Source organism: Bos javanicus, chromosome 6 (assembly GCF_032452875.1).
Source record: "Bos javanicus breed banteng chromosome 6, ARS-OSU_banteng_1.0, whole genome shotgun sequence".
Taxonomy (NCBI): domain Eukaryota; kingdom Metazoa; phylum Chordata; class Mammalia; order Artiodactyla; family Bovidae; genus Bos; species Bos javanicus.
In genome coordinates, this window is record NC_083873.1 from 55,715,596 (window position 1) to 55,987,205 (window position 271,610).

The 271,610-nt window shown below is 38.0% G+C and overlaps 1 protein-coding gene and 1 long non-coding RNA gene across 7 annotated transcripts; one reads left to right on the forward strand and one right to left on the reverse strand.

Annotated features, from left to right (window-relative positions):
• The first annotated feature begins 6,079 nt into the window (after positions 1 to 6,079).
• On the forward strand, positions 6,080 to 9,694 carry LOC133249437 (uncharacterized). Its single transcript, XR_009736955.1, has 4 exons — positions 6,080 to 6,664; positions 7,138 to 7,257; positions 7,986 to 8,175; positions 9,453 to 9,694. It is a non-coding gene; the product is annotated as an uncharacterized LOC133249437 (long non-coding RNA).
• Positions 9,695 to 47,975: 38,281 nt separating this feature from the next.
• ARAP2 (ArfGAP with RhoGAP domain, ankyrin repeat and PH domain 2) lies at positions 47,976 to 241,546 on the reverse strand. 6 transcript variants are annotated; one of them, XM_061419873.1, is made up of 34 exons: positions 240,222 to 241,545; positions 229,604 to 230,655; positions 217,431 to 217,489; positions 216,303 to 216,379; positions 215,549 to 215,640; positions 213,501 to 213,854; positions 199,335 to 199,404; positions 194,236 to 194,289; positions 192,403 to 192,523; positions 182,975 to 183,153; positions 170,243 to 170,358; positions 165,980 to 166,179; positions 159,672 to 159,757; positions 158,720 to 158,902; positions 156,175 to 156,349; positions 155,562 to 155,696; positions 147,326 to 147,470; positions 142,802 to 142,904; positions 141,415 to 141,613; positions 141,167 to 141,230; positions 123,815 to 123,978; positions 118,129 to 118,341; positions 113,721 to 113,826; positions 109,826 to 109,973; positions 108,291 to 108,359; positions 105,632 to 105,706; positions 101,735 to 101,852; positions 91,859 to 91,987; positions 74,897 to 75,036; positions 66,941 to 67,023; positions 65,475 to 65,510; positions 63,563 to 63,626; positions 57,241 to 57,375; positions 47,976 to 50,465 (listed from the first exon to the last, which is right to left on the reverse strand). In XM_061419873.1, the coding sequence occupies exons 2-34, from the start codon at positions 230,509 to 230,511 to the stop codon at positions 50,085 to 50,087; spliced, it is 5,181 nt and encodes a 1,726-aa protein (XP_061275857.1). In that variant the 5' UTR covers positions 230,512 to 230,655; positions 240,222 to 241,545; the 3' UTR covers positions 47,976 to 50,084. The 6 variants fall into 6 exon arrangements, 4 of the variants coding, with proteins under 4 accessions (XP_061275857.1, XP_061275858.1, XP_061275859.1 ...); XM_061419874.1 differs by lacking the exon at positions 194,236 to 194,289; XM_061419875.1 differs by lacking the exon at positions 108,291 to 108,359.
• Between the last annotated feature and the right edge of the window lie 30,064 nt (positions 241,547 to 271,610).

Below are 271,610 nucleotides of genomic sequence, written 5' to 3' on the forward strand. Positions count from 1 at the left end.
AGGATTTTAGGGCTCTCTATAGAGTTTCATGTCTTCTGCAAATATCAAGTTTTACAACTGCCCTTCCAATTCGGGTATCTAATTTCTTTTTCTTCTCTGATTGCTGTGTCTAGGACTTCCAATTCTGTGTTAAATAGAAGCAGGAGAGTGGGCATTCTTGTCTTATTCCTGAATTTAGTGGGAAGGATTCAGCCTTTCACCGTAGAATATTATGTTGGCTGTGGGTTTATTGTAAATGGCCTTTGTTATGTTGATATGTCCCTTATTTATCCACTTGGATGAAAGTCTGTATCATGATTGAATGTTGAATTTTGTCAAAGTTTTTCTCCTGTGTCAGTTGAGATAATCTTGTGCTTTTTGTCTTTCCTCGTTAATGTGATGTATCACATTGATTTACGTCTGTTGAACCATTCTTGAGACTCTGAAATAAATCCAATTTGATCATGGTGCATGTTTTTATGTATTGTTAGATAATACATAAGTTTGCTAATATATTTTTGAGGGATTTTACATTTATATTTATTGGAGATATGGCCTGTAAGTTTTCTTTTTTGTAGTGTCTTTGTTTAGTTCTGGTATCAAGATAATGGCCCTGTAGAATGAATTTGGACGTGTTCCTTTCTATTCAGTTTTTTTTGGAATAATTTGAGAATAATTTGGAATGATTTGAGAAGGATAGGCATTAGTTTAGTAGAATTCCTCTATTAAGCTGAACTTTTGTTTGCTGGGAGTGTTTTTTATTACAAACTGAATTTCCTGTCTAGTGATCAGTATGTTCAAATTGTGTGGTTCTTCTTGACTCATTCTTGGAAGGTTTTATGTTTCTATAAATTTGTTTAATTTATTGACATATAACTGCTCATAGTATTCTTATGATATTTTGTATCTCTGTGGCATTATTTCTCATCATTCATTTCTTATTTTATTTGTGTCTTCTCTCTTTTTCTCGGTGAATCTAACTAAAGGTTTATTAACATTAAATTGGATTTTTATTTTTTTAATAGAGTCCTGTTGTGTTAGTTTCAGGTGTACACAAAAATGATTCAGTTATGCATATACCTATATCCATTCTTTTAAAGACTCTTTTCCAATATAGGTTATAACAGAATACTGAGTAGAGTTCCCTGTGCTATGGAGTAGATCCTTGTTGATTGTTTGATATATGCTGCTGCTGCTGCTGCTGCTGCTAAGTCGCTTCAGTCATGTCCGACTCTGTGCAACCCCATAGATGGCAGCCCACCAAGCTCCCCCATCCCTGGGATTCTCCAGGCAAGAACACTGGAATGGGTTGCCATTTCCTTCTCCAATGCATGAAAGTGAAAAGTGAAAGGGAAGTCGCTCAATCGTGTCCGACTCTTCACTACCCAATGGGCTGCAGCCTACCAGGCTCCTCCGTCCATGGGATTTTCCAGGCCAGAGTACTGGAGTGGGGTGCCATCGCCTTCTCCTATTTGATATATAGTGGTGTGTATATGTTAATCCCAAACTCCTAATATATCCCCCCCATCAACTTTTTTAAAAAGTGATCTTTAATCCTTCCTATGTATTTGCCTTCCCTGTTGGAATTTTCCCTTTCCTATAGGCCCTCCCTTTTTTCCATTTAGATTAGACCCTTCAACATTTCTTTAGGGTAGGATTAGTATTGCTGAATTCTTTTAGCTTCTGCTTGTCTGACAAGTTCTTTCTCTCTCCTTCTATTCTAGATAATAATCTTGCTTGGTAATGTATCCTAGATAGCAGATTTTTTTTTTTTTCCTGAACTTTGAATATACCATGCCACTCTTTTCTGGCCTGCAAAATTTCTGTAGAGAAATAAACTGATAGCCTTATGAGGATTCTCTTGTATATGACTTTGTTTCTTTTTGTTTCTCTCTTTCTGTCTTTAGAATTCTTAATCTTTAGCTTTGCCTTTTTAATTATAATGTCTTGGTGTGGATATTTGGTTTTATCTTGTTTGGGACCCTCTGTGCTTCCTGTACCTTTATATATGTTTCCTTTAGGTTTGGGAAACTTTTATCTATAATTTATTCAAATGAATGTTTGCTTCCCTTTTCTTTCTTTTCTCCTTCTGGAATGTTGCCATGCAGTATGTTTTCCCATAAATCTTGTATGTTGCTTTTTTTTTCTCATTTGCCTGCTGTTCAGATGAGGTGATTTCCATTATTGTATTTTCCAGCTCACCTATGCATTCTCCTGTGTCATTTAGTGCTATTCTTTGCTTCTAGAGTGATTTTTATCTCAGAAATTGGCTCACCTATTTTTCGTTTGGGCCATCTTTATAATTTCTAGTTCTTTCTTAAAATGAGCTGTGCTTAGATTCTCTTTCCTAATTCAGTTAGCATTTTTCTTAAATTCTTGTCTGGGAGACAGATTATCCCTGTTTCATTGTCTGGCCCCCCTCCACCCCACCCAGGGGTTCTCTCTTGCTCTTTTAATTGAGAGTAGTTCCTCTGCCTTTTGATCTTACTTAACTTTCTCTGTCTCTATGAATCTAGGTAAAAGAGTAATCTATTGTGGTCTTGAACTTTTTTTTTATTTTTTATGGGAGCATTCCTATGTAGAAAGCATGTGCACAGTGTTTTTGGTGTGAGGACTAGATTTGATGTAGATGCCAGTCACGTCTTTTCTCAGGGTATGCTGGTCAATATCATCTTGGTATGGGTTGTGGCTGGTGTTGAAGTAACTAGGGCCTGTGCATGGTGTGAGGTGGGACTTCATTTCTGCTCAGTGGCAGTTACCTACCTGTCCAAGATGGGGCCTTCTCTCAAGTTGCTGGAGCAGATACCCTGAAGGTCGGGCTCAAGCTGGCACTATTCCCTTTAAGTGTACATATTTTCTTCCCTGGGGCCTTTGCCCTAAAGAAGTAGTGAAGTGAACGTCACTCAGTTGTGTCTGACTTTTTGCAACTCCATGGACTACATGGTCCATGGAATTCTCCAGGCCAGAATACTGGAGTGGGTAGCCTTTTCCTTCTCCAGGGGATCTTCCCAACCCAGGGATTAGACCCATGTCTCTCATATTGCAAGTGGATTCTTTACCAGCTGAGCTACCAGGGAAGGATTGTTATGAAAGTTAAATGAATTAATATATATAACATAATACTGCTACTGCTAAGTCACTTCTCTGTGTGACCCCATAGACGGCAGCCCACCAGGCTCCCCCATCCCTGGGATTCTCCAGGCAAGAACACTGGAGTGGGTTGCCATTTCCTTCTCCAATGCATGAAAGTGAAAGTGAAGTCTCTCAGTTGTATCTGACTCTTAGCGACCCCATGGACTGCAGCCTACCAGGCTCCTCCATCCATGGGATTTTCCAGGCAAGAGCAGTGGAGTGGGATGCCATTGCCTTCTCCCTATAACATAATAAACACTCCATAAATGTTTGCAATGATTATCATGTTTCCTTTCAGTTCAGTTCAGTCGCTCTTGTCTTGTCCAACTCTTTGTTACCCCATGGCCTGTAGCACACCAGGCTTCCCTGCTCATCACCAACTCCCAGAGTTTACTCAAACTCATGTTCATTGAGTCGATGATGACATCCAACCATCTCATCCTCTGTCATCCCCTTCTCCCAGCTTCAGTCTTTCCCAGCATCAGGGTCTTTTCCAATGAGTCAGTTCTTTGCATCAGGTGGCCAAAGTATTGGCGTTTCAGCTTCAACATCAGTCCTTCCAATGAATATTCAGGACTGATTTCCTTTAAGATGGGCTGATTGGATCTCCTTGCAGTCCAAGGGACTCTCAAGAGTCTTCTCCAACACCACAGTTCAAAAGCATCAATTCTTTGATGCTCAGTTTTCTTTATAGTCCAACTCTCACATCCATACATGACTACTGGAAAACCCATAGCTTTTACTAGAAGGACCTTTGTTGGTAAAGTAACGTCTCTGCTTTTTAATATGCTGTCTGGGTTGGTCACAGCTGTCTAGGTCATGCTGTCTAGGTTGGTTATAGAAGTAGAGTGTTGAATTAAGTGGTTCCTGTGCCCTTAAGAGATCTGACATGCTGCTTGTGTAGGTGTCTACAGCTCCACTCAGAAGCAGCCCAAGGCTGTGTCTTTTCCCCTATTGTGGTCATCCCAGATCTGATACTGTGTTTTCATGTGGTATGTGGGAGGCTTGGCTGGGACTGGGAATTGCAGCATGTTGGTTGTGGGAGTTCAAACAGCTGAGTTGCTCTCAGAAGTCTGGGCTGCTTCTAGGGAGCTATTTGAGTAAGTGCCAGCCTTGGCCACTGCTGTACTGCCTGGACGACTCTCCAGACCTGGGTTGCCTTTGGATTTCTAGATCAAGTATTTTCTCAGGTCCTGGCTGCCCTAGACCCAGTGCCAAGCTGTGGTGTAGAGCAAGCACGGCCAGGATGCTTGCTTAGTTCAGATTGGGGAGTGAAGTGGCAGCTGTTAGCAGAGACCTTTGGCTGCTCTGATTAGTGGCACACCAGCACCTGTGCACTGTTCCACATTTAGATGTATTTTTGATATGTTAGTGGGGGAAGGTGAGTTCCACATTCTCTACTCCATCTTTTTACCTTAGTGTAAGTACACTATTGATATTAAAGTTTAGTTTTCTTTAAGCCAATTAAATAATGCTCTTTTTCAAATTAATTTTGAAAATATCATGTTGTATAAATATATATTAATATATATTATATATATTTCATATACATGTTTCTATGTGTGTGTGTGTATATATATATATATAATTTGTAGACACACACAAACATGCAGACACGGAGAACCTATAGCTTTCATTCTAAAATTCTAGTAATGAATCAGGTACAACAATGCAAAACTAACTAGTTTATAAATTACATTTGACTCCAAATTGTGTCTAGAAGACAGAACAAGTTAAGGTTACCTGGGTTACCTGCTTACATGGCTAATGCTTTTTACTAATATTTGTGGAAAAGATTTTAACAACGTATTGACCAGAGTCAATACAATACAGTACAATACAATACAAAAAAACATTAATATGTTTTTTGCTACCTAAATGTTATTGGTCAGAGACGCAGAGACGTTTTAATATCCACTGTAACAAATCACCAGCTACACATGTTTCTGCAAAAGTCTCCTGGTCATTAATATGTGGAGATTTGCATTTACCTTTGAGTAATCTTATGGAGACTGTGAACTAGATTTTGGGGAAGAAAACTTCTATAGAAGTTTACATTTTAAAATGCCTCTTTTTCTGTCATTTTTTTATAGCCTTAAGCAATCATGGGTAATGTTTTAAATAGCTCCTAGAGTGTTTACATTTCAAAGACATAATATTCTATCTTCAAGGGACAGAGAAAGAATTTAAGGGCTTTTTTCCTAGGAGTTTTGGATCATTTGTTTATCAGAAGTCTAGGGTAATTACTGTTCAAAATTTTCTCCTATATTAGTGGTTGTGCACCATGTGGTGCTTCATCATTTTCTTTGTCAATCACTACAACATCCTGCCCTTACTCTCTTCACTTTCCCAGGAGTTCCACCTTTTGGTGTTTTAATCAGGCTTTTCCAGAAGTGCTCAGGCTTTAATCTGTGGCAGTGTGTGACCTCCTACTTTGCAAAATGGCATGCCAAGATCTCCAGCTTATTATCCTTCTCTCCCACCTTGTCTGCTAGCCCAAAGCTAGCAGAGTCATGGACACCTGCACATTCTTCTCTACCTCAGCCCTTCTTTCGGCTTTCTATCTCAAACTTTAGTCTCTAGTTGGATGTTGATGTTGGGTTAACCTATCCTCAGTACAGGCCCACCCACTACATAGCCATTGGTCTCATTCTTTGCCAATGCATCAGACAAGTCCCCATTTTGGGGGCATCCCCATACTCACTCCATGTTCCAAAAGTGTCTTACATAAAGCCTACCCCTCCCCACATAAAGGTCAGTGGCCAATCAGGATTTCCCCATGGATGTCTCTTTTCCAAGAGCCACTGTTTTCTACTGGATGGCTCACCACTTTCTGGTTCACAACCTCCAGAATTACCTAGATGAAATCTGAAACTGGGACCTTCATACATGGAGAGCAAGGAGAGACCAAAGAAAGGGGCAGATCACTCCAGATTGGTAGGTGGCAGATTTAATAAGCAAGGGAACATCCATGCAAGGCATATTGTGCATTACCAAAAGATGAATAGATCTCTGCACCCACTCACCAGGATCTTAGAAGTTTATATAAAGCCTTAACTGGGTTTAGTCATGTATACTGTCCAGATGGTCTCAATAATACATCATGCTCTCTCATTTCTGCATCCTTGAGAATGGATCTCTCTGTGGGAATGGTGCGCAGAAGAAACATTCCAAAGACAAAGGAAAGAAGGAACCTTTGATTGCTTGGGTCCAGATCACAGGTCAGCTGGCCATCATGTCATCTTTATGGCTTTCTCCAACAACATTGGTGACAATAACAATGTAGAGACAGAGATCATAAAGCAAGGGATAGGGGGCAACTGCCTGAATAGTTTACAGATGAGAAAATTGAAATATGAAATGTTGAGAAATTTGCCCCCAATTCCACTGTAGTAGTAAGTGGAAGACTTGGAATAAAATCTCAGGATGTCTTACTGCAGAGATTTTTCCATTTCAGTTTTACTCTATATTGTCTCTCCCTGAAGAGGGGAGAGAATAATCAGCTCACTATAAGCTGGGTGTATGCCCCAAAACACTTCCTAGCAGCCTAAAGGTAAGAGAGTTCCTAATATTTCCTACCATATGTTATTTTATAAACCTCAGTGAGGAGAGAATTCCTATATGGATTTTAGAAAACATTATCATGCAGACCATAGGGAAAAATTTTTTTTGAAGTTTTGTGGGAACGCATAGGCCATTGTTCCCAAAGGTGGTGTGTGAAAACAGTTAGGGATGATGGTGAAAGTTCTATCTTCAGGCCTTGCCCATAGGCATAAGAAAAACCCTCACTAATCACAGTACTGAACAAGGAAACCAGAAAGTTTAAGCTTTTCCCTCTACTTGTCCAGGTCAAAGCAGAACTAATCCATCAAGTTCAGCAAAAATCCAAAAACAGTGAATGAGAAGCACAGAGTTCGTAATATCTTTAGGTCAGGAAGATGACTTTCATTAGAAATATGTGAAGAAACTAGGTTCTGATCATATTAACATATAAATAAATTCACTGAATACAGATAATTCTTTTAGATGAATAGTCAAGCAACAGACCATTCAGGGGCCCACCTCTGTGGTGATCCTGCAAGCTGGCAGCACCTTCAGAGTCTTCATGACTTCAGAGATACAGACTGGAACTCTCATCCCTTCCAGGTAATGTGGATCTCTAGGACTGACTTGGAGTGAGCGAGTCTTCATCACCTGTAGATCCTGTAGATTCTTTCCACCACGGTGTGTGTCTTCCAGATCAGCATGTGGAGGTCAGGTCTGCAGCTGCAGACTGCAGTAAGCATTCTCCAGACTGAAACAGCTAGACAAGAGATGCAGCCTTTCACTAGGTGTCCCTCATCCAAGAAAATCTAACAGTTCTGAGAAGGTACAATCTATTCTGGACACAGCTTAGGTCCAAACACAGATAGGTCTAAACTCATTCCAGAGACTGTATTAAAATTAATACATTTTCCACCCTCATAGCTTTGATCATACTCAAAACTATAAACCACTCTAGTCATTTGTTCAAATAGGGCTTCCTAGATGGTGCTAGTGGTAAAGAACCTGCCTGCCAATGCAGGAGACTTAAAAGAAGTAGGTTCAGTCCGTGAGTTTGGAAAATCCCCTGGAGGGGGGCCTGGCAACCCACTCTAGTATTCTTTCCTGGAGAATCCCATGAGAGAGGAGCCTGGAAGGGTCATACAGAGTTGGACATGACTGAAGTGACTTTGCACGTGCTGGTCATCTAGTCTATTCAATACAAACATCCTGTTTTGTATCAGTTTTACTTTTATACTTTCCCCTATACTAACTTCCAAATAGGTTCCAAATAGGAAAAGGAGTATGTCAAGGCTGTATATTGTCACCATGCTTATTTAAATTATATGTAGAGTGCATCACAAGAAATGCTGGGCTGGTGAAGCACAAGCTGGAATCAAGATTGCTGGGAGAAATAGTAATAACCTCAGATATGCAGATGACACCACCCTTATGGCAGAAAGTGAAGAAGAACTAAAGAGCCTCTGATGAAAGTGAAAGAGGAGAGTGGAAAAGTTGGCTTAAAGCTCAACATTCAGAAAAGTAAGATCATAGCATCTGGTCCCATCACTTTATGGCAAATAGATGGGGAAATAGTGGAAACAGTGTCAGACTTTATTTTGGGGGGCTCCAAAATTACTGCAGATGGTGACTGAAGCCAGGAAATTAAAAGATGCTTACTCCTAGGGAAAAAAGTTATGACCAACCTAGACAGCATATATAAAAAGCAGAGACATTACTTTGCCAACAAAGATCCATCTAGTCCAGGCTATGGTTTTTCTAGTAGTCATGTATGGATGTGAGAGTTGGACTATAAAGAAAGCTGAGCACTGAAGAATTGATGCTTTTGAACTGTGGTATTGGAAAAGACTCTTGAGAATCCCTTGAATACCAAGGATATCCAACCAGTCCATCCTAAAGCAAAGCAGTCCTGAATATTCATTGGAAGGACTGATGTTGAAGCTGAAATGCCAATACTTTGTCCACTTGACACAAAGAACTGACTCATTTGCAAAGACCCTGATGCTGGGAAAGATTGAAGGCAGGAGGAGAAGGGGTTGACAGAGGATGATGGTTGGATGGCATCACCAACTCAATGGGCATGAGTTTGAGTAAACTCCAGGAGTTGGTGATGGACAGGGAGGTCTGGCATGCTGCAGTCCATGGGGTCACAAAGAGTTGGACACGACTGAGCAACTGGACTGAACTGAACTGATACTAACTTCCTTATTGAAATTTCCATTGTGCTAACAGGTACCTAAATTCTGTGACTAATTCTTTTACCCCTCAGTATCCCTTGACTACTTCCTATTGGCCTAACTGAAGTCCATCTTGTTCTTGAGCATATTGATTTTTCTCCCATCTTCCTCACATGAATACTGCTAATTCTCTCATGAATACCTATCTTAAGACCCAGATAATAATAACTACTAACCAGTCAATCTTAAGGAAATCAGCCCTGAATATTCATTGGAAGGACTGATGCTGAAGCTCCAGTACTTTGGCCACCTGATGCAAAGAGCGGACTCATTGGAAAAGACCCTGATGCTGGGAAAGATTGAAGGCAAAAGGAGAAGGAGGCAGCACAGTATAAGATGGTTGGATGGCATCACTGACACAATGGACATGAGTTTGAACAAGCTCCAGGAGACAGTGAAAGATAAGGAAGCCTGGCGTGCTGTAGTCCATGGGGTTGCAAAGGGTTGGATATGAATTAGCAGCTGAACAACAGCAATAATGTTTAATGGGCACACAGTGTAATGCATATTATGAAAATTTTCTCATGTAATTCTATCAGTATTTTGATTCTCAATTTTCAGATGAGAAAATGGAAGCAGACACGTGAAGTGAATTTCAAAAGCCACAGTTGGTCAACTGGAACCAAAAGGCTCAAAATGCCTGAGACCAGACCTGGTGGGCAGTCAGAAACTTCTTTTTGTCAACATGTTCTTCCTTTTTATATAGACTATATTAGAATATATATTAAAGATGCCCATGAAAACTCAGTGAAAATGGATCAAACAGTGGATTTTTCTGGATAATGCTATGTCTATCTGATACATATGACATATATGAAAGTAAACATTAATCAGAGTTTACCAGATATATTTATCTGTACCTGTAATTTAAAAATATCACACTGGGAAAGCATCCATTTCCCAATAGGTGTTAGGTTCTTGGGCCAGGTCTCTACCTTTTCTCTACTTTCATGATAGACTAACCCCTGACTTGCATATTCTTTGTTAGATATATAAAACACATTTTTCTCTTTTTTTTAATTGATGTATATTTGGTTTACAATGTTGTTTTTTATTTCTGCTGTACATAAAAATGATTCGACTTTACATATTCAGTGATTTACATATATATGTAAGTCATATCCAGTGATTTACATATATATGTACTTTTTAAAAATTTATATTGGAGTATAGTTGATTAACAATGTTGTGTTAATCTCAGGTGTACAAAAAAGTGTTTTAGTTATCTGTATACATGTATTTATTCTTTCTCAAACTGTTTTCCCATTTAGGTTCAGAATGTTGAGCAAAGTTCCCTGTGTTATATAGTAGGTCCTTGTTGGTTATCTATTTAAAATATAGTAGTGTTGAGGTCCTTTAATGGACCGGAACTTGGTGGTCCGGAGTCGACAGATAAGAAAGTAAAGGAGAGAAAGAGGCTGATATTCCTTGGTTTACGCAGAAAGCCAATAAAGCCCCTGGCATGGGGCTTGCTCTTTTCATGGAGGCCTCAGGCACCCTCTCGATGGGGTGAAGGCACAGAGCACCTTCTCGAGAGGGTCTTAGAAGCCCAGGCAGGAAAGTGAACTCAGAGGGCCTCTGCACTCCAAAGAAATACCCTGAGAGAGAGAGAGAAAGAGAAAGAAAGACATGGGAACCAGAGCTCTGATGGAGCAAAGGTGTTTTAATCAACATGGTGTGGGCATATATACTGTCTTCAGTTCAGTTCAGTCATTCAGTCATGTCCGACTCTTTGCAACCCCATGAATCGCAGCACGCCAAGCCTCCCTGTCCATCACCAGCTCCCGGAGTTCACCCAGACTCACGTCCATTGAGTCAGTGATGCCATCCAGCCATCTCATCCTCTGTCGTCCCCTTCTCCTCCTGCCCCCAATCCCTCCCAGCATCAGAGTCTTTTCCAATGAGTCAACTCTTCGCATGAGGTGGCCAAAGTACTGGCGTTTCAGCTTTAGCATCATTCCTTCCAAAGAAATCCCAGGGCTGATCTCCTTCAGAATGGACTGGTTGGATCTCCTCGCAGTCCAAGGGACTCTCCAGAGTCTTCTCCAACACCACAGTTCAAAAGCATCAATTTTTCGGCACTCAGCCTTCTTCACAGTCCAACTCTCACATCCATACATGACCACAGGAAAAACCATAGCCTTGACTAGATGGACCTTTGTTGGCAAAGTAATGTATACTGTCTTACAAGGTAGTTATTCTCAGCAAAGACAAAGATTAAAATTCCAGACTTACAAAACATAGGTGATTCATATTAAAGAGAGAGTTGTAATCAGTTTTACCGTCTGGTTCACAAGAAGGAAGAGGGTACTTACCACTGTATAGAAAAACTAACGAAGGAAATGCCTAGATTCCTCAGGCATTCTTGAATATTCTTGAATTAATTCTTGAATATTCAGGAATTAATAAGGAACAGAGAATTCCTGACAGATCCAAAACAGCACACAGGAAGCCTCCTGTTAAATGCTTCCTGACATAGTAGTGTGTATAAGTTAATCCCAAACTCCCCATTTATCACCGCCCCTCAACTTTCCCCTTTGTAACCGTAAGTTTTTCTGTTTTTATTTTGTAAATAAGTTCATTTGTATCAGTTTATTTTAGATTCTTCCTATAATCATTATCATATGATACTTGTCTCTATCTGACTTACTTCACCTAGTATGAATATCCATGTTGCTACAAGTGGCAATATTTCATTCTTTTTACATAGCTGAGTAGTGTTTAACTGTGGCTTCCCTAATGGCTCAATGGTAAAGAATCCACCTGCAATGCAGGAGACACGAGTTTGATCTCTGGGTCTGGAAGATCCCCCGAAGAAGGAAAGGGCAACCCACTCCAGTATTCTTGCCTGGAGAATCCCATGGACTGAAGAGCCTGGTGGGCTACAGTCCACGGAGTCACAAAAGAGTCAGATATGACTTACTGACTAAACAACAGCAACAATATTCCATTCCATGTACCACATCTTTATCCATTCCTCTGTGGGTGGGCATTCAGGTTGCTTTCATGTCTTACTATTGTAAACAGTGCTGCAGTGAACATTGAGGTGCATATATCCTTTCATCTATAGTTTTCGGCAGATGTGTACCCAGCATTGATATTGTAGGATAATATGGTAACACTGTTTTTAGATTCTTTTTTTTGGGAATCTCCATAATGTTCTCCTTAGCAAGTGCAGCAATTTACCTTCCCATAACAGTGTAAGGGGGTTTCCTTTTCTTCACACCCTCTCCAGCATTTATTTGTATACATTTTTATGTTGGCCATTCTGATTAGTGTGAGGTGGTACCTCATTGTAGCTTTGATTTGCATTTCTCCAATAGTTAGCAATATTGAGCATCTTTTAAAATATGTTCTTTTTAAATATTCTTTTCTATTATGATTTATTATATAATATTGAATATAGTTCCCTGTTATATGGTTCAGTTCAGTTCAGTCGCTCAGTCGTGTCCGACTCTTTGCAACCCCATGAATCGCAGCACGCCAGGCCTCCCTGTCCATTACCAGCTCCTGGAGTTCACCCAGACTCACGTCCATTGAGTCAGTGATGCCATCCAGCCATCTCATTCTTTGTCGTCCCCTTCTCCTCCTGCCCCCAATCCCTCCCAGCATCAGAGTCTTTTCCAATGAGTCAACTCTTCGCATGAGGTGGTCAAAGTACTGGAGTTTCAGCTTTAGCATCATTCCTTCCAAAGAAATCCCAGGGCTGATCTCCTTCAGAATGGACTGGTTGGATCTCCTTGCAGTCCAAGGGACTCTCAAGAGTCTTCTCCAACACCACAGTTCAAAAGCATCAATTCTTCGGCGCTCAGCCTTCTTCACAGTCCAACTCTCACATCCATACATGACCACAGGAAAAACCATAGCCTTGATGTAGGACATTGTTATTTATACATTTTATGTATAGAAGTTTATACCTGCTAATCCCAATATCCCACTCCCTCCTTCCCCCAAAACCCTCCCCCTTGGCAACCATGAGTCTGTTCTGTGTCTGAGTCTGTTTCTGTTTTGTAGGTAGGTTTGTATGCTCAATTTCTTAGTCATGTCCAACTCTTTGCAACTCCATGGACTATAGCCTGCCAGGCTCCTTTGTCCATGAGATTTTCCAGGCAAGAATATTGAAGTGGGTTGCCGTTTCCTTCTCCAAGGGATCTTCCTAATTAGGGATCAAACCCACACGGAGAAGGCAATGGCAACCCACTCCAGTACTCCTGCCTGGAAGATCCCTTGGGCAGAGGAGCCTGATAGGCTGCAGTCCATGGGGTCGCTAAGAGTCGGACATGACTGAGCGACTTCACTTTCACTTTTCACTTTCATGCATTGGAGAAGGAAATGGCAACCCACTCCAGTGTTCTTGCCTGGAGAATCCCAGGGACGGGGAGCCTGGTAGGCTGCCATCTATGGGGTCGCACGGAGTCGGACGTGACTGAGGCGACTTAGCAGCAGCAGCAGCCACATAGGTATGTTTATTTGTGTCATATTTTAGGTTCTCCATATTATTGTTCAGTCACTCAGTTGTGTCTGACTCTTTGTGACCCAGTGACCTGCTGCATGCCAGACTACTCTGTTTGTCACTATCTCTTTGAGTTGCTCAAACTCATGTCCAATGAGTCGGTGATACCATCCAACCATCTCACCCTTTGTCGCCCGCTTCTCCTCCTGCCCTCAATCTTTCCCAGCATCAGGGTCTTTTCCAATGAACAGTCTCTTCAAAAGAGGTGGCCGAAGTATTGGAGCTTCAGCATCAGTCCTTCCAATGAATATTCATGGTTGATTTTCTTTAGGATTGACTGGTTTGATCTCCTTGCTGTCTAAGAACTCTCAAGAGTCTTCTCCAGCACCTCAGTTCAAAAGCATCAATTCTTTGGTGCTCAGCCTTCTTTATGGTACAACTCTCACATCCATACATGACTACTGAAAAACCATAGCTTTGACTATGTGGATCTTTGTCAGCAGAGTGATGTCTGCTTTTTAATATACTCTCTGCGTTTGTTATAGCTTTTCTTCCAAGGAGCAAATGTCTTTTAATTTCATGGTTGCAGTCACCATCTGCATTGATTTAAGAGCCCCCAAAAATAAAGTCTTGTCACAGTTTCCATTGTTCACCTGTCTATTTGCTATGAAGTGATGGGACCGGATGCCATGATCTTAGTTTTTGAATGTTAAATTTATATATATATATATATGTTCTTGTTTTTTAAATTATATATATGTTCTTTTTTTTTAATTTAATTTTATTTTTAAACGTTACAATATTATATTAGTTTTGCCAAATATCGAAATGAATCTGCCACAGGTATACATGTGTTCCCCATCCTGAACCCTCCTCCCTCCTCCCTCCCCATACCATCCCTCTGGGTCGTCCCAGTGCACCAGCCCCAAGCACCCAGTATCGTGCATCAAACCTGGACTGGTGACTCGTTTCATGCATGATATTATACATGTTTCAATGCCATTCTCCCAAATCTTCCCACCCTCCCCCTCTCCCACAGAGTCCATAAGACTGTTCTATACATCAGTGTGTCTTTTGCTGTGTCATATACAGGGTTATTGTTACCATCTTTCTAAATTCCATATATATACGTTAGTGTACTGTATTGGTGTTTTTATTTCTGGCTTACTTCACTCTGTATAATAGGCTCCAGTTTCATCCACCTCATTAGAATTGATTCAAATGTATTCTTTTTAATGGCTGAGTAATATTCCATTGTGTATATGTACCACTGCTTTCTTATCCATTCATCTGCTGATGGACATCTAGGTTGCTTCCATGTCCTGGCTATTATAAACAGTGCTACAATGAACATTGGGGTACACGTGTCTCTTTCCCTTCTGGTTTCCTCAGTGTGTATGCCCAGCAGTGGGATTGCTGGATCATAAGGCAGTTCTATTTCCAGTTTTTTAAGGAATCTCCACACTGTTCTCCATAGTGGCTGTACTAGTTTGCATTCCCACCAACAGTGTAGGAGGGTTCCCTTTTCTCCACACCCTCTCCAGCATTTATTGCTTGTAGACTTTTGGATCGCAGCCATTCTGACTGGTGTGAAATGGTACCTCATAGTGGTTTTGATTTGCATTTCTCTGATAATGAGTGATGTTGAGCATCTTTTCATGTGTTTGTTAGCCATCTGCATGTCTTCTTTGGAGAAATATCTATTAAGTTGTTTGGCCCATTTTTTGATTGGGTCATTTATTTTTCTGGAGTTGACCTGTAGGAGTTGCTTGTATATTTTTGAGATTCGTTGTTTGTCAGTTGCTTCATTTGCTATTATTTTCTCCCATTCTGAAGGCTGTCTTTTCATCTTGCTTATAGTTTCCTTTGATGTGCAGAAGCTTTTAAGTTTAATTAGGTCCCATTTGTTTATTTTTGCTTTTATTTCCAATATTCTGGGAGGTGGGTCATAGAGGATCCTGCTGTGATGTATGTCAGAAACTGTTTTGCCTATATTCTCCTCTAGGAGTTTTATAGTTTCTGGTCTTACATTTAGATCTTTAATCTATTTTGAGTTTATTTTTGTGTATGGTGTTAGAAAGTGTTCTAGTTTCATTCTTTTACAAGTGGTTGACCAGTTTTCCCAGCACCACTTGTTAAAGAGATTGTCTTTAATCCATTGTATATTCTTGCCTCCTTTGTCAAAGATAAGGTGTCCATAGGTGCGTGGATTTATCTCTGGGCTTTCTATTTTGTTCCATTGATCTATATTTCTGCCTTTGTGCCAGTACCATACTATCTTGATGACTGTGGCTTTGTAGTAGAGCCTGAAGTCAGGCAGGTTGATTCCTCCAGTTCCATTATTCTTTCTCAAGATAGCTTTGGCTATTCGAGGTTCTTTGTATTTCCATACAAATTGTGAAATTATTTGTTCTAGCTCTGTGAAGAATACCGTTGGTAGCTTGATAAGGATTGCATTGAATCTATAAATTGCTTTGGGTAGTATACTCATTTTCAATATGTTGATTCTTTCAATCCATGAACATGGTATATTTCTCCATCTATTAGTGTCCTCTTTGATTTCTTTCACCAGTGTTTTATAGTTTTCTATATATAGGTCTTTAGTTTCTTTAGGTAGATATATTCCTAAGTATTTTATTCTTTCATTGCAATGGTGAATGGAATTGTTTCCTTAATTTCTCTTTCTGTTTTCTCATTATTAGTGTATAGGAATGCAAGGGATTTCTGTGTGTTGATTTTATATCCTGCAACTTTACTATATTCATTCATTAGTTCTAGTAATTTTCTGGTGGAGTCTTTCGGGTTTTCTATGTAGAGGATCATGTCATCTGCAAATAGTGAGTTTTACTTCTTCTTTTCCAATTTGCATTCCTTTTATTTCTTCTTCTGCTCTGATTGCTGTGGCCAAAACTTCCAAAACTATGTTGAATAGTAATGGTGAAAGTGGGCACCCTTATCTTGTTCCTGACTTTAGAGGAAATGCTTTCAATTTTTCACCATTGAGGATAATGTTTGCTGTGGGTTTGTCATATATAGCTTTTATTATGTTGAGGTATGTTCCTTCTATTCCTGCTTTCTGGAGAGTTTTTATCATAAATGGATGTTGATTTTTGTCAAAGGCTTTCTCTGTATCTATTGAGATAATCATATGTTTTTATTTTTTTAATTTGTTAATGTGGTGTATTACATTGATTGATTTGCAGATATTGAAGAATCCTTGCATACCTCGGATAAAGCCCTCTTGGTCATGGTGTATGATCTTTTTAATGTGTTGTTGGATTCTGATTGCTAGAATTTTGTTAAGGATTTTTGCATCTATGTTCATCAGTGATATTGGCCTGTAGTTTTCTTTTTTTGTGGGATCTTTGTCAGGTTTTGGTATTAGGGTGATGGTGGCCTCATAGAATGAGTTTGGAAGTTTACCTTCCTCTGCAATTTTCTGGAAGAGTTTGAGTAGGATAGGTGTTAGCTCTTCTCTAAATTTTTGGTAGAATTCAGCTGTGAAGCCGTCTAGACCTGGGCTTTTGTTTGCTGGAAGATTTTTGATTATAGTTTCAATTTCCGTGCTTGTGATGGGTCTGTTAAGATTTTCTATTTCTTCCTGGTGCAGTTTTGGAAAGTTGTACTTTTCTAAGAATTTGTCCATTTCTTCCACGTTGTCCATTTTATTGCCATATAATTGCTGATAGTAGTCTCTTATGATCCTTTGTATTTCTGTGTTGTCTGTTGTGATCTCTCCATTTTCATTTCTAATTTTATTGATTTGACTTTTCTCCCTTTGTTTCTTGATGAGTCTAGCTAATGGTTTGTCAATTTTATTTATCCTTTCACAGAACCAGCTTTTGGCTTTGTTGATTTTTGCTATGGTCTCTTTTGTTTCTTTTGCATTTATTTCTGCCCTAATTTTTAAGATTTCTTTCCTTCTACTAACCCTGGGGTTCTTCATTTCTTCCTTTTCTAGTTGCTTTAGGTGTAGAGTTAGGCTATTTATTTCACTTTTTTCTTGTTTCTTGAGGTATGCCTGTATTGCTATGAACTTTCCTCCTAGGACTGCTTTTATAGTGTCCCACAGGTTTTGGGTTGTTGTGTTTTCATTTTCATTCATTTCTATGCAAATTTTGATTTCTTTTTTGATTTCTTCTGTGATTTGTTGGTTATTCAGCAGCGTGTTTTTCAGCCTCCATACGTTGGAATTTTTAATAGTTTTTCTCCTGTAATTGAGATCTAATCTTACTGCCTTGTGGTCAGAAAAGATGCTTGGAATGATTTCTATTTTTTTGAATTTACCAAGGCTAGATTTATGGCTCAGGATGTGATCTATCCTGGAGAAGGTTCCATGTGCGCTTGAGAAAAAGGTGAAATTCATTGTTTTGGGATGAAATGTCCTATAGATATCAATTAGGTCTAACTGGTCTAGTATCGTTTAAAGTTTGTGTTTCCTCATTAATTTTCTGTTTAGTTGATCTATCCATAGGAGTAAGTTGGGTATTAAAGTCTCCCACTATTATTGTGTTATTGTTAATTTCTCCTTTCATACTTGTTAGCATTTGTCTTACATATTGCGGTGCTCCCATGTTGGGTGCATATATATTTATAATTGTTATATCTTCTTCTTGGATTGATCCTTTGATCATTATGTAGTGACCATCTTTGTCTCTTTTCACAGCCTTTGTTTTAAAGTCTATTTTATCTGATATGAGTATTGCTACTCCTGCTTTCTTTTGGTCCCTATTTGCATGGAAAATCTTTTTCCAGCCCTTCACTTTCAGTCTGTATGTGTCCCCTGTTTTGAGGTGGGTCTCTTGTAGACAGCATATGTAGGGGTCTTGTTTTTGTGTCCATTCAGCCAGTCTTTGTCTTTTGGTTGGGGCATTCAACCCATTTACGTTTAAGGTAATTACTGATAAGTATGATCCCATTGCCATTTACTTGATTGTTTTGGGTTCAAATTTATACACCATTTTTGTGTTTCCTGTCTAGAGAATATCCTTTTGGTATTTGTTGGAGAGCTGCTTTGGTGGTGCTGAATCCTCTCAGCTTTTGCTTGTCTGAAAAGCTTTTGATTTCTCCTTCATACTTGAATGAGATCCTTTCTGGGTACAATAATCTGGGCTGTAGGTTATTTTCTTTCATCACTTTAAGTATGTCTTGCCATTCCCTCCTGGCTTAAAGAGTTTCTATTGAAAGATCAGCTGTTATCCTTATGGGAATTCCCTTGTGTGTTATTTGTTGTTTTTCCCTTGCTGCTTTTAATATTTGTTCTTTGTGTTTGATCTTTGTTAATTTGATTAATATCTGTCTTGGGGTGTTTCACCTTGGGTTTATCCTGTTTGGGACTCTCTGGGTTTCTTGGACTTGGGTGATTATTTCCTTCCCCATTTTAAGGAAGTTTTCAACTATTATCTCCTCAAGTATTTTCTCATGGTCTTTCTTTTTGTCTTCTTCTTCTGGGACCCCTCTGATTCGAATGTTGTAGCGTTTAATATTGTCCTGGAGGTCTCTGAGATTGTCCTCATTTCTTTTAATTCGTTTTTCTTTTATCCTCTCTGATTCATTTATTTCTACCATTCTATCTTCTAATTCACTAATCCTATCTTCTGCCTCTGTTATTCTACTATTTGTTGCCTCCAGAGTGTTTTTAATTTCATTTATTGCATTATTCATTATATATTTACTCTTTTTTATTTTTTCTAGGTCCTTGTTAAACCTTTCTTGCATCTTCTCAAACTTTGTCTCCAGGCTATTTATCTGTGATTCCATTTTGATTTCAAGATTTTGGATCAATTTCACTATCATTATTCGGAATTCTTTACCAGGTAGATTCCCTATCTCTTCCTCTTTGGTTTGGTTTGGTGGGCATTTATCCTGTTCCTTTATCTGCTGGGTATTCCTCTGTCTCTTCATCTTGTTTAAATTGCTGAGTTTGGGGTGTCCTTTCTGTATTCTGGCAGTTTGTGGAGTTCTCTTTATTATGGCATTTCCTCATTGTGTGTGGATTTGTACAGGTGGCTTGTCAAGGTTTCCTGGTTAGGGAAGCTTGTGTCGGTGTTCTGGTGGGTGGAGCTGTAGTTCTTCTCTCTGGAGTGCAATCAAGTGTCCAGAAATGAGCTTTGAGATGTCTGTGGTTTTGGGGTGACTTTGGGCAGCCTGTATCTTGGAGCTCAGGGCTTTATTCCTTTGTTGCTGGAGAATTTGCTTGGTATGTCTTGCCCTGGAACTTGTTGGCCCTTGTGTGGTTCTTGGTTTCAGTGTAGGTATGGAGGCATTTGATGAGCTCCTGTCAATTAATGTTCCGTGGAGTCAGGAGTTCCCTGGAGTCAGGGTTTGGACTTAAGCCTCCTGCTTCCACTTATCAGTCTTATTTTTACAGTAGTTTCAAAACTTCTCCTTCTATACAGCACCATTGATAAAACATCTACATTAAAGATGAAAAATTTCTCTACCGTGAGGGTCACCCAGAGAGGTTCACAGCGTTACATGGAGAAGAGAAGAGGGAGGAGGGAGTTAGAGGTGACCTGAATGAGATGAGGTGGAATCAATAGTGGAGACAGTGGGCTAGCCAGTAATCACTTCCTTATGTGCACTCCACAACTGGATCACTCAGAGATGTTCACAGAGTTATACAGAGAAGAGAAGGAGGAAGGAGACAGAGGTGGCCAGGAGGATAAAAGGGGGGAATGAAAAGCAGGGAGACAGATCCAGCCAGTAATCAGTTCCCTAAGTGTTCTCCACTGTCTGGAACACACAGAAATTCACAGAGTTGGGTAGAGTATAGAGGGGTTAGGGAGGAGACACAGGCGACCTGGTGGAGAAAAAGGAGAGTCCAAAGGGAGAGAGAGCAGTCAAGCCAGTAATCTCGCTCCCTAGTGAAAAATGGGTCCTGAAGATTGGGTTCTTAAAGGTACAAAATGGTAACAAATACATAAAAGCAAAAATTAAAAATCTAGAGTAGAGTTCGGAATTTCAAAAATACAATATTAAAGAAAAGAAGAAGGAAAAGAAAGAAAGAAAAAAACAAACAAAAACAAGGTCCCATAAATTATAAAGAAAATATAGGTACAAAACTGATAACTAATACCAAAAAGCAAAAGTTAAAAATCTAGAGTAGGGTTTGGAATTTCAAAAATACAATGTTAAAAAGAAGAAGAAGAAGAAAGAGAGAAAAAAAAAACAAAGTCGCAAAAATTATAAAGAAAATACAGGTACAAAATTGATAACAAATACCAAAAAGTATAAATTAAAAATCTAGAGTAGAGTTTGGAATTTCAGATATACAATGTTATATAAAGGAAGAAGAGAAAGAAACAGAAACAAAAGAAAAAAAAAGTCACAGAAATTATAAAAAAAACTATAGGTACAAAATTGATAACAAATACCAAAAAGCTAAAGTTAAAAATCTAGAGTAGAGTTTGGAATTTCAAAAATACAATGTTAAAGAAAAGAAGAAGAAGAAAAAAAAAAGGTCAAAAAAATTATAAAAAATGTATATATGAAGTTTGCTTTTAAAAAAATAGGGTTTTTTTTTTTTTGCAAAGTAATAGGTTATAAAAGTTAAAATTAAAGGAATAATAGAGGACTTAAAATTTTTTTAAAAAATTAAAAGAAAAAAAAGAATAATCGTAAAAATAGTAAAAATATATCTAGGACTTTCTCTTGTTTTGTTGTGAGTATTATGGGTTCAGTTCATTTTTGTCTAGTTCCTTGGTCCGACTTATATTTCTCAAGATCTATAGGCCCCTTCCTATGTATTCGGTACTAACCACAGGGTTTTACTCTATTGCCTGTAGCTTCCCAGGCGGTTCCCTCTGTTATAGCTTCTTCTGTTTGCCGGTCTCTTCAGTGTCTGGTTTCCGCTCTAACACAAAGGGGACGGTGGTGGACACTTTTTTTTTTTTTTAGGCTCAGTTGTTCAGTCGCGCTGTGGGGAGGAAGAGATGCTGCAAACAAATAACACTGGCGTGTGCTCGCCGTACCTCAGCCTCACTGGGTCTGCCCCCGCTCACGGCACGTGTAGCCTCCCTGCCCACACTGCTCAGGCTCTAGGTTGCTCCACTGGGAACTATCCGTGGCTGGCCCTGGGCTGCCTGCACCTCCCAGGTCCAAGCCGCTCAGGTTCAGGCACTCGGGTAGTCCTCAGAGGCGCAGACTCGGTTGGGCCTGCGTTTTGTGCCCTTCCCAGGTCCAAGCAGCTCAGGTGATGAGGTATTTGGCGAGCGCGATTGCTGCGACTTATCGCCTCCCTGCCGCTCAGTTATCTAGGTGTACAACCAGCGCACCTTCTCAGGCAGATGTTGACCGTCCAGACCCCCAAGACGTTTTAGTTAGCAAAGAAGCCTGCTTACAGTTTTATAGATAATGTCTCTCTGGGGCTGCAATTACCCTCTTCCGGCTCTGGCTGCCTGTCACCCGAGGGGGATGGTCTGCTGCCGGCTATCTCTGTTCAGTCCTTTGTTCCGTGCGCGGGCCTGGCGGTGTCTTAGGTTAGGGCTGGCTTTTCGCATGGTAGATATCCCACAGTCTGGTGTGCTAGCCCAAATTATTTCGCTCAGATAGCGCTCAGAGTATTCAGGCCAGATCCTTACTCTAAGGGATGCAGCCCGTGGCGCGCCTCCCTGCCCAGCCCCCGCTTGCTAGTGGCGTGTGCAGGCGTCTGCGCTGCTTCTCCGCTGGGGAAGTTACCGTAGGGCTCGCAATCTGTGGGTTTTAATTGTTTATTTATTTTTTCTCCCTGTTATGTTGCCCTCTGTGCTTCCAAGGCTTGGCACAGATTCGGCAGTGAGAAGGTTTCCTGGTGTTTGGAAACTTCTCTCTTTTTAAGACTCCCTTCCCGGGACGGAACTCCGTCCCTCCCTCTTTTGTCTCTTTTTTTTATCTTTTATATTTTTTCCTACTTCCTTTCAAAGACTTGGGTTGCTTTTCTGGGTGCCTGATGTCCTCTGCCAGCATTCAGAAGTTGTTTTGTGGAATTTACTCCGCGTTTAAATGTTCTTTTGATGAATTTGTGGGGGAGAAAGTGTTCTCCCCGTCCTACTCCTCTGCCATCTTAGCTCCTCCCCCTCTGAATGTTAAATTTTAAGCCAGCTTTTTTACTCTCCTCTTTCACCTTCATCAAGAGGCTCTTTTTTGTTCCTCTTCACTTTCTGCCATAAGGGTGGTGTCATCTGCATATCTAAGATTATTGATATTTCTCCTGGAAATCCTGATTCCAGCTTAAGCTTCATCCAACCTGGCATTTCACATGCCAGGACTCTGCATAGAAGTCCATCATGTATACTGATTTATTTATACATCATAGCCTTATTTAAGCAGGGTAACAATATAAAGCCTTGACGTACTTTTTCCAGTTTTGAACCAGTTCATTGTTCCTTGTCCAGTTCTAACTGCTGGTTTTTGATCGGCATACAGATTTCTCAGAATGAAGGTAAGGTGGTCTGGTATTTCCATCTCTTTAGGAATTTTCTACAGTTTTTTGTGATCTACACAGTCAAAGGCTTTAGTGTAGTAAATGAAGGAGAATTAGATATTTTTTCTGGAATTCCTTTGCCTTTTCTGTGATCAAACGGATGTTGGTATTTTATCTCTGGTTCCTCTGCCTTTTCTAAATCCCAGCTTGAACATTTGGAGGTTCTCGGATCATGTACTATTGAAGCCTGGCTTCAATGATTTTGAGCATTAACCATGTAAGTGATGTCATATAGTGTTTTAGTGTTTGTCTTTCTCTTTCTTACTTATTTCACTTAATATGATAGTCTCTGTTGCATCCGTGTTGCTGCAAATGGCATTATTTCATTGTTTTTATAGCTGAGTAGTATTCCATTGTATATATGTGTCTGTGTGTGTTAGTTGCTCAATTGTGTCTGACTCTTTGAGACCCCATGGTCTTTAGACCTTCAGGCTTTGCTGACCATGAAATTATCCAAGTGAGAATACTGGAGTGGGTAGCCATTCACTTCTCCAGGGGATCGTCCCCACCCAGAGATCAAACCCGTGTCTCCTGCACTACAGGTAGATTCTTCACTGTTTGAGCCACCACAGAAGCCTGTGTGTGTGTATGAAAAGTGAAAAAGTGAGTTAGTCGCACAGTCATGTCTGACTCTTAGCAATCCCATGGACTGTAATCTGCTTGGCTCCTCTGTCCATGGAATTCTCCAGGCAAGAATACTGGAGTGGGTTGCCCATTCCTTTTCCAGGGGATCTTCCCTACCCAGGGATTAAACCTGGGTCTCCTGCATTGCAGGCAGATTCTTTACCAGCTCAGCCACTAGGGAAGCACCTCCACACACACATGTGCCACATCTTTATCCATTCAGCTGTCAATGGACATTCAGATTGTTTCAATGTGTTAGCTATTGTGAATAGTGCTGCTATGAACATATAAGTGCATGTATCTTTTTAAACTATAGTTTTGCCTCATTATACATCCAGGAGTGGGATTCCTGGGTCAGATAGTAATTGTATTTTTAGTTTTCTGAGAAATCTCCATGCTGTTTTCCAATGTGGCTACACCAATTTACATTCCCACCAACAGGGTAGAAAGGTTCTCTTTTTATCCCACACCCTTGTTAGCATTTGTTACTTTGTAGATTTTTTAAAATGATGGCCAGTTTGACCCATAGGAGGTGGTACTTCATTATAGTTTTAATTTGCATTTCTGTAATAATTAGTAATGTTCAGCATCTTTTCATATGCCTATTGGCTATCTATATGCCTTTTCTGAAGAAATGTCTGTTTAGGTCCTCTGCCCATTTTTTGATGTTTTTTTGTTCTTGTTGTTGAATTGTGTGAGCCGTTTGTATATTTTTGAAATTAGGCCCTTGTTGGTCACATCATTTGCATACATTTTCTCCCATTTTTTTGTTGTTTTGTTTGTAGTTTTCTTTGCTTCCCTGGTGGCTCAGACGGTAAAGCATCTGCCTGCAACGTGGGAGACCTGGGTTCGATCCCTGGGTGGGGAAGATCCCCTGGAGAAGGAAACGGCAGCCCACTCCAGTATTCTTGGCTGGAAAATTCCATAGACTGAGGAGACTGGTAGGCTACAGTCCATGGGGTCGCAAAGAGTCAGACATGACTGAGAGATTTCACTTTCACTTTCACTTTGCTGTGCAAAAGCTTATAAATTTGATTAGGTCTCATTTTTATTTTATTTCTATTGCCTTGGGAGACCTACATAAGAAAACATTGATATGACTTATGCCAGAGAATATCTTGCCTGTGATCTCTTTTAGGGGTTTTATGGTATCATGTTTTATGTTTAAGTCTTTAAGATATTTTGAGTTTATTTTTTATTTTTGTGTATGGTATAAGTATGCATTCTAACTTCAGAGATTTACATTTGACTGTCTAACATTCTTAAAGCCATTTGCTAAAGAGACTGTCTTTTTCCCATTGTATTTTTTGCCTCTTTTGTTGAGGATTGATTGACCATAGGTTACATGAAGTGAAGTGAAATCACTCAGTCCTGTCCAACTCTTTGTGACCCCACAGACTGTAGCCCACCAGGCTACTCTGTCCATGGTATTCTCCAGGCAAGAATACTGGAGTGGATTGCCATTCCCTTTTCCAGAGAATCTTCCTGACCCAGGGATCGAACCCAGGTCTCCTGCATCACAGGCAGATTCTTTACTGTTTGAGCTACAGGGAAGTCCTGACCATAGGTGTGTGGATTTATTTGGGGGCTCTCAATTCTGTTCCATTGATCCATAAGATATGTTTTTGTGCCAATGGCATGGTTTGATTACTGAAGTTCTATAGTATTGCCTGAAGTCTGAGAGGGTTATGCCTCCTGCTTTTTCTTTTTCTTCAGGATTGCTTTGAAATTCTGGGTCTTTTATGGTTTCATATAAATTTTAGGATTATTTGTACTAGGTCTGTGAACAGTGTCATGGGTAATTTGATAGGGATCACATTAAGCCCATAGGTTGCTTTGTATCATGTGTCCATTTTAACAGTATTAATTCTTCCAATTCAAGAGCATGAGATATCTTTCCATTTCTTTTAGTCATCCTCATTTCCCTTTATTAATGTTTTATAGTTCTCACCATGTAAGCCACCTTGTTGGTCAGGTTTATTCCTAAATATTTTATTTTGGGGGGTACAATTTTGAAAGGTATTGTCTTTTAACATCCCCTTTCTGATATTTCATTGTTAAAGTAGTGCAACCAACTAGTTTATGTTAATCTTGTACCCTGCTAATCTTGATACTCTTGTATCTTGCTGAATTTATCACTTCTAGTAGTTTTTGTCTGAAGTCTTCAGGGTTTTCTATATATAGTATCACGTCATCTGCATATAATGATAGTTTTACATCTTCCCTTCCAACTTGCTGTGGCTATGACTTCAATACTATGTTGAGTAGAAGAGGTGAGAGTGGACATCCTTGTCTTGGTCCAGAGTTAAATAGGAATGTTTTCAGTTTTTCAGTTGTGTATTATATTGACTGTGGGTTTGTCATACATGGCTTTTATTATGTTAAGATAGGTTCATTCTATACCCACTTTGTTAAGAGTTTTTATCATGAATGGGTGTTGAATTTTGTCAAATACTTTTTCTGTATCTATTAAGATGATCATGTGGTTTTTGCTTCTTCTTTGCTGTATTATATCTCATTGATTTTGCATATATTGAACCACCCTTGTGAACCTGGGATGAATCCCACTCAGTTGAGGTGTATGATCTCTTTTATGTATTGTTGGATTCGATTTGCTGATATTTCCTTGAGAATTTTTGCATCCATATTCATCAAAGATATTGATTTAATTTTCTTTTTTTGGTGGTGTCCTTGTCTGGTTTTGGTCTCAGGGTGATGGCGGCTTCATAGAATGTCTTTGGGAGTGTTCCTTCTTCTATTTTGGGAGAGTTTGAGAAGGGTCAGTACAAGTTCTTCTTTGTATGTTTGGCAGAATTTGCCTGGGAAATCATTTGGTCCTGGACTTTTGTTTGTATAGGGTTTTTAAAAATTGCACATTTTATTTCACTCTACTGATTGGTCTGTTCAAGTTATCTGTTTCTTCTTGATTCAGATTTGGTGGGGTGTTTGTTTCTAGAAACTTGTCCATTTCTCTAGGTTGTCAAATTTGTTGGCATATTATTGTTCATAGTATTCCCTCGTGGTTTTGTATGTTTGCGGTATCAGTTGTTATATCTGTTTTCATTTCTTACATTGTTTACTTGGGCTGTCTGTTTTCTTCTTGGTAAACCTGGCCAGAGGAATGTCAGTTTTGTTTATCCTTTCAAAAAAACACCAAGCTCTTGGTTTTACTGATTTTTTTTTCTATTGTTTTTTAATATCTTTTATTTATTGTCTCTCTGATCTCTCTATTATTTCCTTCCTTCTGCTGACTTTAGGTTTTATTTGTTCTGCTTCTTCTAATTCTTTTAAGTGTTAGGTTAGATTGTTTATTTGAGATTTTTCTTGTCTTTTGAGGAGCTCTATCACTGTGAATTTATAAGAACTGCTTTTGCTGTATCCCAGAAGGCAATGGCACCCCACTCCAGTACTCTTGCCTGGAAAATCCCATGGACGGAGGAGCCTGGTAGGCTGCAGTCTATGGGGTCACTAGGAGTCAGACACGACTGAGCGACTTCACTTTCACTTTCACATATTTTGTATGGTTGTGTTTTGTATCAAAATATTTTTAAATTTCCTCCTTGATTTCATCATTGACCCACTGGTTTTTTAATAGCATGTTTAGTCTCCATGTAATTTTTTTCTGATTTCTTTTTATGGTTGATTTCTTGTTTTCTGCTATTGTGGTTAGAAAAAATGCCGGAGATAATTTCTATTTTCAAATTTTGGAGTTATTTTGTGCCTTCTATGTGATCCATCCTAGAGAATGTTCCAAGTACATTTGAAAAGAGTGTGTATTCTGTTTGTTTTGGATGTAATGCTTTGAAAATATCAATTGGGTCTAACTGTTCTGTTGTATCACTTAGGATATCTGTTGCCTTATTGATATTCTGTCTAGAAGATCTGTCCTTTGACGTGAGTAAGATGTTAAAGTCTCCTAGTACTATTGAATTCCCATCAATTTCTCCCTTTATGGTGGTTTGCATTTGTTTTATATATTTGGGCACTGCTATATTAGGTGCATATATGTTGAGTGCAAAATCCTCTACTGTTTTGATTCTTTTATCATATAGTGCCCTTAATTATCTTTCTTAATGATCTTTATTTTAAAGTCTTATTTTGTCTGATATCTGCTTTCTTGTCATTTCCATTTGTGTGAAATATCTTTTTCCATTTCCTCATTTTCAATATATATGTGTCCTTTTTCTTAAAGTGGTTTCTTGTAAGTAGCATAATGTAGGATCTTGGTTTTTATACAATCTACCCATCTGTGTTTTTTTATTGGAACATTTAGTCCATTGACATTTAAGGTAATGATTGATAGATATGTATTATTGGTATTTAAAACCCTATTTTCTCAATGATCTTATATTTCTTCCATTCTTTTTCTCTTTCCTTTTGTGTTTTGATGACTTTGTTTTGTATTATATTCTCTTCTGTGGGCTTTTGTGAATCTTTTGTATGTTTTTGATTTGTGGTCACCTATTTTTCAGAATATTAATTCCTTCCTCTATCTATTTCCCTTAGACTGGTCATCATATAGGCTCAAACACATGCTAGGAAATGAAACTCTCTTCCCGCACATCTTATGATTTTGATGTCCTCTTTTACATCTTCATGTTCATCCTTTTGCTCTTCATTGTGGTTATCCTCAGCTTCACAAAAGTATTTTTTCCTGTAACCTGTGTACTGGCTTATTTGCTTTCCAACCCTATAGTTTTTTTTTTTTTCTATTTAGAGTAGACTTTTCAATATTTCCTTTACGATAGCTTTAGTATTGCTGTACTCATTTAGTTTTGGCTTGTCTGAGAAGTTTATTCTCTCCTTCTATTCTGAATGATAATCTTTCTGGTTATAGATTTTTCCCCTTTTAGGATTTTGAATGTATCTTGCCACTCCCTGTGGCCTGCAGCATTTCTGTTTTAAAAAAATTAGCTGATAGCTTTGCGGGGGTTCCCTTCTAATTGTTTTGTTTTCTTCTTGTTGCCTTTGGAACTCTATTTTTAACTTTTGCCATTTGCATTATAAAATGGGTTGCTGTAGATCTGTTTGGGTTCAAATTGTTTGGGACCCTCTGTACATAGATGTTTCCTTCTGTAGTTTTGGGAAATTTTTAGCCATCATTTCTATCTCCTGTTCTCTTTCTTTCCCTTGTAGGATCCCTATTATTAGTAGATTGGCACACTATATTATCCCACAAGTCTCTTATATTGCTTTTGTTTTTTGGTTTTTCAATTGGCTTTCTGTCTGCTGTTCTAATTGGGTTGTTTCTATTATTCTACCTTCCACAGCACTTATTCATTCTTTAGTATTATTCATTCTGCTATTCATTGCCTTTACCTCAGCTTTCAACAAATGAATTTTTCTTGGCTCCTCTTTATATTAATAATTTATTTCCTTTTATAGGTCTCTGCATTTATGTTGATAGCCTTTCTTAATTCCTTCCGTATTTCCATTATCTCCTTTTTGAAGTTAGTATCTATACAACTGAAAAGGTCTGTTTCACAGCTTATTCTTTCAGGAGAAATCTGAGAGTAGTTCCTCTGCTTCATTTTACTTACATCTCTCTTTGTGAGTATCAGTTCAATTCAGTTCAGTTGCTCAGTCCTGTCCTACTCTTTGTGACCCCATGAATCGCAGCACACCAGGCCTTCCTGTCCATCACCATCTACCGGAGTTCACTCAAACTCACGTCCATCAAGTCAGTGATGCCATCCAGCCATCTCATCCTCTGTCGTCCCCTTTTCCTCCTGCCCCCAATCCCTCCCAGCATCTGAGTCTTTTCCAATGAGTCAACTCTTCACATGAGGTGGCCAAAGTACTGGAGTTTCAGCTTTAGCATCATTCCTTCCAAAGAAAACCCAGGCTTGATCTCCTTTAGAATAGACTGGTTGGATCTCCTTGCAGTCCAAGGAACTCTCAAGAGTCTTCTCCAACACCACAGTTCAAAAGCATCAATTCTTCGGCGTTCAGCTTTCTTCACAGCCCAACTCTCACATCCATACATGACCACTGGAAAAATCTTAGGCTTGACTAGACAGACCTTTGTGAGTATAGGAGAAACAATTATCTACTGTGGTCTTTGGGGGTTCTTTATGTGTATAGTGTCCCTGTGTAGTTGTATGGGTTTAATAATTTTGGTGCAGCAGCTATTTTTAGTATGGATGCATGATGCCTCCTTCCTCAGAGTGTGAAAGTGAAAGTCACTCAGTCATGTCTGATTTTTTGTGACCCCATGGACTTTAGTCTGCCAGGCTCCTCTGTCCATGGATTTCTTCAAGTCAGAATACTTGAGTGGGTAGCTGTTCCCTTCTCCAGGGGATCTTCCCAACCCAGGGACTGAACCCATGTCTCTCCCATTGCAGGCAGATTCTTTACTGTCTGAGCCACCAGGAAGCCCTTCCTCAGAGTGTACTGGCCATTATCTCCTTGATAGTGGGTGTGCTGATGCAGCAGCTGGTGCCTGCTTCTGGGGTTCCTGGTGGTGGCTGCAGCTTGTGTGTGCTCCTGGAGCCCAGAAGGCTAGTGATGGGGGCTCATGACCACTCCTGTAGCCTGGGAGGTTGTGATGGCAGCTTGTGACTACTCCTGAAATCTGCAATGGTGACTCATGCCTGTTTCTAGAGCTTATGTGGGCATCACAGCACAAAGGGGAAAAGGCAATGGCAGGTCTTGCCCCTCCCCTCACTCACCTCCCAAGCAATGATTCTTGGTCTCTAAGGCAGGCCAGGCTTCCTCCTTGTACACCCTCAGTTGTGGTCACACCAGATCCATCCCCTCAGGCAGTTTCTGTGCCACCAACCTCCATCCCCTCCTCAGGTCTGACCTGCAGCATCTAGCCCCCATCCACACTGGTGGACACACCTCTCAGTCTGGGGAGTGCAGGGTGGCAACACTGATCATCTGTGCAGGTTTCCCTCTGTTCTGGCAGCCATAGACTAGTTGCTATGCTCTTCCTGATGCTCTGAAGCTCTCCTTCTGTCCCAGAAGTTCTCCCTGCCAGTATGGGAAATCCCATGGTATGAGAACCTTTCCTCTTTTGTAGCTCCCTCCCAGGGATGCAAGTCCCACCTCAATTCCTTTTTCTATTTCTTTTTCTTTTCTTTTGTCCTACACAGTTATGTTGACTCATTGGAAAAGACTCTGATGCGGAGGGATTGGGGGCAAGAGGAGAAGGGGATGACAGAGGATGAGATGGCTGGATGGCATCAGTCACTCTATGGGCGTGAGTGAGTGAACTCCGGGAGCTGGTGATGGACAGGGAGGCCTGGCGTGCTGTGATTCATGGAGTCACAAAGAGTCGGACACGACTGAACATCTGATCTGATGTATAATTTAAACAATTATGGAAGAGGAGATAATAGCATTTTTGAATTATATTTGAAACTGTATGTTATTTGTTAATTTGTTGATTTGTTCATTGATTTTAACATGGATTTATTCAGTATGTACTTTATGAGAGCTTAAAGGAGATAACCTGAGAGTTGTTTTCCATGCCTAGAAAGGAATCTCTGACACTTCGTTCTGTAGGTTGACAGAGTTGCTATATTTTACAACTCCCTCACTTACAACTCTTACCAGAACAATGAAATCATCCAACCGCTTTGTTTTGAACACACAGGACTGTGATCACAAATGTTCTCACACAGAGTATCTGTAGCCAGTCTCTGGAGACGTTGCTCCAGTCAGAAAGTCAGAACCTCATCAGCTGAAACTCATGACTGATAATGTTTGTCGGAATTTTTCACTTTTAGGTTTAGCCAACTAGTGTAAAATTAATGTGAAGGTAATTTTGCAGTCAGATCAGCAGTAGTTCTTTGGAACTCCATCAGAAAATGAGGGCATTTCCAGCTGAAGCATATCCACCCAAAATACATATTCCAGTGCAGAATCTTGTCTCTGAAAAAGGATGAAATGAATTCATGTGTGATTCTCTCATCCTGGACTCCCGTCTTCATTATAATCAAATATGCTGCTCTATGAACACTTATAAGTATTTCAAGAAAGATGGATTTTATTACAGTTATTATTTAAGATCTATCTCTTCTTTATATTTTCCTTTAGAGGATCACAGAAAATGTAGTTCTTTATGTATTTCATTCAGTTCAGTTCAGTCACTCAGTCATGTCCAACTCCTTGCAACCCCATGGACCACAGCACACCAGGCCTCTGTCCATCATCAACTCTCGGAGTTTACTCAAATTCATGTCCATTGAGTTGGTGATGCCATTCAACCATCTCATCCTCTGTTGTCCCCTTCTCCTCCTGCCTTCAATCTTTACCCACATCAGGGTCTTTTCAAATGAATCAGTTCTTTGTATCAGGTGGCCAGAGTATTAGAGTTTCAGCTTCAACATCACTGAACATCAACACTTCAACATCAACCTTACTGAAGTGAAATTTAGAAAATACCATAAATTGGACTGTAATTGAAATATGCGTATTTTCATCAACTGACTTCTATCCCTCCCACCCTTGTTTGTTCAGATCTTCCGGCAATTCATTTTTGTCTTCTAATTAAATGCGTTTATGTTTGTTTGTCATGTATTACTCCAGCCCTCTACTACAGAAGAACAAGTCTTTGTTCAGTTTTTTGGGAGTTTTCATGTCTTTCACTCAAAAAAGACTTTTAAAAATTTAAAATTTATGTTAAATTATGTAAAGTACAATATTACATATCAAATGACTTTTAATGTCCCATTTAAAAACTGCAGACCTGGTTGTGGAGGGCATCGCAATGGGCGGGGTGGGGCGTCCGTGGTCCTCCTGGAAACATGGATTCTAGGCGGTTTTGCAGAACTCTGATATCTGTGGACGCTAACATGTACTTCATTTAAAGAAATCCACGGACAAAAACATGAATCAGTTTGTACTTTGGCATTCAAATCCTAGCACTTTGGGAAAGCATCAAGTATAAGTTTTTGAAGACACTGGGGCCTACCATGATTATGTGTTCAGGATTTGAGTTTGAATCATTTCATCAAGACTTAGATCTGCTTGAAAAGCCTCAAGTCTAACCTGTATTAAAGCTCTCCTTTGAACCCTCTCACAAAAATAAAAGCTTAAGTGACTAGGAAAAAAAAAAGTTGCATAGATTTGTCTTCATTTTCTCCATGTTTAAAAAGTCTTGATCCCAAGAACACTTTATACTATTATGAGTTATTATCTCAAGACATGAAAATTCCTTTAGGGCAAAGTTCATCATTAATAGTAGTGCATATAATTTCAAATAGTCGTCTTCTTGATAACTATACTTTTAGGTGACTTTTGGTCAGATCACTTTAGAACATCATCTTTATTGCATAATGAGGCTCTGAAGTGCTCCAGTTTTCTGGCTAGGAAGATAAGTTGGTTTTATCATTTTCTCATGTTCACATTTATTAATATTACTTTCATTTCACAGATTGTTTTTCCTTCATTTCTTGCCTGCTTTTTAAAGAAGTCTTTTAAACCAAGTGTCCTTTTCTATGAGTTTTCTTAATTAAAATTAATATTTATAAATCCATTTACACAGTCAATTATGAACTACAATATAAGACAATAACATAACTGCCAACTCTTCCACATTGCATATCATTCTTTTGTAAGGAAATTCAAATACTGCATGTGATATGTGACTGATAAAGACCAAGCGAGCATGTCCTGGTCAATCAATAGACTAAATATGAATAAATATTTTTTAAGAAAAATAAATTCAGATAGTAGTTTTCATATGTTCTTTGGACACCTTCAATGAACCTAACCATTTTCTGGACCATTAGCTAGTGCTTTGTATTAGAACAGTTCATATCTGAAAAATAGGGCATGTTGATTGTTAAACTATGATTTTTTTTTTTAAGTTTTGAACATCCAAGTAGAGTCATTAAACTCTTAAATAGAAATAACAAACAATAAAATCTGACATTTATTAGGAAATATATGGCTTTCAGTAATGTGGTAATTTGAATATGAATGAAAAAATAAAATTGCCAGGAAATACAAATATTAATAGCTTTTAATTAGAACACATTTAAAGGAAGTAGAAATGAAAGGAGCAGGTTATTGAACTTATTCATAAAGAGCAAAAACTAATTTATTCTAAGTTGTTAGTATTAATACAGTCTGCAGCAATGGGCAAATCAATGTTAATTGAGTTCTAAAAGAAACCCATGCAGGTAACTTCTTTCACTATTATGAATAGTGGGTACATATGAAAAGGCAAAGCTGAAATTAAATACAATTTAATTCAGTCTCTATTACTTTCATTAACATCAAAAATGCTAGACAGACTGAATAAATCACATGTGCCTTTTATGCTGCATTTTTCCAACTCCTTATTATGCAAACTCTTGAACATGCATCAAAGTTAAAAAAAGAAAAAAATTTCAGTGACCACACCCCCCCCAAAAGCTGCTACCTAGCATCTGCCCATTACATTTTCCTATGCTTGCTCAAATATCCTATCTGTCCCTCTATTCATTAATTCACCTTATTTTCTACTCATTGAAAGAATGTTGTAAACATCTCACCAACTTCCTCAAATATTTTGCATGCATCTTATATAAAATGTACATAAAATGCACATATTTTAAGTGTATCTTCCATGAGTTTTGATAAATGCATTCACTTGTGCAGCCCAAACCTCTATCAAAACTATGGAACATTATGGTCCATCCATTCCAGAAAGTTACCTCATTATCATTTCATGCTCTCTATGCTTTCTCCATACCTTTCACTATGGATCTCTTCCTTCTGACTATTCCTAAATTATGTCCCTCTATAATTAATCTAGTAAGTAAGTAGTTTAGATGACTAGTATTTAGTTAGTAAAATATTTGAGTTCTGTAAGACACTGTAGTAAATTAATACAACCCAGGGAATGGGGTCATTTGAACTTCCCCACTTAACTCATGGGTCAGAAGTTTACTTGGTCACTTGGACTTAATGACTGGCATCTGAAGCAGAGAGTGTGAAGTAGTCATGTGGGACTGAGCGCTCAACTTGTGGGATCTGATGCTATCTTCTTTGGCTAGATAGTGTGAGAATTGAGTTGAATTGCAGGACACCCAGCTTGTGTTGGAGAATTGCCTGTTGGTATGGGGGAAAGCCTCGTGACACATTCACACATTGGGAATTGGTGCTGTTGCTCAGTCGCTAAGTTGTGTCCAAGTCTTTGCAAACTCATGGACTGAAATACGCAAGGCTCTTCTGTTCCCCACTGTCTCTCGGAGTTTGCTCAGATTCATATCCATTGAGTTGGTGATGCTATCTAAGCCATTTCATCCTCTGTTGCTCCTTTCACCTTTTTGCCTTCAATCTTTTCCTGCATCAGGGTCTTTTCCAGTGACCAATGAATATTCAGAGTTGATTTCCTTTAGGATTGACTTGTTTGACCTCCTTGCAGTCCAAGGGACTCTCAAGAGTCTTCACCACCGCCACATTTCAGAAGCATCAATTGTTCAGCACTTAGCCTTCTTTACAGTCCAACTCTCACATCTGTATATGACTACTAGAAAAACCATAGTTTTCATTATATGGACCTATCTCAACAAAGTGATGTCTCTGCTTTTTAAAATGCTAAGTTGGTGGTGGTTTAGTCGCTAAGATGTGTCCAACTCTTGCAACCCCATAGACTGTAGCCTGCCCAGGCTCCTCTGTCCAAGGGATTCTCCAGGCAAGAATACTGGAGTGGGTTGTCATTTCCTTCTCCAGGGGATCTTCTGAACCCAGGAATTGAACCCAGGTCTCCTGCATTGCAGGCAGATTCTTTACCAACTGAGCTACAAGGACAGCCCTAAAATGCTAAGTTAGTCATAGCTTTTCTTCCAAGGAGCAGACATCTTTTAATTTTACAGCTGCAGTCACTGTCAGCAGCAATATTGGAGTCCAAGAAAAGAAAATCTGTCACTGCTTCCCTGTTTTCTGCTTCTGTTTGCCATGAAGTGATGGAACCGAATGGCATAACCTTCATTTTTTGAATGTTGAGTTTTAAGCCAGTTTTTTCACTCTCCTCTTTCACCTTCATCAAGAAACTCTTTCGTTCCTCTTCCCTTTCTGCCATTAGACTGGTATCATCTGCATATCTGAGGTTGGTTATATTTCTCCTGGCAATCTTGATTCCAGCCTGTGGTTCATCCAGCTTGGCATTTCACATAATGTACTCTGTATAGAAGTTAAATAAGCATGGTAGCAATATACAACCTTGACATACTCCTTTGCCAGTTTTGAACCAGTTCCATGTCCTGTTCTAACTGTTGCTCCTTGACCTGCATACAGGTTTCTCAGGAGGCAGGTAAGGTGATCTGGTATTCCCATCTCTTTAAGAATTTTCCACAGTTTATTGTGATCCACAACAGTCAAAGGCTATAGCATAGTCAATGCAGCAGAAGTAGATGTTTTTCTGGAATTCCCTTGCTTTCTCCATTATTCAGTGAATGTTGGCAATTTGATCTCTGATTTCTGCCTTTTCTGAATCCAGATTGTACATCTGAAAGGTCTCAGTTCACATATTGCTGAAGTCTAGCTTGAAGGATTTTGAGCATAACCTTGCTAGCATGTGAAATGAGCTCAGTTGCATGGTAGTTTGAACATTTTTTGGCATTGCCTTTCTTTGGGATTGTAATGAAAACTGACCTTTTCTAGTCCTATGGACACTGCTGGGTTTTCCAAATTTTCTGACGTGTTGAGTGCAGCACTTTAACCACATCATCTTTAAGGATTTGAAATAGCTCAGCTAGAACTCCATCACCTCCACTAGCTTTGTTCTTAGCAATGCTTTCTAAGGTCCACTTGACTTCACACTCCAGGATGTCTGGCTCTAGGTGAGTGACCACACCATAGTGGTTATCCAGGTCATTAAGAACTTTTATGCATATTTCTTCTGTGTATTTTTGACACCTCTTCTAAATCTCTTTTGCTTCTGTTCAGTCCTTACCATTTCTGTCCTTTATCATGCCCATCTTTGCATGAAATGTTTCCTTGGTATCTCTTATTTTGTTGAAAACTCTCTAGTCTTTCCCATTCTATTGTTTTCCTCTATTTCTTTGCATTGTTCATTTAAAAGGGCTTCCTTACCTCTCCTTGCTATTCTCTGGAACTCTGCATTCAGGTGGGTATATTTTTTTCAGTCTCCCTTGCCTTTCACGTCTCTTCTTTCTACAGCTATTTGTAAAGCCTCCTCAGACATCACTTTGTTTTTTTTTTAAATTTTATTTTATTTAACTTTACAATATTGTGTTGGTTTTGCTATATATCAAAAAAATCTGCCACAGGTATACATGTGTTCCCCATCCTGAATCCTCCTCCCTCCTCCCTCCCCATACCATCCCTCTGGATCGTCCCAGTGCACCAGCCCCAAGCATCCAGTATCGTGCATCGAACCTGGACTGGTGACTCACTTCATATATGATATTATACATATTTCAATTCCATTCTCCCAAATCATCCCACCCTCTCCCTCTCCCACAGAGTCCAAAAGACTGTTCTATACATCAGTGTCTCTTGCTGTCTCATATACAGGGTTATTGTTACCATATTTCTAAATTCCATATATATGCTGTATTGTATATATGTATTGTAATATGCTGTATTAGTATACTGTATTGGTGTTTTTCTTTCTGGCTTACTTCACTCTGTATAATAGGCTCCAGTTTCATCCACCTCATTAGAACTGATTCAAATGTATTCTTTTTAATGGCTGAGTAATACTCCATTGTGTATATGTACCATAGCTTTCTTATCCATTCATTTGCTGATGGACATCTAGGTTGCTTCCATGTCCTGGCTATTATAAACAGTGCTGCGATGAACATTGGGGTACACATGTCTCTTTCAATTCTGTTTTCCTCAGTGTGTATGCCCAGCAATCACTTTGGTTTTTGCATTCTCTTTCTTTGGAACGGTTTTGGTCACTGCCTCCTGTACAGTGTTAGGATCTCTGTTCATTGTTCTTCAGGCACTCTGTCTTTCAGATCTAACCCCTTAAACATATTTGCCCCTCCACTATATAATCTTAAGGGTTTTGATTTAGGTCATACCTGAATGACCTAGTTGTTTTCCCTATTTTCTTCAATTTAAGCCTGAATTTTGCAATAAGGAGCTCATGATCTGAGCCATAGTCAGCTCTAGGTCTTACTTTTGCTGACTGTATAGAGCTTTTCCATCTTTGGCTGCAAAGAATATCTGGTTTCGGTATTGACCGCCTGGTGATGGCCATGTGGAGAGTCATCTCTTGGATGTTTGGAAAAGGGTATTTGCTATGACCAATACGAGAAACTCCATTAGCCCTTGCCCTGCATTATTTTGTACTCCAAGGCCAGTCTTGCCTGTTATTTGTGGTATTTCTTAACTTCTACCTTTTATATTTCAATCCCCTATGATCAAAAGGACAACTTTTTATTTATTTATTTATTTGGTGTTAGTTCTAGAAGATGTTGTAGATCTTTACAGACCCATTCAATTTCAGCTTCTTTGGCATCAGTGGTTGGGGCATTGTTATTCAGTTACTAAGTTGTTTCTGACTCTCTATGACCCCATGAACTGCGGTACACCAGGCTTCCCTGTCCTTCACCATATCCTGGAGCTTGCTCAACTTCATGTCCATTGAGTTGGTGATGCCATCCAATCATTTCATTCTCTGTAATCCCCTTCTCTTCCTGCCTTGGATCTTTCCCAGCATCAGGGTCTTTTCCAGTGAGTTGAATCTTCATGTCACGTGGCCAAATATTGGAACTTCAGCTTCATAGATTGGGGCATAGACTTGTTTTACTGTGATGTTAAACATTTTGCCTTAGAAATGAACTGAGATCATTCAGTTGTTTTTAGGTTGCATCCACGTACTGCATTTTGGACTCTTCTATTGACTATGATCAGATCAGATCAGATCAGTCACTCAGTCGTGTCCGATTCTTTGCGACCCCATTAATCACAGCACGCCAGGCGTCCCTGTCCATCACCAACTCCCGGAGTTCACTCAGACTCACGTCCATCGAGTCAGTGATGCCATCCAGCCATCTCATCCTCTGTCGTCGCCTTCTCCTCTTGCCCCCAATCCCTCCCAGCATCAGAGTCTTTTCCAATGAGTCAACTCTTCGCATGAGGTGGCCAAAGTACTGGAGTTTCAGCTTTAGCATCATTCCTTCCAAAGAAATCCCAGGGCTGATCTCCTTCAGAATGGACTGGTTGGACCTCCTCGCAGTCCAAGGGACTCTCAAGAGTCTTCTCCAACACCACAGTTCAAAGGCATCAATTCTTCAGTGCTCAGCCTTCTTCACAGTCCAACTCTCACATCCATACATGACCACAGGAAAAACCATAGCCTTGACTAGATGGACCTTTGTTGGCAAAGTAATGTCTCTGCTTTTGAATATGCTGTCTAGGTTGGCCAGAACTTTCCTTCCAAGGAGTAAGCGTCTTTTAATTTCATGGCTGCAGTCACCATCTGCAGTGATTTTGGAGCCCAGAAAAATAAAGTCTGACACTGTTTCCACTGTTTCCCCATCTATTTCCCATGAAGTGATGGGACTAGATGCCATGATCTTCGTTTTCTGAATGTTGAGCTTTAAGCCAACTATTTCACTCTCCACTTTCACTTTCATCAAGAGGCTTTTTAGTTCCTCTTCACCTTCTGCCATAAGGGTGGTGTCATCTGCATATCTGAGCTTATTGATATTTCTCCTGGCAATCTTGATTCCAGCTGTTTCTTCCAGTCCAGCGTTTCTCATGATGTACTCTGCATGTAAGTTAAATAAACAGGGTGACAATATACAGCCTTGACGAACTCCTTTTCCTATTTGGAATCAGTCTGTTGTTCCATGTCTGGTTCTAACTGTTGCTTCCTGACCTGCATACAAATTTCTCAAGAGGCAGATCAGGTGGTCTGGTATTCCCATCTCTTTCAGAATTTTCCACAGCTTATTGTGATCCACACAGTCAAAGACTTTGGCATAGTCAATAAAGCAGAAATAGATGTTTTTTTGGAACTCTCTTGCTTTTTCCATGATCCAGCAGATGTTGGCAATTTGATCTCTGATTCTTCTTCCTTTTCTAAAACCAGCTTGAACATCAGGAAGTTCATGGTTCACATATTGCTGAAGCCTGGCTTGGAGAATTTTGAGCATTACTTTACTAGCGTGTGAGATAAGTGCAATTGTGCGGTAGTTTGAGCATTCTTTGGCATTCCTTTCTTTGGGATTGGAATGAGAACTGACCTTTTCCAGTCCTGTGGCCACTGCTGAGTTTTCCAAATTTGCTTACATATTGAGTGCAGCACTTTCACAGCTTCATCTTTCAGGATTTGGAATAGCTCAACTGGAATTCTATCACCTCCACTAGCTTTGTTCGAAGTGATGCTTTCTAAGGCCCACTTGACTTCACATTCCAGGATGTCTGGCTGTAGGTCAGTGATCACACCATCATGATTATCTGGGTCATGAAGACCTTTTTTGTACAGTTCTTCTGTGTATTCTTGCCATCTCTTCTTAATATCTTCTGCTTCTGTTAGGTCCATACCATTTCTGTCCTTATTGAGCCCATCTTTGCATGAAATGTTCCTTTGGTATCTCTGATTTTCTTGAAGAGATCTCTAGTCTTTCCCATTCTGTTGTTTTCCTCTATTTCTTTGCATTGATTGCTGAAGAAGGCTTTCTTATCTCTTTCTGCTATTCTTTGGAACTCTGCATTCAGATGTTTATATCTTTCCTTTTCTCCTTTGCTTTTCACTTCTATTCTTTTCGGAGCTATTTGTATGGCCTGCCCAGACAGTCATTTTGCTTTTTTTGCATTTCTTTTCCATGGGGATGGTCTTGATTCCTTTCTCCTGTACAATGTCACGAACCTCATTCCATAGTTCATCAGGCACTCTATCTATCAGATCTAGGCCCTTAAATCTATTTCTCACTTCCACTGTATAATCATAAGGGATTTGATTTAGGTCATACCTGAATGGTCTAGTGGTTTTCCCTACTTTCTTCAATTTAAGTCTGAATTTGGCAATAAGGAGTTCATCGTCTGAGCCACAGTCAGCTCCTGGTCTTGTTTTTGCTTACTGTATAGAGCTTCTCCATCTTTGGCTGCAAAGAATATAATCAATCTGATTTCGGTGTTGACCATCTGGTGATGTCCATGTATAGAGTCTTCTCTTGTGTTGTTGGAAGAGGGTGTTTGTTATGACCAGTGCATTTTCTTGGCAATTTGTTGACTATGAAGGCTACTCCATTTCTTCTAAGGGATCCTTGCCCATAGTAGTAGATATAATGGTCATCTAAATTAAAATCACCCATCCCCATCCATTTTATTTCACTGATTCCTATGATGTTGATGTTCACTCTTGCCATCTCTGACCACATCCAGTTTACCTTGATTCTTGGACCTGACATTCTGGGATCCTATGCAGTATTGTTCTTACAGCATCAGACTTTAACCACCAGATACACACACAATATAGCATCATTTCTGCTCTGGCCCAGCTTCTTTCTTTCTGGAGATATTAGTAATTGCCTTTTGCTCTTCCCCTGGATACCTGAGGACCTGTGGGGCTCATCTTCTGGTGTTATATCTTTTTGCCTTTTCATACTTTCCATGGGATCTCTAAACAAGAATACTGGAGTAGGTTGCCATTTCTTCCTCCAGTGGACCAGATTTTGTCAGAACTCTTCACTGTTACCTGTCTGTTTTGAGTGGCCCTGCATGGCAATGCTTCATTGAGTTATGTAAGCCCCATTGCCATGACAGGCTGTGATCCATGAAGGGGGCCTACTTCACATATGATGTTTTTCCACCACAATGCTGTATACTTCTAAAAGTGAGTGCCAATTAAAAAGGTACTACCATACATTCAACTAGCTGATGTTTCATTTACCAAAGACATTAACAATATCTCTCTAATTAAAATAAAAATATAAAAATATTTCAAATTGTACTTATAAAATATTTACACACCTTTCGAATAATTGAGTAAAACTTGAAAAATTCTTAAAGTGAAAAACAGTTTCTTTGACGAGAGTTTGGGTTTACTTGGAGGTGGAGTGGAGCATCAGGCAACTTCCATCAAATTTCAGAGAGCTAGAGAGCTATCAGCATTGTGGATGAACCCTGGTCCCATTTCTTGTTCTTCACGTGGTTGATTATCTTACAAATTTAGATCCAATTATGGGATTGCTAACTAGCTCAATACCAGCCATAGAGTAGATATCATAAATCATTGTTAAGTGGAATAAAACAAGTGAATACAACAGAATGAATAAAGTGGAAACTAATGTTTCCTAAATATTGGTGTTTGGGAATGTGACTAGCAAAATGCTAAATATTTTAAATTTATCACCTTGTGTTTTATGAAAAAAATCTTGCAAGTTATATATCCTTAACTAATGCTTTGTACTTGGTAAATGCTCAATACATGACTGTACTGATGAAATGTGCAAGCTTTAATTTACTAAGGGGTTTTAATCCCCAGAAACATCAGAGCAGCAACTGGATTATTCATCTGCAGTAGGTTTAGCAATAACCTTTTTATATCTCCAAATTCTCTTTGTCTGGAACAGAAAGGCCTAGCTCAGGTAACTGTTTATGAATATAAACCATTGGCATTTGATAATCAGTTATTGCTCTATTATTCTAAAAACTGGAAAAATTAGCAACTATATTTCAGGGTCAAATTTTTTCTATTATAATTTGTAAGTAGAAAAGCAATTGAATTTCTATTAAGTGGGACATTTAAGTTAAAGACATTAAATTTTAATCTGTTGCAGAAGTACAATAACAATTTATAAGGATATATATCTTTAGAAACCAAGCTGAGAAGTGAATTTTAATCAAAATTGAGACCAGATCTAGACTTCCAGTATAAAATGACATTTATGTAGAACAAGTGGAAGAGACTTTCCCAATTTTCTATTTAAACACCATTAACAAACGGAGGGGAAAAAGCCAGCAAAAAGGCAAAATAAACAACTGAATAGGCAGAATAACACTAACCAAAAAACATTACACGATTACCACAAACTGTTAAACATTTATCAAAATCTGGAAGTAATTTTCACTAAGTGTAAAGCTGATGACTGCTCTTATTCATGCAGTCACTCAAGAAATATTTATTAAGCACTGTCCTGCAGCAAAATGGGAAATCCCTGAGGGATTTCGGGCCTGCAGGCTACTTATAGGACATTTTATAATGATTGCTGATTGCAGATGAGGACAGGAGTTTGTTTTGCAGTAGTATTTTAAAATGTATATCACCAGGAATTTAGTATTCAGGTTTAATGACTTTAACTGATTGGCAGGTTACCTTTTAAAATATACAATAACTCCTTGTGTTGATTTTGTCATTTGAACAGTCAACTGACAGAAATGATTTAAATGTTTCTGGTATTTAAATTGTATTAATTGTGTAAGAGCTCATTCAAAATATTTAAAAAGTGTTTGAATTCCTCTGTAGACATGAGTACAATATCCGCCAGTAAATTAGGTTTATTATTCCACTAAAATCTTAGGAAGAAGCCTCAGCTCTGATAATTTTGTAATATGATTGTAGAATCTGTTAAGATCTGATTTATCTGGAATGAGTATATAGAATTCTTTGGCTTTGTGTATACACTGTCTTTCATGAGGTGAAGTAAAAGAGGTCATTATGTTTTATAAAATATCTATAATCATAATCACATCTTTATAAATTTGATTTAGCATGTCAAATATGTTATTTCTACCTTGTTCTAAACTACTAGTTAGATGTCTAATTTCATTATTCAACTGGGTAATTATATGCATTTGGAAGATTACCGATTACTGTTCTATTCCATTTACTTGTGTAATTTCACAATTCTGTTTCATGCAAAGAAAAGAATTGGTCTATAGTTAGAATGTGCTGTGTGTGTGTGCTTAGTCACTTAGTTGTGTCTGACTCTTTGTGACCACATGGACTGTAGCCTGCCAGTTTCCTCTGTCCATGTGGATTCTCCAGGCAAGAATACTGGAGTGGGCTGCCATGCCCTCCTCCAGGGAATCTTCCCAACCCTGGGATTGAACCCAGGTCTCCTGCATTGCAGGTGGATTCTGTACTGTCTGAGCCACCACGGAAACCCATAGTTAGAATAATGCATAAAAAACACAAACCAGACAAATTCCTTGGAGGCAAAAGTTAAGTTCATCTGCCAAAGAATAAATCCTCACTAAAGGATTCCTAGTCTCTTTATTAGGTAGTTGAGCAGTTGGGCAGAAAATAACTAGAAATATTAGGATCAATACAAATTTACTCAGGCATCTTGGTTACTTCCAATAGGTTCCAAACCATTTTCAATTAAAAAAAAAAAAACATAAAAATGCTTTCATTGGGGGTAAGCATCTGTAGAAAGTATGTGAAGGAACAGATTACTGAATTGGAACCAGGGTCATTTATGCCATTTGCTTTTTGTTATAGGCAGCACTTGTAGGAACAAGAGCCATGAACACTCCACTATGGGAGCTATGAGGAACCTGATAAAGGATCCAACATTTAGAATAGTCTTAAGTGAACTGTTGAACAACGTGTTGCCTTATGTTGCTAGGATTTAATAAACGAAAGGGATTCAACAGAAATGAGCTGAAAGTCCCAGGTTTTGGTGTTTGTTGAGAGCTTTGAGTGTTGTCACCAGTCATCTCTATTTTTGGAATGGAAATTTTTATGTTTCTGAAGTGGGAACTCACTTCTTAGCCTTTCAATGCAATGGCAACAGCATAGTGTGGGCTTGGGAAGATAAGTGTGTCAACCACTGAGGTTATTGGTTATTGCAGTGCATGGATGATCTCAATAGTTGTTAGGTGGTAAGTCTTTCCTCAAAAGAGGAAAGTCGTTGCCTAATTGTTCTGTATTTATTCAGATGCATCCCTAGATGGTGTATAACTGTTAGGAAAGGGTTCCAAGACATTTTCTGTCAGGGAGAGGTTAAGAGTACAACTACTTTCTTATCATCATAATCCCTTGTCCATGCTTATGTTATTGTTCAATCACTAAGTTGTGTTCTACTGTTTGTGACCACATGACTACAGCATGTCAGGCTTCCCTGTCCTATACTATCTCCTGGAGTTTGTTCAAACTCATGTCCATTGAGAAGTGATGCCATCTAACCAATTCATGCTCTGTCAGCATTCTCCTGCCCTCATCTTTCCCAGCATTGGGGAATTTTCTGATGAGTTGGTTCTTCACATCAGGTGGCTGAGGTATTGGAGTTTGGAGGTATTGGAGTTTCAGCTTCAGCATCAGTTCAGTCGCATAATAGTGCCCAACTCTTTGCGACCCCATGGACTGCAGCATGCCAGGCATCCCTGTCCATCACCAACTCCTGGAGCTTGCTCAAACTCATGTCCATCAAGTCAGTGATGCCATCCAACCATCTCACCTTCTGTCATCCCCTTCTCCTCCTTCTTTCAATCCTTCACAGCATCAGGGTCTTTTCCAAAGAGTCATTTCTTTGCATCAGGTGGCCAAAGAAGCTTTGGCTTCTGCATCAGTCCTTCCAATGAATATTCAGGACTGGTTTTCTTTAGGATGGACTGGTTGGATCTCCTTACAGTCCAAGGGACTCTCAAGAGTTTTCTCCAATACCACAGATCAAAAGCATCAATTCCGCAGCACTCAGCTTTCTTTATGGTTCAACTCTCACATCCATACATGACTACTGCAAAAAACATAGCCTTGACGAGGCCAACCTTTGTTGGCAAAGTAATGTCTCTGCTTTTTAATATGCTGTCTAGGTTGGTCATAACTTTTCTTCCAAGGAGCAAGTGTCTTTTAATTTTCTGGCTGCAGTCAACATCTGCAGTAATTTTGGAGCCCAAGAAAATGAAGTCTGTCACTGTTTACATTGTTTCCCCACCTATTTGCCATGAATTGATGGGACCGGATGCCATGATTTTAGTGTTTTGAATGTTGAGTTTTAAGCCAGCTTTTTCACTCTCCTTTTTCACTTTCATCAAGAGGCTCTTCAGTTCCTCTTCACTTTCTGCCATAAGGGTGGTGTCATCTGCATATCTGAGGTTATTTATATTTCTCCCAGCAATCTTGATTTCCGCTTGTTCTTCATCCAGTCCTGCATTCCTAATGATGTACTCTGGATATAAGTTAAATAAGCAGGGTGACAATATACAGCCTTGATGTACTTCATTCCCAATTTGGAACCAGTCTGTTGTTCCATGTCCAGTTCTGTTACTTCTTGACCTGCATACAGATTTGTCAGGCAGCAGGTATGTTTCTCTGGTATTGCCATTTCTTGAATTTCCACAGTTTATTGTGATCCACACAGTCAAAGGCTTTGGCATAGTCAATAACGCAGATGTTTTTCTGGAACTCTAGCTTTTTCTATGATCCAATGGATGTTGGCAATTTGATCTCTGGTTCCTCTGCCTTTTCTAAATCCAGCTTGAACACCTGGAAGTTCTCAGTTCATGTATTGTTGAAGCCTCGCTTGGAGTATTTTGAGCAGTACTTTGCTAGCATTTGAGGTGAGTGCAATTGTGTGTTAGTTTGAACATTCTTTGGCATTGCCTTTCTTTGGGAAAGTTTTTCTTTCTGAGCTTCCCTGGTGGCTCAGATGGTAAAGCGTCTGCCTGCAATGCAGTAGACTCGCGTTCAATTCCTGGATTGGGAAGATCCCTTGGAGAAGGAAATGGCAATCCACTCCAGCACTCTTGCCTGGAAAATCCCATGGATGGAGGAGCCTGATAAGCTACAGTCCATGGGGTCCCAAAGAGTTGGACACGACTGAGCGACTTTACTTTCACTTTTCTTTGGCATTGGAATGAAAACTGACCTTTTCCAGTCCTGTGGCCACCGCTGAGATTTTCAAATTTGCTGGCATATTGAGTGTAGCACTTTAACAGCATCATTTTTTAGGATTTGAAATTGTTCAGCTGGAATTTCATTACTTCCACTAGCTTTGTTAGTAGTGATGCTTCCTAAGGCCCAATTGACTTCACATTCCAGGATGTCTGGCTCTAGGTGAGTGATTACACCATTGTGGTTATCTGGATCATGAAGATCTTTTTTGTATAGTTCTTCTGTGTATTCTTGCCACCTCTTCTTAATCTCTTCTGCTTCTGTTAGGTCCATAGCATTTCTGTCCTTTATTGTGCCCATCTTTGCATGAAATATTCCCTTGGTATCTCTACTTTTCTTGAAGAGATCTCTAGTCTTTCCTATTCTATTGTTTTCCTTTATGCCTTTATTTCACATAAGAAGGTTTTCATATCTCTTCTTGCTATTCTCTGGAACTCTGCATTCAGTTGGGTGTATCTTTCCCTTTCTTCCTTGACTTCCACTTCTTTTCTCAGCTATTTTGTAAGACCTCCTCAGACAACCATTTTGCCTTCTTGGCATTTCTGCTATGTATACTAAAATCAGGATACCCATAGTCAGCTTTTCATCCTCACGGGTAAATATCTGTAGATTTAGCCAATTATTAATAGCATGTTAAGTTTGCAGTCCACAGTGGGCTGAATTTGCTAATGTGGAATGTGTGATTACCAAGGGCCTACTGAATATTTATTGAAAACATACACAAAAAAGTGGATTGTGTAGTTCATTCCCTTGAGCAATGTGGGGGATAGGGATGCTGACCCCTACCCAGTTGAAAATCTGTACATAACTTAGTTGCTCCCCCTGTCTGTGAAATCAATCAACAGTAGATCATGTAGTACTATATTATTTACTGCTGAAAGAAATTCATGTATAAGTGAACTTGCACAGTTCAAACCTGTGTTGTTCAAGGGTCAACTATATATAAGTCATCACAAAAAGCCCACAAGATTGGTTATTCCCACTTCTCAGATGAGAACATTTAGATTCTAAACTTTAATCCAGTAATTCACAAAAATGTCTCAAATCTATACAGATATGAGTTATTAAAAACTTTACATTATATATTAGTAGCCATGGAAGAGAAGATAGGTATATACAAAATAATTTACAACATTTTCAACAAAAAATTTTTAAAAATAATAACTAAGGGATGTGAAGCAGATAAATTTCAGTTACTGACAATATTCATTTCTGTGCTGTTTTCAGATGATTAGAAATAAATGTGATGATTGTACACATAACAAGATATTGTTCACATTAAGCTAATTTTGTCTTTTGTTGAGCAAATAATATGAAAGTTTTGGTGCAAATTTTGATGAGATACTGTAAGCTTTCATCATCTCCTCAAAGTAATTATTAGAAGTGTGAGAAATGTGCAAATACCTGGATACTACAGTCTATCCAAATAAATTCGGTGAATTTTCAAAAATATTCCTTTCACAATACAGTTTGTATATTTTAGCATTAAAATTATCAAATATAAATTAGCAGATAATATAGTTATATGGACATCATATTTTTGCTTCAATTACTTTTGCTTAATTTTATTAACTTTATTGCAACAGAAATGAGAGAGTACCATCAATTTGTTTCTTCATGTCTGCATATAGTCATCATTTAAAAGAGAACAGTATTCATACTGACATGTTAAAAAACTAACAGCTAGTTTGAAGTATATATTGAAACTTTTTTCAAATGCAATCTATTTATTTATTTTCAAAAGATGAAGGTGGTTAATTTGAAAAAACAGTCACATTCAGGTGGACTTGGAAAACAATTTTAATTTTTACTTAAAATATATGAGATGTCATCATTAGCCCTTATCTTACACTTGAAAAATGGAGACAGTTGTACAGGAAGGGAAATAGAAGTTATTAGATTTTAAGCTCAAGTTTCAAAAGTATTCAAATAAGGCAGGTAAAAAAAAAAAATCCAGATACTGTTCCATTGTCCAGCATAATTTTCATGTCCCCTTATTTCATAAAACATAAATATTATCATTTACTAAAAATAATAGTTTTAGTTTTTTTTTTTTCCTAAACACCATGATTCTTGCTTTATAGCTATGAAGGCTCCCCAGCAGTGCCACCTATTTCATAAACTGACCAGCAGTTTCTCTCTTAAAAAGAAAATTCCAATCTATGTGGATTTAAAGAATAAATATCACATATCCTTTGTAAACTATTTTATCACAACCAGGTATAAGAGATCAGTATTTTGTAATGAAGAAATTCATAGCATTTAACAGCATATTACTGCACTATGATTGGACTGAAAAAAGTATGGGCCTTTGTATACTGATATAAATTCTGATAAGACACCTGAAAAACAGGTGGGGGGTAGGAAATGGTAGGAATAAAGCTTGGCTACCTACTAGTAAAATAATTTTGATCAAAACTCACCAGACCTAATACAATTCTAAAGAAACTGATGAAAAGTGCTACCCCTGTCAACTATAATTTAGATGGTATTGTTTGAGAAAACAACCAAACTAGTAGCTGGTCTTTATGTGGAATTAAAAATAGAGGGCTCTGTCATTATTTATTAGGCACAGGAAGAAGATTCCTGCTTTACTAAAAAGAAAAAAAAAAAAGGTTGAAAGGGAACTAGTAGCTCCCCAAAGAATAGTAGTTAATCTAATTCCTACCCCCAGATGGCCATATGTTGTACAGTTTCAGTAAATTGTGACTCAATATTACTTCAGAAATGAACATACAATGAATATACAAAGTAAAACAGTAATAAAAAAAAAAAACAATAAAACCCTGTGATGATGACTGTTGCTCATACTGGAATGACAGTAAGGAAGTCACAAAATTTGCTCGTATACAGCAACAGTGCAAGTGGCATCCATGCCAGGTCCGGTATACATGATCTCTTCAATGCAGGGTAAGAGTCCTCTCAGCAGCCACCTGCAAAGAACTCAAGTGTAGTGAATGGGTTGGTACTGCGCTTGGTCCACTGACACCATGGGAACAGTGGCCAGTGCCCTTATTCATGTGTGCTGGCTGAATACTAATCTTGGGAAACACTTAAGTCACTAGATTATTTTCTTAACAAGCAGTTTCTCATGAACAAGGTCTGGTCAACAGTAAACTAGAATGAATCTCAACCTGACCTCCTTGGCTTTCAGGACATGTGTTAATTCTTTGCCTCTTTTTAAAACCTCAGTGTTGTTTGATAGGCAGCCACTAAAATAAATCCTCCCCCTTTCCAACTTACTTTCCTTTCTTTTCCCTAAGGTTGGACCCTATGTAAACCTAAAAACATATGATAACTTTATATACAAGGTTTCTCAAAGTGCAAAATGTGTTACATATAGTTTCATAGGCTTCATTTACATACAGCATTTTATACAATACAGTACAGTTTGCAATTTCTGTTCATAAATTTACACGACTTAACAGACACCTACAGTTGACCCTTGATCAATGTGGGTTTAAAACTGCGTGGGTCCACTTATATGTGGATATTTTTAAAAAGTGAATCCTACAGCACTACATGATCCACAATCAGTTGAACCTACAAATGCAGAGGAATTTCAGATACGGGGGCTGACTCTAAATTATACACAGATTAACACACTAACCCCTGCCCCATGTTGTTCAGGGGTCAACTGTACTTCAAAAGGTTGGCCACCCAGAGTAACCCAATGCCTTCCTACGCAAGGTTAACATTTTGAACTGTACAAGCTTTGTTCAGACCACAACACAGTGAATCCTAACACTTGTCACATATATACATACATATTAATAGTTTAAAATGCTCTTTAAATGGTTAAGGATAGCTAAACACATCTCTCCCAGCATAAAATACAGTTTGGTTTCAGACACTGTACACAATATTTAAAAAAATAATTTGTAGGACAAGTCATTTTATTTCCTTCTGCACCACCTGCTCATCCTGTAACTCTTTTGGAAGCGTTCTTGATCGCTGGAGAACCACGCTAAGCTCTTCTATGACCTTTGGTGGTAACTTATTATTGCAGTCCAAAGTATCTTTGCCATTCCTGTCCTCGGTCTTCCTCAGTGTCTTTAGGCCTTTATGGCCTTTCTGTCGCCCTGGAAATACCTCAGCCTCTGTGTCCTCCAGACAGTTGAAACTCCGGTGTTTTCTGGTTCGATTTCGAAGTTTCTCGTCCTTGTGCTCCAGGCACTGGGCCACGATGGAGGCTTTCTCCTTTAAGGTGCCATCTCCACCTTGGTCACGCTTTGCACCAAGCCGCAGCCTTTCGAGTTCTGCTTTTGCACTCTTAAAATAAAACAAAACATCTCAGAGGGAAGCAAGATCTGGCCTACTCTGCTTAAATAATACATGGCACATAAAAGTTGATGCTTATTTTATTAGCGTTTATTTCTATGACTTAGGTTCTAACTTGACTTTTGGCACCAGCAGCAGTCTGAATTTATAGACGGATCTGAGAGCTACAAAACCAACTGAAATGGAGATCACGGAAATTCATTTTAACAAGCATTTAACATACCACTTCAAAGATGTCTTTCAAGCTAGTTATTCAAATTGACTCCCATTTTAAACTTGCCTCTTTCAATTCACTCCTGCTTGGATGTGTCACATGTTCATGCATCTATAATTCCTACAGTGTTGTACCCGAAATACAGAAGAAAACGGGGGTCTCTGTGGCCATAAGCCCAGGAAATACACTTTGTAATAGATCCCTCTTTGAGATTCACAATACATATTAAAGAAGTTGAGAAATACTTTATCAGAAAAACCTGTTCAACTTATTTTTCTGTTTTTTTTTTTCTCCTCCAAAAATATTTGACTAGTGCAATCTTTTCCCCATATAATGTCTATTAGAATCCTACAGATATTTGTGAAAACACTGAAAGAAATATATAGTTATGGATTAAAACCCATTTTTGTATCAGTGGATTAGAGTACACATTCAGTCAACTGTGTTTACAGGCACCAGAAATCCAATGAGACAACCTGCCTTGGGACAGAGGTGTACTTTCATAACTAGTGTCCATGGCATCTTGTGACTGGGCAAGTACTGACGTTCAGAACTCTCATCAGATTCTCAAAGGGATTACAGCCTAACCAAATGTAAGATAAAAGAATGAACAACAGAAGCAAGCATCTTGTGGGTATGGAGCCATAGCAAAAGGCTACCCAAAAAACTGAGCTGGGGGAAGTGGGAAGGCATAAGTCATTTTTCTTTTCACAAGCAAGAGTTGAAGGAATTTCTTCAAAATTTCCTCATAAAAACTGCAAAGCACGAAGAAATCCAAGGAAAATTTCTTACTGTATTATAAATGTTTGAGAGAAAGATGAAATTGGTGATGTAACATGAAGAATGGGACTGTTTTGCAGATGGCAAGTAGAAGTATCTGTGCTTACCCATTCTTATGAAAACACCAAAAAAACTAACTGAACAACCATCAACAAACACACACACACACTCTGGAACCTTTAAAAGATACCTACATCCAAAGACAAAAAGCCACAATGAGATGGTAGGAAGAGTATAATCATGATAAAATCAAATCTCAGATCTACTGGGTGGGTGATCACAAACTAGAAAATAACTATACCACAGAAGTTCTCCCATAGGAATAAAAGTCCTGAGCTTCACATGAGGCTTTCCAACCAAGGGGTCTGTCTCTGGGAAGAGTAGCCCCCAAAGGATCTGGCTTGGAAGGCAACATGTTCTTGGGTTGGAAGAATCAATATTGTTAAAATGACTATACTAGCCAAAGTACTGCTATACTTAGATAACCTGTATAGCACAGGGAACTCTGGTCAATATTCTGTAATAACCTAAATGGGAAAATAAGTCGAGAAAGAATAGATACATATATATGTATAGCTGAATCACTTTGCTGTACACCTGAAACACAATATTGTTAACTATACTCCAATATAAAATAAAAAAATACTACTTTGAAAAAATGAAACTAAGTAGCATAAACAGTGTTTTGACTAAGATGTCCAATGTAATGTTCAAAGGGCAACACCTCACCTCTTTATTTTTATCCATAGTGCTCTTTCTAGTATACTAGATAAGCTATTCATACCTCTTGTGATTGTCTGAATGCTGCTCAAAACTCAACACAGTGCAAGGAGGGTTTTGTTTTTAGCTTTTGTTTGATTTGTTCACTGATGAGTGAACTTATCACAGTGCCTGCAGATGGGAAATTACCAATAAATATTTTCTGAATAAGGGATGAAGACAGGTTTAAAAAATTCAAATGTATAATATTTCATTTTATCATATTCTGTTTTATCTTCCTAAATTCCAGCAGATTGGGACATAATTTTACAACTTGAAATTTTCTGATAAGCTCATGATTATACATCTCAGAGAAATGCTTCTACTCTAAACCTGATAAAAAATATTTAGCTGTTTAGTATCTAGCTTAATTCTAAAGTTTCATTAGAATGTGTTAGAATGGCTACACAGCCATGTGAATGTTATTAATGAATTGTGCATGTAAACTGGTTAAAATGGAAAATGTATTTTATCACAGTGCAAACAGAAAAATAAGAGAGGATTAGTAAAAATGGTAGCTATTTAAACATAAGGATGTGATGGGGACTTTATAAATAAATATGAATCTTAAAGTTTCACTTGGTATCTTCAGTTCAGTTAGGTTCAGACTCTCAGTTGTGTCTGACTCTTTGCGACCCCATGAACCGCAGCACGCCAGGCCTCCCTGTCCATCACCAACTCCCGGAGTTTACCCAAACTCATGTCCATTGAGTCGGTGATGCCATCCAACCATCTCATCCTCTGTCATCCTCTTCTCCTCCAGCCCCCAATCCCTCCCAGCATCAGGGTCTTTTCCAATGAGTCAGCCCTTTGCATCAGGTGGCCAAGGTATTGGAGTTTCAGCTTCAACATCAGTCCTTCCAATGAACACCCAGGACTGATCTCCTTTAGAATGGACTGGTTGGATCCCCTTGGAGTCCAAGGGACTCTCAAGAGTTTTCTCCAACACCACATTTCAAAAGCATCAATTCTTCTGCACTCAGCTTTCTTTATAGTCCAACTCTCACATCCATACATGACCACTGGGAAAACCATAGCCTTGACTAGACGGACTTTTGTTGACAAAGTAACGTCTCTGCTTTTGAATATGCTATCTAGGTTGGTCATAACTTTCCTTCCAAGGAGTAAGCATCTTTTAATTTCATGGCTGCAGTCACAATCTACAGGGATTTTGGAGCCCCCCAAAATAAAGTCAGCCACTGTTTCCCCATCTATTTGCTATGAAGCGATGGGACCAGATGTCATGATCTTAGTTTTCTGAATGTTGAGCTGTAAGCCAACTTTTTCACTCTCCACTTTCACTTTCATCAAGAGCCTCTTTAGTTCCTCTTCACTTTCTGCCATAAGGGTGGTGTCATCTGCATATCTGAGGTTATTGCTATTTCTCCCAGCAATCTTGATTCCAGCTTGTGCTTCTTCCAGCCCACCATTTCTCATGACGTACTCTGCATAGAATTAAATAAGCTGGGTGACAACATACAGCCTTGACATACTCCTTTCCCAATTTGGAACCAGTTTGTTGTTCCATGTCCAGTTCTAACTGTTGCTTCCTGACCTGCATACAAATTTCTCAAGAGTCAGGTCAGGTGATCTGGTATTCTCACCTCTCTTGCAGAATTTTCCACAGTTTATTGTGATCCACACAGTCAAAGGCTTTGGCATAATCAATAAAGCAGAAATAGATGTTTTTCTGGAACTCGCTTGCTTTCTCAACGATCCAGCAGATGTTGGCAATTTGATTTCTGGTTCCTCTGCCTTTTCTAAAACTAGCTTGAACATCTGGAAGTTCGCAGTTCATGTATTGCTGAAGTGTGGCTTGGAGAATTTTGAGCATTACTTTACTAGCCTGTGAGATGAGTGCAATTGTGCAGTAGTTTGAGCATTCTTTGGCATTGCCTTTCTTTGGGATTGGAATGAAAACTGACCTTTTCCAGTCCTGTGGCCACTGCTGAGTTCAAAGACCAATATGGAGTGGTTTTATATATCATAATGACAGTTTTCTTTCAACTATTGGCAGAGAGACATGGGGACTCTGGTATAGTATTTAGAGGTCAAGCATGGGCTTCTCAGGTGGCACTAGTGGTGAAGAACCTGCTTGCAAATGCAGGAGACATAAGAGAGATGGGTTCGATCCCTGGGTGGGGAAAATTCCCTGGAGGAGGGCATGGCAACCCACTCCAGTATTCTTGCCTGGAGAATCCCCATGGACAGAGGAGGCCTTGCGGGCTACAATCCATAGGGATGCATAGTCAGATACAACTGAAGTGACTTAGCACACACTAGTCATCTAGTCTCTTCAATACAATCATCCTGTTTTGTATCAATTTTACTTTTATACTTTCCCCTATACTACCTTATTGAAATTTCCATTGTGCTATCAGGTACCTCAGTTCTATGACTAGCTTCTTTACTCCTCAATCTCTCTCGACTATTTCCTGTTGGTGTAACTGAAGTCCATCTCAGTCTTGAGCATACCAATTTAGTGTACACACATGCAGTAATACATATAATGCTAAAATTTCAAGTAAAACTATGATATTAAACTAAATAACATAACCTTATTAATGAAGATGGGGAGGGGTGGTGAAGCGAATTGATAAAAATCAGGATGTGAAAGTGAGTGCTTTGTATGATGATATGGTATGTGGACTGCCATGTGTGTTTTGGGGAAAGGAAAGGACATTGATACCATGGGGAAAAAAGGCATCTTTTATGTGCTTCACTGTCCTTAAGGTATTAATAATTCAAAAAGAAAAGTTGATAAGGTATGAAATTAGGAAAGCAAGAGGTGGCCTGGTCCAGTGGATGCCAGTTTGTGTCAGAGAAAATTGAATGGAAATGAGGATCTGAAATGGAGTTCATCTCTAAGCAGAGAGAATATTACCCTATGAAATAAGGGCTTCTTCTTATCCCTAGGAGCTTACAGATAAAAGCTGAGCACAATGTACACAGTAAGTTAAGAAGGTACCCGAGAGGAAGTAGGAGGGCCATAGGTATCATTTAGCTTATGTGTTCTTAAGCACTGTTTGCCTCTTCATGTATGATTTGTCAACAACTTACTTCCTCTGGCTTACTCACTAGCTCACTGCTAATTTACTCAATTAATTTTAGAAGTCACTTCCTCCAGGAAGCCTTCCTTGCTTGGAGGAGGTATTCTCATACAACTTTTAAATGAACCTCTTGAAAGCAAGACAGCTCATTTAATGTGAAGTCACCAAATGCACCAATCTGCCAACAATTTGTTTGAGAAGCAATTTTCTTGACTATATCCATTGACTGACTTTAGACTGTATTAAGCTAGCTAGTAATACTGTCATTTATTAATATACTACATATTTACATAAGTTCAATTAAAAATACTTTATTTGGTTTGTGTGAAAACTTGCAATTTTAATTTTTCTTTTTTTAAACTTTAATGGTTTTCAGTGAAAAACATTACCAAATAAAACATTATTTATCACTGAAAAACATCACACATTTAAAATATTTCTTTGTCAAATTTGTTGAATTCCCACACTTATGAAAAAGCTTGGTTTAGTTTACTAACAAATTTTCTAGAAATTAATATTTCATAAAATTGTTTTCAATTTTGAAATCAATTTGGTTATAGTTTTTGTTCATCAGTTTTCTGATCTCAAGAATGTTAAAAAAAATTGCCTCTGAAATTCTGGATTTGAGGTTAAGTAACAAACTATTGTTTATTCAATCATCTCAATTCTATACTGGATACTGGGTAACGTACTTTGTTCCTAAAACTTGCTTTGCTCCATAATTGATCCTGAGGCAATGTCAGGAGAAGCTAGGGTCACAGCAGGGCATAGTTATTCCCTGCATTTCTATGTCCCCTAACCTGGGTTCCCAAACATGACTCTTAAAATGCAGATTCTAGATTATCTGAGGAATCCACAGTTCTGCAAAACAGTTTATTATAAGGAAGAAACACTTGTAAGTGCAAAATGGTAGAAGGGACAAGCTCCTGAGTTCTTGCTGTCTTATTCTTCTCTTTGACTACATTAGCACAGAAGGCAACAAAGGAAATAAACCATTATTTTCAAAGCTTTTATCTTTTAGAGAAAAGAGATCGTATTGTGGGATAAATGTTTAAGGAAAGATAGTCATGGAAAAACACTTTTTAAAAATCTGATCACTAAATTGTCTCTCAAAAGTTATTCCTGTTATATCTGAAACTTACACAACTTTGTAAATCAACTATATTGCAATAAAACTTTAAAAAAAAGTTATTCTTGTTTGGAAAAATGCCAAATCTGGGCTCTAAGAAGAAACAAAAATGTCTTTTGCGTGCTTTTCTTTTTGTTTTGAAGGACTCTTAATGCACTGAAATGCACATTAGTTGCAAAATGTGATGAGTTTTGACATTTACAGCCTGTGTCTTTGTCTGAATCAAGACCAATGCTACTTATGTTCATCCTACCCTTCAAAGTGAGAAGGAAAACATAGTTTTCATGAAAGATGCCAAATCTTCTTTATTGATGCTCAAGGGTCATCCTGCCATTCCTTAAATTAACTGAGCTACCCCATGGGTTCCCAAACCACTGGAATTTGATTGTGTTACTGGTAAGCCTTGTTACCATGGCTCCCGACATATTCTGCCCTGGGCTCATTGTAAGGAGGTTACAAGTGTACTTGTAAGGCTAATCTGAGACTGATTTTACCACCAGAAACTTCTGTATACATATTTAATATTCTTGGCCACTTTAGGGATAAAATAAGCTAAGTGGTATTATGCATATTTAATTGAGTGATCAATAACATTATTAAAATTACTTTTATTTAAGTTAACAAAATATAAAACTTCAAAGAGTGACATAGGATTATGCATATAGTTTCTTGATGGATGTGATTTTTACAGTTTTAGTATTTTTACTGCACTCTTCCAAGTGATTATTACTGTGCTCTTGAAACCAATGAGGTAACTGATGCATTTAACCACATTCAGACATAAGTAAACAAATATTATTATGATTAATGTAAAAATAAACATCCTAATCTTACCTCAGTCTCTCTCCAGGCTTGGGTTGCATTTCTGTCATGCTGGATGGGAATCAGAGGCAAACCTCCAATTTTGGGATTTTTGGTTATAGAACGTTTTCGTTCCTTTCCAGCTGGTGGCCATATATCATTTTCATGCTGTGGAAACACAATTTCTTGCTGTGGGTGTGTGACTTTATTATGTGGTCCACCAAGTTTATAGTCACTGGGCTCCTTTCCCATCTATCCAAGTCAGCTGATCTGCTTTTCACGAGAAGGTTGTTTGTAATTATGATGTTGATTCTCGTGGTAGCACCGCTTGAGGATGTAAAACTCTTAAGTGAACTGAGCTTTGAGGTCTCAGTTCAATTTCTAAGCTTCAGAAATATGCCTTCTGTACTACTTTTCAAACCAAAGGGGGGAAAATATTTACAGAAACCAGTAAATCTCTTTGTAGAAGAAAAATAATATACCTGTCTACATTTCTAGGCCCTGTAATCAAAATAACTACACATTCATTTTCTCTTACCACTGAAGATAACTTTTAGTGTCAAAATAATTTGACATTATATATACCCTCAAGTCAACCTAAGGCATGGCTAGCAGAAAAATTATCTTTATTTTATGACCTTTTGAAAAATGTTTCTTTTTCAACTAATTGAATTCCAAAGAAATGTTACCTTGTACACAAACATTTCTACTGAAAATCTTTGTACAACAGAGTGTGTATTTGTGCTCAATTTGTTGACTACATCTTCTGGCCAGTGAGCAATTATAGGTATGACTGGAAAAAAGGTAATTTTGCAAAGGGAGGAAATACCCATGGGTAAAAATATAAGCTCTTGAATGATAAATCCTTAAGATATACATATAAATGAAAAATCTTTTAAAGACTTTTTATACTCCTCAGGGTAGATTAATTTTTCAGAAGCTGAGAGAAACAAATCGATTTTCAGACAGCATTCTATGAAAGAAATACAAAATATCAACCACACACAAGGAGAAGTTTACAGATGTTATGATGAAGTGAAAACCATCTGGTAAACTATATCGCTAAATGCCTACTCATTCTTTTCCTCTACTCAAGACTGAACAGAGTCGTATTCTTATGTTGCAATTAGTACTTTAATGTTGTGTTTTATAGCAAAAGAACTATTTCAACAAACTTTATACTCACTATAAAACAGCAGCTAAGTTATATTGAAGGGCATACTGCTACATTTTGTGCTTACCAATATACAGGTATTATCTCATTTCATCCTTAAGGATCCTACAGTATATGCCCTGTTATTAGTAGAGTTATTGCCTAGGCATCAAATCTACCCTTGAGTTTCACTGGAGTGCTTACTTTGGTTCAGCAAATCTGCAATGGTTATGCAATGTTTCAGTCAGAAAGTTATGTTTCATATTTTTATATTATAGTCTTAAACTTGGTAAAATAACTCATATTACAGAACGGGGACATTCCCAACATGTAAAGCTGGGAAGAAACTTATGGGAGGGAATTAGGTAACCCTGTGAATGAATGCCTAGGCTTTTACTCACTGGTGTATAGTATATGTATTAAATGGTATTATTGCAAGAAATCTAAGAGCAAATGTAGTTTCTACACACACTATTTTTTCTGACATGATATATATAATGCTGTGAATACTGGCTAATTAGTTTTCACTGGATTGATCCAAGAGGTAGCAATATTTTTCCCACCACAAATCTTAAGACATAAGTAATATGTTCTGATACCATTTATAGTTATGTATAAGTGACTTCAAAAAGTCATACTGCATGGAGCATATAGTTGAGGATCTTTTTATTATAACCAGTGATCACACCCTCAAATCTTCATTCCTGCCTCTCACTTTCTTTTTATAATTTTCCGCCACGGCTTTACTGAGGTATAATTGACAAAAGATGTTTAAAGTGTACGGCATGATGACTACATGCATACACTGTGAAAGAATTCCCCTCATCGAGTTAATCAACACATTCATCACCTCACATATGTATTTACCCACCCCACCCTCACTGCCTTTTTGGTTAGAATATTTGAGTTCTATTCTCTTAGAAAATTTAAATTTTATAATACAGTGTTATGAACTGCACTCACCATGTCACCTGTTAGATCCTCAGATTTTATTCATCATGTATCCAAAAGTATATATCCTTTCACCAACCTCTTACTCCCACCCCCCACATCCCCTGGAAACCAGTGTCATATTCTATGAGTTTGACTTTTATGTGGGATACCATGCAATAATTGTCTGGCTTAATTCATGAATTCCAGATTCATTCATGTTGTCCCAAATGATAGACTTCCTTTTTAGGGCTGAATAATATTCTACTGTATATATGTATGAATACACATTTTCTTTATCCATTCATCCATCCATAGGTTATTCCCATACCATGCCTATGATGAACAATGCTGCCATTAACAAGGTTCTGCCTCTCAGTTTCTGACCTTGACATATTTTAGATAACTTAGTTTAGCTTCGTTCACTCTGAATATACCTTAGACTTCTTGAGACCTTCTATCCATTCTACTTTTCACATTTTTCCCCACTTCTTTCACAGTTTGGCTTAGATTTCATGGTCAATCAGTATACTCACCTCCTTATAAATCAAGGCTGGGCTGCTTCTGCTATCACACTTGCCTGATAAAACCCCAAGCATAGTAAAACCCAATTCTACTTACTCTGTGGGTACTTCCAAATTAATGGAGGCAAAAAAAGAATAGATCAGTCTGGAGATTCATCTCACTTTAAATTTATCCTGAAATTTCAAATGAGCCTTCAGCACTCCCTGGACATTCTACTATAGTACATACAACTAGCTTCCTCAGTCTCTGAAGGTAATTTCTCACATTGTATTCTGTCTCTGTACATGTAATATCCCTCCCAGACTCACATGTGGTGACCTTACTGATATAATTGAAAAATTATTAGTAATCATTCAATTTTCTCAACATGAGATGTACCAATCTCTCTGCATCTCTAGCCATATAAACAAGGCTTCCTTCCCCTTCAATAACTATTTGCTTTGAATATAAATAACTCTTCCCCAGTCATATCTATAATTGCATAGTGGGTCAGAATATATAGTCAGCAAACCGAGAACAAATATGTCACACACTCTGTTGTATAATGAATTTTTTCTGCAATGATGAACACATGCAGTTGCTCACATTGCTTCACATCTGCTCAAGGCCCCTGCTGGTTTAATATTCTCTCCTCTGATTCCTTGATAGAATTCTCTGCACCTATCACCTGGTTTTCCTGCTTTCTCAAAGCTACTCATTTCTTTTGCTCAATTTTTCTCTTCTGTTTGACCTTTAAAGTTTGGGATGTCCTAGGGCTTATTTGTCTGACCTCCCTCTCTTGCTACAGCCCTCCCCTCACCAATTTTGTATTCTAATATTAGAATAATTCTAATATTCTCTCTGTATATTCTCTCTCTCATCTCACTGTAGCCTCTCATGGCATTTAATACAATCCAAATGCTGACTTCTGTCAAATTTATATCTCAGCCCCAAAGTTTTGCCTGAATTTTTGATCCATACATCTAAACCTGCTACTCAGCATATCCACTTGTATGTCCAATGCACATCTCAAATTTCATGTGGCCCAAATAGAACTCTGTCTTCTTCTGCACTTCTGATAATATCACTTACATTCACCAGCTGCCAGAGGCCAAACAACTAGGACTCTTCATTTCTACTCTTCTCAAACTGCTATAGCTGATCAATTTGTAAGATTTACTGGCTCCACCTTCCAATATTCCTGAATCTGAGTATGTCTTACCAGACCCCCTGTTACCTAGTCTGAGCTGCTGTCTTCTTCCACATGGCTGTTCTTCCTGCTTCCATCTTTGACCCCTAAAGTGTAGCTCAGCAAAGGAACCATAATTACTTTTTCCCCATAATAAGAGCTGATTATATCTTTCCCTTGTTTCCCACTAAAACTCCTAAACTGGGTCTACATCATCTGTCCCCTGCCTTCCTCATCTCTTATGTCCTCTCCAAGATAGGCTTTCCTGATGTTCATGGAATAAGTCAAGATTATGTCCTTGCTGGCCCCAGCCCCTGGAATGTTCTAACTGTCCTACATACTTGGCTTCCTTATTTCAGACAGGTCTCAGTACACCTGTCAGCTACTCAGAAAGGTGTCCCCTGAGAATCCTTCTCAATCAATGCCCTCCTTACATCAGTCACACTGGTTTTCCTTTCCCTGGCTTGCTTCATTATTTTACCACACTAATATCTATTTGAAATTCTACCTGATTATTCTCTTTACTAGTTTAGAATACTAACTTGAGCATGTACTTTGTAAGATGTACTGGATCCTGTGATGCAGATAAACATGTAGTTCTAGTAAGACTGAGTCTTTCCTCTCATGGGGTTTACATTTTAGTAGGAAAGACAGACATAAGAAACTTAAATACACAAATGCTTTTTAGTTAGTATTACAATGTTCAAGTACAGGATGCTGAGGGTTCCTACAGCTCTAAGGTCTAATTGGTCTGAAGGTCCGGGAAGATTTTTTCTGAGGCTGTGACAGGTAAGCTGAAGACTTTTGTTGAGGCAGGGGTGAGAATGGGGATGGATATTAGAAAAGTATTCTGGGCACCAGAAAGGTTCCTTGTGTGTGTATTAACATATATATTAACGTTGGCTACGTTCCTGTCTCTTTCCCCCTTGGAGATGAACCATTAAATCCTCAAATCCAAAAGGACCTTTGTGTTTACCTTAATCCTAAGAAGTGGAATGAACTGAAGACATGTAATTGGACTGAGTCTCTGGGGCCAGCACAACAAGGGACAGGCGAGGCAAGGAGAAATAACTTGGTGGTGAGAGCAGCCTTGGTTTCCTGGCTGTTTACACCTTGATTTTCAACTACAGCATCTAATGACTTCAGTCATAAAAACAGAAACATCAATGTAATTGTGCCATAACCAGATTCTGTAACAGTTTTAGACTCTATGGTTCTAATTTTACTATTACTTCAAGCCTACTTTCTTTAAAGTAGGACTTGAATATCTAAATTTTTAAACAGTCACAAAAAAAGAAAAGGCTCTAAAAAGTTAGCCACTGGACTTTTTCTGGAAATGTATTCCCAGGTAGTAGTAGTAGGGTCAGGCTGAGAAAAGCTGTGTTTATTAACCACTGGAAAGGTTAATAAATTAAATGAACAGAGAAAATGGTTTTCAAAACAAGTAAGGACAAGATTTGAGGGTGAATTAACTTCTCACTTGTAAGAGAAACAGGGAAGCACACCCTTGGTAATAAAGAGTGGCAACTTAATCGTTACCAGTGAATTTCAATGCTGGGGAAGCACTGCTGGGAGTCTGGCCAGACAAGGTTGGGGAAGAAACCAGTCCTATTAACGGGACTATTTTATCATTCACTGCAAGAGTGAGTCCTCCAGTAGGGAGGAGAGTAAATGGGAAATTGAGGGTAGGTGTTGGCCTCTGGGTTAAACCACTAACTAAATGTATGGTCCTAAGCAAATCACTGAGCCTTTTGTAAACTTTGTTTTCTTATCTATAAGCAGCATCATGCACAATTCATTGTGAGGAAAATACATGAATTACACAGCATGTATTAAAGAAATGTAGGTTCCCATCCTTGTTTTTGGAAAAGCAGGAGGCCACGGGGAGAACAGGAAGGAAAAGAGCAAATAAGATCATCTATACCATTTTTCTAGATGATCTTATTTGTAAAGCAGAAATAGAGATGCAGACACAGAAGAAATAGATGGATACTAAGAGGGAAATGAGGGGGGTTGGAGTGGCATGGGAGGAATTAAGAGACTGGGACTGACACTGTGTAGAGGAGATAACTAATGAGAACATACTGGATAGCACAGGGAACTCTACTCTATGCACCGTGGAAACCTGAATGGGAAGGGAGCCCAAGAGGGAGAGTGTACGTATGTATGTATGGTGATTAACTTCACTATAGTGGAAACTAACACAACAGTGTAAAGCCACTATCTTCTAATAAAAAATTGGAAAAATGAAAAGAACACATTTTCTAAACACAGATCCAGTGGGACTCTGGAGGACAAGAGCTCAGACAAGCCCCTCTTTTTTATTCTACCATCCTGAAGCCAGATGCCACCCCAAGCTGAGGAGCCGCTGGGCTGGGGAAAAAAGATGCCTCAACAAAGAGTAAACATTCTCTTACAGAATAGTGGGTAAATCTGGGTCCTCATGTATTTAAAAAATCATGAGAAAATACAAGTATACACAAAAGACTCAGTAAAAATTCTTTGGAAACTACAACCACACTAACATTTCCTATAAACAGTTGTCACACTTTACTAGATAGTTGAAATAGATATCATACCTGGGCGATAAAGATATTGGCCATCCACTCCGTTTGAGTTTGTGAACTCTCACAACACAGGTGCCTATAAGACAAGGTTTATAAAATATATAATTCAAAAGGACAAAGGAATTTTCCAGTGTATTTATTTGGCAAGTAAGTGATTAAGTGATCAGAAATCTCTTTGGGTTTCTCCTAATTAATGACATAATGCAATCAAACTGGAAGTATTTCAATACAAGTTACTTCAGGCTTCTGCTATCAAAACAGTAGTATAAATATGCTAGTTTAACCAAAATATAAATAAAGGCTTTGAAAACTGCCCAAAAATGATAAGCAGTATTTTTTGGAAATGCAGAAAGGTCAGTGTCATTTACTTTTTCAGGTACATGATGGTAAAATACTTTTTCCCCCAGAAACTGAGCCTAAGAAAAAAAAAATGTGTATATTTTCTTAAGAGCAGATTTTTTAGACACAGTCCATGTGATTATAAACATGAATACCCAACAAGACTCATGAAAAATGAGCTAAATGAAAAAAACCACTGCATGTCCAATAACACTGATTCAGTAACCTATTGAAAACCTACACAAAACAGAGATCTTGCCTTCAAGGTTCCCATAGTCTATTAGGAAAGCCAGGAATGTAAACAAACTATAACACAGCGAGGGGAAAAAAAGTAAAGTTGAACACAAACACAGAAACAGCACACCTGGGGATGAGGTGGAAAATCCTGTAACTGATGTTAGAATGGCATAATTTCAAAGTAGTTATTTTTATATCCTTATTAATAATTTAGAAAAATGTTAGAATGAAACTTCTAAAAATAATCCTTGCTTCCTCCATTAGATTCTCATGAAGACAGTTGTCCCTTCCTATTTCCATGTCCAAGAAAACTGTTCCCTCTACAAATCATTTTAGTTATGGATCCACCAGCACAAAATACTGTAGATGTAAAGAAGAAATAAATTGATTAGAAAGGAGAGTTATCTGATGAGACTTTCTCCGTCATTTCAGCTATGGTTTGAATAAAAAATGACAGCTGAGTCTGCCAGATCAGCAGGAAGAAGATAAAAGTGATGAGGGAAGGGGGAGCATACACTATGGAAGAAGGTTCAGTGAAGACAGCACGGATATTAAGCATATGATATGAAGCAGGAAGGCATGTATAGTGAATTAGAAACAGATTGTTTTATCATTAAGTAAAAATGTGGGAAAGTCACGGGAGATACATATTAAAGGACTTCATGTGCTGTGCCAATAATCCTATACTTTATCCTACATTTTGGATTCATAGATGAGTTAAAGCAGAAAAGAAATATGATAGATTTTAGAAAATCTCTTCAGTGCTGGGTGGAGAATGTGCCAGAAACAAAAAGCAAAGTCAGAGGCATGAAGAGCACTTAGGACTCCTGGACTGATCTTGGCAGATGGATGAAGGCTCCAAGGATAGAGGGTGTGGGTGGATCAGAGAATTAAGAGGCAGATCTGGTATGGATGAGACACAGGGAGATCTAGTCCAATCTCTATGGAGAGACATCAATGGAAAGAAGTACTCTACAGAAAGAACCGATTTGAAGCCAAGGTCTTTTCTTTAAATTTGAGTTTTTCAGAGTTCTTATTCTTAATTTAAAACTGAATTTTGTCTGCTTATCCCTTAAAACCAGAGATTCCACATTTATATAATAACTAGTAAGAAATCATGTGTAGTTTTTCTTGAGGTGTTGGCAAATAGGATACATGAAACTTAAATAGACCTAAACCCTGAAGCAAACCTCCTATTCTCTTTTTAGGCTCAAGGTATTTAGAAAAGAGTTTAAATTCACTTAAAAGGAATGTTTCTTGTCTCTAGATATATCTGCCAAATAACAACATTATTTACTGTCGTTATCATCAATATATCAAAACCAAAATCTGTTAGCTGTTAACTTACCAGTGATGTTTTTCAGAATACGCTGTCAATCCCCAACTGCATCGTATGGGGGGGGGGGGGGTGGAAAAAACACATATACATATTAAAAATGATCCATTTTACGAGACAATACACAGGATGAAATTTTAAGGAGGTAATGTTTAATGGTGGGAAAGCATAACAGAATTGATATCCACAAGTGATGATTCGCTGGGTATGATGGATATTGAGGGATTTGGCTATAAATTTATAGATATGTTGAAAGGACACAGGGGGATCGGGTCTCATGATGTTATGAGGCAGTGGGGATATTCTTGGCTGAGTAAGGACAGATGTCTAGAAAACTGGCCAAAATAAAATACACATATTGACTTACTGATATTGTGAGAAATTTTAAAGAATGTACCAGCCACAACACAGATACATGTGCTGGGCTAAGAAATTAAGCACAGAGGCAAAAGTAAGTACATTTTCAGTAATAGAATCTGAAATCATATACAGTTTATTAAAATAATGTTTCATGATATTAAAAGTATTAGTAAAAACCTTAATTAGCTAATCAAAGTAATCCGTGATGAATAAGTATGGTATAACTCAAATGCTGGGTTGGTTCAAGTGCTAGTGAGAAGCATAATGTTTAAAGAGTCCACTTTCTCTCAACTACCCATGTGCTGTGAGGTTTTACCAAATACAGTAAAACAAAGAGGGCAAATTACAGAGCCAGGGCCAAGATGTTCTAAAAGCAACAAATATCATATATTAATGCATATGTATGGAATCTAGAAAAATAGTATTGATGAACCTGTTTATGAAGAAGAAATGGAGATGCAGATGTAGACAATGGACTGGGGGACACAGCAGGGGAAGGAAGGACAGACTGAGAAAGTCATATTGACATATATACACTATCATGTGAAAAATAGGTAACTGGTGGTTATATAGCTGCTATAGAACAAGTGAGCCCAGCCTGGAACTCTGTGACAACCTAGAGGCATGGGATGGGAAAAGGAAATATATATGTATGAATATATAAAAAACAAATATATATATTTCTGATTTGTGTTGATACATGCCAGAAACCCCCACAACATTGTAAAGCAATTATCCTCCAGTAAAAAAGAAAAAATAAAAGCCAAGAAGGATGGAGGGCAGCATTTTTCTTCCTCTGGGTAGACTGACTGACTGGAACATTCTGTGACTGAGCAGGGAAAGGGATGTGGAGAAACCCATGTATTTCCCAGTTGTGAGGGCCTTCTGGGGATTTCTTGTTCTACACAGAGGAGATGCAATTCCCCAGGAGCTTGACTTGAGTGGGAACATCATCATCTCTCCATATCCACCCACCCAGGTCCCCTGCCACATGTTTGTGGCAACTTAATCTGTCTAAAGCTTAGCTTATGAAAAGTCAGACTAATGCCATTGATCCCTAAATCCTTGGAAAGGTCTTCCTGTAACTTTCTCAACAGCTCTGCCCTTCCAAGCTTTACCTTGTTGGAGGCTTCATCTTCTTTTTCACTCCAAGATAAAACTTCACTGAACTGAGAGAAAACATTTTGTCAGGTTTGCTACTCTGTAAAGTAAAACAAAATAATTTGCAATTAAAAAGATTTTATAAATGTTCTTTTATTTTCCTTGAGTATTAAGAATAGAGTTTAGAATGTTTAGTTTCACAAATATTTCATGAATATCATACCAAATTTTTGGTAAATGAAGATTGTGTTGGTTACAATGTTGTAAATTTAAATAAATGATCCTGTACATATATGTATGATTACATATGTGTGCATATATATGTACAAACACACACAGTAATTCCTTATTCAAAACACTTGGGACTTATGAGAACTGATGAGGGGTTTTTTTTTTCATATTTAAAAAATACATATGCAGTATATTTTGTAACTCCACAATCTCATTGGTGTTGCCTGGGGTAGCACCCACCCTATATTCAAATAGATTCATATTCTCTATAAAAATGCATGACATTTCATATAATGTGAATAAATAAAGGCCATAAGTATTGTTATGGTCTGAATGTTCATATCCCCACACCCTCAAACTGAAATATAATCCACAGCATGAAGGTATTTGGAGGTGATAGCTTTGGGTGGTTAATTGAGTCATGAGATTAACTCTGTTTTCACTACATGAGGATATGAGAAATGGGCAGTCTACAGTCTGGAAGAAGATTCTAACTAGAACCTGACCACACTGTCACCCTAATCTCAGGCCCTCGGCCTCTGGAACTGGAGGAATAAATTTCTGTTTTTATAAGCCACCCAGTCTATGGTAGTTAGCCTGAACAGACTAAGACAAATATCTTTATGTTGGTGTAGGTCAAGTTTTGCCACCAAATGAGTTATGATTTTCTGTACTTTTTGGATTTTGGAACTACAAATCTATGTAGGCATAGACTATCTCAAATATCCATATTGAAAATTTTCACTAATAACTCACAAAAAGAGACTATTAAAAAGAATATACATTTGCTTTTAGATCAGTTATATATTTTCTGTACACATCCCAACATATTTATCTGATTAATATGAAAAAATTCAAATCCTTGAACCACCAGGAAAAGTATCTGACAGAGGAAAAATTTCAATCATTATATTCTAATTTAATATCAAAGCATATACATATATTATTGTTGGATAGCCTGCAATAGATTTTATAAAGATAATAGCCATGAAAATGGTAATTAGAAAAAGCTTTCCCAATATCCTAAAAATTTTCAAGGAAATCACTTTTTTCAACCTGGTATGCAGATAGCATTTATAAATAACTAAGAGCAATGGGTCTTGGGTCAGAGACCTGGGTGCAAATCTGGCTTGCTACCTACTAGCTTGTAACCTCACATTACTGCTCTCTGCTCTTGTATCTTATTTGTAAACAGGAATAATAAACATACTATCTCATAGAGTTATTAAGAAGATTAAATGATAAAGGGTTACTGTGAAGGGTTATTGTACAAATTAAATAAGAAAAGTACTTTTAAAGAGTTTAGTCCAGTAAATGGCCAAATACTAAGGGCACAGCAAATTACAGCTATTATTACAAATTTAGAACACAATGCTTCATAGAAATCGATAGACAGACAAGTTGTTAGAGCCCTAGAAAAATGCACAAAAGCCCATTCAGCAAGTATATAGCTCAAATCAGTCCTAAGTTTTATAAAAGTTAAACTATTACTATAAATTATTTTCCTTATGAAAGCAGTTGAATTTGAAAGCATAAAGGGTGGAAAATATGGAAATTTTTATAAAATTAAAAATTGCTTTCCATGGAGAAAACAGGTTAGGAGAATGTAGAGGAAATGTAGAGAAAAAAGTGAGCAGGAAGAAGATCCTGGATAATGCCTGGTGACCAGTGTTCTCTGTGGCAGCAATGATAAGGCTTGAAATTTACATGGTGAATTTATTCCTAGTCACCCTTATCACTGAGTTTGCTATTATTATCATGGCACATAATTTTAAAAATACTTTGGTTCTTTTTTTTTTCTGTATGGCTAGATTTCTTGAAATGGTATCACAGGGCCAAAGGCTAGGACATGATTAACAATAAGATTTTGCAAAATTGATAGGGTATATTTACTTACAGTTAAACATATATTTCTGCATTTACTAGCAGTTTTCAGTTTTGACTTGATCGACAATTTATCCATTTATTTATACATTTACTTACTGACATTAGTTCTTTATATACCAAATAGGAAATTGCCTTATCTTTTTAAATGAAATAAGTCTACACTAATTGGTCACTGTTTACTTTTATTTTTATAAAGTCAAGTATGTTGATCTCTTTTGAACTTTTACTCCAAGTTTAAAGGGTTCCCCACGTATCTGATAAATACTCAGTTGCATAGCCATGGAGCTTGAAGGGTTGCTATTTGTCAAGTTTTAATTCTTTTATCAATCTGGTATATTTTACACACAGAATAGATGAGAATTTAAGTTGAAAAATTTATGTTAACAATTGGGCTTCCCTGGTGGCTCAGAGGCAAAGAATCCACCTGCCCAGGCAGGAGACTGTGAGGAGACACAGGGTCGATCCCTGGATCAGGAAGATCCCCTGGAGAAGGAAATGGCAACCCACTCCAGTATCCTTGCCTGGGAAATGCCATAGGTGGAGGAGCCTGGCGGGCTACAGTCCAGGGGTCACAAAGAGTCAGATGTGACTTAGCCACTGAACAACAAAGCAATTTACTATATAAATTTTCTTTAGACATGCATTTATGACATATTTATCAAAACAATTATGATAATTACATTTTTTAACCTCACTTTATGTCACCATTGCTATCTCTGTTCATTTTTATGCCACAATATGAACTAAGCTATTTTAGTTTTACTGTATGAATAAACAGTTGGGTGCAAAATACTTGACAGTGATTTTACTTTTTATATCTCTAAAATGTTTGCAAGTATTCCTAATTCCTATCTGTTTACCCTTTAAGATGAGCTGTCAAATCATTTTTTCCAAGTTCTAAAAGTTATTTTCTTTGGGATTTTGAAAACATTAATAATTACATTAAACCTACAGATCAATATTAGTAGACTTTACATTAATTTTCACCCATTTCTATTAGTGTAGTTCTGTAGCTTTCTTCATGTCAGCCTCTTCTTGTTAAGGTCATTTTTCTGGTATTTCATGTGTTTGGTTTTGGGGTATCTGTATTTTAGCCTGCTACTTTACTGAATATTCAGGATTAACATTTTAAGACTGATATGGAAGAATGAGGTAGTTTTTTAAGGCCGTAAGTTTTCTATACAGGAAAGAGTCAAGGAGTCGAGAACATAGGAGTGTATATAATAGCAGAGACTCCTGGACATCTTCATCAGAGGTTCAGTCAGATTATAGCTGAGGTTCACGTCCCTCCTCAGGGACGTGACTGCTTAGACTGCTGGTCCCTTGGACTCAGTCCCAAAGGAGGCAGTAGCAGAGTCAGGCGAGAGGCTGCAATCCCAGCAGGACAGTAAGAAGGGACCTACACATCTGAGAATGAGGAGCACCTGTGTCTGATCTAGGTGCGTGCATGTATGTGCTCAGTCGCTCAGCTGTGTCTGACTCTTTGTGACCCCATGGACTGTAACCCACCAGGATCTTCTGTCCATGGAGATTCTCCAGGCAAGAGTACTGGAATAGGTTGCCATGCCCTCCTCCAGGGGATCTTCCCAACCCAGGGATTAGACCTGCATCTCCTGTGTCTCCTAAATTGGCAGGCGGATTCTTTACTGTTGTATGAGTAGTCTTATTTATACAGGACATTGGTAAGCCCAGGACTGCCTACATTTTGAAATATTGTTGGCAATAGATTGAGAGTCTGAAGTAATACAACTGATTGCCAAGCCACTCTGGACACTCCAGCTCATTACTTTATGTTCTATCCTGTGCAAAGAGAACACAGATGACATAATTTGAGAGGAGTTCAGCCATGGTCGAAAGAAACCCTTTTCAGTTTCAATCTTCAAAATGAATAAGCATAAGCAGGACCTGTTAGGATTCTAATACAAAGTTTTTTAAAAGAAATCTCATTTACCGTGATAACTTTACTATTGATTCATTACAACTTTTTTAGTATGTGTGTTTTCTGGAGAATTTCTTCAAAAAGTTCAAGTGTTATGAAATACGTAGTATGTTGCTTCAGGCACTGTATTTCAAAGTAAAATTTTAATTGAACCAATTAAATTAGTGTGCTTAAAAAATTATCCTTGTTACTGAGAAAAATTTGCTTATTAGTGCATGTAAATTTTAACAACCATCCCCTCTCCATTTGCTTTTTTTTTTGACACCATTAACAGTATAATGGTAATATTCTTTGAAACTTCTAACCTTTTATGTAAATCAAGTCTGAAAACATTTTAATTAATATTTTCTGTGCAGGAAAAACTCTCAAAACAAAATATATCTTCCCCTGTGTATTACTCTAATTTGTTGTTAATGAGCATTCATAAATTATCTCTAATTAACACACAGTCTCTTTAAATATACTTTTCAATTTGTAATTTCTACTCCCTTCTCAGTAAATCATTTTCTAAATATATACAAGCATACATATATTAAGGGCAACTGTCAAAACCAGAGCCAAATCTGTATTCAGATAAGTTTGAGGATTTTTACCATTGATTATTTACTGTAAACTCATTTGAAAAGCAAACATTGCCAATGACTTGGCCATCAATATTAAAAGCGAAAGACCAGCAACATGCAGAAATAACCAACAAAATAACACCATGAAAATAACAGTGGTTTGAGTTTAAAGGAAAACCGTGTCCCTCATCTGCCTGCCTTACTGTGCAAATGAAAGTGTCAGTCGCATTAACTGATTCTGACAGATGCATAAAGACAACTTTCAAACAGTTAACACTATAATTCCATAACCTGAGGTCGCTGTGATAGAAACAAAATGTGTTCAGTGTCTTTAAAGAACATTCTTTCTGAGAGATACTGTATGATCTCATTTACATGTATTGAACAGAATCTAAAAAAGTCAGACTCACAAAGAAGCAGGGAGTAGAATGGTGGTTTCCAGGGACTGGGACTGAGGGAAATGGGAAAGTGTTGATAAGTGGGTACTAAATTTCAGTTGTGCAGAGAGAATAGGTCCTCGAAATCTAAGTATAGCATGGTGACAACAGTTAATGGTACTGTATTGTATACTTGAAACCTGCCAAGACAGTAGATCTTAAATGTTCTTACCATAAATACACACAAAACTATATGAGGTAATGACTATTAATTAATTCATTAATTAGCTTAGATTGTGGTCATCATTTCACAATGTATATGTATATCAAAAACATATTTTTATAACAAATGCAATTTTTGTCAATTATACTTCAATAAACATGGGGAAAATATTGCAAATGTAAAAAAAAAAGAACTTTCAGACGAGCACTCAGTCCTACCACTGTCTACCGATTTGTATGACTTATTTTAGATTAAGCAGAATGATGCTTTCAAAAAGATACATATTCATAAAAATCATTCTGTTAAGGGATAAGATTCTTTAACTCAATTATAAAATCATTTCATCTAAAAAAAATAATATCTCCATGTACAGGCTTACTTGTGGCAGATTTTTTAATTTATACCAGCTTGGGGAAAAACAGTATAAGAAACTAAATTGTATGAAGTGTCCTATTTGGAAATACTTGGTACTATTAAAATGAAAAACACTATCCTCTTTAAGTAAAATTCTGTCAGAAAAAACATAGGGCTAAAATAATACAAACGCTTTTCTTTAGTGAGTCCATGCATAAAACCTTTAAATGAGACACCTGGGAGTGGATTCTGACTCTACTGCTTACTGGCTTTGTGATCCTGAGCAAGTTATGTAATATCTTGGTAGACTCCATTTCTTCATCTGTCAAGGGGAATAATTATAGTGCTACTTTTATAGGATTATTGGAAATATAAAGTGAGATAAGTGAAATGTGCAGAACTCTGCTTTTTGTGGATTAACCACTTGAATGTTAGATGGGGCCCTTGACTGCACTGGTATTGATACTAGCTGTTTTTAGAACCTTCTGTTGCTACACAGTGGAAGTGTCAGTTCCTTAATGAAACTAAAAAGTCCAGGATGATTTTAAATTACACTAAGTAAATACCCAACTACAAAGGTGACCATTAACCAGCATATAAATGGAAGGACCGGGATGAAGGAAATCAGTCTAATGAAGATCAAGGTGGGTGACTCACTGAAGAAACCCAAACAGGATTTAACCAGATTCAGGTCTTAGATGGCTAGAACTTCAGTTGTGAGGTTTAGCATTTCCTTTCACAAACACAAACCTACAGTTCATGAACTTTACAATGTGATGTGTTGGGGCTTCCTTGCTGGTCTAGTGGTTGAGAATCTACCTGCCAGTATGGGGGACACAGGTTCGATTCCTAGTTTGGGAAGATCCCACATGCCACAGAGCAACTAAGCCTGTGTGCCACATCCACTGAGCCAGCGCCTTAGAACTCACGAGCCTCAACTATTGAGCCCACATGCCACTACTATTCAAGCCCGTGCATCTAGAGCCTGTGCTTGGCAACAAGAGAAGCCACCACAATGAGAATCCTGCATACCACAATTAGAGAAAGCTCACACAGCAATGAAGACCCAGCACAGACAAAAATGATAAATAAATCTTTAAAAAATGTGATGTGTTTGTTTCACATAACTTAGAATTCTTAAGTGCCTTATTTCTGCAAACTTTACTTTTCCTGCATTGAAGAATGTGAATAATGATATCAAACAATAACAAATGATAACAATCACTTGATACCTACACAGACTCCCCACCAACTCTATCAGCCGGAACAACAGAGTGGGATTTCCAGTATATAATACAGGTCTTCGAAGAGAGGTATAAGGGCTGCAAAATTCAGTGCTGTTTTGTTAGCTCTCTGCCTGGACGTTCTGCTGTCCTTGAAGAATATGACCATTAAATGGATATACCAAGTAGGAGGCTAAGATTTATTTATGCCCATCTGAAGGCTTCCTTGCTGGAGGAACATATACGACAGTGGTCAGTGTGTGGAGAGCTCAATAAAAGCCACAGCAAAATGGGACTGTAGAACTCTGGAAAGCTACTTAATGACTCTTCCTTCAGAACAATATTAAACATGATACTAGTCTGGTCCTTTTTTATAGATCTCCAAAACACAACATAGTGAAGCACCACACACCTGAAGTATGCAAGCAATGTTTATTCAAGTGAATTTTTATAATTCAGTGGAAAAAGTGTCTTTGGGTCCTGTGGTTATTCAACATTCAAAATAACTGCTTGGATATTGCTGGAAGTAGAGATGCTATTGTGTATACCCATGTAACAACCACCCAAAACTGGATAGAGAACATTTATTTCTGTCATCCTAGAAAATACCCTACTGACTGTATCTCTGTGCTTCTGTAGCAATGCTACTCCTTACCCCAGGCAAACACTTTCTGACTTTTATCACCATAGAGGAATTTGTCTCTGTTTTGAACTTTTATGGTTAGACTCATGGTACTATTTTGTGTCAAACTGTTTTTACTCAAAAAGGATTTGAAGGTTCTCCCACGTTGTTACATTCATTCAGTTTTATTGCTGAGTAGCATTCCATTGTCTGAATATATCATTCTCCTATTGGTGGACATTTGGAATGTTTCCAGGTTTTAGCCTTTATGAATAAAGCTGTTTATGAATATTCTTGAACAAGTGCTCTAGTGAATATAATACCTAGGAACAGAGTTGCTGGATTGTGAGTCAGAACGAATAACTATTTTAAAAGCTGCTCAAACTTCTACACAGTGACTATGTGGTTTTACCTTTCTGCCAGCCTCCCAGAGGTTGAATGCAGTTTATTTACTATAGGCCTTGAACTCCTGAAGACAGGGCTTAGAGGTATGAAATAAGAATGTGAACTCACATAAAAATATACAGATATTCAACTACTATATATATAAATACCTTCAGATCCTTGTAAAGAAGGAGGTACCCATCTCGTAAAACACAATACCGATCTTGAAACTTATTTCCAGAGAGTATTTTAGATGGTTCTTCTTTAACTTTCAAGACTCCCTCTTTGATATTTTCCAGGGCCTTCCTCTCTGTAAAGTATAACATTTACTTTTGTAAGTTAGGTATATTTTCATTTACTTGGAATAGAATATAAAACATTTCTATATTTTCAATTTGATGATACAAAATAAGAACTTCTTTCCTACAATTAAGAAACCGCTAGTTAATTTTTGGGAACACCTCATATCAGGGGAGTGTTGGACAAGCTACAGATACACTAACCAGATCTAGTTGTATCTCTGTAATATACAGGCCTACCTATGCTGTTCAATTAGTTACTGGCTAATGAGCACCTGAAACATGCTAGTCTCTACTGAGATGTGCTGTGAACATAAGATATATACCATATTTTGAAAATTAGTACCTAGAAAGGTAAATATATCACAATTTTATAGTATTGATTACATATTGAAATGATATTTTGGATATGTGAGTTTAAATAGAAGATATAAGTAAAATTAATTTCACCTACTTATATATATATGTGACTATGCCAAAGCCTTTGACTGTGTGGATCACAAGAAACTATGGAAAATTCTGAAAGAGATGGGAATACCAGACCACCTGACCTGCCTCTTGAGAAATTTGTATGCAGGTCAGGAAGCAACAGTTAGAACTGGACATGGAACAACAGACTGGTTCCAAATAGGAAAAGGAGTACATCAAGGCTGTACATTGTCACCCTGCTTATTCAACTTATATGCAGAGTACATCATGAGAAACGCTGGGCTAGAAGAAACACAAGCTGGAATCAAGATTGTCGGGAGAAATATCAATAACCTCAGATACGCAGATGACACCACCCTTATGGCAGAAAGTGAAAAGGAACTCAAAAGCCTCTTGATGAGAGTGAAAGAGGAGAGTGAAAAAGTTGTCTTAAAGCTCAACACTCAGAAAACAAAGATCATGACATCTGGTCCCATCACTTCATCGGAAATAGATGGGGAAACAGTGTCAGACTTTATTTTTTGGGGCTCCAAAATCACTGCAGATGGTGACTGCAGCCATGAAATTAAAAGACGTTTACTCCTTGGAAGGAAAGTTATGACCAACCTAGATAGCATATTGAAAAGCAGAGACATTACTTTGCCAACAAAGGTCCATCTAGTCAAGGCTATGGTTTTTCCAGTGGTCATGTATGGATGTGAGAGTTGGACTGTGAAGAAAGCTGAGGGCTGAAGAATTGATGCTTTTGGACTGTGGTGTTGGAGAAGACTCTGGAGAGTCCCTTGGACTGCAAGGAGATCCAACCAGTCCATTCTGAAGGAGATCAGCCCTGGGATTTCTTTGGAAGGAATGATGCTAAAGCTGAAACTCCAGTACTTTGCCCACCTCATGCGGAGAGTTGACTCACTGGAAAAGACTCTGATGCTGGAGGGATTGGGGGCAGGAGGAGAAGGGGACGACAGAGGATGAGATGGCTGGATGGCATCACCGACTCGATGGACGTGAGTCTGAGTGAACTCCGGGAGCTGGTGATGGACAGGGAGGCCTGGCGTGCTGCGATTCATGGGGTTGCAAAGGGTCAGACACGACTGAGCAACTGAACTGAACTGATATATATGTGTATTTATATATGTATATTTTAAATGTGGCTACTAGGCAATTTAAAATTATATCATCAGCTTGCATTTTACCTCTTTGAATAGTACTCATATAAATAATATAAAATACACAGGTAAAAGAGAAATCTCTTCTAGAATTCTGACTTAGGAATTCAGTAATTCTTCAGACATTAGAAAAATTCCTATATCTATGAAACAGGTAAGGGTAAATAAGGCAAAATGTCCAATAACGCTTATGCAATAATGCATCTAAGCACACTTAGAATCATTTAAACAGTTCCATTAAAAACCACATTTTTGATAATAAAATCACGTTGAATCTATAAATTTATCGTGAATAAATTTATCACTATATCTCCAGTTTACAACTTTTTGTTTTTTTAAATATAAATTTATTAATTTTAATTGGAGGCTAATTACTTTACAATATTGTATTGGTTTTGCCATACATCAACATGAATCCGCCATGGGTGTACGTTTTCCCCATCCTGAACCCCTTTCCCACCTCCCTCCCCATACCATCCCTCTGGGTACAACTTTCTTTTTAAAATCTCAACATTATTTAACTGTCTGCTTGAGAAACAAGGAACAAAGGAAAGAAAAGGAACCTGAAGCCAAGTAGCCATGACATGGTCATTCTGGGGTCAACTCCTGCTCTTCCTGTAGAATAGGAGTAATGACACTTATCCTGCAGACTGTTGTGGCCCTCACATTAGATGGCGTCCTCAAAAGATGTAGGGAGGGACACCACATCCGGATCAAGACCTTTAGCAATTTCCTGGTATTAAAGTGATGAAACTCTTACGTATTCACTCATAGTTTCTAAAAATTATAGATAAGTTGAATGATTTTAGAAAAAGAACTTTTTTAGTCTTAAACCTAGCAATCCCTTGGTTAGGGAAAACCTTTAATCAAACAGCAAATGATACACAGATGTTCACAATTATAGTTAGTATAAGAAAACAAGTTAGAAAAATTTGAAGTACTGCCTTATAACTCAGATATGAGCACGGGACGACAACCTGGAAGCAGACATCAATATGTTGAATCACATCACTGATCTTAACCATAAACAAACAAAAGTAGTTTTCATGATCTGCATACTACCACAAAAACATTCTTTTAATCATGATGCCACGCTAAAATAGGTTCTTTTAGGGAGCTGGTGATTTTAAAATAATTTCTGAAAAATACACTGCTAAAATTTGTCTTCTGGAACAATCTCTTAATAGTCAATTTCATAGAAAAAATATTTCAAGTAGTATTTTATAGCTAACTAGCTTCTATTTAAATTAAAAATAACACTTTTCCAATTAAAAGACTTGAAAGATTATTTTAATGCAGTGAGAAGATAGTGTTCCACTGCTGGGAGCCGGCATATTGCATATTGAGTGCATATGGCATATTGAGTGCAGCACTTTCCACAGCATCATCTTTCAGGATCTGGAATAGCTCAACTGGAATTCTATCACTGCCGGGAGCCAGCGTGAGGAACTCTGCCCATGACAAAGGTCATGAGGAAGGAGGCTCGGCATACGCAAAGGCGGGATCGAGCCTCAGGAGTCCCCCATCTACCCCCAAAACCAGAATCTGCCTACTTTCTGCTTTGTGCTTTCACCTATACCTCTGACTTTACGGGGGGCTGTCCCCCACTACCTCTCTCTGAAAAAGAGTTAGCTTACAGCTCCAGTTAATAATTCCTGGGTGTGACAGTGTTTAACCTACAAACTCCTTTGGAAATCCTCTAGCCTGCCTGAATAGGTTTTTCTGGTCACATGTGATTGTTCAGAGCCTCCCAACTGTGAGAGGCAGGAGATGTTCTAAACTGTCTAAACACAGATTCTTTTGAGTAGTTAAAAGATTGATTAAAAATTGTATTGGTGAAGGGATTTTCACTTGTTGGGCCAATGTTTGCTGCTAAGTTTCCATATCCCTTACCTGCTGTGTCCCTGGCAGTGTATTGATTAATATAATTGGTGTAAGTAGTAGCTTTAATGTTTGTAACCTGGGACCCTTGAGTTAATTCTTTTTCTTGTTATAGCCCACCACACCTTTGCTCTGTAGGAATGCAACTTTATCTAATGCTTTTGGAGGGTGGCTCCTGACCAATCACCTTTAGAGAAAAATAAATTTTCTGAAGAAAGTGTCTTAAAATGTTAACAGGCCTCTGGGCCAGAAGATGATGCAAATCACCTAAGCTTTTGCATATGATAAGTTTGCAGGAAGAAAGCCTGGCTTGCTGCATGACTCTACCCCTTCCCCCATTATCTTCTATGCATAACTTAAGGTATAAAAACTACTTTGGAAAATAAAGTGTGGGCCTTGTTCACTGAAACTTGGTCTCCCCATGTCGTTCTTTCTCTCACCTTCTGGCTGAATTATTCAGCCTCTTTTCTCCACTAAATTTCCTCACTGAGCTATCCTTATTTCAGCCTCTTTTCTTCACTGAAATTTCCTCACTGAGCTATCCTTATTCTATTACTCTTTATATCCTTAATTAACGTTTAATTAAGCAGTTGTTTTCTGATCCTCGCCTACGCCGTCTCTCCTTCGAATACCCTGAATCAGCCGGGGCTGGTCCCCGGCATTCCACAAAATTCATATGACATCAATTCATTTCTTCATGAAGTATTCAGAGTCTAGTATGCACTTGGTTCTAATAATATACAATAATACCCGAGGAGATGGTTTCTGGACTTGCAGTGCAGTGTTAGAGGCAAAGTAAACATAGGTTAACAAACAATGCTTATATATCCTGATAGGAGAAATACAGTAAGCAATTTAGAAAACACTGGGTGGGCTTAGAGATTCAGCTGATTTAGAATAAGAAAGTGAAAGTGGAGAAAGATATTTATAATACTATTGATTTAGAAATAGGTATTTTAAAAACATTAAATTATAATCAAGTTGTGAAATACAGATGTTACATTTTGCTTAAGCCAAACCAATTCCATTCACACCTTCTGATTATACCTTTTTAAGATTTTTGTTCAGTTTAATGCTGCTAAGTCACTTCAGTCATGTCCGACCCCATAGACGGCAGCCCACCAGGTTCCCCTGTCCCTGGGATTCTCCAGGCAAGAATACTGGAGTGGGTTGCCATTTCCTTCTCCAATGCGTGAAAGTGAAGTCGCTCAGTCGTGTCCAACTCTTAGCGACCCCATGGACTGCAGCCTACCAGGCTCCTCCACCCATGGGATTTTCCAGGCCAGAGTACTGGAGTGGGGTGCCATTGCCTTCTCCGGTTCAGTTTAATAAAGCTTTCTAATTTTACCAGTAAGAAATAATCATATGTCTAGTGTTTAAACTACTCATAGGTCAAAAAGAAAACAGGCTTAGGACAAAAACATTGTTGTCACCTTTGAGTGCATATTTATTAAAATTTATTTTAATAAACCATATGTAATTGAGTACATACAGCTTCCCTGGTGGCTCAGTGGTAAATAATCTGCCTGCAGTGAGGAGACCTGGGTTCAATCCCTGGGCTGGGAAGATCCCCTGGAGAAGGAAATGGCAACCCACTCCAATAACTTTGCCTGGAAAATCCCATGGACAGAGGAGCCTGGTAGGCTACAGACCATGGTCTCGCAAAGAGATGGACATGACTGAGCGACTTCACTGACTTCAAGTATTCTTGCCTGGAAAATTCTATGGACAGAGGAGCCTGGCAGGTTATAGGTCATGGGGTTATAAGAGTCAGACATGACTTAATGACTAAACTACCATTACCAATTGAGTATCTTAGTTAAATCTTCACCTTCAATTTTTTTTTTTTTTTTTTTTGGCCACATTGCACAGCATTTGGAACTTCCCTGACTAGAGGTTGAACCCAAGTCCCCTGTAGTGGAAGTGTGGAGTCTTAACCACTAGACTACCAGGGAAGTCCTCTTAGCTAAATCTTCATGCATATATTATTAAGGGACTCATAAAGAAGAGCAAAAATAAACTTGAAATATAAAGTTCTATGATAAATATAGAAAGCCTAAAAGAATTTCTGAAAGCTCTCATGATAAAATTTCTGTATGCTCTAACAATGTTAAAATAAGTAGGAAAATTATCCACCATTTAAGGGACAAGATGAAGCTATACATTTTGGGGACATAGTGCATGACTCAGTTGTGTTCAGACACGACTGAGCGACTTCACTTTCACTTTTCACTTTCATGCATTGGAGAAGGAAATGGCAACCCACTCCAGTGTTCTTGCCTGGAGAATCCTAGGGACGGGGGAGCCTGGTGGGCTGCCGTCTATGGGGTCGCACAGAGTCGGACATGACTGAAGCGACTTAGCAGCAGCAGCAGCAGCAGCAGTATGTAACGTAACAATGGTTATAAATTAAATGCCTTTCAACAATTCACTTTTCCAAACTTCTATTACTAAGTGGTCTCTCAATCATGGGGTACTTTGCTTTTATGTTTTCACTTCCTCAGCCTCATCCTGGGCAAAAAAGCTTATTAAGATCATGTATGAAACGAGATGCCAGTCCAGGGTCAATGCACGATACTGGATGCTTGGGGCTAGTGCACTGGGACGACCCAGAGGGATGGTATGGGGAGAGAGGAGGGAGGAGGGTTCAGGATGGGGAGCACATGTATACCTGTGATGGATTCATTTTGATATTTGGCAAAACTAATACAATTATGTAAAGTTTAAAAATAAAATAAAATTAAAAAAAAAAAAAGATTAGGAAGCCTGGTGTGCTGCAGTTTATGCGGTCACAAAGAGTTGGACATATTTTAGGAATTGAACAGAACAATAATAACTAGAGAGTCAAACCCCTCCTGGTGTTTGCTAGGGCAAGAAAGGATCAGTGGGAGTTCAGTGAGGGTTCTTTAGAGTTAACCCTAGGTAAGAGAATAGACTGGTATTCTTAGTTATATTGTGCTGTACTTCTGCTATTAATTAGAAAAGCCCTTGTATAAAACAACACAGAATGGTCAAATTTAGTTACTTAAACAGAACAGACATATAACTAGGACTATGAAACAGATGCCCCTCAAAAATACTTTTCCAAACCATTTGAAAACATTTAAGTTCTTACTCTTTGCAATCCCACGGACTGTAGCTTACCAGAGTCCTCCGTCCATGGAATTTTCCAAGCAAGAGTACAGGAGTGGGTTGCCATTTCCTACTCGAGGGGATCTTTCTGACCCGAGGATTAAACCTGGGTCTCCCACATTGCAGGCAGATGCTTTACCTTCTGAGCCAGCAGGGAAGCCCTAGACAAAAACACTATTTCCTAACCAGTGGTCCCTGATCCCAATAAAAGCTCATCTGTGGAGAAGCTGGGAGGGTCATGGGAAGAGAGACAGTGACAGAGAAGCAGTAAGAACAGGGGAGAGGGGAAAACATAACCCGAGAATATTTCTAAAACACATACTATGCTTTCATCCTTCATGTCCAGTCAGATAGCAATTCAGACCACTCTTCTCTCAGATATTTTCTCTGGGGTTCAATTCCACTTCTTTGCCAATATCATCTGTCTGACCCCTGCCTTTTCTACTTAATATCCAGATTCCAGGATTCTAGAACTTCATGGCTTGCTTGTCTGATGACTCCATATAATTCCAGATTGGTGCTATTCAAATAGTTTTATCATGTTAATCCCCTTTCCAAAGCTCTATTTTTCTACTACTCAATATCTCACTTGCCTAACATTAAAAGTTTAAATTTCTTTCCTTGACTTTTCAAGGGCTAAATAAATTAGATTCCTTCTACTCATCTCTATAAACTATTAAGTTAAAATGGTCTTTATTTATAAGTCAGTTGATCATAATACACTGCTTGGAAAGCTGATCTTTGTCTCTATGGCACGACTTACGTTGATCAATTTCCCTCAAGTTGAATGTACTTGAGGGGAATTCCATTGTTGTTTTATACAAATTCTATTCCTACTTCTGGAGACCCAACTCATCCATGAACATGTTTTTCTAACTACTCCCAGTCCATATTTGTTATTCATGTCCCTAAAACTCTAAAGATAAAATTTAGGCATTGAATACATAAAAAGTCATGTTTGTCTCATAATTTAGCTCTTAAAAATAATAATTTCAGTCTCTGGCCATACCGCCCTGAATGTACTCAATCTTATCTGTCCTTGAAAAAATAATAATTTCATGTTTGCTTTTTAAAATAATATGAGTTTTGAATTTTCCTCCACAACCTATGTGAGAACTCACATAGCAAGTTACTTAGAGGCTTAGAGAATACTTGTAAAAAACCTCTTAAGACTACGAGGAAGATTAAATGAGATGGCATATGCGAAGCCATCAGCCCAGCATCTGGCACCCAATAAATATTATCTGTTATATATGATCTGAGCAATGACAAGGGAATATACACCAAATGTGTCTCTATGGATCTCCCTTCTTCTTTCACTGGAAAAGACTATTTCCTCAAGCCTACACATTATCTGAAAAATCAAGTTCCATCCCTGCTTGTGTATGCTAAGTAGCAATTTTCATGAGACATTTCCTTGAAAGTGAAAGTCACTCAGTTGTGTCCGACTCTTTGTGACCCCATGGACTATAGAATCCATGGAATTCTCTAGGCCAGAATGCTGGAATGGGTAGCCTTTCCCTTCTCCAGGGTATTCCTAACCCAGGGATCCAACCCAGGTCTCCTGCATCACAGGTGGATTCTTTACCAGCTGAGCCACAAGGGAAGCCCTCTTTTCTCTTGAAAATATTCCACAAATTTGGCAATATTTGCAGCCTGACATCTAAAATCTCTTTCAAATTAAAAATTATTCATATTCTTTGTTTGATATTGATTATATAGAACACATATGCTGTAATTTGGAAGAAGCAGAATTTGATATAGTTCACTCATTTTATGACATTCATTCACATTTAATAAAACTTAGTTCTATGACTGAGTAGAAGCCAAACTCAAGAACTGTTTGAACATAATCTAGAAAAAGTCAAATATCCCCCTACTTCCTAGTGTGTTTTACTTTGTTACTTGTATTGAAGAAGTAATGCTTAACAGAACAAGCAGCCTGAAGACACCCTTCTGTAATTAGATTATTCATAAGCAGTAAAACTGTAAATATAGTTCTACTGGAGGATTGACTAGGAAAGTGCCAGAGATTCCATGACATTTGATGACAACACAGCATACTGTAAAAAGTAGAGCACTACTTACTTTTCTATTCTGTTATCAATTTCTGAGAAAACCCCTCCACTTGAAGTGGACTGGATTTACTTTCAACTTTTACACATCTTTGGCTTTAAAAAGATTTGATAAGGAATGGAATATAAATTATTTCAGCTAGACTAAGATTTATGAACTCATACTATTTTTGCCGGAATATTCTTTTATTTTCTAAGTCAGTGCAGAGTGGATGGCTCAGCTTCCCAGGTCTGAATTTGCCAGAAGCAGTTGCATTTTGATCTATTCTATTCTAATGCATCGGAGAAGGCAATGGCACCCCACTCCAGTACTCTTGCCTGGAAAATCCCATGGATGGAGGCGCCTGGTAGGCTGAAGTCCTTGGGGTCCCTACAAGTTGGACACGACTGAGCGACTTCACTTTCACTTTTCACTTTCATGCATTGGAGAAGGAAATGGCAACCCACTCCAGTGTTCTTGCCTAGAGAATCCCAGGGACGGGGAGCCTGGTGGGCTGCCGTCTATGGGGTCACACAGACTCGGACACGACTGAAGCGACTTAGCAGCAGCAGCAGCATTCTAATGCATATTTAATTCCAAAGCATCTGTCTTAAGTAGCAGTCTAAATTTAGAAACCCACAGGCATCTTCATTTGAGTTACATATTCTATCTTAAAAGTAGTTCTTCCCATTGAGATAATTAAAACTTGATTCTGTTGTTGTATCTAGACTTCTACTGGCATAATATTAAAGAAGTTTAGTGCTTAAAGTAAGACTCCTGCAACATAAAATTATTTATTCTGGAACCTTGCTGCTAAGCTGCTGCTAAGTCACTGCTAAGTCACTTCAGTTGTGTCTGACTCTTCGTGATCCCATGGACTGCAGCCTACCAGGCTCCTCTATCCATGGGATTTTCCAGGCAAGAGCACTAGAGTGGGTTGCCATTGCCTTCTCCATCTGGAACCTTACAGAAGCTATAAATTTATGCCTAACTTGTAAAAGAGATGTTAAAACTAATATGTGATTTAAGTAGAGACAACAGAAAATTCCTTTACCTTCATATACTTCCATAAAAGTAAAGTATATTTCTTTATTACCTTAAATGAATGTAAATGTTGGATGCTTCTAAAATCTATTGTTTCTTGTGATGTCTATATTTTAAACTCTTGAGATAAAGTGAGCAAATTGGGAAAATTAAATCCCCTAAACACTTCAAACCCCTAAACTTATTATTTGATAAAATTCTTCACTAAGCAAAAAGGTACTGAAAATATAATTTTAAACAAAAATATATGCCTCTAATTTGTTACATAAAATCAGAAATATCATCATACAATTAATAAAATGCAAGTCATGAGTGTGTGAGTATAGATAAAGGAGAGATACAGATAGGTAGAGAGACACTAAAATTTGTGGCAACTTGGTATCAGGTATGATGGGACAGGATGTAAAGGACGTGGCAGAGCTACTTTATGTTTTAATGAAATACTAACACGTAAGCAATTCATTATTGAGAGAAAAATGTGGTTGTAACCAACCACCCTTGTTTAAAACTCTCCTAACATCAACTTGGCCTACAGGTTAGAATAAGAAAATCTTAAGAAAGGAAAAGAAATCCTTAACCAATGTGTTTCTGAGATGATTTCAGTTTTTCTGCTAACAAACTGACAGAGAAATCACACTTACTTTCATTATTTTCCTTTTAGATTCCAATTTTAAGGAGTAGTGCATGTAATGAATGAAGCAATAATTCTGGAGAAAGTGATCCTTGTGATTGATTTAGGAGACATCTGCCAAGACAGAGACAAAGTAGGCTGCACACCTAGCCAACATAAAATCTATGACACAGGGCAACCCATAAGAAGTACTTGTAAGCCCAGGTTGCTGTGAGACACAACTGGAAGAAAAAAATTATGACTTAAGAAATTGGTTTTAAAAACAAACAATATGCCAAACCTTCTTTAAAATGACAATCCTAAAAGAAGATAGATGCAGAACCAACCATAACCAAAAATATTGTTTTACTTTGACAATCTGAATATAAATCAAGCTCTAATTAAAAACATCCTGTTTTTGACCAAAAATATATATAAACTACTAACATGAAATAGTCTAATTAATGTATTTCCTGAGGGTGTTACTCTAAAACTTTTTTTTTTCACGCAGAGGGACATAATTTCCTGGTAGAAAGAACTGTAGCTATCATAATAGCAAGTTGCACACTGGTTTGGTGAGCTGAGGGGGACGAGTGCAGGGGCAGAGATAAGTTTCACAGTTCCCACACTGTCACAGGAATGCAGGAGAGATGAGAGTGACACAAGAGTTTACTGACATGTTACTCTAGAGAATATTCCACCATCCAGGTCCCTGAAACTTTAGCGTAAGCTGCTTTCCATTGCTTGGATTCCCAGGTTTTATGAAAGGTGCTTTGTCTGAACCTTACAGAAGCTTTATGCTTTCATGACAGGATGCAGTCACAATCCCAGAAAAGGAAATAACAATAGGTGAGGCATCCCATGCCCAATCTTCCTACCCAGTTTGTAGGTAGAGCCAATTCACAGTCTGTCACTCAACCACTTCTTCTTGCCCTTAAACAACAGAAAGATTTTACTTATATGTGATCGCTCAATCTAACACTGATGATTTTTTTTCCCCAAAGATTAACAAAACTTAATGGTTTCCTTGCTTTGAATTATCCCTCAGGCCCACCTGTACAAAATCTTCTTCTATATTATAGTCTTTTAAGATCTTATTCTCATCCGTTTTTATTCAAGTGGCTAGTCTATTAGCATTCAAATAAGAACTAAGTTATTATTCTGTGTGTATGTGCCCAGTCGAGTCTGACTCTTTGTGATGCCATGGACTGTAGCCCACCAGGCTCCTCTGTCCATGGGAATTCTCCAGGCAAGAATACTGGAGTGGGTTGCCATTTCTTCCTCCAGGGGATCTTCCTGACCCAGGTATTGAACCTGCATCTCCTGCATTGGCAGACAGATTCTTTACCACTGTGCCACCTGGGAAGCCCAAGTTATTATGTCTAAGTGTGGGATTTTAAGTATTTTGCAACATGGAGCATTTAGAGACATTTTAGAGGAATATTAAAAACATGAAAATTCTCACCCAAAAATATGAAAATATCACTTATTTTCTAAAAGAAAAGCCATGAGAACCTTTAATATATTTTATAATGTTGACAGGACTTCGTTCATAAGCTCAAAACATTTATCTCAACATTAAAATGAAAGAATTACAGAATTCACGAACTAGACCAGATTTCATACATTATCCAAATGAGAGAGTCTCAACATGACACCACTGACTTTTTCGGCCAGATTATTCTTTGTTGTAAAGAGATTTCCTGTGTATTGTAGGATGTTTAGCAGCATCTCTGGTCTCTAACCATTATATACCAGAAGCCCCACCCCACCCAGTGTGACAGAAATATCTCCAGATATTGTCAAATGTCCCTGGAGGACGAAAGTCTCCACCACCCAAGGACTGCTGCTATATGACAGGGAGGACTGTAGCAATCATATGACTAGAGAGAACTTCTACTGTAATCCTTAAGCAGTATATGGAGGATGTAATCAAAATCATATGTAGGAGGAAGAAAGAAATTAAATAAGGTACAGGTGTCAAATAGATTAATTTCTATAGCAAAATGAACACCTGTTCTATTTTGATGCTAATAAGACCAGAATGACATAGAAGTCTGCATTTTGTAAAAATACTTTTATGTAATTAAAAGATATGAAGGGCAGAGTTAGGACCCAATATTTATGCTTCCCCAAATTCATATGTTGAAACCTACCTACACAGTATTAAGAAGTTTGGGGCCTTTGGGAGGTAATTAGGATTAGATGAGGTCATGAGGGTGGGATCTTCAGGAATGGAATTCACGTCCTTGAAAGAGTCACAGAGGGTCTTCCCTGATGGCTCAGTGGTAAAGAATTAGCCAGCCAATGCAGGAGATGCTGGGTAGATACCTGGTGGGGCGGGGGGTGGGGGGAGATCCCCTAGAGTAGAAAATGGCAACCCACTTCAGTATCCTTGCCTGGGAAATCCCATGGACAGAGGAGGCTGGCAGGCTACAACCCACAGGGTCACAAAGAGTCGCATATGACTTAGCAACTAAAGAACAACCACAACAAAGAGTCACAGAGAACTTGCTTCCTCCCTCTGCTCTCCACTCTGGGAGGATACAAGAAGTTCCCTGTCTATAGCCTGGAGGAGGACTCTCACCAGAACTTGGCCAGGCTGACAGCTGATGTTAGACTTCAAGTCTTCAGAATGTAAGAGATTAATTTCTGTTTATGAGCCATCCATCTGCCAAAGCAGGAGACGCAGGAGACTCAGGTTCGATCCCTGAATCAGGAAGATTCCCTGGACAAGCAAATGGCAACCCGCTCCAGTATTTTTGCCTGGAAAATTTCATGGACAGAGGAGCCTGGTGGGCTACAGTCCATGGGGTCACAAAGGGTTGGACATGACTGAGCGCACATATACCATGAGCCACCCAGTCTACTGTAGTAGCCAGAACACACCAAAACATCATCACAAAAACAGAAACATAGACTAGCTGGTACAGTTAAGAACTCACTGATTTGTCACTACTAGTTAAGAGTCTGCAATCATACTATTAGCTTTACCACGTTTAAGAGCTGTACCAACCCCCCCAACTTTTTTTTTTTTTTAATTAGAAGTAAAACTAACCTGTACTCAAATCCAGTATGGCAAGTCACTACATACAAAGGGGCTCTGTTCTGAGAGCACACTCATAAATCCAGTTTGTTCATAAGCCCTACAAAGTTAGCCTAGGTACCCAACCCAATGAGCTATACAGTACTGTACTATAATAGGTTTATAATATTTTTTCACACAAATAATACATAAAAAGCAAACTCAAAAATAAAACATTTTTAACCTTACAGTACTGTACCTTGAAAAGTACAGTACAGCTAGAATACAGGGGCTGGCATGGAATAAACAGGCAAGAAGAATTGACTGACTTGAGGAGGAAGTAGAGGTGGGAGATGGTACAGCTGAAGGACCATCAGCAATAGGAGACAGAGGGAAAGCTGAAATTTCACTCATGCCTGATGATGGCACAGGTTCTGTTTCCTTGCTGGGTTCAATTCCACCTACTCTCTTGAAAAAACAATCCAGTAATGTCTGGGTGGTAGCTCTTTTTTTTTCTTCTCATCATAGGTGTCATGGTGGCACTGGACTGCATTCTGAATGGCTGCTGCAAGATTTGTGTACCGTTCTATATTGAGTCTGTGCCTTAAAAACAGTTACTCCTCTTATAAAGAAAATCCCTTGCCATTTCCTGAATTGTGACTCTCTTCAGTTCTTTAATTACTTTTTCTTTCTCTTGTCTCCATTGTTTCTCTGGGACTCCAATTCCATCAGGTCTTCATTAATAAGCCTCTTGTGTTAACAGCAAGGAGTTGAATGAAGTTATCTTCTTGCAGATCTAGCTTCAGCTTCTTGCTGAGGGTCACTAAGTTGCCAAAGATGGACTCCTCCTCTACCTTCTCAAATCCAAGAAAATCATGAACAAATTGTAGGCAAAGGTTCTCCCAAACCCCATTCATGGTGACAGCAGTAACCTCATGCCAAGGGAAGTAAAAAAAAAAAAAAATTAATGGCCTTGCAGATGTTAGAGTCCTTCCGAAATTGTTTCAAGGTTGTTCCTGATTCATCATTCACCTTTACTGCCTGATGAATATTGTGTCATAAGTAATATTTCTTGAAAGTTGCTATAATGGTCCACAGGTTGGGTGAGCAACATAGTATTCAGTGGAAGATGCACTGCTTTGAAGATGGGATGAAAACTGTCCATGAGTGGGGAGTGGCCTGGAGCACTGTCAAGCCACAAAAGAATGTTGAATGGGACGTCCTGCAAGTAAGATTTCTATCCCTTTGGGATACTGTGGTGGAAAAATCAATCTTGGAAGATGCCCTGTGTAACCTAGGCTTTGGGGTTACTCTTCCACACAATAGGAAGAGAGCTCCTGGCTTTATTTTTAAGGGCTCTTGGGTTCTCCGAATGATAAACTAAGGTCTCCGCTTGATATCACCAGAAGCATTGCCACCAAACAACATAATTAGCCTATCCTTTGTTGCTTTACAGCCTGGCATCAACTTTTCTCCGTACAGATGTAACTTCGGTCTGGCATCCTCTTCCAGTACAGCCCTGTCTTATCCATATTAAAAATCTGCTTGGGTAAATATGTGTCTTCAGCAATAATTCCCTAAAGCATTTCAGGAAATTCCCAGAAAGCTATCTGCACTCATTGCCTAGTGACTTTTATGTTGTGAAGGTTGGCTCTAGCCTTGAACTGATGAAACCAGCTGTTGCTAACATTAAAAAATGCACCCTCTAATTTTCACAGTATTTCTTCTTCAAGCCTTCATAAAGGCTTTTCACTTTCTCTTGAATCAGCATTAAACTGCGTGGCCCTCCACACTGATGCTGATCCTGCATCCACACACTGAGAAAGTTCTCCATCTCCTCCATCACTCTTGCACGTTTCTTTGATATTATCGTTGACATCATCGCACAGCAGACGTCACATGTTCCATGATCTTGTCCTTGCTCTTTAGAATTGTGCTGACGGTCAAACAATTCATGTCATAAGAATGAGCGATGTCTATCATCTTTTCGCCTCACTCCACTCTCTCAATTATTTTCACTTTTGTTTCCATGGTTATCACTTGGCACAGAATAGCAGTACTGTTACATCACTGCTGTTTTTAGGCTTGCTTCCAGACACCCTGGGCTTGAAATAAAGATACTGTACTACTGTACTCTATGCTGCTAAGTCGCTTCAGTCGTGTCCGACTCTGTGCGACCCCATAGACGGCAGCCCACCAGTCTCCCCCGTCCCTGGGATTCTCCAGGCGAGAACACTGGAGTGGGTTGCCATTTCCTTCTCCAATGCGTGAAAGTGAAAAGTGAAAGTGAAGTCGCTGAGTCGTGTCCGACTCTTAGCGACCCCATGGACTGCAGCCTACCAGGCTCCTCCGTCCACAGGATTTTCCAGGCAAGGGTACTGGAGTGGGGTGCCATTGCCTTCTCCGACTGTACTGTATACAGTACAGTAAAGCACACAAAAGCAAAACCAACAGTAGAGGATGTACGCATGTGGCAGTGCACGCCAGACACATGAACTAACTTACGTGACTGGACATGCAAAGGCACATTCATATATTTGAAAGTTTGCATCTTGCAGTTTCATATGCAGGACACTTACTGGATTTAATAAATATGTGAACTGGAGGCAAGTTACTTAATTTTGAGCTCTTTCCTCATTTGTAAAATTCAAATGATAATATAACTCATGGAGAAGTTAAAAAAAAGTTTTAAATGAGTTTTGGTATGTAAGGAGCTCAGTTAATAAAATACATGATTAATAAATAGTAATGGTTATTATGAATATGAATTAGAAAAGCTGTGGTAAATTTCATCTAATAAAATTTGAATCCTCTGCTTTCAGAGTTGGTTTATAGACTGTGTGGCAGGAAATCTCTTTCTAATCTGTCAGCTAATGTCAACATAACAGAAAAATCAAAGTTTCAAAATGAAAGTTTTCTGAGATGTCAAACAAGTTCAGAGAGTGTCTTCCATAGTTCCCCCATGTTAGCTAACTTCTGACTTAACCTTACATGTGTACATGTCTTCTCCCAGTTGGATAGCAAATGTCATTATTAGAGGTATTTTTTTATATTTGTTTTCCAATATTACGGCAAAATAGGTGAGGATTTTAACAAGCACACAATCTCAGAGCTTGCACTTCTTGAATGCCCAGAGAACTTTCAAATGTAAACATAACTCAGGATGATTCACCATCTATCCAAAAATTAGGAAAACACCCAAGCATGACAATAAAACAAACAAACAAAAACTTAAAAAGAAGAATCATTCCTGCAGAATCTTTACCTTGATACCATCAAAATAACCACCTAATATCACAGTGCTACCCACCGGGAAAGTCTGATCGTGGCACTTGGTCTATATATTCTTCTTTCTATTCTGCAATAACATGTTAGTAGATTCTGCATTTAGCTACCCATTTTTTACATTTTCAAGTAACACCTGTGCCATAATAATTGTCCTTTAACCACTTGAATTTTCAATCATAGTTGGAATGTGAAATAGCAGCACCTACCATTATAGTGTTTAATTGTGTCAATGGTTAAGAATCTCTTCACTACAAGATAAGCAGAGCCAGGTTCAGCTAATGAACTCCATCGAAGCACCTGTTCCAACACATTTTCTGTGTAGTGAAGAGGACGTTCTGCAAAAAAAAAAAAAATAAATTACCAAAAAAATCTTAACTTTTTTTTATTATAAAATTTAAAACGTCCTTTTAAAAAGCTCTGTGCATTACAAGCATGACTGTATCTTATAGTACACAAGAATAGTGCTAGGACTACATACAGGATACCTGGAACAGCATTAATCACATAATAAAATTCACTGTATAAATAAATCTGTACAGGGACATCTGTTTGTTATTAAACTACTTTTTAAAAAATTCAGAGGTGTTATTCTTTAGATGGGGCTTCCCTGATAGCTCAGCTGGTAAAGAATCTGCCTGCAATGCAGGAGACCCCGGTTTGATTCCTGAGTTGGGAACATCCCCTGGAGAAGGGATAGGTTATGGGCTCCAGTATTCATGTGCTTCCCTGGTGGCTCTGACGGTAAAGAATCTGCCTGCAATGTGGGAGACCTGGGTTCGATCCCTGGTTGGGAAGATCCCCTGGAGGAAGGCATGGCAACCCACTCAAGTATTCTTGCCTGGAGAATTTCCATGGACAGAGGAGCCTGGCAGGCTACATACAGTACATGGGGTCGCAAAAAGTCAGTCACAACTGAGCGACCAAGCACAGCAGAGCATAGCATTCTTTATATAAAAATCTCAGGAAAAAAGCTACCTTTCTATAAAACAAATTAGTGAATTACTCTACTTTTTAATTTAAATAACATTCTAGTTTGCTTATAGAAAAATGCCTGTTTGCACACACAATTAAATATTTGTAAAAGTACTAGTAATTGGCCCAGTACTAAGTATAAATCCTTTGTTTATCCCAACAAGGCTAGCATAATTTCTGATCAACACTAGTGAACAACTTATAGCTGATAATCAACTTATATGAAATTATAAAGTATAACTTCAAAAAGAACAGAATATAATCCTTATCAAACAGTACTGACTAATTTCAGTTTAACTATTAGTGGAAATATCAATCAGAAACATTATGCAGCAATATTATCCATTAACAGTTCATATAATAGGCTAACAAGCAAAAAGTTGGTCACATCTTTACAATTTCTCCTTGATAAATACTCATCCATATATATTCTGTTTTATGCAACCATACTTTAAAATATATCACAAGTTCTTAACATAGAGTTAATTAACCAAAAAACCCCATAGGTTTTTAGAATTACAATCAAATTTCATAGCAAAGTTTTTTGCTGATCAAAATATGCATGTGTGTGTGCATGCGTGCTCGGTCATGTCTGACTCTTTGCAACCCCATGAACTGTAGCCAGCCAGGATCCTCTTGTCCATGGATTTTCCAGGCAAGAATATGGAGTGAGTTGTCATTTCCTATTCCCAACCTCGGGATCAAACCCGAGTCTCCTGCATTGGCAGGTGGCTTCTTTCCCACTAGTGCCACCTGGGGAGCCTGGTCAAAATATGCTAATCACTTAATAAAATCTTGTAACAGAAGCATATGCTGGGGGAGAAAAAAAATCAAGTCTTTTCATAGTGTACTGAAAACAGCATAACTGAAATAGCAAGAACATAAACTCTAACGTGAAGATGTTGATGTAAGTTTGCTGGCACCACAGCCTTTATAAGTCAACTCAACTCTTTCATAACCTCCTACTAGGGTTTTTGTTTTTGGTTAAAGTAGTAATGCCAACAACAAAGTCTATGTCAACAGCATCACACTTGTATATTACCCATGTATACATAAAGTCCCAAGTAATAAAAAAGACCAAATGTATCACATTCTCTTTAGTACTGGTCTCCCTTTTATTAGCACAGCATTCTGGAACTTGTTTTTTCCTTCCAGTGTAAATAACTAGATTTTTTGCTTTCTCTTCAGTACAGTGAAATGCAGTTCTGCATTCTGTGCATCTTGGTGTAAGCCTAGGCTTTGTGAGGTGATTGCAAACAACAACAACAAAAAAACATAGAGCAACTAAGTCATACATCTTGGAGACAAACCTATTTCTTATTTATAAATATATCTCTTTCACAAAGCAGAGTGCTGAGTACATAATAGATGTTCAATAATAAATACTTGGGGAATAAAATACCTTACAAATTTCTATGGTAATCCATAAATTAACAGTAAATAATTGTAAATGGATCAGCAGACATATATACTTCTTTGAAAATCAGGGAAAATCTTTTGTGCTACTTTAATCCTGTTTTTTAAAATAAATTTATAAAAGGTTTGGCAAAAATCATGGGACACTACTTGAAAACTCTGGGATGCTACTTACCCTGTTAACAGTTGCCATTTCTAGAATACCAACTATGTATCAACATACTATGCACTGGCTACCTTACATCAATTACTGTTTTCAACTCTTAAAACACTTTTCATTACAAATTATCATTATTTATATTACATGTTAAAGAACCCAAGAATCAGAGAGATTCATCTACTTGCCTAAAATCAAACAGCTGATTCAAGTGAGGAACAGAGATTTGATTCTCAAATCTATCTGACTTTACAGCCCCAAGCTCCAAATCATAACTATTACATTTGGTTTTATTTTGTACAGATATGTAAACCTCCCCATGATGATTTTCACATATGTAATTTTGGGGAAAAAGTATCAACTCACCAAGATATTTCTGAGGACAAAAGGTAATATATGCAAAGTGAAAAACAATGCCAATTGACACTTTCTCTTTCACTTTCCTATCCTTAGTGAGAAGACAGTAAGTAAATAAGATAGTTTCAACATCCTTTATGTCAAGAAATTTATCATACTGCAGTTGGCTTGGAGGTAGGAATGCTCTTCTTAACTGCAAAACTACCTGGATTGAAATAAAAGCTTACTCTCCTTTATTATAAGAATTTGTAATGAGACTTCCAAATATTAGAACATTTGTATTAAAGAGGGTCACTATTACCAGTAGATACAACAGTGATACCTCAAAGGTACTCTTAGTTATACTGAAATATATCACAGCAGAGGGAGAAGCAAATATAGATTGGCAAAAATTAGCCAAGTATGTTTTTCACATCAATATTAATTCAAGAGAATGAAAATCCTGAAGATCCAAGTTCCTGCATAAAAATTGAGCTGAAAAATAGGATGAAAAGATAAATCCTTATTAGACTGTCAAATGACACAATTATAAAAGAGTTAAGAGACAGGAAAAATGGACTGAGTCATCAAATGTTGTTGGAATATAAATTCCTACAAGTAAACAAGTTTTTGTTAACAGTTACATTTACAACCATCTGTCACGATAAATTACATAAGTCAGCTGGCATTAGGGTATTACTAGCGGAAAAAAAACCAAAAACCCGATTTGTACACTGTTTATCCCTGGAGGAGGGGATGGCAATCCACTTCAGTATTCTTGGCTGGAGAATCACATGGAGAGAGGAACCTGGTGGGCTACAGTCTACAGGGTCATGAAGAGAGGGACATGGCTGTAGTGACTTAGCATGCACCCACTCACACTATCTAGAGCATTAAATTTTTTGCTGAAAATTCAGCGTGATCATTTAAGAACAGGGTGTGGAGGTGGTTCTTTAGCTAGCTAGGTCATGTTCTCAATATTTTAAAATCTTGTCTGTAGCATTAAAACTGGCCGGCCTCATTAAACAGAGAACTATTCATTTCCACCTGAAACAATTGGTGTTATCCTTAAATTTCTGGCAGTAACGACATAGGATTTCCAGAGACTTCCTTAATAATTAAAATTTTAGTGTCAAATCTAGAGCCATGCAAGTCTCTCAGAGGATGACAGCACCCTGTCAATCAAGAGAAGGACCAGAAAGACTCTGAATAAAAATGAATTGATCTTCCATCTCATGGTAGATACGAGCAGGAAGAGAACATTTTGTTATGATGCTGCTATGTAGAAAGTAGCTACTTCACCAACTTGAGCCTCTCAGTGAGGAAGCCCACTTAAATGAGGCCCCTGAGCAGTTAACTTTTTTCAGCATAGAAGGAGCTAAGGGGTAGAGTGCTACATTGGTAGGATACCGGTTCATTCTTAAAGTGAAGCATTGAAATACCAGAAGTATGGTAAAAAATGATACCCTCTCCCAAGGTGGGTTTCAGCTTGTCCTGGCACCAGGACCCACTGGTGGCAGTGTGTCAAGAATGCCTGGCATCTTTCAAAGGATGAGACAAAGAAAGGCTTGTTCTCTGTCTAGCACAAGTTTCCAATGTCTCAGACACTCATTTAGAAGGAAATCCTACTTATAAACTAACAGCTTAGAATCTAACTAGCCTTAATATAAATTCTCAAAATATTTTATATGGATTTAACATGATGTATTTTCTCCATGAATCTTGAGTACTACAAAAGCAAAAAAAGAAAAAATAATAATTGTGCTTTGTCAGAATTTTGCTAAGAGTTGTTTACCACCTGCTGTAGCTTGGCTGTTTCCCTACTCCCCCAGTTCACAGGTTGAAGTAATTCCCAATGTGACAGTATTAGATGGAGGGGCTTTGGGAGGTGATTAAATCATGAGGGTGGAGTCCCCCTAAATGGGTTTGTTGTTGTTTAGTTGCTAAGTTGTGTCTGACTCTGTGACCCCATGGACTGTAGCCCACCAGCCTCCTTTGTCCATGGGATTTCCCAGGCAAGAATACTGGAATGTGTTGCCATTTTCTTCTCCAGGGCATCTTTCTGACCCAGGGATTGAACTCGTGTCTGCTGCACCGGCAGGCAGATTCTTTACTGGTGAGCCATGAGGGAAGCCCCAATGGGCTTAATGCTCTTATATAAAAGGAATCCCACAAAGTTCCATTTCATCATGTGAAGATTCAGTGAAAAGATGGCCATCTGTCATCCAAGAAGCAGCCCCTCACCAAGCAACAAGTCTGCTGGCACTTTGGTCTTGGACTTTCTAGCCTCCAGAAATGTAAGAAATAAATTTCTCCTGTGTAATTCTGTTGTGAAGTGAAGTGAAGTGAAGTCTCTCAGTCGTGTCCGACTCTTTGTGACCCCATGGACTGTAGCCTGCCAGTGTCCTCCTCCACCTGTGGGATTTTCCAGGCAAGAGTACTGGAGTGGGTTGCCATTTCCTTCTCCAGGGGATCTTCCCAACCCAGGGATCGAACCCAGGCCTACCCACATTGTAGGCAGATACTTTACTGTCTGAGCCACCAGGGAAGATCCCAATTCTGTTACAGCAGGCTAAACAAACTAAGACACCATTTCACCAATAATGGCAATTCTGCTAATGATACATGAGTCACAAATTGACATGCTTATATCAGTCTGAATTTGTAGCTATCATATCTATGAAAATTCCATTTATAAACTTAAGAATCTATTTTCATTATCTTCAATCATATAGGAAGGTCAGAGCACTTACATGGGCTTCCCTGGTGGCTCAGATGGTAAAAAATCTCCCTCCCTGGTTTTGATCCCTGGGTCAGGAATAGCCCCTGGAGAAGGGAATGCTACCCACTCTAGTAGAGTCTCTCAAGATAATAAAGGGAACAAACAAAATATCTATTATACAAAGGAGGCATTGGAAATGACTAGGTAGAGAACTATGGTTTTAAAGTTTACAGGCAGTGAAAATAAAATCCAGCACTTTTGGTTCACTTGCTTATTTATTCATTATTTATTTTTGGTTGCTTTGGTTACTTGGAGTATTTATATTTACATTAGAAAAAGCACCAATTCCTTGCTGACATTCTTCCTATCAACCACAATCTTATGGACTACCAATGCCTTCACTTTTATCTTCTTTTTACATTTCACTTTATCTTCCCTGCATGTTACTAGAAATAAAGCTCTTAATATTTCAGAAGGTCAGGTGGCTCCACAGGTCCCATCTGCTCCAGTAAGTCAACATAATCACAGGTCCCTTTGGTGCTTTCTTAGCTGTGTTCCTCTAAAAGCAGTGAAAATAATCTTAGTTTTCTCTTTGGGAAATTTCAACTTGAATGGTTGACCAAACATTAAGACCATGCCAAATTTGAATTCCTAACTCCATCAGATGTACTCTTTCTTGATGTACATGGGGTGTTCCTTTGATTATATATCTGGACATTTACCAGTCAAAACAGCTTGAAGTCTCCTAGTCTTTTTATAGTTTCATCAACTTTTCTTTAATTAGAAGGAACCAAAAAAAACAAAAAACAACACCTGACTCCAGTGTTACCATTTGTGATATACTAATTGGCACATGCAAGTTGATAATTAGTCATTTTCAGGATAAGCATCCCTTCATTTTCCCAGAAGAAATTTAAAAAGAGTGTTTCCAGATATAGTGCAATCTCTGTACCAGCTATATATATAATTCCTTCCTATCTTCACCCATTTGGATTATTCCTCTCATTTTGGAGAACAAATGCCCAAAGGCACAGACCTCCAGAACTGAGAGATGGGGCTATCCTTTAACTCAACCCTTGAGAGAAACAAGGGTAGGGAGAGGATGACTACCCCAAATCCATGATTCATTGTTCTGCTGTTGACTTCCTAAAAAATCAACAGCAACAGAAGCATAGAGGAGACCATCAGCTATCTAAGAGCTAAGGAGGCCTTTGAGATCTCCCAGTGGTTGCTCGTCTACAAGCATATTTGTAAACAATGCCACTGTCAACACTGGGCAGCAGGTATCTTTTCAAATCACATTTTTATCTTTTCCAGATATGCACCCATGAGTGGAACTGCGAGATCAGACAGTAATTCTATTCTTAGTTTTTTTGAGGAACCTCCACACTGTTTTCCATAGTGCCTATACCAATTTACATAATCAACAGTATATGAAGGTTCTTTTTTTTCTCCACATCCTCACCAACATTTGCTATTTATAGACTTTTTGATGACAGCCATTTTGACAACTGTGAGATGATATATCACTGTCTATTCAGATCTTCTGCCCATTTTTAATTGTTTGTGGATTTTTTTTTTTTTTTTGCTATTGATTTGTAGGGGTTATTTAGATATTTTGGCTATTAACCTCTTAACAGATGTATGATTTGCAAATACTTTCTCCCATTCTGTAGGCAGTCTTTTCATTTTTGTTGATGGTTTTCTTTGCTGTATACAAGCTACGAAGTTTAATTCAGTTCAGTCGCTCAGTCGTGTCCAACTTTTTGTGACCACGTGGACCGCAGCACACCAGATATCCCTGTCCATCAGCAACTCCCGGAGTTTACCCAAACTCATGTCCATTGAGTCAGTGATGCCATCCAACCATCTCATCCTCTGTCGTGCCCTTCTCCTCCTGCCTTCAATCTTTCCCAGCATCAGGGTATTTTCAAATGAGTTAGCTCTTCACACCAGGTGGCTGAAGTACTGGAGTTTCAGCTTCAACATCAGTCCTTCCAATGAACACTCAGGACTGATCTCCTTTAGTATGGACTGGTTGGATCTCCTTGAAGTCCAAGGGACTCTCAAAAGTCTTCTCCAACACCACAGTTCAAAAGCATCAATTCTTCAGCACTATTTATTTTTTCTTTTGTTTCTATTGCCTTGGAAGACAGACCCAAAAGATACTGCTACAATTTATGTCAAAGAGTGTTCTGCCTACATTCTAGGAGTGTTAAGGTTTCAGGTCTTACATTTAAGTCTTGAATCCATTTTAAATTTATTTTTGTATACACTGTAAGAAAATGTTCTAATTTGATTCTTTTACATGTGGCTGTCCAGTTTTTCCAGTACAACTTATTGATGAGACTGTCTTTTCTCTAATAATGAAAAGGTTTTAAATTATTTTAAAATAATATGAACCTATTTGTGATTTACAAAGATAATTTAGGCAGTAGTACTGACAGTTATCTTTTACTCACAAATAAAGCTGGTAACCTACCCACTTCTTGAAATTAAACAATCAAAGTCAAGACTTTAACACTAGTGAACTATACAGTAATACAAAATTATGCTTCACTTATGCAAAAGATTTTAATTGTATGCTGCTGCTAAGTCGCTTCAGTCGTGTCCGACTCTGTGTGACCCCATAGACGGCAGCCAACCAGGCTCCCCTGTCCCTGGGATTTTCCAGGCAAGAACACTGGAGTGGGTTGCCACTGTATTCTCCAATGCATGAAAGTGAAAAGTGAAAGTGAAGTCGCTCAGTCATGTCTGACTCTTAGCGACCCCACAGACTGCAGCCCACCAGGCTCCTCCGTCCATGGGACCTTCCAGGCAAGAGTACTGGAGTTGGGTGCCATTGCCTTCTCCGTTTAGTTGTATAGCAACTGTTATTAGGCACTGTTGTCAGAGATAAAAACTGTACTAGAGATAGAAACAGAGTCCCTTGTTCCCGCTAAAGAGCTCTCAAGAAAGACAAAAATAAATCCATGTGATAGGCACCATAAAAAACAAACAAACAAAATCGACAAGACAAAGTGTGATGGAACCCTTAGTCTGGGTTTTAAAGGAGGTAAACAAGGGGGCCAGAAGGGGAGGAATAAAGGCGCACTTGGGCAACATCTTCTTGTGTGTTAGTCAAGCACAAGGTATAGAGGTGATTGTCTTCTATGGTGATTGTCTTCTAAAGAAAGCAAAATGAGAAAAGATGGTAAAAAAGATCAGAGCAGCAGCAGAAACCCACTATTTTGGGATAGACAGATGAAGAAGAATTGACAAATGAGATAAAACAATTCCAGCACTAGGAAGAGAATCAAAGCAGCAATGAAAACAGAGTGAACGCGTTTTGAGTAAAAGGGAATGGTTATTAGCAATAAATGCTACACTGAGAAGAAGCAAAGTAAAGCCAGAAGCAATCCACTAGACTTGGCAGGTGGGGGGCTGCTGGAGTCATTGGGCAAAACACCTTTTATGAGAGGCCAGACTGAGCCTGACTATGGGGAAGACAGTGTGAACTGACACCAAAGGACCAGTGTCACTGAATCCTGGCAATGAATATTGGAAAGTAGTGTTTTAAAAAAAATTACATTTTTAAAGAATAGCGCATGATAAAAAGAATAAAGGAATAAAAACATCAAGATGGAATAATGAAAGACAAAGTATTTGATAATCCCATTTCATTCTAACACTGATTATAAGATTCTTAGTAATACACAATGAGGTATTTTTAATGTTCAATTTTAATTTTTGTATTGAGCTTGCAGGTGGCAAGATTTTACTTTTGGCAGTTTGACATCTATACTTGAAAGAGTCCCAAGACCTAAGCAGGTATCAACTAGACAGATGGTCAAGATACAAAGACATTCTGCATCTTTTTTTTTTTTTCCCTAGAGGTCTTTAAAATCAAATGGTGTCATAAGAAGGTTAGGCTTATTATTCTTGGGGTGGTCAACGCATTTTAAAAGCTCTCTTTATTCTTCTGTACCTAAGATTAAAAAAAATGACAAAATATCTGACCCACTCTACTAAAGATAGATGACAAAGTAAAAAACTAAAAAGGAACCTTCTAGGCTTAAAACAAAATTAGTTTTTAAAATAATAATCTTTTAAATCAGTATCCTTGTTAAATAAGCAGCATACAGGAATAACGTGGAATAAGCTGGATGGTGGTGGTGACATTTAGAATATTGTTACAAATCACACTGCCTGTTCTTAAAAATGAAGCCTTATTTCGTGAGGCAGAAACATACACAACTAATATTTTACACTATAAACTTACAGTCAATAAAACAATCTAATTATTTTAATAATAAAATCATAGGAGGGCAACCTCAAGTAGCACCAACATACATCAATTCATGCACTGAAGTAGAAGGGGAGTCATAACAGGATGTGAAACTTTATAAAAACATAAAATGTTAGTAATGATTTTTCAGAAAAATAGTGTTTCTTCACACTCTAAGGAATTTAAAAATCCCTAGCATAAGAACCACTTACCAAGCTCTTCATTTTCTATGACTTCAAATGTGGCCCAGATATCATCTTTTGTTGGAATTATATTTTTTATTGCTAATATGTCATTAGTTAACTCTTCTGCTTCCATCACAGGAGATATCTGCAAGAGAAGCAAAATTTCTTCAGAATATACGTCAAACGCAGAAGTGGCCTTATGCTAGGGCGGTAACACCTGCCCACCATCTACCACCTAATGATACTATAAGTGTCCTCTTAGTACGTTTAACTAGTTTCTCTAAGCATCTAGGGCAAACAGCTTATTCAGATCTTCTCCATAATGCAATACATTTTCATGTATGTATAACAAGTGCCCATATAATTGGGAAGAATTTTTTTGTTTTTAACTCAGTGAACAATTAAATAACTCAAAAAGGGAAGATACCTATTCATACTCAGAAAGACCTTCCACAGATATTGGATCCTATGGCCTTGGAGGCAAAAATCTTTTCACTCAGTTCTATAACCAGCAGTCTAAAATGGCTCATTCAGTTTGGGCTCTAAATTATACACAGTTGACTGCGGTCCACCATGCCAAAAAGCCCCAGGTTTAGTGGTGTGTGGTGTGCCCTGCCATGCCAAGTGACAGATGCTGGGACGCCAAAGTCTGCTTTCAGGCCAAGGGCAGAGTCTGCAGAGTCAGCCTGGGGGTCGGTTCTCCGAGAGTCTCAGAGCCTCGGACCACTGCATAAGTACACCACCTTCTTCAGGGACTTTGGGGGTTTCTCATTTGCTTTCTCCCTGTTTTTGTTTTTACCAGTCTTACAGGCATGCTGGCCAAAAGCAAGTTGGTTTTCTCCAATTAGAATTTAGTTACAATGCTAAAAAATAGAACATGATTTAAGCATGAGAATACTGCAGCTGCAACCTTGTTTCCACATTTTCAGTACAAGTATGCACCTATTAAAAATTTCTTAGAAAATGTGCTCATTTCCATTTCTCCTGTCCCTTATTGATCATAAGCATATTGCAAATATATAAATAATATAAAACATCTTTCATTAGAGGTAACTCATATAGTCTGTCTTTTGGAGTTTGTGGAATACCTTTGGAGTATATTAGGCTTCCCTGGTGGCTCAGATGGTAAAGAATCTGCCTGAAAAGCAGGAGACCTGGGTTCAATTCCTGGCTCAGGAAGATCCCCTGGAGAAGCGAATGGCTACCCACTCCAGTATTCTTGACTGGAGAGAGCCTAGCGTGCTACAGTCCATGGGGTCGCAAAGAGTTGGGACATGACTGAGCGACTAACACTGACTTGGAATATATTAATGATGCAGTGAAGTCCATTATTTGCTGTTTAGAAAAGCTCAATGTAGTACAACCTTAAAAGAAAAAAAAAATAGCATATGGCAAAAGCAGAGAATTTTAAGGAATAGAAACCTTAGTAGATGAATGACTTCAGTGATGTCACTCATCCGAATGGCTTTACAATTTTTTAAGAAGTATAGCCCTTCCTTACAAAGAAATAAATTACTGAGAAACCAAACTAGTTAAATAGTTGGCAGGGAGTTCCTCAGGTTGACACAGGAATGGAAGATTGGAACTCATTTCCTTGTTCCAGGTGATACCCAAGGCCCCTCTTCAGAACACCTTGAACTCTACAAAACACACTTCGGAATTAATTACTGTAAGTGATACACAAACCGATATAATGAACATCAGACTTGGAATATCATGACTAATGTTGCATCCAGGCCTTAATGTTATTAATTCCCATTTCTACTCATATGAACGTGAGACATCACTGCTTCACCTACCTCCTTGGGTTGAGGTAATGATTGACTGAAATAAATATAAGAGCTGTGCAAAGTTTTAAGCACTAACTGGATGTTTATTTTTATATAGTTTTTGCTATGTTTTTCAAGAGAATTTAGTTTTTGTAGGTGAAAGTGGACACTCTTTTATGTGAATATACTTAAAATACAAATTTTGCTCAATTTTAATAACTTCTGGTATGGCTCTATTAGATAAAATGAACTAGTGAAGAGTTTATGGGTAAGTGGAGTTAAGTCATGTGCTTTGACTATCCCTTTCAGCATAAGTGATAGACATATGCTGAGATATCTCTACTACTTCCTCATGTCCCCTGTGATCAACATCACATGTTCAGTGTAACAAACAGATGTGGCCAAGGAGTGCAAGGCAGCTTGTGTTAGTTCCACAGCTGAGTAACCAGTGTCAAAGAATCATATGTAATCATTTGTGCGTGTGCGTGCTTAGTCGCTCAGTTTGTCTAACCCTTTGCAACCCCATGGGCTGTAATCGCCAGGCTCTTCCATCCATGGGATTGTCCAGGCAACCATACTAGAATGGATTGTCATTGCTTCCTCTAGGGGATCTTCCTGACCCAGGTATCGAATCTGTGTCTTCTGCACTGCAGGTGGATTCTTTACCACTGTGCCAACTGAGAATATCCCCGTATGTAATCATTAAACACATATAAAATAATAATTACAGTATCTTTGACATAACTAAATTCCAGAAATATTTAATGTTAAGACTCTGTTTTATCTTGCACTTTAAAAAAGCTAAGAAGCTAAAACTGAATTTCTACTGTTAGATGGCAGCATTCTATCCTATGCACAAAGAAAGCAGTCTTACTCTCTTAAGGCTGACTAAGTACAGACTATGGTAACATGAAAAGGATCTTTTAAATTCAAAACAAATGGTTAACTAAAGTTACCAAGGAAGAGAAGAGTTATTTCATATTCCAGTACACTGAAATATTGGAAGCTAAAGTCTAGGATCGGCTTTCCTAGTGGCTCAGCAGTAAAGAATCCACCTGCCAATGCAGGAGATGCAGGTTCAATCCCTGGGTTGGGAAGATTCCCTGGAGAATCTTCCCACTCCAGTATTCTTGGCAGGAGAATCTCAAGGACAGAGGAGGCTGGTGGGCCATGGGGTTGCAAAAAGTTGGACACAACTTAGTGACAAAACAACAACAAAGTCTAGGATACAAGAGTGGGAGATTTATATACTAGTTGTTATTTATTAAGCACTTATGTACCATGTGGCGATGGTTTTTCCAGTGGTCATGTATGGATGCGAGAGTTGGACTATAAAGAAAGCTGAGCACCAAAGAATTGATGCTTTTGTACTGTGGTGTTGGAGAAGACTCTTGAGAGTCCCTTGGACTGCAAGGAGATCCAACCAGTCCATCCTAAAGGAAATCAGTCCTGAATATTCAATGGAAGGACTGATGCTAAAGCTGAAACTCCACTTTGGCCACCTGATGCCAAGAACTGACTCATTTGAAAAGACCCTGATGCTGGGAAAGATTGAAGGTGGGAGAAGAAGGGGATGACAGAGGATGAGATGGTTGGATGGCATTACCGACTCAATGGACATTAGTCTGAGTGAACTCCAGGAGTTGGTGAGGGACAGGGAGGCCTGATGTGCTGCAGTCCAGGAGGTGGCAAAGAGTTGGACACGACTTAGCAACTGAACTGAACTGACTATGTACCATGATATCTGCTAAGTGTTTTATAGGCAGGATATTACCAAGTCCTCAAATTAATGCTATTATATAAATTCTGTAATCTTCCCTCATTAGAAAGGTAAGCAGATAGAGACTCAGATGGGAGTATATCTGTTGCCTCATGTCAAGAAGGTAGGAAGACGAGTAGCAGATGTTAGAGCTCAGGCTGTTCTATAGAACCTATAGAACATCCTAACCACAACTAAAAGAACATAGGGTGGTCTCCAAATGACTAAAACATGGGATTCCCAGAGGATATTGGCAGGAAGAGTCAAACTTGTCATGATTTGAATTGGACATATAAAATATGATAGAAAAAACAATGGAAAATTCAAGATATGTAGACTAATGCTAACACTTATGATTTTCAACAGTATTCTTTACATTCCATATTTGGGACTCACCCGAATTATAATACTGCAGTCAGGTTCCTTTCTTTCTACATATACTTCAATTAACAAATCTCCAGCCTGGGAAACCTAAAAAGGGCAGATGCGAAGACAGCAAATATAAGTATGTTGCAAGGACATACACAATACTTAGGATGGTTCAAAAGTCCTAGTCATATTTCTAAAAATTTTATAATAAATGAAATGGGATCATTCTCCCTGTTCACAACATAATGATACCCATTTTCTGGATACAGTTAAGGATGTGGTATCTACACAAATGATATAATCAGCAAACACAATCACATACCATTTTTCTTGTCTTTGACTCAAAAGTATAGTGTCCTCACATACCCTTAACTAGCTACAGTAGAAACAGAGATGGTAAGGCCAAAGATTGAAATTTGAAGATAAATTAGGTCAGAGCTGTATTAAAATTACAAATAGAAAATGTATATTTAGCAACAAAAATTAAAAGTGAAGTGACAGAATATAAGAAGATAATAAAGTTTTTACTTAAATTACCTTTAGCCAAACATCAAGTGCTAGGTTATTTGGGTCCCTACTACCCCTAAGACTCACTATGTGAAGAAAACACAAGGCAGGCAACACAAAGTGTAAGATGTCACTATGTAGATTGACACAATAATGTGAAGAAGATTAACAAAGAACCAAACAAATCTACGAAAAATATTTTGAGTTGCTTTTTTCAGAAACTCCCTTAAGTAATCACTCAGAAGTCACATCCATCACTCATTTTTAGAAAAAGATCATAATGGAGAAATGATCATTTCAAAGTTAAATTTGCCTCAGAATAAAACCTGCGGAGTAAATTTATGGGGCAAACATTAAAAATGTACTTTGAAGAGCTGTTCATAGTTATTCTGACACTACAGGCTTAGAAAAGCTTATTTCCAATTTTTCTTCCCTATGTTTAGAGCTACATAAAAATGCTAGGGAAGAAAAGATACAGTTGACATTTTTACTTTCCCCTGTGTTTGTATAAACAACTCTCCGGGAAGGACACATTTTAAAAATTAAAAAAGCAAACACAAAGAATTCATAGAGTGTAGCCAAAAATAAGAATAGCTCAGAAAATCAAACAGGGATAAGACTTAGAGTCTGTCAGAAAACTACTTCAGACAAGTTTTGAATGGACTGGAGAAAAACTCCAGCAAAACAACAGATTTTTTCCAAACTGTTCTACTTTTCTTCCGAATAGCTTTATTTTATAGACAATTCTTTTCTTATTTTAGCAATACTTACTTCTACTTAATTAGAAAGTGTTCAAGACTCATTTCTTTATTGTAGTATGAATACAAATGATAAAACTGCAGAATGGTACTCATACTTTATCCAATAACAGTACAGATAGTGCTGCCAAAGATTACCCTTAGGCACGCACAGTCTTTTGTTTCATATCTGAAACTCTCTCCAAAAAGCAAGAATCCAAGAGAACCAACTGCTAATGAGCCACATTTTTTTAGTGTTACTGCCACTCCTCTGGAGGCTGCATTAATTACTTTGGGTCAAAATGGAGGAAACAATTTCTTATGGAATTAATGCCACAGTAGTGGGCTTTCCTGGTGGCTCAGATGGTAAAGAATCTGCCTGCAGTGTGGGAGACCTGGGTTCGATCCCTGGGTGGGGAATAATCTCTGGAGGAGGGAATGACTACCCACTTCAGTATTCTTGCCTGGAGGATTCCATGGCCAGTGGAGCCTGGCAGGCTATAGTCCATGGGTTCACAAAGAGTCAGACATGACTGAGTGACTAACACTTTCACTTTTCACTGGTACTAGGGGATCTATGCATTTGAATGAAAGCCTTTCCTCATTTCCCTCATATGGAATGATAGCTCTGAAAACTTCTCTAAATTAGTTGTGTGTATTTCAGGGTTTGATTATTAAGAAAGCATTCACCTGAAATTCTGAGTGTACCTACAAAGAGAATTTATTTGACCCATTTGTCTTATCTACACTGGTACTCTGAATCCACTATAATTGCTAGTTATTAGAAGACAAAGCCAGCCTCAAAAAAGTCCAGTGAATATTCATCAAACAAGGAAAGGTTCCCTGGAAAAGCAGTAGTGCAACCTGAACACACAAATTCAATAAGATGCACCCAAGGAAAGTTAGGAAGATCTAGAAAAGTCAACTTAAGAAATAAATTAACATGTTCTGAAGTGCACAATAGAAACAGTCCCACTAGTGCAATCATCCAAGAGTATGCAAAGCAAAAGCATATAAGAAATACTTATAATTTCAAAAGCATAATAGAAAGAATCATTAGGGAGTCTGAATTTTCTGTTTATTTTAGTATTTATTTTGACTTTAAATGCTTCCTTTGAAATCCACTAGTATTTTCAATAGTGCTTCATAAATGAAAACTGATTTCAGAAAGGACATTGTGATAAGATTGGAACTGACTTTTCCATCTATGTTTTGAAAACATTACATTAGCATACTTTGGCATTTTGTATGTGTCATGCTACAGAATTTCACAACTGTTTTATCTAGGTTTTGTTTTTTTTTTTTTTTTTTCCATTAGTTTTACTTTGCTTCAAACAGGAATTTGAAAATAAACACAACAAATGTTTACTTACAATGAAAGTTTTTGTTTTGTTTTTTGTTTTTAATTTTTTCAAATTGGAGATCTAACTATTACTACTCACTTGAGTGTCTTTCCACTTGGTAATAAAGCTATTCTCTATGTCCATTTGTTTGACTTGGTCTTCTTTAACCTGTTTAAAATATAATTTGGGACATTCTAATAAAATACAAGGAGTGATGGTACTCATCCTCACATAACTTTCTTCAGGAATTTAAAGACTGACATGTTAAAAATAAATGAGAATGGCCATCTTCATCAGCGGGGGCCCACACAGCTAGGGCAGCCAACAAGATAGAGGCTCATAAAGTTCAGAATATCTTATGATGATACCACTTTAGGCTACACATTCCATCAGTGACATCCTCTTTGCTGAAGTGTATTAATAAGCAAAGTGGCTGATGAAGGGTTCAACAGAGTTTATGTACATTGAGAGTAAAGACTTCTTTTATCAGAAATGTTCATTAAGGGCTTATGAAGTTTCCACCATTTGGTTAAAGTTGGACTTAACAAAACTATGTAGATAAACATTTTTACTACTATAACAGTACAAAAACAGAAAATCAAGAGAGCATGCAAAGCCACACATTTTTTTTCCCAAAGTCTTTCATTTCTCAGCATCAGAACTATTGTGAAGACATTGCTATTGATCAAAAACAGTGGACACATAAAGGAAGAGATAAAAAGGAGATCAAGGAGCAAAGAGAATTCAACAATTGTTCATTCCTACATAAATTAAGATATGAAATTTGTTATTTTATTAAAATATACTTTCTTTTCCTTTTTTAAGCAATCTTGTGATGAGTTATTATAAGAATGTATGAACTATAAAAGTTAACTTATTACATTAACCTATTTGATCATCTGGTAAAGACACAATTCTGGAAAACAAGGGGTCTTGTACAAGACTACTTAACAGAATGCCCGGAAAGGTTTAATGACAACATTGAGATGGCAGAAACAGTCAAGCAGTGGAAATGGACCTTTGACCCAGGTCCCCTACATCCCCCCACCATATTCAAATCCTAGGCTTATTTCCTCTGTTTTTACTCCTTTGAAATAAAAAAATTATCCCTATTCTAAGAGTTTTCTGATAAAACATGAAAATATGAACTTCATAAAATAGCAAATTGAAAAGTCAAATAATTAGAATAGAGATGACAATAAAAACCACAGAATATTACTTCAGAATTTTTTTCCAATTCATGCACAACTAAAAAAAAAACTCTAAAATGCTTTCAACTACAAAATTTATCAGCCTGATGTAATTTACTGAATTTGTGAATTTCATAATTTCACACCTCTAAGTAGACATACTTAATGCATACACATACTGAGAAAAAAACATAAAAACACTATAAATAGAAATATTCTGTGCAACAGATACCAGATGGTAAAAAAGCTTTAAAAGCAGCCAAATTTAAATGAATGGCTATAGCTTAAAATGCTAGTTATATCTGAAAAGTGAAGGATCATGTACCTATCTTTATATTTAAATATTCTTAAAGACATGAATAAAGACATCCTAAAATACATATTTTTGTTTGCAAACAATAACATCAAAACTATTTTAACAAGGGCAGGATATAAAATATTTACCTCAAAAATTTCAACATAATTATTAATTAAGTCCTCGATTACATTCACTTCTTCACTAGTTTGTCCCTTAGTTTGAAAGAAACAGGAGGAAAAAACCAAGGCCAAATTGTGGGCACTCATGTGATTGATTTCTGAGCATTTCTGAACCCTGTTAGAGAAAAGCAGTACTTGTTACAACGTATTTCTATGTGAAAATTTCATAAAACTTATGTCTTCATGTTCATTTATCCTCTTTTATTTTTTAAACACAAACATATTGAAAGTCACTGATACTAAAGGTGGAGCGGTGATTTAAAGAAAAATACACAGTTCTTTCTTCCAAGTATCCTTCAGGTTTAAGAACATTAGAAAAGACTACTGTCAAAGATATTACTACGAGTTACAAAGCAGTACTTGCTCATCGCTTTAGAAGAAGGCCCCCCCCTCCCCAATATCCAGACAGTTCTACAGATGGGACAACCCGTAGTTAAGGCATAAAGGTGTGCTTGCAGAAAGGTGTCAAATGACTTGTAGGATGGAAGCATAAATAAAAGAGGGACAGAGGGCAGTAGGTAAGCAGGAAATAAGGCAAGAATGGCAAATTGGGAGATAAAGTAAAGAGTTCCAAACTCAAAGTTCAGGGCAAGTGTTGAATTTCCCAGCACATCCTTATCAGGTGAGAAAATGTCGAAAGTGTTTGAATGGTTACTCAAAATAAGACACCTCTCAGAAAGCAATCACTTTTTACAATGAACAGACATGAAGAGAGTCAATTCTCCCAATCAGTAGGCTACAACACCAGTTTTACAAAGAACTTTCAAGTATTCACGAATGTTTAAGTCCAAAGTAATTAAGAAAAAAACCATAGCCATCACCCCAATAAAAGGAAATTTACAATGATAAAAATGCAGAACTCTAACTGATGCCCATGGAAATATCAGTTAATTCTATCACTGACTGTAGACATACTGCTGTTAAGTAGCTTCAGTCATGTCTGACTCTGTGCAACCCCATAGATGGCAGCCCACCAGGCTTCCCCGTCCCTGGGATTCTCCAGGCAAGAACATTGGAGTGGGTTGCCATTTCCTTCTCCAATGCATGAAAGTGAAAAGTGAAAGTGAAGTCGCTCAGTCGTGTCTGACTCTTAGCGACTCCATGGACTGCAGCCCACCAGGCTCCTCGGTCCATGGGATTTTCTAGGCCAATAGTACTGGAGTGGGGTGCCATTGCCTTCTCCAGACTGTAGACATTAACAGCTGCTCAACTGCCTGTCTAATTACATTTGTGAATTTCTAAAATACATGCCAAAAAAGGGAGATCAACTCTATCTAAGGAATAAAGCAAGACTAGGTAGGTACACCTAACTATAAAGAGCGAAGATTCTAGTAGGTACAAGGAAAATAAGGAAATATGACAGCAATACATATGATAGTGTAAGAAACAATGAAATACCAAATTGCATAGGGGAGACAGAGCAAGCTTGATCATCATGTATGATTTATAAGATGCAAAAGGCATTGCAAGTTAATAGAGGAGGATGTCGTAATTGTGGGCATCCCTCTCAAAACCACTCTGTACTTTTTTTTCATCACACTAGACTGTAAATATTTGGAAATTCTATCTCCAAGTCTGCCTCTGTTACTATTAGAATCTAAACATCTCACAGAGACTTTGTGTTGATCATACTGTGGTGGTGGCGGTTTAGTCTTAAGTTGTATCCAACTCTTTGTGACCCCATGGACTGTAGCCTGCCAGGCTCCTCTGTCATGAGTTTTCCTAGGTGAGGATACTGGAGTGGGCTGAGGAGTGTGTTGCCATTTCCTTCTGCAGGGGATCTTCCTGACCTGGGGATCGAACATGCCTCTCCTGCTTGGCAGATGGATTCTTTACCACTGAGCCACTAGGAAAGCCCCTAATCACACTGCAGTGTGTAACACAAATATATATAGTGAAGGGAATTAAGTCAATATTAGTCATGGAGGAAGTGATCTGTTATCTAGGACACGGATAGAAGTAAATGCTAAATCAATCTGACTTTATCCACACTGACCTCTCAAACTTTGACGACACTATCAAATATTCTCATCTCTCCTGAGCATTCTCCTCTAACACTTATCACCTCTTCAGTTTCTGTAACTGCCTGAATTACTGGCATAAATATGCCCACTATGTATTTTCCTTTTCTTCTTTTACTTCCCTGCTCCCACACTAGTATCTGCAAGTGTCCCATATTCAGCCAGTTTACTCTCTTCCCACTCAGGTTTTCACATCAGAAGTCCACAAAAATTGTGTCTTAAGTAGGTTTCTCTGCCTCTGTTCTAACCTTTTCCAATCAATCCCAGGACATGGGTTATCATCCTAAAACAGATTGGATCAGTCATTCCTTATCACATAAAGGAATGAAATCCAAATGTTTTTGCACGATGAACAGAGCCTTTCACAGCCTGATGCCAGCCAGCTATAAACCATCCCATCTTCTAGCACACGTTTCCTGAAAATATCCCTCACTCATGTCTTGTACTTAATTTTCTGTCATGCCCAGTTCATTTATCCTTTTAGATCTGAACCATCACCTGGATCTCAACACACAATGATGTATCACTCGATCTTTCCTCTTTAATTTCATGTCGTATGCTAAAATTCTCTGTTTTAAAATCTGTGCTGACAGTGCTGTGTTTTCCTAAAATGTATAAAATGCCCTGCAGCATCCCTGTAAGTCCCCATCCCCACTGTGATGTCTCAGGGTTCCTTGGTGCTATTTGGAAACTGCAGTCTTAAGACTATTTTTGTTATTCATGTACTATTAGCAATCATTTCTGTTCGCATGGACTCTTAGTGGGCATTGTATATAGTAGGAACGAAAATAAATATTAGTTAAACAAAGGATAGGAAGCAGCTCATTATCTGAAATTCAAGTATGAATAAAGAAGTTTAAGAATTATATGTAACTCAATGTTTAAAATATTAACTGATCATTGTAGCAGCAGGTGATATATTGAAATTTGTGAAGAAAAGAATCTGTCCCAGTGTCTCTTAGGCATAGAGATAGGACTGTACAGTATATCAACTATATTTGTATGACACAATAAGAAAATCAGATGCATAGTAATGGAGTTTACATGCATGAGAAGTAATGATTGGAAAAGAAAGATAAAGACAAAAGACAAATTGTGGAGATTTAGGAATCTAAACTTCAACTAAGGTATTTTTAGTAGAATTCAGCTTTATAGAAATTTATTCAAGGGAATATTGCATCCATGCAAGAAGCTGCCAACAATATATTCCTTAAGCAGTATTTACACTGATTTAAGTTTCAGTAATGATTCTTGCTCATAGCAAAATACACTGTTGACTTAAAATGTTATTCCCAAACACCCTGACTTTTCAGATGTCATTTCTCAAGCTACCATTTTATTCCTCCTAGCCTTCCAAATGCAGGGGACTACATGCCCTGACATAGAAAATGGGTTTGACTTTTGAAATTTTCCTTATCTAATCAATAGTCTGACATCAAAATGTTTAAAATTCCTGTTTAAGTACTGGATGTATTTGAGAAGGTGATATACGATTATTTCTAATCCATTTAAGAAATTCTCCAGGGCTATTTATTTGAAATGTATCTTAATTGCATTAAGAGACACCAAACTGATAGTTTATGGGAATTCCATTTTGAAACCATTCTTAAGATATGGTGAAAGGCATCATTGACTCGATGGACGTGAGTTTGAGTGAACTCTGGGAGTTGGTGATGGACAGGGAGGCCTGGCGTGCTGCGATTCATGGGGTCGCGAAGAGTCGGACACAACTGAGTGACTGAACTGAACTGAACTGAACCACAGTACTTTAAATTAAAAAAAATAATGACTTACTGAGTGTCATATTTGAAATATCTAGAAAAGTTCATGAATCCACCCACCTGTAAAGGTGTTCAATTATAGCTGCCAATGTTGCTCGGTTCACCCCAGGAAGAGTACGTATAAATGCTCCATACTTCTTAATTCTTTCCTTGTCATCTTGGGTATCTAAAGGTTAAACACACACACATGAAACTTTAGGTCTAACTAATCATCTGTATTACCAATTTGCCTTTTATCAGTATTTTAAAACAATATTCACAACTGTATTTCACTGATACAATCAAGTTTCAAAACAGAAAACACTCAAACTTCTCTAATTCTGGAAAAGTATTTGATATTTACACAAACATTCCACAGCTATATGTCACAGCTCTTATATTTTATAATTAAAAATAAACCACTATTAAAACCCAGGTCTGTATTTTATCTTCAATGCTACATTCTACTGAACTTCAACTAAAAGGACTATTTTCAAGTAGTAACAAATTAGCCTACAAATTGAAGAGATGAGCCAAAAGTATTTTAACTATAGCTATGGAAAGATCTCACTATTTGTTATTAGAAAATGACATATCTGACCATTTTTCCCTGTTAGCATCATAAAAATCTTCCCTAAACTTTGAACCATCCCAGAACTATGAACTGTACATTAACCACACTGCTGTTGCTACTGCTAAGTCGCTTCAGTCGTGTCCAACTCTGTGCGACCCCATAGACGGCAGCCCACCAGGCTCCCCCGTCCCTGGGATTCTCCAGGCAAGAACACTGGAGTGGGTTGCCATTTCCTTCTCCAATGCATGAAAGTGAAAAGTGAAAGTGAAGTCGCTCAGTCACATACAACTCTCAGCGACCCCATGGACTGCAGCCTACCAGGCTCCTCCATCCATGGAGTGTCCAGGCAAGAGTACTGGAGTGGGTTGACATTGCCTTCTCCACATTAACTGCACAGATCCATGCAAAAGTCCTTTCACCAGCCCTGGAAACTTCAGTTCTTTGTAGAAGGTTAGGGGGGCAGTGGAATAAGTCATAAGGCTCTGGTAACAGTGACACAGACTGAGAGGAGAATAGATAGATCCTTTGCTTTTGTCATGATTAGAACTTATTCATGAAGAGCAGGACAAGAAGGAACTACTCTCCTCCACTCTCCTAACCCTAAGAAGTCAAATACTTAAAAGCAACTGCACAGGAACCTCCAAAGTTCTAGTCTGGAGGTTGTATAGTGGTGGTCTGGTCTAACCTTTTCTTTCACAGGGGAAATAAGAGACCTCTCTTCAAATAAATAGCTTGTGCTGACTCTAACTCAAGGGGATTGCACTTATATTCCCTCTCCATTCCCAACTACCTTTGGAAACAGGGCTTTTTCATTTTCTGCTTAGCCCTACACATTCCATTCACAGAAAGCCAGTGGCACATTAATGATTCTTTGAAAGTACACAGTCACTTGTAAAGGGCATTCGGATCCCTGGGGAGGTAAGAAATTCTGTGACACATTTTTGAAGTACGCTCCTATTTAAAACAGGAACTGATAGCTCCTTTGTACTGATTTCACCTGCACACTAGATCTATAAAAGTAAACATGGTCATATTGACTTAACTACGCTGATGGATGACTGTCATAAAGCAAGAGCGGAAGACACCCCAGTAACATTCAAAGACTATACTAGAAGTGATTAAGAATTAGCTATCATTCTTGGTATAATCCAAATGTTTCCCCTCATGTCTTCCAGTTTCTAACTGTAGAGGTAATTGTATTTATTCAATTAAATGTAATTAATACTATGCTAAGTTGCTTCAGTCGTGTCCGACTCTGTGCGACCCCTTAGACGGCAGCCCAGCAGGCTCCTTCGTCCATGGGATTTTCCAGGCAAGAGTACTGGAGTGGGGTGCCATTGCCTTCTCCAAATTAATACTATACTACTATGCTTATAACTCGGAGAAGGCAATGGCACCCATTCCAGTACTCTTGCCTGGAAAATCCCATGGACGGAGGAGCCTGGTAGGCTGCAGTCCATGAGGTCACTAGGAGTCAGACACGACTGAGCGACTTAACTTTGACTTTTCACTTTCATGCATTGGAAAAGGAAATGGCAACCCACTCCAGTGTTCTTGCCCGGAGAATCTCAGGGATGGGGGAACCTGCTGGGCTGCCGTCTAAGGGGTCGCACAGAGTCGGACACGACTGAAGCAATTTAGCAGCAGCATGCTTATAACAAGCACATGCTAGTATAGCCTATTTTCACAAATCTTATAAGAATAAAATAGATGATATTTTCAAAATGAAGTTTGAGTAACTAGGAAAGGAAATGAAGATAGATTTTAGGTCATACAGAAAATACAACAATTCAACCAGTCACAGCCTTCAGACAATTTAATTAGCATTCTTAGAAGAAGAGGTCACGTATATCATATAAACAGGTACTATGCAACTGTAGGACATTCCTCGCCTTGGGCGCACAGGACCCAAGAGAGCCCTCCAATGAGGTCCTCCAGCGAGTTCTGGTTTACTTTTGTCAGATCCAACAAAGGGTACTTTCTGACAGGTCAGGGTGAGCTACAAGGATCTGAAAGCAAAGAACTTTGAACACTAGTGCAATGGCACCCCACTCCAGTACTCTTGCCTGCAGAATCCCAGGGACGGGGTAGCCTGGTGGGCTGCCATCTATGGGGTCACACAGAGTCAGACACGACTGAAGTGACTTAGCAGCAGACTTAGCAGCAGTCGAAGCCTTCTCAAAGTAATTTCTCAGGGATTCACATCCAAATGGAAGGTGAACACACTCCTCTCTAACACATGCTATTTCTCAACTACTTTCTCCTGTAGTTTAACAATGAAGACCTCTTTGCCTTTAAATTTGACAACTTCACCAAAAGCATATTTGTCATAGATTTTTGATGACTGATTTTACAATAAAGGCAAATTGTAAGTCTTTATAAAATACAGGTACTATAAATAATTTCATGGTTATGAATTACAATAAAATCTTAAAACAAAAATGAGGGTGGCAGGGCAATTGTGCTTAAAAAGATGTATTACCTAATTCTATATTCCAGAAAATTATACAATCAACTCTTCTTGTGAATAGAATTAAAACTATTGATTTGAAAAACATAGGAAACAAGAAAAAGACTTCTGAATTAAGTAGTTACATTGTGAAAAGTTTTATTTTAATAACAATACTACTCTCTTCTTGCTGAGACAAAAAAGGTCAATCTTGGGATTATTTTTCAACTACAGATGTTTTGTGGCATTTCAAAATTAATCCCTTCAAATATCATATTTATGTTTTAAATTAAACAAATACTTTCAATGGAAGAAACTTTCTCAACAGAAAAACATCATATAGTCAATTCAAAGGTCATTTTCCAAAAAAATTCTCAAAATAGGTCAAATGTACAAGAGAGAAATATATTAGTAAATTATGGTATAATTCAATGATACATTTTAAAAACTGGGGGAAAATGAAGATTCAAAATCATCACTTTGAAATTACTGATATATGGGGAATATTTTAGTTTATTAATAAAAGTTATATATAAATCATAGGTGTGGGACAAAGATTATGAAATAATGTGAAAAATGAAAATAGCTCTATTAGAAATCTGGGATTAAAGGCAAAGTTTATATTTTAAAATATGTATTATCATGCTTCTAAAAAAGGAGTTATTTTGAATTAATGGAGGTAAATATAGGTTTTGCTGAAATCAGTTTGACCCATTATGTGATTTAATAGGGCTTCCCAGGTGGTGCTAGTAGTAAAGAACCCACCTGCCAATGCAGGAGACATAATAGATATGGGTTTGATCCCTGGGTTGGGAAGATCTCCTGGAGGAGTGCGTGGCAACCCACTCCAGTATTCTTGCCTGGAGAATCCCCATGGACAGAGGAGCCTGGTGAGCTACAGTCCATAGGGTCACAAAAAGTCTGACACAACTGAAGTGATTTAATACACACGCAGCTGATTTAATAAACTTTTTCTAAGATCATTTCTTAAATAAGTTCTTTTAGAGTATAGCAAAGATATTTTACTTCATTAGACAGTATCTGAAAAAAAAAATGAAGACTAAAAAGGTCTTTTGTCATGTAACTCTAAAGAGACAGAATGAATGAAAAAGGAAAGTCAAAGAGCTATATGTTAAAATCATGTAAAACCAATGTTGTAATACACCTTTCATTTTAATCTTAATGAGAAATTAATAGCCTACATGGACTTGACTATTAACACTTCCAAAGTTAAGGCAAAGTAAGCACTAAGAAATCTACCAAAAACTAAATATTATCATAAAAGACTTTAGCAATTACCACCATAAATTTCTTTTGAGGCACATAAAACAGCTATTTTACAATTTCTGTTCTAAGCCATTATGTACACTGTTCCTTTCATTTAAATGTTCAGATTATCAGAGGTGATTTTAAAAATCTACTATCAAGTGAGAAGGCAAGCCTTTATTCTGTAATTTATGTATTACCTAAGGCAGAGATCCAATACGGGTAGAGCTCCTTAGTGAGAAGTGCATCATCAACGTCGGAGAGAAAACTCTTCAATACACCTGTCACATCTTCAAGTTGATGTTTTCCAGCCCTCAATTTAAAGCTTCTTGCATCCTTTTTGAAACTCTCCAGGAGTTCACTTACATGTAATGGATCACCATTCTTTTGATAGATATTTTTGTATCCTAAACCTTTGTTAAAAAAAAAAAAAAAGATTATATGAAAAAAGTCTCAGGTCAAAATCCATTTTACTATCTCAAAAAAAGAACTAATTTCTGTGTTCGGATGATGTACAAGACAAAATCATCATCTAAGAGTTTATATAAACATGCATGAGAGTAGAAAGCTCCCCTCCTTGCAAATTTTATAATGTAAAATGCAAACCTGATGAACAAACTATTCCATCCTCAGCTTTTAGTAGGCCCTAGGCCAGTCCTTCCGGAAAAGGCAATGGCACCCCACTCCAGTACTCTTGCCTGGAAAATCCATGGACGGAGGAGCCTGGTAGGCTGCAGTCCATGGGGTCGCTAAGAGTTGGACACGACTGAGCGACTTCACTTTCACTTTTTACTTTCATGCATTGGAGAAGGAAATGGCAACCCACTCCAGTGTTCTTGCCTGGAGAATCCCAGGGACGGGGGAGCCTAACGGGGTCCCACAGAGTCGAACATGACTGAAGTGACTTAGCAGTAGCAGCAGCAGCAGGCCAGTCCTTCATAGCATCTTTCTCAAATGTTCTTTTACTGTAAGTGCCCTTTGCTTAGTCTCTCAGAGTACAGATTTGCCTTCAGTTTCACTGACAAAAGTAAGACTCTCTAGTATAAATTTTCTTAAGTCTCTACATTCATATGTGCATATTTAATTCTGTCTGTTCCACAACTTCTTCTAGATGGAAGAGCTGGGTCATAACTTTTCAGAATTACATACTGATCAAGTTTCCCACTTAAAATAAGAGTAGCAGTGGTTAACTGAAGGAAGAGTGGTGGTGGTGTGATGATGATGATAGCCAAACAAATATTTTTTAATACTTTTTTGCCCCCTCCCTTCAGGCCTCTTGTTTTTCTTTCTTCCAAAACTAATCTGAGTTTTCTGTATTTATTCTTTCTACCATCTTGCATCCCCGTTGAGCCTTTAACCACTTACTGTTGCTTCAGGCCTAATTCCCACTCTGTTGGGACCATCTTCCTCAAGAATATGCTTTCTAGATGCTTTTCAATTTTTATGTAATAGGATCCCCTTGCAGTGTCTAATATTCCAGTGAATCCTGGTTAAAATTCTGTTAATCTCAAGGTTTTCACAATGTTATGATCTCATCTCTTTTGGCCCCTTCCTCTATGACTCCTCTTCTAGTCTTCTATTTATTCTGCTATCCAATATTTACTGATGATTCCAGGAAACTGTCCTCAATTCTCTTCTCTGATCCGCTACAAAATTCTCTAGATGAACCCATCCATTTTCATCATTTCAACTAAGACATGTATATTTCTACTCAGCTTTTAATTTTGAAAATTTCAAATGCACATGTGCATTACATATCTAAATCTATATATAAATACAGGGCTTCCCAAATACAAGCCACATAGACTATACTTATATATATGAACAAATTAATTTTCCTGCCCCATTCACTACTTCACCTCCCAATCCCAACATGCCTTTTATCTTGTTCCTATACCTCCAGGAGGTATAGGAGAAGGGGACGACAGAGGATGAGATAGTTGGATGGCATCACCAACTCGATGGACATGAGTTTGGGTAAATTCCAGGAGTTGGTGATGGACAGGGAGGCCTGGCGTGCTGCAGTCTGTGGGGTCACAAAGAGAGGGACACAACTGAGCGACTGAACTGAACTTACACACCAAGTAGGACACACTGGTCAAAAACATTGCACTTATAGATTCATATTTGACATTTACTCTATAATTTGTGGAGAAGGCAGTGGCACCCCACTCCAGTAGTCTTGCCTGGGGAATCCCATGGACGGAGGAGCCTGGTAGGCTGCAGTCCATGGGGTTGCTAAGAGTTGGACACGACTGAGCGACTTCACTTTCACTTTTCACTTTCATGCATTGGAGAAGGAAATGGCAACCCACTCCAGTGTTCTTGCCTGGAGAATCCCAGGGACGGGGGAGCCTGGTGGGCTGCCGTCTATGGGGTCGCACAGAGTCCGACACGACTGAAGTGATTTAGCAGTAGCATACCTCCATATGTGGCATTGCCTTCTCCCCAGTCATTTATAAGCTAGAACTTCTCTTTCTCACACATCACATCAAAAGAATCAATAAAAATTTCAAGAAAACTGTCACATATATTTTTCATTATGACTTGTCTCACAAAACTGTCCCCTTGCTCCATCACCTGCACTATTATAATTTCAGGCACCCAATTCCTCAGTATGTTATTGCCCCTCTCTGTCCCTATTTCTACTGAGCCCTCCAGTCTGTCTTGAAAATGATAATAGAATGATCTGAGATACAAGTCTGCTGGTGTTACCAAAATGCTTAAAAATATGGATATAGCCCCCCTACCACTGACTAGAGGGCAAACTTTTGGGAAGATTGAAGGCAGGAGGAGAAGGGGACAACAAAGGATGAGATGGTTGGATGGCACCTCCAACTCAATGGACATGAGTTTGAGAAAGCTCTGGGAGACGGTGAAGGACAGGGAAGCCTGGTGTGCTGCAATCCATGGGATCACAAAGAGTCGGACACGACTGAGCAACTGAACAAAACAGAGGGCAAGTTTAGGGATTTTATTATGATACATAAGACCCTGAGCTTCCCGGGTGGTGTTAGTGGTAAAGAACTGGCCTGCCAATGAAGGAGACATAAGAGATATGGGTTCGATCCCTGGATTGGGATGATCCCCTGGAGGAGGGCATAGCAACCCACTCCACTATCCTTGCCTGTAGAATCCCATGGACTGAGGAGCCTGGTGGGCTATTGTCCATAGGGTCGCAAAGAGTTGGAAACAACTGAAATGACTTAGCATGCATGCATTCATATAAGACCCTATATGAATGTCCTAACTAGTTCTCCAGCTTCTTTTATTTTCCGCTCTTCTTACACTAAGTTCTAACCACATGTAGCTACCCAAAGTTCCCTGACTAGACAACTTCCTTCATGACTCCACACCTGACACACACAGTTTCCTCTACCTGGAATCCCTCCTCCTCCCTTCTCCTAATGAGCTCCCATTCTCTCTTAAAACACATGGCAGGTTCCATGCTCCAGCCATGAAACCCTCCATGACCACTTCTACACTAAGTGAATTTCAGCTCTAAGCCATGGACACCTGGACCACGCCCTGAACCCCACTGCCACAGAATTTCATGCACTTGAGATATAAATGCCCACTTATTCTGATCCACAATCTATAAATTCCTAGAAGGCAAAGATCATGTCTTATTTTCTGTATACAGTAGTTACACAGTACCTCAAAGAACTCAGTCAATAGTCAGTAAATGACCACAATAGAAGAACAAGCAAGTTCTACCAAAAAACTGATTAAGTTTCTGAGATATGTTCCTAGTTGAGTGAATTTCTAACAACTGGTACAAGGTAACTCAATGTGAATCTGAATGCAATTTTGTTTACAAAAAATTAAATATATCCCCCCAAGAACTAACTGCTGTAACTCATTAAAACAATTAAAACTCTTTAGAATTATACATGAATTTTGTCAGGTTCAGATTTTGACACCATGAGCACAAAAATTAGGCTTTTAGATTTTATACCAAAGATTAGGAAATTCGAAATAATTATGATCATATAGGCCCTCTGCATCCTATAATCACTGGGCATTTTCTAAGTTCATATCAAATCTTCCCTTCTATCCATGCTGGTAATATTGAGGTTTTCACGTGTTTTGCTCATTAAAAAAACAAAAAGCCGGAAAAAACATTAAGAGTCTTTTATTGGCTTTATTACTTTAATATGGAAGCTAATGTACCTTATGCTAGAGCTACAAGGTAATTATAATATATGAAATTTAGCTGAAAACAATCTAATGCTTAATGATTTTAAATGCAAATAAATACCACAAAGAAACTTCTGATTTCCCTAGAGAAACATTAAATTGGATACACTGGGAGCAAGTCAAGCTATTTTAATCATTTGTCAGCTTAAGAAAGACCTTATACCATTATGAAACTAACATGATGTGAAAATTCCCAATGAGGTTATGATCTTGCTAAAACATAAGATGTGTGCGATTTATTTATACCAGCACAATGCAAGTGCACCAATACTGAATTACTAATAAATGAAGATGATAACCTTCCTCCCCCATTTTCAAACAAACAGATGATGACATTTGATAAGAAAAATATAACCATACTATCAAGGAACTTCACAGAATACTCCCACATAATGTGATTACATACATATTTGTAACATGTATATAATTCAAACACAAATTAATATTCAAACCTGAATATTAATCATAATTTTACTTGGATAACACATGAAGTGAGTGAAATACTTAAAATGGCACTCTCCCTAGGAGAAAACAGATTAATATACACATATTCTAGACTTAATTTTCCCTTATTTTTTTTTCATAGCATTTGTTATTTCTGGCATTGTGTTCATATCATTTCACTGTTAGTTCTCATACTGGAAGGCAAAATTTATGGTTCTTTCACTCTTTACTACCACTGCTCAATTTTCAGTACTAAGCTCAGCAGCTGGCACACTATAGACAATAAATAAGTTAAAAAAAAAAAACACTCATAAAACAGTGTTTTTCTACAGCTCTCTCACTGATTACACTTTCTTTTCAAATTAAAAATACCCAAAGATACATCTAAGACTAGGAGAACAATGAAAAGTTAACACAGCTTCCAAAATATAAGATAAACCATTTTACTTTTTTTCTGCATGTACAATCTAAATCAATGCCTTTTACAGACAGATTGAAAGAGAGAACATATTTTTATATTAAAAATATAGTTAAACAATTTATCTTTTAGCATATTAAGGCAACATGTAACAGAAGAAATTTTAAGAATGAGTAGTAATTTGAAAATAAGTAAAAATAATAAAGACATACTTCATTTACTTTTTTAGGCATGTATAAAATACTGCCACAGCATGTTAAATTAAAATGAGACCTGATTCAACTTGGTTTGAACCTGCAAACTTTCATAAAAATGTTGTTATGATTAAGTCAAACCAGTACAATTAATGACCACGTTTCTTAATATAAACATGTGACCAAAAACATGTTAAATGGAATAAATACACAGACACTTTGCATGCAGGCCTACAAAAAGTAAAGTCTTTTACACATTGTCCCATCATTTACCATTTCTAAAACACAGTCACCACTATATTCCCCAAGACTTTAAAGTTATAACCTCTGAAGAGTACAACCTTTAATCATTTTTTAAATATACATTTTACAATATAGATTCTTCTAATATGTCATTTAAAATTTTTATGCATGTAAAGGAAGAAGGAATTTGTAAGGACATGTGATATAATTTAAATGTACTTTACTGTGAGAAGGAATGGCATTTAGGCTGAAGGGGGACTACACTTTTAATTTTCACTGATGTGCTTAAAATACAAAGGGCTCTCATTCAGTCCAATGGAGGTACTATTTCAAAACTGTAAGATGCTACTATGAGTCTTGGGGTTGAATAAAAACTCTGATACTTACCATACTGTGTAACAAATGCTATACAGCTGTTCACGATAATGGGAACGTCATTTCTGCCGAGCTGCTGGTCTTGTAATGCATTCCCATCTGTACCTGCTGCTTTTTCAATTGCAGTATGCCAGACTGTGAAATCCAACTTGGTATGCCCATGGATGTATAATGTTCTGTAAAGTTTGAAAAGTATTTCAAATGATAATTTTGCTTTTTTTTAAGCCTTCTACAGAGAATATCCTTAAATCCATATAAATGTGATCTGATCTCATCCATCAGAAGAAAACCCCTCTGCCTACCACTAGCTTCCACTCACTTGATCCCTCTTCTGCTTTGGAGTCACACGTCTCTCTCCATAGAGGCCAGAAAATTCCCTGAACTTGTGGTCTTAATGTCCTCGCTTCTTTTTCATTTCCTCTTTCATTTTGTTTCTGAATAACTGAACTGAAACCCTTCTGGCCAGCATCACTTGTAACTTCTCATGGATATTTGGAGGTTTATTTTTTAAGATTTTAGAACTGTCTGATGACTTTAGGACTGTTCTACCTTTTAAAGGTAGAAAAAAAAAAAAAAAAGAGAGAGAGAGAGGGAAAACAACCACCCAATTCAGCTTTGGCAGAACAGTTCTTCCTGGCTTTTCCTCCTATCTTTCTGGTCCCTCAGTTCTTTCCCAAACTCACTTTCTCTTTCTAAAAATGAACTTGTAACTTCAGTGTACTCACATGAACTCTAAAGACTCTCCAAGGGACATGTCGTTCAGGCCAGTGGTTTTATCCCCCATATATATAAGCTAGTAAGTCTCACATCCCTATCTCTGGTTGAGAACTGTCTCACAAATCAGATCTCCATATGATTGAAAAGCAAGAGCATAAAGAAGTTAACAGAATGGAAAACAATTCGTGAACTCAAGTTTTAGCACTATACTCACTTCCTTTATGACCTTGGACAAGTTATCAACCTTCTTTGGTTGTCAGTTTTATCAAAGGCAAAAATGAGGATAATAATAGCACCCATTTCAGCACTCAGTAAATGTGGTATTAGTAACTAATAAACCATAATACTAATTAATGTTAATTCCACAAGCATCTCAAATCTTTATCCCTTCTCATGTGGTGTTGGAGAAGACTTTTGAGAGTCCCTTGGACTGCAAGGAGATCCAGCCAGTCCATCCTAAAGGAGATAAGTCCTGGGTGTTCATTGGAAGGACTGATGTTGAAGCTGAAACTCCAATACTTTGGCTACCTCATGCGAAGAGCTGACTCATTTGAAAAGACCCTGATGCTGGGAAAGACTGAGGGCAGGAGGAGGAGATGATAGAGGATAAGATGGTTGGATGGCATCACCGACTCAATGGACATGGGTTTGGGTGGACTCCGAGAGTTGGTGATGGACAGGAAGGCCTGGCGTGCTGCGGTTCATGGGGTTGCAAAGAGTTAGACACGACTGAGCGACTGAACTGATACTGATACCAAACTGGTACTACATTCTCCACTTATCCCCCCAGGAATTTAGGATTCATTATTGTAGACTGATCCCCCCAATCCCCACCCCACCCCTGACATATGAACTGAGTCACAGAATTCTGTCACATCCAGTTCCCTGACATACTTGCTTTGCCTCCTCTTTATTTGAACACTGCCCTCAGGCTTTCTATTGCTCCTTAAAGTCACTTAAGTCCCTCCAAACAAAATTCCTTTCCCAATCCTCTACCTTCTCCTTAAGACTGCCAGAATGATCTTTTTAAAATACAAAGCTAATGACATCACTTCCTGATAACTGTCCTTCCATGGCAGTTCTGGAGGTTTCAAGATTAAAAGGTCTTCAAGATCTGTCCTATATTATCCACTCCAACTGTGCCATTCCCAGGAGGAAGGGAGAAAGGAAGGGAAGAAGAAAGAAATTAACATGTTCTTCTCTTTGCAATAAGTATTTCCTGCTCTCTGACTGCTTAGTCCAGCTTCTCCCCGATTGGTATATTCTAGGTAACCCTTTGGGACCCTCCATTCCTATCTGCCTCCATCCAATGCTTCTGGTGAAACAGACTTTAATCTTTAATCTTAAACACCCACTCCACCCTCCGTCACAACAACTGTTGTGTCTGTGTGAATTTTTTAGCCACTTCACCACAAACTTAATACAAGCAAACAAAGAAAGCATTTCAGTATCAATAGCCTTTATTTAGCATAGTGCCAGATACTTCAATTCAGTTCAGTTCAGTTCAGTCTCTCAGTCGTGTCCGTCTCTTTGCGACCCCATGAATCGCAGCATGCCAGGCCTCCCTGTCCATCACCAACTCCCAGAGTTTACTCAAACTCATGTCCATTGAGTCAGTGATGCCATTTAGCCATCTCATCCTCCGTCGTCCCCTTCTTCTCCTGTTCCTAGTCCTTCCCAGCATCAGGGTCTTTTCCAATGAGTCAACTCTTCGCATGAGGTGGCCAAAGTATTGGAGTTTCAGCTTTAGTATCAGTCCTTCCAAAGAACACCCAGGACTGATCTCCTTTAGAACGGACTGGTTGGATCTCCTTGTAGTTCAAGGGACTCTCAAGAGTCTTCTCCAACACCACAGTTCAAAAGCATCAATTCTTTGGCGCTCAGCCTTCTTCACAGTCCAACTCTGACATCCATACATGACCACAGGAAAAATCATAGCCTTGACTAGACGGACATTTGTTGGCAAAGTAATGTCTCTGCTTTTGAATATGCTATCTAGGTTGGTCATAGCTTTTCTTCCAAGGAGTAAGCGTCTTTTAATGTCATGGCTGTAATCACCATCTGCAGTGATTTTGTAGCCCAAAAAAGTAAAGTCTGACACTGTTTCCACTGTTTCCCCATCTATTTCCCATGAAGTGATGGGACCAGATGCCATGATCTTCGTTTTCTGAATGGTGAGCTTTAAGCCAACTTTTTCACTCTCCACTTTCACTTTCATCAAGAGGCTTTTGAGTTCCTCTTCATTTTCTGCCATAAGGGTGGTGTCATCTGCATATCTGAGGTTATTGATATTTCTCCCGGCAATCTTGATTCCAGCTTGTGCTTCTTCCAGCCCAGCGTTTCTCATGATGTAGTCTGCATATAATTAAATAAGCAGGGTGACAATATACAGCCTTGACGTACTCCTTTTCCTATTTGGAAGCAGTCTGTTGTTCCATGTCCAGTTCTAACTGTTGCTTCCTGACCTACATATAGGCTTCTCAAGAGGCAGGTATCACTAGATTAAAACTTTGATTTGAAACAAATTAATCATTGATGCATTTAAGTATAATTATACTAAAGTAAGAGGAAATGGCAACCCATTTCAGTATTCTTGCCTAGATAATCCCACAGACAGAGGAGCCTGGCGGGCTGCTGTCCATAGGGTTGCACAGGGCCGGACATGACTGAAGCGACTTAGCATGCATGCGTACCAACGTCCAACTATTTAAGTTTGATTTCAAACTACAAAATGGCTACTTTGGATTCAATCTGAAGAGAAAGGAATGAACTGCATGAACAATCGGTCGCTATGGTTTTTCTTTTGAGGGGACTGAGAGAGGTAATCTTTTACATTCCCGGTAATTCATTGGCCCTAATTTAAGGAGAAAACAGCATTCCTTCTTTCTTTCCTTGAAACACTCCTCTATGAAGATAAAGCTACTAGCATCACACTCCACTCACCTTAACACCTTCTGAACCTGCCGTAACTGCATCCTCACTGACACTGATGCCCATAATCTTCATCTCTTGCTTCCTAACATCTTTATTTATTGCTTTTATTTTCCACACCCATCACAGCAGCTCAGATCTCAAGGTTCTGTCATTTCCTTTTTGAAGAATTCTGACACCTGCTTTAATACTGACATGCTTTTGCCTTTTCACTGATCTCATGTCATGTTTAACTCAAAAGCATTCTACTGCTGGGTTTATTTGTTTAAATGAAACTATCTAACTTGGGTAATTTCCCTGAGAAATCAAGCTCCTACATTATGTAGACTTAATCAAAATTATAGCTTGTTAAATTCAGGAGTTTAAAAAATATATTTTAACTCTTCTTGAGTCTCAGCTGCTTTTTTTATCTGATGATTAAGTTCTGAAATAGGCGACAAAATCTTTGAAAAGGTGTGTGTATAAACAAACAACGACCAATATTTGAGCAAGTAGTTAAAGAAACCCCAAAGGCAATGGCCTGCCTACAACAGCAGTATAATTCTGCCATTAACTGTAAATGTTTCAAACTTCAAATTTTCTTTCTAGTCAGAAGAAATGTTGTGATGACAAGTTTAACTGTCTGCATGTGAACTAGTGAAGGGTAGAATCAGTAATGACAAGTTAACTCCCAAGTCAACTTGTCAAAGGCTAAATCCTAAAATACATCATCTTGTGCAGTAGATGTCTGACATTTAACAGTATCAGTTCAACAACTTTCCTCTCTGATGTTACCTAAACTGCACATTGAATAAAGCATCAAAAGATATTTTCAACACAAATGATGGCCAACTTTATTATTTCAAATGTTACTGAACAATGGTTTATCATTCCTATTTCAAAGAAATAGGAATTTACACCTTGAAAATCTGAAGAGTTATTCTGAAGAACTCTAATTACAGAGAAATACATTTTACTAACTGTTCATTCCCAAACCTAAATTTTAAAGCCATATTTAAAAAAATCCATATATCCTATAATGCATCAAGATAGTTCAATAAGACATAGAAAACAAGTCCTAAAACTAATAAAACAATTTTCTTAAACTTGTAATATAATATCCACAAAATAGAGACTATCATTATTTGAGCCTAGTCTACTGACAAGACCCAAGACAAATGAATGATAGGATCTATAAATTTGCTGTACAAAAAATGAAATCATATTTATAAAGAACATCTTAAACACAACTAAAAAGCAAACAACACGTTTCAAAAACATAACTAAAAAAGATAATATCTTAGGCATTTATAAAAAATAAAAACACTGAGTCTTGTAGTATACGTTAGCATTTGTTGGCCAAAAAAACTTTATTTTGCTTTCATTTCTGTAAGATATTTTTTCTGGATAGAGTATTTTAAGCTAATAGTTTCTGGTTTAGTTATTTTTTTCCCCCCACACATTAAAAGATTTTACCATATTATCTCCTGGTTTGCACTGTTTCTGCCAATACGTTCTCATCATTGTCCCCTATTTTTAATGTTTCTTCCCCCCTTCCCCGATATTTTTGTTTTTCCTCACAGTGGTTTTCAAGAATTTGATTATGATATGTCTTGATGTGGTTTGTCTTTATCATGGATGTTATGTTGATCTTAATATATGTGCATTTATAGTTTTTATGAAATTCAGAAATCTTTGGCCATATTTCTTCAAATATTATATATATATATATATATTACTCCATCTTTCTCTTCTCTCATTTTACAATTCTAACTATGTTTATATAACAATGCTTAATATTGTCCCACAGGTCATTGAGGCTCTGCTAATTTTATTCAGTCTGTTCTCTCTGAGCTAAAGTTTTGTTAATTTCTAATTGTCATCACTTCAGGTTTATTGAGTTTGTTTTTTTTAAACATAGTCTACTCCTGCATTTAGCTGATCTAGTGAGATTTTCTTTTCAGATAGTGTATTCTTCAGCCTTAGATGTTCCATTTGGTTTCTTCTTTAGATACATTTTTCTATGTTTATGTTTTCCTTTACATCTTTTAATATATTTAGTAATAATTCAAAATTACTGTGTATATTCTTGCTAATTCCACTATCCTTCTCATTTCTAGGTCTGTTCTTATCATCTAATTTGCAGCTTTTTCATATCACCAGTATTTTAACTCTATGCTAGACATCATGAGTACAAGTTCAGTGTCAGGGTTGTGCTGTCTTCCTATAAGGGTCCTGCTAAGTCACTTCAGTTGTGTCCAACTCTGTGCGACCCCATAGACGGCAGCCCACCAGGCTCCCCGTCCCTGGGATTCTCCAGGCAAGAACACTGGAGTGGGTTGCCATTTCCTTCTCCATCCTATAAGGGTATTGATGTTTGTTTTGGTCCCTTTTGCCTATTTGACCCTGGGTAACTAAACTACTTGTGGAGAGGTCTGTTTTTAAGCTTCAGATCAGATCAGTCGCTCAGTCATGCCCGACTCTTTGCGATCCCATGAATCGCAGCACGCCAGGCCTCCCTGTCCATCAACAACTCCTGGAGTTCATTGAGACTCACGTCCATCGAGTCAGTGATGCCATCCAGCCATCTCATCCTCTGTCGTCCCCTCTTCCTCCTGCCCCCAATCCCTCCCAGCATCAGGGTCTTTTCCAATGAGTCAACTCTTCGCATGAGGTGGCCAAAGTACTGGAATTTCAGCTTTAGCATCATTCCTTCCAAAGAAATCCAGGGCTGATCTCCTTCACAATGGACTGGATGGATCTCCTTGCAGTCCAAGGGACTCTCAAGAGTCTTCTCCAACACCACAGTTCAAAAGCATCAATTCTTCGGCGCTCAGCCTTCTTCACAGTCCAACTCTCACATCCATACATGACCACAGGAAAAACCATAGCCTTGACTAGACGGACCTTTGTTGGCAAAGTAATGTCTCTGCTTTTCAATATGCTATCTAGGTTGGTCATAACTTTCCTTCCAAGGAGTAAGCATCTTTTAATTTCATGGCTGCAGTCACCATCTGTAGTGATTTTGGAGCCCAGAAAAATAAAGTCTTGACACTTTTTCCACTGTTTCCCTATCTATTTCCCATGAAGTGGTGGGACCGGATGCCATGATCTTCATTTTCTGAATGTTGAGCTTTAAGCCAACTTTTTCACTCTCCACTTTCACTTTCATCAAGAGGCTTTTGAGTTCCTCTTCACTTTCTGCCATAAGGGTGGTGTCATCTGCATATCTGAGGTTATTGATATTTCTCCCGGCAATCTTGATTCCAGCTTGTGTTTCTTCCAGTCCAGCGTTTCTCATGATGTACTCTGCATATAATTAAATAAACAGGGTGACAATATACAGCCTTGACGAACTCCTTTTCCTATTTGGAACCAGTCTGTTGCTCCATGTCCAGTTCTAACTGTTGCTTCCTGACCTGCATACAAATTTCTCAAAAGGCAGATCAGGTGGTCTGGTATTCCCATCTCTTTCAGAATTTTCCACAGTTTATTGTGATCCACACAGTCAAAGGCTTTGGCATAGTCAATAAAGCAGAAATAGATGCTTTTCTGGAACTCTCTTGCTTTTTCCATGATCCAGTGGATGTTGGCAATTTGATCTCTGGTTCCTCTGCCTTTTCTAAAACCAGCCTGAACATCAGGAAGTACACGGTTCACATATTGCTGAAGCCTGGCTTGGAGAATTTTGAGCATTACTTAACTAGCGTGTGAGATGAGTGCAATTGTGCAGTAGTTTGAGCATTCTTTGGCATTGCCTTTCTTTGGGATTGGAATGAAAACTGACCTTTTCCAGTCCTGTGGCCACTGCTGAGTTTTCCAAATTTGCTGGCATATTGAGTGCAGCACTTTCACAGCATCATCTTTCAGGATTTAGAATAGCTCAACTGGAATTCCATCACCTCCACTAGCTTTGTTCGTAGTGATGCTTTCTAAGGCCCACTTGACTTCACATTCCAGGATGTCTGGCTCTAGGTCAAGTGATCACACCATCGTGATTATCTGGGTTGTGAAGATCTTTTTTGTACAGTTCTTCTGTGTATTCTTGCCATCTCTTCTTAATATCTTCTGCTTCTGTTAGGTCCATACCATTTCTGTCCTTTATCGAGCTCATCTTTGCATGGAATGTTCCTTTGGTATCTCTGATTTTCTTGAAGAGATCCCTAGTCTTTCCCATTCTGTTGTTTTCCTCTATTTCTTTGCACTGATCGCTGAAGAAGGCTTTCTTATCTCTTCTTGCTATTCTTTGGAACTCTGCATTCAGATGTTTATATCTTTCCTTTTCTCCTTTGCTTTTCACTTCTCTTCTTTTCACAGCTATTTGTAAGGCCTCCCCAGACAGCCATTTTGCTTTTTTGCATTTCTTTTCTATGGGAATGGTCTTGATCCCTGTCTCATGTACAATGTCACGAACCTCATTCCATAGTTCATCAGGCACTCTATCTATCAGATCTAAGCCCTTAAATCTATTTCTCATTTCCACTGTATAATCATAAGGGATTTGATTTAGGTCATACCTGAATGGTCTAGTGGTTTTCCCTACTTTCTTCAATTTAAGTCTGAATTTGGCAATAAGGAGTTCATGGTCTGAGCCACAGTCAGCTCCTGGTCTTGTTTTTGTTGATTGTACAGAGCTTCTCCATCTTTGGCTACAAAGAATATAATCAATCTGATTTTGGTGTTGACCATCTGGTGATGTCCATGTATAGAGTCTTCTCTTGTGTTGTTGGAAGAGGGTGTTTGTTATGACCAGTGCATTTTCTTGGCAAAACCCTATTAGTCTTTGCCCTGCTTCATTCCATATTCCAAGGCCAAATTTGCCTGTTACTCCAGGTGTTTCTTGACTTCCTACTTTTGCATTCCAGTCCCCTATAATGAAAAGGACATCTTTTTGGGGTGTTAGTTCTAAAAGGTCTTGTAGGTCTTCATAGAACCGTTCAACTTCAGCTTCTTTAGCTTTACTGGTTGGGGCATAGACTTGGATTACTGTGATATCGAATGGTTTGCCTTGGAGCTTAGCAAGGCATAAATGGAGCAGCCTTTACCTGAGGGCTGGTTCAGCCTTAATATTCTGGGATTACCTTCTGCTGTCTTTACAAATGCTCTGTGTGTTTAATGAAGTCTGTCTAACCTGGCTAGATAAAATTTGAACACACTCAAATAGTGTCTAAACTCTGTAAATTGTTCAACTCATAGCACACCCTGAGAGTATTTTTGCCTGGAGTTTTGACCTGCACATATGCAGGTTCATACTGAGTGAAGATGGAAGGGAACTCTTATGAACATTTCTGAAGCTAGTGCTCTGTACATTTTCCCCTCTGCTCTGAACTCTATCTTGCAAAGTTTAGCTACTGTGGATTCTCCAGACTTCAAGCTCTACCTCCAATATAGCAAAACCACCATATGCTGCTTGGATCCCCCCATTCCCTGTGCCAAGTACTGACAGGAAGCCCAGGTGATCTTAGGCCTTAAGTCACTTGTTTCCCTTCTCTCCATGGTCACAATCCTGGGAAGCCTATTGTTCCAAAGTCTGAAAATAGTTCGTTTGGTACAGGTTTCTAGTAGTTTAAAGTGGGAGGGCATATTCCATGCCAGATATTTCTTCATGGGCAGAAATGGGAGTCCAGCACATTTTATTAAGTCATCACATCCATAAATCACCCTCATTTTCGTTCATAGAAAAACAGTATTTCTTTCCTCAGCAGATAAGAAACTGCTGCATAGAGATGAAATTTCAGCCAGAAACAGGCAAACAATTATTAAATCTGTAGATGCAGAGACTGTATCACAAGAATAATGGAGAAAGAAATATTAGCTTAAATAATTTGTTTCTTCTGAAACCAACAGTTCAGTAAGAAGTGTCAAGGCACACTATTCCCTGAGAAGGCAAGCCTCCAGGTTTTCAATTTCATCTCTACACACCATTAGGCAATTACCGATAGGAATGTGAGAAATAGCCCTGTTTCAAGTCTGCCAAAAAAAAGGCTTCTGTACCTTCATAAAGAACCTGCAATCCTTTCCAAAACAAGTTATTACTTACATTTAACTGATAATACTAATATGATATTAATCTATCTCTCCAGGCCCACTGTCCCATGCTTCCTCCTCAAGAACTGAAGGTTAAGGCCAAACTGAAGTGAAGTTTTACCCCAACCCATCCTATTTCTCTGAAACTACTGTTTCCACCTCTTGGAATATCTTTGTGTCTCAACCCCTAATTTTTTTCCTACTCTAATCCTACTTAGGATTCCAGAGCCAGTTAAATACACTTAAAAAATAAAAATGATTATCTTGATCCCTTTATCTAGAAGAGATCTTTTCATTCTGTATTTTTTCACCCCATATTGCATTTATATGGTCACAGGTTTATATCTAGTATACAGGAAGTGTCCTGAACTGGGGAATGAAATACATTTTTTGAAGGAAATAATAAATACTTCAAAATCCATCTTTTGTTAAATAGTCACACATTTCCTTTATCATAATTCTCTTTAACAACAACAACAAAAAAATCATTTTATACTGTAAGTTTGAATAGTTCCTTTTTTTGCAAAACCAGTGGCGGTGGTGAGAGAAGAGCCTATCTTGTTTGCCTTGGCAACATTCAGATTAAACCATCTCTACAAATTAAATGATCAGAAAGTTACAAAAGCAGTCAAGCTGATATTGTGGGCAATCGGCTACTGTTTAATTTGCAATTACATGCACAATTTAGAAACCACTTTAAGATAATTCACCCTAGACAGTACTGCTAACATATTAGGTGCTATAAAACACAATTCAAGTATGGGGAAAAAAAAATCACATGTAATAAATTGATATGAAATAAGGATCTTCAACTTAAGAATGTTCATCTCCCAAATTAAGAAAAGTAGTCTATCCCATAATTGTGAAACATATTGATAAAATGTTTATTCCCCAGTGTCAGCTCCTTAATGTCTGAAATTTGCAGTTAAAACAGAATTCAGTTAGGCTTGGGAGCCATCAAGTGCATCATACTTTACTATAGGCCAATAAATCAACCTTATAAAAAATTAAAATAAAAATCAAACAACAAAATTAAAAAAAAAAACATACTAGGCTCTGTTTCTGATAACACAGCTGAGTTATTCATACTGTGCTTATTACAACTAACAGCCTTTCAGTAAAAGCTTAACAATAGGTATCTTTGACAAACGAGCATGAAGCTACAGAATGTGAGATAGAGAACACAGTAACTTATTTATCAGAAAGAGATACACAGAGAATGTGGGCCAAGTGCAGAAATAGTTTTCAAATTTTATGAAAAGGATGCTGTAGTCCATTGAACACTTCAGTCACAGTGGATATATAACCTACTGTCCAAACAAGTGCCTTCTGACCTCACTGGGGTACAGGACATTCACTGACTAACAATGGATATTCAGAAACATGATTTCTTTTCTTTTTTCCACACACAGAAACCCTAAGACCTGAAAGAAAAGCACAAAATCTAAGTTCCAATAACAGCATCAAACATCATGGTAGAAAGCCTTAAGTGTAATCAAGAAAGCTTTATTTTCCAAAATAATAATTTTTAAAGTATACAAAGAATACACATTAAAGCTACACCATCTGGAGTACCTTCTGCTTAGAGCTTTTCACAGCAAAAATGCTCTGTGTGTGGAAAATATTATTGCAATATTTTTCTGTCTAAAGACACTCATGCTAGGTATACAGGGGAAATTACCATGAAGATTAAAATATACATCTAAATAGTGACTATATTCAGTGGCTGGTTATCAATTCATGAACTTTTCTAGGTCACGGGGTTCATTCTCTTGCCTTTAAGAAGTATTAATATATTTTAACAGTTTAACCAAAGGTAGACAAGGAAAGAGCAAATATGTGAAATTAATTCATTAAGCTTATTTATGATTTGCTGTTCTTGTTCAAGCTGTAAAAATAAAGGTTAAAACTTATAGCTAGTTGGTTTCTCTTTCAATTATTCTTACTATCTTTATATGCCACCAATGTGAAAAACTAGAAGTTGTTTTATTTCTTAAAGCTACAGTTTTGTCTTTCTAACAAGTCTAACACAACCTACTGTACTTCATAGTCGTTATTTCCCAAGGGACTAACAAATTGAAAGAGAGATGATGGTATGGGGAGGGAGGAGGGAGGAGGGTTCAGGATGGGGAACACATGTATACCTGTGGCGGATTCATTTTGATATTTGGCAAAACTAATACAATTATGTAAAGTTTAAAAATAAAATAAAATTAAAAAAAAAAGAGAGAGAGATGAAAAACAGGACTATGCAATGAAATTCTCTTTTTTAAAATGGTATTAAAACAGCTCTTAAACAATCCCATCTAAAATTAACTGGCCTGGTTTGAGCACTGGGAGAAAAGAATCTATTTCCTCATTTGGTATGTGATAAAACCACTCAAAGTCATCCAGGCCAAGAGCTCTGAAGTCATCCTTATTTCCTATTTCATAAAGCAATTGAAAACCAGCAGACTGATCGAAAACCAACAGATTGGACTCTCCCTCAATAGCCTACCACCAGATCTAGAAAGATCCCAATATCTAAAACCAGCTGGTTTATCTAATCTTATCCAGGTCCCAACTTTAACCCAGTTTCTGCTTTATCACTTCTGTTCTTCTCAAGAGTCACCAGACTGGACTCCCCATCACTGATCCAATGGAGTATCTATTGTCATCAGACAGCACCTGGTATTTCTGACTATTCCTTCCTTCTTGCCCCACTCTTTCTGGGCTTAGTGACACATCCTCTTGGTTTCCTGCTTCACTCTCTGAATAAACTACTTTTATACCCTGGGGTAGCTAATCCCCGGAAAACTGCACCCACCTCCAACATTCTGTGTATTCATCAAAGTCCCAACACATTACTTCTTCCCTTCTCACTCTATAGACCCTCCCTAAGCGATTTCACCTTCTTCATTCTGTATGTGGGTAACTCCAATATTGATATCCCCATTAACCAATCATGAGCATCAGATCCATAAACATAACTCCCTCTAAGCAATTTCTCCTTAAGTGTTTATAAGCACCTCATGTTCAACATGTCAAAAATCAAACTCATCATTTCCCAAGCTCTCTTCCAAACCTGCTCTTTTTCCATTTGTCTCTATTTATTTACATATGTGTATACATACCCACATATATGTACACACATGTGTGTACATCTGTGAATAAACACATAGGTATATAAATATGAGACCCTGTTCTTCACCATACATGGTGCCCTGGATACCTGCATGGGTTTTTGTTCCATAAAGGCTTATAACCCAGTGCACTCACCATCTTCCAGGTTGATTCTTTATTCCCACTTCTGACCTCTCTTCTTTCTGCTTCATCTTTAATTAGGTGGCCACTGGATGGATATATTTTTTCTAGTAAAATAACTTTTCAGGTTTTATTTTTAATTTTATTAAATTCTTTAAGACGCAGAGTGGCACAGCACCACTAAAGGGCTGCTGCTGCTGCTACTGCTAAGTCACTTCAGTCATGTCCGACTCTGTGTGACCCCATAGACAGCAGCCCACCAGGCTCCCCTGTCCCTGGGATTCTCCAGGCAAGAACACTGGAGTGAGTTGCCATTTCCTTCTCCACTGCATGAAAGTGAAAAGTGAAAGTGAAGTCGCTCAGTCGTGTCCAACCCTCAGCGACCCCATGGACTGCAGCCTTCCAGGCTCCTCCGTCCATGGGATTTTCCAGGCAAGAGTACTGGAGTGGGATGCCATTGCCTTCTCCTCAAGTTTTCTAATAAACTTTTTACTTTTTAATAAGATGCTGAAATTTAAATTCTAGTGACATATTATTTATCCAGGCTCCTAATATATTAGTTGACTTAATTTTTGAGAGTGATCTTGGTAAATTAATACTACAACTTGTTTTAAAAAGAAATGCTTACATTGTTAAGTTAAAAACTGTCCTTATCTTGATTTCAAATTGGATTATACCCCTCAGCATCATATAGACACTGGAAGGCTGTACAAAAGTGCTTAAAATAGTGCCTGGTACAAAATAGTGCCTGTAATTTTTATACATTGTCATCATTTTATTATTGCTTTTATCTGAATATTATTGATTTGGAGAAAACAGGGAAAGCAAGTAAAACCAAAATATAAGCATATGATAAACACAGTTGTTTTCCAATGGTTCCTTTTGTATGGCAGCTATGCAAAGAGGTTCAAGAAAAATAACTTGGTTTTATATTTATCCTGTATTTCTCCTACTCTCATCTTAACACATTCTCTATTATTGCCTTTCATAAAAATGCTTTCAACATAACTAGTTGATAATACATGTAGATAAAAAGAGTCTTCTCTGGTGGCTCAGCAGTAAAGAATAGCCTGTCAATGCAGGAGACACAGGTTTGATCCCTGGCTTAGGAAGATACCCTGGAGAAGGAAACAGCAACCCACTCCAGTATTCTTCCTGGGCAACCCCAGGGACAGAGAAGAAGTCCTGGCAAGCTATGGTTTGTGGGGATGCAAAGTTGGATACAACTGAGCACACATGCACATAGATAAAAACTTTATTCTCAAAAACTAAATGAGCAGTTCTGACCATTATTTTGGAATCCTGCTAGTTTTAAACTATTCCATAAACCTTCTGGTTCCTGTTGCCCAGGGTAAAGTTCAAGATGTCATAAGGTAACGAAACATTTAGTCTTCTGGCTTCCTTATCTTGCATTCATGAGGGAGTACACTGCATGTGGTTAGCACTAAATAAAAATTCAGACTGAATAACACTAATCCACATTTGGCACAATTAAAATCTATGTACCACCGGTCAAATCCTTTAAAGACTAAAACTGGTAGAAAAATATCTTGGGTATAGTAACATGATTTTTAAAAATTACATATATATATATATAATACACAGAATAAATTTCACTAGCAAGTTACTGTTTTCTAATTTAAGAACATAAGCTCTGTGAGCTCAAGCAACAAATCTGTATTTTTGACCATTTTTTCTTGCCATGTAGGTAACAGGCAGCAGGCATTCCATAAATATTAATAGATGAAGCACAGGCTGGAATCAAGATTGCCGGGAGAAATATCAATAACCTCAGATATGCAGATAATATCACACACATGGCAGAAAGTGAAGAAGACTAAAGAGCCTCTTGATGAGAGTGAAAGAGGAGAGTGAAAAAGTTGGCTTAAAACTCAACATTCAGAAAACTAAGATCATGGCATCTAGTCCCATCACTTCATGGCAAATAGATGGGGAAACAGTGACAGACTATTTCTGGGGGGCTCCAAGGGTTTTTCCAGGAGTCATGTATGGATGGAGAGTTGGACTATAAAGAAAGCTGAGCGCCAAAGAATTGATGCTGTTGAACTGTGATGTTGGAGAAGACTCTTGAGAGTCCCTTGGACTGCAAGGAGATCCAATTAGTCCATCCTAAAGGAAATCAGTCCTGAATATTCATTGGAAGGACTGATACTGAGCTGAAACTCCAATATTTTGGCCACCTGATGTGAAGAACTGACTCACTGGAAAAGACACTGATGCTGGGGAAGATTGAAGGCAGGAGGAGAAGGGGATGGCAGAGGATGAGATGTTTAGATGGCATCACCGACTCAATGGACATGAGTTTGAGTAAACTCCGGGAGTTGGTGATGGACAGGGAGACCTGGCGTGCTGCGATTCATGGGGTCACAAAGAGTTGGACATGATTGAGCGACTGAACTGAAAAAGTGTATGTGTGCTAGACTTTTAATGCCACAACACTATCTACTCTCTTACTATTATTTCTGAACATGTATGGAACGTATTCTGAGAGAACAGTAAAACTATCATCTGGTAGCAAAATTAGAACCTAAAATACTATTAATCATTTTAAGTCCAGAAATAAAGTAAAAACATAAAATCCTGATATGTCTCTAAGTTAAAAGCACATTCTGACATACGTATCTAATCAGCAATACGTTTACTATCTAAAGCGGCTGGCATCTTCCTATGAAGTTCAAGAAAAGACAGGTTCAGATAATGGCTCAGTCATTATCCTTGTCACTAGCATGGAAGCTCACTGGAGAGAAGGCTAACTGAGCTTTGCTTTTATATTTATCATTTTATATATATATATATATATTTACAAATACTATCTCGCACTCTTGAAGAGCTAAACATTCTAATTATGGGATTTGAAAGCAAATGATAAGATATAAAGAGAAAACAATTTGTTCAGGAGACTATGCCATCGTAGTTGTTGTGATCTGACTCTTGTTGCTCCTTCTCAGGCCCTTCAGCTAGATCATTCCTCCTCTAAAACTGAAGGCCCTGGGACTACCTCCTTGTCTCTTTTCTACCTACAGTCCTCCTCTAGGTGAATCTGATCTGTTCCTTGGCTAAATAAGTCAGTCAAAATGTATGCTGATGACTCTCAAATATTTATCTTTGGCTGTAACCTTTCCACTTAATTCCAGGCTTGTGTATCCACTTTGCTTTCAAACAGAAATCTCCAAGTAATCATTTCCAAAACCAAATTCTTGATCTACTGCCCTAATTGTACTAATACCCTACCTCTACTCTCCATGTATATTTTATCTCAGAATAGAGCACCATAATTCACTTAAAGGCTCAGGCCAAAAACTCTGGGATAATCTCTGACTGTCACAGTCAGTTAATTCATCAACAGATTCACTGACCTCTACCCACACAGTATATCTTACCACTCAACACTATGTCATTAGGAAGTCACCTTTTGCCTGGCCTCTGCAGCAGCATCTTACCTGATGCTCAAACTTTCACTTGTGCCCTCCGAAAGCTATCCATCTAGAGTCAGAAGAGTCATTTAAAAATATAAGTCAGATGACTGAATTTCCTGGCTCTCAAATCAAGGGGTTCTCACCATGCTTAGAATAAAACTCAAGTCTTTACATACCATGGCCTGTAAGGCTCTACAGTCTGGCCCAGGGATATCTCTGTAATCATTTCTTCCCTCTCTCACTCACTGAAATTTCCCTAGCCACAGGAGCTTTCTTGCAGACCTTGAACATGCCAAATACAACTCACTCTTGGGGTCTTCAAAATATCCTTGCCCTTGTGCCTTGTACATTCTATTCAGACTGCTGCATATTTTTTCTTTGTTTTTCCTCCACTCTATACAGATCTCTGATCAGAGATACCTTCTCTTAGCACCCTACTGAAAACAGAATACCACTCTACCAGGTACACTCTCTTTACCTTGTTTTTCTTCAAGCACTTAAAATTAAGGGACATAATACTATGCAAATTTTTGCCTGCTTATATTGTATATTGTTTCCCTGACAAATGTAGATGCTTCATGAAGGCAAAGACCATATCTGTTCTATTCACCACTAATATTCCCAGTACCTATAACAGTACCATAGAGTAGATGCTTAATATTTATTGAAAAACTGAACAAATTCAAGAAATCAGGTTTTAACTATACATGATTCAGGGTATTATTTATACCTATCATATATCTACACTGATAATATATTTACAAATGTCAAAGTGCTTCCAAAGGAAGCAAAGGAATCTAGGTCTGTAGAAAACTACAATAACTGATCCCACTGAGTTTCTCATAATATAAAAATAAGCAAGCTTCACTGGTCTACTCTTTGTACTAAAGAGAATATATACATACACACACAAGATTCAGACAATTTCCAACAGTTTATAAAATAATGAGTTCTCCTCCAAGAGGATAACCAGAATACCCAACTCCATAGATTCGTTGAGATAAAGAACAAAAAGCAAAAATGCACTTACCTCCCTTTTTCTACCAAGAGCAAAACATCCAATTTTTCCCCATTTTGAACGACTGTGCTAATTGCTGGAGGGAAAGAAGTATGAACATATTATTTAAAAGCATTATACAAAATACCTTTATCAACTACTTACTCACTGTTTAGAAGTGAGTCATCATAATTGCATGTGAAATCTACTATTTCCATGTGCAGCAAAGAACTCTGTGCAGATATAAGGGGAGGGGGAAAAAAAAAAAAAAAAAAACTTACTTAGTTCTTGTAGTCGTCTTAAGTGCATTCTATCCTCCTGACCTTCTTGCATTGGAAGGCAAAAACGCAAATTAGATTTGTCCATTGCAAACCAGCCTTTTCTCCACTGATCCAGGGCGTGGCAGTCTTTGTAGTAAAGTTGACCAATCAAATCATAGTCAGCTTCTGTTAAGTTTTCAGCAACAAAGGGAACAAAATGCTGTTAAAACAAATACAAAAAAGTAATAAAGACAGTGAAAACAGGAAATCCCTTACATAACTAAAGATATGAGGGAAAAGGGAAAGAAAAACCTGTTTTTCTGTATTAAAGATTTAGGAGTAATCCAGATTTCAAAACAATTATTTAAACTTGCCATCAGTCTTAAAACTGAAAAGCTGTAAATATAATGCAATTTCAAATGGCAGCATCTTAACCCCTTTTTCTTGATATATACGGAATTGAAACAGGAAGACATTCTCTTTGTCAACTTATGGAATCTTTTAAAATGTCAACCTTCAATGTCTGTCTTCATTTGTATCTTTTATTGAATCTGTTCTTTTCCCGTTTGTGTACACTATGAATAAGAAATCTACCTATAAAAAGACATACACAGAAATGACTTTACAATATTGAAAAGATCTCCACCATCAAGGTATGGCCTTAATTTTACAAATAACTTCTCCAAAATCCTACATTAATTTCTTCTCTGCTTAAGGCTCCAGAAACGTAACTCTTAAACTCATTTGACTACAACCTATGAAAACCTAATTAAGTACGAACATGCTTTCTGGAATCTTGTAAAAAATTTTCATGAACCTCCAAAGGTAAAGAATATTCTCTGGATTTAGGCAATAAAACAATATTTAAATACCTTGGTGAGATGGAGAGAACAAATAAATGGATACCAAGGGGGAAAGGGGTGGTGGGAGGAATTAGAAGATGGAGATTGACAAATATATACTACCAATACTATATATAAAATAAGTAAGGAGAACATATTGTGTGGTGCAGGGAGCTCTACTTAATCACTGCTATGACCTGAATGGGAAGTCCAAAAGGGAGTGAATATATGTAAATGTATGGCTGATTCAATTTGCTGTATAGTAGAAACTAACACGACATTATAAAGCAACTATCTGTGTGCATATGTGCTAAGTCACTTTATTCGTGTCTGACAATTTGTGACCCCATGGACTGTAGCCCGCCAGGCTCCTCTGTCCATGCGATTCTCCAGGCAAGAATACTGGCGTAGGTTCTATGCCCTCCTCCAGGAGATCTTCCCAAGCTAGGGATCAAACCCATGTCTCTCATGTCTTCTGCATTGGCAGGTGGGTTCTTTACCACTAGCACTACATGCAAAGCCCAAAGCAACTATACTCCAATAAAAATGAACAAAAAAATAAATACCTTGGCTATTGCTTCTGTCCATTTTCTTTGCACTTGAGATGTTTCAGCTCCAAATAAAAATGCACGTTCTGAGGGTAAATAAATCTCAAAAGTAAAGATGGGCCTACAGGACATAAGAATAAAAAGGTACTGCTGGTTATGTGTGGCTTTTATGAGAAAAAAATTACACAAAGATCAAGTCTTTAATTAAATTCCTTTTGAAACCTGAATAATAGTGTGAGATCTATCTACCACCTACCTATCATATTTTTCTGTTGCTGGTTTGTACTTTATTCAAATGAATTAAATGGAACACACTGGATCAGACACAAAGAATATTCTTCTGACTAACCACTCTATGTATGGCATGACTTTGCTGATACCCTGATGTGGCAGGGGGCTCTCTTTCTGTCTTCTCTTCCCTCTGAGATCACTCCTTCTTTATTCCAACCCCCTGTTCAAAGCAAACATTGGCCAAACAGTTCTCTAAATAGTTCTCTTCTCATCTTCACAAATTTTCCCTCCATCATCTCAACCGATGTCAAAATGTCATCTCCTTAGTATACATAAAAAGAGGGTAATATCCCACATCTTGAATTTTTCCTTCATTGCTCATCCGTAGCTCCAAGTATTTCTTGGAACACGCTAAGTATATATGTTCAGATCAGTTCAGTCACTCAGTCATGTCCGACTCTTGGTGATCCCATGAACCGCAGCACGCCATGCCTCCCTGTCCATCACCAACTCCTGGAGTTTACCCAAACTCATGTCCATTCAGTTAGTGATGCCATCCAACCATCTCAACCTCTGCCATCCCCTTCTCCTCCTGCCCTCAGTCTTTCCCAGCATCAGGGTCCTTTCAAATAAATCAACTCTTCGCATCAGGTAGCCAATGTATTGGAGTTTCAGGTTCAACATCAATCCTTCCAATGAACACCCAGGACTGGTTTCCTTTAGGATGAACTGGCTGGATCTCTTTGCAGTCCAAGGGACTCTCAAGAGTCTTCTCCAACACCACAGTTCAAAAGCATCAATTCTTTGGTGCTCAGCTTTCTTCACAGTCCAACTCTCACATCCATACATGACCACTGGAAAAACCATAGCCTTGACTAGATGGACCTTTGTTGACAAAGTAATGTCTCTGCTTTTTAATATGCTGTCTAGGTTAGTCATAACTTTCCATCCAAGGAGTAAGCGTCTTTTAATTTCATGGCTGCAGTCACCATCTGCAGTGATTTTAGAGCCCCCAAAAATAAAGTCAGCCACTGTTTCCCCATCCGTTTGCCATGAAGTGATAGGACCAGTGCCATGATCTTAGTTTTCTGAATGTTGAGCTTTAAGCCAACTTTTTCACTCTCCTCTTTAAAGAGGCTCTTTAGTTCTTCTTCACTTTCTGCCATAAGGGTGGTGTCATCTGCATATCTGAGGTTATCTATATATTTCTCCCAGCAATCTTGACTCCAGCTTGCGCTTCCTCCAGTCCAGAGTTTCTCATGATGTACTCTGCATATAAGTTAAATAAGCAGGGTGACAATATACAGCCTTGATGTACTCCTTTTCCTATTTGGAACCAGTCTGTTGTTCCATGTTCAGTTCTAACTGTTGCTTCCTGACCTGCATACAGGTTTCTCTAGAGGTAGGTCACGTAGTCTGGTATTCCCATCTCTTTCAGAGATCTACACAGTCAAAGGCTTTGGCATAGACAATAAAGCAAAAATAGATGTTTTTCTGGATCCTTCTTGCTTTTTCAATGATCCAGCGGATGTTGGCAATTTGATCTCTGGTTCCTCTGCATTTCTAAAACCAGCTTGAACATCTGGAAGTACACGGTTCACGTATTGCTGAAGCCTGGCTTGGAGAATTTTGAGCATTACTTTTACTAGAGTGTGAGATGAGTGCAATTGTGCGGTAGTTTGAGCATTCTTTGGCATTGCCTTTCTTTGGGATTGGAATGAAAACTGACCTTTTCCAGTCCTGTGGCCACTGCTGAGTTTTCCAAATTTGCTGGCATATTGAGTGCAGCACTTTCACAGATTCGTCTTTCAGGATTTGAAATAGCTCAACTGGTATTCCATCACCTCCACTAGCTTTGTTCATAGTGATGTCTCCTAAGGCCCACTTGACTTCACATTCCAGGATGTCTGGCTCTAGGTGAGTGAGCACACCGTCGTGATTATCTGGGTCATGGAGCTCTTATTTGTACAGTTCTTCTGTGTATTCTTGCCACCTCTTCTTAATATCTTCTGCTTCTGTTAGGTCCACACCATTTCTGTCCTTTATTGAAGGACATCATCATCTTTGAACGAAATGTTCCCTTGGTATCTCTAATTTTCTTGAAGAGATCAATAGTCTTTCCCATTCTGTTGTTTTCCTCTATTTCTTTGCATTGATTGCTGAGGAAGGCTTTCTTATCTCTCCTTGCTATTCTTTGGAACTCTGCACTCAAATAGGTATCTCTTTCCTTTTCTCCTTTGCTTTTTGCTTCTCTTTTTTCACAGCTATTTGCAAGGCCTCCCCAGACAGCCATTTTGCTTTTTTGCATTTCTTTTTCTTAGGGATGGTCTTGATCCCTGTATCCTGTACAATGTCACGAACCTCCATCCATAGTTCATCAAGCACTTGATCAGATCTAGTGTCTTAAATCTATTTCTCACTTCCACTGTATAATCATAAGGGATTTGATTTAGGTCATACCTGAATGGTCTAGTGGTTTTCCCCACTTTCTTCAATTTAAGTCTGAATTTGGCAATATGAGTTCATGATCTGAGCCAGAGTCAGCTCCCGGTCTTGTTTTTGCTGACTGTATAGAGCTTCTCCATCTTTGGCTACAAAGAATATAATCAATCTGATTTCAGTGTTGACCATCTGGTGATGTTCTTGTGTAGAGTCTTCTCTTGTGTTGTTGGAAGAGGGTGTTTGACTATGATCAGTGCGTTCTCTTGGCAAAACTGTATTAGCCTTTGCGCTGCTTCATTCTGTACTCCAAGTCCAAATATGCCCGTTACTCCAGGTGTTTTCTTGACTTCCTACTTTTGCATTCCAGTCTCCTACAATGAAAACAACATCTTTTTTGGGTGTTAGTTCTAAAAGGTCTTTTAGGTCTTCATAGAACCATTCAACTTCAGCTTCTTCAGCATTACTGGTCAGGGCATAGACTTGGATTGCTGACATTACCTAAAAACAAAAACTCAAAATACCCTATATTAAACTGATCGTCCTTCTTTCTCTTTCTCACCCCACACCTATTGCTATCTCCTTAACATTCCAGTTTATAGGCATCACCATCTGCCTCATCAACAAGAACAAAACCTTGGAATCTTAATTTATCCTTCCCTTTGACATCAGCATTTCATTCAGTCACACACTGAATGCTACCAGTTCAACCTTAAGAGTCTCTCAACTCACTGTTTTTCTTTTTAATTATTTGCTCCTCTAGTTACACTCTCAGTAATTATATTTTTTGCAACCCGATGGATTACAGCACACCAGGCCTCCATGTCCATCACCAACTCCTAGAGTTTACTCAAACTCATGTTCATTGAGTTCGTAATGCCATCTAACGATCTCATCCTCTGTTGTCCCCTTCTCCTGCCACCTTCAGTCTTTCCCAGCATCAGGGTCTTTTTTTTTTTTTTTTTTTTATGGTAAGCCACATTAAACTGTTTAATCATTTATAATAAAAGCACTATTAAGATTAAAATAATAAATCAACAAATAACCAGTTTTTTCCTCAAAAAGTTAGATTTACTAGAAAACAATAGTCATGTACTGGTCATTATGTGATAATAGTAAAATGTTTCAGTATTTCATATAATTTTATATAAATAACATAGCTTTACAAATCTCTTCCCTAAAATACTATGTTCCTTTATCAGTTTTATAACTGATTTTTGCACATTTTAATATTTATATTTTTCAAAAATTACATTATAAAATGTGATAAGAAACTTTCATACCAAAGATCTTAAAGGGTCAATTTCCAAAAGTCCTCACAGAATCCTACTAAACTATTTGTGAATCAACTATGTTAAATAATGTAAAATAATGTCTACTCTTGAAAACTTTTTTGAGACCATAAAAATGTCAAAATAGATTTAAGAAATTTAGTATTTCAATATGCTATCAAATATGCATAATTTATTTTATTGTGAACATTACCACTGCACTTTTTTGTCATCTATTTTAACCATGATACATTTAGCGAAAGCCTACATTTTGTCATTAAATCACTATATTAAACGGTGAGCCAATCATAAAAATTATGGGACTACATGTGCAAGAATGGAATGATGTAAACTTACTTAAAATTTGATGTGAAGATGTCAGCCTTTCATATTACCTAATGAAATATTTTAATTTTCCCACTTTTTAGTGAATTCCCTAAGGAACTTTTAGAAACTGAAAAATGAGTAGGCTTCAGGAAACCACCAAACTCTTCTGTAAGAAGCAACTGAAGAAGTGAAATGATGATAAAAACACTTATTAGCTGGTATGATACATATCAGAAAATACTTTCAGCTCCTACTCATTTAATGATAGACCTACCCAGTATTTAAACAGAAGTCTTCTTTGTGCACAGCCAGGCAGATGACTTCATTGATATTAATGGTGCCATTAGGCGTGGTAGACTTATCATTTTCATAGTAACTCAAGAAGCCTCCTTCTAGAACACACCACTTTTTATTTGTCTCTAGGAATTTAAAACAAAACAAATAATAAATTGAGCTATACCATAAATCAAAATTTTAAATATATGGTCTTAAATAACTGGATTCAAGTAAATGGATGTATTAGTTTCCTATTTTGTATAAAGAGCATGATACTGCTGCATGGGATATAAAACTATCATACTTAATGCTCTCAAAAAATTTACAACCTAGTAGAAAGGGATGAACAAGACAAAAATAACTATGACACTGATGACCAGAGAAACAGGCAAATCGATAAAGAGACCACTGCAAAACAATGCTGAAATGGTAAAGACTGATGTCTATACAGAGTATTAGGAAGGGAAAATGTAGGGGAAAAAGTATTTGTGGCTGATGTTAGGTAGGTATGCAAAAAACAAATGTCCTTAATGTCCTGTTTAGTAGCAGTGTAGTAGCTCAACTGTGTTGGACTCTGCGACCCCATGGACTACAGCCTGCCAGGCACCTCTGTTCAAGGGATTCCCCAGGCAAGAACACTGAAGTGAGTAAGCCATTTCCTTCTCCAGGGGATCTTCCCTCCACAGGGACTGAACCCAGGACTCCAGCATTGCAGGCAGATTCTTTACCAACTGAGCCACCAGGGAAGCCCTACTGCCCTGTTTAGAGGATTTGAAATTTATCTTTTAAGAGTTCAGCACACTATGGCCTGCAGGCAAAATCCAGATCAACAAATCCAGATCAAATGTTTTGTAAACAAAAAGTTTTACTGTGAAAGGGCCACACCCATTCATTTGTGGATAGCCTGAGGCTGCTTTCTTGAACCAAGTGCAGAGACCATCTGACCTGCAGAGCTTGAAACATTTACTATCTGGCCCTTTTAAGAAAAGTTTGCTAAACTTTGCTTTTAGAGTTGATGGTAAGCCACTGAAATGGTTTCGTTGGAAGGAAATTGCAGGTTTAAATTCTACACACTTACTTTCTGTGAAACATAGATGTGAGAAGGTGAGGCTGAAGGCAGAAGACCAGTTGGGACACTCTCAAAAGTGAAAGATGAAGACCATCCAAGGCAGGCAGTACTACAGTGATAGTAAGGATAATGGGTGGGTAAGGGGGAGAAGGGATGATAGGAAAGGATGGGGACCATAGAGACAGGGAGGAGGGGAGAGAGGAATGCATACATGCACTTGTGTATTCTAAAGGGATAAAACATTTATTGATGGGACATAGGGAGTAAGAGAGAGCTTATTAATGGTTATTAATCATTTTTAGCTTTGATTACAAGGTAGGCAGAAATGCCTATTTTTACCTAAAAGAAAATGAAGTAGAAACAGTTTTAGTGCATGTAATCCAAATTTCCTTGGATATGCACTAAATGAAAGATATCTCCTAGAAATTCAAGTAGGAATACCTATTAGGAAGATTACCCCGTGGATTTGAATCTTCAGGGCAAGGAACAGCCTCAATAACCAGAAAATCTTTAGAGTACAGGCCACAGTTGAAAATGCACAGCAACCGAGGATAACATCTTAGGGAACTTAGGGAACAATGGATATAGAAGGGTTCACAAAGGCAGTGAAACAAATGAGAAGAGACAGTGTATAAACAGAAAAGGGGGGAGCATTTCAGAAAGGAGTAATTACCAACATTAAACACAGAAAGAGTTTCAATAAAATAAGGGCCAAAAATATCAGCTAGTCTTCCAAAAAGGAGGTGACTGCCTGTCCTTTAACTGAGAATTCTGTCTCTCTCATCCTCATCTGAGGTGGGCCCTTCAGAGATCAGACCCATTCTGAAAGGGAAGCTACCCTCAGACTGAAGTGGTAAGGAAAAACTTCACGCGAATTACGGCTTTTGAAATAGCCATTTATATGGAAAAGGTGTGTTTCTAAAGTAGCAAAAAATGCACACTGAGCTACCAATCATTCCATAATTCTGAGAAAGAACTGTGTGAGGAAAGTCATGGGAAGGGGAAACTGTCAAAAACCTATTTGGCCAAAGAAAGAGAATGAAATTAGGACTTTGGGAACAAGACTGCAGGCTCACGGCAGAGGCCAGGCCCCAGGAGTCTTACATGAAAGGTATTTCATAGTTTACACCTTTCTCAGTAGACATGTGGGAGACATTGGAAGGTCTTAGACAAGTGTCAAATGCATGATCCACAAAGTAAATGTAAATACAGAACCTAATTATGCTAATTCTAATGGGAAACAAATGACAGACCTCTTGAAAAAGGTGAGTACAAACTCATTTTAAGTTAGAAATATGGGCTTGAGGAGATTTAACCTTGTAGCATCATCACCATAATCCTTGATGAACCTCATTTTTTTAAGTGAAAATAGGCCAGAGGTCAGACAAAACAGGCATAGATATTACCTCTGAGGATTTATAACAACAAAGCTGTGATAGGAAAAGTTGACATTTCTATTCATCTGGGAAGCAATCAGAAAGCTTTAACAAAACTACATTGGATGGCATTGGTCTGCTTGGGCTAATTCAGACAGGACATCCTCTCTGCTGCAGAACAAGTTTTACTGCTTAATCAGTTACCAGAAGATGTCTACCAAAAGCAAGATTGGGGTCACAGAATGGACAACTCTTAGGACACAAGGTGTTTATAAGACAAGAGGTTGTGTTTATTATGGTGGTTGGATTAGCTGGAAGGGTTGTTCTTTCCTTCTATTCAAACTGGACATTTAGATCAGGGCAGAAAAACATTAGTGCAATTTACGCATGCACAGATAAAGAACTCCAGAGGTGACCTACTGAAATAGTCCTATGAATATTACTAGAGTTATGGTTAACTCTAGAGTTAACCATATAACTAGAGTTACTAGCCTTGACTAGACGGACCTTTCAGTTCAGTTCAGTTCAGTCGTGTCCAACTCTTTGCGACCCCATGAATTGTAGCACGCCAGGCCTCCCTGTCCATCACCAACTCCCAGAGTTCACCCAGACTCACGTCCATTGAGTCAGTGATGCCATCCAGCCATCTCATCCTCTGTCGTCCCCTTCTCCTCCTGCCCCCAATCCCTCCCAGCATCAGAGTCTTTGCCAATGAGTCAACTCTTCGCATGAGGTGGCCAAAGTATTAGAGTTTCAGCTTTAGCATCAGTCCTAAACTCAAAGGCTAACCGGAAACCAGAAGCAGTTGTGTACATGGATACCTGTGTGTCTCTGCTACCTTCCTCCTTGTCCTCATCCTCTTATCATCATGCATATGTGCCATATGTTCTTCTATACATCTTATATGCATTAACTCATTGTATCCTCAGAACAACCCTATCAGGTCAGTTCTACGATTATGTACTCCTTTCCTTTTACCCTGTTCATGGGTACAAGATGGATGGACTTTACCAACATCACATAAATACTCAGCATCAGAGCTGGGAGTAAAACCCAAGCAGTCAACTAGGGAAGGTACCCTTCTATCTACTTCACAACCTCCCTGTCTGTGCCTGATATATGCTTGAAGCATATATGTCCATTGTTTAAATGTACCAGGGTACATTAGAGGTCGTGCCTTCAAATACATATGTGCACAATAAATGAGAGATAGTTCAGGTTAAACTATTATTTTTTAAAACCATAAAGTTGTTTCCTGATGAAGAATTTCCCAAACTGATGGCATTCAGCATCCACAGAAAATAAAAATATGCACTAGGACTCCTTTCATTTAAAATATTTCAGCCTTGAAGAAACATTTTTAAACTATGCAAGCTAGGCATTTATGGAACAAAGGATCTTCAAAATTCCTCAATACTAACCCATAAAATTAAATATAAACAGATAATACATAGTTTCTAGTAAACCGTATCAACCACTTTCTTTTTAAAACTCAAACACTGTCAACAAATCAAGGTAAGATACCAAGGGGAAATAATATGGTTGAGGGGAGAAAACAGAAAACAAAATCAGGAAGCTATTATTCAGCTCTACACTTAGGTTTAACAAGAGCTATCAATCTTTCCTTTCATGAACACTAAATTGGGGAGAAAAAGAAAAATACAGATCAGTCTTCATAACCAGAGGCTAGAAGAACTTCAAATCCTGAAAATCTGAACTGACAATTTGAAGCCTCTGTAACTCTCTGAAGGACTTGCATGCATTTTATTCCTTGACTTTTTTCTTTGTTTTTAATCAGTCTGCTCTGTGGCCATCCTGACAAGCCCTGATGGAGTGATGCAGTCCAGATGCTTGCTGTTCAGAGCCAAAGGTGACAACCACACTTTAATCTCTGAATCCTTCCAAATAATTCAATTTTTCCATAAAGCTGGTGCTCAACAGGAGTACCACTGCTGCAGAATCTTGATGGAAAGAGGGGGAAAAAAAAAAAAACCCACCAAAACTCTCTGTTTCTTGTTAATTCAACTTTTTCTTCTGTGTTTTTAAGTAGGCTCTTCCTTCCCTGGTGGCTCAGAGGGTAAAGCGTCTGCCTACAATGCAGGAACCCGGGTTCAATCCCTGGGTTGGGAAGATCCCCTGGAGAAGGAACTGGCAACCCACTCCAGTACTCTTGCCTGGAAAATTCCATGGACGGAGAAGCCTGGTAGGCTACAGTCCATGGGGTCGAAAAGAGTCGGACACGACTGAGCGACTTCACTCACTTCCCAAACAAAATGTGTTTTGTGTCAGCACTTATATATTTTTATAAGCAGGTCAAAAAATAGTAACTAATAATTAAAAATAGACTTTAACCTATATAAAAATTGTGAATTGCTATATCATGCACCTGTAAAACTTATACAATACCATATAGAAACTATACTTCAATAAAAATTTTATTATGTATATATAAAGTAATCTGTGCCTTTACACTAGCAGTAATGTGATTAGAGCAATGCCCATTTATTCAACAAATATTTGCACATGACTAGCTATGTGTGGACACTGTATTAGGCACCAGAGATTTGATGATGCTGAATAAACCAGAGAATGCTGATGCCTCAATAAGCTTTCAGTCCAGAAGGAGGGAGAAACAAATCACACAAGGATCCAGTTCATGCAATGAGAGCCACAATGGAAACAAGCAGCACACTGTGAGAGGGAAGAACCAGCGGGGGGCCCACACTTTAGGAGGCTGCCACAGAGGTGTCTCCGACCAGGAGGCCCTGAATTGATCCCCTAGAGGTGAGAAGCTGTCATGCTGAGGAAAGTGTGCTCCTTGCAAAGTGAACAGCAACTGCAAAGGTCCGGAGGGGGCATGTTGCAGGAACAGACAGGAAACCAGTGTGGCCAGGCAGGTAGGATAGGAAGGAAGGATGTAAGATGAAGAGGGGAAAGCACCAGAAGGTCTTTTAGGTCAGATAAGGAAAAGGGTTATATCCTGTAATGGGAAGCCACTAAATGTACTTGAACAATGGACATGCATGATCTGATCTGCATTTTCAACAATCACTATGTCTGTTTGGGAGAATGGTTTGGAGGGAAGCCAGGGAAGATATTAACCAGTAAACATATGGGCTGGGGTAGAGGGTATTACAGCCCAGGCGGGACAAGATGGTGACTGGGGTTCAGATGATGTTAGTGAAGATGGAGAGCAGCCAACTGATTCATGGTCTATTCTGAGTTAAAATGACAGACCTTGCTGATATACTGGATGGAATAAATGAAGACTATCAAAGAATACCTTGCTGTTAGACTATTAGATTGTTTTCCAATGAAATCATTTCTGTGTGCTCCATAGTCAAAGTACATATCACTTAAAACATAATGCTTCAAAATGAGAAAACATCCCTAATGAAATTATAAATATGGAGAATGCACTGGTTTCTGTTTTTTGAAATAAATTTCAACAACAACAAAATCCATAGTTAATTTATCTTTTATAAAAGGAAAAAATGATTTAGTTACAAATTTGAAATATCAATTCAGTTCTCAAGGTGATTAAGAAAAGCAATATATTTCAAGAAAACAGTAAAATGAATTGATGTTTATAAATATTATAACCAGAATTGTCAAAAAATAACTAGAAGCTTATTTTTAGTCTGCAGAATACTTATGATATATTGAGAAGCTTTAGGAAGAAAAGTTCATATTTCAGATTTCCTTCCTATTTCATCTTTGTATAAGTGGTTAGAAGGGTAGATTAATATATCCTGCAATTTAGAAGAAAAATTCTAGAAAACTTGTACACTTCTTAACAATTACATTAATTGCCCTGTTATTCAATTATTTTAATAATTGCTATCATCGTTTCACAGATTGTTCTGGTACTTCTTCCCTCTTGATCACACAACTTTCAACTATTTAAGTATTAAATACTGATAAGGAGCAATGGGAAGATGAGAAAATCTCTAAAATTCATCATTTATTATTGGTTGCATTGAGAAAAGTAAGACATGGAAATAAATTTGCTGAAAAAAACACAAAAAAACCTAAACTCAAAGAATAAAGATGCTCTGCCATCTAGTGTCACCTGGTCATTACACTGACCAAAGCCAAAGTCATACAGTAACAATTATAACACAAATCAAATGCGAAACTCTGCTTCATGCTGAGTTCCTCCACTGTTCATGTGAAACCAGCATAATATCAACTATCCTGCAGAGCTTTTATGAGAATTACAATGAACATATAGAAAAAGCCTAAAGCAATGCCTTACACATAGTACACGCTCACTAAAGGCGAGCTACTGTTTACAGGTTTTTGTTGTTTAGCTACTAAGTTCTGTCTGACTCTTTGTGACCCCATGGACTGTAGCCTGCCAGAGTCCTCCATCCATGGGATTTCTCAGGCAAGAATTCTGGAGTGGGTTGCCATTTCCTTCTCCAGGGGATCTTCCCGACCCAGGGATCAAACAAGGGGCTCCTACATTGGTAGGCAGATTGTTGATTACTGAACCACTGCTGCTGCTGCTAAGTCGCTTCAGTCGTGTCCAACTCTGTGCGACCCCATAGACGGCAGCCCACCAGGCTCCCCCGTCCCTGGGATTCTCCAGGCAAGAACACTGGAGCGGGTTGCCATTTCCTTCTCCAATGCATGAAAGTGAAAAGTGAAAGTGAAGTCGCTCAGTCATATCCGACTCCCAGTGACCCCATGGACTGCAGCCCACCAGGCTCCTCCATCCATGGGATTTTCCAGGCAAGAGAACTGGAGTGGGGTGCCATTGCCTTCTCCGACTGAGCCACTAGGAAAGGCCAAAAATCTAATAAAGTATAGTTTATCCCAGTATAACTCTGCTAAAGGTTATAATTTTCTTTTTTTGGACAAATAAAGCCTTTAATTGAAATAATCACTTCAAATGTATGAAGATCAGGATTAACACTCTAAAGTGAGTTTTTCATCCTATTATTCCTCTGACCAAGTAATATGGTTGGATTTTACCACTAGGGAATTAATACCTGCCCTCCGAGTCTCCGAAGTCCACCATCAACTGGCCTGCATAACTTAATCTCTCTTAAATTCTTTCTGTTCTAGTAAGACAGAGCGCATTATATTCTTCCTGCCTACTTTCTAATATTAGTTTGAATGTATATAATGTTAGCCTGTGTCTTACTCATTTTTGTTTTCCTAATGCCCAGCAAATGCCTGACACAAGGAGTGAAATGGATAGATAAATACCCACTATGATTCTTCTAAGATCAACGCCACAAGCCTACAACAGGTTGTTAAATCAATTAGTTCACATCATTTTTTGGAAACCATGCTTAAGCTTTATTTTACTTACACAGACACACACAACTACAATCAGAACAAACTCAACTACTTGAGACCACTTAGTATGCTGACAGAATATAAACCAAAGACTTGTCCGTTCTTCCTACATGTTGACATTTATCTATATTATCTCCCCAGCTGGGGGGTCTGTCCCGAAGGGAAGGGGCTGAATTTCACATTTCTTTGGAATAACTCTTAAATCCTGAAGCAGAATTGGTTGTCTCTGAGGTAGATGTCAGAGAATTCTGCTGAGAATTAGCTCAGCATTCCGAACCAGTAGTAAATTTTTGCTGCAGTGCATGAAATAATACCTGTGCCTGGAAACATTTATAAATCCTCAAAAAATAAATATTTCTCTACTGCAAGATCAAATCTAACATCTCAAGGGGAAAAATATCAAAACTTAAACCTAATTGTTTTGATAATGAAATAAAATTTTATCAGATGACAAAATCTAAAAGGAGCAGAAAAGATACCTTCAAGCAGTTTTTTTTCTGAAGAGAGTTTAGAAGCACCAGCAGGAGCCTGATACAAAAAGTCACAGAGGAACGTAGACTGGGAGGACTCTTGATTTAATCGACCTTCAGAATATATGTCATGTTGAGGGAAATCTAGAAAAATTACAGAAATACCACATCTGAAATGCGAAATGTAAACAATTTTCCCTTGGCTTATGCATATGTTGATGAGTTCTGAGATAAAAGAAAAACTACTTCAAATATACTGCAGAATAAAGACACAGAAACATTTATTTTGCTTTGCATAAAATTTGCAAATAAGCACTTTGGTTGTGTTTATTATTCATACATGAAAACTGGATTTAATTTTAGTGAAAATGATTACATGGGATTAACTATTTTAATCTTCCATTTAGATGATTAAAGACAAATAAAAGATTGATTTCCTAAACTTTTCCTTGAAAGCAAATAAAACATGGGTCTTAATAAGCATCTTCTGTCTTTCTGACAATTACATTTTCTTTTCATTTGAATGGTGTTTCTGTTTTGAGAAATTTACAGATTTGCGCTGCAGTCCTTTTAAGGATCTATCAGGAGAGACCAGGTTCATGAAGGCATGAGAGGGACTAACCTGAGAACTTGTTATGGTACAGAAATTCCATCTGCAGACTCTGCCCTGCCTTCTTGGCCAGCAGATAGGGGGTGCTGTGCTCAGGATCACCTGTTGCACACATGACATCTGCTCCACTGAACAGCAAAGCCATTGTTTCCAGAACATCTGGTTTCACCACAGCAGCACACAGAGCCTGGTCAATAAAAGAAAATACAACTTCTAAGTGAAGAACATATAATTCTAGCAATTAAAATGCAAGAAAGTCTGCCAATTTGTTTATGAGATGAAGTTTGTATTTCTTTTTAACAAATCTAATAATTATTACGCCCTGAACTAACCAACAGGTAACAAAGGCCTGGTTTACATGAATTTAAATTTCAACAGAAGATTACCAAATGTCTATTCATTTTTTTTATTGCAGTGATGTTCCAAATCTTCAAATCCACTATATCTGCCACGGAAGATATTTTCTGTATTTTACATACTATGATAATGGCAATGCTCAGAAACTTCAAAATACTTCAAATGCAGTAATGAAGTATCCACTAAATATTTTGTTTGCATGAATGTTTCTGCATGCATGCTAACTCGCTTCAGTTGTGTCCAACTCTTTGCAACCCTATGGACGGTAGCCCACCAGGCTCCTCTGTCCATGGGATTTACCAGGCAAGAATACTGGAGTGGGTTGCCATGCCCTCCTCCAGGGGATCTTCCCGACCCAGGGATCAAACCCAGGTCTCCTGCAGCACTTGTTTTGCAGGTGGATTCTTTACTGCTGAGCCACCAGAGAAGACATCAGTCTTGGCAATGATTTTTTGGATATGATAGCAAAAGTGCAAGTATCAAAATCAAAAATCAAGTGGAATTATAGCAAACTAAAAAACTTCTGCATAGTGAAACAATCAACAAAATGAAAAGTTAACCCACAGCACAAGGGAAAATATATTCAAACCATATATTGCAAAAGGGTTAGCAACCAAAATATACAGATAACACATGCAACTCAATTAGAAAGAGACAATCCAATTTAAAAAATGGGTAGAGGACCTAAATATACAGTTTTCCGATGAAGACATCCACAGAGCCAACAATTTTTAAGCAGTATCTCCTCAATAAAGTAATTTTTAAAAATTATTCACTGATGTGAAGAGTACTATTTTTAAGAAGCCCAATGTGGTAGTAAATCCTAACAGACAGACATCCCTATATATCTTGAAGAAGAAAGAAACAGCTAGTAATCAAAGTCAAGCTTATCTAATATCTTAGCTCAGGGTATCTATATGGTGTGGCAGAAAAAATCTCCTTTGGGGTCATCAGTATTTACCCTTTGACAAGATTCCTGTCATTATCAAAAAGAGAGAATGCATTGGGGGGAAAATATGCCCTAGTTCTCCAATCTTGCCAGTTACTTCCCCAAATTCACAACTTACTACTTATGTACTTTTTATCGGCCTCTGATACACAGAACTAGATTAATTATAACCCTTGGTTATACATTGTTATCACTATTCCATGCATGTCTAGTATAAATGGTCAGTTATTTTCATAGAAATTAGCATCCGTAAAAGTATCACCCTAAACAAAACTAAATGACGTAGCAATAACCTATATATGACTGCCCACCTCTGTCCCATCTCTCTGACTCTCCCCTACCTTACGTATAGATTCTGCATCTTGCATTTATTGTACATCATTGCTTTAAAATCAATTGGTGGCCTCACTTTACTAATACCAAAGATGTATAAAGAAGCAAGAACCTAATTTATGGTAACTAAACCAATAGAAGAGAAATATAAAACAACTGTATAAATCTTATAATTTCTAGAGAAGAAGTGAAAAGGTCTTCATTTTCAAAAATTTTCAGCATAATGCTCTTTACTTGGGGATGCTTATCCAATAAGCATTGACACTGAATGCATCTTAAAGAACTGAGAACCGTGAAAGCATACTCTAGTCATAGAAAAGTGTATGTTTTCAATATCTATACAAAGAAGAACCTTCTGACACACAAGAAATTGAAGCAGTTGATTCTTTTTTAAAAAGGAGGGCAAGATGTTAAACAAATTCTTTGCTAAAAGAGCAATATAGAATGGTCACAAGAAGACCTAGAATCACTCAGCCGAAGGCAAAGGACACTTGTAATCAAGGGCACTAAACAAACTACTGTTTGTAACAATAAACTGAGTGAATGAAGTTTATTTTGTTGACACCAAGTCAGCAGCATACGAGCTGAAGTTATTATGTTCAATATCCTGTCCCTAATATGGGGAACATTGTTCAAGTTTTAACTGGGGTGGGTGTACATCAGATAGAAACTTCAGTGAGGGAGGAAAAGTTTACTTGCTGTTGATAATGAATCCTCAAGTGAAATGAAGGGAAAAGATCTAAGGCGCAATGTTACAAAAGGCAATAAAATTAAACAATAATTTTATGAAACAGCAAAATTTTGAAAAATTTTTTGAAATTTTCAGAAGTTTCTTTTTTTAAACATGTTTTCAAAACCCTTGGCACACACTTAAAAAGACCTTAACATCCATGTCTTTTGTTACATTTCACTGGTTACCTTATTTAATTCTTCCTTGGTGAGAGACGCCAAAAGGGTTTTTCTGAATCTTCCTTCTTTGTACTTCTGAGTGATAAAATTTTTTCTCTTTTCTACTGAACAGTCCATGTGTAATTCTTCATCTTTTTGAAGATTACCAGCCCAAAAGTCATTAGCTCTTTTGTTTCCAATGACAATGAAAAGCTGAATTATCAAATAATTACAAAATGTATCAATTTAAACAATATATTTGAATCTGCAGAAAACTGAGTCACATGACAAATTAAAGCACAGTTTAGTGTAAAATATGCAAAAAATCCAAAAAAGACCCAATTTTTTTCTGGAAGATGCAGTGTGAAAGCAGACAATATTTCTATTTAAACAGCCTAGCTGCTCTTAATAATGGTAAAAGATTAGCTAGAAAAGAAACTGCAAGCAACACACATTGCAGCAAAAGCATTATTACTTTTTGAAGCTAGCTCACATTGAGACAGATTCATTTAAAATGGCTGAGTAGGTGGTCTAATATGGTTGAGAGCATTACACCCGAGCACAGAATAGATGCAGGAGACAACAAGTTGGACAAGATCGCAGTTAATGACAGAGTATGGCCGAGATAAAGAATAGTCAATTTTGCCAAATGTTTGCATTCACCACTCTGATATTTTATCCATGCTGGGTTAAAAAGAAAGAGTAAATTCTGGCTTTAAAAAGAGCTGCCAAGCCTTTTAAAGTAGTTATTACCATTAAAGCTCCTTGCATTTTTTATTTTTATTTTTAAAGTAACTACCTCATTTAGGAAGCATTCTGAAAGTTAAGGTAGAAAGTTACTACTATACAACAGGTGATAAGCCATTTTTAATACTGTGCTGAGATCTTGATCAGAGAAATCCTAAAGTAACCTCACCCCGCCACCAACTGCACATTTCCTCCCAGATTCTCGCTGATCACACCACAGTCAAGTCAGACTCACCTCAATGAGCTCATTGCTCCAAATGCTGGCATCCATTTTCAGACTTCTAACCTTGGAATCTTTTGGTCCTAAAGATCTATGTTGCCCTGTAGACCAAAATAAATTAATTAATTAATAATAATAATAATGATAATAATTCTCTTTGAATTTCTATGTACATGTATTTTACCATTAAAAAGTATGTATATATATATACATGGCAGTCTGTATTAACATTAAAACACATGGACATCACCAGATGGTCAACACTGAAATCAGATTGATTATATTCTTTGCAACCAAAGATGGAGAAACAAAAACAAGACCTGGAACTGACTTTGGCTCAGATCATCCACTCCTTATTGCAAAATTCAGACTTAAACTGAAGAAAGTGGGGAAAACCACAAGACCATTCAGGTATAAATCAAATCCCTTATGATTACACAGTGGAGGTAAGGAATAGATTCAAGGGATTAGATCTGGTAGACAGAGCGCCTGAAGAATTATAGACTGAGGTTTGTAACACTGTACAGGAGCCAATGATCAAAACTTGCCAAAGAAAAAGAAATGCCAAAAGTCCAAGTGGTTTCTTCCTAAGGAGGCTTTACAACAGCTGAGAAAAGAATAGAAGCTAAAGGCAAGGGAGAAATGGAAAGATATACCCCACTGAATGCATAGTTCCAGAGAATAACAAGGAGAGATAGGTAGAAAGCCTTCTTAAATGAACAATACAAAGAAATAGAGGAAAACAACAAAATGGGAAAGACTACAAATCTCAAGAAAATTGAAAACATCAAGGGAACATTTCATGAAAGAATGAACATGATAAAAGACAGAAACAGTAAGGATCTAACAGAAAGCAAAGAGATTAAGAAGAGGTGGCAAGAATACACAGAAGAGCTATAAACAAAAAAAAGGTCTTAATAACCTAGATAATAATGATGGTATGGTCACTCACCTAGAGCCAGACATCCTGGAGTGTAAAGTCAAGTGGGCCTTAGGAAGAATTACTATGAACAAAGGTATTGGAGGTGACTGAATTTCAGCTGAGCTACTTAAAATCCTAAAAGATGATGCTGTTCAAGTGCTGCACTCACTATTCCAGAAAATCAGTAGTGGCCACATGACTGAAAAAGTCAGTTTTCATTCCCATTCCAAAGAAGGGCAGTGCCAAAGAATATTCAAACTACCATGCAGTTGTGCTCATTTCACATGCTAACAAGGTTATGCTCAAAATCCTTCAAGCTTGGCTTCAGCAATACGTGAACCAAGAACTTCCAGATATACAAGCTGGATTCAGAAAAGGCAGAGGAGCCAGAGATCAAACTATGAATATTCCCTAAATCATAAAGAAAGCAAGGGAATTCCAGAAAAACATCTACTTCTGCTTCAATGAATACACTAAAGCCTTTGACTGTGTCGATCACAACAAACTGCGGAAAATTCTTCAAGAGATGGGAATACCAGACCACATTACCTGCCTTCTGAGAAACCTGTATGCAGGTCAAGCAGCAACAGTTAGAACCGGACATGGAACAATGGACTGGTTCCAAATTGGGAAAGGAGTATGTCAAGGCTGCATATTGTCACCCTGCTTATTTAACATACATGCAGAGTACATCATGTGAAATGCCAGGTTGGATGAAGCTCAAGGTGAAATCAAGATTGCCAGGAGAAATATCAGTAACCTCAGATATGCAGATGATACCACCCTAGTGGCAGAAAATGAAGAGGAACTAAAGAGCTTCTTGATGAAGGTGAAAGAAGAGAGTAAAAAAGATGGCTTAAAACTCAACATTCAGAAAACTAAGATCATGGCATCCAATCCCATCACTTCATGGCAAATAGATGGGGAAAAAATGGAATCAGTGAGAGACTTCATTTTCTTGGGCTTCAAATCACTGCAGATGGTGACTGCTGCCATGAAGACACTTGCTCCTTGGAAGAAAAACTATGGCAAACCTAGACAGTGTATTAAAAACCAAGATATCACTTTGCCAACAAAGGTCCATATAGTCAAAGCTATGGTTTTTCTAGTAGTCATGTACAGATATGAGAGTCTGACCAAAAAGAAGGCTAAGTGTCAAAGGATAGATGCTTTTGAGCTATGCTGCTGGAGAAGACTCTTGAGAGTCCCTTGGACAGGAAAGAGAATCAAACCAGTCAATCCTAAAGGAAATCAACCCTGTATAGTCACTGAAAGGACCGATGCTGAAGCTGAAGCTCTAATACTTTGACCCCCTGATGTGAAGAGCTGACTTATTGGAAAATACCATGATGCTGGGAAAGACTGAAAACAAGAAGAAGGGGGCAACAGAGGATAAGATGGTTGGATAGCATCACCAACTTAATGGATACGAGTTTAAGCAAACACCAGGATCTAGTGAAGGACAGGGAACGCTGATGTGCTGCCAAATATGGGGTAGCAAAGATTTGGACACAACTAGGCCACTGAACAACAACAAGAAATATATGTATGTCTGGATTAATATATCTTTTCAACTTAAACTATTACCTACTTTTTTATACCACAGTTGCTGCTAAGTCACTTCAGTCGTGTCCGGCTCTGTGCGACCCCACAGAAAGCAGCCAACCAAGCTCCTCCATTCCTGGGATTCTCCAGGCAAGAATCCTGGAGTGGGTTGCCATTTCCTTCTCCAATGCATGCATGCATGCTAAGTTGCTTCAGTCGTGTCCGACTCTTTGCAACCCCATGGACAGCAGCCCACCAGGCTCCTCTGTCCACAGGATTCTCCAGGCAAGAATACTGGAGTGGGCTGCAATTTCCTTCTCCAATACCACAGTAGTGGAAGTAATCAAACAGAAATCATAACCAAAAATAAGAAAGATTATGGAAATCACCTACTCAATCGTGTCCAACTCTTAGTGACCCATGGACTGCAGCCCACCAAGCTCCTTTGTCCATGGGGATTTTCCAGGCAAGAATATTGGAGTGGGTTGACATGCTCTCCTCAAGGGTATCTTCCCAACCTAGAGATTACATCCAAGTTTCCCCACTGCAGGTGAATTCTTTACCATCTGAGCCACCAGGGAAGCCCATGAATAATGGAGTGGGTAACCTATCCCTTTTCCAGGGGATCTTCCTGACCCAGGAATTGAACTGGGGTCTCCCGCATTGCAGGCAAGATTCTTTACCAGCTGAGCTACCAGGAAGCCCTTTAAAAGTATGTATTCATGTATATGTGTTTATGTGTGTACATGTATGTATGTGTATACATACGTAATTTTTTCATTGTTTGGTAACTGACTAGAAATTTTAAGTCACTTAAAATTTTATAATGGGTATGTGTAAATTACATATATGTGAATACAGATATCATCCCTTACTCTTAAAAAAAAGACTAGCAACATACTAGCTAATGAATGTATACTTAAAAAATCCAAAGTGGATTCTTTATTCTACTATTATACCTGGAAGAGAGTAACAGCCCAAAATTCTAGTATCATCAATTTAATTCTGCTGTATAAATCATCATTCAGACTTTACTGGGCATCCAGGCCTATGTCAGACTCTAAGCTGAGGAGAAAAGAACACAAAACATCATTTTGGTCTTAAGGATTTTCTGTCTAATGATCATGAGAAAGTTCATTCCTCTCTGTACATTAGGTAGGTTCCTTTCCTCCCTTCTCTGAGAAAAAAAATACTTAGAGCACGATGCCCTAGAATTCCCATGGCAAGACCTAGCATAGGTTTGCACTTAAGGAGACTATAAAAAGGCAATACTAAAAGGAGTAAAGCCCAAAGGCAGGCAGGAAGAAAGGATGCTGGAGTAGCCCAAAATTCTGAGTTGAGGCAGTAGGAAAAGAAGTGAAGTGGAGAACAGATTTAGAGATACTTAGAAGGTAAAACCAGGATGGAATCTGGTGGGCTTTAAGGAAAGGGGAAGGGTCAAGAGGGACTCTCAGGCTTGAGTGAAGGGCAGAGTAGATGACTTCTGATCAAGATTTGTAATATAGGAAAATATTCAGTTTTATGTAGTGAGCTGGGAAGCAATGAGAACTCCACACTATCATGTTGCCTTTGAGGTATCTTGAGCAAATCCAAGTGGAGACCCTAGCAGGAGATACAGGAGTATGGTTTCCAACAGAGTAAGAAACACCTGCTTAAAAAGACTGTTGGATTCAAATGATAAATAACATCACTCAGGAATATCAGGATGAAAGAGATCTGAGGATACAACCCAAGGCAACACACGTTTTAGGAGCAGGCAAAAGATGACCAGAATAGCAAGAGCACACTAAGAGAAAATGGCCTGCTGGAAGTTGAGGAAGGATGGGAAGTCACAGAGAGGCAGACTGGTCAAGAATGTCAAATACTCCGGAGAGTGCAAGGAATATAGGAACTGACCATATAGAAACTGAGAGGTAAAATACACTGGTAAATGTGTATTTTTATTGGAAAATATTTTTATTGGAGGTGAGGCAGATGAAGACTGATTACAGGATGCTGATGATATAGTAGGAAGTTAAAGAAATGAAAACCTGCATAAACTATTACTCTTGAAAGTATCTTCTCTATGAAAGGAAAAAGGAACAGAGAATTATATCTAAGGGAATAATAACTTTTCAGAGATCTGGTGTTAACAGAACAGAATTATGCAAATTTACATGCTGAACCAAATAAACCATAGTTGAATATGGCTGTCCGTCAGTATCTCAGAGGATTGATACCAGGACTCTCCACAGACACCAAAATCCAAGTATGCTTAAGTCCCTTGTGTAATATGGCCATAGTATCTTCATATAACTTATACACATTCTCTATTATATTCAATACTTTAAATCATCTCTAAATTACTTAAAATACATAATACAATATAAATGCTAAGTAACAACTACAGGTACATCCAAATTCAAATTTTGCTTTTTGGAATTTTTTTCCAATTACTTTTGATCTGGAACCTGTGACTGTGAAAGAGCTACTGTACTTAGAGAGTGAATAAGTGATGGGGTAAGGACTCAGAGAAGAGAGGAGAGAAAGGGAACATAAGACAGAATAGCCTTGGACAGACACTATCTCTTCCAATGAGACTGGAAAGAAGAGGTTGGGAGAAAATGCAAAGTCAAGGAGGATTAACTGAGGCTTTTTGGTTGCTATTGATGTAGTTGATCCGCTTTTGAGAACTCCTACCTCAGTAGGATGAGAAATGTGGTAGCACAGAGCTCTGGAAGACTCTGAAGGGTTTGAAGCAACTGTCCTGTCTTTGCTCTGTCTGAGATAGGAGCTCTTCCTCTGCATTGTCTCAATGAAACCTGTGCTCAACTCTATTGCTATCCTTATCATAGTCTATTAAAATAACTATATATTTCTGCAGGATATGTCATATTTTATAGATTTAACTCCCAGGACCAGCACAGTACCTGGTAGAGCTAAAGAGCTGAGGAAAGTTTGCTAAGTCACTTCAGTTGTGTCCGACTCTGTGTGACCCCATAGACGGCAGCCCACCAGGCTCTCCCGTCTCTGGGATTCTCCAGGCAAGAACACTGGAGTGGGTTGCCATTTCCTTCTCCAATGCATGAAAGTGAAAAGTGAAAGTGAAGTCGCTCAGTAGTGTCCGACTCTTAATGACCCCATGGACTGCAGCCCACCAGGCTCCTTGGTCCATGGGATTTTCCAGGCAAGAGTACTGGAGTGGGGTGCCATTGCCTTCTCCAGAGGAAAGTTTAGGTTGTAACTAATTTCTCCAAGATCTCCACAGTCACATACCTAAGCTAGGGTCCATTCCCTTCACTCACTTGGACAGCTGCCTTACCTCCCAAATACGAGATGTCAAATAGTCCATAAGGTTTAAGGTCACAAGGAGAAAACAAGTCACAACACTGGTTACTTTCATAAACTTCAACATGCCTGGAAAATGCTTCTATATAATAATTCTCATTGTAAGAGAGAACACATCTTCTGTAACAAGATTAGAAAGCAGAGCAGCACTGAAATGTGAAAAATACATCTTACAAAATATGATTTGGGAAAAGGGACAAATCATACGAACAGTGAGTGTGTTCAGGGTGCATTCTGAAACACATTCATCCCAAATCTGAAAATTTCAGTACTGTCTTTTAAAAATCCATACATGGTCCAGTAGGGACACACACAAAAAATGATTACATGCTTAAAAATCAATTTTTATCTCTAAGCCATGCATAAGAGAAGTATAGAATGATATTTCTAAATTTGATTTAAATGTAATAAGCTTTCTCTGCTTTTATTCTTCATAGCCATTAGCTGGGACACAATATATATGACACTAAAGAGCTTTCAGTGCCGATGTGCCACCAAACAGCGATGAGCGTAACTTATCACTAATTACCTGCACACTTCTTGCAGATGACAACACAGAGATTGATGGAGGCCCAGTCAGGATCTGGGGCTTTACAATCTGCACAGCTCCTGTTGGACTCATTGTACCAAATCTTCTCAGCTACTTCATAATCAGAGAGAGTTTCTGCTATTGATTGCTGCACAGCTTCAATCCACTCTTGTTTCTCTTTTTCAGACTCAGCTGTAAAGCTGAAACAATTAACGTTTCTGCATTATCGATCTCCCTTGTAAAGGCCAATTAAGCAGTATGTTCAGTTTGTATATTCATTTCACTCACAAAGGAGACAGCAGCTGAAAAATATGCCTTCCAGGCAGTTGCAGAGTCTTTTCTGTTAAAAACCATCTGATTGATAAATCTATTTTTTTCCTTTAACTTTCCACATTGCTTATGACTTTGTTTACCTATCTTGAGCCAAAATTAACATACACATTTTTCTGACCAGGATATAAAAATCACCTTGTTAGGTCAAAAGCTTAAAAGTGAGGCCATGTTTTCTAAGCAGTGGTTACATCATAATCAATAAGAGACTGGCAGAGTTTCAGGACTAAGTGGGTTATTTTGCCAAGAAAATATGCCATAGTCTGAAACTAAGTTATCAAAAACACCCACTAGAAATTTTGATTTTTTTGTCTTAAAAATAGATTTTTTTAATTGGAAGAATGTCCAGATGGCTTTCAGAAACTGAGAAATCGAGAAAGTTTTAAGTGATTAGTATTCTAACAGAATGCTAACTCATTTTTAGCCTCATTCCTATTTATTCCAATTCTTAGTGCTTATTGAGTACCTGAGTGAAAGAATAAAAACATTAAAACATGAGTTCACTCCTTCAAGAAATATTTAGAGAGTACTTATAATACGCCAGAAAATGTGCTATACACAGTGCCCCAAACTCAGTCAATGGCCCATAGAACGATGCTTCACACTACAATTTTCTGTTCTGAAGATGAAAATGCTTTGAGATACAATGAACATAACAGAGGACTAATATATCCTACATAATCTATAGAGAAATTCAGTGGCCTCCATGGATTATATTTTTTAATCACTCCAAGTTTCATTATCACTATAACATCTATAAATTCTTTAGTGGTCTCTTTTCTGCTTCTCTATAGAGATTGGTCAGAGCCCACAGGATACAATGGAAAATAGGTTGGTCCCTGTCCCTGGTTCCAGGTGTATAGTTCCTCAGATCCTTGGAATCCCCTGAGTGGCAAAAACCCTTTATATGCTAATGGACAGCTTCTGACTGGAGGCTAGACAGCTTCAGCGTGGGAGCTGGTCAGCAGAAGACCAAGACGGGACTAGAGAGCTGGAACTTTCCTATCCCTTGACCTCTGGGAAGGGGAGAACTGCGATGCTTGATCATGTTTGACTCTGCTACCGTAGCCCACCAGGCTCCTCTGCCCATAAAATTTCCCAGGCAAGAATACTGGAGCAGGTTGCTGCTTCCTACTCCAGAGGATCTTCCCATCCCCAAGGATCAAACCTGCGTCTCGTGTATTGGCAGGTGAATTCTTTACCACTGGTGCCACATGGGAAGCCCCTGGGAAGGTGAGACAGGCTGGTAATTGACTTAGTCATCAATGGCCCAGGGTTTCAGGGCTTCCCAGGTGGCACTAGTGGTAAAGAATCCACCTGCTAATGCAGGCGACACAGGACATGAGGGTTCGATGCCTGTGTTGGGAAGATTCCCTGGAGGAGGAAATGGGAACCCACATCAGTATTCTTGCCTGGAAAATCCCATGTACTGAGTAGCCTGGTGAGCTCCAGTCCATGGGGTCGCAAAGAGTCAGACACCACTGAGCACCTGCACACACACCCTGGATTTCATCATTCTCACCTATGAAATGAAACCTCCATAAAATCCCCCCAAACAACAGGGTTTGAAGAACTCTGAGGCTGATGAACACATTGAGGTGCCAGGAGGGTGGTGCATCCAGAGAGAGCTTGGAAGTTCTCTGCCACAAACCCCCTGTACTGTGGCCTCTAAAGCTCTCCCATTTGGCCATTCCTGAGCTGCATTTTTTATAATAAGCTGGTAATATTATTTGAACTCTTTTCCTGAGTTCTCTGAGACATTTTAGCAAATTATCAAATCTGGGGGAGAGAGGGTAATGAGCACCCCAATTTGAACTAAGCTGGGCTGAGTGAGAGTAACCTGAGGACACTCTTCTGGGACTGAGCCCTTAAACCCGTGGGGTCTGAGTCTCCCTCCAGAAAGATATAGGACACCCAGTTGGTGTACAGAGAGTTGGAGAATTGGCTGGTGTTAGGACAAACCGTTCAAGTTTGACATAATATAAAGCACTTTAAGTAAAAACAGCTTAGACAATGTCTACATTGTCAGTTAAGGCTTGAATTTCCTTTATGAAAATAAAGCTTGTTATTCTTTTTCAAAATTCCAGCCAGTAGACATATTTTAACAGATAATATGGGTTCTACAGTTGGTATTAATAGCATTTTTGAAATCATAAAGTAATTAATTGCTAGACCTTCAAAATCCTGTGACAATTGCCTCTAACCCACATACTACTTTGTGGTATGTTGATTATTTGTGACAAGCAAATTAACGTGGTTGAACTCAACAGATATGACTTATGCCCCTCTAAAGCAATGGAGTTACTATAGATTATTAACAAGTATAAAAACATACATTAAGTTTTCTGCTTCACTATCATAATAAAATAATGAGTAGAGTACCATAATACAAGATATATACCAAAATGCTAAGATATTTGATCAATAAGTGCTGTGAGTCATTAAGTTCAGCAACAGTTTAAGCTGGAGTTCCTTTTAGAAAATCACAGAGTAAAATAAATAAATAAAATAAAATTTAAAAAAAATCACAGAGTAACCGTAATTAGGGATTAATCTTAAAGGAGAGATTGTATTTGATTAGGCTTAAAAAAAGACAAAATAATAATACAGCTTAAAGACAATGCTATATCTATTTTTATTTTATTCCCTCATAACAATTTTTCATATATTTGTGGATCAAAAATCATCAAATCTTCTAAGAAAAAAGGCATTATGAAAAGAAACTATTCAAATCTCAAGAAATTTGTATCTTTGCAGGTTGTATGATAAGTCATTTTCGCAAAGTGTTTTTATACACTGGCTAACAAATTACATAATCTGAAAAAGTAAAAATGCAATTATTTCTGTTTCAGGTGTACAGCAAAGTGATTCAGTTTCATATATATGTTCATATTCTTTTCCATTATAGGGTTATTACAAAATATTGAATATACTTCCCTGTGCTATACAGTAGGTGCTTATTGTTTACCCATTTTATATACGAAAAATGAAAGTGAAGTCGCTCAGTTGTGTCCGACTCTTTGCAACCCCATGGACTGTAGCCTACCAGGCTCCTCCATCCATGGAATTTTCCAGGCAAGAGTACTGGAGTGGGTTGCCAATTCCTTCTCCAGGGGATTTTCCCGACCCAGGGATTGAACCCGGGTCTCCCGCATTGCGGGCAGGCACTTTACCATCTGAGCCACCAGGGTGTATATGTTAATCCCAAATTCCTAATTTATTTCCCCTTTGGTGGGGATGTTTTCCCGTAAGTCTTTTCTGTGAATCTATTTCTGTTTTGTAAATAAGATCATTTATATTTTTTTTACAATTCTACATATAAGAGATGCTATATGGTATTTGTCTTTCTTGTATATAAATACACACACACCACATCTTCTTTATCTATTCATCTGTTGATGGATATTTAGGTTGCTTCCATGTCTTGGCTATTCTAAATAACACTGTGGTGAACAACAGGGTGCGTACATCTTTTTGAATTAAAGAGTTTTCTCTGAATATAAGCCCAAGAGTAAAGACTGTAGGATCATATGGTATCTGTATGTTTAGTTTTTTAAAGAACCTTCCATAATCTTTTCCATAGTGGCTGCATCAATTTATACATCCACCAAAAGTGTAGAAGAGTTCCCTTTTCACCACACTCTCTCCAACGCTTTATTTGTAGCCTTCTTAATGATGGCCATTCTGCTTGGTGCAACGTGGTACCTTATTGTAGTTTTGATTTGTATGTCTCTAATAATCAGTGCTACTGAGCATCCTTGGTGCTTATTGGTAAATTTTTACACACTGGCTAATAAATGACACAATATGAAAAAGTAAGAACGTAATTTTACTGTGTCCTATAAGAAGTCAAATCATGACTGGCAATGTAAAAATGGATCACCTAAGCTTTACTGTAATAGTACAAACAAAAACTGTTTAAATATAACTTACCTAAAACTCCTGTAGGGAGTGATTATTTCAAAAGACTGTTTTACAGTTCGGTCCACTTGTTTTACATTTGCTACATTCATAGGGATTATGGTAATACCAAGTCCACTCTTAAAATCCTAGTTTGGAAAAGAACAAAAAATCATAAAGAAATGAAAATATGGATCTTGAAAATAAAATTATATTCTCTAAAATTTAATAAATCTCATTAAATTTTACTTCAACATGTAAATATGGAATTAAGCAATTCATTAAAAATGCATTGAGTGATTTTCTTATTTCATATACATGATATATAAAATATATACATCTTATATACATGATATATATATATATATATATATATATATATATATATACACACACACACATATACACTTTAAATACATGATAACATGATAGCATTTGAAGCCTGCCAGGCTACTAATAAAGCAAAGCTTTTTTCCACACAATACGTAAGTTGACTAGGACGTAGATCTTGAGCTACACAGGCCTTGCTCTGAACAGTTAGGCACTTTTTCACCTTTAGCCATTTCAAAAAGGGAACTAACAGGAAACTAACCCTTCCCATTTTCTAGGTGGGGGGAGTCAAATGACACTGTGAGGTTGGTATAATGACTGTTTAGACAAAAAGAAGGGAAAGCCACAACTCAAAGAGGTAAAGTAACATGGGAAGAGGAGACGGCTGCGTGTGCTAGAGAAGGAGGGAAACCCAGGCTGCCTGACTACTGGTTCTCTCTCTGCTGTAGGGTGTTACCTCTGTTCATCACACTATCTTCCTCGTTTGCTCTCAAACAAAAGAATTACTTGTTTTACAATTTTATCTCATTTCTAAATTTATTAGTTTCTTCTTCCTTCAATTAGATTCCTAAAAAGCTCCTCAAATGCTATTTTTGTATGGAAAATGCCATTTGTTCAACACCTACAGCCACTATGTTCAACTTGTCCCACCAAAATTAGTGTTCAAAAAGGCACACAGTCTACCACCTAAAAGCATTAAAGTATGTAATATATTATCTAGCCATAAGGGTTTTGGAATTTGATTTATCAAACCATCTCACACCTTAAAAATATAATTAATCTGTACTTCAAAAAATGAATTATCTCTGTCAATAGGTTCAGATTAAATGTACTCTGAATTCCTAAATTATGACTAGGAAAAATTATCCATACTAAAGATAACTGCAAAAAATATGGGTCTACTTTCAGGAAGGACACTTTCAGCAGAGACTGTGAAAGAAACACCTCAGAAGCTGCCTTCTCTTTGTCTCACCTGTTGTACAAGCTAAAAGTAAAAGTACTATTTTCCTATCTCCCTTGCAGCTAGGAGGGGCCATATGTCATAGTTCTGGTCAATAAAATGTAAGTAATTTCCAGCCTGGCGGGTAAGGAGGAGAGACAAATCTTGGAAGAAAAGACTTTTCACCCCTTTCCATCTTCTTGGAAAATAACATCTTCTTGGGAAATAACAAAGCCATTTTAGAATGTAAGCATCCTTGAGATGAAAAGCCTGAGGACAAATTCTTATACTGTAAGGATGTCAGAGTGAGAAAAAAAAGAAAAGAAAATCTTGTTCCCTGATGGCCTCAGCAAGAAATTTGTTAAAACAAACAAGTTCCTAATCTATTTACCCTATCCTTCAGTTTTCTGTCATTAGAGACACTAATGCATTCCTGGCTGATAAAATAAGTGGAATAAAACAACAATGCAACAAATTTTCCACACTCATAAAGGGTTTCCATTCACAAACTGCAGAAAAATTTTGCTTCATGTTTTTAAAAATGTATACATTTTAGTTAGAATGAGGAAATGACTCATTTGTAAACTGAATATGATTTTTTTCTGATGAAAGAACAAACGGCTCCTTTTGTTGGGAGAAACAAACCAGGAATGGAATCAGTAATATAAAAGATACAGGAACATGCTAGGTGTTGTGAAATACTTGGAAGAATGTGACATACTTGTATTGCAAGCCCACCTAACAAAAATCAGTACTTAAATGATATGTATGCAGGAGGGAAGCCAAACTTTTCCAACATGTTCCACTGTAACAAGTTCTCGCATAGTATGTCAGCACAGTTGTTAGCATACTATGTACACTCTCCCGCCGCGCACCGGTGCGCCCACAACCCTCAATGTCAGTTCTCGTATAGTATGCTAGAACTTATTTACTTAATTAACTTATAATTACAGAAAACAAATTCTCAATTATCCATACCAATGTTCCCGCTGGATAATGCAACTGTTGGACCAACTTTCAACGTTTAAGTGATTGGAAACTCAAACTCTCTGTTATAAATGGGGAAATAAAATGGGGCTAGCAAGGTAAGAAGACACTTTAGAGAAACAGCTTTCTGATGACCCAGCTTGATATGGGGGTACCTCTAGAATAAAATAGGCTGCATCTCCTCAAACAATGTTCCGTGATGCAACTTGTGCCAATAGCTGGCTAACAGACTACTCTGATTATTATTCTCTGATGGGGGCCTGGCCTGCAGGTGCTGTGTTACTAAGGGCGGAAATAGACACTTAGACCAGCAGATGGTAAGACTGACAGCCTTGGATAGAACTGATGAGACTCATCAAGGCTCCAGCCTAAAGAGATGGTGCCTCATTTCTACAAGCAAGTCGTGAAATATCTACATATAAAGAGGCAATTTCTGTTAAAAAATAAAATAAGTGAGGTTCAGCTCAAGGCCCCAGACTTATCCCAAGCAAGGAAAAGATGATTTTTCAGCCTGGAAAGAAACTGTAACCCATTTATCAGCTGCCTGCCAAGGCCATATGGTTTTGAGTAATTAGAGTACCCACTGAACTCACCGGCACAAATGGTCTGTAAAATGTACAGCAGAGTAACAAAATAAATGTCAGTGCTCTCGAGAGCTATTAAAATGAAATGACTGCGTTTCTTATTAAAAAAATATTTGTGGTGACATTAAGCCATCTTGTCACATACCCTTTAGAACACATTTAGAATATATCCCATTCCTAGAGCCTCATCAAAATTACCTGTGTTGAACTCTCCCTCCCTCCACTCTGAGATTCTGATCCCAAGAATCAGAAGACAAAGCCTAATGATTTTCAGTTAAAAAACAAAACAAAACTACCACCTTATGATTTCCATATGTAACAAGTATTAAGAAACACTGAATTAGACAGCAGAACCAGTTGTAGAATCTAAACAGTACAAGTCTACGTCATCTAAGTATCAGGATATAAACATTTCTCTAGGCCTTCAGCAGAGCAAAAAAAAAAAAAAAAGCATGCAATCAGATTATGAAAAAAGCACTTGAAGTTATTAAGACTATTGGTTAGAAACAGGATGGTCAGAATACAGTGAAACATTGGATTGTCAAGAACCTATGCATCCTGCATGCCAATCCTTTTGCTAATATCCAAAGGATATAAAAGTACTGGTCTTCATTAAGCACACACACTCCATACTTGATTTAATACTTGTTTGCTTAGTGCTCTGAAGCTTACAAACAGCTATGAACTCTGATTTGATTTTCCTAACAATTCTGTGAAGAAGGGAGAGAAGATACAGCCATTTTTAAAATGAGAGAATATGTCCTGGCAAAACTATGTTGAGTAGGTACCTCTAGACAGCCAGAATTTATGCTAAGTGGTGGGCCTGCTCAAAAGCATGAGATGGGGGTACTTGAGGAAGCTTACAGTTTGAGGAGAAATGAGAGAGAATTGTAACATGTGCAATAAAAGAATAATCCATGTCTGTAGGGTAAGCACTGAATCTGATCCAAAAAAGAGAGTATTGAGTTCATATTCTTCCCAAAGGAGGTGACACTTGACTGATAAACCCACAAAGTCCAGACCAGACTGATCAGATGTACCTCGCTTGCTTCAGCTCATTTGTCTGCAAATCAGGGCTACCAGTAGTACCTACTGCATCACTGTATGAGGATTAAATTCATGCATAAAAAGTGCTTAGAAGAATGCTTGGGGCAGTAAGTGCTTTCTAGTCCCAGTTAGCTATTATTATTACCGTTATATTATTCCTCTTGAATTTGAAACCAACTGAACATATTACCTATTAAAAAGTTAATTACAAGAAAATGCATGCTTAAAAATAACTATCAGGTGTACATAAATGTTAAAAAATGGAATGGAATGTGAATGGTAAACTTTCATGAAAATTAAAAATAAATTACCCATTAACTACAATCTGTCAGCACTATTTTCATTTTGAAAAAATAGGGATGAGCCAGGAACATGCTAAATTTCAACCTTTAAAATCCTATACACTGTAGTGAAAAAACAACAGCATAGAAATTCCATAGGTAGAAATACATTGTTATGGAAAGCATAAAGCTAAAAACAGACTCTGGAGGAAGCTATATTTCACAGTTAATTTGCTGTCACACAACGTGTGATCCCAAAGAGCATGAATGGCCGCGCTTGGCAGAAGAGGTCTGATGCTGCAAAGGCAGTAATGACATCGTGAGCACCGGGAGTCGGAACTGGGGGAGAATCTTGGCTGATCCATTTACCGGCTCTGTGACTACTGGCAAGTTCCTTAATTTGTCCAGACCTCAATTTCCTCATTTACAAAAAGACAGCAGTATCTACCTTTTATAGAACTGCTATAAAAATTGAATGAAGAAATACAAGTTGAAAGTCTAATACATCCAGACAGTCCTCTCATTTGAAGGTTCTGAATACAGAATTTGTCTTCAATAAGAATATATCCATTTACAGTGACTGGAAGTATTCACACCAATGATTCCATATTCAACATTCAGGTTAGAATAAGTGACAAATATTTACAAAGACAGAGAAATGGGTTATTTGTACAAATTAGTAGTAACAGAGCCTGGCTCGAGCTACCTTTTAAAACTACAAAGTGAAAGAGCAAAAAAATGGTTTCATTCCTAAACAGAAAAATTAAAGAAGGGTTTATTAACCCCAAATTTGCTAAAATCTCAAACCTATTTTTGGAAATACGGATGTCAGGTTTCCCTGCCAGGAATTTAAGAACTCGGTGCTTAGACATTTGTGGAAAACAGATGTGGCATTGTGTGACATTGGCATCAGACTTCCGGGCAAACACCAGATGCAGAGTTTGGCCAGATATAGAACCCAGAGAATTTGAGGCCACCACCTCCATCCTGCTGCTTCTTTCTGTACCACACAAGCCAGAGCCCTGTGGGGTCTATTTAAATTCTATTAGAATTTCATTCCCATACCAGACACAGGGGAACATTACACTGGGGGAATGAATCTCTTGTTATACCCGGATTTGAGAATGTTTAATCAAGTGAATGTAGTTAAAACCTCAATGCCACAATTATCATTAAATGGATACACAAACCCACCAAGCAAGACATCTGGTTGTAATGAAGTCCCTAATATTAACATGATATTCAAAAACTCATCAGGAAAAGATGGGAGGCTGACTGCCAGGACAACATCACAAATGGAAACCAAAGTCAATTATCTTCAATTCGCCTCATATCTATTGGCAGAAATTTCACTCGAGCAGCAATACCTTATATATAATACCACATACATATACACATCAGTGAATGTTCTTATTTCATTACCTATATAAAATTTTAAAATACTGGCTTATATACTACACCCACATCATTTTAAGATAAATAAATGAAATAATTATTTTCCAAAATAGAGAAAGTCTATAAGCTTTGAACTGATTAAAAAAACCCACAATTTATTTCTATAAACAAAATTCCTATGCAACAAAAATTAAGTGAAAATGCAAAAGCAGCAACAGCTTAGAAAACCAGTTGCAGAAAATATGACATGAAGATTAATATCTATATTATATGAAGAGTTCAAATAGAAACAACAAAATAATTCCAATAAACAGGAAAAAAATGAAAATTCATAAAGAAGAAAATAATATTAAAATGAAAAATTTTCTCAACTATAAGCTCTCTAGTCCTGAAAACAGCTATAAATGACTATTAATTCAACAATTTCATTCTACAAATGTTTACTGTCAGCTACTTGCCTGGAACTCCTATGGGCATGTGGTGAATAAAGGAAATTGTCACAGTCTTAAGTTGGGAATATAAAAATTATAACACTGTCAAGGTTAAAATGAAGCTAGTACTTATTTATATACCTAAGAGCATTTGAAATACAAGCAATTCTTTAGAAAAGGGTCACAGGGATTCTTGCACAAAAAGTGAATCAAAAAGAAAGAAAAGGCTACAGACAGACAGAAGCCTCTCAGAAATCTCACTCATTTATGTTATCACTATGTGTTACTCACAAGGGGCGGTAAGTTCCCAAAGAGCAGGGACCTTCTGAGTTACCACAGAGCACCTAGTATCTAGAGCAGCACTCAGGAAGGAAGAGGTAACCAATAAATTTTTGCAAAATGGATGAACAAATACAGAAACATGGGGAACTATAACATAACCTCTACAAATTCTATCACACAATTCATGTTAAACAAAGCTGAAGTAACAATACGGGAAAACTATCATAATTATAATATATTGTAGGTATATAAATGGAAGCAAAAACAAGGAATAGAAGAAAATGTGAAAAAATTAAACAATGGGTGTGGGTGGGTTGTGAGAGGGTATAAGCATTTAAACAGATAACATTCAATTTATATAATAATAATATACATTAATAATATAATAATTATAATAGCACCAGTGTTTTGCCACTAATCAGGTAAAGAATTTTGGTATCTGTTTCTACTTTGCATCTTTCTAATAAATGTTTTTATACATATCTTCATATAGCCTATGTGAAAAGAAAAAAGAAAAAAAAATCCTAATATTCCCTAAGGCATTTCTCCTACTTTGAAGCTACTTCAAGTTAATTTCAACAATCTGCTAAAAAATGAAAGTGAAAGAAAGATATTAAAAAGTGAATCTTTGAACTGGGCAACTGATAAAATGAAAAGTCAAATGAAAGTCACTCAGTCGAGTCTGACTCTTTGTGACCCCATGGACTCTACAGTCCTTGGAATTCTTGGTATTCTTGGCCAGGATACTGGAGTGGGTAGCCTTTCCCTTCTCCAGGGGATCTTCCCACTCGGGGATCAAACCCAGGTCTTCTGCATTGCAGGCGGATTCTTTACCAGCTGAACCACAAGCGAAGCCCAAGAATACTGGAGTGAGTAGCCTATCTCCAAGTGATCTTCCCGACCCAGGAATCAAACCTGAGTCTCCTGCATTGCAGACAGATTCCTTACCAACTGAGCTATCAGGGAAGCCTGATAAAATGAAAAGTTCATGTTAATTGTCTAGAGTTTAGATCTGGCAGTGAACTGTTGATAAGAATGTGCAGACTGCTGTCTCCTTGCATTTATCATGCTACTTTTCTTAAAAAGTAAAGAACTTCAAAAATAAGACCATAGTTCGGATAATCCAATCTAACAGCCATTTTTAACTTACAAAACTTAAGTTCTTGATTTAGTAGAAGAGATGGACCCAGAAAAAAATGAAAAAGTATTAAAAGTATATCTGTACAGATGCTTGACATGGAAATCTTAAGGCCACCTATTGGAAGTAGAGGAAAAAGCACAAGAAAAGATGAACAATAATCCATAAAATCGGAGTAAATTTCCAGACGTACACACAGAGTTAAAAGAACTTATGTGAACTAAGAGTTTCAAATTGCTTTTCAAGAACTTTGTTTTATGCTGACTTTGCAAATATCTCTCCAATAGATCACACTCTGGTAATAAAAGTTTGCATTAAGAAAAAGGAATTAAATAGTCATCATACAATTTATAAGCTGAAAAATTAAAATTTTACATAAAAATTAAGATTATAGAAATTAAAAAAAAAATAAAACAAAACAGCAGCTATAGTTTACAATCATACACAATTTATTGAGACCAGTTCTTCAAAATTTAAAAACTTATTACCATTAATAAAGATTTTCTTAACTTTCTACTTAAACGTTCCCACATTCCAAAATGTTCCATCAGGAAAAAGATTCACTTAAATGAAAGTTAACCACAAAAAGGGGTATAGCAAGCCCAAGAAGAGAAAGGACAAACTAAAGCAGCACTCAGTGCTGACAAAGGAGAGCTCTATACATTTTACAGCTCCAGAAATACTTTAACTCTTTTGACGGATGCTTATAATTTTTAAAAAAGAAAACCCCACAGAGCAGTGTTTTACTGTGTGTGGTTTTTGTCAGCAGTCACTGAGTCAACTGGGATGCTTTACAGGAATGGAGATTCCGATCGCAAGCCCAGGAATTCTAAGTCAATGGGTCTGATAAGAGCCCAGATATCTGGAACTTTAACATGAAATGTAAATAATGGTCTTAGAGATAGTAACCCCACTCTCTTTTTCACAGGATGCCATTCAAACAGAAAGAGATTAGTTTAACTATCTGAGCCAATCAATAGCAGAGCAAGAATGAAAACCCAGAACTGCTACCACCCAGTTCAATCTTCTTTGCTCTAAATAAGCTTCCAACTTTCCATTTTAAAAACGCTTCAACATAAGCTGGAGCAGTTACTCTTCCACCTCTACCCTCTGTTTGTCTACTCCCTCTGGAAAGACTTCCAAAGAAAATTAGTAAAACTATTATATGCATAAATAGAGGCAGCCTACCATGCTCCTCCATCCATGGGATTTTCCAGGCAAGAGTACTGGAGTAGGTTGCCATTTCCTTCTCCAGAGGATCTTCCCGACCCAGGGATTGAACCTGGGTCTCCCACATTGTAGGCAGACGCTTTACCGTCTGAGCTACCAGGGAAATAGTTCAAATAGAGGCAAGAAAAATGAAAACAGTTCATATGTGAGGGAGAGGGGTATATGTCAGTTTTCCTTTTTATTCTATTTATACTTTACGTTAGGTGGGCAATAAAAAATCACTGTTTTTAAAATTGTTTTGATGCATGAACTTAAATTAGATCCAATACAAATTAAGTTACAGAGACTCAAATCTAACACCTCTTACATTTTCACAGTTTTTTTCCTATCATTTAAAAAAAATATTACTTTATGTATTGTGTATATAAAACTTTTACATCTAACTATTTCACTATCTTTTAATGCTTTTCCTAAAACACAGCTAAAAGACCTCTGCATTCATGAGAAGGGCTCCTTATTTAGTCCATCACTCAAGCTCTTTTTACAGTCTGCTCAACCACGTGAGAAAACCCATGAGCAACCTTCCTTTGGAAAGAAAGATATACACCAGGATATAAAATAGATGAAACTGGAATATGTCAAGGCTTAACCATGAAGGGCCTCCCTTAATTTATCAATCTAGTCTTGAGCCAACTAGTTCCTGAAGACATGACTCAAGACCAAGTCCCTTAAGACCTAGCTCCATATAATATGATGCGCTCTTTTAAGACCACATACACAAACAATAGTATGCACTTTCTAAGGGTACATAAATAAGCATGTTAATGCATTGAAAAAGTCTTGAAATATACATTCATTAAAAATAGGTTTACTTCTTGAAAGATGAGGAAGAGTCCGGCACGAATAATTTAATTTTTTAAGGCGATTACATGTATTACTTGTACATGAAAGTGTTTCTAAGTCCAAGACTTTATTAGATGCCATTAGACTTTTCTTCCTGGAAAAGAAGACTGTCCTCCTCAGTAAATGTGTTGTTTTAAGTGTGTCTGACATGTTTACTGAATGCATACTCTGAACTACCTAGGCAAATAAGTTATTCAAGGAAAGAGTCCTTAGGCTATTTCTAAAAGGTCATAAGCCAGAAATTTTCTTTTCAACATACACTTTAAAAAGACATTTTGATGTAGTGACAAAGAAGCTAGGCTTAGGGTTATAAAGTTCTTGTCTTAAACTCTGCATGATGAACTGTAACCCTTTAACAAGTTACTTAATCCTCATTGTCCTCATCTATAAAACATGGATGAGAATATCTTCTCCTACATTTGTGGGGAGGATGAAAAAGAAATGTTTATAAATTAATTAGCATAGTACCTTGTACCTAACAAATGGTGGCCGTTTGTTAGGTACAAATGGTCATTATGCTTTTCATGCTGACATATTAATATGAAAGCAAGAATTTCATATAATTTCTTGCTAACAAAAAAGTATTAACAAAACTTTAAAAACACCTGAGTTAAATTCACTTACTCCAGTCCACTTTAATTCTCTGATTCCTAGAATGTCGACTTTCACATCTCCTATTTGACCACTTCCAATTTGCCTTGATTCATGGACCTAACATGCATTCCAGGTTCCTATGCAATATTGCTCATTACAGCATCGGCCCTTGCTTCTATTACCAGTCACATCCACAGCTGGGTATTGTTTTTGCTTTGGCTCCATCCTTTCATTCTCTCTGGGTTATTTCTCCACTGATCTCCTGTAGCATATTGGGCAGCTACCAACCTGGGGAGTTCCCCTTTCAGTATCCTATCATTTTGTCTTTTCATACTGTTCATGGGGTTCTCAAGGCAAGAATACTGAAGTGGTTTGCCATTCCCTTCTCCAGTGGACCACATTCTGTCAGACATCTTCATCATGACCCATCTGTCTTGGGTGGCCCCACACGGCATGGTTTAGTTTCATTGAGTTAGACAAGGCTGTGGTCTATGTGATCAGATTGGCTAGTTTTCACCCTTATGGCAGAAAGTGAAGAAGAACTAAAAAGCCTCTTGATGAAAGTGAAAGAGGAATAGTGAAAAAGTTGGCTTAAAGCTCAACATTCAGAAAACTAAGATCATGGCATCTGGTTTCATCACTTCATGGGAAATGGAGAAACTGTGGAAACAGTGTCAGACTTTATTTTTGGGGGCTCCAAAATCACTGCAGATGGTGACTGCAGCCAGGAAATTAAAAGACGCTTACTCCTTGGAAGGAAAGTTATGACCAACCTAAATAACATATTAAAAAGCAGAGATATTACTTTGCCAACAAAGGTCCGTCTAGTTAAGGCTATGGTTTTTCCAGTGGTCATGTATGGATGTGAGAGTTGGACTGTGAAGAAAGCTGAGCGTTGAAGAATTGATGCTTTTGAACTGTGGTACTGGAGAAGACTCTTACAAGTCCCTTGGACTGCAAGGAGATCCAACCAGTCCATCCTAAAGGAGATCAGCCCTGGGTGTTCATTGGAAGGACTGATGCTGAGGCTGAAACTCCAGTACTTTGGCCACCTCATGAGAAGAGTTGACTCACTGGAAAAGACCCTGATGCTGGGAGGGATTGGGGGCAGGAGGAGAAGGGGACGACACAGGATGAGATGGCTGGATGGCATCACTGACTCGATGCACATGAGTTTGGGTGAACTCCAGGAGCTGGTGAAGGACAGGGAGGCCTGGTGTGCTGCGATTCATGGGGTCACAAAGAGTCAGACACGACTGAGCAACTGAACTGAACTGAACTGAAAAACACCTACTTTTAAAGGATAACATAAACTCAGACAATCTAAGTAATGTAACAGTGAAACTAGTAATTTTAAGTCCATCAGGTTTGTGCAAGTGAAAAATGAAAACTTCCATTAATTTGGCAGAGAAACTTCCATTCTGATACATGCAAATTATGTATTTCTAATCTTTATTCCCTTTTTTAAAAAAGTTTTAATCATCTTACTTCACAGACTGAAAATGTTCATATTCAATTCATACACATTATTAAGCTGTACATCACTACTCTTCTTGAAGAATATGCTAACTATCCAACTTATTAATATGCCAACACTGCTCAATGATGCTTTCCATAGTTAATTGGCTAAGAAATCTTATCCCCAAAACTGTAATGAAGAAGTTCACACCGAAGTTCACAGGAAAGCTTGGATAAAGATCTATAGTTAATTTTTTTGAAACTACTATTTATTTTAGGTTGTTATCTCTATTTTGTTATGAAAATAGTCAGCATTTATATTTTACCTTATCATAACCCATTATAATTTATCACAAAGTAACTTCATCTTAGATCAGATATCCAACACATTACTTAATTCCATAGATAATGACTTAGCATCTAATATATTCTAAGCTGAAAGATTAAAAAATTCATTTCTAAAAAGGGGTAAGAAAGTAATTTTCTTATACATATTAAAAGCCAGGTATGTTAGAGAAAAAGTCTACAGAATCAAATGAAGTTAACAGAATTTGCTAAAACTTTAACGTCAGTCTCCTGAACACGTTTAAATTCTCCACTGAATCCTTTGATGTTAACCAACATTAATATCCCAACAATTTATCTTATTTATTTATGTGATATGTCTATGTACACATGTGCATATGGGTGTTTGTGTGTATATAAATCACTTGCTTCTAGTAAATTATCTCCTCTGCAAATGACATATCTACTGCAAAACAAATAAACCTAAATCCTGTAAATTCAAGAAAATATGTTACCTGTGCTTCCTTTATAATTTTCTGTCACAAAACAAAAGAATTACAACACACACAGAACAAGGTCTATTTTTCTTCAACAGCTATAATGGTTAACTGGTTCTTAATTATTCTCTCATGTAGTTTTCTAATGTTACTTCAGCTAAAGAATACTTTTCAAAACTCAGTTTTCATTGATTCTATTTCCTCTATTTCAAAGAATGATGTCTAGTCTCAAATTTGATGTAGATTACCTTCCTGCTGCTAGTGGAGCTGAGAAAATTCAACTCTTTGTTACATTTAGTGGAGTATACAAAGCATAGCAAACCTCCATCAGTAAAACACTAATAAGTCACTAATAAAACACTAATAAGGCAAACAAAGCACGGCTGTGACTGTAGTTTGTCTTGTAAGGAACCACAATCTGCAATCACAGTAACATGGCTCACCTGTTCATTTTTGCAAAGCCACACACTGTTTCCACTTAACACAGTAAAAATTTTAGCTTTATAGCCTCTCAGTTCAAGATATCCACATTTCTCAGGTGCAATAGCAGCTTGAGACTGCGAAGAAAGGGCCTGTAACTTCAGTGCATTTAATAGTAGGCTGATCCAGTCATTTCTTTCCTCTGAAAATAAAAACAGGAGAAAATATACACCCATGCTTAATAAGCTATAAACACATAGAAATGTGGAACAAGACTGACTTTCTCTGAAACAGATCAGTTACAGATCCTTCCCCAAAACCACAGTCTAAATGCTACTGTTGTCAGGGCAACAGCCCAATTCTGTTAGGTTATTAGCCATTCCTCAGTATTCATAGGCAGCTGGTTTCAGGACCCCCCCACCGCCCCCACACCGGGATACCTAACTCCACAGATGCTCAAGTTCATAACAGTGAGCCCCGTGTATCCCCAAGTTCACCAACTGCAGATTCCACCAACTGAGGATCAAAAACGTCCTCGTTGTGGGAACCAAGGTTACAGAGGGCCGACTGTACTCAGTTGCCCTGTAACCAACATCACTGGCTTCACCTGGAAGTTGAATAGAAATGCAAAATCCCAGCCTTCCTCCAGAATGGATGAATCAGAATCTTCATTTTAAGATCTCCAGATGATGCATATCCATGTTAACATCTAAGCAGCATTGTTAGATTACTCATGAGATTGGATTGTCTTTTTTAATATAAGAAAGTAATATGGCTACTGAACAGGTAACAGATTGTACCCAGCAATACAGTTACTAAAATATCCAGAAAGGCTTGCTTTGTAGCAGGCATTTGGAACCGACTCAAGACTGCGCTTGCCTTGATGTTCACTCACCCATACCTTTCACTAACAATAGCATCTCATCTGTTAAAACTTCTTCTCTCACTCCTTCCACAAAAACTACATGACCTTCAACTACAACACATTGTGTTACAGACAAAGGAATTCAATCCAGTCCCCAAAGAGCAGTCAAAGTTGTAAGTCAAGTTAGATATGAACACATAATAGAACACAAAATACTGTAAATGTCATACAAATGGTATCAAGTAATATATGAATCAACTCAATGGAGGTAAGTGATTTGCTGAAGGTCATATAGCTAGTTAGTATTAAAATTAGGAGAATCAAATGTTTTAAGTCTCAGACAATTGTTCTTGACACTATGAGGGGCTAAAAAAAAAAAAATGGATATTTGTGTGAGGTCTTGAGGATGAGGAGGAATTAAAAAAACAAACAAACTGGAGCTTGGAAGAAAAACAAGCAAAATAGTATTTTAAGCAGAGGAAACAGAAATAACGAACATCTGCTCGGGGGATAATTTATAAATAAATAAATTTATAATTTTGAACTCACAAAGAAATGATGGGAAATATGGCTGGAGATCCTACAGTGCCTAGGATAAGGAATTTGGTCTTTATTATGGAAGCAAAAGAAAACCATTTCAGAATTCTTAGCAAGAAAGGGACAAGATTAGGTTGATGACAGAACAAACTGGAAGGCAGGGGGTCAGGAATAAGGCAATAGAGACTTAAAGTACAATGAAAATGGAAAAAAAAAAAAAACAGCTGTGGTTCTGAATATGTTTGAGTACGTTTGACAGGTGTTCATCAAAAAATGAATTACTCTGAATAAAGGTAGCTTGGAATCAAGAATCCATCAAAGAAAATAGAAGGTTCTATTAACAGAACCACCTGAGGTTTTCAGCACCCTAGCATGAGCATCTAGGCAGATGGATAGCAATATGTGAATAAAGGCAATCCATACAAGAGAATACTCATGATTGTGGATAAGTGTTTAATGTAAAAGGAGAAGAAATGGTATACACTTGAGGTATAACTGATTCTAGGAGGATAGAAAATGGGCCAGGAAAAAAAAATGTAAAAGTGGTTTTATCAAGGTGAAAAAGAAAACAAACAAACAAACAGATTGAATTCCAGGTAGGAAAAATTTTTGAGAAGGAGAGTAAGGTGGACCCAAGTTTGGGAAACTGCCTGGTATCTCAGATCCTTTTAAGACTGGTTAGAGGTAATGTCATTGTAGATTGAAATTAAGTCTCCATATTAGACTTACTTACATTTCAACATGGATTCCCAGTTATTTTATAATACAAGTCTTAATTTTTAAAGTATCTTCATTCTTGCTCACCTTCAAAACTACCAAAGCTATTTAGTTGTGTCTTTAATGACCAAGACCAAGTATTTATTAAAAACTCGTTTAATGATATTTTATTGCAGATATTACATAATCCCCAAGTAACAGTGCTTATTCCTATATATCAGGACTCAAGTTTCTCCCACATCATTATAAAGTAAAAGACATGAAAATATTTAGGAAACTACGCCTATGTCAATCCATAGCAGCTACTCTACATTTTGTTGTTTAGTCACTAAATTGTGCCCAACATTTTGGGACCCCATGGAATGCAGCCCAACAGGCTCCTCTGTCTATGGGATTTCCCAGGCAAGAATACTGGAGTGGGTTGCCATTTTCTTCTCCAGGGGATCTTCCCAACCCAGGGATCAAACCCACATCTCCTACACTGGCAAAAGGATTCTTCAACACTGAGCCACTTGGGAAGCCCTACTCTACATTTTACATCTACAGATAGACTGCTCTGGGATAATGTATTACATTGTCAGTAACAGCAACACTCTTTCCACTTGGTGATTATTTGTGATCAATAAGTACACACAGATATTCCTGCCAAGTAAATGGTATATAATGTTTTCTGTTTGTTTATGTTAATCCACACAAATCACTGACTTTGAAATGTAGGCCATAATTTAATGAACTGGGCCAAAGTGATTTTGGTTTTCAGACTACTATTAGTGGATATCTCAGTTTATCAGGAAATAATTTTAAATTTGCGATTGCATTAACTCTTAGTCTTAAGTATATTATGACTCCATCTCAACAAATGGTGCCCTTATTAGCCTACAAGAATTCTCTAGCTCCTGAGGTTCTCACTTGCTAATAGGAAGTAACAATCATGAAGAACAGGATTGAATACTAATGTACAGTTTATACTTAATAACCCATGCCAAAGGAGATAAACAGTGAGACAGACAATTCAAACACAATAAAAGAGATTACAAGTGTCATTGGTATTTGCAAAGTGTGCATACTTGGACATGGGGAATATTCTTTGATAAGTCACAGCATCCCAAAACAAATAATAATTTCCCTTTGGCAAAGCTTTATATTGTGCTGGATTCTGCCTGCTATTCACACCAAGGTACTTTTATTCTTTCCAAAAACAAATGTTTATTGAGTGTCTATCTTGATCTTATTAGCACCGTGCTAAGCATCACTCCCTCTGAGAATATGCTCTGACTGGGACATGGTTTTGCTCTGAATAGAGCATTTTTAGGTTGGAAAAAGAGAAAACAAAATTGCCACTTTCTTGTGATTATGCTAGAATGTAAATAAAAAACATAAGCGATCCCCTCAAACCTCAAGCTAGTCAAGGTTTTCTGGAATGTCAACTCAAAGTACACAAATAAAAAGGTTAAAAAAATCAGCAGAGGATACTTAGCATCCTCTAGACTCTACTGGATTTAGCAGTAGACACATTCATTAGCAAAATAGGATTGATTACATGAGGGATTGCCACACAAGGGGCATGTAAAACATGAATAAAAGAATCTAACAAAATTCATATGTACTCTTAAATTTTGATATAATCTAAAGATTCCTCAGTGTAACCCATGATCAATATTAGAGAAGGAATTATTACACACTATGGTTATTCTTATGGATAATGATTCATTCATATGAGTGTCCACTTAGTTCCAGCTATGTTCTAAGCCCTATTCTGAATACCAGGAATGAAGCAGTGAACAAGATAGATCCTGGCCTTACTCTCCAGAAGTTTACATTCTTGTGAAAGAGGGCAGGCAATAAACATAGATATATATGACACACTGACAATGAAATGGGATAAAATACAACACAGGAAGAAGGGCACAGAAAGTACTATTCTATGTAGGATAACAGAAAAAAGCTCAGGAAGAAGGTGATGATTTTGCAAAAGCCTAAAGGCAAGGGGGCAGAGAAGGCAATGGCACCCCACTCCAGTACTCTTGCCTGGAAAATCCCATGGATGGAGGAGCCTGGTGGGCTGCAGTCCATGGGGTCACACAGAGTCGGACACGACTGAAGCGACTTAGCAGCAGCAGCAGCAAAGGCAATGGGGAGGATGACTGGAGAAAGAGTGTCCTAGGACACAGAAAGCAGCAAGCGCCAAGGCAACCATAGGTTTGGCACGTTCACAGGCCAAGAGGCTCCTGTAGTTGCAGCATGGTGCGTGAGGGTGAGCACAGACAAAACAAAGACAGGCGAGACCCTGCATGGGCTTCTGGACCTCACAGGGACTTCACTCTCGGTGAGCTAGAAAGACAACAGAGCCTCTGAAGTGGGAGACAGGACCTGTCTGGGAGGTCAGCATTTTTTTGCTGGAGGATCTGACAACCATAATGAAAATATGACTGCTGTTGATCATGGGAGGTTATGACAATCATCCCAAAAAAAGGTGGTTTGTGGGAGAGTGAGAATGGTGGAGGTGCTGAGAACTGGTTAGAACCCAGGCATATTTCCAAAGTCAAAATGGTAAGATTTGCTGAATCTGGCCTGGATGCAAATAAGGTAGGAAAAGTTCGACAATGACCCCAAAGTTTGAGGTCTATTATATTATGACAGGCAATCAAAGTACACCAAAGAGAACTTTCACTCCTCTAGTTCTTCCTCCAGATGACAAAAGCTCCATGCATTGCTTCTGAAAACAAGGAAAATTTCAAAACAGGTAAGTCTGTTTGCCCAAAACAGGTAAGGAAAATTTATATGCTTCTCATCCCAAATTCCCAAGTGTTCTTAAAAAAAAAAAAAAATTAGTGTTGCAGTTTCACAGCTGCCACTAGAGGGCTGTATGATGCTGTACAGAAACAGAATTAAGGTGGACACATAACTTGGAATCTGCAATTAAGGGGCGGTACCAAAAATGGTCCTTGAAAGGGAATAACTACTCAGAATTTTTTTTATTATTATTATTGAAGTATAGTTGATTTACAATGGTATGCCAATTTCTGCTGTATAACAAAACGATTCAGTTATAGATATATACACATTCATTTTTAAAAATATTATTTTCCACTACAGTCTATCCCAGGAGACTGGAAACAGTTCCCTGAGCTATATAGGACTTTACTGTTTATCCATTCTAAATGTAATAGTTTGCATCTACTAATCCCAGACTCCCAGTCTATTCCTCACCCTCTCTACCCCTTGGCAACCACAAGTCTGATCTCTACATCTGAGTCTACTTATGTTTTATAGACAAGTTCATTTGCACCATATTTTAGATTCCACAGGTAAGTGACACATTGTATTTGTCTTTGTCTTTCTGACTTTTGTCACTTAGTATGATAGTCTCAAGTTGCATCCATGTTGCTGCAAATGGCATCATTTCATTCTTTTTTATGGCTGAGTTGTATTCTACTGTATGTATGCACCGCATCTCCTTTACCCACTCACCTGTTGATAGACATTTAGGTTGTTTCCATGCTTTGACTACTGTGACTAGGCTGCTATGAACACCGGGATGCATGTATCTGTTTGAATTATAGATTTGTCCAGGTATATTCCCAGAAGTGGGACTGCTGGCTCATATGGTAGTTCTAGTTTTCTGAGAAACTTCCGTACTGCTTTCCATAGCGGCTGCACCAATGTACATTCCCACCAACAGTGTAGAAGGGTTCCCTTTTCTCCACATCCTCTCCAGCATTTGTTATTTGTAGAGTTTTTAATGGTGGCTCTTCTGATGGGTGTGAGGTGGTGTCTCATAGTAGTTTTGATTTGCATTTCTCTAATAATTAGTGATTTTGAACATCTTTTCATGCGCCTCCTAGCCATCTATATGTCTTCTTTGGAGAAATGTCTATTAAGGTCTTCTGCTCATTTTTCGAGTGGGTTTTTTGTTGTTGTTAAGTTGTATGAGCTGTTTGTGTATTTTGGAGATTGAGCCTTTGTCAGTCAGATCATTTGCAAATATTTTCTCCCATTCAGAGTTTTTTTTTTTTTTTTAATGGTTTCCTATACTATGCAAAAGCCTGTAAATTGGATTAGGTTCCATTTGTATATTTTTGCTCTTATCTCTATTTCCTTGAGAAACTAACCTAAGAAAACACTGGCATGATTTATGTCTGAGAAAGTTTTGCTGATGTTCTCCTCTAGGAGTTTTATGGTGTCATGTCTTATGTTTAAGTCTTTAAGCCATTTTGGGTTTATATTTGGACCACTCAGAATTCTTAAGCTTTCTTCTAATTATGAGAACTACCCACTGAAAACATCACCTGTTTCTTAAAGTAACACAACACCTGTGTTACCACAGGTGTCAAGGGAATACAGATTAACTGAAGGATCATTAGCGGTTACAATCCTCTGAGCAATCCCAGTAGTTCTGCTTGAGGAGGAAAGGAATCAGACTACATTTTCTAGGTTGAGGAAGAGAATTCCAGACCTCATAATTTCAATAAAATTAACTTGCAGCCAAGAAAACAACATTTCACTAGGAAACCCAGGGGAATTGAAACCTTAGAAAATCTGCAGGGAAAAGCTGCCAAATTGTAATCTTCTCTTAGCAATGCCAGTGGGTGACATGGGAGTTTAGAAATCGTGACACTGGTTTCAGGGGAGACAAAGGGAGCTGTGTATATAGGTCACTCAGAATCTTTTCACCAAAAATAAAGAATTCATCTCTGTTAGATGTCAAACTACTGCCCCTTTCTGTCCTAAACTTTGATTTTGCTTCTTAATAAGACTGAAGCAAAGTTTTTTTATAAGCAACTATGATTGATATCTGTTTATACCAAATAAAAAATGATCAAGCATTTGTATACATGGAAGGAGGACAAAAAGACAAACACTTAATAAAAACACATTCAGCATCTTGCTGACGGTTCCCTAGTAAACATATAGACATATGTGCCATTTATCTATCTATCTACCTACCTATAAATATCTACACTTTTAAAAATGTGAGCTGTTACTATGTAACAACAACTTTCAATGAAAATAACATAGTAATTCTATGTGGTTAGTCTGTTTTCACAGAAGCAGTATTTTCATGGTTTTAAAAATTAAAGACCTAAGCCTTATTCAACACACAAAAATTCATACTAAAGTTCATGAAATTCTTATACTAGGCTTACATCATAAAGATGAACTCCATACCACAGAGGGATTTATTGGTCCATTGTAAACATGTAACTTTTAAACATGTGTGGGTTGATACATTTTATTTCAATAAAATGTGTCTGTTTAATTTTTAACTGCCACAAGTAAATATGGCTAAACAGATTTTCACACAAGTTGAAGCTTTATTTAGTACATCTATCTTAAAATGCAGACTCTGTGGCATATGTGAATTTTACTATGAGAAGCCAAGGGGAAGAGGATAAGCACCTCAAAGAAATTAGCATTTAGCTCGGCCAGTGGAGGCCAGAACATAAGGACAGACCATTCTGATAGCCAGTTGACAGGAGCAATGTCGTGTGTTTTAAGAAAATACAGAAACAGAGAAACTGTGATATCAAATATGTTTCTCATATTGAGTATCACAACTGTGGAAGACTTTCTGAATTTCAGGCAATGAGTCACAATACATATGTCTGTATCAAATACTCTAGGGGTTGGCAAACTTTCTGGAAAGGGTCAGAGAGTAAATTTCCTAGGCCTTCCTGGCCAGACAGTTTACAGCAATTACTCAACGCTGCCACTGCAGCACAGAAACAGCCATAAGGCAACGTGTAAATGAATGAGAGTTTCCGGGGACTGCTGCTGCCGCCACTAAGTCACTTCAGTCGTGTCCAACTCTGTGCGACCCCACAGACAGCAGCCCACCAGGCTCCCCCCGTCCCTGGGATTCTCCAGGCAAGAACGGTGCAGTGGGTTGCCATTGCCTTCTCCGGTCTGGGGACTAGTAAGACAGTATTTACAAATATAAGCAGTGAACCAGATTTAGGTTACAGGCCAGTTTGCCAACCTCGACTCCAGGTGATAGTTCGTGACTTTTTTTTAAAGATCAAGTCAAGAGAGAAACACTTTTACATTACACCTGGGCAGCATATACAATACACAGCATGATACGTGTATTCACGTATGATACCCTGGCTGTAGGCACTGCACTTTGATACTCCTTATTCTACTTCATGTTTGTTTGGTTTTTGTTTGGGGGCTTTGGGGACACCATCTGAAACCACTAAGTTGATCTCATAAATGGAAGTGAGTGACTCACTGTCTGAAAAATGTGGCTCCAGTGTGAACAGCATTGGGACTTTTTATTTACTGAATATCTAAAGTAATAATGGAAGCTTTTCAGTGACAGATAATATTTACTGAATGTGTTCTATATGCCATGCATTGACATATGTTCAAGGAATCTAGCAATTTATAAAAGACAAATATTGCTCCATAATAGCTAGTATTGTTGTTTATGTATAAAATAGGATACTAACTATAATACCTATGAACCTCATTAGACTATTTTGAAAATGAAGCTTTTAGCAAATACCACATATTCAGTCATTTTTCCAGGTCACCAATATTCAAATAGTTAAGTACCAAGAAGTACTTTTAAAAATCAAGTTATTATCTACATTAAAATGACAAAAGGTTTTAAAATCTAATGCTTTAGGTAATGAAGATGGCCTTATCTATATTATTTAAGAGCAGTAAGGTTTATTGTACTGATATATTGACAGTCAAGGTCACAACAGAGAACTTTTAACTTCCCTATCTCTACCTCTCCTGCACCCTTCCAAAAAAGATAAGATACAAAGGTTTAGACTCCATCCACAAACCACATGTCATTTTTAGATCAATTTTAGCCATTAACTGACCCATAGGATGATACAAGGTGGGGGGAAAAAAAAAACTCAAGGAATAGAAAAGACGCTCCAAAATCTATATTAGAATGGTTACTATGCCTGCATGTTCAGTTAAAATCAGCCACAGATAAACTTTATAAAACCAATCTTTCAATTGTTGTTTTCCACCTTAAGTAACTACTCTGCATTATCAACAGCTAAAAGTGAGCTCCATAAAAGCAGAGATTTTTGTCTACTTTTTTTCACTGCTATATACCCCAAATTTAGAAGAGTCCTTGGCACTCAGTAGATTTGCCCTAAATATTTGTTGCATGAAAGAACAGTGAACAAACAACAGTGACTTGTCGTCTTGTTTATGTTTTGATATTATGGCCTTCAAAAACTAATAGACAATGTAAATTAATTAAAAGCAACATATTTAAAGATTGCCTGCCATTTCTAGCTTGTTTATTAAATTTCTGACTGGGAAGAAATTCATGTGAACATTTTTATAAGGATAAAGACTTACCTTCTTTTTCTACTCTAAAAACAAAAGTTCTTTGTGTTGTAACAACTTCAAATTTGTTGTCTCCTTGAACTCGTACCGTAGATATAGCAGAAAGGGGGATTATTCCTTTTGAATACTTCTCCTGTATTGGTTAGAGGAAAAGATACACAGAGAAGACACATTAAGATAACATTCCCTTGATCAAAAATAGAATGGCATGGTATTTATAACTGCTGCTGTTTCATAATCTCAATCTAAATTTTTAAAAATCACATACAAACAGCATATATCCTCATATACACTTAATAGCCCAGAAAGGAAAATATTAAGTATCTCTTCCAAGTGAGATGTCTTTTCAATTTTCTCCTCATCTGCAATTAGGCAATGAATCACATTACAAACAACCGTACTAGAATAGCAATACATCGTTCTGAAAAACAGCAGTATGTTCTTTGAAAACAGTCTAGTCAAAATGATTTTATGGTGTTTGCAGGCATCTGCTGGCCATTACAGGTACTGTAACTGAACCATTTCAAAACTTGCTACACACTGTGAGCAAGAATATTATCTAAGAAACCAGACTACTGGACTTCTATCAATTAACCCTATTAGTCAACACTCTGATGATGAAGATCTTAATCTCACATTGCATCACTTTTTAGTCTCCAGGGGCTAAAGAATAAAAAGATACAGATTCAGCTGTTTGCAATAGGCATATACACATTACAATTTTGAAGGTCATTCCTAAGATTCTCAATGACTTTCTCAGTCTGTGCTTTCCTGGACCATCCTAAACCATTTGGCATAATAATCACCCCACAATTTCAACTACTTCCCAACAATGTAATATTGACTGGGCCCTGTGTTGGAAAGAAAAATTCCAAGAGTACTTGTACATTCACATTCAAATAGCCGCAAAAACAAAAACAAAAACAAACTAACCTGAGAGACAAGTTTAAAAGTGAGTAAAAACTATGGGAAATAAAGAGTACAAAGATGAGAATTGTCAATTCTCCTTATAAGAAAGCAGACATTTTCACAGAAGTAGTGACATTTGAACCTGACTTTAAGAAACCTTAAGTTAACCAAATAGATATGTGAGGAGGTGGGGCCGGGTGGTGGTGGCAGATTCTGGCTGGAAAGACTGAGTAATAGAGGAGTCAAGTAGAGAAGTAAGAGGAGCTGCAGTGTAGAATCAAAAGAGATGACGTAGAAAACATTCATCAAGGCCACATTATGCAAAGTGTTGAGTATCAAAAGAAGCTGGACACAGATGAGGCTGAAAATATAAATCAAGGTCACATTACAAAATGTCTTGGGTGTCAAGAGAGTTTGGACACAGCTCAATAAGGTTTCTTCTACAATTCTCTTCCAGCATCCATGGAGCCATTACTTTTGAGTCAAGTCCCAAGGATCTGAAACAACCGGTTAGGCAAAGAACCTACTAAGTCATTCCATGCAGAGCACAAGTGTCATGTTCATATTCCTCCCAGCAGCAAACTACAGCTGTACATAGCAGATGGGTAAAAGACAGCTGCATGAGCAGGAAGATGGGTCTCCTGGGAGGTTTCTCCTCTGCCAGTTGAGGACATACATTATATTCTCATGGTATTCCCTTTTAGTTATTTGACAGTTTCCTCTGCTCCGCTGTCTTCCTCTATCCCCGATCCCTGACTTCACGTATCCATCAAAACCCTATTCATCTTTATGTCATCTTCAATAACAATGCCTTGAAGATGTTCCTTTGTCCTCTTAAGCAGCCAAAATCAAGTAAGATATGTGAATTGTGATTTAGGAATATGAGGAGGTAACTTCCTAGAAAAAGGAGAGGGATGTCAAGGAATGAGTACTTACAGAATAACTTTTTCTTCTCCTTATTTTCCATTTTGGGGGTTTTAGCTTCTCTTCCTAAGGGAAAAAAATCCCTTCTTACTATTTCAACTACCAATTTTATGGGGAGAATTCTAAAATCTGTCTCTTCCTCTATTCCTTGTCTATTTCTACCCATTCCACTCCCATATTTTTGCATCATCCATGGTACCTCTAACTGTCCCATAAGCACCTCAAACTCTAAAACTGAATTATCTTCATCTATAATGGTCTATTAAGATATCACTTCTTGGTCAATCAGTCTTCAACAGAATAGCCTTTGACTTGGGCTGCTCTTCTGCACCCACATGACTTGGGAGTCCCCTACAGCTACAATGTCAACTTGCTCCCCGCTACTTCCTGATTCCTACAGCTCCTTCACACATCATGGTTCTCCTCAATCCAGTGACACCACACACTCTGTTCTGCAAGGCACCATTTTACATATCTGTCTTCACATACTTACTGCTTCCATTTCTTTTCCTGTTTCAGCATATGAAAGGGAAGTCGCTCAGTCGTGTCCGACTCTTTGTGACCCCGTGGACTGTAGCCCACCAAGCTCCTCCGTCCATGGAATTCTCCAGGCAAGAATACTAGAGTGGGTTGCCATTTCCTTCTCCAGGGGATCTTCCTGACCCAGGGATCGAACCCAGGTCTCCCACATTGTAGGCAGACGCATTAACCTCTGAGCCACCAGGGAATTTATATTCCTGAAAAAAGTTCTCCAACTCGGCTTTTCTCTCAGGCCCCTCAACCTGACCCAGGAAGAAAACCTTAATAGGAACCTGTGCTCTTCCTCTATAACAATCGCTGCTGCTGCTGCTAATTCGCTTCAGTAGTGCCTGACTCTGTGCGACCCCAGAGATGGCAGCCCACTAGGCTCCCCCGTCCCTGGGATTCTCCAGGCAAGAACACTGGAGTGGGTTGCCATTTCCTTCTCCAAAGCATGAAAGTGAAAAGTGAAAGTGAAGTCACTCAGTTGTGTCCGACTCCCAGCGACCCCATGGACTGCAGCCTCCCAGACTCCTCCGTCCATGGGATTTTCCAGGCAAGAGTACTGGAGTAGGGTGCCATTGCCTTCTCTGTCTATAACAACTACTAACTCTAATTTAAATGATGATCTTTATATTTACTTGTGATCATCTGATTAATACAATCTTTCTAAACTGACTGTGCATCATAGTTCTATTTCCTTCACCACCTTTCACATAATCAGTATTGTATATTTTCTGAATGAATGAATCTTATGTCCAATCAATCATAATTATACAAATTCTGACAGCTCATTTTTAGTATTTTTCTAAATTTATTATTTAGTACTTCCACCAGCCTATACAGCCTACATCCTGATAAATTAATGCCTGATTTACTTCCCACTCTCCTGATTTGCTTCCCTACTTTCAGCTAGTGCTCCTTCTCACTTTTCCTGCTTATTATTGTTCAAATGCCATAGTTGGAGAGAATAAAGGAAAGATTCATGAAGATGAACAAGATGGGCCTTGAAGTTTGCACAGGATTTTCATGGACTGTAATGTCTAATGGATTCAGAGGAAGAGCAAAACCATAGAGGTGAGACTACATGTAAAGATATGCCCAAGTTTTTCACAGTTGTACCCTGATACTGTTGAAAAAAGTCCCTGTACAGACAGACATCACATGACTGGTTTAGCAAAGAAAAATTCAATAAATACAGGCAGGTACCAAGCTGTACTAGACTACTAAGGACTCTAGGAATTGACAGGAGGGAGAGACCGTCTCTCCACTGTCAGGCAGCCTGAGAGACGTGAAGAGGCCCAGCACCCTTGGAACAGTGAAAGGGTCTATCTGACTGTAAGTCTGTACTGGCTGAGACCAGATAATGAAAAATTCAGAGTATTCAAAAGCACTTATCACTTCTAGGTGGTCCACTCTCAAGTTGCAGTTTGCCTAAGGATTAGAGGAGTTTATAAAACACATATCTCTAATGGGATAATTAACTATTTGTTGAATAAAATTTTACCATTAACCAGTTTTTCAGTAGAGAAAAGTCAACGGCATTGTAGGGAAAGACAGGAATTTTAAAAAGGAGATTTTCCTTCCACTAAATCTCTTCATAGAATTTTTTTTTAAATTCCTTAAAAACATAACAACTCACCCACATATCTACAATAATGTTGTTTAACAGGTCAGTACTTATAGAAGAGTAATAGAAAAATGAATCCCCCAGAAGTGATCAAAATGTACTTAAGAAGCAAAGTATTATGTCACTTGAACTTTAGGAAGTTGCACTTTCTCTAAAGGCTCATTTATAACTATTATGAATTATCAAGACCAATCTCGAAATTTTTTAACACTGTAGAGGTGACTTTACATTTCCCTTCCAGCACACGATAAAGACAATACAGAGGGGGAAAAAAAAGGAAACTCAATGACACCAGGCTCAAAATGCCTGCGTTTTTCAGAGTGTAAAATTTTCCTGAAGGAAAGAAATTCTAAAGCATCCCCGGAGCCTATAATACACAGATATTTAGGTCAAGTTTGTCATTTATCTACCACTTGCAGACAATGAAAGGACCACGGGGCAATTCTGCCCACAGCTGAGTGAGAGGAGGGTGAGTCAGATCTCTTGGCAGGTGACAAGATATCAAACCTGCTGGGATGATGCCATTTTCAGTAATACAATTGAAAAGGCCTTGCTGAGACATGATTGAGTGGCACTGAGAAAAGCAGAAGAAAACTAAGGGAATAGGCAACTCTGCAAACTACTTCCTGAAAGCCCGGCCACATGCCCCTCAAGTGTATATTTAAACACTGGAAGGGGCTTCCCTGGTGGCTCAGTGGTGAAGAATCTGCCTGCCAATGCAGGAGACACAGATTTGATCCCTGGCCCAGGAAGATCTCACATGTCACAGAGCAATTAAGTTCGTGTGCCACAACTAGTGACCCTGCGCTCAAGAGCCCTGGAGCTGCAACTAGTGATGAAAACTCCACACCCAGCTGAGATGGCAGCTATGGCCCCACCCGTGCCCTCTTTTCACTGGCCTTACAATCCTCTCTTCCCAGTCCACCAATCCAGCCCTTCAGCCAGAAGGGTCACAACAGAAACCACATCTCCTTTTAGGAAACACCTAATCTAGTGGTCCTGGGGTTCTTTTGCCAACATGACACCAATAATCTGAATAGTAAAGGAAAAAAGTGCCATAGGAAACAATTTAACATTTTAAAAAATTTTAATGTGAAGCTAAATAATTTGTTATATACATATATATGCCATACCACACGGCTTAGGATCTTAGTTCCCCAGCCATGGATCAAACCCAGGCCCTTGGCATTGAGAGTATGGAATCCGAAACACAGGACCACCATAGAAATCCCTATAATAATTTGTTTTATCATCAACTTTTTGTCTCGATTTCAAGCCAAGGCTGCATCATCTTTATTGCATCAAGGCGGGTATGTGCTCGTCTCCTCAATGCAGTTGAAATGAGCTTTTAAAGGACAGAATGAATCTGGTTGGTCAGAGATACTAGACATCCTCTCCCCCAGAAGGGGATAATGAGCCTGATGACAGGGAAGCCTGTCTCACTTCTGAATAGTTTCCTTCCTCATTTCAATCAAATCAGAGAAGGGCACAGGTGATGAAGAAAACCAGGGGTGAGATTGCATCAGGTACAGAGCATACATTATAACCACCCTACGTACAGAAACTGCCTGGATATTCAAATCAACAAGCAAACTAAAAACAGCAGCTAAGGTAGAAAACTAGCATTTACAAATATTCATCTCATCATCCTGCAAACATTAAAGAGGCATGTTTAAACCTACCTGATGGTTTATAGTGATCCCTGCAAAGTGAAACCAGTGAACACTTCTCAAAACCTCCTACTATCCTGTGTTTTAGCCTGCAGTGTGTATTACTTTATTTCTAAAAGCTTATGTTCTTCATCCTGTAGCACTAAAGAATCAATATATGAAAAGCAATCTACCTCAATGTTCAAGCCAGAAATAACACCAACATAAGGCAGTGAAAAATCTCTAATGAGAAGATGATTTTAGATTATAAACTTTAAATAAGAGAATGTGGTTAACTGTTGTTTGTATATTAAAAGAATGTGCAGTTAAGATTATAAAATTGTATGATTTTGACTAACAAAAAAATAAGGTATATTTATTAGTACCAACTTTTTATTTAAGGAAATTTTCAAACACATAGAAGTTGAAAGATTAGTACAATGAACATTCATAACCTCTACCTCAATTTGACATTTGTTAACATTGAAACCTTTTTGTTTTACCTAATTATGCACGTGTGCATATACATATACATCTATAATATATAAATATGCTTATATATAAAGTATATATAGAGAAGTAAATTCAAGACATTTTCAGATTTCATGACACTTCACTCCAAAATATCTCAGTCTACAGCTCTTAAGAATAAAGACATTCTCATACCTAATGAAGAAGCACCTGATGAAAACAGTACATGTCATTAAGATTCAACTGCTGAAAGAATACATTTTAAGCCCTTGCACTTTAAGATTTTCAATGAGCTGGAACTCCAAACGCAACCTTCTCAGCTTCATCAGCCATTAGTCTCCCTCACATTCACTATTTTCCCACCAAAGAATCTGGGCAACTCATTCTATCAGCTATCAAGTCCTGTTCTTCCTGTTTACGTACAAACTCCTCTTTCTTCAAAATTCATGGCCATTTGAAATCTCGTGCAAGAAGCATTCCTTGGTTCCTTCATAGCCCTTCTAGAGAACAAAGTAACTTCTCCTTTGTGGTATTGTTCTCTAAACATTCTTAGTGCTACCTAAAATAAAGGCAATTTCTTATATATCTGTATATCATCTATAGCAATTCTAGTAGTTTGCAGGAGATTCTCCACAAATAATTGTTAGATACGTAAGTTTTTAAAAATCTCAATTTTATGCACCACGAAAAAGTTAACCTATGAAAAGAGTTAAGTGTTTTACTCTATGCAAATTCTTTTCATCCTGATAATCCAACACCTAAAGACCAAATCATGTGCTTTGTTTATTGAAATAAATTCAGCACACACAGGACAATCTTTTAAAACTGTAAAACATACTTACCTTATCATTATTGTAATAAGAAATGCTAAGGCCATCAAATTTCACCCATCTCTTCTGAAACATGCGTTTTCTGTAAAACACATGAAATTGTCATTTCACATTATTAAGAACCATGAACTTGGATTTTAAATGCATTTGTACCATAACTGTGTTTCAGTACATTCCCATTTGTTGCTGTTAAAACAGTGAAGAAAACAATAGGCTGTGACGATGCAGTTTAGGCAATGGTACAAAGGAAAGAAAATACATACAATGACACTTTCTAATCAGTGTTTCTAGGTGTTTTTAAAAAGGATACTTCTAACAGGGTCATCATTTTTAAACTGTAACTTACTGTGTCATTCCCATACCTGTAAAGTGTGGACAAAAACACGATCATCACATCATATCCTTTAAAGGGATAATCCCTTAATGAAAACATTAATAATAAGAATTTTTATCTTTCATTAAGATTATAACATTTTATCTTAGCTTTTAAATCTCTGCTTTGGAGCATTAATAATGTTTTGCTAAAATAACAAAGCTTTGTCAATTGGATTTACATAGATATATTTAATTCTGATCAAATAAGCTGAAGAGGCCCTGTCTAAATATAGAGAATCATTTGCAATCATCCAAAATTCGCTGAAACATTAACATTTTGAGAAAAAGAATCATATGAAAGGCAAATGCAGTTTGAAATGGTTGTTGACTCAAGAAGCAAAGCAAAATTATGTCATCATATGTTCTCTATTTAGGCATAAAGGAGGAAAAAAATCACCCTGACTATATAAGGGAAAACTGAAGACCCACTTCTACTTGGGCTTGTTTTTATTTTTCAGTCCCTTTCACCAAAGTCAGACAGCCCTAAAGGTTTTGACTGTCTATTCTCTACATGACTCAGCATGAACTGACATAATCGAGATACCTTTGGCCTTTATTACAGATAATATACAAAAACTTCCTATTTTAAAAGTCATCTCTAAACTAAGTGGATAACCAGGTCTACCTTTTCCTTTTGCAGTTTTCTAACACATTTAAGTTAAGGAAATTGTATAACTTTCTGTGGTTTTCAGAAGATTTAAAGATAGAAAAAACACTTCAGAAAGTGTGGAGAACTTGTCTTCCGGGCTACTTCCTGAGCCCACACACTTGTTACACTAATGAAATACAGCAAGCCGCCCACGTTGATCATTAGCCAAATTATTCTCTTTAGATAAAATTAGAGCAAATTGATCTGAGAGAAGTTTCAAAATCCATTGGTGTGGACAACATTGTCGCATATAAGCCTTCAGTTAATCATGAAATTGTAAGACTATGATAAGAGCTCAAAAGGTTAATCACGAAGTAGTAAGACTATGACAAAAGCTTAAAATTATATAACCACAACCAACTACCTTGTTCTTTCCGGCTTATTCCCTCAACCTTCTGCTTCTTTTTAACTTCTCTTGGTGTGCCACGTGTTCTCTTAACCTTGCAACATTCAACAGTGTTGGTTTTTACTTTCTTCACAGAACCCAAGGGTTCTTCAAATTGCCAGCATTAAGAGTTACAAGGTAAAAAATACTAAGCAAATACACAATAATTATACATTGAATAAAATCACTAGGCTCATTTCATGTTGATCTGTCACACTTAAAGGCAGGTAACTAGACACCCTCCCTCCCACACAATCTCAACACTAATTCAAGAAATCAAGATTTTGTGTCAGGCGTCTGCCCACCTTACATGATGAATAGGAAACTAGAGAAGGCAATGGCACCCCACTCCAGTACTCTTGCCTGGAAAATCCCATGGACAGAGGAGCCTGGTAGGCTGCAGTCCATGGGGTCGCTAAGAGTCGGACACGACTGAGCCACTTCACTTTCACTTTTCACTTTCATGCATTGGAGAAGGAAATGGCAACCCACTCCAGTGTTCTTGCCTGGAGAATCCCAGGGACGGGGGAGCCTGGTGGGCTGCCGTCTATGGGGTCGCAGAGAGTCCGACACAACTGAAGAGACTTAGCAGAAGCAGAGTTCAGTAGTGCATATAATCTCCCATTTTAGAATAAAAATAATCAACATCTGTAGGAGATAAAGGCCTTAGGACCTTCCATTACCCCCCTAATTCCTTGGCTAACTACTCCTTATCTTTCAGAGTTCCACTTAACCACCCACACAGACATTCCTCCACTGACAAACCAATCCAAAGCAAATCACAAAGTTATTCTCTGAAAGCACCCTCTCTTTTTCCTCATAGCACTTAACACAGTCTGTAGTTATGTTTGTTGAGTTGCTGACTCCCACACCAGTCCTTATGCTTTACAAGGACAAAGTCCAAGGATATTTCATTCTCTACTATATGATCAGCAGCTAATACAGAGACAAATATGGTACTAAAAAAGAATCTGTTGACTAAAAGAGTGACATGATTAAGCAAATGTCCCCTTAGCGAAACAGCAAGATGACAAGTAAAACCTCAACTGACCAGCACTCAAATAATCTGTATTTTAAAAGAAAGGTTGGCAGAAGGCGGGAAAACTTCTGAAACCTCAGAGTTAGATTCAGAGTTTCAAAACCTGCCAAAGCATGGACTAAAAAGAAGTTTAAAACTTACTTTAACCTGTCTTACTTAAGACTGTTCAGTTGCAGTCACTTGGACTTAAAGTTTTCTTAGAATTCCATTAGCATGTGGATAGACAGTTTGAGGTCTGAGGCATCATCCAGGAAAATGAGTAGGGGAAGAGGGAGGGCAGACAGCTCAGAGATCAGTCAGAGATGCTACCACATGCCTAGCTACATTTCTCCTCCTAGGCACTGACTACAAAGAACACACTTAATACTTGGCTTTCTGAAGAAAGTCAACCAAAACCTCTGCCTCTGAGAGACTCAACTCCTAAGATACTCCAACCATTTTGATTTTCTCAACTGCCAGGTGACTATTGCATGTGTTCAGCCATTTTAACCCAGTATATTTTTTACCTTTTTATTTTGTATTGGGGTATTGCTGATTAACAATGTCATGGTAGTTTCAGGTGAACAACAAAAGGACTCAGCCGTACATATACATACAGCCGTTCTCCCCCAAACTCCCCTCCCATCCAGGCTGCCACACAACATTCAGCAGAGTCCCATGTGCTATATAGTAGGTCCTTGCTGGTTATTCCCTTTCAAATACAGCAGTGCATACATGTCCATTTCAAACTCCCTAACTATGCCTTCCTCCCACTACCATAAGTTCACAAAACATGTATTTTTAATTTACATAAATGGCATGGTGCTACAGATCTCACTGTTTCTCACTTTTTTTCACTTAGCACTATGTTTTTAAGATGCTGTGAGATGTGTATCTAAAGGATTAGATATGTTTCTAATCCTTTGCTTCTAATTGCTACGGTACTGCACAGTATAAAGGTTAAATCTGTCTAATAAGCTATGGAAGATCAGGTAAATAAGACAAATCCCAGCCCACAATGAAATGGAATGAGAGTGTGGCAGCTGAAAAATCAACTGCTCTGTAGTTGAAGACAGCCACTTTGCGATCCTACCATTAAAACATTATTTCTGCTATCATTCATTCATCCAGCCAGGCATCCAATCTGTGGGTACCTATTCTGTGGACACTGTCTTCCAACCATACTGTCTCCTCTCTCTAGATTCTTTTTTCTCTTGCGGCCTTCCCATATGCCAAGAAAATGCTGCCTGCTCCTCACATAGCTGGCTTGTCCTTGAGATCTCAGTTCAAAAGTCATTCCCCTAAGTGGCCACCGTTGAGTAACGCAAATCCTTCAGGTTGCTTTGGCCTCTTGCTCCATTTCTTAATGACACTTAGGAGAATTTTCAATTATACATTTATTTTATGTCCTCCATTTCCCTTACTATTCAATAGATACTGAGATTCTTGAGCACTGAAACCATGTCTTTTTAATCAATGTAAAACCAATGACTACCAGTTTCTAGCATATAAAATATGCTCAATATCTAGTGCATAGAATAACAAATAAATGTATTTCTCATTGTAAGATGCTTCCTCAAATTCTCATTTTATGGATAGAGAAAATAAATTACTAACTCAACGAGTTTACCGTTAATTTATTTTGTTCTTTTCAAATACTAAAGATCAGATTTTTCTGACAAAAACTTTTTAATTCATCAATATTTCCATGTAATTTTAAAATACATTTCACAGTTACATCTTCTTAAAATATATTATTTAAGATATGTGCATTTTGTATCTTCCTATTTAAAGATGCAAATCAACGAATATGTTTCTAAAACTACACATATAATCTATTTTATTCATTAAATGTGTCAACATTAAATTAGCTATTTTCTGCATGTGAACTTTAATACTAAATTCTATCAATTGGTTAAAGATAAGAACTTGTACTTAGATACTATCTCACAATATAAGTCCCCTTTCTGCCAAATGGACACTTGGATTTGAACTGGCAAACTCTAAAATTTAACCAAAATTTCAACTGCATAAAAGGGAGAGCTTAAGATGCACTGTTTCTAAATGTCAATACAATTTTAAATTTAAAAAGAAAGTTATGAATAGTTGATTTTTAAGAATTATCTTTTCTGTGTAAGAATTAAATATTTTTCTCATATATTTATAAACGTCTACTCAATATCCAGCAACTAATTCCAAGGTAAGTATGTAAAATTAATCTATTACAGACAATTAGAGGTTGCTAAAGTACTTTAAAAGCTTTCTCTAACATAACTTATACCTTTCCCTTAAATTTCAATTAACAATTTATTTAGTAAATGTTGAAAACAGACAAGATATAAAAACAATGTCACTCCAGTCTGTGTTCCTATCACATGACACAAATTAGATCTGAAATACTGATAAATTATTATACACAGATTTTAAAACCTCAGTCAATAAAGAACTTATTTGGCACAATAATTTTGATAATAAAAATAACAAACACTTATATAGTGCTTTGTTCTAGACACTGTAGCAAGCTATACATAAATATTAATTCATTTAATCCTCCAAACAACCATAGGAGGCAAAAATATTCCTATTTTACAGATGAAGGCACTGAAGGACTGGCAGGTTAAATAATTTACCCAAGTCACACAATTAATAAAGATCATTTCTATGAAGAAAATTCAGGCAGTCTGGTCCCTAAGTCTGTGCTCTTAACAACTACTCAGAACAGATGCTGGCACATTTTTACAGCTAAGTATCTTGCATATTCCTTCAGGTCGCAGTAACATTTGACCTCCGCCCATTTGATATGTGAGTTCAATTCTGCAAAGTACTTCAGAATTCCTTCAGGAAAAAAGGTTAAAGCAGACAAGAAAAAATATTAGCCTAGGTTTTATACTATTTTGTTGTTAGGATCCTAAAGGGAAACATTGTTTTGAGAAGTTTTGTTTACAATAATTTATAAGGCAGGTGCAGTGTTACTGATTTCTATAAGCTATTCCCTTGAGTTCTGGTAGGGCAGCTTCAACTGCTATCTTAAATACAGTCTCGCCACCTGGTGTTGGTTTTTATTGTCTCAAAAACTGTGTATTTTAAAAGCTCTTTTTAAACAACTGTGTATATACAAACAATTAAATCTCTATGAAGTACTTCCATGAAGGCACTCCTATTTAATTTCGATCTGAAGTGCCAGCAAGGTTTTTATTTTTTTTAATATATCTTCTAACTCTTTAAAAATTCTATCAGTATGCTAACCAATGACATTAAAGTGGTAGAGGCTACCAAATTGTCATCTTTAAATATCACACAACTGAAAAGTAACTAAGTCAAAATTTATGACTTTTATTAATCATCACAAACATACTTCTCAATTATTTCAAAAATATCTAAGAAAAAGATATCATAAATATGCTGTTTCAGATTCACCTGCCTTATTTACATAGTGCTGAAGAAGCCTATGCATATTTTATCTTATTTTCTGCTCTAACCCTAGCTAGGCTCAATATTTTTGGTACAATTTCCAAAAAATCCAGATTTTTATTTAACAGCTCTTTTTTATTTTAGCTAATCACTTAATCACATAGCTCTTAAGTACGAAGCTTTTAAATCCTGCAGTATTAGTATAAAGTATTTTATAGATACACATTCAAGGAATTATAATATTTCTATAAAATATCAGCACTTTTCTATTCTAAAGTGTATTTCTAGAGTGCATTTCTTCACTTTTAACCAAACCAAAATGATTGTTTCCAAAATAATATGAACCAAAATGAGCTGAGGCCAAAAAAACAAAAACAAAAATTTTCTGAAATCCCAGCTTCCATCTCTGCTTTAAATGAAGAAAAAACAAATTTTAACGTAAAATCTCAAGTGCCAAAGGAGTTTTAGAAGTCAACGATAAAGTACAAATTTCAATGTGTGACTCACAATTTTGCTAATATTTACAAAGAGTTTTGTTCTTACATGACATGGTATATGTAAAACTATGTTAAAAGACTCAGACCTCTCTATTTTATGGAGTCATACTCTGTAAAAATAAATAAATAAAACAACTCAAGAGCTTCTAGCTAAGATGACCACTTAAAAGTTTGCATTTATCTCTGCTGCTGCTAAGTTGCTTCAGTCGTGTCCGACTCTGTGCAACCCCATAGATGGCAGCCCCCAGGTTCCCCCGTCCCTGGGATTCTCCAGGCAAGAACACTGGAGTGGGTTGCCATTTCCTTCTCCAATGCATGAAAGTGAAAAGTGAAAGTCAAGTCGCTCAGTCGTGTCTGACTCTTCGCGACCCCATGGACTGCAGCCTCCCAGGCTCTTCCGTCCATGGGATTTTCCAGGCAAGAGTACTGGAGTGCGTTCCCATTGCCTTCTCCGCCATTTATCTCTACTTCTCCTAAAATCTCAAAGGATGAAAAAACAAATAAAAATAAATACCTACAAACTAACTTGAACAAAAATGTAAAGAACAGTATCAGGAAATCAAGAAAGCACAAGAAGGGATGGAACCAACTCAGGAGGTTTCAGAGAGATGACTGCTAAGCCTGCAACAGATCAAATTGAAGGCAAAACAAGTTTACTCACAGAATTTCAGAGTCTCAGGAGATACATGCACAAGTGACTCTGGAGGTGACTATAAAGGAAGGACAAGTGGCTGAGAATCAGAAGATTTGTGGAAATGCAATTGACCTTACATTTTTATGTGTGGCATACAGAGATTCTGAGAAACTGAGTCACATAGGAAAGGAGCAATAGCCTGAAAATTCTAATTTTTATCTGATTCCATTCATTCACTTCACTAGCTAGACTGACAGAAAGAAAATAGTTACGCTATTTTAATAAACATTAAAACTAAAAATTTTCTCCTCAAACTACAGATAAAATTGGGAAACTTTTTAGTAGCTTGGCACATTCTTCACAAGTGATGTGTGGTTTGAGAAATGGCCAATAGTTTCCGGTATAAAAAAATACTTTTTGTCAGAGATTTAAGATTCAACTTCAAGTTCAAAAGGTGTCAGCTTCCCTGATAATTCAGTTGTAAAGAATCTGCCTGCAATTCAGGAGACCCCAGTTTGATTCAGGAAGATCCGCTGGAGAAGGGATAGGCTACCCACTCCAGTATTCTTGGGCTTTCCTTATGGCTCACCTGGTTACAGAATCCACCCGCAATGCAGGAGACCTGTGTTCAATCCCTGGGTTGGGAAGATCCCCTGGAGAAGGGAAAGACTACCTACTCCAGTATTCTGGCCTAGAGAATTCAATGGACTATATATAGTCCATGGGGTCACAAAGAGTTGAACACGACTGAATGACTTTCACTTTGGTCAGAGACTTGTCAATTTTCCATTACATCTGCTTTTCACTGAAAGGCTGACTACAGGACAGCATTGTGGGGAGGCTGGAGGTCCCCACCCACTACAGAGCAGGCAGAGAGTCACTCCACAGAAGCAGCCTTGGAGACCCTGGGCACTGTCTTGGAAGTCAGCTCTGACAAAGGAACCTACAGTATAAGCTCCAGTATCCTCCAAGTCCTGGGTTACTGGCTTCTAAGTGATCCCTCAACCACTGCTTGGGATTTGCCCCCTTTTTTGATATTTGACCTCTGGCTTTTTCCCTTTCCCTAGTTCTGTGTTCAACCTGGACATGTAATTCTCTGCCTGATTTTCCCTCCTGATCCTAAAGCCTAATTTGTTTCTTCCATAAAATAACTTCAACTAATCCCTCTATTTATCTCATAGACTTCAGCACATACAGATATCACCTATATCAGTGCCTTTTCACTCCCTCTAGTCTGAAAAGTACTTAGCTAGAAATGCCAGTTAAAATGGTTTTAACTGGCATTTTCCAAAGGTCATTGAGCTGGTATTCCTCCTCCCGAGATGATCTTTGAAGAAATGTTTTCTCAGCCCCTCTGTAACCTCATGATTCTGTTCTCTGTGGACCTTTCTGTACCAACTGTTATACTTTGTCTTCTGAGTTTATCTTTCTTTGTATTTTTTTCTGCCTTAAGAGGAAGACACAAAAAAGACAAGGAACACATTTTGCTCATTGTATTCTTCCATAGTTTAAGTGTATTATATTCACACATTGCTGGATTAGCCTCAAATGTTCAGCTCCTGCTGCCCCAGACTCAGATTTCTACACAATGCTTCTCTATAGTTAAAAAATGAATAATTTTTTAAAGAAGAATTAAGCCTGGTGTGCTGCAGATCATGGAGTCGCAAAGAGTCAGACACGACTTAGTGACTGAAGACCAACAACAAGAAAAAAGTTCTTAAACATCTTGGGAAATAAAATGTAAATTCCTTGAGATACATTGCATTTTTTTATAAATATGCTTGGTGCATTATACCAAATACTGAACACACAAACATTCTTAGGAAACAGTAGGTTAAGAAGTCAATGGGTTTTCTAATTGCAGATATTCTTGGATATTTCAATTGTGCTTCTCCCAGAAGCACATTCAACCATGTTTCTCTTTTCTTTATAGCAATTCACAGGACTCTTCCTCTGAGTCCTATATTTAGGAAATTTTGTAATAAATTCTATCCAGTCTTCCATATTTGCATCTACTCAGACTTACTGAAAAGCTTGAGCTTATGAGTTACAAATAGGAAAGAGGAAGGAAAGAGACTTGTTATTTCATCCTCAAAACCAGTAGTTTTGTTTTTTTTTTAAACACAAAAGACTATTTATTTTTTCATTTGCTTGACCTGTTTGAAACACTAATAACAGGCCCAAGTTTAACATTTTACTAAGTTTTTTTTCATTTATTTTCTAAAACCAATAATATAAATCTGTATTATAATTAGTTCACTCAAATACTTAAATAAATTTCATACTTTAAGCTCAGCTGGAAGTGTTTCCATAGTTCTCTAGTTGCATGGTATTATACAATTATTTTCTTACTAAATATTGGGCAGTTATCACATACGGTGTATTGATTCAGAACTGGCATTTCCATTTCAAAGCAAACAGACACTCAATCATGTGAAATAAATCCAGATTATGAATTTGATTACTTTGTTTAATGTCACTCATGACTGAGGACAGTTTTAAACATTACTTGGAAAAGGATAACTGAGTATGGCTATTATTTGCTTTAAACTGTGTTCTGACAACACTTGTACTTGTCTTAAGAAATTAAACAGAATTTCAATAAGCACACTGAGAGTCCTTGCTCTGCTGATGTACACCAGCATTATCAATAGAATAGATAGATTTACAATCACTACAGTGTTTGAAGTTTAGTTTTTATTACATTACTATAAATTTTTTAAAAAATTGATGTTTTAGGAAAACTGAAAAGAAATGATGTCTAACACTAGGTGTTTTCCAACAACAAACACTGAGTTATCTACCACTGCCAGGCAACCTTCCAGCTGCTGAGGATACTGCAGTAAACAAAATCCAATAGAGATGAGTGTCCCCATGGAGCATTTATGCATTAAATAAATGCTAGTGTATGAGCGATGAGAAAAACAAAGCAGTTAAGGGAGTGATGGGGTATTGGGAGAGGGGGAAGTGATAATATTAACTTTAGTGTCAGGGCCTCAATGCAAAGGAGACTTTAGAGCAAGACCTTGAGGAAGGTAAGGTATAAGCCATGTTGTTCTCTGGCTACAAGCACACAGGGCTGAAAGAAGAAGTGCAAAGGCCCTCAAAAAGGGATTCTGCTTCTGATTAGATCCAGACTTGATAGAATAATAAAGCAGCTTTCCCCTTCTGTAATCTAGGTTATAATATTCAACATGGGGCCCAAGGGAGATGGAGGAAGCTGGTATGAGCTTTCAGCCACACCATTGAATCAGTTTTACGCTCTTATGTCCCACAAGCCAAACATGGCCCATCAGATGGGTTTATAAATAAATTTTCATTGAAACACAGCCTCATTCATCAGTTTACACCTTCTCTGCAGCTGCTTTCATGCTCCAATAGCTGAGTTACTGAGCTCCCACAGACATCATATGGCTATAAAGATTAAAGTATGTATTATCTGAGCTTTTACAGAAAAAAGTTGCTAATACTTTCTCTACAGAATTTAGAACACCATCAAAATCACTGCCACCTGCACCAAAGAGATGTGTGGCCATGAGATAAAGCTCAGCAACCTCTGCATAAGCAATGGATAGGCATCATTTTGTCTAAGTAATGAGCATCAACCGCTCTCACCACAGCCTGCTGCTGCTGCTGCTGCTGCTAAGTTGCTTCAATCGTGTCCAACTCTGTGCGACCCCACAGACGGCAGCCCACCAGGCTCCCCCGTCCCTGGGATTCTCCAGGCAAGAGTACTACAATGGGTTGCCATTTCCTTCTCCAATGCATGAAAGGGAAAAGAGAAAGTGACACAACTCTTAGCGACCCCATGGACTGCAGCCTACCAGACTCCTCCGTCCATGGGATTTTCCAGGCAAGAGTACTAGAGTGGGGTGCCAGTGCCTTCTCCCTCACCACAGCCTACAGAGTCTAATGAGAAAAAAAAATGGAAATTCTACTTATGGTCTAATAAACACAGGCTTCTTGGCCAATTCCACATAATTCTCTTAAGTTTTAGTAATATAATCATAGAGAAGAGCTTTCAAATTTCTTGGTGATATAACAAGCTCCTTTGTTTACTTTCCTAGCTGCATTCTGGTCTACTGGGAAAAGACTCTAAAGTCAGAAAACTCAATTATTTTGCCTAAAATGGAAAAATAAAAATCTCAAAAAATTACATCTTCTAACCTTAGGCTGGTTCAGAATAGAAAGGATGAAAGTCAGAGTTCTGATAACATTCTAACTGTCCCAGAGGTGACCAGTTAATGGTGAAGCTTTCTCAGGTGCCTGGAGCATAAACATACTAACCCTGCAATAGCAAGGTGCCATCAGAGATCACACAGGAAATCACAGCTGCTGGGGGCTCTGTAAGAGTTTGCTAAATCTTCCAGTGATGCTTAGAGAGGGCTGGGATCTCCCTAATCATTTAAGTTCTACAGAAATGAGAGATCTGAGACTATTCCAGCTCACTGCTTCATTCTGCCAGTGTGTATATTTGAGTAATGACTCATACCTTTGCAATCTGACTATGCATTTACCAATAATATTGATGATTGATGAAAACAGACACATCTGACTATTTTGTCACCCTAATGGAACCAGAAAGATGACAAAAATACCTGATACTAAGAAGTACTCTGCTTCAGTTTAGTCTATATCTGATTTGCTGAAATATTAACTATATCATTACTAACCACAAAAGTGCTCAGCATGTTTTTTTTTCTTTCTTAAGAAATACTATTTCTTCTCCCATTAGTCAACTAATTGTTCTTCTGGAAATTTTTTTGCTAATAAATTTTATTTTAGGTGAAAACAATGCTTTCTAGAAATGATGCATCTTTTCAAGGGAAGAGTAGAGATAACCAGCACAACATAAGGATGCATACCACATCACCTTAAACAGGAGAGACTTCAGTTCAGTTCAGTTGCTCAGTAATGTCCAACTTTTGGTGACCCAATGAACTGCAGCACACCAGGCCTCCCTGTACATCACCAACTCCCAGAGTTTGCCCAAACCCATGTCTACTGAGTGCGTGATGCCATCCAACAATCTCATCCTCTGTCATTCCCTTCTCCTCCTGCCCTCAATCTTTCCCAGCATCAGGGTCTTTTCCAATGACTCAGCTCTTCGCATGAGGTGGCCAAAGTACTGGAGTTTCACCTTCAACATCAGTCCTTCCAATGGACACCCAGGACTAATCTCCTTTAGGATGGACTGGTTGGATCTCCTTACAGTCCAAGGGACTCTCAAGAGTCTTCTCTAACACCAAAGTTAAAAAGCATCAATTCTTCAGCACTCAGCTTTCTTTATAGTCCAACTCTCACATCCATACATGTCCACTGGAAAAACCATAGCCTTGAGTAGATGGACCTTTGTTGGCAAAGTAATGTCTTTGCTTTTTAATATGCTTTCTAGGTTGGTCATAACCTTCCTTCCAAGGAGTAAGTGTCTTTTAATTTCATGGCTACAATCACCATCTGCAGTGATTGTGGAGCCCAAAAAAATAGTCAGCCACTGTTTCCACTGTTTCCCCATCTATTTGCCATGAAGTGATGGGACTGGATGCCATGATCTTAGTTTTCTGAATGTTGAGCTTTAAGCCAACTTTTTCACTCTCCTCTTTCACTTTCATCAAGAGGGTCTTTAGTTCCTCTTCACTTTCTGCCATAAGGATGGTGTCATCTGCATATCTGAGGTTATTGATATTTCTCCCAGCAATCTTGATTCTAGCTTGTGCTTCTTCCAGCCCAGCGTTTCTCATGATGTATTCTGCATATAAGTTAAATAAGTAGGGTGACAATATACAGCCTTGATGTACTCCTTTTCCTATTTGGAACCAGTCTGTTGTTCCATGTCTAGTTCTAACTGTTGCTTCCTGACCTGCATACAGGTTTCTCAAGAGGCAGGTCAGGTGGTCTGGTATTCCCATCTTTGAAGAATTTTCCAGTTTATTGTGATTCACACAGTCAAAGGCTTTGGCATAGTCAATAAAGCAGAAATAGATGCTTTTCTGGAACTCTCTTGCTTTTTCCACGATCCAGTGGATGTTGGCAATTCGGTCTCTGGTTCCTCTGCCTTTTCTAAAACCAGCTTGAACATCTGGAAGTTCACAGTTCACATATTGCTGAAGTCTGGCTTGGAGAATTTTGAGCATTACTTTACCAGTGTGTGAGATGAGTGCAATTGTGCGGCAGTTTGAGCATTCTTTGGTATTGCCTTTCTTTGGGATTGGAATGAAAACTGACCTTTTCCAGTCCTGTGGCCACAGCTGAGTTTTCCAAATTTGCTGGCATATTGAGTGCAGCACTTTCATAGCATCATCTTTCAGGATTTGAAATAGCTCAACTGGAATTCCGTCACCTCCACTAGCTTTGTTCGTAGTGATGCTTCCTAAGGCCCACTTGACTTCACATTCCAGGATGTCTGGCTCTAGATGAGTGATCACATCATCATGATTACCTGAGTCATGAAGATCTTTTTGTACAGTTCTTCTGTGTATTCTTGCCACCTCTTAATCCCAAAATAATTTAATAATCCATGAGAAACATTTCCAGTAAATATTTCAAAAGGACACTCAAAATTCAGAAAACAATTCTAATTAAACATAATCCCTCTCCAAAGATTTCTCAGTACTGTAAAATGCTTAAAGACAGAAGTTTCTTTGTCAACATCTGAAATGATAAATCTGTTTTAAAAGTATAATATTCAAGGGACTCTGACCTTTTGTGCAACATTCAAAACTCAAAACAATATATCTGTAACAGTGAAGCCTAATATCTAACAATGACCTACTTTTCCCTAACTACAATAACCCTTGTATTCGCAAACAGAACACTGTTATAACATGAGCAAAAGCCAAACAGTGTGGGCAGAGTAATACTAACTCAATCTGTGTTGTTTTTCTTTGCTACAAATTGAAACACAGGGTAGCCCATTTTGGTGCAAAGTTAGAAACTAACATTAAGGATCTAGATGTGAAATTAGGACTTTCAGTTTTAATTTGCTTTCAGAATCTTTTAGCCCAGAATTCCATACAGTACATGGCACATGTCCCTCATATATCTAAAGAAACAGCATTTGCAAAAATGTTATCAAAAGTCTCTCAAAACTGTTTCTGTATGCATACGGGTGGGGTGGGGAGGAGCAGCAGCAACCTAGTAGGTTTAGAAATGGATACACTTGAATTTTTTTTTAATAAGCCCTTAAGGAAAAAAAGAAAGAACACATACCCTTGGGGACAGAGTTTGTCAAGCCATCCGGATTTAACCTTCCTTGTAGATGATCCATAAAAACAGGCATAGGGAGATATTACATTTGAGGAAATAACTGGTGAATCAGCATTTCCACTTGTTGAGCTTAGTGGATAACTGTGCCTATTAACAGGGTCCAAATTTGCTGCTTTTTGAGTCCTTGATTTAGATGGCTTTGAATTTTTTCTTCTTAAACTCTGAAAGCATTCTTCTACTGTTGAATACTCTGATTCTGAAGCAGAGTCTATAGGAAGATTGCTTTTGTCCTCTCGAGGTATCCAAATATCTTCTACTTTGTTTTCACTTATATTTTCCGTCCTGTTATCATATATGCTAAATGGAAAAAGAATGGTGTTAATACTTCCTAGTACTGTATGTGACAAGCCATAGATGACTTTTTCTACTTATTAACAACCAATTACAGAAATTTAAGGCCAAGAAAATCTGAGCTCAATTAATGCTTCTGGATAATCTTTAAAACTCTTTGAGAAAAATAGAACTCTCTCATTATCCTAAGATATATTTGAATACGGATTCATATACTATAAGAAGTAGTGTCTTTTTCTTTTATGTATCATTTAATCTGATCTGTTTATTTGGGGGGTTGAGTGTAAGTACTAAGGATGGAGACTGCCGTGTTCTCTGCATCACAATTTAAACTTCACCAGCACCAGTATGTGGTCAGCCACTTAACAGGCAAGATCATGAACCACAACATTGTGAAGAGAGACACTGGAGATCTTATTTCCACTTGTTGTCCTTTCTCTGCCTCTCCATAAAAGGACTCCAAAGACCCTCTGCTCCATCATCATGCAATAAAACAAAGTGAAATCTTTAGTATTATTTTGCAAGATTAAGGAAAAAAACTAGATGAGGAAAAACTAGACTTAGAAAGTAGCTAATAAAAAACAAGAAAGGTCCAGGACATCAGAAGGTAAAAGCTGTGTAATGCGTAACATTTATGGGAATACACAATTGCTAATTACTTTCCTATAGATTTAAGAAAAAACAGACTCGCTCAGCCATTTATGTATAACAAAACTCAGTACAAAGAAGTTTTTGCTAATCAATGAAACAGATAGGCTGAGAGGTCAAATTACATCCTTCTGGATGTGGAGTTCTAAAAACCACCGCTTCCTTGTGCGCGTGTCTGAGTGCTCACTTACTTCAATCATGTCCAACTCTTTGTGACCCTATGCACTGTAGCCTACCAGGTTCCTCTGTCCATGGGAGAATCCACGGCATTCCCCAGGCAAGAATACTGGAGTGGGTTGCCATGCCCTCCTCCAGGGGATCTTCCTGACCCAGGAATCGAACCTGCATCTCCTGTGTCTCCTGCATTGGCAGGTGGATTTTTTAATGTTGAGCCACCACTGCTTCCTTAAAGAAGGATTAATTTGGCTCCCTCCATATTCTGCATTGTAATAGGTTCAAATGCTTACTGAAGATACTCAATTATTTATTCCAATTTAAAGAAACCCTCAACAGTGTCAGCCTTTGAGAATAAAGCATAAACCAGAAGACAAATGTTAGGTAATGATGCACTATATCAAGTGCTAATAAAACTGAGAGGAAAAGTAAAATTTAACTTGGTGCCTTACATACTCTGTTTAACCTCATGTTGATCCAAATAACTGGATAATTTTCAAGCTGCTTATCACTGCTGAACTTCTACATTACATCTGTAAAAATTCTGTATCTCACATAGTGACATTTTTGGCATTGCCCCTTTCTTCTTCATATTGAGGTAACTTCCTGTCTTTAAAATACAAACATAGTTACCACATATTTGCCACTCTGAAAAGCAGAAAATGGTTTCAATTATGAAAAGACAAAAATAGTGTGCTATAGATTATAGAATCAATTTACAGACTCTAAATTATTAAAATGAATGCTGTTATCAAAATAAAGGATTTGAAATTTCCAATATAAATTATTTTCTTAGAAATATGAACAAGAGTTGAACAATGAATCATGTATAACATTCTATTCAAAAGAATTAATCATCATCAATCATGTCCTCATACCTTGATTTGACAAAAAATGAGTTTCTTTCAGTAGTTGTTTCCCCTTTGAGTGTTTCTTCCTGGGTCCAAAATTCATTCTTTATAGATCTCTTCTATAAAAAAGAATATATATATATTTTTTTCAGGGTCACAATATTCTACAAAGATCCACAGCATTTGGGTTTAGTTTTATTAAGCAAATGTCTATTGTTTAGCTCAATTTTCAACAAAAACAACTTAATTAGTGAGACAAAAGTAAACACAGTCTTTTGATGCCTTCAGTATTTTATTTAAATCATTAGTACATATTTTCAACTAAGAACATAAGATGCTAAAACCTGATTTACTTTCCCACTTATTTTTTGTCTTCCAACTTAATCTTGACCAACAAATAAAATACCAAAAGAGCAAAAGTTCTGGAGAGGAAATAGAAGTCTGTCTGTATTTGGATATAAGGAAAAGTAAAATCAAGGGCTTCTGTCAGTTTGCTTTACTTTTTAATGGAGTTTTTCTTTTCTCTTTTTTTAAAGTACCTTGTGGTAAATTTTGAAAACTCATTGATCTGTATCCCTAAAAACAAACTAAAATGTGTTTTTGTAATATATATTTTAAGATATCAATTTACCATGATTTTACTGAACAGAAATTTACTCACTAGAAATTTTTATTCCATATAACACATTCTTCAAACAGCTTAAAGGAAAATGAAGAGGCATGTAAAGGCAGAAAAGCAAAGAACTGAATATGGAAAAAAATTAAAATGTATAGGACTAACCTTGGAATTTTCTAGTCTCTGAAGGAGAAAGGTCTCTCCATAAGGTAGAATGGAAGATGAATTCTCCTCATTTGTATCTTTTGGGGGAATGACAGAATGAGATGGGAAGATGAGAATAATGTGATTTTTTTTTTTTTTTACAAAAGCATGTATTTAATTATTTCATAACAATATCACAATTTCAGCTTTATTCTAAGAGTCCAAATTATGCTCATAATTCTTACCTCCAAATCAACTCTAACTGTGGTTTTCTTTCTGTAGACATCCCTCACTTCACAACTAAGATATATCACAAGTGTGATGTGTCATATTTGTTCTTGCTAACCTCAAAGATCCACATAATTAAACACATTTCCCCATACAATGGAAACTGTCACAATATATTTATAATGTTAATTTCTAAATAATGGCAGAAAATTAATCTTTACTGTAATTTTCCACAAATGATCATTAAAAGTTCACTGACAGCTAGATATTAATAGCATTCAAAATGCCAGAATCCACTTAATATAATCCCTCTAACACCATAACTGCTAGCACACCTGGATATAAATTATTTCAAGAGAATTTCCACTATCCCTGAATTACACAGATCTACAATAAAGAATTCTTAACATTTCCATTTTCTGCTGTTGCAAACTCTAGGCTCACTAACCAAGTGCTTGCTAACTTATCATTGAGAAGAATGTTCCTGAACTTGCATAAGCAGAATTTTCAAAAACAAGAAAGAAAAGCCTCTGTTAGTGAGCAGTTGACCACAGCAATGAATGTCACCCTTCCTTGTTACCATGGCAAAATTACTTTCCATAAATATACACCCTGTAGTTCAGACTCGGAAACCACATAACTTAGTTAAATGCCTTTGACTGTGGTTAATAATAAACGAAGACTGTAGAAAAAAATTTTATATTAACATGTGCAAATTTCCAGGAGTCTGCATGTATATTAATTACTGTTTTTCATTCATTCACTTTTAAAAGTGTCTGGAGTACTATGAACCCTGGTAGAGAGTTATTCCCACTACTCCCTATTCCACAGGTGGGTTGCCTTCTTGATTGTGATTTTAACACATATAAGACTATCAAATGAGTACTACCTAATTTACAGACTTTAAAATAGGAGACTCACTTTGCTGTGTCACAGATTTTCCAGTTGAGGTAGCAACATTTCTTCTCTCACGGAAATAGCTTAAAGCAAAGGGAAAAATAGAGCCATTAAAACACATATGTAAACCACATGTTACTATCTTGAGTAAGGATTAATTGTAGACACATATATTTTCTTTGGTAGAAAAACAAATATTCAAAAATAAGTTTTATTTTACTAAAATACAATGGCCACATTCCATAAATGTGTTTTTCTAAATAGCCTTAAAGAAAGTGATTTTAATGGATTTTACAAGTATTTGCTTCTCACTTTTTATAATTCATAAAAGCAAGTGAACATATTTGCTGAAGTATTTATGATGTTTTTGTCTTAGCTTCACAGTACTTAATCAAAATCTGTCTAGTTCTAAGAGTATAATTGAAAATATGTAAGCAGTGCTAAGGGGAAAGGTCATAGCAATACAGGCTCATCAAGAAACAAAGGAAGAAAAATCAAATCAATAAAATTAGAAATGAAAATGGAGAGATCAAAACAGACAACACAGAAATACAAAGGATCATAAGAGACTACTATCAGCAATTATATGCCAATAAAATGGACAACGTGGAAGAAATGGACAAATTCTTAGAAAAGTACAACTTTCCAAAACTGGACCAGGAAGAAATAGAAAATCTTAACAGACCCATCACAAGCACGGAAATTGAAACTGTAATCAGAAATCTTCCAGCAAATAAAAGCCCAGGTCCAGACAGCTTCACAGCTGAATTCTATCAAAAATTTAGAGAAGAGCTGACACCTATCCTACTCAAACTCTTCCAGAAAATTGCAGAGAAAAGTAAACTTCCAAACTCATTCTATGAGGCCACCATCACCCTAATACCAAAACCCGACAAAGATGCCATGAAAAAATAAAACTACAGGCCAATATCACTGATGAACATAAATGCAAAAATCCTTAATAAAATTCTAGCAATCAGAATCCAACAACACATTAAAAAGACCATACACCATGACCAAGTGGGCTTTATCCCAGGGATGCAAGGATTCTTCAATATCTCCAAATCAATGTAATACACCACATTAACAAATTGAAAAAGAAAAACCATATGATTATCTCAATAGATGCAGAGAAAGCCTTTGACAAAATTCAACAGCCATTTATGATAAAAACTCTCCAGAAAGCAGGAGTAGAAGGAACATACCTCAACATAATAAAAGCTATATATGACAAACCCACAGCAAACATTATCCTCAATGGTGAAAAATTGAAAGCATTTCCCCTAAAGTCAGGAACAAGACAAGGGTGCCCACTCTCACCACTACTATTCAACATAGTTTTGGAAGTTTTGGCCACAGCAATCAGAGCAGAAAAAGAAATAAAAGGAATGCAAATTGGAAAAGAAGAAGTAAAACTCTCACTGTTTGCAGATAACATGATCCTCTACATAGAAAACCCTAAAGACTCCACCAGAAAATTACTAGAGTTAATCAATGAATATAGTAAAGTTGTAGGATATAAAATCAACACACAGAAATCCCTTGCATTCCTATGCACTAATAATGAGAAAATAGAAAGAGAAATTAAGGAAACAATTCCATTCACCATTGCAATGAAAAGAGTAAAAGACTTAGGAATATATCTGCCTAAAGAAAATAAAGACCTATATATAGAAAACTATAAAACACTGATGAAAGAAATCAAAGAGAACACTAATAGATGGAGAAATATACCATGTTCATGGATCGGAAGAATCAATATAGTAAAAATGAGTATACTACCCAAAGCAATCTATAGATTTAATGCAATCCCTATCAAGCTATACCAATGGTATTTTTCACAGAGCTAGAACAAATAATTTCACAATTTGTATGGAAATACAAAAAACCTCAAATAACCAAAGCAATCTTGAGAAAGAAGAATGGTACTGGAGGAATCAACCTGCCTGACTTCAGGCTCTACTACAAAGCCACAGTCATCAAGACAGTATGGTACTGGCACAAAGACAGAAATATAGATCAATGGAACAAAATAGAAAGCCCAGAGATAAACCCATGCACTTACGGACACCTTATCTTTGACAAAGGAGGCAAGAATATACAGTGGAGAAAAGACAATCTCTTTAACATGTGGTGGTGGGAAAACTGGTCAACCATTTGTAAAGGAATGAAACTAGAACACTTTCTAACACCATACACAAAAATAAACTCAAAATGGATTAAAGATCTAAACATAAGACCAGAAACTGTAAAAATCTTAGAGGAGAACACAGGCAAAACACTCTCCAACATACATCACAGCAGGATCCTCTATGACCCTCCTCCCAGAATATTGGAAATAAAAGAAAAAAATAAACAAATGGGATCTAATTAAAATTAAAAGCTTCTGCACAACAAAAGAAACTATAAACAAAGTGAAAAGACAGACCTCAGAATGGGAGAAAATAATAGCAAATGAAGCAACTGACAAACAACTAATCTCAAAAATATACAAGCAACTCCTGCAGCTCAATTCCAGAAAAATAAACGACCCAATCAAAAAATGAGCCAAAGAACTAAATAGACATTTCTACAAAGAAGACATACAGATGGCTAACAAACACATGAAAAGATGCTCAACATCACTCATTATCAGAGAAATGCAAATCAAAACCACAATGAGGTATCATTTCACGCCAGTCAGAATGGCTGCGATCCAAAAGTCTATAAGCAATAAATGCTGGAGAGGGTGTGGAGAAAAGGGAACCCTCTTACACTGTTGGTGGGAATGCAAACTAGTACAGCCACTATGGAGAATGGTGTGGAGAGTCCTTAAAAAACTGGAATTAGAACTGCCATACGACCCAGCAATCCCACTGCTGGGCATACACACCGAGGAAACCAGAATTGAAAGAGACACGTGTACCCCAATGTTCATCACAGCACTGTTTACAGTAGTCAGGACATGGAAGCAACCTAGATGTCCATCAGCAGATGAATGGATAAGAAAGCAGTGGTACATATACACAATGGAGTATTACTCAGCCATTAAAAAGAATACATTTGAATCAGTTCTGATGAGGTGGATGAAACTGGAGCCTATTATACAGAGTGAAGTAACCCAGAAAGAAAAACACCAATACAGTAAACTAACGCATATATATGTAATTTAGAAAGATGGTAACGACAACCCTGTGTGTGAGACAGCAAAAGAGACACCAATGTATAGAACAGTCTTTTGGACTCTGTGGGAGAGGGAGCACGGGATGATTTGAGAGAATGGCATTAAAACATGTATAATATCATATAAGAAACAAATCACCAGTCCAGGTTCAATGCAGGATACAGGAAGCTTGGGGCTGGTGCACTGGGATGACCCAGAGGGAGGTATGGAGAGGGAGGCAGGAGGGGAGTTCAGGATGAGGAACGTGTGTACACCCATGGCGGATGCATGTTGATGTATGGCAAAACCAATACAATATTGTAAAGTAAAGATAAATAAATAAATAAAAAGCAGAGACGTTAAAAAAAAAAACAAAAAAAAACAATGAAATATCACTACCCACCCACCTGTACAGCTAAAATTTTTTAAATAACAAAATGCTGTTGAGGGTATGAGACAAAAGGAAAACACATATGCCGCTGGTATTAAAGTAAGTAAGCATAACCATTCAATGGTGAGAACCACTTTGTATTACCTTCCAAAATGGAACATAAGCAATATCCTACGACAGCAACTTTACTCTTAGGTATATATTCAATAGACATGCATGTAGAACGTGCCCCAAGAAAAACCACTCAAGTACATGTCAACATGCAAACGTTAAAAGAAGCTGTGGAAGAATCACACAAAAGAACAACATTCAACAGCCACAACAACAAACTGACATGCAGCCACGTGGATGCATCTCAAAAACATCAGGTTGAATAAAAGATATCAAACACAGTGTTTTTTGCTGTATGACATCATTTGTATGAAACCCTAAAACAGCAAAAACTAATTTACAGTGAAATCAGTGGTTGCCCAATGCATGTGATAGAATAATTTACTACCTATGTGCACAGGTGATTTTTGAGGAGTGGTAGAAATGTTCTCTATTCTTATTGTGGTGGTGCTCACATAGGTATTCATACTTGTCAAAATTCATCAACATATATATTAGCATCAGTCTATTTTATTATGTAAGTTATAAACTTACACATGTAAGTATATTGTTTATATGTAAAATACCAGAATATGTTGAGCATATGAAATATAATAGAAGAATGGATATCATGGTATAGCCATACAATGAATTATTATACAGCAATGAAAATAGTTTGCAACTGTATGTATCAACACAGAGAAGTTTCAAAGTTAAGCAACATGAGCTTAGTAAGAAGAGTTACTATATGATTGCATTTTTAAGTCCACAAGACAGTCAAAACTGTAGCATATTGTTTGGGATATACTTAAGAGGTACAATATTTTTTTAAAGTATGAGTGTAATAATCATTATTTAAAGTCAGGATAGAAGCTGTCTGTGACAGGAGAGGGCATACAAGTTTATCTAAGTGTTGCAAAATAATTAATCCTTTATTTGTTCATCTCCAGATTCTTGACACTGTGATATGGCTATAATCATTTCCTCAAATTTGTATGTCACTGACATAAATATATATTAATAATTTGAACCCCTGATTAGAGCACCACTCAAATTTTCTACATCTTTGATAACTTCTGCTAATAATAAATACCTCTAATTATTATTGAGCACTTACTATATATCAGACTCAGGTCTCAAAATTTTATAAATACACACACACACTCACAATGTGTATGTCTGTGCATTTAGTCCCAAACATCCAAAGAAGAGCTATAATTATATGCACTTTTTAAGAAGAAAATTGGCAAACAAAGCAGTTACTTTCCAAAAGTCACACAGCTCTTAAGTAACAAACCTGGGATTCAAACTCAGGCAGCATAGCTCTATACTACTACTAGTACTACTACTAGTAGTACTACTAGTACTACTACTATGCTAAGTCACTTCAGTCATGTCCGACTCTGTGCGACCCCATAGATGGCAGCCCACCAGGCTCCCCCGTCCCTGGGATTCTCCAGGCAAGAACACTGGAGTGGGTTGCCATTTCCTTCTCCAATGCATGAAAGTAAAAAGAGAAAGTGAAGTCACTCAGTCGTGTCTGACTCTTAGCGACCCCATGGACTGCAGGCCACCAGGCTCCTCTGTCCATGGGATTTTCCAGGCAAGAGTACTGGAGTGGGGTGCCATTGCCTTCTCCGGTAGCTCTATAAGACCTATTTAAAACCTTCATGCTTAATAAAAAACTTAACTTTAACTTACTGGGAAAAAAAACATGCAAAATAGTTAAAAAAAAAAGGTTTTGAACTCTTTTAAGTACATCCATTAGTGGTATTTTAAAGCATATTTTGTTGGCTTAATTTTTATAAATATAAAGAAAAAAGTATGCAATGATTTGTATTGATTTTGCAATTCAGTATCCACCTGCAAGCAATTACCAAATCTATCAACCAAGTTCATTTGATCTACTGAAGATGAAAATTAGCTCAACACAGAAAACAAGCTGTTTTTAAAACTGGTGATTATCCATTTATATTCTCATTTATCTATAAATAAATTATCTCAAGCTATTTTATATTCTAATATCTATTATGTCAAAAGCATTTTATTAGGGGTTTATGTATCTACATCTCATATTTCATCTCCTTAATAGACTGATGAGGTAGAACTTGCTGTCCTAATCCTACCAATAAGGAAAGGAGATTCTCTGGCCCAAGTGGCATAGCTGCTGCTGCTGCTCCTAAGTCGCTTCAGTCGTGTCCGACTCTGTGCGACCCCATCGACGGCAGCCCACCAGGCTCCCCTGTCCCTGGGATTCTCCAGGCAAGAACACTGGAGTGGCTTGCTATTTCCTTCTCCAATGCATGAACGTGAAAAGTGAAAGGAAGTCGCTCAGTCGTGTCCGACTCTTAGCGACCCCACGGAGTGTAGCCTACCAGGCTCCTCCACCCATGGGATTTTCCAGGCAAGAGTACTGGAGTGGGTTGCCATTGCCTTCTCCTAGTGGCATAGCTAATAGAAGGCAAAAACCAGCATTCAAGGTGAATTCCATCCTGAGTGCAAAGCCCATGCTCTTTCCTTTCTGCTCTATTATTCTCCCATCAATTTTCCTAGAAACTGCAGATTGCTATTAAATTTGAAATATAAAGCATGGGTGATTTGCAAAAATTAAAAACCCATTAATAAAAGCAGTAGTTATCATCCTGTTTTGTTACTATGCTTTGGTGATCTTGGTCAAGTTATTCAACAGACCTGAGTCCAATTTCCTCATTTACTAAAGGGGAATAAAAACAAGGTCTGCTGCCTAGGAATATCATAAGGGTTAATGAGATGGTGCTTTTAAAGAGCATAATGTGTGCCTTACATAACACAAACACTCAGCTAGAATGAGACAACTGTTTTATTAATTAGAGAAAAGAATGGTTGGTCTTCCTGGTAAAGTGATAATATGAACTATTGCTTCTTAAAGTCCTTAAAAGTATGAACACTCTTCGTTTGAAAGACTAAAAATGTGTCAACAACATAGTAGCAGAATAAATTGTATTTTTTTTCATTTAGTAAACTACTATACAGCAGATACTGCATAAAATACATGCATGGATGTTAACAACCTTTAAAATAACATTATGTGAACCAAGTTTCAAAAAAATAACTGACTACCAAAGTGAATCTTCAACTACCTACAGATGTTATTTGTTCTCATATTTTTAAATCACTAAAATTGCCAAGAAAAGCAGTGGCATAAATGCTAATTAACGTTAAAGATCTCTCTTTATAATCTACACTTACCCATTATGTGGGCATGACACCCACGCCAAAAAAAATAATCAATTACACACCCCAAATGGACCATATCTTTACACAGAATGTTTGTTTTAAAAAAATACAATTCTTACAATTTGCAACATACTAACTACAACAGACTAACTATAGGTCATTACACAATTGAATTCAAAAGAAAAACACTGGAATCATTAGCAGCAGGGGAAAGCTGTTTTGAGGTTACATAAAAGTCCATCTAGTCAAGGCTATGGTTTTTCCAGTGGTCATGTATGGATGTGAGAGTTGGACTGTGAAGAAGGCTGAGCGCCAAAGAATTGATGCTTTTGAACTGTGGTGTTGGAGAAGACTCTTGAGAGTCCCTTGAACTGCAAGGAGATCCAACCAGTCCATTCTGAAGGAGATCAGCCCTGGGATTTCTTTGGAAAGAATGATGCTAAAGCTGAAACTCCAGTACTTTGGCCACCTCATGCAAAGAGTCGACTCATTGGAAAAGACTCTGATGCTGGGAGGGATTGGGGGCAGGAGGAGAAGGGGACGATAGAGGATGAGATGGCTGGATGGCATCACTGACTCGATGGACGTGAGTCAGAGTGAACTCCCAGAGTTGGTGATGGACAGGGAGGCCTGGCGTGCTGCGATTCATGGGGTCGCAAAGAGTCAGACACGACTGAGGGACTGAACTGAACTGAACTGCATGTCTAACTAAATCACACAAATCTGAATTCAGAGAACACAAGGGTGCATTAAATACAGCTCAGATGAAGAATATGAAATGTATAATGAACAAATAATTGAGTCTCAATTTACAAAATTCCAAAACAGTCCTTAGGATAAGAATAAAAATTACAGAAGGATTACAACACAAAAGCCTACATCATTATTGTAATACTTTTTTCATCAACTAGCAGAAGCTATAGTTCAAAAAAATTTTTTCAAACAAAGCAGGACTTTCAAAATTATGAATAAAGAGTACAAATGTCTCTTCACTTGTAGAAAGTATCACACAGATAAGATACCTTTATACTCTAACAGTAAGTCAAGTGATTATCTATTAATTTTGATTCATTATCTAGAAAAATGGTACTGATGAATCTATTTGTAGGGCAGCAATAGAGATGCAGACAGAACAGACTTATGGACACAGCAGGGGAAGGAGAATGTGGGACGAATGGACAGAGTAGTACTGAAACATATACATTACCCTATGTAAACCAGATAGCCAGTGGGAATTTGCTGTATGACTCAGGGAGCTCAACCCAATGCTCTGTGACAGTCTAGAGGGTGGGATGGCATGGGAGGGAGGTTCAAGAGGAAGGGAACATATGTATGTCTATGGCTGATTCATGTTGCTATATGGCGGAAACCAACACACTGTAAAGCAAACATGTATACCTGTGGCGGATTCATTTCGATATTTGGCAAAACTAATACAATATTGTGAAGTTTAAAAATAAAATAAAATTTAAAAAAAAAAGAAAGGATTAAAGTGACACAGCAAGAAAATGCTAGACTTGAACTTTTACATTTGCTTTTGTAGTATAAGGATTTTTTTTTTTTTGGCTCAAACATTACTTTCCCCCTGAAATGCTAAGTCAGAGTAAAATTAGGGGAGGAGGTGGTCACTTGTTCAGAATACTTGGGGCCATGAGTCAGAGTGTACATGGAAAAGGGTGTGACAAAAAAAAAAAAATAGGTTTTAAAAAGTTTGATTCATTGTTATTGATAGACATTCAAGTCAAAATTTTGCAAATACTGAAATAATCAACTCATTTTCATAGAATTTGTAAAAAGCCATTTTAAAGGAAAAAATCTGAATTTTACAATGCTAAGCATTTTCTTTTTTTTTTTTTTTTGCTATTTACATGACATATAAAGGTTTTCTTGAACATGAGGATGGGATGAATTTCAGTATTTTTCTAATTCAATGTAGCAAACAGTTGTTTATTTGTCTGTATGTTTTTGTTCCTGTCTCACCATTAAAGTCTAAAGTAGCAGATCCATTTTTAATGTCTGTATCATCATGTCTATGTACATCCAGAGAAAAATATCTATGATTTTTACTTTTAATAAAAAGTTCTCAGAAGGCTGGTGACTTCAGGTTTAGAACACATACTTTTGAAAAATGCCCTTCAACAATTAACATAGGTCTTCAGTCTTATGTTACAAAAGATGTACTCCAACCACAGTGCACCCTTGCATACCACCCTCCTCGCCTCCACCTTTGCTTCTTTACTGTTCCTTCCCCAACATATTCAAAGGCATGACACCTAAAAGACAGGGCTTTGTGACTTGTACCAAGGATAAAATAGTTGCATGAAATATGTATGAAAATCATTAAACTAGGGAGGAGGAGAAGAAATGTACCTCTTTCATAGCAAAAGATACCTGAATCCTTCCTGCTTTGTGTTCTAAGGAGGATCCTCCTGGAAGGATCATTAAGATTCACAAGACACACCTATGACTCACAGGGAAGGGCAGCTGGTGGAACTTGCTTTCTACTTAGAGACTTCTATGGGAGACCTACTGGTGAGCTGATAAGGAAGGAACTGGCTCAAGGCTAGTTCTGACCTAGACCCCAAGAGACAGGACTTACAAAGTGATCCTGAGGTCCAGGGTCCAGCATGTGAAGTGAAGTTGCTCGGTTACGTCCGACTCTTAATGTGACCCCATGGACTGTAGCCTACTATGCTCCTTGGTCCATGGGATTTTCCAGGCAAGAGTACTGGAGTGGGTTGCCATTTCCTTCTCCAGAGGATCATTCTGACCCAGGGATCGAACCCAAGTCTCCCTCACTATAAGCAGAGGCTTTACCGTCTGAGTCACCAGCATAGCCCCACCCAACCCAGCCTTCCCAAGAGGATCAGACAGAATTCAAAGAAGGAGCCCAATGCACGGACAAAGAGAACCCATCAACTGCATCAGATAACTTGGCAAGGGGTAGAGGTTTGGGGGTACATGTCCAGGGAGATAGAAACAAAGCACCTCACATCAGGTACACAGCCAGAATCATGTTCCTTTCAATAATTATACAAAATGTTTAGTGAGTAAAGAAATTAGGTTAAAATTGCTGGCCACAAAGAAATATATTCTATGCTACATCAAGGAATATACTAAATATCATTTAGATGTTATTTGACTAGAGAGAATCTTGGATTATATAATCTACAGTTTCATTTATAACACTGCAGAATCTTGCAATTACTATTTGCAATTCAGGCAAGGACCACAAAGAAAAACACTGTTCTGAAAATAATTTATTTTCTCGTTTTATAATTTGATCACCAGAAATCCATAGATACCATTTACTGTCATAATCAGCTGCTGCTACTCCTGCTGCTGCTGCTAAGTCACTTCAGTCGTGTCCAACTCTGTGTGACCCCATAGATGGCAGCCCACCAGGCTCCACCATCCCTTGGATTCTCCAGGCAAGAACACTGGAGTGGGTTGCCATTTCCTTCTCCAATGCATGAAAGTGAAAAGTGAAAGTGAAGTCGCTCAGTCGTGTCTGACTCTTAGTGATCCCATGGACTGCAGTCTACCAGGCTCTTCCATCCATGGGATTTGCCAGGCAAGAATACTGGAGTGGGGTGCCATCGCCTTCTCTGCCTGCTAAGCTGCTTACTACTAATTGTACCATTATTTCAATTCTCATTTTCAAAGACTCAAGAATCACAATGTGAATAACTAGCCTTTCACATGTTACAAAGCTTACACTTAGAACTAAATGAACATCAAAAGAGTCTCAAAAATGTATAAAAATAACACAACTTAAGTAAAACCTGAGCCCAATGGTTTTTATCTGAAGTTATCCTTATGGCTCCCAAAAAGATTCCATTCCTGCAAAGACACAGCAGACCCCTCTCATTTAAGTGTCAAAAATTAGCAAAATGTGCTAAAGTTACAATGGTATACAAAAACTGGTGACTTTCTACATTCCTAAGAAATACTCCATTTCTTATATATATCATCAACACTTTTAAGAACATTTACTAAATGAGTGGTTAAAAAAGTGTGCTATAGAATCAAATGAACTGGAATGAAATCCGAGTTCACAGCCAATGTAATCCTAGAAAAATTAACCTAAGGCTCAATTACCTCATAACAAAATGGGTGAACAATACCTATTTCAAGGGCCAGTGTGAGAATTAGTTTATAATTTTATGGAAAATTATAAACCAAACTAGATTCCAGGTGTTCAGTAAATGACACTGCCAACTGATTTCCCAGTAAATACTTAACACCGCCCCTGGCACCAGGGATGCCAAGAAAAAGACAAAGTAATTAGGGGCTCTGCCCTCAAGGAGTTTACACACTACTGGAAGACATTTAACATGGTCTTATAAACTGCCATGTTTTCTCTTGCATATACTAAATTTCCATATTTTCTCTTGTAAATACAACCAAGTTCCAGCACCAGGGACAGAGTGGCTACACAGGGATATCAGCAGGGGAAAGAGAATCTTGCAGAAATACACAGCCTAGACCCTGCACAGGAATCTGTAATTGCATTTGGTGCCACAGCAGTACGGGTTGAACTTAACCTCATGAGAGACAAGTGTTAGATTTTAGTAAACAGGGAAAAAAAAAAAAATCTCACCACAGCCCTGGAGGAAACCACATCTTAGGTGTAATTTTAAGAAACGGTTGAAAGCAGTCTCTGCAGTAAGTCAGCTCCTCTCTGACTCTACAGTTACCCCAGGGCACCAAAGGCCCAACAAGTCGTTAGGACCCCTCTTTAGAGTTTCAGTCTCCAGCTCATTTGGTCTCATACTGTAATGCTACTACTATTTACATGTCTCCTGTGCTACACTTCAAGCCCCTTTATCCCTCTCTACTTCCTCCGCTCCTAGCACTGTGACCAGTATCAAGTAGGTGCCCACTAGATGCATGTTGACTGATTCACTGGCGCCAGTCATTGTGTCAGGCAGTAGAGATACAATCATATAAACATGGTCCTCTACCAAGAAACACATAACCTGGTGTCTCCTAGGGGAGACAGAGTCAACAATTCAAATATAAGTGCACTCATGGAAGAAGATAATACTAGATATGGTGGAAGGTTTCATATACTAGATATGGGATGGAATATCCAGGTAGAATTAGTGGATGGGAATTCCACCAATTAAATAGGAGAAAGTTAGAGAGTCCCAGGCAGTTACAAGTTGAAAACAGACTCTGGGTAGTGGTATACAAGAGAAATGACATGATGAAAAAGTTTTAGAAGAAAGAAAAGGTTGGTTGAACAGGTAAACTAAAATGTCAAATTTAGAAAGGAAAACAGAAAAGAAAATTGTTAGAACTAACTACATTCCCCCAAACTGAATACACACAGCCTATCATAAAATTTCCTACCTCCCTGAAATTCCCTTCGTTGATCCTGGAATCTCTGGTACCGGCCGATGTCTTAGCAGAAAAGATCGAGATGGTCTTGAAACCAACTTGCTACGACTTCTCATAGGTGTTAGGACTGGTGATGATGGCACATACAAATCATTTACAACCATTTCTCCTTGAAACTGAAAGAATGGGGATGGTGGTGAGCTTTCTAATAAAACGTTAGTTCCATTTCCAGAATTTGCTTCTGATACTGAAGAGTCATGGGAGGTAAGGAATTCAAGGTCTGCATTAGGAAGCTTGCCTACATTTTCTGAAATCAAATCATCTCTTCCTGTGTGTTCTTCTTCAGCTGTGCAGCCTACAGTCTTCTCTGTTATCAAAGATTCTATGTCGGTAATTTCATTACGAAGTAAAGAATCTTGAAAAGAACCTGAATTCGAGTGTGGTTCGTCTTCTGGAATGGGGAAGTTGTGTGTAGGAAGAGTCAGCTTATCATCTGATTTAAGAGATTGGCTATTTTCCACACAAACCTCATTTTCTCCAACATTTTTTGTAACAGTCTCCAACTGTATCCGGCTAGGTATCTGAACACCATGTGAATCTGAAAATTCTAAGGAGGTATTCTGAGCAGAAGACGGAGCCTGGTGATCCTTTGAAGTCTCATCATTCTTCTTTGTTTTGTGAATATTTGCATATATTGGGATATCTTGCATTTTTGACAGGATTATCTGTAACTGTTTAAGTATCCTCCTCCGGTGTCCTGTAGGTGATATTCCAACTTTGAGGAGCACACTGTCATTTATTTCTGCACAGTCCCTCACAGTATTAAAACCAAATTCTCGGAAGTTTAAGAGGTACTGCTCCAGATTAATGCTCATTAGGAAATCTCTGATATCAACATTCACTTCACTGACTGAGGACATAGTGGTGGCTTCATCACTAGGCAAAGTTTTAAGAAGCAGTGCAATGCAATACACACTAGGAGGGTGTGCTTCTGTAGTGGGTGTTCCTCTGACTTATCTCAAAAATGCTGTTTTCTCCGAAGTGAATGCTTTATGTGCTTAAGCCTAGGAAAAAAGGAGAAAAGAAAAGCAATTTATTAGGACATTTTTGGCATCAAAACTAGTTTTACATTACAAACGTTCTCTGAAGAAACACAATAGAAATGAGGATCACTACTTGTACTGAGTAGTGATCTAAGTTTGGAAACTTAGATCTAAGTTTGGAAACTGCATGCCCTAGAAAGTCATTTTCTAGGTAGAGTGTGAAGGGATGGGACAGAAATGCTATAGTAGTACCAAATGGTGATTTTCAAAAAGGTAAAAAAAAAAAAAAAAAAAAAAAGATTCTTAAATATAAATTAAACATGTGTCCAAAAATTTTATTCACTAATTAATGAGGGAACCTGTAAGGTGGTAGGGCTAGTTCCAAGATCATTTATTGAACAGGTTTATATAGTCCATCAGAAAACTTTTTTTTTTTTAGTTCTAGAATAAGATGGGTAGGTTATATTAAAAAAAAAAAAAAAAACTGGTTAGTGATCTACAGGGCAATAAAACCATAACCTTTGGGGATATCTTTCCACTGGACAAAAATCTATAAGCCAACAGGTAACTTCCCAGTTCAGGGCTCTAATCAAATAGTAAATAGGAGGTAGAACACAAGAATTAGAATATCCCTGGGGTGTGCCTGTTAAACAATACCCTCAACAAGGCATCCCACGAACATGCTGTACATTCTTTTGATTTCCAAATTTTAGATAATTTTTCTTAACAGTACCTAATAGATATGAGCAACTCCGTCCTTTACTATACTTTCTTCAAAGACTCACTCCAAAAGCACAGTTAGAACGTATTTCCCAGGTCAATGATTTTTGCTTCAAAATTGCAGCAGCATTATATGCACAATACTATATAAGACAAGACTAGATGAACAACTTTACATTAGATAACAGGAAGTAAGTTAATATGAAAGGAAAAGGAAAAAGTTTAAAGGTCACATTTTCCTTTATACACAGCAGATTCACATAAGTTCACTTTTCTCACAAACATTGTTCAATTCTTTAAAAAGATGGTTTTCCAGCTGTTGTTTATATGGCTGCATTGAGTTTGTAAAAGTGTATGGTATATGCAAATTTCTATATATTAAGCATCAAGGAAAAAAGAAAAAAGTACAGAATATAGGTAACAACAATTGTTGTTTAGTCACTACGTCATGTTTGATTCTTTGCAACCCCATGGACTGTAGGGGTTTTCCCAGGCAAGAATACTGGAGGCGCCTCTGTCCATGGGATTTCCCCTACTGTAGTGGGTTGCCTTTCGTTCTCCAGGGGATATTCCCAACCCAGGGATCAAACCCGCATCTCCTGCTTGGCAGGTATATTCTTTACCACTGATTCACCTGGGAAATCAGCATAATGACTATACACTGAAGTAATAAAATGAGACACAGTGGAATCAGGTATATTCATTTGAGCAAGCGGAGATGCAGTGTTTCTGGAAAAAACTGCATCTCAAAGTAGCTCCTTAGAAGACACAACTCAAGAGTCTCCATGTGATATATGCCAACTGCCCATAAGATGTTGCCTCAACTATTCTAAAACTTTAGCTGACACTGACAAGTGGGTACACCAAAAATAAAAGGGAAAACATATACTATTTAGGCAGCACTTCAGAAACAAAGGAATAAAAGTTACAAACCAGAGAGGAAAGACCATATACAGCTATGGCTGATTCATGCTGATGCTTGACAGAAACTAACACAATTCTATAAAGCAATTATCCTTCAACTAAAAACAAAAAATTAATTAAATAAAAAAAAAGAGAGATGAAAGACAGGAAATGCCTGTGCCCAACAGGTATCCCTCTGTCACACTCAAAATACCAAAACGTCAGGGAAAAAAGCAGAAAGTTAAACCTCAACACCATATATGAACCTAATTCTCAGATACATTATTCTTGTTCACATAATTATTTTTTTAATCCCATTATTTAGTTTTGTTTGCCCATTACAAAATGGAAATAATTGTTACCAAAGTGGCAGCAACTTTTGATACTGGGCTCTAGAACTGTGAGAAAACATGAAGTAATATATTCGTCCACCTTCCTCACCACAGTTCAGGCCCTCCTGTATTACATCTGCCTAAAGCACTGCAATCATTCAACAAATCCCTCAGCCCAGTCTCCATGTACCACTAAACCACTGGAAGTCCAAATCTGGCCTGTCATTCCACATCCTGAACAGAATAGGCTAAGCTTCTTGGGGTGCCATACCACCCCAAGTCTGGTCTCAATCTGAACATAAAAAAGTAATAGTAGCTACTATCGATGTAAGTGGCAACAATGCTCCAGATACTGTACCTCAGATATATTTCTACTGCTAGGGAGATGTTTCCACATACTAACTCCAGGCTCAAGTTTAACACATGCCACTTCACTGACTTTGCTGCTGCTGCTGCTGCTGCTACTGTTGCTGCTGCTAAGTCGCTTCAGTCATGTCCAACTCTGTGCGACCCCATAGACAGCAGCCCAACCAGGCTCCCCCATCCCTGGGATTCTCCAGGCAAGAACACTGGAGTGGGTTGCCTTAGCTCATTAATTATCATTTCCCCCAAGCAACAAACTGTTAAATAGCCCCATACCTTTTACATACGCTGTAAGAGCTGGCAGATCTACATACTTTGCCAAATCCTCTGCACTATTTACAATTTTGAACAGGCATCTATTACTTCCTCTCTGAAGGCTTCCTATCAACTTCATGAAATAGAATGAATCACTCCTTTTGTTTAAGAGACAGGAGACAGACTGGTAGCGATGGTAGAAGTGGTTCAGAAGTCCATTTTGTTATTTTTTTAATGTGTGTGCATGTGTGAGCCTTTATGATTTAATATACAAGTTTTTTCTGTCTCTTACACATGAAGTTCCTCAGTGGCTGACTCAAGTATGGATATACCAAATATTCTAACCCATACCACCTCGCTCTGGTATCATGGGTATGCTAAATAAGGTTAATGAACTAGATTCCTTTTGGTGACCTGGAAGAGGCTTTCTCCCACAGGCCCCACAAACTCTCTCTGCGCTTTTGTGTAGGCCCCACCTCTCTGCACTTTCATGTAGGCGCCATCCTCCAATCATTGTGCTTTTTAACTGTCTGACTATCCAAGTGTGTTCACAGACCCACTTCTTCAGAGGTTTCAGGCCCCCAAAGATATCATCAGCTGCAAAGAGATAGGCACCCCTAACTACAAAAGTCTACCAGGCAAACTCCTTAACACAACATCAAAGCCCTCTGTGTTTGGACCTCCATTTGGGCACCAGGCACACATGCCATGTTCTAGGTTCATGGCTCTCCTGGTATCAGTGAGTGGATCTGCTGTACAGCAACATCTGTATATAGGCCCAAGAATCTATGTTTGTGACACATGCCAAAGATGACTGAGATGCACAAAAAATTTTGGTTGGGTTTTAAATTCCTCACACCTCAGCAGAAGTCCATCACTCCCCCCACCCCAGGAGATGGATGTCCTTCCTAAGACAGTGTCCAGGAGTCTGCAGTCATATTCAATTTCCACTCTCCTCCACTTTCATAGGCACATATCTGTGTGTGTGTTTCCTTCCCCATAAAACGAAAATGTTCAAAGGTACCTCAGTGCTGGTAAAGATTACATGAGACAATCCACTCCAAGTATTAAAATAGTGCTTAATCCCCAGCAAGTGTTTAGCACATATTCACTTCCATCATTATAATTACAAATTTTCATCACTAAGTCATTAACTTCCCACAGTTGAAATCTTTCCCATTCTTTGAAATGTAACTCAAATGCTATTTTCTTCATAAGGTCTCTACCGAGCAAGAAATAAACTCTTCACTGTATGACTACAGCATTTACTTCTCAGTATTTAATCACATCCTGTTGACTCCATAACCTATAGAAACAGGATAGTGCAGTGTAATAGCCAGGATTTGGGAGCTGGGCAACCTTGGTCAAATTCCAGTATTTAACCTCTCTCTGCCACAGTTTTCTCATCAGGAAAGGAGTGGTAAGAATACCTACTTCATAAGGCTTTTGTAAAGCATCAAGAACACCAATGGCACACAGCAAATGTTAAATAAGTATCTGTCATCATAATTATGTTTATTGTCCCACAATAAACTAATAAATCTGCCAAGATGATGACTAGCCCATATAAGCTGCCCAATAAATGCCAAATTACTTGTTTGTAAACACAGTACATGATGTATATATACAGAACACATTTAGAGAATACATGAACAGTTGGCATTACAGATGTGAATGTACATTTGCCCATGCTATCCTGACCCATTTCCAAGAGAAAGTAAAAAGAAAACAGAAGTAACATTTAGGAGTACCTTCTATATGCCCAGCTTTCAGTATCACTTAACAACCGTAATCTTATTATCTTCCTGAGCTCTACCTTGGAGGTACTATGAATACCAACTGCTTCTCATCATCGCTTCTGCTCATATGCTAGCCCAAGCCACTTTCTTATCTTTCTTAGACCACTGCAACAGCCTTCTGACTGATATCCCAGATTCTATCCTGGTCTCCTGCCTTCACAAGCAGCATATTCTCAATACAACAGCCAGAATTATTCATTTTATAACAAAAGTCACATCACATCACTCCTTGCAACTACCTAATTTCATCTTCCCTGGCTTTGCCTGAAGCCCCCATCACTCAATCATCACCAAGCTGGTTTCAGTCCTATTTCTACTACATGATTCCTACCTCTCACCCATCTATCTCTTTCAAATCTACTTCCCAACATATTCCCATGGCTCATGGCTCACTCCATCACTTGAGTAGGTCTATGCTCAAACGTGTGCTCGTTAGAGTGGCCTTCCCTAGTGTCCTTAGGCATACGAGCATGCCCTGTCCCACAGCATTCCTTACTCTTGCTTTCTGTATCTTTGTGGTATTTGTTACTACATGATATCTGTAGACTTCTACCAGAGGATAGAAATCTTGTCTATGGTTCACTGCTGAAGGTCTTAACTTTGAACACCATCAGGCACATAAAAGGTGCTCAATAAATGTGTGCTGAAAGACTCCCTCTCAACTTTGAGATGATTTAAGGTAACAAGTGGAAAGTACAAAGTTTTAAAGTTTTGTCTATTTAGGTCACCAAGCTTCAAAGGAGCTCAAATACAGATTGTCCCAATCCATCTAACCACTACAAGTGATCTTAGAATCAAGAACCAAGGGGAGAGAAGGGCTAGTAGTAGGGCAGCTGGAAGCATTCCAACCCACCTAAAGGACTTTTAAAAATTCATCAAACAGAATAAAATATCTAAGAATAAACGTAATCAACAAGGTGAAAGATCTATACTCTGAAAACTATAAAATACTGATGAAAGAAAATGAAGATGATACAAAGAAATCCCATGTACAGGGACTGAAAGAATATTGCTAAAATGGTCATACTACCCAAAGTAATATACAGATCTAATGCAATTCCTACCAAAATACCCATGACATCTTTCACAGAACTAAAACAAATACTCCTAAAGTTTACAAAAGACTCCAAATTCCCAAAGCAATTTTCAGAAAATGAACAAAGCAAGAGGTATCACATTTTCTGACTTCAGACTATAGAACAGAGTTATAGTAAACAAAACAGCATGATACACAAAAACACACACATAGGTCAATGGAATAAAACAGAGAGCCTAGAAATAAACTCACACACTTATGGCTAATTAAGCTATGACAAAGAAGGCAAGAATATACAATACAGGAAAGACAGTCTCTTGTTTAATAAGTGAGTGCTGGGAAAACTGGACAGCCTCACGAAAATCAATGAAATTGGAGCATTTTGTCACACCATATACAAAAATAAACTCAAAGTAGATTAAAGACCTCAATGTAAGACTGGAAACTATATAACTCTTGAAAAGAACACAGGCAGAACACTCTGTGACATAAATCATAGCAGTGTTTTTTTGGAGGATCTGTCTCTTAAGGCAAAGGAATCAAAAGCAAATATAAACAAACAGACTTCATCAAACTTAAGCTTTTGCACAGCAAAAGAAATCATACACAAAATGAAAACACAACCTACTAAATGGGATAAAATATTTGCAAATGATATGACCAATATGATTATAGCTCATACATTCAATAGTAAACGCAATATCAAAAACACAAATAACTCAGTTAATGGTTATAGCTCATACATTCAATATTAAACTCAGTATCAAAAAAACAAATAACTCAGTTAAAAAGTGGACAGAAGACTTAAATATTTCACCAAAGATGACATATAGATGGCCAACAGAAACATAAAAAGATGCTCAATATTGCTAATCAGAGAAATGCAAATCAAAACCACAATGGGATATCACCTCACACCTGTCAGGATGACTATTATCAAAAAGAACCCAAATTACAAACATTAGTAAAGATGTGTTAGAAAGGGAACTCTCATACACTGTTGGTGGGAATGTAAATTGGTATAACCACTGTGGAAAAACAGAACAGAGGCTTCTCAGAAACAAAGAACACAGAACTACCATAGAATTCAGCAATTCTACTCCTGGATATATATCCAAAAAACAAAACACCAATTTGAAAACATACATGCACCCCAATGTTCATAGCACCATTATTTATAATAGTCAAATACAGAAGCAATCTTAGTGTCCATCAATAGATGGACAAAGAAAATGTGATATATGTACACATGGAATACAAAGGAATGTTGCTCAGCTATACAAAAAAGAATGAAATTCTGTCATTTCCAACAATATGGAGGCACCTAGACGTTATTAAGCTTAGTGAAAGAAGTCAGACAAAGACAAATACTCTTTGTTATCTTATATTCAGAATCTAAAAAATGAATGCGACAGAGACAGATTCACAGATACAGAGAGCAGACTAGTGCTTACCAGTGAGGGGAGGGGAGTAGGAAGTGGCAAGATAGGGATAGGCGATTAAGAAATATACACTATCATGTGCTGGTGGTTTACTCGCTAAGATCTTCCCAACCCAGGGATGGAAGCCTGGTCTTCTGAATTGTAGGCAGTCTACTGCACAACAAGGCAGATTCTTTACTGACTGAGCCACCAAGGACATGTATAAAATAAATGAGCAATGCGGATATATTGAATAGCATATCCATTAGTTTGCAATAACCTTAAATGGAGTATAACTCATAAAAATTGTACAACTGAAACTAGTATAATATTGTAAATCAAGTATATTTCAATTAAAAAAAAATCGTAGGTTGGGACAGCCACCCGCCTCCAAATGCCTCGAGTAAGAAAAACCACCACAGTAAACCACTTCCCACTACCCATCCCCCCACCCACTACCAGTGTAACTTTGTCATATTCCCCAGTTAAACAAGGAAAGAAAATAACTGAAAAACCTGGGTCATTTCATTAAACCATAAAGTCATTAAATATTTAGTGCTGACAACTTTTGGAATCACTTCTGCCTGATTTTAATATCTTTGGGGAGGGAAAAAGTAGCAATAGTATAACTAAATTCACTCAACTTTAATCTACTTCTTTAAAAAAAAAAAGCATACCATTTTAAAATCATAAACATAACCTTACAGTATTTAGAAACCTGCCAATGTGTTGAAATAATAGACTTAAAAATCCTAGGATCACAAGACAGAAAACAGCCTTAAAAATGTAAACTCAGTAAGTTAGGCTGCCACATGAATACAGAGACTCTTCAGTGTCATCAATACAAGTCTTACAGATTCTAAAAACAATGGAAGTTTATTGTATTCCAAAACAGTCATCCCCAATTGAATGTGAATCAGAAATGTATGAGAAATTACTTTTATTGGTCACAGTGACTGAGGGGTACCAGTAGATAGGAGAGTTGACTGACTTAGGACATCCTAGTGGTAAAGAATCTGCCTGCTAATGCAGGAGACAGAATAAGATGTGGCTTTGATTCCTGGATTGTGAAGATTCCCTGGAGGAAGACATGGCAACCCACTCCAGTATGCTTGCCTGGACAATCCCATGGACAGAGCAGCCTGGCAGGCTACAGTCCATGGGGTCACAAAGAGTCCCACAGGACTGAAATGACTTAGCACGCATAATGATACCCAAGGTAGAAACCTCAGGCACAATTTTTACTCCTCCAAATCTCCAGAGCTAATCAGCTATCCCCAAAGGATACCTGGCACTATAGATGATGAAAGGAAGTGTCCCTGATTTCAAGTTATTTATGTGGAGAAACAGCTAATCTCTTACAAACTTCGGGAGGTCCATATAAATAACACACTGAACTAGTGAGTTCAGGCTACAGGTCTTACCAGAATTCTACTTCTGCTTCAGTACAGAATACAGTCACAAGGAGGAGGTATCACTGTATTTCACATCAAACAGACTTATTGTTTAATACTAAGATGTTAACTTCACATAGTCATAAAGACAAATCGTTCCACTCTGCTCCCCACAACCATGCAGAAGAGGAAGTGGTTTTGAGAAAGCACGCTTGCTGTCATTACTCTATCCCATCGTATAGGGCAAATTACAAAAGGTCAGAGATCAAGAATTCTATTGTTCTAGTCTAAGTCCTTACATCCTTGGTGTCAAATTGGTTGGTCATTCAGTATGCCTCTCCCCTACCATTGGTCACCTACCTTATCCTGTGATAACACTGCCCCATTTAACCCCTTACAGAAAGCCCAGTTCCCTCAACTCTGAACTCTTTCCTCCACTGCCCCAGGTTCTCTACATTGAGCCCTCTTTCCCCTTCATCAAAACACATCCATCCTCTTTCATTCTCCCTCAGACTTCTATTGCTAATGTTATCAGCCAATATCTGTGGAGTGATTACAAACCAACTTTATAGGATCTCATTTAACAGCAGGAAAACAGTGGATAAGTTTCAGAATTCCAAGAGTCAGACTCTACAAACTGTGCTGTTAACTGTGATGCCTCCTAATACCTATGCGATCGATTTAACAGTAGGAAGGGATCAAGGACTTCCTATTTTCCCTCTCATTTGACTGTTCTACTATACATAGCATTTAGAGTCTCTAGGGAAATGCTGCTGAACTATACCATCCCTTGCGAACTCAAGTTATATAAGCCTTTGCAGCTGTGAGCATATGCGTCCATGTAAGTAAGTAAATACGGAAGCCTAAAGTCATTTACTTTTAATTGTTTGAGATACTCAGGCCACAGTACACAAAGCACAGTGCTCTAGAGTCAGACTGCCTGAACTCCAACCCAGCCTTTCCCACTTGTTTTCTATGTCCCTGAAGATAGTTAACTTCCCTGAAGCTCAGTTTCCCTGTCTATAAAATGACGATAAAATATCTGCTAGGATTTCTGCTAGAATTAAACAAGTCAAATACATAAGGCATATAGAAAAGCACCTGACATGAATTATAAGTGTACAAAAAATGCTGGCTAATTCATCCATGGTATATAATACTGTAGTTGGTCATATTCATACTGCATTATTGTACTTGGTGTGATCGGTATTCTCCTGCCTGCTTCATAAAATTACATTCCTTTCAATTAGCACCATCCATTATTCTTCTAATAAACCTACAAAGCACCTCACACAGCAGTAAACAGTTTCATTAATTTAGTAAACTATAGATGTCGTTATAGTAGTGAGAATGAAGATTTTTACCTGAAGACTTTAGACCTGGGAAACAGCACAGTGATGTCCAGTGATCGTACTCTGCTGTGTAATACCTGCATGAACTTGGGAAAGTTCCTTTATTTTTCTGAGACACACTGTGGTTATCTGTAAGCAGCGACGATAAATGAGAACCTCACGAGACTCTTTTGAGGATGAAATGAGTAAATATGCATAAAGATCTTAGTTCCTGGCAAGCAATAAGCACTTAATTAGTGGCTGCTGGATGGAGAGTAACAGAGGTTTGAGCTGAAAATAGTCAGGCTCCGGGCAAAAGCCTTCCACAGCTTAGATCAAGGAGAAAAGACTGTTCTAAGTCATGCTTTGATTATTTTCTTTTCTGTGCAATCTGAAAGACACAACTCTTTCAAAATTAAGAATATACATTTCACAGCCAGTGAAGGCCAGTAGTGACCATTCCTTTACTTTGTATGACTTTTTTATTAGCCTAAGTAGTACCTGGGTTTAGGTGTTTTCTATAACATCCCAATAAGTTATGTGGCTTGAAACACTTCTTAGCTTCAGTAAGTCCCTTTTCTTTCAAACTGTCTATCCAGATTTTAAGTTAATTGGCTGATGTTTGAGACTTAAAATTAAGTCTCAAACATTAAAAATTAATGTTTTTTTTAACTTAAAATTAAGTCTCTTAAACATTAAAAATGTTTAATTTTTAATTCAGAGATCTTTAAAGCGGGGCCACAGTTCTTAGGCAAGCATTTTCCCAAGTTCCTACAAGAGCAGGAGTGGGGGTAAAGTCATTAACAAACCAAAGCCCACACCACAGTGGAGGACACCTACCCGAGTGCCCCTGAAACCTGCTCATTCCAGCTCCCTCCTACCCACATCTGTATCTTGGCAGCTGAAAGGACACTCAGACCCTTCAGGATTCTTGATATAAGCATGAGTACATACATATTCTTCAGGATTCTGTTCTATTTCATGCTACATTGAACATACCTTTAATGTTTAATTGGCTGAGATAAAAACTTGCATGATATACTTCAATAAAAAGATTTTAAAATGTACACTTATGATACATGCACTTTTATATATCAATTTTTTTAATTGGATACAAATGTATCGGATGTATTCTCCACTATTTCTCTGAATTTGAGTCACATTTTTTGACTAACAACCAGATGTTTCAAAATAGCCTACTGTGAATGGTTTCCTCTCTTAGCATTTATAAATAGCACCCTGACCTCTTTTCCAACTGAATTTGAGGGCTTGTTCCTATTGGCTCCGTAATTATCTCAGTCTCTTTTTTCTTAGGTAAGAGGATATCTCACCAAGTGTCTCTCAACTGATTGACTCATTTATTAAATATTTATTTAATGAATAAATGTTAAGGATCACTAACTACTCTCTCCAAGATAACATAACAGGGAGAAACATTTGCAGTTCAAGATAGCACCTATCATCACACTTGAGAACCATGCTACTGTGTGCATATATACATATATATTCTAATCCTGAAAGATGATGTTGTTAAAGTGCTACACTCAGTATGCCAGCAAATTTGGAAAGCTCAGCAGTGGCCACAGGACTGGAAAAGGTCAATTTCCATTCCAATGACAAAGAATGTTCAAATTACTGTACAATTGCACTCATTTCTTAAGAAAGCAAGATTATGCTCAAAATCCTTCAAGTTAGGCTTCAGGAGCACGTGAACTGAAAACTTCCAGATGTACCAGCAGGATTTATAAAAGGTAGAGGAACCAAAGATCATATTGCCAACACACCCTGGATCACAGAAAAAGCAAAGGATTTTTTTTTTAAATCTATTTCTGCTTCATTGACCACATTAAAGACTTTAACTGTATAGATCACAGCAAACTTTGGAAAATTCCTTCAAGAGATGGGAATACCAGACCACCTTACCTATCTCCTGAGAAACCTGTATGCGGGTCAGGCAGCAATAGTCAGAACGAGACATGGAACAATGGACTGGTTCAAAATTGGGAAATCAGAACGTCAAGGCTGTATATTGTCACCCTGCTTATTTAACTTCTATGCAGAGTATATCATGTGAAATGCCAGGTTGGATGATTCACAAGCTGGAATCAAGATTGCCAGGAGAAATACCAACAACCTCAGATATGCAGATGATATCACTTTAATGGCAGAAAGTGAAAAGGAACTAAAAAGCCCTAGATGAGGGTAAAAGCGGAAAGTGAAAAAGATGGCTGAAAACTCAGTATTCATAAAAAGAAGATCATGGCATCCAGTCCCATCACTTCATGGCAAATAGATGGGGAAAAAGTGGAAGCAGTGACAGATTTCATTTTCTTGGGCTCCAAAATTCTTGTGGATGGTGACTGCAACCATGAAATTAAAAAACACTTGCTCCTTGGAAGAAAAGTTACAACAAGCCTAAGAAGTGTAAAAAAGCAAAGACATCATTTTGCCAATGAAGGTCTATGTGGACAAAGGTATGGTTTTTCCAGTAGTCATGCATGGATATGAGTTGCACCATAAAGAAGACTGAGCATCAAAATTGATGCTCAAATTGAGCATTTGAAATTGATGCTTTCAAATTGTGGAGTTGGAGAAGACTCTTAAAGGACTCTTCCGAGTCCCTTGGACTGCAAGGAAATCAACCCTGAATATTCATTGGAAGGACTGGTGCTGAAGCTCCAATACTTTGGCCACCTGATGCAAAGAGCCATTAGAAAAGAACCTGATGCTTGGAAAGACTGAGGCCAAGAAGAGAAAGGGACGACAGAGGATGAGATGGTTGGATGGCATCAATAACTCATTATACACGAGTTTGAGCAAACTCAGTGAGATAGTGAAGGACAGGGAAGACTGGAGTGCTACCGTTCATGGGGTCACAGAGTCAGATATGACTTAGTGACTGAACAATGATATATATATATATTGTACTAAAAAGAAAGTGAAAATGAAATGTCTTCTCTCCAGGAGTTTAAAATCTAAAGGAGTGTATTAAACATGGCTGTAACCATGTTACAGCCATATGCATGTCAAGGGAAAATGACACGCATATGGACTGCTACTGCTGCTAAGTCGCTTCAGTCGTGTCCGACTCTTGTGCGACCCCATAGACAGCAGTCCACCAGGCTCCCCTGTCCCTGGGATTCTCTAGGCAAGAACACTGGAGTGGGTTGCCATTTCCTTCTCCAATGCATGAAAGTGAAAAGTGAAAGTCAAGTCGCTCAGTCATGTCTGACCCTCAGCGACCCCATGGACCGCAGCCTTCCAGGCTCCTCCGTCCATGGGATTTTCCAGGCAAGAGTACTGGAGTCGGTTGCCATTGCCTTCTCCAATGCATATGGACAGTTCTTTATAAGTCAGTAAGAGCCAGTAAAAGAGGAACAACAAAATTGGAAGACTCAAATGTACCCAATAAAAACACTTCAAGAGTAATGATGAGAAAACTTAAGTCTTATGAGCTTGACTTTCACATGGTTCATATTTTAAGTATTGTTTTATGTATAATGTATAATTACACAGAGAAGTAGCACCATCATCTTTCAAGAATTCCAAGGAACTCTAAAAACTTCAAACTGACACCATAAATATAATTGAAATATGCAGCAATTCAGAACTCTGAGGATGGAATGATCAGTGAAGGAGCTACAGAGGGGAATTTCAAGATGTATGGGAACGTAGCATGTGGAGACAGCAGTCATTGCCACAAAGTGGGGCAATGAGGGAGATGTCTTTAGGCAATCAAACAGATGAGAAGACATCTCATAGCCTCCAGTCTCTCGTCAATCACATTTGATCAAAGCTAAGAAATATTTCCAACATTAATAAAATGTTCTTTACCTAATATTTTCCAGAATATTCCCCAAATTCCTCAGTTTAGAAAATACAAACATTGGATTCAATAAATGATTCAACAAACAAATAAGAAAGAAAAAAAAAAAAACTTGCTAAAACATTAAAATAATTTCTTCTTAAAAGCAACGGCTGTCATTCATAAGTAACATTTTTATAGCACCTTTCACTGAACTTTCTCAAAGTTGCTAAGAGGTAGGACAGAAAGAAACAAAGCAAAACCAGAAAATTTCCCAAATATCATGATGTTTATAATACAGAGTTCTAAGCCGGTTTTTAAAACTTCACAGTCTTATGGTGATAGTTTAAGACTTTCTTCCAAGAAAACTGCAATTCTTTATAATCTCATTCCTATGCTGCTGCTGCGAAGTCGCTTCAGTCCTGTCCGACTCTTTGCCACCATATGGACCCTAGGCTGACAGGCTCCTCTGTCCAAGGGATTTCCCAGGCAAGAATATTGGAATGGGTTGTTATGCCCTCCTTCAGGGGATCTTCCTGACCCAGGGATCAAACCCAGGTCTCCTTAATTGCAGGCAGATTCTTTATGGTCTAAGCCATCAGGGAAGCCTCTTAGTCCTCTACTTAATCACAATAACTAAGTAGCTGAATTGAAAAGTACTCTATCTAGAAGGCTCAAACTGCAATGATATGAGATGGTCAAGAAATTTGTTTTTAGCAGCAGACACTGATAATACAGAGAACAAACTACTGATCACCAGTGTGCAGAAGGAAGAGGGAAGGGGCAATGTGGGGGTAGGTGGGGGGAAAAAGAGGCTACTATTGGATTAAATGAAATCATATGTGAGAAACTTTTGAAAAAAGAAGCACTACAGAATTCAAATAGACTTTCATTAAAAATTTTAATATTCAAGAGACATAGGAAAAATGAAAAAAAATACATATTTGTTTTTAAATGTACCAGTTTCTCCTCTCATGGACTATCCATATAAAATCTGACTTATGGAAGAAGGAAAAAAATGCAAACACACATGCCCACAAATAAGTTTTAACAAGTCATTTGACTTCCCCTCTAGGTATATTTTCATTTAAACAAATCTTTGAGTACTGACAAATCAAGTCGATAGAGAACACTCTTGGTGTTAAGACCCACCTTAAGTGTGTATTTGTTAAACAGCTGTCTGAAAAGTAGCCAGGGAGATATTTCCACTTTAGACTCTAGCCTAGTTCCATGACCCATTTTACTTTTTCTTTCTTTTTAAAACACTGTTAAACAGTGGAAGGTCATGAGAATTTTCCCCTCAGTATTTCTCTTGTAAGTGTATGGAAGTCACAAGTATAAGTTTAGAAGTATTTCTCTTTTCTCCTTAAAAAAGTTACCTTCCTTTGTAAAATAGTCATAACTTCATCTTCCAATTACTTACGGGCAATGTTCCCATAAACTCATGCGGGCAAAGAGTGCTTAAGTGCGGGAGAAATCAATACTAAGCTTGTAAGTACAACACTATTATTGGTAATCACAATGACATCCGATTATGTGTACTTTTAAAAATAGCTTATTTTTCGGTACTTTTTTTTTTAAACCAAAAGGATATATTCCACTAAGCAGACTACTTCAAGGACACCCTTGCCAAAAAAAAAAAAAAAGTTGCCATCACCATACAAAAATTGCAACAGCCTACAATGTCATTATTCCAAACAAACTAGCTTCTAATTTGCCTCTCATCATCAAAGGTTATAGTTCACAATATATTTTCACAAAGACTTCCCCCCAATCAAAATTACTCCAGATCGCCGCAAGGAGGTGAGGCGAACAAGTTTAAGAAAAGAAGCAAGGATGAACTTACCTCGTTTAATAAGACGGGCACCCATTCTCCCAGGAAACCTGTCTCCAAACGTCAACGAGAAAATCAATCTGGTAAACTCCCTGTCGACAGTTTTCGAGTATGAGGTTAGGTTCAGGCAGGTGGAGGCCAAATGATTGTAATTAAAGTTAATTAACAGGCCTGCGGTCTCAAAGTGTAGAACAAGTAGGGTGCGGGGGAGCACAGGGATCCGAGCGAACTCATTATCTCTACCGAGTAATTAACTGCTGCCTGAAACTCACTGAAGGGCAGCTCCTTTTCGAGGAAGGGGTCTAGCCGTCTATCCGGCTCTTCCCACTCCTGAGTCAAATCCCATTACTAAGTAGAGTTTTTGTATCACTTACCAGCTTCTGGTTTCCTTTTAGACGCCCACATGCGGGAGCTAAATCCAAGCGGTAGAAACCGGAGCTGAACACTTGGCGCTCTGGATATGTACCCAAAGAGGTACCGGAAAGCCGCGGCTCAGATGAGATGGTCCTCACGCCCGGCCCCGGCCCCGCCGCCCAGCCCACCGCAGTCCCCTGGACTCGCTTTGCGCGCGGGCAGCGGAGCTGGGGAGCCGAGGCGGGCGGGGGAGCCCGGTCGCCGGCTTCTTTCCCGGCCCGGCTCGACCAGTCCTCACCCTCCTGTTCCAGGCGCGGGGCCTCCTGCTTCCCTCCCCGCCGGCTGCCCGCACGGCGTCTGCAGCCAGGAGGCTGCCGCGCGGGCGGCGCTGTCACTCGGGCCGGCACGCCGCGGCCGCCGCACCTGGAGGCGGGGAGCGCGAGCCCGCGCGCAGCTCCGGAAGCGCCGCGCCCGCCGCCCGCGCCCTGCCCAGGTGCTCCGGCGCCGCGCCTTGGCCGCTTCCTCCAGGCCCGCGGGGGCGGGGAGAGCCGCCAGGCGTGGGGGCAGCGAGGCTCAGCGGCCGGGGCAGCCAAGCCGGCCGCCCTGGTTCCGCAACATAGTTGGGTGTCTGACTCAGTCCGCCCCGACTTGGCCGCGCCTGGCACCGTCGCCACCTGGCGCACCTCGGCCCCAAGGCTCCCGGGGCGGCGGGGTTGGTGAAGCCGCGAGGACGCGTCCCGCAGCCCAAAGCGGCGAGGGCATAGCCCTCCCCGGAGAGATGCCGGTGACCCTACCCCGGCTCAGGCCGGCCATTTGGTTGGTCATTGCTCACGGATGGGTGGGTTGTCAAGTGGGCGGAATCTCAGCACCACTGATTATTAGTATTACTCTACTAAGTAGTTTCCAGGTTGCCTCAGCGTTTCCCAAACTTAACGACTCATCTAGGGCGCTAGTTTTCCTAGGCTGCTTCTGCGGAAAGTTGCACTCAATGGGCCCGGGAATCTGTTTACCAAGCTCAGTGCTGATTAGGCTCGACCCATTATATCGGATTCTCTGTGAGGGAAGGACGAATATTCTCACTTTCTAGTTGAGTTTGTGGGGGAGAGCAACTTGCCCAAGCAGTCATAACTTTAAGGGTGCAGGGGATTTTCAATTTAGATCTGAACTAATACAGCCTCCTCACAGATGTTTTATATTTCTCCTTCTTGTCTTTCTGTCCCCCTTCTGGTCTCCACCCCTCCGAGGGGAGGGAGAACCCTGCTCTAGTCCTTTTGGCCTCTGAGATCGTTAGATCCCGGAAAGACATTTTCCCTTGGACTTGGACCTTGACACTCTGCTCTTGGAAGTAACAATAAAGCAGCGAGAGGAATGGGAATTCAAACAGAAAAACCCTTGTGCGCCCCGGAATATCGATACTTAAATGTCCGTAAAATCTTATCGCTTGCCAGTGACTTCAAGGCAAGCTCCTTATTTTTATATTTTAGTTAATATCTTTGTACAGACTGTACCTGAAATTCTCTCCCTTAAAAGATGAAATGTCCTTACTTTGTCCTGTTCGTGTTGGTGAAAGTAAAACAATTAGAGGAAGTGCTGAGCTTATTATGAAAATGAAATAATTGGTGAAGTCTGGAGCGTGGGAGGCTTCCCAGGAGCCCTGGTTCTCGGGAGGCTTCATCTTCAGTGAAAAATCTGCCCATCAAAAAGCACCCTCCTGCCCTGGGAGACTCTGAGGCAGCTGTGGCAAGCATGCTCCAGAGACAGCAAATCTTCAGTTTCTTTTGAACTAAATATTTTAAAGAAAGACCTATTTTCACGAGGAAAGTTCACTCGACATTTTCCAAATCTCAAGAATTGTCTTTTTTTTTTTTTTGGATTTCTGTAGAATTTTATTTTTGTGGCTCTTTTTGACTTCCTGTTAAGTCCATACTCTGTGGGCTTTATTTTCCCTCTCCCTCATAGTTCTCACATACTTGTCATTTATTTTTATCTTTGTAAGCCATCTTAAATCCTTTTCTGAGCAAGGTGGGTTATAAATAAACAAAAAATCTTACATCAGTTATGGTATGTCTCAGTAAGGCAAGCACTGTTACTGGAACAGAGTCCTCAAATTATTTCTCTCGGTAGATTTTATAAAATAAGACTTTGTGCCTTTTTGTAACAATATCTTACTTCCTCAATTATCATTCAGTCATTTATTGTTTAAAATTTTTATTTTAAACAATATAAGATAGTTTTATTTTCAATAAACAAAATTGAAACTACAGTGATTAGCAAACACAGTGAGACCCCCAGATTTTCAGTCTTCTCTGAGAAGAAATAAAAGCTGTAAGGCACACTGATGAGTCAATAATAGCTCTGGGAAGTGAAAGAAAAGCAGGACTCCCTTACTGAAAGTATGCATTGGTGATAAGGTGTATGCTGATTTTAAGAACCTTAATATATGAAGGAAGATAAAAGATGGCTGAAGGAATATGGCAAAATCTTTTGTTAACTGTTCACTAATCATGCCAGGTTCTGGCCGAACACCTAGCATATATGTTGTGTTTGTACAACTCCCATGAGTTGGAACTCTTTTTCCAATTTTACAAACAAAGGATTGAGACTTAGATTAAGTAGTAAATAACGGATAAATCAGACACTTCTAGACTCTATTCATAGCCTATGTGTAATGTATTGATATGTAGCAGCCCTCATAGTTAGGCATTCAGGGAGAAAAGTATGGAAGAAAAGTAACTTTATAAAAATTGAAGTATGAAAAATCGGTTGACTGTCAAGGCCATTCTACTATATCAGTCAGTTCAGTTCAGTCGCTCAGTCCTGTCCGACTCTTTGCAACCCCATGAATCGCAGCACACCAGGCCTCCCTGTCCATCACCAACTCCCGGAGTTCACTCAGACTCACGTCCATCGAGTCAGTGATGCCATCCAGCCATCTCATCCTCTGTCATCCCCTTCTCCTTATAGTACCAGTTAATTTCCATCTGTTTATTTATTCCAAATATGTATTTGGAATATATCTTTTTATCTCTGTATTTATTCCAAAATGACCCATTCCAACTTATATTTCCTCCATTTTCAGAGGGAGAGCAGGCATAGCTCTGCCCTTGCCAGCTTTTGTGTCTCTGCTCCACCCATCTTTCCTACCCAGAATGCACTCTGCTTCTGAAGGAGGCAGTTGGAGAGAGTGGAAACCATCCTCCTCTCCTCCGCCTTTTCCTCCTTTTCCTTTTCTTTACATCATCAAGGCTAACACCCATAGAGCATTCTGTGCCAGTTGCTATTCCCAGCACTTTACTTGCAAAAGCTCATTTAATTATCCCAACAACTCTTTGAAGAGATAGTGTTATTATCCCCACTATAAGAAAGGAAACTTAAGAAAAAGATGTCGAGTGATTTACACCAATTATGCCATAAGGCACAGAGAATTCCAGCCCAGTCTTCTCCAGGAACCATTCTCTGCACTGAATTGCCTGTTTCGGAAAGCACGCAGTGCTGAAATTGCAAAGGTCTGTGCTCAAAATGAAGCCTGATCAGTGTAGGTTGTGGCATTTTGAGCAAATTCAACTTATCTGAGTCTCAATTCAACCATTTGTAAACCCTGATTACATATCTATGGCACCGAGAAAATAGTCATCTCTCAATAAAATTAATTCTATCCTTTCTCCAATTATTCAAGACTAGCTTCAAATACCACATCCCTCTAAAGCCTTTCCAAAGCTGATACCCAGAATTATTTACAGAATTTAATCCCTCCATTTTTCTATAAAGGAAAATCTAGTGTTTTGCAAAACATAAAATTTTAGGAATGTATATAAAAATAGACATGTCTACTTATAATAAAAAATTAATCATTTTAGATAAATTATCCATGAAAATAAAATTATATAGTATATATACTGCCTTTTCCACTCATATTTTATGAAATAATCTTATTCAAATTTTAACTTGCAACTTTGATGTCAGTGACTTCATCACTAGAACCTCACTTTGAATCACAGGTGTTTTGTTTTCAGAGAATATTATTTTCACTTCTATCTAAATATTTGAAGGTACCTAACTTTCTGAAACCTTTTATGATCCTGTCATTGGGAATTTCATTGCAAACCAAAAGTTCCTATTTGCTTTATATTAAGAAGTTGTTTTTTCTCATTCATCCGAAATATGTATGGTAATGACCTCTACCAGTTTTTTTGAGTGGTTTTAAAAGGATCCTTGCAGTAACATAGTACACTTAAAACTGTGAGGTCACACCCCCAAAATAAGTCCTTAATTTGTTTTAAATATCTTCACCTCCTTTTAACCAAGTTTATTGGATGGCCCTTGTGTATATCCTAAACTAGGGTTGATTGAGGATATTTCAGGCTACACTCCCCATCCCCCACTCCTGCAGTTCTGTAGTTTGCCGTTCAGATTAACGAACAATAATTGCAAGCAGGTGGAGATCCTGTGATACACAGGTTCTATGCACCAGGCATTGTTACGCATTATGAACTCAATTCTCTTATCGGGTATGGGATAGATACTATCATTATCTCTCTCTCTTTTTTTTCTTTTTAGCCAGTGAAGAAACCAAGACACAGAAAAATTATTCCATCTAAGAGCCCACAAATAGTAAATAAGGAAGAAAGTATTTGAACTCAACTAAAGATGCTTACTCCTTGGAAGGAAAGTTATGACCAACCTAGATAGCATATTCAAAAGCAGAGACATTACTTTGCCAACAAAGGTTCACCTAGTCAAGGCTATGGTTTTTCCTCTGGTCATGTATGGATGAGAGAAGAATTGATGCTTTTGAACTGTGGTGTTGGAGGAGACTCTTGAGAGTCCCATGGATTGCAAGGAGATCCAACCAGTCCATTCTAAAGGAGATCAGTCCTGGGTGTTCTTTGGAAGGAATGATGCTAAAGCTGAAACTCCAATACTTTGGCCACCTCATGCAAAGAGTTGACTCATTGGAAAAGACTCTGATGCTGGGAGGGATTGGGGGCAGCAGGAGAAGGGGATGACAGAGGATGAGATGGTTGGATGGCATCACCAACTGGATGGACGTGAGTCTGAGTGAACTCCGGGAGTTGGTGATGGACAGGGAGGCCTGGCGTGCTGCGATTCATGGGGTCACAAAGAGTCGGACACAACTGAGCGACTGAACTGACTGAACTGAATGTGGATTCAAAACTTATGCCTTAAGCATTCTGCTAGGATGCCTCAAAGAAAACTTACCTTAAGGACCTTTATTTCTGATGCCTAACTTTGGGGGGAAAATGGTATACCATATATTCAGACATATACAATACTTTCTCTTGGGTTTTCCCATTGTCCTTTCTCTTAACTGCTATTGGAGAGCCTTTATCAGTAGGGTTTGCCTTATGGATGTTGAGAAGTTTTTCTTATTACTATTTGTATTCCTGAAGTACCATAACCTCTTTATTCTTGTCAGTCTGCCTTGCATTATACATACTTAGAATCTTGTTATTTGAATTCTCTGAAGTACTTACCATAAAGCTTTAGATAAATGTTTGTTTTATTAAACTGAAAAGAGTATATATTCATTAGGTTGACTTTTTTCAGTACTTTGTTACAAGTTTTAAGAGTTGCTTTGAAAGTTCTTTTTAACTCTTTCTCACCACAAGGGAATAACTTGAGTGGATATCTACTGTAAGGTAGACAAAAGAGCAGTGCAAAATATTCAATCAATTCAATTATTGACTAAAAGTTGATGGTATTGCAGAAATAATTTATTTTAAAATATAAGTTTTTCAGAAACCATGAATAATATCAAGAAAAAAGTAAACATAAATTTTCATATAAAAGTAATATTTCAGAAACTCATTTAGGCTCTAGGAATTAGTGTATTAGTTGCTCAGCTCTGTCCAACTCTTTGTGACCCCATGAAATGCAGCCCCCAAGGTTTCTCTTTCCATAAAATTCTCCAGGCAAGCATACTGCAGAATATTGCCATTTCCTACTCCAAAGGATCTTACCAACCCAGGATTTGAACCCAGGTCTCCTGCATTGTGGGAAGATTCTATACTATCTGTGTCACCATTAGAACAGAGGCTAAATGAGTTTCTGAAATATTACTTTTATATGAAAATTTCATTTTGTATTTCATTGATGTGCTCAGTCATATCCAACTCTTTGTGACCCCATGAACTGTAACCCACAAGGCTCCTCTGTCTGTGGAATTTTCCTGGCAAGAATTCTGGAGTGGATTGCCATTTCCTAGTCCAGGGGAATCTCCCTGGCCCAGGGATTGAACCTGCATCTCTTGCTGTCTCCTGCATTGGTAAGCAGATTCTTTACCATTGTGCCACCTGGGAAGCCCATTTCATTGATACAGATACATATATTTTAACACTTTACTACTTTTGAAATGTAAATTCACCTTAAAATGAATAGCTGTTGTCTCACAACAGTCATAGTATAGTTGTCATTACCTACATGTTCATGAACCTGATCATAGATGCTTATTTTGTCCTCACTTCATTGAAGTTACTTGCATTGACAGTGCTACACATGTTGAGTTTAACTGTCATGAAATGTCATCAAAGAGATATTAGCTTTCTTTGTGAAGAGGCAAAGAAATGGGAGTATGAGATTTGATAAAATCTATGTTTAAATAATTCTCAAAGAGCATTTTCATATACATATTTATATACATATATATGCATATATATACATAATATAAATTCTAAATGAACAGTGTTATATCATGGTTTAATAGTGAGATTTTTTTCTTGTGGTATAGAAAATAATCACATATCCAAAAGTAGATTACATTTTAGAGTTGCAGATATCCAGTAGTTTCTACCACCGCTAACATAAACATCTAATTTTACTTTTATACGGAAAATAGTTCCTTAAGAAAAATCAGTGTTAAGAGAAGTCCAGAAATCCTAACTATGACTCAGTGGATTTTCACAGGAAATACATCAACTGAGAGTAAAATCATTGCTTTCACTTTGTTGTGTCAATTTTCCTCATTTCTGAAATTGTTTATTGAACACTTCACAAAGTTTATTTCTTCATGCTATAGCTTGAAAATACTGTATAGTTTCATTTTGCCCCTTTGTGCTAAAAATGCTTCCCTTATAATAAATAACTAGCCTTGAGAGTTCTTCTGACATAAGAAAAAAAAAGTGGGGAGGGATTTGCAAAATAGGTAGGTAGAAATACACAAGCAACAGCTAAAAAATAGATCTCTTATAAAGCAAATCAACTGTTACAAAACCAATTTGAAAAGCACAGACTAACAATCATGTAAAGGGCAAATTTAAAACAAGAAAAGGATTGATGAGACCTCATATCACAATTGGAGAAATCAATGGCACCCCACTCCAGTACTCTTGCCTGGAAAATCCCATGGACAGAGGAGCCTGGTGGGCTACAGGCCATGGGGTAGCTAAGAGTTGGACATGACTGAGCGCAACTTCACTTTCACTTTTCACTTTCATGCATTGGAGAAGGAAATGGCAACCCACTCCAGTGTTCTTGCCTGGAGAATCCCAGGGATGGGGGAGCCTGGTGGGCTGCCATCTACGGGGTCGCACAGAGTCGGACACGACTGAAGCGACTTAGCAGCAGCAGCATACCACAATTAACAATCACAAAAGCAGAGGACACAAACTTGCTGCACATGGAAAACATGAAGTCCATTAGCTTTCAAAGTACATAGAATTTAACAGTATTTAGTTGCTCAAATTTAGAAGAGTTTACATTAAAATATGAATTTTTAGCTTCTCTTGGAAAATCAGTGTGTCTGATAATGCTGAACTCACATTCCCACAGAGCAAGTGTGAACAGATTGGAAAACTGGCTGCCATTTTTGGACAGGAATACACTCCCTAATTTGCTGTAGTTTCTCCTCACCCTAGTTCTCCTTGGTTGTAACTTAGAAGCTGTGGAAATTGCAACTATGGGATATTGCCTGAAATCATGACCAGTGAATGACACATTATTTGAGTGAGCCTCGAAGAACACTTACGGATTTCTGAAGTAGAAATCTTATAAATATAGAACCCAGCTCAAAAGTCAATACCCAACACATAAGAATGTTTTTACCAGCAGAAGCAGCAACCAGTGTTATCATTGTAATAGCTGGCATCTGTTGAGTTCTTAAAATAAGTCAAATATCATATTAAACACTTTGCAGCTATTATTCATTGAACTAAATTTTGTATTGGGTTGGCCAATAAAATATGATGAGTCACAGAGATGGAAAGATAAAGTAGTTATGTCACTATCTTTCTGAAGTTTACAACATGATAACAGGGGAAGATATTACCCAAAGAATCAAACAAATATATATATATATATATATACACATACACAATACAGTATGAACCTGGGTTTAGTCCCTGGGGTAGGAAGATACCCTGCAGAGGGGAACAGCTACCTACTCCAGGATTCTGGCCTGGAGAATTCCATGGACAGAGGAGCCTGTCTGGCTACAGTCCATTGGGTAGCAAAGAGTCGGACATGACTGAGCAACTTTCACTTTCACTTTCATGGTATAGTATACTACATGTATATACATATACATGTATACAGATATTACATATACTACTAGTATATCAACACATATATATACTGTATTTATATATTTACATGTATATACTATTTGTACATGTATGATTTTACTTAAACCATATGAATTTACTGATATTTGTCTATATTTAACCTCAGAATTAACCTGGTCATTGCATATGGTTCATATTAATACATTTTAGTTGAGAATACAGGAAATGCTGTCCCCCTATTCCCAATCTTTCCTTCTTATTTAGAGAGTTTCTAACCCTCCTAGTTCCCTCTCCCCACCACAGACACACTCTACTCTATGACCTGTAGTAACTTACCTATTTAGTGTTTTGGGAAGGGGAAAATGGCCATATGAGCCCTGCTCTTTCATTCCCTCTTTCTCACAGGGAGCCAAGTGACAAAAAGAGTGTGTTGCTCTTCCAAGCTCTAAAACCTATGGGAGGTTTGAAGCTATCCATAGCTTCCACAGCCTGGCATGCTGTCAAAGGGAAATAAAAGTAATATTTGATTCCTTATCTGCCTGATGTCTATCTTTCCAGCCATTTCAGAGTACCCCAACATTTGTGGCTTTAGGAATGAACGAGATTCTATGCAAGAGAATATAATAAGGGGAAGGAAGGAATGGTTTTGGCTGGTAAATCAGAAGATTCCTCTTTACAGGTGACATTTAAACTGAGAAGTACAGGCTGATGGGAGTCAGCTTATGTGCTGTGCATGTGTGTGGGAGGACAGAGGTGTGCTCTAGACCAAGAAGAACATTTGAAAACCTCAGAGGCAGCAAAAGTCAGGAACTTTTGAGGAAATGAAAGAGGATCTTTCTCTAGATGGTGAAAAAAGGACAAGATGAAGGAACAAGCAGGTATATTATGTATAACTATATAAATATATAGCTGCTCGTTCCTTCAACTTCATCTTGTCCTTTTTTCACCATCTAGAGAAAGACCCTCTTTCATTTCCTCAAAAGTTCCTGACTTTTGCTGCCTCTGAGGTTTTCAAATGTTCTTCTTGGTCTAGAGCACACCTCTGTTCTCCCACACACATCTATTTCTGCTTTATTGACTATGCTGAAGCCTTTGACTGTGTGGATCACAATAAACTGTGGAAAATTCTGAAAGAGATGGGAATACCAGACCACCTGATCTACCTCTTGAGAAATTTGTATGCAGATCAGGAAGCAACAGTTAGAACTGGACATGGAACAACAGACTGGTTCCAAATAGGAAAAGGAGTTCGTCCAGGCTTTATATTGTCACCCTGTTTATTTAACTTATATGCAGAGTACATCATGAGAAACACTGGACTGGAAGAAACACAAGCTGGAATCAAGATTGCCGGGAGGAATATCAATAACCTCAGATATGCAGATGACACCACCCTTATGGCAGAAAGTGAAGAGGAATTCAAAAGCCTGTTGATGAAAGTGAAAGTGGAGAGTGAAAAAGTTGGCTTAAAGCTCAACATTCAGAAAACAAAGATCATGGCATCCGGTCCCATCACATGGGAAATAGATGGAGAAACAGTGGAAATAGTGTCAGACTTTATTTTTCTGGGCTCCAAAATCTCTACAGATGGTGACTGCAGCCATGAAATTAAAAGACGCTTACTCCTTGGAATGAAAGTTATGGCCAACCTAGATAGCATATTCAAAAGCAGAGACATTACTTTGCCAACAAAGGTTCGTCTAGTCAAGGCTATGGTTTTTCCAGTGGTCATGTATGGATGTGAGAGTTGGACTGTGAAGAAGGCTGAGCACCAAAGAATTGATGCTTTTGAACTGTGGTGTTGGAGAAGACTCTTGAGAGTCCCTTGGACTGCAAAGAGATCCAACCAGTCCATTCTGAAGGAGATCAGCCCTGGGATTTCTTTGGAAGGAATGATGCTAAAGCTGAAACTCCAGTACTTTGGTCACCTCATGCAAAGAGTTGACTCATTGGAAAAGACTCTGATGCTGGGAGGGATTGGGGGCAGGAGGAGAAGGGGACGACAGAGGATGAGATGGCTGGATGGCATCACTGACTCGATGAACGTGAGTCTGAGTGAACTCCGGGAGTTGGTGATGGACAGGGAGGCCTGGCGTGCTGCGATTCATGGGGTTGCAAAGGGTCAGACACGACTGAGCGACTGATCTGATATGATATAAGTCATGTCAGGTTTGGGGATTTTTATCAGAAGGGTGATCAGAAGTCATCAAAAAGATTGAAGCAGGGGACAACGTAATAATTTCCTTACCTTATATAATCTTCAAAATAACCCTTGATGGAATGTATGACTGCTATGTTCTTACATCAGATATATAAATTGAGATGCAGAGAAGTTAAACTGCAAATGTATTATTTGATAGAACATTTATATGATTCTAGAGACTATCTTTTTTTTCTTCTATTGCAGTTTCCCCACATTCAGGTAACTTCCTGTTCAGAAGCATGCTAGAGGGATGACATCAAGAGCCAACTATCCTGAAGAGGTGAAAACAATACTTTGTAAGAAAAACTAAAGTGACAAAAAGAATATTTTCAGTAAAACGATGTTCTAACAGGGACCATCCTTTTAGTCACTCTTACATTCCACCTACCCAAAAAGAGTGCACAGTCTAATCTATAGAGATTTCAGAGTAGAGATGGACCCACACTATATGTCCACCTATAGACTGTGACTTACAAATAGAAACGACTAACTCACAGCTTTCTTAGGGACTTACAAACATTACTTGATACTTGTCATTTGATACCTTTGCTTTTAGGGAAATAAAATGGACAATCAACTCAATTTATCCTTCTATTTTCTATAGTAGTGGAGAAGGCAATGGCACCCCACTCCAGTACTCTTGCCTGGAAAATCCCATGGATGGAGGAGTCTGGTGGGCTGCAGTCCATGGGGTCGCTAAGAGTTGGACACGACTGAGCGACTTCACTTTCACTTTTCACTTTCATGCATTGGAGAAGGAAATGGCAACCCACTCCAGTATAGTAGAATCCTAATGTTAGGAAAATTTTAAGTTTTAACTATAAGGTGGCTTTTTTGTATCATATAAACAAATTTAATATTTTTTCCTAAACCAAGTAATTAAAAATATATTGATAGAAGGAGAGCAGAGGTTAAAAAATGTCTCAGCCCTTCATAAAAATGTGTTGGTATATTTTAGAATGAAGCTGCTAACCAAGTTACTCTCTCTGTCTCTAACAGTGCCAGACATGAATATATGATTTAAAAGTTCATTCACCACTGACCTCATGTGCTGTGTGTATACTCGTGACTGTAACTTCCGTGCCATCCATGTCTGCTGTTCTTACTCTAGGAAATAAGATCCAAATATCCTGTTTCTCTGTCTGAAAAGGTAGTGTTCTCAGTTTTTTTAAAAAACACATTTTTAGAAAAGATCTCTATCTGCCATTTGATCATTTTCTATGTGTGAAAAATGACATACCATCTCAGTTATGCTCCACAGCAGGTGCACAGACCTTCAAAGACCCAACTCTCAAGTCTGCACTTCCTTCACTCCACATGGCTTCTGTAGCATCCTGTGTAATGGTTTTATATTTTTTCCTGTGGAAACACTCATACACACACTACTGCAAGTTCAGCCTGGTTTAGCAATCAGAATACATTGTGTCTTCCCAGTACATTTTGCAAGCATATTAAGGAGACCCTGCTGTCATGCTTGACTGAACTTTGCTTTCTTTCACTTATAAAGGAACTACTGCTTATGCATTCATTCAGCCATGAATGCTTGGCTTTTTCATTACAGTTACTAGGACACTAAAAAAGGAAGGTTTTTTGGATTTTCATTCATCTTCAGAAAAACAAGAAAATAAAACAGCACTGGAAGCAGTATTTGCCTTTGTACCCAAAGGTGGGGACAATTTTTTTTACTAAAGTAATATTTTAAAAAAGCCACCAAGTTAATTCATTAGATTAGCTTCATAAGTGCAGAGAACACTTTTAAATAAAAAGCATAACATTTATACAATCATCAGATAGGTAAATGTTTTGTTGAGCCAGTTGAATTCAATAGGAACACATATATAAAGAACTTTAGTTTTTCTTCCATTGCCCCTTTCCAAGTGTGCTTTTGGACTTACTTTGCTCCTGCCCCTGAATGAAATATATGGCTGGTCCTTAGATTTTTCTCAACTGTGTCAACAACAAGAACAATCTAGTGAATGTAACAAAAAAGTGCAGCCTGATCTAGCATAACAAATTAATTCCTGTATTGTTCATTTATTATAAAACGTATTGTCCTCAGTCACCACTCCCTTTCCCACCATTTGGCTTCAGGTCTGGAAGCCTTCCTTGGGGTGGTTGCTCGGATCAGAAGGGTAGGATTTTCCCCCTCACTTCACCAGCTGTTCCATCAGACCCGTCAAGGTTCACATCAATGGGAAAAGGAGATTGAGAGGAAGGGTGGTGTCTTAAATGGTAGGTGCAGCTGTAATTTTCTGGCTTGCTCTCTCCTAGTTCTCCCCAACTCTGTACCCACTTCACTCCTCACCCTCAACCACTGCTGGAATCTGGATTCTACTTGCTGCTCCTGAGATGTTGGCGATAACGTCCTCTCAGCCAGAAGCTTTTGACATCCCCTCCTCAGCCCCTTTTGGGTTAATTGAGTTTCTCTCTTTCAAAAGACTCAGTCCCTACCTCAAACTTCTCTCAGACACTCCACAGCCTTTAGCAAGGTTCAGACACAGCTGGCACTCACTGCAAACATGTGAACTGTTGTGCTGCCTTCTTCAAAGCTAACTCTATGTTACGTACCACAACTAACATGATGAGAATAGTGTACGAGAGCCTGTGGCCAAGTATATCACGTAGTAGACACAAATGACAAAAGGAACATGCTACTACATCAACAAGGCTGGGGTCTTGCATTTTTGCAGGAATGCATGCATGTGAGCATGTGTGGGTAGACATATGTATTAAATATTACCTATATGTACAATGGACATGAATTTGAGCAAACTCCAGAAGACAGTGAAGGATAGGGAAGCCTGGCATGCTACAGTCCATGGGGTCACAAAGAGTTAGATACAACTTAATGACTGAACAACAACAATGTGTTTTATTATTGGGGTCATATTTATTAACCCACATGCAATCTCAACATATAAGCCCTCTCCCTTAATCCTCACAACCCTATGAATTGGATTTCAGTATTAGCTTCATTTTATAGATGAGATACTTAGAGGTTTAAGAATTTAAGTAACTTACTCAAAGTCACACACTTTATAAAAGGTAGAGCTGGAACGCAAGCTTAGTACCACTGTCAGATGTATAGGCCTAGCTCACTGTAAATACTACATAAGGCATCTCCTCTTGGGCCTGGAGTATTATTAGCTTATATAGTGACTGGAGCTAGGCTATTAAAATGGATTCTTGCATCCTTAGCCAAAGGTTTGCTTGGATAACAGACTTTAACGGCAGCTTTCATCTCTGTGTTATTGATGGAAATCTTTCACTGAGTGAGGTGTGACTTGGGTACAAGCCTATACAAGACTGTAATCATCCCATTAAACAATACAAAACAATAACAACCCAAGCCTTCAAAGTAGTCCACCCACTCCCTCACACACCTTCTTAAATATTATATCAATAATAGAGGCAATGATGTCTTGATTCAAATTTCTTCTGCACAGTTTATGACATTTGTAATTTAGTTATGATTTCCAGGATGCATGCATTTTGAATTCCAGTTTTCAAAGTTCCTTGTGCCAACTTTGAACATTAAAGAGAATCTTACTACTCATGATAACTTGTGAGGGGAAAAAATATGTTTGGTCAGTAAAATTACCAGGCAAGTCATTCACCAGCCACATTACTAATATGATGAATTCAGAGCAAGTAGATAAGCCCTGAAAAAAAAATGAAATTTCTTGCTATTAGGCCCATTCAGTGGTTCAAGGCCCCACTCAAGCAAATCATAGAATTAACATTTCCAAACTAGAGTTTCATAAAAGGTCTAAATAATGTTGTAAGCTACTTGACGAAGCAACTTTGGAAAACACATCATCAATCAGTATTCTCTCCTAGAGATTTATGACAGATGTTATCTTATTAAAGTATTCATGGGACTCCTGCAGGAAAGAAACCTGTTTAACTTTGTTCAACTTAGCATTTCCTAAGTTTATTTGATCAGAAAAACATCTTTTTGTGTAACACCTTTAGTTTATGGAAACGTTTTCAGAACTTTTAGAAAAGCTGATGCAGTGTAATTAGAGAAATTGTATCTGATAGATAATGCTCAAAGAAGATTACTGACTATTGCTTTCTGCAGCAAAATTATCAAGAATTTTTTGGTGGACATGGTTTAAGGAAATAATCTTTAAAATACTACCAGCATGCACACATTCTAGACATATGTTCCAGGTCCATAGACTTCAAAATGGAAAGAAGTTTAGAAAACTTCAAAGAAAATTATAGAGCCTCCAGAAGATGGACTTGAAAAAAAGTTCAGCCTACCTTTTAATGAAAATGAAACAAGATGTCTTTATGGGTAAAGTTAAGATTTTTACTTAAAAATCAATAGCAGAATCCAACCCAACTCACAACCAAAGCATAATAAAGATCTCTAAGTTCTATGCTGTGTTGTTGGTGTTCAGTACTATATTATAGAAAAATTTAATTTAGGAAATTTGTGGATGGTAGCAAATGCTCATGCAAGCTCCGAAAAATCTCACTGGCATGCCTTTATGACATATAACTAATTTAACGAGTTTAACTAGCAATATAAAGTCCAAAGAAATTCTTCAATTTCTTTCTTGGCCTTATTTGCCAAAAATACATATATATTGATATGTATTATATATATGTATATATATATATATATATCACAAGTAAATGGCTCAGTGTTTGAAGACTAAAACTTTCCCACATTTTGCTTGTTTTAACAAATAAACACTACCATATAGGAACTTACCACCTTGCTAGAAATAAGCCAATTTTGAAAAAATCTTGTTTTCATATGGCTTCCACTGATATAGTTGTGATTTCTTTTAAATTTTTGTGTTTTTTTTTCAATTCCTTTTCTTTTCTTTCTTATTCAATAACCTTTTCATATGTCTTCCCAGGTATTCACTTTTATTGAGAAGAGCATTCCAAATATCCACAGCTTTCTTTTGGTAGTATTTTATGGCTTTCAAATCCCTTTCATATGCAATTTTCATTTACTTTGTAACAAATGCATATTAGTGAAAAGTACATGTTTTCTTAGAGATCTTTGAAGCTCAGCACATTTCTTCATTTTCTTTTGTTTAGTGAAGTCCAGGGGTTCTGATTTATGATCTTTTTCACTGATGGCAGTTCTCATACTCTGGATCCTCCAAAGCACAACATGTAACTACTACACTTTTTCTAGTAAGTTCTTTGAACCCACAAATACAATTACCAGGAATGTAGGCCTTGAGTTTCCTTGAAGATCATGTACACATATTTTTCAACAAATAAGGAATAAATTTATTCTTTTTCAAAGTTCTAAAACTTGAAAGAAATTTTTATGTTGAATCCTAAGAATCACAGGCCATACAAGTGTTTTATACATTTGTAGTAGTGGTCTTAGATTAAAACTTAGGTATTTTTCACCATTGAATTTAGATATGTTTGGGCACATCTGGAGGTTCTATGCTAGCAGTTTCGAAAAGCTTTCTGTAACAGAGGACTCCTTTGTGCAAATGAAATCTTCAGAGGAAATGAAAATAAAACATAAAACGGATCACACTCTGGCTAAAATAGGGCAGGCGTGGGGGTGGGACTCTTTGCCTCTGTGGGAACGTGGGTAATTCTAAGCAGTTCCCTCTGTCAGTGACACAGACTGCCCTGCAGCTCAGCCCCATAACTCAAACTTCTGCCATAGGGAAGGACGTGCCATCAAATAGACTATAAAAGTGAAAGCTGTTCCCCACATGTTTAAGAGATACTAAGAGCCCAGCACTAAAGTAACATCAAAGAAAGCAGCCTAGGAGAATGGAAGCTATATTACGCTGGGTATTTTTAGAACTAGGGGTGGGCACAGTAGAGTGAGTGGCAGAATGAGTAGAATGTTAGTCACATTTGGATCTTCAGGGAGGACCTCACCTTCAGTGTCTGTCAGCAGGACCTAAGTATTGTAGCTATAGAGGCATTAGCAGCAGATTTCATAAAGAACTGGGAAGAAGGAAAAAACTGTATATAATCTGCAATAACTGAGGGGATGTTTCTTGATGACATTTACAACTTACCTTAGAAACTCTCATAAATACCTGAGGGGAAGAAAAAGGCAAGGAAGAAAATATAAGCCCCCTTTATTTGCTGGAAGCCATATAATAGTGATTGTTACAGAGTCCAATGAGTAAAACAATTCACATCAAGAGTTTCAAGGAAGAGTTAATGCAAGGAATGATGATGTAGGCTTTGGAGGCCTTCAGAGCAAGAAGGGAACACTAGGGTAAATTAAAGAGCTAATGAAGACAAGCAACTACTTCCCCCAAAGGCTCTGGAAACAAAATGGAAACACAGAAGTTACCAGAGTAGCAGCTTAGAGGTGAGGTCTCAGGGAATGGAGGCTCAACCTCTGATAAGGAGTCCCCTTTGGCTGATGTGGTTTCACTTTGGCATGTGATAGGACTTATTCTGGAAGTGCCAAAAGGAGTGGGAATAAACAGTCTGGGGGTAGATTACTGCTGCCACATAGTGCTTAGAGAAAAAGCAAGAAAGAGTAGGGAGGTCTTCTCTGCCTTTCCTGCCCCATCCTCCCATCCTCTCTAGGGACCCTTATTGGCAGAACCAAATAGGACATCAAGCTGGCAAAACTACCATACATATGGAGGGATAAAATTGGGGTAAAAACACAATAGGTAAATAGAGCAAGCACAGAAAAGAACAGAGTACAACTATAATTATGGACCTATGTCCTTTTCCCAGGTTGGTGTGATGACACAAATGGTGACATTTTTTTCCTTATTTGATTGTCTATTGTTCAAAATTGGGCTTCCCTGGTGGTTCAGCTGGTAAAGAATCCGCCTACAATGAGGGAAACCTGGGTTCCATCCCTGGGTTGGGAAGATCCCTAGGAGAAGGGAACAACTACCCACTCCAGGATTCTGGCCTGGAGAACTCTATGGACTGTATAGTCATGGGGTCTCAAAGAGTCCGACAGACTGACTTTCACTTTCACTGTTCAAGGTTAAAGTTGAAAGCATAAAAAGATAAAATGTCTTGTAAAAATACTCTCTGGAAAAAGTTTCATGTAAATTATGGCAAAGCCATCATTTTTGAAAGATATTTTTCAACATTCACTTTTATATATTGATGTAGTAATATTAATTTAGCACCATTCAGTATCTTGAAGATACACTTCACAGGCAACTTTAAACACACTAGGGCTTCCCAGGTGGCTCAGTGCTAAAGAATCCACCTACCAATGCAGGAGACCCAGCTTTAATGCTTGGGTCAGGAAGATCCCCTGGAGGAAGATTCCAATATTCTTGCCTGGGAAATCCCATAGACAGAGAAGCCTGGTGGGCTACAGTCCTTGAGGTTGCAAAGAGTTGGACATGACTTAGCAACTAAACAACAACCAGACACATTAGAAATGAACTAATATTAGGGGCTTGACTGATAGATAATGCCTGCTCTTAAATTTTCTCAATTAAGGTGATGTCCTTTGCTTTTTAGGTCACAAAAATCTAGGATCCTAATATGATTATAGGTGTTCATATTTATTTAAATTTTTGGACAACATTTTTGCTGCACATATAACACACTGTGTAACAGTGGGATGTTTATCTACCTAAAATATCATCATCTTCACTTTTTGGATATTCACCACATGACAGATACTGATAAAACACTTGGAAAACTACAAGTGAGAAGCTTTAAACTGTAAGGGAATTACTTTAATCTCAATAGCTTCTAGTTAAATTTTCTTTTTGCGTATTTGATATTTAAAACAAATGGATCATGCTTCCTGTAATCTAAAATACAGGATGCTAGACTCTGAAGCCTCACGGTGTACCTCTCAATCCCTAGGCTAGGCCTCACTTGACCATTCATTTATTTTGCTGTTACTCTATCAGGCCAGGTTCAGGCAGGGCAGGAGACTCACTAAGTGTTCTGGGAAAAGGAATTAACTATAAGAACTATACTTTACAATTGTGGGAGGAGCTGGGGAAGTGAAAGTCTGGAAGGGAAACTTTAGAAGATAAGAGAAGTTAGCACGCTATCAATCTAAGAAGCCAAGTACATCCCGTTACTAAAATAGACCCATAAAAGGAGATCCCATTGGGGAGCTTTATGGAATGTTCTTTCTGTGGGTCTGCAGCTGAGAGTTTCTGGGTATACATGCTGCTGCTGCTAAGTCACTTCAGCCGTGTCTGACTCTGTGCGACCCCATAGACGGCAGCCCACCAGGGTCCCCTGTCCCCAACTTTGATATTCAGGACCAGTAAGCTGTTAGAGTAGAGGGGAACTAAGACAATGCAGCAACCCCACTGAACCACAACTTCATCTATCTGTTATCTCGTCTGGCTGCAAAACAACTTTCAGAGTAAAGTCTGTGGCATCACTTCAATTTGCCAATGTCTTGCAAGTTCTTTTGGTAGGGGGACCAGACAGGTGAGGGGACTCTGGGAAACAGTCCTCAATTTAATAGGGATGATGTAATAGTCCATTGCAGCCAGTTCATGCAAGAAACTCATTAAGTAATCTTCTGTAAAATGGGAATAATAACAGGGTGTTTGTGACAATGAAATGACAGAACGCATGTAAAGATTTTAATAGTGTCTGCCACCTGGTGAATATTCAAAAAGTGATTGTCGTTATTTAGATTAAGCAGATAAAAATAGAAAGTAGAATGATTAACTCTGCTCAAGGTAAATTGAGGCCATTATATGCACATTGTTTTGGACACCCTGAGAAGGTGTCCCTTGGATCTCTGATGGCTGAGAGTATAACTAACTAATGGACCCACCTGCTAAGATTTGAAACCTATCACTTCAATTCTCTTAGGGTCACACCTTCCCACTGGCCTCCAGCCAATGATTGGGTGTGGCAGAAGTACTAAGGCAGGTCTGCTCCTGGGAGACAAGAAATTCCTCTCACAGTAGAGACTATGCTCAAAACCTACCAGATGACCGTGATGAACTTTCTTTAGAACTGCAAAGCCTATCTAGAAGCAGTACTTTTCTTTCCTCCCTCCATCTCTTCCTCCTTCCCTCCCTTCCTTCTTTCTTTTCTTCCTTCCCTGTCTCTCTTCTTCACCTAAGGTCAGACCAAGTTTCTTCCAGCTCCTTCCCCCTTTTTCCCATTGGAAGGTCCCTGCATTTCTAGCATGTTTAATCTGGTACTGGTGTTTGCTTCTTAAAGGACATAAGGTAACATGAGCGCAAAAGAAAAACATTAGTACCTTAGGAAGATAAGATCTAGCACCAAAAAGTGAAGAAAGGAAAAAAATTAGTAAATAGATTAATTTAGACAAGCTAACCTTCATAATTTTATTATACCACCAAAGAAAGCTGCCTGAGTATTAATTCTAGACTTCTTTCTTTACAGAGTTTCAGGATAAAACTTTTTGTTTCATTTTAATTCAATATTTTGAGAGCCCCTTCAAATTATTGTCCTTCTTGCTTAATTTAACAGAGACAAGCTAATACTCATTTCTTCAACTGCTTTAACCTCTACTTCTGTTTCAGTAGAGGTTATTGGTAATATGCATATGCATATCTAAGCAACTACTCTATTGTCCTAAGGTCAATTCTTGTCCCATAATATAATTTGATGTACAAATATTTTCACTGTTATAAGAACCATGAAGAAATTTTGATACTTTTTCAAAGCCTCTTTTGAAGAATTGATCATTGTTTTACCCTTTTTACATAAATATCAATATGTCAAAATCAGCTAGGATTCAGTACTAGAAGTGTTTTATACACCTTCTTTCATCTAAAAATAAAACCACTAGAATTCATCCTGCCATGGCCTTGATGGCGAAGAAGCTCAATGTTATGTTAAGTAAAATGCTTAGGAATGATCTTATCTTTTTCTGCTTAGGAATGATCTTATCTCTTTTGTAGTAACTTATTTTCTTTTTTGCCCTGAGTCTTTTCTATTTTTTCTGGTTTTATTTATAATGATTATATATTCATAAGTTTAAGTATCCTAAAATATCTGCATTTTGGTGGGGAGGGAACTAGATAGGCCATAAAATTTTAAATACTCTGTATATTCCAAACACACATCTATTTACAAAAATATGCTCAGGAAATGGAGCCTCATCAAGCATTTTCTCTCAAATTGGATTTGCATGTTATATATCACATAATGAGCCTTTTGAAGTTCCAAGAAGTCAAAATTCCATCCAGTGACCTGACATCATGAAAACAGATTCTTCACCAGTCAAAAGAGCTAATTCATTATGGGGGAAAAATGATGCTAAAAATATCTGCACTGTCTTAGTCACTATAGTTTTGCTGAAACTATAACCAGTTCAAAACATACTTTTTTTATACATTGTATAAAACAGATACTATAAACAATAGAGAATACTCTTCGTTACAATTTGGAACTAGAGGAATTTGTTTTCTTTCAAGCATAACTGTTAGCAATTACATTATTCTAGCAGTCAAGATAAACAAAGCAATTAGATCTGAAGAATTAGGTATTAACGTTATTGTGAAATATCAGAGAGTCTTTGCATGCTACAACAGGCTGGGAAATGGTCCTTTACCTGTAGCACAAAGATAATATAGTATTAGAAGTTGTTTATTTATGTCTATCTTAAACAGTTGGCTAGCTAGCCTCTTCTAGTAATCTAAACAAACAGGATATATAAGTCACACAATTGAATATCAGATACATGAGGGATGGGACTTGGGTCTCCCAGTGCCTAACACACAATAGATGCTTAGAAAAATATTTTTTAAATGAATGAACATGTTTGTAAGTTCAGTTCAGTTCAGTCGCTCAGTCATGTCTGACTCTTTGCGACCCCATGAATAGCAGCATGCCAGGCCTCCCTGTCCATCACCAACTCCTGGAGTTCACTCAAACTCACGTCCATCCAGTCGGTGATGCCATCCAGCCATCTCATCCTCTGTCGTCCCCTTCTTCTCCTGCCCCCAATCCCTCCCAGCATCAGAGTCTTTTCCAATGAGTCAACTCTTTGCATGAGGTGACCAAAGTACTGGAGTTTCAGCTTTAGCATCATTCCTTCCAAAGAACACCCAGAAACCAATCTCCTTCAGAATGGACTGGTTGGATCTCCTTGCAGTCCAAGGGACTCACAAGAGTCATCTCTAAAACCACAGTTCAAAAGCATCAATTCTTCAGTGCTCAGCTTTCTTCACAGTCCAACTCTCACATCCATACATGACCACTGGAAAAACCACACCCTTGACTAGACGAACCTTTGTTGGCAAAGTAATGTCTCTGCTTTTCAATATGCTATCTAGGTTGGTCATAACTTTCCTTCCAAGGAGTAAGCGTCTTTTAATTTCATGGCTGCAATCACCATCTGCAGTGATTTTGGAGCCCCAAAAATAAAGTCTGACACTGTTTCCACTGCTTATCCATCTATTTCCCATGAAGTGATGGGACCAGATGCCATGATCTTCGTTTTCTGAATGTTGAGCTTTAAGCCAACTTTTTCACTCTCCTCTTTCACTTTGATCAAGAGGCTTTTTAGTTCCTCTTCACTTTCTGCCATAAGGGTGGTGTCATCTGCATATCTGAGGTTATTGGTATTTCTCCCAGCAATCTTGATTCCAGCTTGTGTTTCTTCCAGCCCAGTGTTTCTCATGATGTACTCTGCATAGAAGTTAAATAAGCAGGGTGACAATATACAGCCTTGATGTACTCCTTTTCCTATTTGGAACCATGATGCAACCAACAACAACCATCTGTTGTTCCATGTCCAGTTCTAACTGTTGCTTCCTGACCTGCATATAGGTTTCTCAAAAGGCAGGTCAGGTGGTCCGGTATTCCCAACTCTTTCAGAATTTTCCACAGTTTATTGTGATCCACACAGTCAAAGGCTTTGGCATAGTCAATAAAGCAGAAATAGATATTTTTCTGGATTTCTCTTGCTTTTTTGATGATCCAGTGGATTTTGGCAATTTGATCTCTGGTTCCTCTGCCTTTTCTAAAACCAGCTTGAACGCTTTTGTAAGTTATCTTGCTCAATTTAGGATTTGTTGTTGTTGCTGAGTTGCTAAATCGAGTGCAACTCTTTGCAACCCCATGGAGTGGAAGCAAACCAGGCTTCCCTCTACTTCACTATTTCCCTGAGTTTGCTCAGACTTCTGTCCATTGAGTCAGTGATGCCATCCAACCATCTCATCCTCTGTCACCCTGTTTTTCTCCTGTCCTCAATCTTTCCCAGCATCAGGGTCTCTTGCAATGAGTTGGCTCTCCACATCAGGTGGCTAAAATATTGGAACTTCAGTTTCAGCATTAGTTCTTCCAATGAATATTCAGGGTTGATTTCCTTTATATTAGATAGGTTTGATCTCTGTCCTGTCCAAGGGACTCTCAAGAGTCTTCTTCAGCACCACAATTCAAAAGCATCAATTCTTTAGCTCTCTGCCTTCTTTATAGTCCAACTCTCACATCCATACATAGCTACTGGAAAAACCATAGCTTTGACTACATGGAGTTTTGTTGATAAAGTGATGTCTCTGCTTTTTAATATGCTGTCTGGGCCTTCCCTGGTGGCTCAGACAGTAAAGAATTTGTCTGCAAGGTGGAAGACCTGGGTTTGATCCCTGGTTGCAAAAGATCCCCTGGAGATCTTTTGCTAGCATGTATGTGAAAGGAGTGCAGTTGTATAGTAGTTTGAACATTCTTTGGCATTACCCTTCTTTGGGATTGGAATTAAAACTGACCTTTTCCAGTCCTGTGGCCACTGCTGAGTTTTCCAAATTTGCTGGCATATTGAATGCAGCACTTTCACAGCATAATCTTTTAGGATTTGAAATAGCTCAGCTGGAATTCCATCACCTCCACTAGCTTTGCTCATAGTTAATGCTTCCTAAGGCTCACCTGACTTCATACTCCAGGATATCTGGCTCTAGGTGAGTGATCACACCATTGTGATTATCTGGGTTGTGAAGATCTTCTTTTGTATAGTTCTTCTGTGTATTCTTGTCACCTGTTCTTAATCCCTTCTGCTTTCTGTTAGGTGCTGGCCATTTCTGTCCTTTTTTGTGCCCATTTTTGCAGGAAACACCCCCTTTGTATCTCCAATTTTCTAAAAGAGATCTCTTTTTTTTCAGTCTTTTAGTCTTTCCCATTCTATCTTTTTCCCCTCTATTTTTCTGCATTGTTCACTTAAGAAGGCTTTTATATCTCTCCTTGCTATTCTTTGGAACTCTGTTGGGTATATCTTTCCTAATTTAGGATTTAGAACAGAAGTAATTAGCACTCACCAAAATGGATGCATTTTATTTCTCCACAATGGATGGAACATACTTTAAAATGTGTGTGTAATTATGTATGAGTATTTAGATGCCAGTGACATTATATTTCCAGTACAGTATACAGTCAAGGTGGCTGATGTTGTTCTCTTCTAAAATACTAAAAATTAATGTTCAACTTGTGGGAAATCCTTGGGTGTGAGCTTACAAAGTGCTAAAAGCTCTACTTTATCTTGGTATTGAGGTTCTCCAAAGAACATATCTCTCAAAACCTCAAAAGGAAACAACATTTCATAGAGAAGGCACAATCAGTTACAGCATCACAGCAGCATTTTTCTGAAGTTTATAAGAAATTCAAAGGCTTTAAATTTGAAGATTTGGCTGAAAAGGGCTACAGATAATTGCCTGACATTGTATACTTACACTGGTTTACATTATTTGTATTCAAGAAATTCATTTGAGAATAAACAGGGAAAAGTGTCATGTAGGCCAGCAACATAGAGTAGTACAAACCTCAGGATTCATGAAAAAAAGAAGCAAGTTCCCTGGGGATGGTTTCACCAGAAGTTCTCCTGACTTATGTACTCCTAGTTCATCTGTGGGTTCACTGTTCTTTCTACAAGTTGGGACTTTGCCACAGGTTTGACTTTGCACCTGAGGATATCTCAGTAACGTCTACCATTCCAGTTGCCTGCCTGTGCTATTAGCTGTTTCTTCCTTTTGTTTTCCTTGTCTAATCCATAGCACTAAATCTTTTAAAACCCTGTTTAATATATGGCTAGCTTGCTCTTTTTTTAATTTTAATTTTTTTAACACCAAAAACATTTTGTACTGGGGTATAGCTGATTAACAATGCTGTGATAGCTCCAGGTGAACAGTGAAGAAGGGACTCAACCATACACATACATCTATCCATTCTCGCCCAAACTCCACTCCCATCCAGGCTGGCACAAATTTGTTCCTTATCGATGCAATGTTTAGTCACTCCTACTACATTTTTAAGATCCACAGGAGCAAGAGCTATCTTTTAAGCCACCCAGATATCAGGACAATGCTTAGCATACAATAAATCCATGACAGTTGATGGAAAGGCAAATATCTCACACCATGGCTTCCTTCTCTGTTGTATGTAGATGTACAGGTCAATGGTAGTGCTTCCCAGGTGGCGCTAGTAGTAGAGAACCTGACTGCTAATGCAGTAGATGTAAGATACTCGAGTTTGATCCCTGGGTTGAGAAGATCCCCTGGAGGAGGGCATGGCATCCCTCTCCAGTGTTCTTGTCTGGAGAACCCATGGTCAGAGGAGCCTGGTAGCATACAGTCCATAGGGTCTCAAAGAGTCAGTCATGACTGAAGTGACTTAGGACATGTACACACAGGTGGTCCTTACATTTATTCAGCAGAGGTTTGGTGATGAACACCCGGTTTCTGTAGATCATCATGGATCTTGTCTTGCTGCTTGTGCTAGTCATGGCTCATAAGTGATGCTGATTACAGTTGTTCCAAAATGGGTC

Bases quoted from the DNA above. Each gene is read 5' to 3' on its own strand.
- ARAP2 (XM_061419873.1), bottom strand. From the start codon at position 230,511: ATGTCCTCAGTCAGTGAAGTGAATGTTGATATCAGAGATTTCCTAATG. The intron at 183,154-192,402 runs GTAAGTCTTTAT...TTTTATTTTCAG, and splicing joins TTTTAGAGTAGAAAAAGAAG to AGGAAAGAAATGACTGGATC. The intron at 123,979-141,166 runs GTAAGTGCATTT...CAAACTTTACAG, and splicing joins CTCTTGGTAGAAAAAGGGAG to AACATTATACATCCATGGGC.